Genomic DNA, 251842 nt, shown 5'->3' with positions numbered 1-251842 from the left:
CCGGGCCCGGGCCCGCGGCCGCCGCCCCGGCGCGCCGCAAGCCGGGCTTTGTGTCCCAGCCTGGCTGCTGGCCCTTCGCCGCCCCCCGTGCTGTCCCCACGGCGCCGCCCGGGCCCGGGGTCCGGGCTCGGTGCGGGTTCTGGGGCTGGTGCTGCGAGATGTGTTTTATTGTTGGTGGTGGTTCCGGCCTTGCCCGAATAAAATGTGCAGCAAGCGTTGTCTGCTCTAGCTCTCCTGTTGGTCGTGTGTTGCGGAACACTTGCTTGTGAAAGTAGTGTTTGGCATAAAGTGCATCCAGGTGTGCCTCTAGTTACGTCTTGTCTTGAGAGGAAACGAACCCAGCTAATTCACCAGCTATGGGAACGTTTTTGTTGCCATCTACCATATTTTTCCTGACAACACATAAATTTCTGTAGTGTTCTTGTAGTGTTTTTCTGGATTACTTGTGATCCTGTCAATACCATGCGTTCAGCTGCCTTTGGAAAGCAATTTTTCCTGTACTAAGTCAACGTTTCATCTTCAAGAGATCCTGTAGGTGGTTAGAGTAGCTTTTCTCACTACACACTTTCGAGTACTGTTCTGTGGTGGTAGACAGATTCAAGAATTGTTATCTAGATGCAAGCCTGTCTTCAAGAAGATAGATGGTATGAATGTGAAGTCTGTAAATGGTCAGTGCTCAGTGCTGCTCTGTTTTCCCTTGTGCATGAAGTGTTCTTTGGTCTTTATTTAAAAACCCACTGTGTTTTTCTATATTTGTCCTTGTTTACTGCTCCACCCAGTTTGGTGTCCTCTGCAAATGTCATCTGGCTTCTTTGCCTTTGCCACTCCCATCCTCTTTCAAATTGCTGATGGGAATGTTAAAAAGGGGCCTAAGAATGACCTGCTGGTAGGTAATGTGCACTTATTGCCAGTCCATTACTGGTCTCTTAAGTTTGTTGTTGGGTCAGTTTTCACAATGTGGTGTGAGGTTAAATCCATGCAGATTCGAATGCCTTATGGGTGATGCAGGCAACAGGACCTGAAATTCTCTGCTAAATGTAAAATCCTTTCTCGTGCTCTGAAGGGCTGTTGTAATGCATTTCCTAACATTCAGCTCTTCAGTGTACTTTGCATGCCGTTCTGGAGTCCACAATTGGTGCTTCTCTGGGTAATTTTTTTTTTAAAATTGGTCCATTTCTATTTTGATGGTGGCAAATGTGGTTTTTGTGGCAGTGTAGCTCTTAATGAATAGGGCTGTCCACTAGCATTTATGTTTTTCCTGATGCTTGGAATGAAGAATGTATTTGGATCCAAATGTCTGGACATGCCTTTTCAGATTGAGTTGCTGGGAGGTTCTGCCGAATGTTTACTTTGCTGACAGCTTCTTCTCAGTTTTCTTTCTTTTGCCCTTTTCTGAGTCATAACTGACCCTCTGGATTCTTGTTTGGTTGTTTCCTACTTTTCCATTTTCCGAGCAGCACTTCTAACTTTTATGCAGCTGTAACAACCAGCTCTAAAGAAGGCAAGCAATGATCCAGTCTGCTGCTGTCCCTCTGCCAGAAGTTTGGCATTTGAATAATTATTTTTTAAAGAAACTTCTGGAAAGAAACTCTGGTACTAATCTTTTATGCCATGATTAGCAAACTGACTGAACTCATGGGTCTTGCAGAGTTATTGTTGATGTGAATATTTACTACTAATGGGAACAGCACTAAGGTACTTTTTTTTCCCTATTGAGTTTCTGTGGGCTTGATAAAGGGCATAGTGCATGATAAAAGTTATCCTGTGTGTTTTGTGTTAGTAGCCCTGTGCTATCCTAGCAAGGAGAGTGATAGAAACAAAATATTAATATGGTAAGGACAGAAGAATTTTGTTTTACAGTGGAAGAGGATTAATAGAAATATTTTACTGGAAGGTCATTGCAGGATATAGTAGCTGCCTAATGAAAAACATTGATGGGGTTGCTTGAAACAAGAGGACACCTCCTTTCCTCTGCAAGAGGAAGCAGTACTTGTCTGCATCTCAGGACTGGTTGGTTGTTAGGAATTCTTACTGGGACTGTTGTCTAGTAGCTCTTTGTTGTCTCCAGTTTTTGTTGAATGGGATGATGAGGTGTCAGGCTTGAGCGTGGAGAGCATCATCTTGATGGTGTGCTCGAGCAGCTCCCCTTCACATGCTCTCAGTGGGGTGTTTTGGGTTGTCCTGGCAGAGTGATTCCTGCTTCCTTCTTCCTGGTACGTGTTACTAATTCTGCACCTTGGGCAGCACAGGATTGCTGAGAGGAGTCTCTGACTCATGTTTTGGACACTTTTTCCCCTCCCTTTATATTTCTCCCACAGACTCAGTCTAAGGCTGAGAAGGGCAATGGTGTTAAGAATTGTCTGTGTTTCTTTGTTCAGAATCTAAATCTTCATTGTCTCCCACCTCTTCTATAATTCTGAAACATCTTTGTGTGAAGAATTCAGCTTCTGTGTGGATCATTCTTGCTTTTTGTCTTGCTATATTTCCATGTGAGCAAGAAATTATATGACCTGTATTTTCTAAAACATGTTCTTGCTTCCAGTTCCTTTTCCTTTATTACTTGGATAAGGTGCTTGTGCCTTAAGTGCAGCCTTGAATGCATAAAACACTTTGTCTTCACCTTGGGGGTGTGTGATGCTGCTTCTGTTGCTCTGTAGTGTTGGCACTCCCGCATTACTATGGAATGTGTGATCTCACTTGGGGCCACTTGGCTGTGACCCTTGAGCTTGAAGAAGCTTGATGTGACTATTAATATAAATAATGGGACTTTGAATTGAGAATTCCTTTGCCTTTCTATCTAAATGGGAATAATTTTTTAGGGAGTTAATCTGAATTGTGTATTGCTCTGTCTCTCTATTGCTCTGGCTTTCTCTTCTCTGTGTCCCTCATTTCCTGCTGTGTATAGGACTTAACAAAAGATGCTGTGGTTTGAGTATGGAATTGTGGAAACCAACTCTTAATCTTCCAGATTAAGAAGTTCAGTTCTGCTGTTTGACTTGCCTTATAGCTTTGTGAAGTTATATTTATTCTCTTCCTATCTTCTGGATTGAAACTAATATCTCTCTTCTCAAGAATTCATTAAATTTATGTGGAAGTTGTAATCACAGTTATGAAAGTGCTCCATATTCTCATTGGTAAATGAAACTGTCAGACTCCAGACAGGGGCGATCACTTACATTTATTATTATTATTACTTCCCTTTTTATATTTACCATTCATTTTCTGACCTTTAGCAGCTGATATCTGCAAGTTTCTCTTCCATGTCTTCATCATTTTGCTGTAAATAGCTAGAATTTTAATGTACTTCTTTTGTCTGAAATTTTTTTATGTGTATTTAGCTCATTTAATCCTGACTGGGAAGACAAATTAAGATTCTAATGGCAATTAGTTACTTGTTGCAGTCATACAGGATCTTGAAATGACACAGTACTATTGACATCTTTGTAATGTAATTGAATTTCCTGAGCTGTTTGCAGTTGCAGTTTAAAACACAGCACTGAATTTTTCAATCATGAAGCACTAAGACAAGTTATTTTTCTTTAGGAATCCTGTTTTATGTGTCAACACTTATTGCAGTGAGTGCAATTTAGAGCAGTGTGTCTACTGCATTGAAAATGTGCTTTTGAATTACTTTCCATCTCTCTCTGGCTTTAATCAAGGCAAAACTTCAGCTTACACTATAATACTTTGGGGAATATTTAAAAACTTGGAGGAGTAAAACCAGGATCGTATAATGGAAGTGCCTTCATGGTATTAGTTTTGGGTTCTCTTGGATAGTTGCATCATAAACTTTTTTCCACTTCTCCTAAGTGTTTTTGTATTCTCCATGTTTAGGGGCACTTAGTTGGACTGACTCTTGTTCTAATCAAATTATTAAATTCAGCAGCTTTTTTTTTATTTAAGCATAATCAAGCACACAAGTAGAAACAGAACAAAATAATGGGTTAGAGTTTTGCTTTTTTATTGTTTTGATTAATCATGCTTAAGATAGTTCTTGTTACCCATCCTAGACTGTTTTTGTTTGTAGGTTAGCTTTGTTTAAAGATTCTAGTCCAATGTAACTTTATTTGAAATTTTTGTTCATTTAGGTATTACTGCAAGGGATCTTGAAGTTTGCTCTATGCAAAATGTTTTCTGATGTTTGGGGTTGGGTTTTTTGGTTGTTTTGGTTTTTGTTTTGTTTTTGTTTGTTTGTTTTGATTGTTCATTTTTAACCCAAGAAGAGTTAGTACGTTTCAGACAGTCTCAGGGTTCATCTGGAACTACCACAAATGGAGTTAAGGGAAGACAAATCAAATGTTGTTTGAAGTAAATTTAGACGTATATACCTAATCAGCTATATTGCCTGAAATTCATATGGCCCTGTCATTTAAGAATGAACATAGTCCTGTTCTTCCAATACTTATATTTTGACCCATGCAGCTATTTGGGATATGAGTCATGTCACCTATTTTTTACTGATTTTGTTGTTGTTATAGCATTGTTCAAATGCCAGTGGTACTGGCAAACTAGGACTTGCCAAACTAGGACTCCTTGAGTTGCCTTGTTTGTTAAGCTGAGTTGATGCAGTGCAAAGAGGGCAAATCAGCTTTTTAGTTTTGGTTTTACATAAACAGTTTTTTAAGTTTTGCTCAGTTTTTCAGGTGGAGACACAGAAAGGATTAGTGAAAATAGCATGACATTTGGTATGGATTGAATCAGTATTTTTAATAAAATTACATGTATAAGTCAGGTCTTCTATCTGGTGTAGTGTTTCTTGGGCTTCTTAACATGATATTGTTTCATGCAATTTAGGAAAATGTTGGCTTCAAAATCTCCATACTGCAGAAGGGAGGGGAAACACAGATTATAAACAAGGAAGGGAACTAGAAAGTCCCTGAAGCTGTGTGATGGCTTCTGTGTATTCCAAATTATGTTTTAGGCATCTGGTTTGTGCTTGGAGATCTCATGTCTTTGTGTCAGAAGCAGATTTTATTGTTTTATCAATGAAGTGCCTGCAAAAGGAGAGGCTGTGTAGTTCATAGTCCTTGGCAAGGTGATCTTTGGCTGTTTTTAGTGAGCACCTTTTACTCTTTTGGGCTTCAGAAGAGCACAGGCAGTCTTGGTAAGGCAGTTTGCTTCAAAACTAAGCTGTGTAAAATACAAGGGAAACCAACTTGTAGGAAATCCTTAGAGGAAATAGTCTGTCTTGTGACTGCAGCTTTCATTAGGATCACTGTCAGCAAAGATAAAGCATTTGGGCTGTAGTGCTGCATACACTCTTTTCATGCCTGTCTGATGATCTGATTGCTCTTGGAGAGCCCACCCACATGTGCAGTAATGGGAATGCTAAATTATTGCTAATATTTATTAAATGAAACTTAAATTACTAATATTTTTTAAATGCAATAAGCAGTTCTCTTGAAATTTTTAGTATGTTGCTGGTGTTAAAGCCTGAGATGCTGCACTTTAATTTGGGATAACTGCAATGGCATTGTTAGGGCTGGGCATGCTTCTTCAGAACAGACATTTTGAAAACAGAAGTAACTCTGGCTTACAAGGTAGGTAGGTGCCTGGCCAGAGCTGGGGGAGTTGAGTGTAATAATCTGTTTCCTCTTCTTTTCTAGAGACAAGTTGGCTTGTGATTTTGCAGGACAGTGGTATGCCTCATTGTTCACCACAGTTTTGCTTTTGTTGTGTTTTGAGTCCTTTTTTTTTCCATGCATGTCGTTTTAATACAAAGTACACAGCACTGGCCCATCAGCTATGTGTGGATCATGGCTGTTTTACAGTCAATATGTTATGGAAGCCTTAAAACTGAAAAAGGAACCAAAACTACTGGCATGTGGTTTTTTTTCCTTTGTCTCTTACAGGGAGTCTTATAAATGCATTCTCTCTGTGGAACCCAGATTGCAAAGTCGGTGACAACTTTAATATTTCATTTCATATTACCTCTTTCTTCATCAATCACATGAGGTCTCTTTGGGCAGCAGAATTGTCTGAAATTATTTGGACATTTGTATTTTCTGGATAGATCCCTCATTGTAAATATCATTTACTGATTGCAGCTCTTTGGTTTTTTTTTCCTTTGTAAACACTGATGGAGCTGTTTACACTGATTCTGTGCACATGCATTAGGAAAGGCTTTTAGGGTTGGGTTCAGCACACAACCACAAAGTTCTTTGCAGTGGTAATAGATTAGTCTGAGAGCTGAAGGCCACATGAAATAACATTTTTCTCCCATGAAGAGTGGAATAACATGAAGGTAGTGTTGCATGTATCAAAGCCAGCTGTGTTCCCAGCATGGTGGTACCAGAATCTCCACAAAGTTAATAGCAGCAAGGATGGGGAAGGGGTGCATTAAGAAATGGCACCATCATCTCTGTGAAGTGCTGAAGTTTTGAACTGGAGTGGTGAGCCATTGCATAATCCATACAATATCTTGACATCCTTTTTACATGGCAAGTTGAATGTGCTTCTTTTTATTCCTCTTCTCGCCCTACCTTTCTGTCAGTGTTTTCAGGGGGTCATGTACCACTACAAAGTGTTACCAATTTGCAGCTTCACTTTGGTTTTTTAGAGGTTCAACATCTGTAAAAGCAACATTTACAAGTAAATCTACATTACTCTAATGCTGGCAATTTTTCAGGCTTCTTCAAGGATAGCTGATACAGAGCAAGTAAAAGGCTTGGGTTTGGGCTGTGTAATGCTCTTTCCAAAACTGTAAACAACCCAGCATGTTGTCCTGAAATGCCCTGAAGGGAGAAAACACTTAAGGAAAGAAAGCTGCTGATAATAGAATCTCCATTTTCGGAATTTTTTGTGGTCACCTGCATCACATTCAGGGCATCAAGTAATCTTGCAGTTGTTCGACACTTTTGGTCATCCTGGTTGAACCAACCATCCAAATGTCCCTCCTTCCCCCCAAAAACAAGTAAACAAAACAAAACAAATTCAACAAGAAGAAGAAAACAGAACAATCCTAATCCCTCTTTAGGTGGTTAGCTGTTTATCAGTTGTGATAGTTGTGGATATTTGTAATAGGCACTGCTACTGAATTAGTCCACCACTGGCCTGAACATGTTTGATCCAGTGACCTGCAAGTTTTATTTATGCTGAGTCCCCAGAAGTATTTTCAAACCCCCTGCATTTAATTTAAACTTTGTTAATCAGATGGCTAATGAATAGCTGTAAATGTGGTTGATACTTCAATGGTTTATCTGGTAATGGTATGTAATAGCATGCTATCATTCAGCTTATATTTGAGCAAAATGTTTGGAGTTGGTAGGTATCTTTACTAGGTTAGAGAAACAATTGGCTCCTTTAACACCCTCACAAAAAAACCTACACAAACCAAAAAACTAAAGAAAAAAAACCCAAAAACCCCACACCAAAACAAACTGAAGCTCAACACATAATCCATAGAAAGGTTAAAGTCTTCCTGCTAAAAGGAGCAAAGATAATGCCAGTGTTCACTGCATTGCCAATGCTGCACTGCATCTGTTTCTTCATCTGAAGGCTCTGAGTTTCTTCGCCTGTCTGAAGTGTTGCTGAATGTGCCACCAGGTAGAGGAGCAGTTACTGTGTTCAGGCTAATTCAGAAGAAGGATGAAGATTGGCCCCTGGAGGGATCCGAGGTAACACTGGAATCTCAGCATCACTCAAGAAGGACATGTTCCATGTTTTCTGAAGAGATCCCAGCTTTTAAAAATGTTGAGCAGGTTAGCAGGGTACTGCAAAGGCATTGGAGCCCTGGGTGTTTCCTTTGTTTACTTTTAAAATGGGATAAAGACATAAGTCAGAAGAAGCTGAAAAAACTAGGTATAGAGTCCCTGAGGGAAAAATGTGAAGTTAAATGCTCAGGCTCACATATGAAGTGTTTGTTACAGGCAGATTAGTTGAATAAATTAGGACACATATGCAGAGATTTAGATAAGCTGTCTTAAGGTATGTACTTGGTTTTATATAGTGGAGATGACTTGGTCCTTCAGTAAGGTGAATACTAGAGCTTCACTGACTGCAGTTGTAGGAGTTCTCTTCCCATTTATTTTACAATATGTAAACTTGTCCATGGCATAAATGAAGTAGTTTGTTAAATCCCTTGTTTTCCTTGTTGCTATTGTACTTCAGGGAACATTAGTTATGATAGGACTGAAATGTTGCTAGGTTGTCAGAGCTTGTTCTTTCTCATGAGTGATTGTTATTCTGCTTTATTACTGTGATCTCGAGTTATTTATGTGGTTTGTCCTTCACAGTTACTGAAAGGCTGTTCCAAAGTTGAAATCTTTTTGAACTTCCAGCTTATTCCAGCAGCAGCACCGATCTTCCATTGGTGTCCTGTTTAAATGTTTATTCTTGAGTTGTTGTAGTCCAAATTCCTTGAATACCCATATAGATTATTCAGTTACTGTTTTCTTAATTTTACATTAAGAGTTAAACTAGATGTACAGTTTCCTCCTGTAAAGTAGACTTTTTGTTGCCTGTATTGTTCTGAGCTGTCCTTCTCCTCCATTCTGCCTACCATCTGAATCTAGTCACTTCTGAACATGGGTGCCTGGGACTGTTTGCAGAATCCGGATCAGGATTTATCAGCATTTAGCTAAAGAAGATTTTTAGTTTAGGGATTCCTGTATTATATTGTGCTTTTGGATGTATCTATTCCAGTTATCCTTCTAGCTTTTCTGGATATGGGCTTTTTTAATCTGTGCAGTTATTTTTAAGAACTCTCATGCAGTATGATATCTTTAGTTTTTGTGTTGATTTCCACTAAGGCTTTGATTTTGTAGAATAATTCCTACCTAATGTTTGGCTAACTTTCACAGATTCTCAAAAGAAAGGTTATTGTGTACCATGGAGTTCAGCTTCTCTAAAATACGTGATCCTCATGCTGTTCACATTAAGCATCAGGGAATTTCCAGCTAGCTCAAAATGCACTGTGAAGAATTTCTTTTCTAGGAAGATGGATGCCTTTACTTGTTAATTACTTCAGTACTCTTTATTTTACTTCTACAAATAAAAACTGGTGTGCTTTTTTGGAACTCATTTTCCTGGCTTATCTCTTTAGACAGCTCCTCTCTATAAGCTGCAGCTGTCTTCAATTATCTGTTCAGGAGAGCTTTTTTAGGGAGAGTGGGAGGAAAGAAAATATTGCTGCTGACCATTCTGAGTTCTCTCATTTAACAGTGTCTCTTGTGCACATGAAACTTTTTTCTTCTTTATGTGTTTTTTTTTTTAATGGCTATTTCCTTCTCTACTGAATATTGTTGGTTTTGTTCAGTGTAACGTGAACTGAGCAGGGTTTGTCTTTAGATCTTTGTGTGATCGAGAGATGGCAGAGTAGTATGCACACTCTGCTGGGATCAGAAGTAGTAGCATTGCAGCAGAGTTTCTTGGTTTATTTGTTCTGAGAAACTTTTCTGGAGAGATTTTTGTGGCAGACTCCATTGTATGACGCCACTGAAAAGCTGTGTGACTTGGTTGCTATTAGAGTTATTACATAATTTATTTATTTTATTTATTTAGCTTTTTTTTTTGTAGACAGTAGATATTAAAGCTTTCCTTTGCAGGTCAGAGTGTTCCAAAAGCATTATTCTTTGCCAGTATGCATTACTTGGGTGAACTGCTGTTCTAAGAGCAATGCAGATTGAAAGGTGATGTGGAGACAATGGAATCATCTTGGTGGAGCTGTCCTATCATTTTTAAGCTGTTGATGGAGTTGGAAATAATTTGGACTTGAGGTCTATCAATTGTCTGACCTTTACAGTTTGACCTGTTACTGAAAATTGAGTAGTTCCTGGGAGATTCCTCTGTCATATTGTCAATTTGGTAATACTGTTCCTCTGGCTTTCAGACATCCTTCCCAGATAGCACTTAAATCTTCAAGGTGTAAAGACTGTATCTTCATAAATCTTTTCTTTCCTTTATTATATGCAGCAGGAGATGAAGGGAAGGAAAAGAATTTGAAGGCAAATTTTTAGTTCTCCATATGTGTAGTGTGCCTTTGGCACGTGTACAAGGGAAGAGCTGAATGCTTTCCAAGTAATCTTTGGCTGCAGAAATGTCAAAATGGGGCCTTGATAATGGGAGCAGGTAGCAAAGGCTGTGTAAGAAGAAAGATTTGTCTCTCAAGTATTTTTTTTTGGGATTTAAAGCTTTTACTTCATCTGGGTAATCGAGGTAAAAGCTGCCTTCCTTATCAGTCTCTTATCTTTTTAGGTTTCCATGAAGAAAAACAACTGAAATGTGGATAGCTTATTTGTAGCTTGGTGGTGGTTGTCATCTGGAGCCTGCTGGTATCTCCCCTCAGTAGTAGGCGTGGTGTTGGCAACTGAGAGCCATGAAGGTTGTCCCAGAGAAGAATGCTGTCCGCATCCTTTGGGGTAGGGAACGGGGCACCCAAGCCTTGGGTGCTCAGCGGCTTCTGCAGGAGCTGGTGGAGGATAAAACTCGATGGATGAAATGGGAGGGCAAGGTAAGGTTGTGGGATAGAGCTGCATAGCTTGATCTTGGAATGGGGGAAGGGAGGCAGGGATTTGAAATAAATTGTCTTGTGATTATACCTTTGATGTGTTACACTTGATATGCTCTCTGGCTCTGTTCAGTTCCTGCAGTGATGTGATACTAGATATGTTCCTGCAGCGGGTTCCCCTTGTTGTCTGTGTGGCTTACAGTTAAAGTATGATCATATGACTCTTGCAACACTTCCTGCTTTGTTGGCTTTTTCAGAAAGTTGAGTTACCAGACAGTCCACGCTCCACCTTCTTGCTGGCGTTTAGTCCAGACAGGTAATTAACTCCTAGTTCATTCCCTGTTTCAGCAGTCTCCCTACACTTACAAAAGTGATGGAGGCTTGTGCCCATTGAGTTGTCCAGTCCTGAACAGCCGAATGAAACTTCTGGTTCCTGACACGCATGGATGGAATGTGTGCACCTTCCTAATCTCACAGCTTCGAGCATAGTTGGTGTTTAATTTCTGAGGTACCCAGGTGATACAAAGTTTTAAGGAAAAAGGATCTGTGCAGACACCGTGGGATTTCATAAGAAACTGAAGGGAGTAAAAGATGTTTTAGTACAACATGCCCAAATGATGTGACACATTCACTGGGATATCTAGGAATAAAGAACAGAGCAGAATGATGTGTGTATTGGAAGCAGAATTGGAGGTGGGATCTCATAGTATCACTTGATTTAACAGGGGTTGAGACGCTGTGGAGAGTTGGGAATATTTATTTGCCCCAAATTGTCAGTCAGGAGTGCCTTCTGAGCTGCACATTTACTCTGACGTTCAAGGTCAAGTTTGTGCTAGCAGATTCAGATGAGCTCATGTTTGCATGGACCCTGAAATCTGGCTACAGGAAGCTTTGTGACATTGGTGCAACAGTAGCCTCTTACCCTTTGAGCTCTGTGTGGGAGAGCTGCTGGGTTAAGTGTGAACCGACCCTGTTGAGATGAAGGTCTAATTTTGTTGTATTCTTCTCATGCTAATGTTTGTCATACTTTCTGCATTCCCAGGACCCTAATGGCTTCCACACATGTGAACCACAACATCTACATCACAGAGGTGAAAACAGGAAAGTGTGTTCATTCCTTGGTTGGACATCGCCGCACTCCCTGGTGTGTCACCTTCCATCCCACCATCCCAGGCCTCATTGCTTCAGGATGCCTAGATGGGGAGGTTAGAATTTGGGATTTACATGTAAGTCTTTCCTGAAACATATGTTTCTTTGATATTTGGTGGGTGGTGACCTTTTTTGGCTGAGTTTATTTTCCAAATGCTACCTGGTAACAGAGTGCTGTTTGGAAGCTTTTCTGGGACCTGTGTGTAAAAGCATAGAACAGACCATAGCCATGCTCTCCTCTCTAGAGAGGAGGTGACAGATTCTTCATTCAGTCCTGCCAGGTAGGTCATGCTTCTTAGCAGCACCTGTTTTATTGATTGCAGTGGTACAGGTAATTCTGGAGGACATTGTGCAAGGTGCCTGTTTAGCCTTTGTGAGAGACATGCTGTTTGTTATTCCACTGAGCAAATCTGAACTGTTCATTAGAGAAGCTGCTGCTCTACCTAGTTTGGTAAATGGCACAGAGATAGAACACATGGGCTCCTCTTTGTTTTAAATGAAGCATTTTTTACACGCTGCTTGAGACACACTTACCTACAAAAATACATCTGTAGTCATTGTTGCAAGTAGTGTTACATTTTAGATCTGGCACATAACCTTGTATGGGAACAGCTGATGTTGCCAGGGCAGCACCTTACTTGCAGTGCTTTACGCAGGCTGGGAGGCATGGCAAGTACATGGAAACTTAATGATTGCAAACTTTTTGATAAACTGCTTGTGGTTCTTGACTCCTCACTCTAGGGTGGAAGTGAGAGCTGGTTCACAGATAGCAACAACGCCATTGCATCACTTGCTTTTCATCCTACGGCTCAGCTCTTGCTGATTGCCACTGCCAATGAGATACATTTCTGGGACTGGAGTCGTCGAGAGCCTTTTGCAGTGGTGAAAACAGCCAGTGAGATGGAGCGGGTCAGGTGAGCCCCTGCTTCTGGGTGAAAAGAACACTTGTGTGTGAAAATTGGTCAGGTTTAGAAAGTGTGTGTGAGGTTCCTCTGGGATGCTGCACCCTGTGCACCCAGGCAGTGAAGTGTTGCTTGCAGCTCCTTGACTCAGCTGGTAGAAAACCAGTTCTGTGGGCAGAAAGAAAAGCAATTGAAAGTAACAGATCAGCTTGGTTGTTCATATTTATGATATGGCATGTGTCCATTAAATGTCCAGAATCTGCTTCATGTTGATTTGTAAGCTTAGTAATTAAACTTGTCAGCCATAAGGATGAGAAAAGCCAGGAACTGCTGGAACAAAATGCTGAGCTATTACTTTGGCACACTTTTAGAGGAAACTGGATTGCTGGAAACCTGATGCCTGCTTTTGAGTAATTTAAAATAAGACAACGGTGTGGCATCAAGGCATGTTAATCTCTCCCTTTGTACCAATTCCATTTTGTAGTATAAATGTGTTGTTTATTCCTTTAAGTTTTCTGGCTATTTCAGTTGATATGGCAGTACTTAATTCCAGGTTTTAACTTTGGTATAGTGTTGCTGTGGACTATAAAATAACTGCAGTCTTCAGCTAGATAGGTACACGTTGTTCTTCTTAACGCATAAACTCTTGGATGTCCTTCATAAAAATATGATGATAATGTAGTAATATTCTCATTGCAAACGTGTCATGTGGGGTTTTCTTTCTTGCTGTGTTCCGCTTCCTGTGTCAATGTGGAATGTGAACTGATGATTGATATTCTGGCACTGCTTTTGTTTTAGGCTGGTACGGTTTGATCCCTTGGGACACTACTTGCTCACAGCGATAGTTAACCCTTCTAACCAGCAGGTAAGGGGAATGTCAGGACTTGTATTGACTGGCTAGTTAAAAGGTGCTCTATGTACTTTAGCCCTGGTCTGTTTCTAAGCAGACTTGTGTTTTTCTGAAAACCTGAAGTCTTCTTAAGCTGAGTTCTGGCTCACCTCGATTGGTGATACAATAACAACATAACATATTCTTATGTGCATGGCTAATAAAGTGCTTTTCAAATATGTGTTTGTTTTGTCCTCTCTATCTGACTAATGGTGGGACAGAGGCCTCAGTGGTCCTGTTCTTTCAGTTCTGTTGTGATGTTGTTTTGGATTTCAAGCTATTTGAGGTACTAACAATTCTGACCCTCAGATGCTGATACTTCTATTTGTATGAACAATGTATTGTGAAATTTCACTGGACTGTAGAAAGAGGTTGTCTAGATCCATAAAATGAACTTAGAAATCATCTCAACTAGTTTCTTCCAAGTCAAGGCCTTTAGGAAGGGGTTTATCACATCCTTTTCATCTGTCTGGGCTGGTAGCTGACTTTCTGCTGTTTATTTGGAAGTACAGGATTTTGCCTTGAGGTGACTGAACTTTGCCTGTTTCCTTCTGCAGAGCGATGAGGAAGTGGAAATCTCCGTGGACAGCACAGAGATGCCGCATTATCGACAGCGCGCTATCCTTCCGTCTCAGCCTGTGAGGCGCACACCCCTCCTCCACAACTTCCTGCATATGTTGTCCTCCCGCTCCTCTGGCATACAGGTGGGAGAGCAAAACAGTGTTCAAGACTCTGCTACCCCATCCCCTCCACCGCCTCCACCACCACCACCTCCGCCTCCAGCCAGTGAGAACACAAGGGCATCTGTCTATAACAGGCTCCGGGAGCGAGTCAGCTATCCCACAGCAGAGTGCTGCCAGCACCTGGGGATGTTGTGCCTTTGCAGCCGATGCTCTAGTGCAAGACTTCCTTCTTCTCTCTTCCCACACCAGGAAAACGCACCCTCCACGTCTTCTGGGGCCACTGGCACTTCCTTCTCCTCTGTGCAGACAGAGCCTTATCAACCCCCAGAGCAGGCATCCGTAGCACAGGAGGAGCAGGGGATACTTAACAGGCCCTCTGCTTTCAGCACAGTTCAGAGCAGCACTGCTGGCAACACCCTGCGCAACCTTAGCCTGGGCCCCACACGGCGGTCCCTCAGCGGGTCCTTGGCAGGCCACCAGTCCCGGTACCAACAGTCTGCAAGAGAGATGGCTTCAGGCTTGGGTGGGTCTGACTGGTCCAGGACAGTGCTGAACATGAGCTCTCGGTCCGAGCTGGAAGCCATGCCTCCCCCTAGGACCAGTGCCTCCTCTGTGAGCTTGCTGTCCGTGCTCAGACAGCAGGAGGGAGGTTCCCAGGCATCAGTCTATACCTCTGCAACAGAAGGGAGGGGCTTTCTGGCCCCGGGGGCTGAGGTGAACAGTGGTAGTAGTGCTGGCCCGAGCAATCCGGCCAGCATTCGTAATGAGCTCCAGTGTGATTTGAGGCGATTCTTCCTGGAATATGACCGGCTTCAGGAGTTAGATCAGGGGATTGGTGGGGAGCCCAGCCAGTCGCAACAGGCTCAAGAAATGCTCAACAACAACATTGAGCCTGATCGACCCGGTCCCTCCCATCAGCAGACTCCACAAAGCAGTGAAAACAATTCCAATTTGTCCCGGGGTCACCTGAACCGCTGTCGTGCTTGTCATAACCTGCTGACCTTTAACAATGACACGCTGCGCTGGGAAAGAAGCACGCCTAGCTACACACCAGGGCAGGTCCAAAGCACATTTGAGGGTGTGCCTCCAAATACCAGCCAGGTGCAGCCTGCAGAGAGAACCGAGGGCAGAGCTCCTGCCTCTAGCAGACTGCAGCTGGGCAGCTCTTCCACCCCGCAGGAGGAGAGGACCGTGGGAGTGGTCTTTAACCAGGAGACGGGGCACTGGGAAAGAGTTTACAGCCAGTCGGCTTCAAGCAGACCTGGGAATGTATCACAGGAGGCCTTAAACCAGGAAATGCCTGAGGAAAGCTCAGAGGAGGATTCACTCAGGAGGTAAGATACATGCTTGCCCTTCCTCCTCTATTTTTTCTTAAACCTTTCCCATCTAGTCTGAGGTTTTTCAGCATTTTCAGAGTTAAAAACCTTTTCTCATATGGCCATGTGCTATTGTGTAGATGAAAGTAGAGATGTTGGTGTTGTGTTGATAGCTGCCATGGTCCTGCTGCAGATGGGTTCTGAAGATTGTAAGGGCAGAGACTAGGCCTCTTAATGGTATTACAGACAGGCAAAAGGATGGGCTCTTTTAGCAGATCTCTGGGGTGAATTGTGCTCCTGGTGTTTCCGAGACCCTGCAAAAGCACGGAAACTCAGGATGTGTTAATGCTGTGCTTTGTGCTCCCTATCACACCCTATCATCCTGTGCTATGCATGGAGAATCTGCCCAAGGTTGGCATGAAAACTGGGCATGAATAATAGCAGATCTCTGGGGTGAATTGTGTTCCTGGTGTTTCCGAGACCCTGCAAAAGCACGGAAACTCAGGATGTGTTAATGCTGTGCCTTGTGCTCCCTATCACACACCCTATCATCCTGTGCTATGCATGGAGAATCTACCCAGGGTTGGCATGAAAACTGGGCATGAGTAAGTTGTTAAGTTAAAAGGGTTCAACAATAATTTCCTTAGAGTTGCCCAGAGCGGGAAAAAAGTCACAGCTCTGTGTCAATGGTTTGGTATATGCAGTTGGCTTGCTGCTGATAAGAGAGGTTAGTTTTGAAGGTGGCTCCTGATGACCTGAGCTGGTTGGGGATGTGCTGATCACTGAAAATTTTAGGCTTTGCTGTCTTCTTTTTTAAGAAGGTGATTTTTTTTTTGGAAGGATATTTTTCTTCTGCTTCAGATATGATACAAGAAACTGGATAAGCTAAATTGAACTTGTGTCAGGAAAGACCTGTCCTTTTTGTCAGAGTGTCTTCACTGGCTTGTGTGGATGATACAGCTACATTGGTACTTCGAATGGGGTTTCCACACTGGGTTTCAGTTTTCACATCTTCTCTGGCAAGTGGTTTGTGCTCTGGCCAGAGGAAAGGTTCAGTCTTTCTGTTTCTCTGAAAAAGATGCTTTGAACTGTAGAAAAGCAAACTTTGCAGGTTGGATGCAGATGTAACAAACTAAGAAGGCTTAGTACACAGGAGTGCCTGAGGAAAGGGAATTCTTTCCTCTGTCCTGCAGATAAGCTGATTATGCTGAGGCTGGAACAGTGACTGCCTTTCTTGTTGTAGTTGCATAGCAAATAAGTGGCGGTGGTCATAAAATTATTAATCAGTTTCTAAATCCGCTCCCCAGTTTTTTTAATAGCCTGCCGTAATGAGAGTCTCAAGCTGATTACATGGGAGCTACTTTTTGGGCCTGAACTTACCTACTGTTAATTTAAGTCAGATATCCTCTTGTCTCCTATTAAAGGGCATAAGAATAAGAAGGAGCTGACAAATTTAGCTGTAAAATGGCACTTGAGTAAGTCTTGCGCTATCTTTCTTTGAAATAGTGGCACATACTTAAGTCATCTCCACTGTGTCTCCTTTTCTGGGATGAGTCACTGTAGTGTCAGAAATAACTGGGCAAATAACCTTCTTATTGATCGGGCAGTTGGCACATATTTGGACAATGAGATGTAGTGGGATATGTAGATACAATCTTTCCTGTGGTAACTATAATTTAAAAATGTCCTGAGGCATATAATTGATCCACCCCAGCCTACAGGACTCTAAGGGGAGTCCTGTGACTAAATCTCTGTCATCCATGGTGGTTGCTGCTGTCTGCTCCGGTGGCTGTAGCATTTGTGAAGGGTTGCTTGCTTACCTGATCAGCTGAGCAAACAGGTCATTTTTGCTGAGACTTCTGATTTGGATGCATGAGCTTAATTCCAGAGGAATTCCTGTAAGATAAAACCTTTAGTGAAATCTTTCTGGCAGAGGTTGTTGAGAATCTCCTAGGGACTCTTTTGTTTTCCCAATCTCCTGCTTCTGTTATCATGCCTTTCTAAAGAACAGGCACAGCAGGGGTTTCTGCTTCCCTTCTAACTGAAGTAAAAGTTATCTGTAGAGTTCGGAAGCAAGAAGCTGGAAGCAGTGAGCAGTCTGGTATTAAATGCTTGTGGCAATTTCCTTGAAGTAAAACTTCATTTCCTTTCTTGTTAAACACATTGGGTGGGCTTGGGGCTTTATGAAGTATTTTCCCTTAAAAGGAGCCTGCATGCGGGATAGCTCTATCCTGCAGATGTCATTTTCTTCCATTTTTAAATTAGCTGTTTATATTTTTCTTTATATAACACGGGAGATGAGATTAGCTCAGTTGGGTTAGAGCATGGTGCTAATAGCACTGACATTGTGGGTTCAATCCCCATACAGGCTGTTTACTTAAGAGTTGGGTTTGATCATCCTTATGGCCCCCTTCCAACACAGAATATCCTGTGAATCTAGTAACAAGTCAGCAAGCACCCACTTACCTCAATTTTGTGTAGAGTGAGCATCTCGTACCAAGCCTTCATGTCTCCCAGACCTAGGGCATGCTTTGACAGTGAGAAGTGCTGGAACCACTTCTGCACAGTAAAGTCCAAAATGTCTGTTAACCTTTGGAACTACAGAAGCATGCAAAGATGGGGTCTTAGGGTCCTGAGATATAAGCTATGTAATACTGAAATTGCTGACAAAACACAAGGGGGAGGATAAGCCTTCAGACCTGAAGGTACAAGTGGCAACTGCATACACACTTCCAATCAATGTCATTTTGTGCCTATCAGCCTCTGGTTAATTCTTAGTGTTGGAATCCAAGATGTGCTCATAACCTGTTTTATAATTCTGTTCTTCTTTGTCTCTCCATTAGATGTCCTCATTGGGCAATTGAGCTCTGTATTCTAAGGTCAGCCGAAAAACGTAAGATAAAAATTGTGTCTGGAAACTGTGTATGTTCTCGTTCCCTGTCCATGGGCAGGATTCCTTCCCTGGCATGGCCTTCCTAATTGAGAAGCAGCTTTCTGGGAAAACATTGCCATTGAGGGTCAATTAAGTTAATAGGGTAGTTTAGTGAAGGCTGTTCTTTGAATTCTGTTGATGCGACTATGTCAGCTGGGTAAGGAGAGAATTCTGCTCTTTCTGGTGGTCCTAGGCTAATTATCTCGGACTAATCACAAAGCCATTAATAAGCATGTAATGGCGCTATTCCTCACTAACAGGTCTGGCACCTCTGTTAGGAGAAGCATGTCACTGGGAGCCTCAGCAATTCAAGGAGTCCCATCACATTCAGCCTGGCCTGAAAGTAGTGTGGCATTGAGCTGTGTGCTTCTTGAAGTTGTGCTGGTGAGGCATGAATTTGGGGAAAGTTTATGGTCTATGTTAAGCACAAGTTTGTGAGACTGAGCTTCAGCTTTTCTGAGGTTCTCCATGCTGATCTAATTAATTCAAATGTAGGAAGTTTTCCCCTGTGGATGTCTTTGCCTCACTTTTAACATCAAAGTGAAAAGAATCCTAGAAGTCGCTGAAGTTGCCATGTGACATGTGCTGCATAAAATTGGTCATAGAATCTGTTGGAAAGATGTGGATGAAGGAAGGGTGATAGCTAGTTTAATTTTTTATAAGTACCTGTTAATTTAAAAATGGGTTGGGGAGGTCTTGTATTAATACTGTAACCTCAGTGAAGGAAACGATCCTCGAAGTACTTAAAGCCATTGCTGCTTTGTGGGCCAATTCAGGTTGATAATGAAAAGTTGAACAGGGACTGAAAGAATATTCTTCTGCTTGTTTGAGCGAAGCTGGTGCCACTTTCTTAAGACAGTGATACACAGAATCTAGGAGTGATCTCTGCTGAAATATGTATCCATTCAGCAGTTAATGCTAGGTATGGTGCAATGCCGGCTAATAAAACTGATTCTGATTTTCTCTTTGGCTATTCTAGTATGACACAAGTGACATCTACAGAATTAGTGTGGGTTTAAAAAAAAAAAAAGGAAAACAATTAGGTTATAAATTGGTTTTTGTTTCTGAGTTCTGGATGCAAGGAGCAAGTAGTGATGTGCGTCCCTGCTAACATATTTCAAACCTTATCAGTGAAACATTTCCTATAGATGGGGAAAAAGAAGGAAGAGGAAAATTGTCCTCTGTAGATTTAGCTGCTTGTAATACATGAGGGGGAAATTTTTATATGGTTTACTTGTTTATTTTGTCTAGAGATTTGAGTACATTACTGCAGATGAAAGGTGTGCTCCATTCTATTGTCAGTCAGGTTTGCATGACACTTATGTTTCACAAGGAAATGCTTATTATCCTTATTCTTCCATGAAGAAGCTTTGTCTGGCAATTATGCTAAACTTCTCTAACCACTCCACTGCACTCATTCCAGAGGTCAAATTCTGTAGGCTGTGGTATGAGTAACTCTGTGCCTGCATTTTATGAATGCATAATGTTTTCACCTTGCCTCACCTATTTAGTTTGACAGACGAGATAAATTATTGAAGTTACCTGAAAATCTGAAAAGTCTTTTGAACCATCCTGAGTGACACTTTCATCATGTGTACAGGCAGAAAGGAGTAAGCGTGTGTGAAGTGGGGAAATTCTTGTCTGGGGACCCTTGTATGAACTCCTTTATTTTGTTTGTGAGTGTATGAAAAGCAGAGGCCACTGTGCTGTGCAAATATTTGACCTGTTGAAGTTGGCACAGATTACCAAAGGCTTTGCTGTATTTTAGTCTGTTGGATGCACTGTGCACAAGTGCCATGTGAAACCATCTTCCCTGGAACCATGTACCAGGGTCCAGGAGCAAATCTGTGTCTTCCATTTTGCCGGGCCTCGTTTGAGGACTCTGGTCCCTCCTGCCTTGTTGTTGCTATGTGACACGTACACATGTAGCACAGTGACTCCAGCTCTTCTCATTTCTCTTCAGTGTTGATGACCTTTCTGGCTGCATACAGCTCTCTTTACAGCACCTATGAAGAGCAACACCTAGTCTGTTCCCTTTTGAATTTCTTAGACCTTATTTCCATATTGCTTTGCTGCCACAAGGGGGTAATGTTGCTTCTGCTCCTTTCTGTCTCCTTTCCTAACCTGAAGGTTTCCGAGTTTTTGTATGAAGGGTAGCTTGGGGACTCTCCCCACTCCCAAACTGCAGCTTATCTCTGTAGTTACCATACAATTGCAAGTTCTTCAGTATTTGGAGAAAGGTGTAAATGCAGGGATCCAAACGGGAAATGGCTCTGGTACAGAATGCAAGCAAGGGAGGAGCTTATCCTTTTGGCTTTTTTAAGGGTTTGAAAGAGATAGATGTGGATCTAAGGCGAGGCAGGTATTTTGTCTTTCTCATATGTAAATGCTCATGAGCTAGAGCTCTAAAAGAGCTTGGCAGCCTTGTAGAATTCGTCTGGACTTCTTGCTTACTGCCTACCAAGCTTGGAGCAAACCTATCTTTGTAGTCTCCCTTCTCAAAGGTTTTGTTTTCATTGTAATGGCTGTTCACCCCCTCGGATGATTTTTGTAATATGGAGCTTGTTTTCTGGAGGATTGCTTGGCAGATGTTGGTTGGAGTCCGAGCAGTCACTTTTCCCCTAGGGCTCTGTTTATTCTCTCTTCAAGTATGCCTTGAGCTATTACCTGAGTTTTGGAGCTTTTCCATAAGGCAAGGAATATGTTTGGGGATTTTTTGTGTTTGGTTTGGTTTTCTTTCTAGTGCAAATGGGTATAGTTTGCTCAAGGCCTTGAGGGGATGCCTCTTCCTGCTCTAAGTTGTGGGTACAGTGCTGACTTGTGATCGAATTGGGACCAGTCTGTGATTAAAGTAGATTGACAGGGTAGGAGCAAGCCCATTCCTACCCAAGAGTGATCAGTACTGTATATGAAATGGAAAAGAATACAATCACTTTTGCAGCTTTTGTTCCTGAGTTCGTGCTGGCGGAGCCTGAGCTTCTTATGTGCAGCTCTGGTTTTTCATGTAAATGACCAAGGCTGATCGGATCTCTGCATGTACTGAGGTCTGGTAACTTTCTCACTGTGCAAAGCACTGAATGAAAGGATGTATGTCACTCATATCCTTGTTTTGAAAACTAAACAACCAGAACACTTTCTTGTCCCCTGCCATGGATACATAATTGCCTCGGAAAACACAGTTCTGTGACTGACATTTACCATCAAAATCAGAGAGGAGGGTAGTGTTACTCACTTAATTTTTTGGGAGAGAGGAACTAAAACAGGTGGCAATTACCTTATATAAAGCTACAAATGTGTCATATGGTGAAGACAGAACACATACCTAGTGTATTCTGCCTTTTGTTACATTCCTTGTTTCTCAAAATCTTTGTAGTTGCTATTTTTTCCTAATCGCTTACAGCAGTCGTGCTTTGCTTTTTCAAGTATTTAATATATATTGTGTCAGTGGTGTTGAGTTCACAGAGAAAGGGAGGCTTTGAGCATAAGGGCACACCTGAGCTGTGGAGAAGAGAATGGCTCAGACTGCACATGGGTGGGAATGTGGCCTGTGCTAAATCTAAATAGGCCTACCCAACATAATTTTCTTGTCTGTTTTTGTTCAGTCTCATTACTTGTGGAAACCTTGCTAGCCTTGTGTCATGCCATATGTAATTTGAGCACAGTATTTTATTTAAAGTTATGGTGTGTAGACCTTACCAGGGCTGTGGAAAGAAGGCTTTTTCTGACAAGCCTTGTAGGCTTCATGTGCACTGTGATAGTTTTGGAAGAGTTTATGCTGTGCTGTTATCAGGCTTGGTAAGAAATAAGTCCAAAGATGCTTTGTTGCTAGTCTTGAAAATGGTGGTGATAGAGAGAAGCAATATGTCAGCAGTTAGTGTGAGTATTGGGGTAAATGAAAGTTATAAATGGATTTGCCAGCAGAGAGAAGAGGTTTGGGTTTGTGCTCGGGAAGACGTGCTTGAGAAGAGAAAGAGTGAACGTTCTCATACCACACAGTTCTGGCTTACGTGTCCTGGCTAATGTTTACAGAAATCAAAGACATAATTTGTCTGTTGCGAACTTAAAGTGAAATGATAGCGTGAAGGTGACACGAGCATTTAAACATGATAATTAGCAATGTTTATGTGTGAGATGTGCGGGCTGTGGACAAACTTGGTGAGTGTTGTTTGTTTGGTCTTTACTAAAAATGGAAAATACAAATTAGTTTTGTCATGAGACTGTAAACAAAACCTGAACTGTAGGAGAAGCTGCCATGATATCTAAATGGTCAGTTGATGCCTATGTGAGCTCTGGGATAATTGCAGTCACCCTTCCAGCTTTGTGGTTTTGTTTCCAGACCAAGCCTGCCGTCTCTGTGTGAGCAGGAAAGACTGTTTTACTGAAGTTCTAGAAGTTTGAGCTCTTTAGTATGCTGCTAATTTTGTGGAAAAACAAGTGAAATAAGTGCCTGTTTTCTTGCACAAATATTTCTTCCCTTGTCTTTCCTAGTCTTCTGATTTAAGAATAATGTAAAGTTGCTAGAGCCCTATTCTTCTTCACTGAGAGTTGGTGGATGAGAAGGATGATGCCTTGTGCTTTCCCGTTCTTCCCTTGTCTTTCCTAGTCTCCTGATTTAAGAATAGTGTAAGGTTGCTAGAGCCCTATTCTTCTTCACTGAGAGTTGGTGGGTGAGAAGACCTCCTCTGCCTTGTGCTTTCCCATCTTGCAGAGGTCACTCCCTGCTGCCAAGTTTCCCCCAGTGGTTTGGAAAGCTGGACATGTACCTGCACCCTTTGCCAAACTTGCAGAAAGGCATAAGCTGCTTTTTCTTGGCCTGAATTTAAATATGCAGCAACATCACTGACTGTAGCAGACTAAAAGAAATTCTTTTCCCCATGTTCTTCTTGTAGCAGCTTGACTTGCAAACTAGGCAGGTATAGAAATAACTCCTTCTCAAATACCTTCATAGTATTTTCCCATTTGAACCACTGCCCTTATTCCACCCCTCCTCTTAGTCCAGGCACAGCAGTGAGGAGTTCACCTATAAAAGAAATGGGTAAAGTTTGTTCCTCTGCAATCTCCAGGTAATAGAAACTTCTTTCCCTACAAGTGTCTTTTCTGTAGGAACTGTTCTGGAGTTTCAGCTGCTGCAGTGTGATGGCAAAGAAGCTTACTGAATTGGAATTAAAGTGATATTTTAGTGAGGATGGAAGAGGCTTCCAAACTGGCTATTATTTTTGCTTCTATTGACATCTAGAGTTGGGTGGAGTTTTGGGGTGGTGGTTTTGTGTGTGTGTGTTTATGGGTTTTTTTATTGGGTTGTGAGGTTTTTTTTTGTTTTGTTACTTGGGTGAGTGGGTGTTGATTGTTGTTGTTTTGGGCAGGTTTTTTTGTAGGGTTGTTTGTTTTTTTGAGGAATGCGTATATGAGGTGACTGTAGACCAAAGATCTTGAATAAACACAAATTGCTCAGAAGTTTAAAGACAGCTGACTTCAAACAGATAGCTATTTGAGGATACCATAAAACATATCAGTTCTCAACTTTCCTACAGAGAGGGAAGAAGTGTGAATAGCTTCCCTCTCTTGAAAGCCATCCTTTGTTAGGATGTCTGTCTCCTCTGTTGTCTGCACATACTTTCCCTGCAGCCACCTGATCCAGCTGCTGCAGGGTGGGCAGCATGTCCAAACAGGCTCACTTGACCAGGTACACTTGCTCCTGTTTCTGTTCTTTTACCTGTGTATCTTGAGTACATGTAATTTTATTCTGTCTAGGGGATGATGCTCAGCTTATGATTAATGGAGGTCTGTGATGTGCTTAAACTATCTAGCTGTGATTTTTAGAGCTTATAGTCTGGCTTCAGGTAAGTCACATTAAAACAGTGTCTAAGTTTCAATTTGGATTTGGTTTTTGCCAAGAAACAAGTTTTGGGCAGGCTCTCAGACCTTCTGTTTGAGACCTGCTTGCTCTTCTGAAAGCTCTCTGTGGTTTTCTTCACTGTGGGGAAGAGCTGGAGATGTTGGCATTGTAGCGTGCCTTTTTATTGTAATACAACCCCGTAATTTTTAGATATGCATTCAATTTACATATACTTCATGTGTGCACTCACTCTTCATGCCCTTTAGAAATTCTCACAGTGTGGTGTGTCTGGGGACAAAGTGCCCGTATCAAATTATTTGCTTCTTATTATTACAGAATCTGGGCTGGAGAACTTGCAGTAGGGCAGCATTCGTCTAATCTGTGGGCCTGAAGCAAGAGGAGAGAGGGAGACCTCTGATCTGACTCAGTAATACAACTGTAACCAAAAGAATGATGACTCTAGATTCCTCCAGTTGAGCTGTTCTGGTCTGTTGAATAGCCAACATGCATTTTAAACATTTTCCACATACATATTTAACTGATTGCACCAAATGGCTGTTTGTGTGATGATGTAAGTGACCTCTTCCCTTGCTCTTCTTGAGAGAGCACCTGCTGAAACTGAAGGCTGTAAATAAACAGGGTTCTTTATCTGCCAGGAAACTGACTCATTTTTCTGCTTGAAATGCATTAGTATGAAATCATTCCCCTGTCTTCCTGAAGTGGGAAGGCTGGACTAAGTGACTGAACTGCCCTGCCAGTCATTTGTTGACCTGACTTTCTTTTTTACTCCAGCGTGAACAAGAGCATTTTAAAGGAATTGCTTGATTTGTGATGAGACCTCTGTTTTCATAGCCTTAGAAAGCTATGGAGATAATGGTATGGCTTCTACCCCCTCAAGAAAGACACCTCCTCTTCAATTCCCTATGGAGAAACATGAGTCGTATGTAATTATCCCAGAAGCTGACGCAGACCTGTATGTGTGGGTAAGCAGAGATTTCTGCTGTCCACAGAGTCTGTGGTGTTGGGCACTCCCAGAACAAGGAGAATTTGAAGGAGTCATGCAGATGAAGGTAGGCAGAAGAGCCCTCAGAAGAGTAAAGCTGCCTGCGGGCTGAGGGAGTTCAGTGTGTTGGCTGTGTTCTGGCCATGCTTTTAAACCTTATGATAACTAGAATCCCACACCCTCTAGCTGAATTTCTGGTATAATGATGTGTTGTTAAGGGTCTAGGTGGAGAAATGCAATGTCTGTCTTCAGCTTGGCGCGGGTATCTGCCGCATCCGGAGCACCGGTGTGAAACTGCCACTGCAGAGCAAAACAGCATGTGCAGTAGCTTGAACTGATTTTAATTTCTTCTCCTCTCCTGTCCCTCAAGCTTTGCCTTTGCTAAATGGAAGTGCAAGCTCTTTCATTGTTGGAGTTATTGCCAAAACTAATCAATGCTGCTTGCTGTAGCTGGTCTTGACCCTTTTAATGTCTGCCATGGATGTGTGTTCCCTCTTGCTTGTTGAAATTATGAACTAATCATTCCCCAGATGCTGTATGATGAGGACCTCTCCATAATGCTCATTTGTATTTTGTTCTGATGCATGGCCTTTTTCAGCAGGTGAAGTGATAGATTAACAGTGCAGCCTTGAGTCTTCTTAAAATAATCTGTCACTTTCTGTGAAGTGACCCACTTTCCCTGTGATGAGCTCTAAAGTTGCTGTGTAGTTCTTACAACATCAGGTGGTAAATGGAAATTGGAGTTCCTAGTCCAAGAGGAGAGGTGCAGTAATAGGACAATTTGTCATGTGATTTTACTTTCTAGTTACATTGAAGTAACTTTAAAGGTTTAATTAACCATGTTTCTCTTGAAACTCTGCTTCCCATCTTCTAATTAGGACAACTCAATTCCCAGTGCTCATTTCTGCTGTTCAAACTCTTAACTGATACTTCCGTGTTTTGTGTAATTGTGCGCTTTTTCTTTGCACTCCTTCCCATCTTGGCTTAAGGAAGACCTTATGTGCTCTCTTTTTTTACTGACTGTGGAAAACAGTTTGTTTTCTACAGGATTCTTGCCCAGAATCAGTGAAGGGGAAACAGTCACTTTCTGTGATAACTTCTGCCTTATATCAGACCTACTCCTCTGAACAACTCTGCAGCTCCAGCTGGGAAGGATGTCCCTAGTTGCACCTTCAGAGTTAACACAAGTTCTTTCCCACAAGCAGGCCAAAGTGTTCTCAAAGGCTGTGTTTGGAAGTTGTCTCTGACCATATATTGCATCTTTGGTTTCCCTAAAAAAAGGAAGTTATCTTGTAAAAGCTGCTCATTGTATGTAATAACTTTTAAAAAAAGGTGATGAAAAGAATGCCTAACAAGGTTTGGATAGAAAGCCACCAACTCTAGTTCCTCACTGAGGATGAGTTGTTTGGCATAGATGTGAACAAGGGGATGGAGGAGCTCACTCCGAACTGTAAAAGTGACTCTTGAGGTTTTAATGAGTAGTGATATTTTCAGGTTATTTATCTCTTGCAGGTGGTTACAACTATCTTAAGAAAAGCTTGATCCTTTTGTTTGACTATATTTTCTCTCTTAATCATCTGTTTCTGACCTGTCGTAATCCGGTCTTGATGCCAGGCTAAATATGTCCAACCATAACCATGTGAAAGCTGAAGCAGTCTAGAAATGTTCACTTAGAGGTATCAGAGCAGATTATGTTAAGAACTTAATTTTAGAACTCATTTTTTCAGGCAATCTTCAGAACTGCATACTGATTGCTTTTTTTATTTTAAGCTTGAATATGAAAATGGTGAGGAGCAATAGTGTTTTTCTGTTTGACAAGGACTACAAAACTTTTATGGAAAATGAAGCTATGGAACAAAAATGCTTGATGGTTTCTGCTTACGTGATTTCAATTTGCTTTCTGAAAGTAGGCAACACAATACAGATGTCTGAAATAATTTTTTTCCTATTCCTCTGAGAAAAGGAAAAGAAAGAATATCCAAGCCAATGGATTGGATTGTTTGAGATTTTTATTTAAAATAGTTTTCTAGTGCTCTATCAAGGCTATAATTGGTCTCCAGGAATTGATTTGGTTCGTTAACAGTTAATTGAGTTCAAGGTTTCAGGGTATTGATGTTATTGGACACTGAAGAACATTCAGCTGTTTTCATGCTTTAGCTTTCTTATCTTTAGGTTACTTATTGCCTGGCTGTAAGAGGAAGATGATTGAAGGGAATTTAGTTTTAAATTGTTGCTATTCTTTACCTTCTTATGAGAAACCACAGGAGCACATTCACAGGAATGAGTGCTCAGGGGAACTGAGAGCTGGCTGTAAGTTGGAGGGCTGAAAAAGGGATGTAATATGTAGTGTGATAATTTTCACCTCTGAATGGGCAGTATGCAATATAAAACTCTTTTCAGGGAAGACATAAAATCAGGGGAGGAAAATCAGAGGCTGCCAAGAGTCATCAATATACTTTTCCTTCAAAGGATAACTAGGAATTTTCTGTTTAAAGCTCTGCTCGTAGCTGAAGGCTGGGAGTAGGGGAGGGGTAGGTGTGATTGCTGTCCTTAGAATGCTTCATTTCACTGGTTTGCCCTGGTTGTTGGTGTAGAGCAGCTTAGGAGGATGGCAGCTGACTGAACACCCCTTTGATTCTAAGGAAACAACCTCAATGCTGTTTGTTAACACCTCCCATTTTGGGGAGGAAAACCCTTCTCTCTGTGTCTCTTGGAGTAGTGTTACTCAGTAACACTCATGCTGTGACAGCAAATCTAAGATGTGGTGTAGGGCTGCATGTCCTTAGAACTATTACTGAAAAGTTAAATTTGCTGCAGTTAAGTATCTCAAAGCCTGCTGAAATGAGTAGCTCTGTCCCAAAAGGCTTTGGTGGTGATCTTCATCCCTGTGGGGAGAGTGGGGGTATAGTCCAGTGGCTGATGTGCTATGAGGAGATTGCTTCATGACCTTGAACTGCAGCTTCTGGCATTCAGCTTCGTTCCTGAAAATTATCCCTTTTCTGCTTATAATGTCTTCTATCTGTGCACTCTTTCTCTCTCCCTTGTCTGTAGGTGTCCTGTAACTTGAAGTCTGCTTCCTTTACCCCCTGGCTCATGATTGCTGCAGACTTGAGTTAACAGAGCAAGTGTAGAGCAGTTCCAGGGCTGTTGATGTCTGACAGAAAAGGAGCCTGATCTTAATCAGAGAGTTGAGATTTCAATGCTGGTGAACAGAGGCAATTTGTATCTTGTAGTAGTTTTAATAAAAAAAATAAACCCAACAAAAACTACAATCCCCCTCCTCCTAATTTAGTAAGCTGGAACAGAAGCATCTCTCAGGGTGAGCAGAGTTAATTTTCATCATTTGCAGGATTGACTGACAACCTGGAGGATGATAATGGGTGATTTTTTTTCCTGGTGAGCGGGGGAAGAGAGTAGAAATTGCAGTTTCTCTGCTAATTGTACTTTATATGTCATTTGTGACAATTTCATATTGTCTAGACAGAGATAGTGGAGCGATTGCTTCCATAGAACCTAGTGTTAGCCTGTTACATATCTGGATAGCAGAAATGGGGGATGTGGGAGAGGAGGAGGTTGCTGTAAGCTGCAGAAAGGATTCAGGAGTCAAGCATGATCTGCTGAAACGTTTCAAAAGGAGAAGCAAGCAATATGCATTTCTGTTCTCTCTTTTCATGCTTCTCTGTTGGAAACTCAAATGTTTAGTGGCTAACAGTTTACTGCAACAGAGCTACTTCTCTTCATCCATGGATTGATTATGTTTGTTCTCAGCAGAATTGATCCCAACTTGACATTTACTGTGGTAGGATACTGGATTACCTTACTTTGGCTTTACTGAAAACAAATAGTCTGTGTCTCTTTTGAGATTTTGGGTGCCAGAAGCTATGAGTGTGACACCAAAGACTTGGGAGAGTGCAGCATGACTTACCTTAAGATAAATACCTGCACCTTCCTAAGGGACAGTAGGTTGCATTACCAGTGACACAGATGAGACACTTTGATGATTATAGCAGTGTATCTATTATTGAACCCATTTGACAGTATTAAATGCATTTGGATTTTTAACTTTGGGTCTCAAGGGCTAAGTCTAGAATGAGTTAGTTAAAAATGGATTTTATTTGTGCTTAGTACTCTACCTCAGTACAGGTATTGTTATTCTCTGGAGCATTAAGCAGAGATGGTCTGTCTGGATCTCATGAGCTTGCTTGTTGACTTGGTTTGGATTTTTTGCCTGTTATGTGTATTTATATCCCTCTGCTTGTTGCTCTGTGATCTGAGAGAGCATGGTTGTAGCATAATTAACATCTACTAATTAGACTTAAAATCAGCTCTGGCTTTTAGCAGTTACTCTTAACTGAATTAATTATCTTTGTCCACATGATCTGAATGTGGCCCTAGTATGTGGCCTGTGTGCCTCAGTGTGAGGTAGTGGAGGAGCTGGATTTGTTCTTCACAGGCTTGGAAGGCTCTACTGGAAAGGCCATCTTAACTGAGACCATTCAACTTGGGCAGTGCAAGCTCAGAGAGGGTTCTGGAGAATGTATTTAACAGAATGTTTGTAATCCTGTTCCTTGTGACATGGTAACTACTGGTCTTCCAAGGGAGCCCTTCTGGTGAAGGAGGTGCTCCTGCTGTAGCAGCTTCTGTTGCTGCATGGGATGGAGTTTCAGCCTGTTCAGGTAATGTCACAGGGCTGTTGAAGCCTGGAGGAAGTCTCTTTACCTGGACACTTGGCCATCCTGTGGCTCAGGCAGCTATTGGTTACTAAGGTAACCTGTACCCATTCTCACCTGAGGTGCCAAGTACCTGCTATAGCAAGACTCTTCAAATATATATTTCAAGGATCTGTTGCAGTGTAGTGGTGAGAGTTAGAGATTCCTGGAAGTGCTGTTTCCAAGCCAAGCAGAGGGTCTCCTGGCAGACCCACACCAAGTTACAGTGATGTGTGCCCTGCTCCTGCACCCTCGTGGTGTCCTCGCTTAGTATAGGTTTTGATTTCTTTCAGCATAGCTGCTGGATGCTTTCTGAAGGTGATCCCTCAAAGTCAATGATCATCTTAGGCAGTTGCCAGTTTTTCTAAAGGTGAGAAGACAAATATGGGTGGTGAATACAAGGTGATTTCTATCTAACAGTGTTAGCTAGGCTGTGCAGCATGTACTGGTCATCTTCCCATGTGGCTTTGATTTTACTGTGTCACTTAGTGGACAGATACTGAAGGACTGGGAAAGGAGGTGGGATATGCAGTGTATAGGTACCAAGACTTCTGGTAGGAATGAGTTTGATGATCATTTGTGTGTACATATTATCAGAACACCATAGGCATTGCTCACATTAGGAGGAAGCTGCTGTTTCTAGGGTTGTGACCCTGTCAGAATCTGCATGCTCTGGAAGCTCTTTCTCCTTGGCTAAGTCCAGTGACCAGGCAGGGTGTTCCAGTAGGGTGGCAGCCTTGGCATATCCAAGTTGCTTGCAAAATGCCGGTTTTGGAGCAGCTTAGAAAAGCAGATTTCTCATAAGCATTTTGGAATTGCAGTGGCAGTAACCTGGTCTCTGAACTCTGAGCCAGTGGTTTAGAAGGGACCAGCTGCCTGCGTAGGTGGAATATCCCTTCTGCTAATTTTAATCTGTCTACCTTTCCCCTAGAAGGAGTTAAAGCAGTTTACATGTGATGCAAATAATAGGTATACCTGTATACTTCACAGATATAGGACTTGAGGTATACCTCATAAAGTTGTAACACTGCTTGTTCTGGATTGGCAGCTTTTTGCACTTATTGAGATGTAGCTGGAGCAGAAGGATGGGTTTGGTAAGACACAATTGAAGTATAAGGACTTTTTGAGTAGCCAAGGGATTCATAATATCTGGCACTATTCAGTGTTAGAGCTTTTGACTCAATAACCTTGGAACCAGGAGAATTAATTAAACTCAAGATTTGAGAGATTTAATAACTGTTCTTGAATAAGACAAATGGTTGCCAAACAACTTTGTGCTAGAAAGGACAGGATTTCTTGCCTTATGCATAGTCCCAGTGCTTTGCAGCAAGTTTCTCAAGCTGACACACACCTTTCCAGCTGGGAAACTGAGGCAATCTCTTACTGTTTTCTGTATCCTAGATCTATAATGTAAAATTTAAGTTTGGTTTTTTTAATTGCTGGAAGACAGTAAACATTTTTCTTGAGATCCTGATGGATGGGCTGCTGCTAGGAAAAAAGATTTCTCACTTGCAATTCTGCTGTCTTTGTATGGCTAAAAATGGGAGGTTGGGTGTTGATTTTATCTGGTCCTTCTTCCTGCTTCTTATGTTGATACTTGCTGTCCTGCACTGCAAAGGCTAAGGGATTATTATGAGTGTGGGGCTAAGACTGAAAGATTCAAATCTTTCTCTACAGCTGTGTGTGTGAGTGAGTAGAACAGATGTGGTGTTGGAACTCTTTGACTTTCAAACCACAACTGCTTTCATTAAGTTACAGACAAGAAAACAAAATAGCAGGAGGTCTGAGGTAGAAAGACTTGAAAGGGAACTCAGCAATCTTATAAATGTGAGAGTTGTTTTTTCCACTTTCTGTACCTGCCCCAAATCATCTCTCTTGTGTTAATCTAATGGCAGCAACTGGCCATGAGTCAGTCTTGAAATAGTGCTGTCCTCTGGTTTATGACAGAAGCTAGACAGAGGTGCATGTAGAAGCCAGGGTGGGGGACATGTTCCTGCTATATACTTTTGATTCTGGTGCCTTCATGACTCAGTCTCACTTCTCTTATATTTAGGCTGTCTGGCTGCATTTGCATACATTTATTTCTTGAGTGAATATTTGGTATTTCTCCCTGTGGCTGATTACAATACAGAGGAAAAGAACATTTTTAATTTTTGTTGTTGAAAGCCTCTCTTTCAGAGCCTTGAGACTAAGAGTCAAGCTCTTACTATGGATAGACATCAGTGGTGCCCTTAAAGTCCACATGTTAACATGTGTGTTCTTTGTCCCATGTTCCCTGGCCCATTCCATGTGTAGCCATTTTTGAGTAGGTAAGAATTTGACTGATGGTCAGTGCAGTAGTAGTGTTTATGGACCTGATACATTGGGATGGGTTGTCTCCAGAGAAGTGACATCTATATCTTTCTCTTGGAACTTGGAAGCAGATGTGGGACCACTCTTCTTCCTTACTTGAGGTGTTCTTTCTTCTGTGCAGTGAGAATATAAAACTCTGAACACCTATGTGGTGAAAACACTTACGCCATCAGCGAGTGGTTCAGTATGTTGCAGAATTCTCTGTGCTAGTGATAGAAATAGTCTTAAGAAGTTTCAGAAAGTAGGTCGTATATAGGAGGGATGTTCCTGAATGGTCTTTGATGTTGTAACTTGTTTTTCCTTTCTAGGAGGTTGCTGGAGTCTTCCCTCATTTCATTATCTCGCTATGATGGAGCAGGATCCCGGGAACATCCAATCTACCCAGATCCAGCCAGGTAAGATCTAAATGCAGTCTAAAGGCATTTCAGTTTTATATGCAAAAGCATAACTTCAGTATAACTCACTGAAACCTCTGGCAATGGTTCTAATATTGGGCTTATCTCCTTGTTAATGACTTGCCATGGGGAAAGAGCAAAACAAGCGAGCAGATGCTGTTAAGTCTGGGGGGAAATTAGGAAAACAGGAAGGAATTACTGTTGAAGTGAACACATAAGAATTCATTAAATCATTTGGGATGGAGAACACTAGGTGGCAAACAGGTCCAACAGTAAATGAGCTGTATCAATATATTAAAAATCTCTTTTGAAGAAAAATTAATTAAAAAACAAATAGTCTCAAATGCAGTAAAGGGAATTAGGAGCTAGTGTGAGCAGACAACGTGCTTGGAAGCATGAATTGTCTCCATAAATGTATCTGTAAAAGAGAGAGCATAGCCAGAAGGTTATGTATACTTATCTAAGAACAAAATACTGACAATTATTTTTGAAAAGTCATGAATCATTGACATTAGACATAGAAACACCTGTAGTGCTGCTTAATCTTCAAAAGAGGTGGGAGTGTTTCAAAGGACTAGAAAAAGCAAATGTGGCAGTTATCAAAAATGGAAAGAAATTATCTTTGCAGTTTCTATTTAGTGTATTAAGAAAGCAACAGATGGGATAATGTGACCCAAAGACTCTGTCAGAAGAAATGATAGAATCGTGAACAGCAAGCGGCTTTGGAAACTTTCAAAGAATAAATCATGACAAATAAGCTTTCTTTAGATGGGTTTAGGAAAGCTATGAATAAGGAAATTCAGTAAGTGTAAACTATATCTGATTTAGCCTTTTGGGGAACCTCTTGCATAGCTCTGTGAATTGAAGGCTACTAGGATTTATCATAAGAGTACAGGAATACCACTGAAAATTAAATCTTGAGTTGCTGAAGGAAGTTAGTTGTTTTGTGAGGTTTGGAGAGGGGTGGAGTTGTTTTCTTCATCATTAACCACAATATCTGCATTTTTATACAGATGATACTCTTAACTACAAGTTCTGAAATAAAAGGCTATGTTGCAAACTGGCCAGATGGTATAATTGTGTTGGTAAATAACTCCTTGCTAACTGTCTCTGTAGATAAAGCCTTGTAGAGGTGAAATCTTATATTTGGCTTTTTTCCATTTATCGTGAAGAAAGTTGCCTTGTAAAGATTATTCAAAGGCTTAGGAATGATGCAAACAAAACTGAAGTGAAGTGAATGTGGAGTATGCTGCCTGTATATATAAGATCCTTGGGAAACTAACCTAGGTGACTGCTGAAGGTCTTGGCAACTGCATGTCAGAAATGCTGATAAATGTAAAAGCTTCTAAATGGCAAGGAAAGGGATTGATTTATATGGAAAGAGGAAAATTATATTCTGTAAAGTTTAATTTAAAGCTATTATTACATTCAGGTTAATTTTTGAGTGCCAAAAGCTGCTTTATTGCTGGAAGTGCACCATTCCGTGTTTCTGGAATGCCTTGTCCAAAGCAGGCAGATTGATAGAGCAGAGATTTTAAGAACTGATTCTAGGTCTCTGGGAGCTGCCTTTTAAAAAAGAAAACGAGGGCCTGCCTAGGTATCTAAATTCTGTTTTCCCCTTCTGTAGATGTCTACTGTGATGAAGCTCAATAAAATGTATGAAAATGGATCAATGCCTTAGACATTTCCTAGCATAAGGGGTATGGTCAAAAATATTTTTTGACTTGAAGCCATTTTAGAACTGATACAGTGCTCTTCATTTGACAGCTAAGTGGTTTTAGGTTGTGGTAGAAGCTATAGTAGCTTGAGTTTATAAAGAGCTTTGGAAGAAAAGTCCTGTTTCGAAACTCTTCTAAGAGGGTTAATTTGTTCTGGTAAATATCACTGTCCTTTCAGAGGATGAGATTCGTGGAGGCATAATCAGTACCAGCTAGAAGTTTGAGTGAGATAGGATTAGTCTTCCTCTGTAAACCTTACTGGTGTGCTGGTCTAGTAGGATATTTTTAACTGTCCCTTCAACTAGTTAGAAATTCGAAAAGTGATTAAAAGGGGTGTTACTGCATTTTGAAGGTTTTTTGTAGCATCATAAGTTCCAAATGTAAAGTAATGTCTTTGAGAAGTTAAATAACAAGATGGAAACATGAAACAAAGTATGAAAAATCTGTATCTATTAATAAACATCTGTGTGTGTCTGTGTTTGTGTTTTAAATATATATTAAATATATATACCTCCTTAAGACCATGCTGTCTCCAATGGAGTCTTTTTGAAAGAGTACGTAAACTGCATGATCTGAAAAATTTATTTTTGAGAGTGTGTATATGTGTTAGTTTTGTTTCTGCATTTACTTCATTTATGGTGCTATATTTGAATAACCTGGGTCAGTACTGAGGCGGGGAGAATATTTTATGAAGTTCCCTCAGATTTAGAATGAATATTTTGATGTAGACTGCAGCAGTATTTCTCAGTGGCCTTGCTGAACTTCACTAAGGTCAGCTTGGCTGTTCTGTCAGCCCATATGTACTGGGCTCAGAAAATAATCTGCAGAAGAATTAAATTAGGCTGTCATCAAAGAACATCTACAATAATGTTTTTTTATATAGAAATACTCAGTAAGAATTACATATATGTATAAAGCATCACAGGATGTTTGTTGGATATATTTCCAGAAAAAAATATAAGCAGCTAGAAAGTATTTTATCCCTTACACCTTTCTGTGTATCAGACTTAAGCTTCTTGTGTTGTCTTTGGAGATCTTTTTCACAGTCTGTTCAGTGCACACACCATGTGCTGTCAGGGAGCTGAATCTGGCATCTTGTCATTGGTTATGGCCACTCTTTATTGCCTACTCTTTCTTCTAACAGGGATCACCATGGTTTTTTTTTTTCTGGTGTCCTGCATAATTTTAGAAGACTGCTAAACTCATTTTTCATATTCTTCTGTAAAATTCTCCCTTGGTGTGATATTTGGGAAAAGACAAGTTTCAGTGGTTACACTGCTGGACTGCTGCGACCACTGTTCATGTTTTCCAGTGTTTGCCTGAATCCCTTATTTGTTTTTTTTTTCTCTGTACGTATTTTAATGTAGGTTTTTTTTTTAGGCATGCACAAAGGCTTTGGCTTATGGAAAAGCCCAGAGAAGAGAGCAGCTCCTCATCTATTAATGTGCATCTGTAATGCCTTGCTTATTTGTATTTGGCCTATTAAGTCTTACGGGGAGTAGAGAGAAGTGATGTGTTTGTCCAGCAAAGCCTTCTTCTTTATGTAGGCATTAAACAGTGCATAAAATATTCAGGAGGAATCAAGCTGAGTGTGTTGTTCCTCTTCCCCTTTTGATGCTTATTGGTTTAAGTTTTAACACCCCTGAACCTGTAATCTGTCTCCTAAACTTGTCCTCCCCCCAAATTAGAATTCAAGTCTATTCAAATAAGGCTAATGAAATGATAAATCAAGCATCTGAGGTGTCTGGATTTTAACACTGAATAAGTGTGTCACAGAAGACATGTGTGAGGAGCTGTGGATATACACAGGGTAGGAAAAGAGAGTATGTGTTCACCTGTCTCAAGAGAGTAGTACTGGCGTGTGATAGCTGATGCAAACAAATGCTAGGTAATGCATGAGAGAGAATTAAGAGTTAATTACAGCGGAAAGATTTCCTTTCAGGTGGGATGCAAGGCTTTTAAAGCTCCACTTAACATATACCTAGTGGATCTGATAAAATTGCCACTATATAAAATCCCTACCATTTACCATTACAAAGTAGTTAAAGATGTGAAACCTTTTTTTCTTCTGCTTGATATTCCATGGTACTCCCTAACTACCATCAAAACAACAGCACCTTCCTTCAGTGTGTTTTTGAACAGTACTGCTGTTTGGCATTGCAGGCAGAGTTCACATTGGAACTGGGTTTAGTTCTTATAAGTGATACTTGCTGAGCTGACTAGAGTGAACTGATAATAAATGAATCAGTGAGCTCCAGAGTGTACTGTGAAGCAGATTTCTCTCTTCTATGGATGAGCTTTTTGTCTGTAGGTACTGTGTGGTGCTTCTGTTTGCAAAGGGGATCATGTGGGAGTATAGCATATAAAAGGAAAACTACTTTTCCTTGCTTTCTGTATTTAATCTATCTTACAGATAAAATGCAACCTTGTGATAGGCTGTTACGGGCCTGGCACTTGGAGTTCAAAAGGAAAAATAGGACTGGCTGTCATTCTGTAGTTATGTAATGAGTATTTGTGTATCTTTTTATTGCTCAGGTTGTCTCCTGCTGCATATTATGCTCAGAGGATGATCCAGTATCTTTCCCGGAGGGACAGTATTCGACAACGCTCTATGCGTTATCAGCAAAACCGTCTCCGCTCTTCCTCCTCCTCTGCTTCCACTTCAGAGAACTCAAGCCCATCTGTGGAGGGAAATGATCTGGAATTTGAAGATTTTGAGTAAGTGTGTGTGCTGCTAGCCCTCTTGCTTGCCTGTGTTCTCAGCACAGGACTACTTTCTGGTTGCCTACTGTTTATCAATCAAAGACACCTTAGGCTTCTTGCAGGAACAGGTTAAGTAATTCAATCAGTAAATAGATTATTGATTGCTAGAAATAGGTCTTGTAATTTCTGTTATGAAAATTAAGGGTGTTGTAGACTACCTTCAACACATTAGATATCTCAAGCACATTTAGAAGACTGGTTAAATAAAGAAAATGAGAATCTTTTTCTCCAGTGGAACAGATGGAGAGCCAAGAGTTTACTAGTGTTGTCAAATCTTGAGACAGAACAAGAGTCACTAAGAGGCTTTGCAAGACTTAGTTCTTTGGTCTGACGCTATAGGAGACAGACAAACATGTCCTGTAGCATTTTCTGGCTCTTTCTCTGCAGCTTTGTCAAATTAGCTGACATTCCTGGGATTGGGGTTTTTTTTGTTTTGTTTAGGATTTTTTAAAATTTGGTGATTGTGTTAGGGCTTCGTTTCCTGTAAAGAGATAAAAAGGCCTCTTGTGTTAAAATGAGGATTGGATCTGCATTCAAACCTTAGAAGAATATTCCTGCTAGCCACTGTATTTCCTTCTGAGTGATTCTGCTGATGAACTATTAAAGTTTGTTCTCCAGCATCTTCTTTTGGATTTCTAGAGAATACCCCAGAAAAAAAAAAAAGTTTATTGCAAACCCTTTCTAATAAATGGAAGAGTATAGTAATGTATTATTTAGATGGCTTGTAGACCAGAAGCACAGGAATTTAGGTTAAAATCCATTCTAGCAGCAAAGAGATCATAACCTTTCTAGCCTGCCTTCAGGAATTTTCTTTTAAATATGGGATTTTCCCTGAACAGCCTTAAGTATTTCACTGAATTTTCTCCCATTTGTGTATACTGCAATTAAAACATAGGATAATTCTGAGCATGGTTGTAGAAGTAGACTATGGTTATAGTGTAGTAGGGTGGTGTGTTTGATGGGAGCTGTGAACTCCTCAAAAAATCTGGGATGTTATGTTGCAGCTGCCAGCAAAGGATGCTGTCAACTTCCCTACTATTTTAATTTGCACATTCACTTGTTGCAGTGGCATATACTTGAGATGACATGTTGTTAAAGCTCCACGTCCTTTGTTTCAGGATGAAGTCTCTTTCTGAAGGACACTAGTCACACTAGCTATTCCCAAAAGCAAGATTCTAATCCCTTTCAGACTTTCAAGTGGTGGTAGACTATTTTTTTCTTGGAAAGTAGTTATGTGAAGCTGTTATTTCATTCTCCAGCAATTGAATATTCTGAAGTACAGAGTCAGAGAATGTCTTTCCCTCTCATTGTGGCTTTGTTTGTGTAAAATGTAAATGAGGGCAGATAAGCTATTAGGCAGTGACTCTTCTGCATTTTCTCAAGCATCCTTGTGGTCTGGAAGAGCAGAAATACGGTGGCTGCTGGGCCTGTTTTTGTGAAGTGAGTGTGTTGCAAGCATAGACCTTACTATTTCCATTATTTCATTTTATTTGTCTGGGGCAGCTTTTTTTGCTGGAGAAGTAAAAGATGGTATGTTCTTTGTTCACAGAGCCAGGCAAATGCCTGTAGAGAAGTGTGTTCCCCTGCAGATAATGTTCACACAGTAAGAGCACCCAGTCAGGGAAGCAATTCAATCAGCCATACTAAGGCTGTCTTTCATTTCATACTGAGCAAAAAGAAGTGTTTATTCCTTAAAGTGCAGTGCCTGAATTTGTTGGTTGAATATTTAATATCAAATTCTGGTCTGTGCATTCAAGACCTGCTGTCTTTTTACTTCTCTGCTTCATTATTTCTCTTGGCTGATTAGAGAGGTCTGCCGTGCGGGGGTCCTTGGAGCTGGAACTTCTCGTGACTCATTTGATTTCTTCTGCTGAGACTTCACAATTAAATGTCTTACAGAGTTCTTGCTTCTCCTTTTGGCTCCTGTATCCCTCCTTCCTTGCTTGTTCACCTGTGCAGTCATGTATTGCTTAATGAATGATTTTTCTTGCTGTGATTTAGATGCTCTGACTTTTCTGTGTCTCCAGATTTGATATAGGGAAGGCTGTTGCTGCTGTGTCTATCTGTCTGCAACTCATGCTTTTTTTCTGAAACTTTTTTTTCCCCATAAAAGCCAGAAAATTGCCTTGGTACTTTATCTTTCTAATCTGGCTAATATAATTGGTAAATAATCTCTTTTTTGTTTCCTAGAGATAAGGAGAAAGATGTAAGGGACATTAAATACCTTTAGGTTTTACTATGCATAGAGCACTGGGCAAGGAGTGAACCCTGTGCTTGTGCCAGGTGCCTGGGAGACAAGCCTTCATATTTTGTGGGATTCAGAGGTTTTTTCTCCTCAAAAATTCATTTTGTCTTTTTTTCAGTTTTCCTTACCTAATGGCCTAGTAAGGGGCATGAAGAATTTGGCCTGTGCACTGTTTGTGTGCTTATGGCCTCTAAATTTAAGTTAAAGCCTCTCCTGTGTCTCAGTCAAGGGTGAATTAATTCATAAATACATTTAGTTTGTGATGACAATAGAAGTAGTATTGGTATAAGAATCTGAAGTAGTGTTTTTATAGGTGTTAGTAATATCCTTCTTTTACACCAGCTTTTATGGACAGTAGAGGAGGAGGGAGACACACTATGCCTGTGTTTTTCAGTCTCATAAGATGTTCTCTCTCTACATGTGCTCCCTGTGTTTAACCTGTCACTGTTGTCATCTTACTGCTTATTGAATGCAACTGTCAACTGTAAACTTAGTCATGTCTACATAAAAGCATTTAATACAGTTTGTAATATATATACAGATTGTAATATTAGGTTATTACCAGATAGATTGATATGAGTGGGTTTTAAGGTTAGCTTTAGTAGAATCCTAAGCTAAAATAAAAAGACTTCCTGAGTTGTGGGATAAGAATCTCTGAATGAAGAGTGACATCACTTTAGTCTTCCAGCGTAACTGGTAAAAATAGATTCTTTATAGACAAATTATACATGTTGGACTTCCTAATTTCAAGTTCTTATTTGAGTATCTCATATTTGCATCACATAGTAAATTGGGATTTTTAAAGCTAAACTACTTTGACTTTTTCAAGGATTTTGATTTGGTCTCTTCTATAGACTTCCTTTAGTCTAGAACAGCTCTCTGGTGTTGAAGACTGTGGATGATGCTGCTAGGACTCCTTAGTGCAATTTCATTTATTTAATCTGTAATTCTGAATTTGTCACTGTAATAAGAATGTGAAGGTGTTTCTGGAGGTGAATTTTGGTCATCTATGTCCCTTTTTGTCTGCAGTAACTGTGGGAACAAATACAGAAATACAGGTTTGTTTCATCTGTCAGGCTGAAAAGCAGATATATAGGACAGCGCACCAGCTCTGAAAGCCCGAGTCAAACCCTTCACTACAGTTCAGAAAAGGCTTTCAAGCTAAGGCTAAAGGTGTGACTGGCTGACTCCTCTGTCTGCTTTCAAGAGTGGGCTGCCTGACAGAATACAGATAAGAAAGAGCTTGGAGATGAGACTATTTTCATGTCTCCAGATTTTCCCTGTTCTGTTTTATCCTTTCTTCTTCCCTGTAGGAGGGTTTGTGCTGGCATGGATCCACTCAGTTGTGCCATTGTCACAGGAAGGTTTTTATTGTGTCTCTATAACAAGATGGGCTTTACCTCACAAGCCTGAAGTCCTGTTTTAGTGTTTGATCTGTTTAATTTCTTTTAAGACACCACAAGCATCCAGACAGAAAGTATCAGAACTGTAGGCACTGTTTTACTGAGACCCTAATGGACCTTCTAGTTTTGTTGGCAGCAGGCTCTTGCTTTGCAAAGATGATTAATCCCTTAGGGAAAGCTTACAAGATTCAGGGTGATGTTATTTGGCTTTATTTGTCACTTTAAAATCCTTTTTAAGGCATGTTCTGGACCAAGAGTTGTGGTTTCTCGGATAGACATCTTGCAAGGGTCTCCTCTTAAGTGCATAAGATACGTAAGTATCCATCATACTTGCCTCCTGCCATTTTTGGTTGCTTTATTGACACTGTCTTGGCAGGAACTGCCAAATCTAAATTCTTCCAACAGCCTCTTGTCTTAAAAGGTTCTAAGATAGCAACATGCCAGACAACTGCCACTGTATTAAAGCTGCAAGTCTTACTTCCAGTGTCTTGTATGTAATTTTCATTCATTTTGGAGAATAGTGTGACCTCGTTTATAGGTGAAATGTTTGGTTTGGGAGTCTGGTTTGTGTCATGGTTAGTGCTCCACTTCAAGCTGGCATTCTGGTTTAACTTTTTGTATTAAGATGAAAAGTGCATGTCTGATTAGACATTTGTGTGAATATCAAAGCAATCACCCTTCTTTTGGAAAGTCTTTGTTTAAAGTATATTTTGTTAGCTTCTTTAGGAACCTTGACTGGGGCACTAATACTTGACAGTATTAATTAGTAACAGTCTGGATGCAATCATGTCTGAACTAACATTAAGCACTGTGAGAGAAAAGGAGGACAATGGCTGTGGCAATGTGGTTACTCAGTAGTGTGTATTTGTGCAGTAGGTTTGGATTCCATTCTCTGTATTGCTCCTCAAGTAGAACGGTAGAAGTGAGTTTAGAGCAGGGATTTGTGTATCATGGTGAGAATAAGTATGTGGTTTGTTTGATGGCTGATACAGAAAGATTTTGGAAAGTTTGAGTGAAGGGAGAGGTTGGAGATTGCCAGTTACTGAAATAACTTCTTACCCTTGTGACAGAAGTCCATGTGTGTGTTTAAATACAGTCTGTGCCTTTTTAGTCTGACTGTATATCACTGTTTGCTAGAGACACAGTGCAATGGGAGTACTAACCTGCAGCAGAGCAATCAATTCACTGTGCAGCTTCTGACTTCCCTTAGCAAACCAACTACTAAGAGCACATGGGTAGAACTTGGACGCTTTTTGTAAAGTCTTGGTCTTTACTGTCCTCCTTTACAGCTGTCCACTGTGCAGTCATTTATTTCAGAGTGTTTTTTTTCCCTATCTGGCAACCTTCATTTTCTGCAAAAGAAACTTCTTCAAATAGTAGCCAGGTTTTCTTGGCAAGAGAAAGGAGAGATTGGAATGATTAAAACGTTTTTGTGACACTTTAAATAAGTATAGAGTTTTTGATCTACAGCTCCAGAATGCTGAGACAAGCTCTGTCATTGTGGAGAGAGAAGCATGAGGAATCCCAGAGGTAAAGAAAGAGGTTTACTTTGCTGGGGGGGTCTGTAGGTTAATGGTAGGTTAACTGTTAAGCTCTCATAGGACGTAATGAAGGTGGATAAGAGAGATGACCTGATCAGTGGTGGCCTTTTGTTGTAGAGATAGCAGTATCATATCCAAACAACAAGATTTCTAAAAGCAAATGGGGTGGGTTTTCATTAGAGTGGGGTTTTTCATTTTTCAGGCTGGGGTTTTTTATTTTTCTCCTTGCCATCCTGAGGTTTACATCTGAAGTTAACAAAAGACATATAGGAGATGTGAGAATCTTATTAGGCTTTTCGTGTCACTGAAGTGCTGATGGAAATGGATTTTTAGGGTCCATGACAGGTCAGTATACTGCAGATAATGTAGCCTTTTTCCTGGATATCTTAGATGGGACAGTTTGTAATCTGTCTTTCTTGAGCATCTACAAATAATGTTCTTGCTAGCAATTTGCTATTTGAGTTCACATAAATGAGGATCGCTATTTCTTTCTTCCCAGAGCTCCTTTATCTGTTTTTGTGGTTTTTTCATCTGCCTTTGTTTCTTGCCTCATATGGCATCCACTGCATCATTGTTTTTGATGAAAATGAGCCTTTACAAAACTGTCTTTCAAAGCAGATGCAAATATGTGTAACTTGGTGGTCACTTTCTGGGTTTTTTTCTTCTCTGCTAGAGATTTCTGAAGCAGTTACTGCTGGGATGTCACTACCAGATACACAGAACTTATGTTAACTATATTCATCATCTTAAACACAGTTTCAGGCTAAGAAAGTTACAGGTGCTGGATGAATGGGAGTGATACTGAACCTACTCTTTGAACTTAATTTTTCAAGGATTATTTAGTGTGTTAGCTTGTCTTGTGATCTACTCATACTAGCCTGCAGCTTCACTTTCCCTGTTCTTTTAATCTTTTATCTTTTGTGACAGTCTTCTATATTATCCTTATCTTGGTCATAATGTCTAGTAATGCTGCATCGATGCAGTGAACAGGCAATAACTGTTTCCTTGCAGCAGTACTGCAGGCTTTTGCTAACCTCTCCAGCATAATGTTGCTTTACTATTAAGTCACATTCCAGCAAGGCAAGTGTCTTCATATTGGGGTGGTGAAAGAATGTGTGCCTTTAGAAAGGGGGAAGTTGCCAGAAAGGCTCCCGTCATACTCCATGCTGTTGGTTGCCTGAGTCCATAGAAACAGCTTTGATGTCAAGATGGTACTTCAGAGTTTTTCTGCCAAATCTAAACTCCATCCATTGTTTTCCTTTTGCTTTTATTTTGTGTCTGTGCAACTCAGAAGTCAAACTAGGTCACCTAGTAGGTGAAGTCCACTGTTAATGAGAGTAATTAGGAAGCAAGCTGTTACTGCTTTGTTGCTGGCCATGCAAAGCAGGTAGTGGTCTGCATTCTTGAAGCCCAAGAATGGGGAGATTAGCATTGCTTATGAAGTTATGGTTTCAATTCTGTTTCCTTTGCAAGCATAACAGTGCAATCTTTTTTTTTAAGAAGAGACAGAAGTTGATGCCTCTCTAGCTTTGTCTGGCTGCTGATGTTTCTGCTTGCTTATGATTCACTGTAACTATGAAGTATATTAGTCTTCTTCTAAAACAGCATCATCAATTTGTGAGCCCACTACACAGTGAGGTGATTTAAATAGAAATAGGTCATGTGTCTAGAAAAGAGTGAGTGCTTCATTCTAGTTCCAAATCAGTCTTTCTTTGAAGCAGTTAATCCTTGGCATTTTACAGGCAAGTATTGCTATTTCTCTTGACCTCTCATATGTGATGCTTTTCTGAAACACTTGATCTTCTGCAGTGCCATTTTTAATCTTGTAAGTACATTTTCCCCTGAACAGTTCTCTGAGAGGTAATCAAGGCTGGGGGGTTTGTTTTTCTTTGGTCAGCAAAGCCATTAGTAACTCAGCAGTCTGCTATTTTATAGAAGTTTTAGTTGATAAATAGATACACATTTTCTCTGGTGGTTCTTTCAGAAAACTTCTTTAACAATTACTGTGTAAAAAATCTACTCCAGTTCCTGTCTCTCCAGCTGGCCACCATCACTCTTTGTAGTTTCTCTACTATTTTTATTCTTCAGTTGGTTTTGGCTTCCAGTCTTACACTTGGGACTTCAATCCACAATCATACATTTAGTGCCAGGAAAGTATTTTGTGTAACAAATGCTTTTTTTTTCTCGTTTTTCCTGTTTCTTGTTGTTTCCCTCAGTTCTGCCTTAAGTACTTCCTCAGTAATGACCGTATCCTTCAAAGATGGGTTTATAAATGTATAACTTTTTTTTTCCCAGATTATGTATGTTCTTTTAGATATACTTTAAAAGAATCATACACTAGTCTTTTTAATCTGTGGATGTCAATATTTGTACCCTTTTTGATAGAGCCTATGCTCCTGGCTTCCTTCTTTGTATCTACTTGTGGAAATAACTCTCCTCTTAGAAAAGTTAGTTGTCTTTAACGTTTCACCTTTAGCATAATCCTGGGTTTAGGTGAGATACACTTGTCCTCAGAGCCAGAAGTAGGGTGATCTGCTTTTCCTGGTTTGGGTTTGTAACTTCTTCAAGCCTTGAGGATTTTGAGTAAAGTAGCACATACTGTATTGAACCTTTATTTTTGAATAAGACACTAGTCTAATTGATCCAGGAGGTATTATTTTAACTACTATGCCCCTATGCAGAATTACAGCCAACTTGTAGTGTAGCTTTTCCTTTTGTCTTCTAGGATGCCTGTCACTCACTAAAATATTCAGAATGACAGTGTTTTATATATTTTGTGTTTACCTCTGTGTTTTGAGAGACTTATTTATTAGAAGTGCTCTAGTTTTTCTCTAAATTGACTTCTGTTAGATGTTCAGGATCTTGCAGGGTCAGACAGATTAAAAATGGAAGTGTTAAAATCTGGTATTTGCTGCTTCTCTCCGTGGGGAAGCTAGTAGCTAACTTGCTGTCATAGTGTTCCCAACACTGTATGTTACCTTACCCATCAGGATGGTGTTGGAAAGTAATCAACATGTTCTTAGAACCACCACCAAAATTGATGTTCCCTTCATCATCTTTTTTCCTACTTCTATACTCTTTGTAAAACACAGTGCACACTTTCTCTTGGAGTACTCTGTAACTCTAGAAGAGTACACTCTTCTAAAGGGATGTATCATGTGTTTTCATCCAAATCAGCAGTGAATCCTGTGAAGTGAGTTGCAAGATTTCAAGATTTGCTTCTGCTTTAGTATGGCCAGTTTAATATGACGTCTTCCAGGAACCCTTTTTAGAGGACTTGAAGTGAGACCTGACCAACCAGTAAAGCCAAATGAGTTTGCAGTGTCTGGTAACCTCCTCTGAGCTCTTGATAGGAGCTTTGGGCTGCTCCTGCCCTCTGTCCTATCTCCTCTGAAGTAACCTACTGCAATTAACAGAAAAAAATACAGTAAGTCAGTACAGATAGTTCACATTTTCTCAGTGCTTCAAACATTGGTTTTTTTCTGTTACATGAAGATGGTGCAACTTCCAGTGTCAACCTTAAAGGAAAGTAGTAGATACTACTCAAACAATTATTTAGCATTTCTTTTGTATATGAGTGTCTAACCTCTGCAATATAAATTGATTTAGCATTTTAAATTGGATTGCACAAAATGTGATAAAATGCTGAAAATATGAAACAATTGGCTTGATATGTGATACAATTTGATTCTTCTGAACTTACATGGCTTACTGGTGCTGGCTTTGATAATCAAATGGCTTTTCAAAATGGTCATTGTTGACCTAATTCTGTTGGCAGTGTAGTCAATGGGAGTTTTAATATTGACTACAATGGGAACAGTTAGACCAACAGATTGCATTAGAAATCCCATGCTGTGTGTTTAATTTCACTTCCTGATACAACAATCTCTAAATATTAAAGTGAATTCTTGCCAAGACAGAAAAGCAGAACATGGTGCTTTTTTTTTGTCCTTACTGTCTTCTGTATCCACTCTTATTAGAGCAGTAGCCAAGTTACCAGATGAAAAAGAATGCCTTTTTCTCCAAACTTCAGGATGCAAAATTTTGTATCTCTTTCTCTGTTTTCAGAGCTGGCATTGCTGGTCCATTAAATTTATGTTGGTCAATTTATCTCTCAACAAGCAAACAAGACAACAGAAGAAAAATCCAAGGAGATTTGACTGTCTTATCCAATTTAGCATAAACTTGCATCCTTCTTATGCCCTACTAAATGTCCATAATTATCCTGAATGTTTGGGAATTGCTTTCTTTTCACGCTCCATTGTAGGTTGGTGTTAATACTATTTCTCCCCTACCAACTCTTATTCTCCACATCACTGTTTTGATTTGTCCCACCATGGTGTCTGAACAAATGATGAATAACGTGAATTTTGAGCCAGACTTTAAAAGTTATTTTGACCATTTGTTAGTTCTTGCAGTTTCCCTGCTGAGACAAATTAGTCTGTTAATAATTAGAGTATTATGTTTCCCTTGTCACCTTGCTGTGGTTTATTTCATTTACTTTAGTAATGTTACTGAGTTGCTTTATAGCAGAGGCTTTTTTATGTAGACACAGATACACACACACTGAGGGATTCGCTTTCCGCTTCTGCAGGTAATGTTAATTAAACTATCCACTGTGAATCATTAGCTAATGAATCTGTAGGTAGTTGACACTAAATAGAAAGCGGAGCATTAGATCTTCATCAGTACTTTAGGGAGCCTTGGAAACTTCTCATTTCTTGCTGGAGTGCTTCACGCTGGCACTGCAGTGTGCTAACATCTGCTCTCCTCCCTCTGTCAGCAGGCTGTACATGGTGCAGAAATAACACAAAGTGCCACCCATTTTCACTGATCTGTGGAGCATTCTTTATTTTCCTTTTTAGAGGGTGCAGAAATAATCTTCAGCTGGCACCAGGGTAATATCAGCAGTTCTAGCTTTGCAACACTAGACTAGACACGCTTGCATGTAGTTGTTGAGCATGAGAGTTTAGATAAAAATGACTCTATAAATTAGTAATTCAGAGTAATGTTTAGTAATATTCCTCTTTACCCCAGGGGAGTGTATCTTGCACTTCTACTTAGATTAAATAGGAATTCTAGCATTCTTGAACGATAACCACTGTTCTTACTCCCTACAGTCTTGAGTTACAGGACAGGTGGCCATTGGGACGTGGGATTTCGTTGTTATTTTTTTAAGGAATGTTAAAAATATATGTCTGTCTTTTGCATTAGTAGAGGCTATCTCTGTCATGGTGAAAACTGAAGAAAAAGCCTAGTCTATATTTTTCCCTTTTAGGCATTTTCCCATATTGTCAGGAGATTGTATGCACAGTAAATAAATAGGGAAGTACAGGATGGATTTCTCACATCAGAAAGTCGCCTTGAAGATGTGTCTGCAAATGTTTTTGTGGATGCTAAGACCTGTGGCTAGTGGCAAATAAAAAAACTTGAACAATTAGTTCCTCTAGGTCTCTTGATTTAGTCTGTAGACTTTGCCCTTTTATCTCCTTATGTTTGCTGGAGCTAATTTCTCATTCCTTTTGAAACCTGCTGCTGAGATTCTCTTCAGCTGGAGAGTTCTGTAGAGTGTAGTCCTGCTGCTGTTCCTCTTGGCTGATATTTGTCCATTTCAAAAGTATCTTCCAATTCTAGTAAATGTCCAAAGCAAATGCAAACCCTGAAAATGGCTTTGTTGCCTTTCTCCTAGGGTTGCATATCGGTGTTGTTTCAAAAGCTACTACATGGAGGTTTTTAAAAAGTATTTCTTGTTTTCTGCTAGCTCTTGCTGTGTGTGGTAAGATCTGGAACACAACACTTCTTTTTCCTTTGGTCTTTTCTCTTCAGCAACAAAAGTTGATGTGTCAGCACTCAAGTCTGGAGGATTCCTTCTGTTATTGATCTGCATCTTAATAGGCTGGAGGCCTGTGATAAAAGAACAGCAGTAGCTTTTACATTTCTGATCTCAGGAACCCTGCTGGTTACGTGAAATCCTGAGGGTGAGGTGCGGCTTTGGCTGTGAACTGCAAATGCTGCATCTACAGTGGGAGGAGAAATGGAAGCTTTGAGCTTGGATTTACATTTGGTTTTGGTGAAATAGCTTGAAATGCTAACGAGCTTTGCAGAAGAACCTCTGCTTTTTTGTTCCTGGGTTCCTCAACTGTGTGGGAAACAGCCACGTAATAGACTCTCTTCTCAGCCCACGTTTCTTGCTCACTGACTTCAAAAAAGCAAAATGAAGAAAAATTATAAAATGTGCAGCTTGCTGGAGTGGGTTAGAAATATGCTGCTAGTGCATTGCATAAGGAATATTTAGTTTCCTAGTGATTTCAAGGCTCTGCAAGTAATATTCTCCCCACAACTGCTTGGGAAGGAGACAGGGCTGCAATTACAGATGGGGATTTGGAATTCGTGGAGAGCAGACTTGTTACTTGTTCAAGGTCATACAGAGAGTAAATTCTGAACAGAGAAGAAAGCACTGTTAAGGTCTCTTTCAGAACTCCAGAGTCGCTAATGGAGTCTCATTATTTTCCTTGCAGTTTTAGTGCTATATAATTACAGGTCCCCTTGTGGCCTAGGAATGCAATATCAGGAATTGTGTGTGATGGGGATTCTGAAGTTCCTCCAGTTTGATCTCCTGCTTGTTGTACAGCTGTCATTACCCAAAATTCAGACTGGGCCACCCATGAGTTTGTCTAGCTCCTATCTTGAGACTTACAAGGATAGCAGCTCTGCAGCCTCTTGGTGAAAGCCTATTCAGTGTTGGACTGCCTTCCTGGGGAAGTGCCTTCCTGTGTCTGCTGTAGGACAATAGATGCTAAACCCTTTCCCCTTGTTCCCCAAGGCCCAGACATTTATTGTGAAACAGAATGAGATGTTGTTAAGGAGATGTAATTTTGTCTGACATCACCTAACGTTTCTGATTTAACTGGAAGAGCTTATGAAAAGTGAGATAGTTTTAAGATCTGATGGCACTTTAAACTGGACCTTCAGGGAAGGAACACAGAAGAATAGTCTGCAGATTATGCTCTTTTGCCTGTATTTCTGGGAATGAAAATGTGAACTTTAACAGATCTCTGTGACTCACAGAAAGTTCTTCTGCGGACTGGAGTGAGCTTGCCTTTTGCTTTCCTGACCAAAATTCTGATGTTTCTCTTTCATTTGCTCAGGTGCTGACATTGATTCATTAATTCTCTGTGGTTTTGTCGGTACTTTTGAGACATTGTGAAACAGTGAAGAAAGTGAAATTTAAGGTTACTCTTATATAAAACTGGCAGAGGATTTCGGTACAGTTGCCTGTGTGAATTTGGAACATTGGAAGCATAAGAACTGTTGAATCTGTGTAGCATACTCAGGTTGACTAGGTGACATCATTACTGTTTTGTTTTCTTGGAAAATACTTTTATTACATAGTATTTTTAATGTACAGTAATTTTCTTTCTTTTGCTGAAGGGACAATGGAGACCGATCCAGGCACCGAGCTCCCCGGAACGCCCGCATGTCTGCACCATCACTGGGGCGCTTTGTTCCAAGGTAAGGCATCTATGTGTGAGAGCAAAAGGTGTGCAAATCCTGGAGTACCAGCAGTACAGCTCTCTGGTTCTTTCAGGTGGATTCCTTTCCTTGCACAGGGCTTCTTTATCCTTGGTTTGCTTTCTGGGACTCCCGGGATGGCGTGTTAGTATGAGCTGCTCATCCTGTGATGTTTGAAAGATAGCATGGTCTTAGTGCTTTTTACTTACAGGTTGAGGTCACAGTATGAAGGCAGAATAGGAGGAGAAAAGAATCTGATCAGAGATTGTGACCACAATGTTCTAGTTTGAGATTAGGAAACTATTGTGGGAGGTAGATTATTTGTTTATTGCTGACCTTGGCAGCCACGTTTATCAGAGGAGGATCTAATCTGTAATTTACTTTTTGTTTGAAGCGGGGAAGAGGTTGGCTAAGCAGAGGATTCCAGCCTTCCCTCTACTGTAGTCTGCTGGAATGTAGTCATATTTCCTCAAAGTAATTGCAGTGGCTCTTCAGAGCTGTAGTACACAGGATGGCTTTCTCCATGTTTTACTCTCTTTGTTTTGCAGACGCTTCTTGCTGCCAGAGTACTTGCCTTATGCTGGGATTTTCCATGAACGAGGACAGCCTGGCTTAGCTACCCATTCCTCTGTCAACAGGGTCTTGGCAGGTAATGAGATTGCCTTGTTTGCAGTAGTCATGTATATTAGTGGTGTTTTCTCATGAATCTGAGCAGAGAAGGATTGATGAAGAAAATTAATTCCAACTTTTGAGGTTCTGTTTAAGTTGTCTGAAGCAAGAGAAAGGACTGTTGGATTGATATAGTAAGCTGTCATTCAAGTGCTTGAGCATTGCAGATTCCATGCTTCAGGTATCTGTGGAAGTGTCTGCATGAATTGGGGACGGGTGTTAACAATTCTCCCTTTATTTAACTTCTTTCCCTATTCCTAGATGTCTTTTTTTAAACAACCTGACAGACTAATGATCAGCTTGCTGCAGGTCCTTCTAATTGAATTATAGGGTGCCTTGTTCATGTTCCGGCTAGGAAGACGCACACAAGGCAATGTGGGATTCAATTAGGATCTTAATAAGTGCATATTAAAAAACTCAGCTGCCACCACATACAGCACACAGGCATTTGGGAGCCTTAGAGGGCAAGCGGAGGTGGAAAGGGAGGTGGGGGAAAGAGGAGGAGGAGTATGGCAGTCTGGCAGTTCATGAATGAGATGGTTATAGATGACACATATCTTGAGGGTGAGTCTTTTTTGGCTGGGTCTGAGTTGCTCTGTAATTAACCCCAGAGCGGGGGAGTGATTTTGGAGCTTGGGGAAGAGTAAGAGATGATGTATGGACAGGTAGGTTAGGATGTGGTTTTCCTCCTTCCTTTAGGTAATTACAGGACCATCACTGAAAGGAGTGCTGAAAGGTTTCTCAAGAGGTTACATGAGTCTTTACCTTACCCTAAGGCACAATCAACTATGCCTAAGCCATTTTTGACAGGATTTATCTAACCTGTTTTTATTGGAGATTTCCCAATCATTTTGGGGTAGAACTGTTGCTGGTTTTGCAGTGCTGGTTTAGTATGGCAGTGGTCTTGTCTTTGATAATAGATTTCCACCATCTTCCAGACTTCTGTCTCTCTGGACATTTTGTGCTGAGTGTTTCACAGTGCTCTTGAGTTGTAAGAACTCAGCCAGAGTCTCATCTCTGCTTGCATCCCATAGGAAACAGTGGAGCTAACCTGTGGCATTAGCTGACGCATGTGCTTGCCTGTGCTTGCTGCCTGTGTGGGCTTTGGCTGTTGGCACGTGGAAGCAGCACACTGGCAGATAATTACTTGCTGCCAGGCAACACTGCAGAACTCTTGTGTCGCCCAGCTTTGCTGGAGACACCTGCCTTCATCCCTTCTCCAGGCCTCCTTGCAGTTTGCCTGTTCCCTTGTGGCTGGGAAATAGCCTGGCTTTTTCATCTATACTTTTTGGGAAATTAGAGCCCCAAAACACACATGCTTGCTGTTTCTTGCATGTATGCCAGGAATAACAAAGAAAGACAGAAACTGTAATCATGGAAGTTTCAAAAAACAAGATCAATCTTTCCTGTGTGATGCTGTGCTGAGCCTTCATAAGGCAAGGTTTGTTCACTCTGGCAGTGTTGTGGAACCTCACACTGGAATGGCTGGGACTCCACCATAAAGGCTTTCATTGACTTAAATATAAAATTTATTCTTCCAATGCAGTAACTGCTTGTGTTATGTTGTTTTAATATTTGGTTTATTTTACCCATGCTTTCAGCTTTCAAAATGTTTTCTTACATCCATGCTAAAAACTTGTTCATATGTTGCAGGAAAAAGGAGAGTTGAAATTGCAAATATTAGGTGGAGGCATGATAGGCAAGAGCTAGAAGATGGAGTTGCAGTTGTGGAATAGCCAGAGAATTTCTTATACTCATGTTGGTCAGCAGCATTGTAATTTTGAGTATTGTATTTCAGAGCCATTGAAAGTTACAGTGCTGATAGTATACTTTCCTTTATATTTAGCCTGTGTCAAGGCTTGTGGTAGCTCTTTCTTCAGTATTATGGTGAAAAACTTCTATTCAAACTCAAATGTACTTTAATCCATTCCTGGTAGTTATGGGTGAGTTTGACAGCCTTGGCTGAGGAAAAAATGAATCGTCTATTTTCCCATTAACAAAGGCTAATCTAAGATTGAATGCTTTGAATTAATTCATTCTACCATGTATCCAAACTGTTATTTTTGAATTATGTTTAAATGCAAAAATGCCAAATGTATTTCTTATGTAACTTCTACAGCATTTGAGAAGAGATACCAAAAACCCCTGTATTGCTAACCTGACAGTTTTCTAAAAACTGACAGTAGACTTCTGTGATCAAGTAAGATCTGATTCTGGGAGCTGCTGTTTGGGAAAATACATCCAATTCTACTTCTGCTCCTGTCCACTGCCCCATTTACTGCTATACACTGAGAGGAAATCAAAGGAGCAGATGGAGATCTTAGTGTGTGAATTACTGCGATGTGCTGACTAAATTTTTTAATGTCAGAGCTCTTGCTGTCAGGTTCTGTCCATTTACTTTGAGCTCTATGCTTTATGTGAACAGTTTTCTGTTGTTTAAGTGTCATTCTCACGCAAATGTTACACAGACAATCGCTGCACACTAGGGAGGACTGCCTTGAGACTAAATCCTTAGAGTCAGGTTCAATAAACCCCTAAAAATTACAGGTTGTCTCTGCAGATGGGCTGGTACAGCAATGCAGTGGGTTGGGCAGAATGACTCACGTGCCAGGCAGAGCTTAGGTCAAATCAGAGCCCTTTGTACTAGTCAGGGGACTGGTGGCCATCCTTGTGCCAAGGCACTTCCAGACAAAGCATGGGAAAGGTGGCAACAGATGGGGTAGAGTAGGTGGGAGCCCAGGGGGAGAATGAAGAGATACCAGTCAACATGACAGACAGGGAGATCTCCATGCCAGCAGCCTAATTTGCATGGAGCACTGGAATTGCAATGTGCCCCAGTAGCACCTGCCTGCCTCATTATCTGCTGGTGCAGTTCAGATCTCTCAGCTGATACAGAATGCTGCATCACTGTGCTTTCTGGCACCAAGTAAAACACCATGTGAAAATATATTACATCAACATTGTTACCTTTAGCATTGAAACTTGTAATCACACCAAAAGTGTTGGTAGTTTGACAAGTTATATTTTTCTGTAAAGTCTACATTGATTGGCAGTAATTACACTGTCCTCCTTTAATCCTTTATTAACTGAGTCTTATATCAGCTTTTTCATTATTTTGTCTGGAATCAATGTCAGGTTGACAAGACTGACAGTCTCATCCTATTTCAACCTTTTAAAATACTGGTATAACACTAGCATATTTTTCAATCTTCCATATTCCCCTGTATTTCAAGACTCATCAAGAAACCTGAGAGTTCATTTGGCAGCTCTTTTGAGGCTCTTGGTAGTGTGGGCTGCAAGCCACCCTCTGCACTCTCCTCTCCTTGGTGAACTGGCCTAAGTGATGGAGTTGTGGTCTCCAAGGAAACATCCATACAGTGAAAGCTAGTTGAAGTAGTTGGTTGCTAAAGCGGTGATGAAAGCAGTAAATATATTTTGGTTTTTTCACTTCATGTGACTGATTGATTGCATGTGGCAATGTAGGTGGAATATTGCATCTTGGGGCCATTTCAGTCTTAGAGTCTCTTGGGTTCTCTGCCATTTGTGGGCCAACAGAGTGGGGGTTTGATTTTTGGTTTGTTTTTCTTTTTCCTTCTTTTTTTTAAATTTCTTTTCCCCTTCTACACTTCCCAGGAGATACCAAAATGATGTTCTGGGGGATGAGATGACACCTTTTCTAGTGGGAGTTAGTACTGCTGCAAAGCTCAGCAGCGTTAATACATCCAAGGAACACACAGCTCAGTACTGTGTTTACTACCTCTTACTGCTTTTTTGAAATGTTTCTGTAAGCTGAGTATTTTTGCCCACTGTTTTGTTTGGGTTTGTTGTTTGTTTGTTTCTTTGGTTCATTTATTTGCTTTTTTGGTTTGGTCCTTTTTTGTTTGTTCGTTTTTTTAAATAAATTTCTCTTTGTCCTAAGTTGCATTGGGAAGCAGGACACTGTTAAGTTGTGATGGCCAAGTTACAGATATCTTTTGGTATCTCATAGCACAGACCAGGATATCCATTTTAATATCTTTTATAAAATCCGTAGATACATTTAAAAGAAAAGGTCTGCATCATTGTCGCTGAAGTGCTTGTGACCTCTTGTTCCCCTCTGTGAACTTTTGCCTCAGGCTTTATAGTAATTGACTGCTTTGAGATGGACAGAGACATGCTAATAGTATAGTGAAACAAAGAAGGCTTTAGTTTCAGTTCAGTGAAAGCTTAGGGGAAGAAGAGAATCAATGTTTCCCAAGGAACTTTGCAGAAGGCTTTAAAAATGGGCACAAATACCATTTTGTTGGCATTTCTGTTACTCATTAGGCAACCCGCAGATGAAAGTTTATATTGGAGTTACCTAGTTTTGTGAAATGCTTCTGTCTTGCCTCACTTTGTTTCAATAGGCTTCTATTCAGTTATGTGTATCTCAACAAACAAAATATTTTTTTCTTGTGTGGTCATAGGTCATGTTTATCTGTTCTGGCTTTGCCCCCAGACTTTTATCTGCTTAAACAAAATCCAGCACCGTTGCTCTGAGTCTTCCACCTTGTGGGGAGATCCAGATTCCACAGGACTTAAGGTTTGAGTGATACAGATTCTACGTTCACAGTTTCTGAGTGATTTCGTTGCTATCTCAGGGTAATCGATTCAGACCAGAGACTGAACACTTACATGTAGTCAAAGAATGAGCTTGATTACAGATTTTTCCATATCCCACACCTATTCAGGGTATAGCCTGCTACAAGAGCAATAATGGTTCAGCTTTGGATATCGCTCCTGGAGTTGCTAGAGCAAGGTGTCTGTAGCCTTGTTATACTGGGGTGGGGCTGAGGCTATTAATGAAGCTAAGAATCAGTTGATCCCTTCAATGGAAGTCTAGAATTTCAAAGTGTGAAGTTTGGCTGTTGTTTTCCCAAAATCCCATAAGCTGTGCTGTTCTTTAGAGCTTTACTTCCGGGAATAATTCAAAGCCGTATGTCTTCTGGTGAATTTCTGTTCTTCAGCCAACAACTGCTAACACACAATTGTTAGAGTGTATGAAGTTTCATCGTGGTGAAAATCAGTTAAGATGGATAGTGTCATCCTCCTGGGACAGGAAGAATGTGATTGAGCATGTAATAGTTCTCCTAATAAGAAGTATGGTGATGGCCTCTCACCAGTGACACACACTAGTTAAGGTGCCTCCTGGTGCACATTCCCAATTTCTTAATCACTCGAGCTGTATTTAGGGCTGATGTTCACAAGTGAGTGGTTCTAACCTAAAGCCACCTAAATGGATATCATTGAGCCTGTGGTATGTGCAGCTGCATAGAGTATTGTTTGCCATTGCAAGTTGAGTTAGCCCTACAGTAACCTTTCACTTCTGCTCTAATGATAGAAGTGATCATGATAAAAGGCTTCTGTGCCTTCAAAACCATGTTGAAGGCAGATCTCCAGTTCCTCTGGTATTTCAGGTGTGATTGCCTCCTGTGGCTCAGGTTGTCTTGATGTAATCCTGCTCTGTCATGTACACTATGCTGTTAATTCTGTTCTGAGAAGCTCCCATCCCTCAAATGTGCTTGTAGTGATGTACAGCTGTGCAGGGTAAGACAGAGATGACTTGAGAGCTCCAGAAGGCCAGCAAAAGTTGATAGAAGGACACATTGTCAGTTGTCTCTGATGTACCCATGTTTTTCTCAGTATTATTAGTTATGTATTTTCTGTACAGTTCCCTGAGATTTGAGTGTTATTCTTAAGCTGTACCTTCAGCTGTCCATCACTGGCTTATTGATATTGGCTTGCTTCTGCCTTTTCATCTGAGACAGCTGTGTGAATTTGAATTAGTGTCCTGATCTAATCCTGCTTTTCACAGTAGAGAATTCTGTAGAATAATAGAATCAATGAACATAGCTGTGTGCCTTTCTATGCTGTATGTTTCTGTTATTCTATTTGGTACTGCTAAATGTGGAAAGATGTGAACCTTTGAGTAACTTTATTTTTATGGTCTCTCTGTGATCTCTGTCAGTGGATGCTAAATGATATAAGAGGCTTAAAATATGCCTCAGATTCTTCTGTGACTTGAGAGTTATAGATACCTGTCATCTTCATCACAGACTTGAGAACAGTTTATAATTTCTGTGAAAGTGCAGCCTTTCACGAAGAAATGTAAGGACAAAAAGAGGCTGTATGGCTGAATTGCAAATGAATGAACTTCTTACAGGAGGGAATGATGGAGTGTCTCTTCATGGGACTGGTGAGAGGTATCCTTAGAGATGTTGGTTTCCTCAATGTGGTACTTAAGCTTTAGGAGACAGTAGGATTTTACAAATGTGGCAATGACTTTAATTGCGTGACATCCTCTTATCTAAGTGTTCACTTACAAATTTGCTTAATGTATTCTAAAAACACACTTGAGGCCCTTGGAAGGTTAGTTGCAGCACCTCAGCTCTTATCTGCCTTTGTCTCTCATCAGCTGGTGTTTTCCTAGATCAGCCTTCAGCCATGAAAGTTTTTAATGTTGCTGCTCAATTACAGTAGAGTATCTCATAAATAAAATCTCCTGGTTGTTTGATGTCCTATGTGCAGAATAAAGTCATATACTGTGAGTTAACTTTCTCATAGTATTAGATCCCTTCTTGACTTCCAGTTCATGGATTCTGTATCTGTGGCTCCAGGATGATACAACATCATGATTATGGTCAGAAGGTGAACATCTTAGCACACATTCTTCAAATGAAATCCCTCTCCCAGAGGATATACAGATAAGACAGTTTGTTAATGCTTAAAAAAAAAACAAAGGTGAACATCTTAGCACACATTCTTCAAATGAAATCCCTCTCCCAGAGGATATAAGACAGTTTGTTAATGCTTAAAAAAACCCAAAAAAACACAAGTCTAGAAAACAACTCTTAATACACAACTTTGTGGCAACATTGGGATCAGATAGCTGATCCACAGATGCTACATTCTTCCTAGCAGGTCCATCTTTATAGTACTTAAGTAATTTTTCCCTATATTGCAGGACACCAGTGAGTTTGTTTTTTCCGGCTCTGTGCTTTAATTGGCAGTCCAGCTGCCTCTTTTCTGGAGCTGTAATCTGTGTCATCCTGTATGTTGTACCTTGGCACAGTGAAGGCTGATAGGTAGTTGATGCAATTAGCCTTTAAATGACCTACAGGCAATCTCTTCTGAAATGCTAGTCCAGTGCAAAGACCTCCACAAACGTTCCTAAGCTGTTGGCATTCATTTTGATGCAGATAAATACTCCTCTGAGCTAAACCGGATTTAGTTCTGTGTACCTAGATGTCTCCTGAAAGTGGGTGATAGTGTTAAGAGATGGTCATTAACATATGCATTTATGTGCTGGAAGAGGTTGCATGTGTTGTTTCCAGTTAGCCTTCCCCTCACATCCCAAATATCGAACTCTGCATTGAGAGTCTGAGCAGTTACTCATTCTTATTTTGCTGTCAGCTCCTGCTGTACATGGTCATACACAAAAAGCACAAACAGCCAGAAGGTGTCAGGGTACTTTCTGTATGGAATAACTTTAATCTGGCTGTCTGCTTATTGTGCCCTGCTTCCTCTGTGTTGCTGTTCACTTGCATCTTCCACTTAGCAGCAGATGTGCTCTGTGGCCACATAGACTTCTGTGTTTACATCTGTGAACAGGTACAGTTTGAATTCTTTGATTGGGATATTAAGAGTGCAAAGCACTAGACATTATAGGGCAGATGGAATGAATTTGCATTACAGCCAGCTCTGTGGCCACATAGACTTCTGTGTTTACATCTGTGAACAGGTACAGTTTGAATTCTTTGGGATATTAAGAGTGCAAAGCACTAGAGATTGTAGGGCAGATGGAATGAACTTGCATTACATCTGTTGTAAAATGTTATCCCCTATTTGGTTCCAGAAACCAGGGTAATCTAAGGCTTGAGTGATACCAAAATCAGTTTAATTTCTGAAATTGATTTTGTGTGTCAATGGTTTTGTATGCAAAGAACCTTCACACCTGAGAACTGGAGATTTTCCATGAGTCTCTTAAATATTGCACAGTAAAAGGGAGCTAAAGAGTCAAAATTGTGCTATTAGCACTTTAAAGCCTACTATTGTCGGTCCTTTTTGTTCTTGTCTTTTCTTTATGCTTTTGTAACTCAAGCCATAGTTTATCACAATCTGCTACGTCTGGGAATGTGTTAATTGAGAGGACTGTGAGTCAACTGGAAATAAGAATCCACAGCTATGTGCACTATGGGAGGCATTTGCACTGTAATTTTGGGGTCATCTGACTTGGGAGGCCAAGCTTCCTGTATAGTTAGCAGAGTAAAAAAAGCCTCTGCTCTGAGGATTCATCACCTGCAGTGAGCTGAAATGAGGTGCTCTGAATCTTCTGTGGAGCTGACAGTATATTTAACACTGATTAGATTGGGAGTTTTGGAAGAGTACGTTTCTGCCATGGGTTACTTAGATGCCTAAAATTAGGCAGGCTGCATCCTGCTCTCATGGCAGAAAGGATGTTATCTAGAAGAGGAGACCTTCATTCGTCACTTGGATGATGGATCAGAGTGCACCCTCAGCAATTCTGGGAGGATTAGGTGATGAACCAGAAAGTTATGCTGCTGTTCAGTGGGACTTTCATAGACTGGGAAATGGACCAGCAAAAATTAAGTTCAGTGAAGAGAAATGCCAAGTCCTACACCTGGGGGAGAATGACCCCATACACCAGAACAGGCTGTGGACTTACTGTCTGGAAAGCAGCTGTGCAATGAGTGACCTGGGGGTTCTGTGGACAGCAACTTGAACGTGGGCCAGCAAATGTGCCCTTCAGGAATTAAGGCCATCAGTGTGCTGTGTTGAATTAGGAAGAGCATTGCCAGCAGACTGAGGGAGGTGATCCTTTTCTTCAGGCCTGGTAAGGCCACATTTGTAGTATTTGTCGAGTTCTGGACACCAGTGCAAGAAAGGCATGGACATACTGGTGTAAGTGCAGTGAAGGGCCATAGAGATAAGTAAGGGTTTACAGACTGACTTGAGAGAATAGGTTGAGAGAGACTCAGTCTGGTACTCTTCAGCCTGGAGAAGAGAGGGCTTGGACTGCATCTTGTCAATATGTATAAATAACTGAGGGAATGAAGAAAGCCAGACTCTTTTCAGGGATGCCCAGTGAAAGGACAAAAGGCAATAGACACAAATTGAAATTCCATTTGAAGAAAACTTTTTCTTTCTGTGAGAGTGGTCAAATTCTGAAACAGTTTGCCTGTGGAGATTATGGGGTCTCTTATCTTTGGAGATATCCAAGTTTGACTGGAGATAGTCCCTGGTAACCTGCTGTAATTCACCCTGCTCTGAGCAAGGGAATGGTCTATCTAGAGTATCTCAGAGGCCCTTTCCACTCTGTCTTCAGTGATTCTCTGAATTTGAGTACACAGGAACAGTGAAATGATGTTTGGGTTCAGTGTAGGAGAGAATAGTTGTAGTTCTGTTAAACACTGTATTGTAGGAGTTGGTACAGTTGCTTCTGGTTGTATGTATTGTGTTGTAAAACCTTACGATGGTTGTTACTGCAGAGGGCTTCTGGCTCCTTCAAGGGCTGAGAGAGCAGATGTTACTGGAGAGTGCTTTGTTACTAACTTTCCAGGAGTTTATATTTATTTCATGTTCCTTTTGGTAACTGGAAGCTGAAAACCTTTCAGTTGCCTGCTTACGTAGCAGAAGTGTCCGTAGAAAGACTTGGTCTGGATCAGTGGCTGTACATTGTGAGTATAATTTACAATTTTTATTTGCAAGTGTGATTAGAACGAGCACCCCTCTTCTGGTCAGAGTGAGTGCAGGCCACTTCACAGGAGATGCTTGATGAGGTCTGAGGCAACAGGGGATTCTTGGCTAATATCTGGAAGTGATGCTGCACTGAGGTTAGCAATAGTTGTAAAGAGACTGGCTGCATTTAAGGAATTGTGGAGACTACTTGATGAGGTCTGAGGCAACAGGGGATTCTTGGCTAATATCTGGAAGTGATGCTGCACTGAGGTTAGCAATAGTTGTAAAGAGCTGCATTTACTCAGCTGTGCCAGATACCCTCTGTGACTGGCTCCATTTAATGAATTGTGGAGACTGTTTGCTGTGGGGTGTCCTTGATTAGGCTGCCCTATGAGAGAAGTTGTTAGAGCATGGTGTACAACTGTCCTCCATACAATAAAGTTTAAAGGCCCCAAATACAGAGCCTTGAAATGCTTATTACACTTTTACCATCTGTATCCAGAAGAGATGATGGTGCAATTGCAGAGTTGTTACCAGCACTTGATAGACTTTCATATGCATTCGTGGAAGACTCTTCAAATGGGAACAATGGTGCTCAAAGCCCTTGAATTAAGCTGAAACAACAGGGAAGATTTTGGACAGATAAAGAAGCAGTTTTATGGACTGACTGGGCCAGAGGCAGGATATATGTCAAACAAACCAGCAGTTAAGCTCTCTTAGTTGCTGTTGATCTTTCAAAGAAGGTGTTTGGGATCTGGAGTCAATCCACTTCTGACTGTAGATAATAAAATATGGAGTGTGAAAGTAGCAGTCGAAATCTATTTTCTTGGAGAGCTGATCTTTCCTGCAGCTGCTTTGTTCCCAGTGGTGATCCAAGCAATGATACCGTTGTGACTATTATTACAGCCCAGAGTGAGGTAAGGTACTTTGGGACCAGTAATGTGTATCCTATTTGCAGTTTGTGAAGTCTTGTTTTGGGCAATGTAGCAACTCTGCAAATGGCTTTGGGGAGCTGCCGTGAACCGATAGAATATGAATCCCTGTCATGATGCTACAGCTCTACAACCTTATGTAGGCAGGCAATATCAGAGAGTATGAAACTACTGTTGTCTTTTTATATGGTCTTACTGACATCATTCCAGGCGATGTTCAAGTCCCTGTGCAACTCTTTATGTCTACAATTCAGAAGGACTGGACTTAGTATAGCTGAAGGAAGAATCAGCTGAGGAAAACTTCAGCTATAGAATGACATAAGCTTCATGTACTTAGCTAATCAAAGTAGTAGGTAGTTATTACTTGACTGGTCTAGATATATCTGTGGGGGAAAAATGTCTGATAGAGCACCCTTTAATACAATAGACAAAAGGCATAGAAAGATGCAGAACCTGATATCAGAACAGTTTAGCTTGGAAGAAAAAATTATACTTGATCAGTGGTGTTGGGAGTTTTTAATTTCTTGAAGTCCTGCTGCATAAATTTCATCACTTGCCTTGAGGTAACTGATTGCTGAAAGAGGGTTTTTTTCCAGTACATGGGGTGTTTAATCTAGCAAAATTATTGCCTAGTCACAAAGGAAAATTTATGGTCGTAGTACTGGTCTCAAAGTTCCTGGTACATGTACAGGAGTTTTCATAGGGTGTCTTTAGGGGTCCCATTGCTGGAGAGGTTCTTCAGCTATATGCATCGTGTCACAAGTGCTGCAGGACTGGAAGCAAGCACTGAACCTGAGAAAGCTTGCATAATGTGTTTTCTGATGCAAGCTGTCCCAGTAAGCCTTTCTTTGTATTGGTGGCTGTGAATCTAAAGCTGCCTTTGAGATTCAGAAAGGCATTGGAGAGAGGTGATCTGTTCTTAAAAGTGAAGGGTGCAGGCTGACTCCTTTTGTGTGCATTGTTAAAGAGATGAATTTCTAGATATCATTATATCAGAAGGGGTAAGGCTTTGCAGAAGTGCTCATCTTTTGTGGGCGGTGAAGCCCCTTGGGGACCTGTCTCTTTGTGGGTGGTAAAACTCACTTAGCCATAAAAGTATTTTCCCAGAGCTTGCTGCCTCCTTTTAAAAGGGGAAAAAAATAATAAAAAAAATTACCCACGCTCCAGAGCGCAGAGGGGAGGCAGGAACCCGTGTGATCTGCTGTGCAGAGGGGTAGGAGTCCTCAGTGGCCTGCCACATTTGGCTGTCATCTTTGAAGAGATTAGTCATGATTTTCACTAATGTGCTTTATGGGTCGGGGGGAACCCAACACCACAAAGCAAATCTTAAGACAGGTTTGCTACGCCCAGTATAGAATACCTTCATAGACATTTTTATAGCCACCTTGCCATAAAGATGGAAGCAGTTTTTGCTATGGCAACATAGTTGTGTGTTGAATAATGGATCTGGTAAGAATGCCGTGTGATGATCTCCTGGTCCCTTTTGCAGCTAGATAGGATTGTACCATTGGATGTTTTATTTGTAATTGATCATTAAAGTCTCACTCTGGTATCACTTAATGCATACAAATCAAAGGTTGTGTTAGCTATTAGGTTCTGCAGTAGTGATTTTTCCTTCATATAGTATCATTACTCAGCTGGTACTGTTGGTTTTATGCTTCTGGTCTGCTTGTGGATTTGTCTTACCTAGGTATTTTACCTTAACATGAGCCACTATAAGTTGCCCCCTGTGTGGAACCTGGAGGAGTTTTAGAAAATGCCTGTGGCAAGGGCAGAACCTAGGAAATAAATTTAGGCTTTCGCCAGAACATAAAGGCTGGATTTGTCAGTGCTTTTGGGTTGTTTAAAATGTGGAAGGTGTTAAGTGTCTTGCATTAGATGGGGAAGTTCTTGGAAAAAACTGAGCAGAGAAGCCAAACAGCATTTGTGCAGTAGCAAACACAGGCTCTAGTACTAGGTGAGTTCATATTGGCTTTTTAGCTCTTTGCCTCAGAACTCAAAAGTAAACGGAGATTTTGTACCCTAGAAAATATGAACAGGATCCAAAGGCATACCTCATATGTGTCCCTCTGTGCCATGTAGTTTTTTTAAATTAGTGCACCCATCACCTCTGGAATGAAGTAGGAATTGTCTCCAGTGTCTGCGGGACTTCAGAGCTGGTTTTGAACTAAGCAAGAGCTGCAATGTAGTGCTACTAAAGGAAGCTGTATTTTGCTTTCTTGAGCAGTAGGTTGACACACTCTTCTGTTAAGCTCAGTGTGGGCTGTAATCCAGAAGCCCTGGCAGGCAGGAGCTGTTATGTTTCTGAGAGTTCAAAATCAGTGAGAACTGTGAGCCAGCCTCTGCAAATATAACAGCTCTGGACTCTGAGTTCCCTCATAGCCTGGCTTCTGCGTTCTACTCTTGCTGCTCTGGGAACCAGATTCACGTCTTTTCTCCTTGCTTCAAACACTGCCTGAAACAAGGTACAATTTCAGCTGTATCAGTATGCTTCAACCCACCAGGTTTTGCAGCAATAGGTGGGAAGGAGTAGGTAGGTGTGGCTTATGGCCATTAGATAACTTCAGGGCTGGCAGCAGAGTATGCAAGAAGTTGTAGTGGTGGTCATAATTTCTTGGTTGTCTCTTTCAGCATCTTTGGGGTTGGTTAGAGTGGTAGTGGTAGGTAGAAGCCATTCACAGAAGGCAAGGGAGGAACAATCAAATAATTAAAAATGTTAGTACCTTTGCTAAGAAAGAGTTAATGAGAATAGTTAGACTACTAGTTCTGAGTTTTGACCATCAAGGGAGTCTCTAGAAGTAGAGCAGATTCAGTAGTAGTTGAGATGGAAGATGTGCTGGAGTGGAAGAAGAACAGTGACTGCTCAGAGTTCAGATACAGTTGAAGAGCTAGAGATAAGGACATATGGGACAATGCATTTCCTCTTCTCATCCTAGACATCCAAACTGTGATCCAGAGTCATTGAGAAATTTAGAGATGCAAGAAATGAATGTCTGTTTGTGTTGTGAGAGGGAGGAGAAGAGCATACACATGTTTACTGACAAATGGCAAGGGATAGAAATTGATACAAAAGAGGGAAAAATCAATAGAGATTGGTGGAGCGCTTAGAAGGACTGGGAACATGCTTGTGCCTGTTATGGGAGGAATTGCAGGAGGGGAAGGGAAGATTGAAAAGGTAGAGGAAGTAATGTCACTTGGTAATTTTCTTATAAGCAGCTGAGATTCTGCGCAGAGACAAATGGAAGCTGGAGGAGGGGAGGGTTTGAGGAATGAGTCAAAGATAGCTGGGATTGCAGGCGTGGGCTTCAGTTAAGCTGGAGAAACACTTTGTCTTCTATCAAACAATTGTTCGTATTAGCATTCATGGTGTGGGCATGCATGAACCCATCCATGTGATGTCTCCTGGTGTGCTGCACACAGAAGCTGTTTGAGGATCTGTCTTCTGGTTCACCACAGACCAACAAAGGCAGATCTCAAGGCTTCTTCGAGGTATCAGAGTAGAAAAGTGTAGTGGAGGGAATTGGTCTGGTGGCAGTTTTCATTAGTGTTGTCTTGCAACAGATGGAGGAATGGGTGCTGGTATCACAGGTGGGTCAAGCTCAAAATCTGGTGGGGAGAGAAGGAGGCAAACACCCAACATGTACTTATACACAGCCCACAATCCCATTATGAGGACACTGAAAAGTGTAAAGGAAATCCAAAATACTTTGCCAGAGTGGAAGGAAAAGAAGGCACAGGAGAAACAAGGCTGAGGGGAGACAAATAACTGGCAGTGCTTATGGACTGGAAATCATAGCAAGATGAAATAGAAGAGAAGGGCTGGAAGACATTAAGTTTTGACAGAGAGGGACTCAATAATGAAGTTTAGAGAAAGATCTCACAGGCCAGATGATGTGAGCAGATTTACAAAGATTTTGAAAGGTAAGGTGAGAAAGCATTTTGCTGAGGTCTTTATTGGATTCTGTATGTGAAAGGTATGTAAGTTATGCAAGGGGAGTGTGTTTCTGTATTTTCCTGGTCCAGCTTGGCTGATGAGGCTCCATAGAAAAACCCTTATGGATACCTGTGTGTCTGTTGACAAAAGAAACAAGGAAAGCTGAAGGCAAAGGCTTGTCATAGCTTCTCTGCTTGCAAAGAAACTAGCTGTAAGTGGATGTCAGTCTCCCTGATCACTCCTGTGATTTTAGTGAGCTACTGCTTAACTTCTGCTGTCTTATTACTTGTGAAGCCTAATAAAATTGTCATTTGGAACTGTAATTTTACACTGAATCCTAGGACTGAGAGGCTGGCTTGGAGTGTTCATCATCTTCTAGAATGTACGAGTGCTGGTTCTTTGATCTGGTAGGAGCTGGACCTCTGGCTGCTGCTGTGGGGGTGAGATCCTGGAACATTTTACCACAGTCCCTTTTTAGTTTGTGACCTCTACCCTCCAGTAAAGCATGGCTTGCTCCAAATCTTGATTGTGTATAATTGAAAATTTTACTGTAAACCAGTAAATTGTCATTGCCCTATTTTCATCATATGAAATTTCCCTCCACTTTTGTTTGTAAATGCTGTATGGAGTAGCTGTGGTGGTTATTTTGTACAGCAGCTTCTTGGGGAGGTCTACTTTGGACCCTCTGGATGCATTATGAGTTTGTTCACAATGGATTAAGGTCAAGACTGCCCTAAAAAAAGAAATAAAACCCATCTAAGTATCCATTCATTGTGCAGTGCAAGACCTGCATGCTGTGTATCTAAGTACTTCTGCCGCCTTAGTTTTTCTGGATGTGGCTTTGAGTTTGCCTTTTAATGCTTTTTAAAAACAATGGAATAGAGTGGTAGTCTCCTTTAATCTTGGAGTCAGTTGTGTAATTGCAGTGGGTTGGACTTGTCTGTGGTGAGCTGAGCTGTGGCACCGATTTTACAGACGACACTGAAAGGTTATGGGTTTGGCCAGACTTCTTGGTGGAGTCCTGACTTCTGGGAGTCCTGATGCTGTGTCACTGTTCCAAATGTTGCGTGGTTACTTCCAGATTGTTATACATGGTCTGTCAAGTTGTGGACTAACATGCTGTGTCAGTCCCGCTCTGCGTACTCTGGGATCTGGGTCACCCATTGAGCCTGAGTCTCTGCCCTGGCTTCAAACAGAGATGCCTGCACACCTGCTGGGGTGCAGCCACCTGCTTTGTGCATTAAAGCTCGTGGCAATAAGGAATGAGTCTTGTTTCTATTGCTGTCATCTACATCATGCCAAGCCACCCTCGAAACTTCTTCCATGAGAAAGTGTTCAGAACATTGTGATAGTGAAGTACTTTATTTGCTGCAGGTTTCTTTTACTTTGTTCTGTTTCAGTTGGAATAATGTGGTCTCCCCATTACATTTTTCCAGCCTGGGCTTCCTCCTTTCCATCTCACCATGCTTTAAATGTAATCTGTCTTCACATGAGTAAAACTACTGTTAGATTTTGCATTTTCTCAGCTTGCTCATTTTCTGCTTTCTTTTGTCTGTGTGTGTTCTCTGCTTTCCCCAGCTAGCAGCAAGTCTGTCTGCTTACTTTCCAGTTCCTGTCCTGCCTTCTCTTCTTCTTGCTCTTTAGACTGGCGATACTTTGGGATGTGTCCTGCTCACAGGATCTTATTCCTGTGAAAATCCACCACTGAGCATGTTTAGCTAGTGCTCTGATTGTGCAGATTCAGTCTGTGTCACTAAACTGACACAACGTTTTCATTACAAGTTGGGGTGCACAGGGCTGGTGCTGTAATGCAGCAGTCCTGAAATATGTTTAAGGGTAGTAATAACTTTTGCAAGTCTTCCATTCGCTGGCAAGTACAAGCCTTTGAATGTGTTTTTGTGCTTGGCACGTCTATTAATACTATGTACTGCTATTTCTACAATGAAAAGTGGTTCCAGTGTGGAAGCTTATTGTTGTACTGATACACAGTTAAACCTGCAGAATTCAAACCTTTCCAGGGAACATACTGCCTCTTGAATTAGTGAAAGTTTGTATTTTTGCAATGTGGTTGTTGATAAGGCTTGCAGGTGTTCTACAAAGACATTGCTGAGGTTTTCTCTCAACTGCAGATGGGTGTTTTGGTATAAGACATGGACATTTCAAGTTGTGCTAAGCACACATTCTTGCACTAAGAGCTGCAGAGGCGGTAGCTGGAATTTGGCTTGCTGATTTGTTTGGATTAATAGGATTTAATGTAGTTAAAATGCACACTCACAATGGAAAAGGCTTTTCTGTGGAAAGCAGTTTGACTTATTTTTATGTCTATTCTACATCTGTCTATTGGTGTAGCTATATTGGTTAAGATGGGAATTCTGTTGCAACATTATTTGAGGAAGGGGAATTACTTAGTGCGAACTAAAACTGTGGCCACCCTAACAAACAATGGAATTGATAGATAAAGTATAACCTGAGTGGAATATGCGCTAGAGATGGCAATGGTCTTGGCACACAGTCTCAGTAACCAGAAATTGCAAGACCTCTCAATTATCTTAAACTATATACAGCAGTTTTGGCAACTCTGGATCATGTTAACATCTGTGTTAGATGAGTGAACTGCAGCAGACCTCATAGACTGTGTGATGTGGCAACTGTGGAGGAGCCAAGCATTAGCCTTGGGTGGTAAGGATATTCTGGTTAGGTGGCAGCAACCCTCTGAAGTAATTTTTTGTTGCTGCCCTAGAAATATTCCTCTGAGTCCAGACACTGCTAAGCTAGAAAGATAACTTCTTCAATGACTGTTGGCAGCAAAAATGTCTTAATCCCATACTGATTGAGTTTCTCAGTGCCTCTGTTACTGGCCGAGATGCTGCTCATGGAAAGGCCAGCTGTGTGGGTGTGCCAGTGGGACCTTACAGAGTTTTTCTTTGATAAGAGAGCTGATGTTGGGATATAGACAGGCAAATGCAAAACCCAGACATTTTGCATTTTTCTTTGACATACAGTAGTGATATTTGAGGACTGGCCACCCTGCGTCAGGTCACACAGTAAGCTCGGGTGTGCTCTTGTGCTGGAGGGCCATTTAGGCAGGAGAGGGTAAGTCTTGGAAGGCAAGTCCCCCTTTCACAGCATAGCTACTTGTGGAAATTTGTCCTTGTGTTCTTCAGAAATGTGAGAAACTGAGATGGGAGCTCTGGAAACTGGAGAATTTAAAGAGTCTGGTGCCTGCTCACAGCTGCTTGGTGGAAGGATGCCCCCTTTGTCTGGGCTCTGCGAGACTCTCCATCTGCGGCAATTAGGATTAGCAGGCACATTTCATGCTCTGAAAAGTCAGAAAAGGAAAGAAGAAGGAGTTTTACAAAAGGAAATGCCTGCCAGGCACAGATTCCACTCTGGTTTTGTGCAGAGAATAAACACAGATGTGAAGGTTAAAAAGCGGACTTCCAAAAGCATTTAATGACAGGCTTGGTAATGGTGCAAGGGACTTAGTGATGGGAGAGGGCAGAGGCATCACGAGTTGCAGAATAAGCAGAGGGAGGAACCCCAGACACACAGACCACACATTAGCTATTGAGACCTTCCCAGTTCACATTACCAGGGATTTCACTGAATTCTGGAAGGAGAGATATGGCATTTTGATTTGGAGAGTCACCTACTATTTCTGGAAGTTTACAAGGAAGCAGGGGTCTGAACATGCCTGCATGTGTGGGTTCATAGGTGAAGGAAGTGAATACACATTTCTTTAGAGACTGCAGAGTTCACCTCTCTTCTGCCTTTTCATCTAGCAGCATGTCTTGGACTCATTTACTACTCCCCCCACCCTGCCCTCCATTAATTTTTAAAACCCTTTTTCCTTTGCAGAATCAGTTGCTTTGGAGCAGATTTCAAATGTATTATCTTACTGCTTTTTTAGTAAATTGATGTGGACCTCCAGATGCAGAAATGCCTGTAACCCAAATTATTGTTTCTTCTCACACTGACAAGATAAAGATTGTCTTTATTTCTCCAGTATTTTCCAGTTAGTAGATTTCAGACTCCCATTCCTGGGCAGTAGCTTGATGGCTCTACAGCTGATTTCTTAAGTATCAGAGAATTTTGTAATAGAAATTATGAAGAAAGTGCAAATCTCTTTCTCCAACCATTTACTCATTGTTTTATGTTAGGGGTTCTTAAATGCATACAGACAAATCGTATAAAAGGCTGCAAGTATGCAGAAGAGGTCAAACCAAAACATTAGTTAAATGAAATGCAGATTGGAATATATTTTTAGTGCTTGAATCTTTTCCCTAAAAGGCTATACTGAAGGAAACATGTTTTACTGCCTGAATCATATGGTAGTGTGAGGCATGCTTTTAACACATGCCGCTATCGCATGGAAATAAAGAAGGCATCTCAAAACAAGTTTAGCAGCTCCAGCAGTTTGCTGATAGGAAGACTCCAGCTTTGACTACCCTTCCCAGCAAGGGGCCTAAATGAAAAAAAAAGAGAGCTTGTTTGACCACCCACTTCTCAAACAGCTTGCAAATTGTTTCAGCTAAGGGTAACAGGTGTGTTTCTTTTATATCCATAATGTCTTCCTGCGAAACCCTTTCAATGCCACATCATCTCAATTTGCTGAAAGATTTCTTTTTACTTATCTAGACCCATGACATTTATTTTTACTTGAGGGCTTCATGGAGCACCTGCATCTCTTTACATGCCATTCCAGTACTGTATCCAGCATCAGAATTCCAGGAGTTTCATAATGGTCCCTAAACAACTGGTAGTTTGCTCCTTTAAATGTGTATGTGTGCCTGCTGTTACATGGTGTAAAGAAATAGTGTAGTGGAGCCTTCCCAGGGAACTTCCCATCCACTGCAGGTAAAAGCATCATAAATGACTAATGAGAACACAAATAGCTGAACCTAAACAGTCCTTAAGGATTTTCTCATAAAGAAGAAAGTGGCATTTAACAGCTTCACTTGAGTTGTACAGATGTAAGAGCATCACTAAGACTTAGAGCTCTGCTTCTTTGGCAAGTAGGATTTTCAGTTCTCTGTTGAATTGCCCTTAGTACCCTGCAAGAATAAACTTGCAAACTGTGCATGAGTGAAATAATTATGTATCATTAACAACATACAACTGTTACTTTCTGTTCAGTGACTGCTTGCCAAAATCAAGATCTCACTCGTCTCATTCATTCCTTCTCCTTTCTAGCACTAAGGTGATGTGTAAGTAATACTCTGGCCTGCCCATGATTCAGATGGTATTTCTCTCTGTTTTGTGGTGTTTTGGAGAAGTTTTTTCCTTTTTTTTTCTTTTATGGCATAAGAGATTTTTTTTCTTTTATGGCATCTTGCAGATAAAAGGTAGCGTGCAGATACTGTGTAAATCCTGTCAGTCTTTTATTGTGGCAGTGCTGTACTTGAGGTGCTGATTGGTAGAGATGTGGGAGGTAGAAGGCAGGAATTCTGTGTATTCCTCACAGTTTGTTTGGGGTTTTTCTGTTCAGTGGTGCATATTGGGTGGTTGGAGAAAGTTCTTGTCGGCTAGGAGACTTAGGCCACGATCTGTTGCTACCAGAAGCTGAGAGGTTTGATGTAACTACAGCAAGGAAATGAAACTGCTTGTTCGTTATTCATCACCCAGAGTAGGATGAGATCTTCCTAAACAGAGACATTTGCTTACTCCAATGTGTATATGCAAAGGCTGTAATAAGAGAATTTATTTTTCACAGAGTACAGAATTTTCCTCATCTCAATGCTCTGCAAATGCTATTGGCTCAACTTTTGCTCTTTCAGGAAACTGTCTCTGCTGTTGCGTATCAGATTTTCCAACTTTCTTGTGTAGCAGGGTGACATGAGCAGGGGAATCTATAGTGAACAGCAACAGAGTGTGAATTCTCTTAAGAAGAAGAAGAATTTCCAGCTTGCTTGATGAGATGCAAGCAATACAGATAAGAGGGGATGCATTTGAAAAGGATCTTAATGTCTTCTGGTTTCCCTGAGGGAAAACTGGACTCTACCATCAAAGACAAATGCTTACTAGACACGTTTGTCTATTAATTGTTAGATGATCAGACAAAGAAATAACATATAGGAAGGTAAGATGTCAGTGAGCCATCATGACTCTTTTTGGGGTGAGGCTTTTGGCCAGGCATCTGTTCTTTTATTGTTTGTGTTTGTTGCAAATTAACTAATTTCCTTTTGATGTCTAAAATTTGTGGCTGAAAAATTCCCTTTCCTGTATGATGTTTGCATTGTTTTCAATGTAAATAGACCCCTTGGGCACTTGAGGGGCTCCTATTAGGATGGTCATCTTCACTTACCTACAGCTGAGCCCTGCTCCAATTCCCATAGCTGACAGGTCTGTGGAATTCAGCATGCTAAGCATTGCCCCTTTTAAAAGGAAATTTTGCAGTAGGAATGAACATGAATAGGAAATGACGTTTCTTCTTATTTTATACATCTGGAATAAAGAAAACATAATAGCCTTTTGAAGGTTCAGCCTTCAGAGAGCATAGACCTCTTAGAGGCTTTCTCAGTTAATGTTGAATCTAAGATCCTTTCAGTGCTTAGCGTATGCTGAACTACTCTTAGTAGCATACTGTGCATCCATTCATGAAAATAATTTTGCCCATTTCCTATTTACAGCTTGCTTGTACATTGAAGAACAAGCAAAAGAAATGGTTGAAAATACTAGGTTGCTCTGCATACTGTTTCTACAGCATTAGCCCCATTTGAGATAGTTAGCTCATCCACTTCAAAGGCAACTAGACTGTCCCGTAAAATACTTGAGGATTGGAAATGTATAAGAACCTGTTGCATCTCCACTAGACTTTAGTAATCGTTTTGCCTGAATTCAAATTGTTTCAGAACAGGTTGAGAGAATCTGGTGTATTCTTGCAGCAGAGAGTCTTATCCTCGGTTTGTCAAATAGATTTGTTCTGTGTTTTGGACTTCCTGGAGCCTGGATTGGAGTAAACTAGAATAAGTAAATGTAAAAGCCATCAATTCTGACAGATCCTTTCTACAAGTATAGATTACCCCAGTATCAGCTACAGTTGCAAAGGGTTTCATAAAGAGGTAATTACTTTTCAAAGGTACTCATGCTTTGAGATTCAAGTACTAATCTAGGGGGAATTTTATACCAGGGTCTAATCACTCCCTCAAACTGAGTCACAAATTAGCTAAGGGGTTTCTCCAGCTTCCTCAAGCTTATCTGTAAGCATCATAATAAATTTTTCTCTTATTATGAGGGAACCTGCCAGACCCTAACAAATTAAGGGTAAAGGATCTAGCCTAGAAAAAAATTTGAACTCTGGTTTCTGTGAAATAAATGGAAAAGTAATTCCCATGCTATGTAGATGTTTCATGTTCCTAAAACACGTACCCCAAAGCCTGTGTAGCTCTAGAATATTAGTTGTTCTTCTGAAAGTGTGATAGTAGTAGTCTGAAGTTAGCCTGCTTTTCACTTATGGAGTGCCAAGGGAACTGGTTTTGCACCCCTTTTTTCCCTTTCAGTCTGAACTCAGACATTGGCTTGCATGGCTTGATTCATAAATGAGCAATAGTTGACTGGCAAAGGTTCATTTCTCCATATGCCAAGATACGTTGGATCCTCTGAGGAGGTTGAGACTGATGGATAAATATCTGTCACGTGTAGGTGGCCTATAAGAAAAGATTTGAGGATTTTTTTATTTAAGTCTTTGTTAAGACTTTCTTCCCCCCCAACTCTTTAAACTCTTTTGTCATGTGCTGAGTGGGGGTGGATGGAGTTCAGGGTGGTGGAGGGAAAAAGGGGGGCTGCTGAAAGCATTTATCTTCATTCCTGCCATCATCCAGTGTTTATTACGCAGTGATAGACAGACGCAGGAAAGCTGCCAATCAAACCTACATTCACTGCATTTCAATTGGCCCTTGCTTTGGATTTCAGCATTTTGAAATCTACATTATCTCTGCAGAAAAAGGTCATTCTGTTCATGAGGATGACAAGCCCAAGACCTTTGGGTACCCACTGCAGTCACTTGTGATCCCATCAAACAGTGGAAGACCCAGGAATCAGGACTGTCAGGTGCTTGGTGAGGACAGCTCCTTGTAAGAGCTGATCTGTTGCTGCCCAAATTTAAGAAGCTATAGTGTCTTGTTTGCCTCTAGGTTACATGTACTTGACAAGCAACAGCACCTTCTCCTCTCATCCAGACTGAAACCCTGACTGGGCAAAGCCAGCTGAGAATGAGTTCTCATGCTGCATGGTGAACAAAAGCTCTCTAGTGCGGATTTTAACTTTCCTGAGTCTTCCAACTGTAGTCTAAAATGTTTCCCATAAGCCAAAGAAGACAACACAGGTTAGGATAGCATGTTTCTGTGCTAGGGGGTGTTTTCCTCCCTTAATTCATTGTCTGAGATGTCTACATGCTTTTAATCATCTTTACTGTAGGACAGTGCATGCGTGCATGTGGGAGGCATCTGGCAGGACTTGTGATACAAATGTTATTCCACTTTGTTATATGTATGTAGATATAATTTAATGATTGCACTCCTCAATTACATAATTAGTTTAAGTAGAGATAATTACTTAATAAAAGATGTAGATCATGGATTTCTGATTAATGTTAGTTACACTGGTTTTTAGCCTTCGAGAAATGGACCAAATTTTTCTCAACATGACCTTTCACACTAAGAGCCTGTGTCCTAACCTTTTTGATAAAGGTATCTGTTACCTGAAGCATTAGCATTACTTGATAGCTTGTGCTGGCTCTGAAATTTGTGTGGGGCTGTCCTGTAGATGGGGCAGCGCTGCTTTTTTCCGTTGTTAATTTCTCTACATATGATGTGACTGCCTTTGGAGGTGAAGAGGATGCAAGGTTCAAATGAACACCATAACTTTAAGGCTAGCTATGGTGTTAATTTAAACCTTGCATCCTCTTCACCTTATAGGGAAAAGGATGCAAAGATGAGAAATTCTACAGAAAAAAAATCAAATCTTGCCAGCTGCTTTTTATGATACTTTTAGCAGTAGGTGCAGCAATTGTATAAGCCAGATGAATTCACTGTTTCTGGAGCAGTTAGTGATTTTGCTAAGCTTCTCTGGTGTAGAGGGAGAGCATGATTGTTCTCCTAAGGTATGTTCTTCTCCATTTAATATATTGCTTTTTACACCTATGAAGGCTGTTCTCATTGCAAAACAGGTGATGTAATTTTGTAACGGTCATCTGTGATAAGATCAATATTCTGGAATTATGTGCCCTCAGTAGAACTTCTGTTGCCTGTCTTCACAGAGTGTTTTCCTTGGCTCAGTCCTATAAGGCAGCTGCTACCTTGCTTGTGCTGTGAGTTACTGTTTCCCTGCAGGAAGTCCCACTGCTTCACATTTGTAGAGCACCTGTTTTTCTCTTCCCTTCCTTAGGGCTAAAGGCATGACAGCAGAAGAGCTGCCTTTGTGTACCAAATCCAGACTTCCAGTGTTGAAGACTTTTAAAGATGAAGCAACATAGAATTTAATTGTCCTACTTCTGGTTGCCAAGTATAATTTCATTAATTCATTGAATCTGCTTTCTCCAGTGCATATCTTCTCTTCAGAGGAGCCCTTTGTTTTGAGGGATATAGAAAACAAGGCCTTGGGCATATGTTACAGCAATGGAAATGTTTTTAATTCTGCTTTCCAAGTGATCCATGCACGTCTGATAGAGGCAGGTACAGAGATGGAGCAGATGTACAATGGAGGCTGGTTGATTGCTGGAGGCCTGACAGAGTGCACAGTGTAAAGCTGTTTGCTCAGAAGTCTTGTTCTTGGTATATTTCTGAGCTTTCCCTAGAAGCAAAAATCAGGACTCAAGCAGCTTTCTTGGTGTATTTATTTATCAGCACCAGTTTAGAATATACTTACTTACTTTGCCCTGCCCACCTTTTTATTTGCTTTGCTGAGAAAGCAAAAAACCTGTTGGTGTGTTTGTGTGTTTAGGTATTTTGGGTTTCTTTCTTTCTTTTCCCGTGTCTGAGAGGTCTTTTGGGATTTATAAGAAAAATAACTATCCAGCGATCCTATTCTCTCCATCTTCCTCCACACCAGTTTAACTTACTAGCAGTTAGCAAGCTCTTAACTCTGCACAGGTGTCTTGACAGAGTTATCAAAGTCTCTTCTATTACTGCTGCTGTGGCAGCAAAGTCCTGAGCCAACCCTTCCAGAGTGAAGGCACTGACTTTGCTGTGTACATCCCACTGGAGAGGGGAGATGCTGAAATCCAGACTGTGTAGACACTGGAGGCTTTCCTTGTAGTTATTTGTGCTTGGGAGTGATCTTGCTTTGCTCTGCCTTATCAAATTGTATTATGCTGAATTTCTGTGGTTGCCAGGATGTGTGTGTAGGACATGGGCTGCCTGTCCATGAGGGCCTTAGAGACTGCAAATAGCATGACAGTTTTGACTGTAATACTACTATGGATGAAGTGTCTCTTGTCGCTGTTTGTCTCCCTGGGAATCCCATTTAATGAATCTCAGCTTTCTCAAATGTGTGCCGACTTGAGTAACCAGTGGCTGTTCCTTTGTGCTGGGAAATACAGGTTCTTTATGATAGTTTCTGAAGAATTATGCTTAGCCATCTGATTTTTAGACTGCAGCCCAAATCCTTGGGTAGTTAGCAAGGGTCATGATGTTTGCCTGGAGTCAGAGCAGCCTTTGCCTGCTGTAGGCTGGGCCACACAAAGCAGCAAAGGGCCAGCTCCTGGGTTTTCCAGGCCCATATTTTGTTACAACCCTTACTATGCGACAAATACTGTAAGCAGCCTGTATCTTCTGACTGAAGTTTACAATAGGAGCAGTGATTAGCAGTGATTATGTCCACAAATGTGTGTAATTTCCCAGGGCAATGCTATTCCTCAGTTTGTATTCTGGTATGCCTTTATAGCTGTACTAGGCAATTTTGGGTCTGTGAAAATACAGCTTCACTACTGTTGATAAGTAGAATGCATTTGCACCAAATGAATTGATTAGGATTTTGCCTTGTATTCCTGGGCAAGTCTTATCTCTTATCAACTTTATTTTCTTTCAGAAATGTGTTTCAGGGAGATGTTTTCCTGTTAATTTCCTGTTCTCTGTGGCTTACTGAGGACGTGCTGCCATTTCTGTAAATAAGGTTTCTTTAAGAATCTAGAGTTTTGACTATTGGATTTTGAAAGGTTTTCTATGGTTTTGTCTCCCCAGGTTTTTTTCCTGGTTATTCTTGTAGAGGTTAAATTGCTAATTATTTCCCCCTTTTCTGTAGGTGCTGTGATTGGGGATGGACAGTCAGCTGTGGCCAGCAACATTGCCAACACCACCTACCGGCTCCAGTGGTGGGACTTCACTAAGTTTGATTTGCCTGAAATCAGCAATGGTAAGTTGGAAAAGACACCAGGGCCTTATTTTAAGTCTATGCTAATCAGAGCTAGGGTAAGCTCCAGGATCTTTCAAAGGCAGCTGTGTGTTGCAGGTCTTGTTTGTCATATTGCATTGGGAACTGTAAAATGCTTAGTCTTTCAAGGAAGTTGACTAAAAGCTTGTAGAGATGTTCCCACTCTATCTACCTTGTGTGTTCTTGCAATCAGCAAATCCCTGTGTATATAGAGTTTGTTTTTTGTGAGCCTTTTCATGGGCATGTGCCATTGTCATATTGCATTGGGAACTGTAAAATGCTTAGTCTTTCAAGGAAGTTGACTAAAAGCTTGTAGAGATGTTCCCACTCTATCTACCTTGTGTGTTCTTGCAATCAGCAAATCCATGTGTATATAGTTTATTTTTTGTGAACCTTTTCATGGGCATGTGCCGTTCTCTTAGAATTCTGTATTCAATGTCTTCAGTCTCTTACTAACGAGTTCCTAGGGAAATATTGTCTTTATACCTTTAAATTAGAACCTGCTAATGAACTGTTCGTGATTTCTCTAAGTTACATCAGTGTGTGTTAAAGTGCTGCATTACATTTTGGGAATCAGCACCCTAGTCTGTTACTTACCATGGTGTTACAAGCTCAGGGAAGTAGATGTACCTTCTAGTCATTTGCAAAAGCAGTGATTAGTCCTGTTTCTCAGGCAAAAGCTATTTTTGTATCAGGAATCTGAGCAATATTGCTGATTTCATTTATTTTCTCATTCATTTTGTGAAAATTAGACCACAGTTTCACATGTGTTCTGTGGCATAAACTAGCTCTCATGTTGGAAAAGACTTCCTTATGCAGGCACAAGCATGTTTGATACTTGTGGTCAGCTGATCAAAGAATGACATTTTCAGGGCTAAAACTAACTTGACTAGAAAGGCTATTTTTAACCCAGAATGTGATCCTTATATAGCTTGTTGCACAGCTGCAGAAATGTTTGTGGCAGCCTGGGATGAAGATAGGAGTTAGATATTCATGAATGTTTCTTTGTGCAAGTGCTATTTAACTTAGGCCATCTCTGTGCATATGTGCAACTCACTGCTTGATTTCTCAGCAAAAGCAGATTGGATTCTACTTTAAGGGACTGACTTTTTTAGGGAGAACAGGGGTTCTGTTTTGAGAAAGATTTCTGCTTTCACAGGTAGTCACTAAAATGAATTGGGAAGAAATCTCTCAGTCCCAGATCTGTGTGTTCTGCATTTCCAGAAATTGCATATCTGACAAAGATGTCTCTGTGGGGTAGTGTCCTGCTGCTTAAAGAACCCACAAAAGGAGTGTATAGTGACACTGCAGTAGGAGAGATGCAGAGAATCAAAATCACAGAATCAAGAATAATTTTGTCTGGAATGGAGTTTTAAACATTATCTCATTCACCTCCCCTTCTGTGAACAGAAACATCTGTCAACACATCAGCTTGTTCAAAGCTTCATCCAGTCTGGCTGTCAGGGTTTAGCGCCATGCAGCCACTTCCTTACTTCCTTCCCACCCCCTCAGGATAGGGAGGACAAGCAGAAAAAGGTAAAACTCGAGGGTTGAAATAAAAACAATTTAATAATTGAAATAAAGTTAATAATAACAATAGCAACAGTAGTAATGAAAAGAAGGGGTGAGAGGAGAGAGAGGAGAAGTGGGGCAGGGAATAAAACCCAAGAAACATAAATGATGCACAACTCGCCACCCACTGACCAGTGCCCATCCCATTGCCAAACAGCGATTAGCCCCTTCCAGCAAACTCCCCCAATTTGTACACTGGGTGCGATGTTCTGTGGTGTGGAAGATCCCTTTAGACAGTTTGGATCACCCATCTGGACCATGTCCCTCCACATTTCCTGTAAGGGTTGGTGCACAAGGCAAAGTTTTGCCACATGGTGGCAATATTTTTGGAGGTCCTGTCAGACTCTGGAAGAGCACAAAGATGAAATCAGAGGGGAAAGCAACTTAAATTCTTTGGGACTTCTCTGCCAGGTGTAGAGTGGTTGAAGAATGCTTCAGTTGCTCATAGCTTTTTTTTTTTGCCTCATCAGGCTGCTGAGGAGAAGGCTGTTAATTAAAAAGAAACAAACAAAAAGAAAACCCAACATAAGATGTTTGTTTGTAATTTATAAAATTCCATAGAAATTAGGAACCATCTGCTGCTCAATACATCATTGTTTCAATCTTCTCCATTTCACCTACCAGGATGCTTTTATTCTGAAAAAGCTTCCAATTAGCTGGAAATTTGGTATGGTTTCTGTTGTCATTGTGTCCTTCTTGTGGGCCACATTCCAGCTACAAGTCCATCCCCAGCCCTTCTGACTCCCCATGCTGTGCTTCATTGTTTTTGGCTTGTCCATTTTGTCTTATGACCATTTGGAAATGTTCATTTTTACTCTTCTTTTATATGCCAAGCCTAGTCCTGGCATTTCTAGTCTGTTAACTTTATCTCCTTCTGCCAGGGTGTAGTAGGGATGTATGAAGATGCAGCAGCTGTGTTTATACTAAACCAGGTATTTGCCAAGCTTGCCTAGGCACAGAACAAAGGCAAGCTGCAAGTTTGCCAAGGTGCATGACTTAGGAGAGCATGGTGCTAAGAACATCAGTCTTGTGGGTTCAATCCCCATATGGGCCACTCACTTCAGAGTTGGGCTTTTGGGTCCCTTCCAACTCAGAATGTTCATGATTCTCGTATTCTCAAATGAGTAACAGTGGAGCAGTGGATTTGATGAATTTTTTGTGATTCTTCATGATATTGGAAATAAACTATTTTCCTGGTAAGGTATGTGATCTCAGTAGCTCCTCTTTTTCCTCCCATTGTTTCCTATAAATCAGAGGTGGTCCTGTGAGATAGTCTGCTTACACAGAGGGGTCTATTGCACCTCCTGGGACTGGCTTAAGCCACAACTGGTTTGGAGTTCAGGCAGATGAAATGATGCAGCTGAAGTTTGGGACTGCCTGCCAACTCCTCTCTCCATCAAAGCAATGACTCTGTGGCCAACCTCCATCTCTGAGCAGCTCTTCTTCCTGTAACAATTAAACAAAGAAAAGATAGCTTGGAAGTAGGATGTTTTCCACTGAAGCGGATGCATCTGAGTAAGTGACAGCAGCGTGATTAGTGCAGTCCTGTGATCTCAGTGTCTGGGCCCCAGCACCCTTGGAAGCCTTGGGCTCAGGATGTGGCTCTGCACCAACCTCCCTGAGGCTCAGTCCAGCAAGAGCACACAAAAGCAGATCCTGGCAGTCCTGGGAAAATGGCTGTGCAGGGACTTGTGGAATTTTAGTGTCAGCCCTGTCTTTCTCTGTTAATTGCAAAAATGGAACAAGATAGCTTCAGATTTCTTCTCTCCTTTTGCCAGGTTTGCTTTTAATAGCTCTGAAATAAACATGACCCGGTCTTATATTGAAACTGTCAGTCATATCAGCATTGGGGCGGAGAATTTATTTGACAGCAGAGACACTGCTATTTCTGCATTTATTTAATATTCTTCTAGTGAGTGTGGCATATCCTTAAAATTCCTGCAACTAAGTGTAAAATATAGGCTTTTCATAATAAAATATTTGAAGGCTTTCTCTCTTGTTTATATTTTTTATGTAGTTTCTCTCATGCTAGTCACTGCTCATAAATTCAGTTTCTTGCCAATTTCTAGTGTTGAACTGGTCTCGTTTAGGAATCTGGAGTTCATCCTATTCTAACACTGCTTGGGTCTTGAGGAAGGTAATTTGATCAATAGTTACTGATCCACAGTGGAATGCAGAGTAACAGTAGAAGAAAAAAGAAATATTAAACAAAATTTTAAATAGGAGCAGCTGTTAAGAGAGTGCCATCTCTGAGGGTGGCTAGGAGCGGATGGTGTGTCCAGCAGTTTTCCTTTGGCAGACAGTGCTACTGCTGCTGGCATGCCAGGCCTTCCCCAGCTTCAAGCATAATTAATGTCCAAGTTGGCACAACAGCTTGATTAATTTGTTCTCTGATGTTTCTTTTGATCTTTTTTGTCAGTTCTGTGGTTGCATTAACAACAAAAGAAAACAGGAGATGAAAGGGCAGTCTTCTTGCAGTAGTTTTCCAAAAATAGCAATAATTTTTCCCCTAAAATCTTCCTTATTGGCTTCATCTTCAAATATCAGGCCACAGGCTCAAAGTAATCAAATAGCCTCTGGCTTTGTTGAATGCATGGGCATGTTTATCTTTCTCGTCTCTTGAGAACCTCGTAAATGCTGTCCTTAAAATGGAACCTTGCTGAGATTTCCACCTGTCACGCTTAGACTTTTTCTGCTTGCACAGTAGGCTCTCTTACTTCCAGAGGTGTAGGTGCTACCTGAGTCCTCATCCTTCGTAATTGAGGGCAAAGCAGAGAACTATAATGCCAGTGTGAATCAGGTAATGAAAGACAAATAAATGCACTCTTTCCTGTTAAGCACAACTTGCATCTCTAATTTTTTATGTTCCCAGCACACATCAAGGGGGAAATATAGCTCTCTTTTAGCAGGAGGGCTCATGTATTATATTTTGCTAAGAGACATTGAGCATATGCAGCAAACTTTAAAAACAGGATGATACCCATTCATGTTGGTCTTCATTGTGGACTGCTCACCAAAAACCTCTGTGCTGGAAAAGGAGCAGTGTGTGTGGGGGGAAATCCTGTAGATAGAAAATGAGTGAACGTGTGCTATATGATTGACTCTGGGTGACTGGTGATCCAAACACAACATTGTTTTAAAAAGACATAGAGTAAATCCTAGATGAGGAAGAGAATTAGAGACCTGGAAATGAAAAGAATAGCCATGGAACTGTAAGGATATGTACAAAATATGGCAATATCCCCAAATCTGTAAATGGTACAGAATATAAACATTTCTTACCTTGCAAAAAAAAGTGGGATTTTATCTTAGGAATGTCCAAGTTTTCATTGGATTACAAAACAAAACCAAACTTTAAGAGCTGAGAAAAACATGGATTATATAGACTGATTTTTCACTAGTTAGATAGAAATCAGTATTTTTCCTCTCTAAAACTTCTTGTACCTCTTTGAAAAGCAGGAGTTCATTAGGACAGATTGGTTGCTGGGCTAAATAGGTCCTGTTTAGGATCTGTCCCTGGATGTGCTGGAGCAAATCCACAGGAGGGCCAGGAAAATGATCAGAAGGCTGCAGAACCTCTACTGTGAAGACAGGCTGAGAGAGCTGGTTTTGTTTAACCTGGAGAAGAGAAGGCTTCAGGCAGACTTTCGGGACTTAAATGGATCTTAGGAAAAAAAAGTGGAGAGAGACTTTTTGTTTGGGCAGATAATGATAGGACAAGGGAGAACGATGTTAACCAGGGAAGATTTAGGTTGGATATTAGGAGCAAATTCTTTGCTTGGAGGGTGGTGAGACACAGAAACAAGTTGCCCAGAGAAGCTGTGAATGCCCCTGGAAATGTTCGAGGCAATGTGTGATGGGACACTGAGCAACTTGATCTCATCAAAGGTGTCCCTGCCCGTGGCAGGAGGGTTGAAACTATGTGATCTTAAAGGTCCCTTCCAGCTCTAAACTCTCCTGTGATTAAATGACACCCATACCTGTGCTCTGAGGAAGCAAGTCTATGATATTGTGACTTCTAATATTGAGCATTGAGCATCAAATGACAGTAATTAGGAATATTGAAAACCCTTGGCTATCTCATGGAAAATGCAACCAGACCCCAGAGGTGCAGGACAAACATTTGTATCTTGCAGAATAGGACTAAGAACAGTTCTTAGACCCCCAAGAAATGGACTGGATTATGGGTTTTTTTCCAGTAATCAAAGTTTTTTTTGCAGGGTTGGTGGTGGGGATGTTTCATAGCTGTATCTTTAGCAAATGCTCTGCATGTGTGCTTTGTTTATTTGCTCTGTTTGTTGTCTTTTTGCTTGGCTCTCTTTTAAGTAAAGTCCTGTGGCTGTGAGAGTTCCAATACTAACCTTTTCAGTATGTTCCCATTCCCCCATTTTTTCCTCCCAATTTTTTAGAACACTTCTGATTAGAGTACCACTACAAAGGAATTGATAAGCAAGGACCCCTTATCCAAGCAGACTAGCTCTCTGCTGCCTTAGGAAAGCACATACTGTAGTTCCTAAAATCTAATTGGTTAAATTCTTTGCTCCTTTCATGTCTATTGAAAAGACTGTTCTAGAATCTTGTTCTTTTTTTGAAACCTTTTGATGTCCAAATTCAATAATTATTTTACCCACTTATCTGCATAGTGGTCAGTTTTCAACATTATTTGTAGAAAACTGATGTTTTTCTGGCACTTACTGTAGTTTTTGAAAATACAGATACAATTCTATTTCCTCCCCTCCCTTTTTGGGAGGGTTGGTGTTGGTGTTTTGTTTGAACATAAAATTCATGTTTCATTTTCCCCAGTCATCTTCTTTGCTGGACATGTTATCATTTATGGTTTAACCACTTTTGAACATGGCTGGCCCAAACTGTGCCCAGGGCCTCCTGCATGTGGTCTCAGCACAAGGCTGTGTATCAGCACTGATATTTCTTCTGGAATTGTGCTCTCTAGTGCAGTTTGGGATTGCTGTCACTTTCGCTGTTACACTGGGTAATGGCTCAGCTTTTGCTGCAATAACCAAAGTTGATTCTCTCATGTTTTCAAGTTCCTGGGTGAAGCAGAAGTTTAGAAATGTCAACACAACCAAGAGCTCCATTGTCAATACAACCTAGAGCTCCTAGAGTATAAATAGGATTGGTTTTGGAATGAGTCACTCAGCAGGAATCCTCCCAGTTTGACTGGGGTTACAATGGTACAACCTGTTGTCATGTATCCTTTAGCTGGTTCACAGCACTGCAGTTCACAGTACTGCAGTTCTTGTGCTGATGCCCATCTTCTCTTGTGGAGACATAATGAGTATTTAAATAAAGCCTAGATTTTTTTTTAAAGGGTACATTTTAATTCTGTCTTCTTTTTTTAAATTAAGCAGTATAGTCTTTAATCTTGATTCTCTTGCCTTTCTGTTAATCTAGCTTCAGACTAAGCACTCAAGAATTTTGTCATCTTTTGAACTACCTGTTCTTTAAGGCCCATGTATATTTCATGTAATGGTATTGCAGCCTTGATAGTGACTACAGTTATTTACCTTTTTCTGTTCAGCACCTTTCTGTTTATACTAGGCTGAAAATTACTGTTTTTAGCAGCTTCAAGACTGAAAAATTGGTGGAATAAATTTAGGGTACAGGTGTAGGTGGTTTGGTACAGAATGTAATTACGTAGTCCACTTTTAATCCTCATCTTCTTTTTCATGAGAGTTTCCTAAATGGAACAGTAGATAGAAGTTGATACTCAGCCACAAAGGAAAGCAGTTCCCAGGAGAAATGTCTTTGAGAGCAGAAGAATTTAAGAGGAGGTTCAGTGAGTGCTTTAAATCAGCAATGCTGTAAGAAGGGCAGTGCTGTCTGCTTCCCTCTCATGAGTACTTTTTGTGCTGCTGCAAGCATCTATGCAGCCATGGGGTATACTGGATTGGGAAATTGTTCTGGTTAAAAATTTATCTAGACAACTGTCAGTAATTTGTCATAGCAGTTCCCTGATGCAGTTTTCTTGTACACATGTGTTGGAAACAAAGGGTGGGATTTGTCGAAGTATTGAGTTACAGCCTTAATTTTATTTACAAGTTCGGACTTTCAGAAATATGCACAAAGCATTCTTGGTACTGTTACTTGTTAAACTAATAAGGGATCTAGACTAAGAGGTGCCTTCATAAACTTGCTTGCAATTGTAGCTGAACATGTTAAGGCCTCTTCTGGGCTAGGCATAGTCTGATGGTTTTTCAGAAATGACCTGAAGATCATTTCTGGACTGTAGAAATCACGTGATGCTCTAGCTTCAAACATGTGGGTGTGGGTGTTCCATCTTCTAGCATACAAACTTTCTGTATTGCAAATGTGGACTTTATTTCTATTATTTTTTTATATCTCTGTACTCTTGAGTTTGAAAGTACTAGAAGCTGAAATTTCCCTGTCCCAAAAATATTGTATGCAGGTTCAGCTTCAAACCTCCTGAAAAACTGAAGCACGTTTAGGTTAGGCTGGTAGAGTGGACATCACTCCAGCCATGTCTGAGCAAGGTGCCACTGAACTCTTGGTCTAGATGGATCTTAGAGGCCTTGGAACCTCATTGTACTAGAGCTTGTAGTCTTCATGTGCAAGGTATGAAGGGGAAAACATGAATGAGGTCACCCAGCAACTTACCAGCAGGGATTAAAATAAAACTATTGTTTTGTGGATTGCTGCTCGCTACGCTGCTCTACAGTTACTTCACTGGTATGTATGAGTGTCTCAAATACTGGAATAATTAAATGGAGGACTGGCTGGAGAAGTTTCTGCCCTTTCTCACTGACTTTATCCAAGATGAGTGTAGAAATCAGCTGTCAGAAATGAATGTCTGTATCTGGAGGGAGGAATTTTTCACTCATCTCCTGTTTATTGAAGATGAGAAGAGCAGGAACAAGGCACTCTACAAGAGAAGGGGAAATGAATTAAGGTGTACTGTTTCTAATGAGAATGCTGCTGGAGTTTGTCAGTGTCATGATTTGAGACTTGTTTAAACTGTGCTGTCCTTTGCAAAGGATGCTGTTATGCTTAACAAAGGGCAGTATTTGATAAAGTGCAATTGCTATTATTTCTTGGCTGAAGGCTTCAGGAGGTGAGTAAATTTAATTTCCTGGGCTCGTTGCAGTGTCTTATCTCCGTTTTGGAGCAAGTTATACATTAATCAGGGTATTAACATTTCATAAACTTTTGGAGGAAACTAAATGTCTTGAGTGCCTTTTGTGTGTACTGTCCATTGTCCAACATTAAGTTTAAATCTTACTGTATTCTGTTCAACCGTAGTACTATAATCACTATTCATTTCTTTCTTTGCAGCCTCTGTGAATGTGCTTGTCCAAAACTGCAAGATTTACAATGATGCTAGCTGTGATATCTCTGCTGATGGGCAGCTGCTGGCAGCCTTCATTCCCAGCAGTCAGAGGGGCTTCCCTGATGAAGGAATACTGGCTGTATATTCTCTGGCACCCCACAACTTGGGCGAGATGCTTTACACAAAGCGATTTGGTAAGCATACAGCAACAAGTCAGGGTGGGTGAGGGTGTGAGAACCTCAGAACTTCAGCCATCAGTAAGAAATGCAATAGCTTGAGCATTTGTAGCAACAGGAAACATTTGATTGGCCATCTAGCCAGCCACAAATGCAGCACTGCTGGAGAGAGGCTTGTGATATGGTCTGGACAAGTACACTGCTGGTATGGGGGAGCTGCTAAAGAATAGTTTTTCATTTCTTAAAGGACTTCATTGTCTTAGTGACAGAACACCTGCAACAAGGAAATGTCTTAGGAAATTTGTAACTTTTGCAGGTCCCCTTGTTCTCTACCCCTGATAAGAATGAGATTAATATGGCATACAGTATATGAATGAAAAAGCTGTGAGGATTAAACACAGGGCAGGATGTCTACCCATGAAAGAAATAAACCCTCTTCTCTTCATAGGACCCAATGCCATTTCTGTGAGCCTGTCTCCAATGGGCAGATATGTTATGGTGGGACTGGCTTCCCGACGTATCCTCTTGCACCCCACTACAGAACACATGGTTGCTCAAGTGTTCAGGCTGCAACAGCCCCATGGTGGAGAAACCTCTATGAGGGTGAGTATATGTGTATTCTGCTTGTGTGTGTTTGGCTCCAGCCTAGTAGTTAGTTGCTGGGCTCTGACAACAGAGGCAGCATGTTCTAGACCCACGGAATAATAAACTCATGAAGGAATTTATTTTAGAGGTATGCAAATGTGGCAGGAGAATGTAAATACAATAGAACTGTGAAACTTTTCTCTTGTTTCAAAAATGATGATGAACAAATACATTCCATGTTGTGTTATACATTCCTAGGGCTAGTCATCATTCAGTGTACCTAGTAGGTCTTTTGTACCTTTTCAGGTGATATGCATCTTGCTAGTGGTACTACAGCTGACTTTGCTGAGGTGGCATATCAGCTGCGGCTTCAGGATAATTTTCTGTCATTCCTAAAAGCAACTAACCTCTAGGACAGCAGCCACCAGCAGTTTCAGGAGGGGTAGGGGCCCAGCTTCATATCCTACCTGCAAACTGAATTTGACCATGCTTTTCCCAAACAGGCTTTGCTAGCTATGTGTAAGTTAGTTCTTAATGCATATGTAAGGGTGTTTGGCACTGGAATTATCTTTGTGTTCTGCTTTGTGTGGCAGCTGAACCATGATCCACTCTGACTCATTTAGTACCTGAGGGAAAACCTTCATCTTTTCACTAACTGGCAGAGTTGAGAACATGTGTGTCTTTGCTTTCTTAATGAGTGAAGCACAACAGCTGTTCAGTGATAGTTGTAGGTAGTAAAAGCCATGTCCAGTTCATAATGCACAAAGAGAGTTAAGGAGTCAGAACTAAGCAATTTCTAAAGCTGAAATTTGGGTTGGATTCAAGTTTTAGACCATGTATTCAGGTGACTTGTTTTAGGAGATGAAAAATAAATCTTCAAAATTTTCACTTTGAGGGATAACTTTACTGTAGTGGAACTCATTCCATGAGAAATCTTTTTTTCCTGTTGTTTTCTAAAATATTTTTCTTTTTTTCTTAAAGACCTATCTAAGTATTATTACTTTTGGCCATACATTGTTTTCCCAGTGTACAAGGGTCACAGTGAGGCATTTGTCTACTGACCTGACACTGGGGACAGACTTGTCACTGGGAGAAATTCCTTGATTCATCTTTGGATTCTGTAGTTGCTTTTCAGGCAGTTCATGATTCAGAGAGAGTCACTTTATCAGCTGATCTGAAACTCTTGTTTATTGTCATCATGTGCTCCATATTATAAGGCAAGGGAAGATAAATTATGAAGTTATTCTTTGGTGTACCAGTCAGCACATTTTCAGATGTTGTTCTGAGCTACCATTCTGGTACAAGCCTCTCCAAGTAAGAGACAGAAATTAAAATGTATTTAAGAAAAAAAGTACAATTTGGATTACAAGTACAGTTGGTGAAAGCTGCGTGGATATAAGATCACAATGATTTACCATCCTGTAAATCATTTTAAAATTCTAGTTTGACCTAGTACTGTTTCTTTTTCATCTATTTTTAAGATCCTAGTGAAATGCATTTTTTTTCCTGCCAGAAACTGGAGTAGCCCTTCCCACAGTCTTTTTAGATATCATAAGTTAAGCCAGAGAAGTCCTATTAGCAAATATCACATGTCCTCCTCTCATCTCTCCTTTACATTTGCTCTAAACTCCAGTTGCTATGGCTTCTAGCCCTTGTCTTTTGGAGACATTTTTCTGTAGCCAGCTAAATCAGCAAGCTCACTGTCTAAATGTTTCATTTATATTTCTTCATCTTCATGTCTTCAAATGCTTGTACCCTGCTCTTAGTCACCATTTAGTGAAGTAATGCTTTGTATTCTTTAATCTTCTCTTGTAATTTAATCTTCCAACTTCCATTTCTTTCTTCTTTTGAACTCTCTCCAAAAAAACCTTATTTTCTTTTTATTTTTTTTTCTTTTTCTTTTTCCCTCATTCTGGGATGTGTTTCTGTGTACATAATGTGATAAGCACAGTTTTACCAGAATTCCACAGAGGGTATTTTTTTTTTCCTTTTGGACAACAGCTTTTATTTATGCAGTTGGAAACCATTGAGGGGTGGGTTAGGTTTCAGGGGGGGTTGCTGTTTTGATACACTGAAAATTTTTTACCATTTTTTTCCCACTCTTGCTTCTCAGACTTGCTCCACATCACTGCACTTCTGTCTTTCTCATCTGCTGTAGTTCTGGATTTTTTTTTTCTCCAGATGGATTGCATGTATTCTAAAGGTTGTTTTTTTCATCTTTCTTGCACATGTATTTATAGCTTCCAAAACCTTTCCACCACGTTTTAGAATCCAGTCTAGCAGGATTCGCTAACTATTTTTCTGTTTTCCCCTATTCCAAATCATGTTTAAAGATGTTAAAAATATCTTCTTTCTGACAGCTTTGGGCTTGGAGCGTTGTGCATGTGTGACAGGGTCATAGCTACATCAGTTTGAATTAATTTGGTTAAAGAACCTTCCTGTTGAGTCATGTTGAGTATTGTTTCAACGTTTTGGTGTGCTGCTGGTTGTCTTTGTGCAGTCCATAGGACCAAGCTTAGAAAGCACACAGCTGTCAATTTCATTAATACTGCTCCTCTGTCTACTTGTAAAAATCAGTGCATCCACCACAGGTATTTCTTCTGCCTTGAGTTTTGCAGTAAGACTCCTTCATAATTTTTTAATACTTTTCAAGGCATGCAAAATGAAAATAGAGTTTTAAGTAGGAAACTTCATCATATTCTTAACACATTGTCCTTACCATGGCTGATATATTCAGTTGGGTAAAAATCTTTTTATAGCTTGGCCAGCATGCAGCACAAAAAGGTTTAGGAAACCTGGTGAAACTGTATTCTTTAATATCTAATTTAATATGCACCTTAGAGAGAATCAGAAAGCATTTTTGTTGCCTCTCTGCCAACAGCTTGTAATACAAAGCACTTGTTACTCAAACTCTTAATTAAAAATGAGTCAGAGCCACGTTTGAAGCAATATTTTGTGGATATTTTAATTATACCCTACTCCAAAACTCCCAAAAGAAATGCTACATTACATTCTTTGAGAATTCTCATAAGTTGTTTGACAGTTCTTCTGCCTTCCTTCCTGCCTCCCTCTTGGCTTTGGATTTGCAGTCAGTGAACTGTAAGAGTAGGGCTTGGCAACGTGGCCTCCAAGCCACTGCTGACCAGTGCAATGCAGTGATTATTTCTGATTCAGATTAACCCTTCTTCCACATCCTTAACTAGCAGTCAATGGAATGCAGATTTCTATTGCTTGGAGAGTTTCTTCCATCTTGCTGTTGAAATAGAGGCTTGAAGATGCAATTAATTAATTTCATTACATGAAACTTTAATACATTTAATTGTACTAGAAATCCACTGGCTGATGATGTAATTTTCTGAGAACTACAGCAGTTTTTGATTGTACTGAGAAGCAGCTTTGTTGTACGAGTGTGCATTGTCTGTGTGCATCTTGCTGCTAGTATTTCAGAGAGATTGGGTAGAGTTCACAACAGGTCAGGGCTGTCGTGGTTTGGCAGTTACAAATTTTGTTCAGAAAAAAGTCATGAATTATCATCAAATGTGGTAGTTGTGAGGTAGAGGTTTATGCTTTTTCTGCTCACTCCCTTCAGATTGTCCTTATTAGCATTTCATATGGAAACCTGGCTCTGCTAAAGAACAATTTTTAAACTTCAGTCTGAAAAACAAAATCTTTCTAGTACTGTTGACTTTTAACAGGAGGGGTATGCATGAACATCAAGTGTTTATTGCTTGTGTTCTTGGGGAAGTTTTTGCAAATCTGTGAAATGTATCTGTAGCTGGAGGGAACAGGGAAGGAATTGCTTTTAGCAAATATCTGCTTTGGGGGTGGTACAGATAGCAGTGATGCTGGGAATTGTCTGCAATTTGAGTTTCAGGGATAGAAAGCTTGGAGACAAGACTCCAAATGTGGAGTAAGGATAGGTTTTGTACCCTGTTTTAAAAACATCGGTGGAATTTGTTTCTAAATAAAGCGTGTCTGTTTTCAAACTGTTTGGTTTAGGGTGATTTTTGAATTCCATGTGTTTCCAAGCATATACGGACGTTAAAGGACTTAGCAGAACATGACATTAGAATCTTGTATGGAGCTGAAGGTCCTTAGAAACATGGCAAGAGTAAGGATCATATTGCACTGGATCTGATAGCAGTGGGTACTAGTGAGAAAGGCAGCCAGAAGGTAGTTTTATTTCTAGCATTCACAAATGCTGATGCCCTTGCAATGTTTAATCTTTTTCATTCTACACAGAGGAAGATAATGTGGAAATATCAGCAAAACATGATTACTAGAATCCAAATTAAAATAAAACCTTGAAAGTAGCTTTAAAGCTGAGGATATAAAAAGTGAGGTAGGTGATAGAAAAATTTGATTGACGTGAAGCTGGAGAGCAAATCATACAATTTGTGGGGATAAAGTGACTTAACCAATCCCCATCTCAAATGCTGCCCTTGCTTTGAATGTGGAAAAATTCAGGCTGTGGAGATCCAGAATTAGTTCTTGACAAGACTGCTGCTATTTGGGAAACATTCTGATTAAGTGGTCGGTCAATAGCCTGGATGGAACACAGTATTTGTACATTTCCATTGTAAACAGATGGAGCATTCCAAATACCACAGGAAGAAGGGCCTGAAACAGAAAGACTTGCAGAGTTTTAGCACAAAGCCAAGCTTTTTGTTCTAGCATATTAACTCTTAATGAGCACAATGCACAGTGAAAACATGCACAGTTTTCCTGAGTGCTGTTGCGTTCTGAGCTCCTTGCAAGTGTCAGTAAAATGTATCCAGTGTGATCTGCAAAGGTCACTCACTGACTCTCTGGGTGAGCTGTGCAAGTTCCTGCAGCCATAAGCAGCCAAGCTTTAATCCTGAAAGCAAAGACCCTGTGCATCTGTTTTACTGAGGCACAAGTTAGTTTTATCAGAAACCTTGGTAATGTGAAAAGAAAATTGGTTAGGAGAATATGAGTAAATGGCTTACTGCAACACATTACCTCCAGTGAAAGAGTTCATGTGAAGTAACATATTTCTGAGAACAAGAATAGAGTACAGCCTCTTGCTGTGTTGTTGAAGAATGTGTTGGCATGGTGTCTTGGGTCTTCTTTTAAGGAAGATTTGACATCTCCAGGTCAACAGGGTGATCTTCTGACGACTCCAAACAGAACTGCAAATAATATGTCCAATTACCACCCAAAGAAATTTTTCACTCTTGACAGAAGTCAAACCACATAGATGTTTTTTAGCCTTTCAAAAGGCCATGCAAAGTCCCAGACTGCAGACACTTGTTGGTACCAGGAAGAGGACATGGAAACAGAATCCTTGTTTGACTGAAACGGGAAATCTCTCCTTTTAATAGGGTGGAGCATAATTGTCTGGTTGAGACCTAGTAGTTTGTATATTCTGTGTATTGGTAGATTCTGTCTGATGTCTTTAGGAAAACAGATCATATCCAAAAACTATGTTGGTAAATACTGCTTATGTAGGGTACTGTAAAGAGAGCTGTATTCAACATCACTGTTGAGGGTGCAGATGGCATGAAGGTTTGCACAGATGTGCACATTTGAGTGTGGATGCAGAAATATGCAGGAATGGTATGCTGTAAGAGTTAGATATATTGCTGTCTTGACCAATTCAGCTGTGTCTGCTTGAAGTCTGCTAAGATAGAGCTTAGAGGAAAGGAAAAACTCATTAGAATCCTTCATAAGATACTGTGTTTAACCATCATGTTTAACCATCATGTGATGGTTAAACATGTCTGATAGAGCTTAGAGGAAAGGAAAAACTCATTAGAATCCTTCATAAGATACTGTGTTAATATCTCATGTGATGGTTAAACATGTCCGTTTTAGCAAACTGGTGTGAAGAAAAAGCAAATGACATCTCTTCAGGATCTTTTTGCTTAATGGGATGTGAAACTGAGAGCCAAGACATTTTGTTTAATGTGAGGTCCAGTATTTGGAGAGCAGAGCCCTTGCAGTTCAGATAAGGCCTTGAGACTATTTGCCCCAGTAGCTACTGTGGGCTTTGGTGCAGTTTGGTACATAGTTTTAATGAGATTTAAGAAATTATAGCAGACATGGTTCTACATCTGAGATTATTTATGTGCAGTCATCTTGCCCGAGTCATTTAGTTGGAAGGGAGCCAAAGTGAATTTTTATGAATTTGTGTTGACCTGGGCATGGGCTGAGAAGAAATTGCTGTTTGCTATTTCACAAAAACTTTTCCCAGTACTTCTTCCTACCATCTTCATTGAATTATATTTGAACCAACTCTTTCCTCTTGTATTTATTCCTTCCAGACATGTAGGCAGCTGGATGTCAGCCTCTTTTCATGTAGACGAGGATGCATGTAGCTCTGTCATCAACATATTGTTGACATTTGATCTTGTATGCCATTCCACTGAGGTTCAGCAGACGGAGAACAGAGTGGAATGGCAGCTGCGTGCAAATCCTTTGCTCTTGTCATTGGATTTTTAACATATTGTAGATGTTGCTGTTACAGTCTCAGCATGACATTTAATGAGGAATTCACAGATACTGGTTTTGCTTTGCAGTCTGAGTTAAGGGCAAAAATAAAAAAAGGTTGCCGTTCCTTTTGCCAGAGAAATGACCATATCTCTGTTAGATTGATGCAGCTTTGAGAGCTGTTGGTGATTTTGGAAGAGAGAGTAGCAGTGGGATACAGTCCTGTTTGCACAGTTCAGTTTGTTTGTGCATCTGCACTGAATATACATACACGTGTATCTGTCTGCTGTCACTCCAATCCCTTTGGCATTCCTGTTTCCCTCCTTTCATCTTTTCCAACCATCTGCACGTGCAAATGAAAAGATAATTGTTTTGTTCAACAATTTCTTGCTTACTCAACCCTAGGTTTCAGATCCCATTTTGGACCAGTCTCCTAAGGGGGTTTTTGGAGCTATTACCCTGGTTTTACAGCCTTTGAAAGACAGGTAGTAAAATAATGAGCCACTTCACTGCAAGTGTATTATTTTCCTGAGTGAGAGCTTTGTTACCTAAGATGATCCATTTCTTCATAAGACCTTGTTCCCATTAATTTTAAATGTAGTAGTTGCATGGCAGGCTTGTGAAATAAAGTACCAGCTGATAATGCGAAGAAATCACCTAAAGAAAGGAAGGCTTAGGTGTGCTTTAATGAGACTTCTCTGAATTTGAAATACCAGCAATAAATTATGTGATTAACCAGGATCAGGAAGAACCAACAATCTTTTATGTTTGCAGAAAGTTTCGCAATCCATCCAACAGGACTTTCTGGTGCTGGCCTGTTTTAGGAATTAGATCAGCTATCCACAGTTAAGGTTTCAGTTGTTGAAAATTAAGAGTTATCATTTAATTTGTTGTGACTTAGAAAGCAAAGCTAGGATTTTCTGCATGGACAACAGGTGCAGAAAAAGACAGAAAGAGGTTTGTTATATTGGTAAAGACTGAAGAAAAATTTTATATATAATCCTATTGCATCTGAGGAAGATAAATGGGGTTGAAAGAAATTTTATTTGTGCTGAGCACTGGATGATAAAATCCATTTGAGGATAGGACTGACAAATCCGAAAAGATAAGTGCATTATTTTTCACTTCTTCCATTTTAACGGAGAAGGTCTTTTGGAAAGATGTGTGTGTTGTTAGCAGGAATCAGCTGTGGGGGAGGAGTTGGGCAGCATAGGCCAGCCTGCCTAACAGGGAGAGACTGGGAGCAAGAAAGCAAATCTTTTCCCCTATCTCATCATGGGAAATAGGTGCCTTTTTCTTTGTATCTCCATATAGGCACAGAGGCTCCTTCCAAACAAAGGGGAGATTTGCTATGTTTCAAAATGCTGGTATACATTGTCTTATGAAGAAATGTATTGAGCAATCAGTCAGTTATCCCAAGGAGTGTTTGTTTTGCTTTGCTTTGCTCTGCTTTAGACAAGCTAGGCTTGAACTTGGCTGTAGAGGATTCTGAAGTTTGTGACAGTGCAAGTCTTAAACCTGAATTTCATCATATTTTGTGAAATTCATTAATAGGTGGCGAAGTAAAAAATGTAAGCAAAAACACCATGCTCTTTATTAAAGAGATCAGTTTAGAATGTCGTTTTCTTATTATACTTCTGGGCCTTCTAAAAACACAAACTAATTGACTGCATAATAAAGTCAGTGATGCAGACTTACTGGCCAAGGACATGTGGTGTATTCAGTGGAGTGGTAGATGCTTTATAGAAACTTACCTGATACCTTGGTGTCACAGGTAAGCTAGTTAACACGTTGGCATTATAAAGATGTCAGGTAAGATCTTTCAGTGGTAACACAGTATTAGGAGGAGGCAAAAAAAGGATAATTAATTTATTTAAATGCTCTCTTGAAAAGCTTCCTGCAATTAAAAAAAAAAAAATTAAGTCAAACTTGCTCTGCTTATGCCTTCATGCTGTCACTGCATCTTATCTGCTGCTCTGGCAAATACAATTGGAGTTCATAATTTTCTGCATTTGTGTAATGCTCTTTGAGTAGTTTCAGACTGTATGTAGGCCTTGCTTGGAGATGTACTTTCAGTGAACTTAATACAGTGTTGTGGATTGGCTGTGATTTTAGGGCTGCATCGGTAGTATAACCTGTACTCATTGAAGAGCACTTTGTTTACCAGTACAAACTTTACATCTGTGGAGGTGAGAAGTACATTTTATTGGCTGCCATTACAGTTATACTCATCCAGCAGAGAGAAATGGTCCTTCCTGAAGCTCTTCCTAGGCAACCCAGGTCAGAGTAGCTGCAAAACTGTATTTTACCAGTCCTCCAAGAGGTTTCTTCAGTGTTTAACACATCAGATATTTCTTTCCCTGTGTGTTTTCATTGTCACTCAGCCTTTGGTGACAGTGTAGTTCAGTTGAAAATTCATAATTATGGGTTAGGCTTTTTTTGTGATTTAAAAACCCACCTTATCTACTTCAGGGATGGCAGGATTTCCACATGTAAAGGAGACAGCAGCTGCACCCCCACCCCCCCAGCAGTCCTTATCAAGGCTGATCTGATAGCCAGCTTACTGCTTAGCCTAAGCAAAGGTAATGGCTTGAAATTTATTGGCATCTCGAAGGCAGATGCATCTAGTTGAGAGCAGAAATGTCTCTATTGAATTAAAAAAAGATAAAAAGCAAGAGTTCCTGCTGAGTTTTCCTACTGCTTGTGCCAAAACTTTCTCTTCTCCAGTTTCAAAACATGTTTGTTCTTTCTTGAGTGCCAGAGAGAAGAAAGGTCTCACTCTGATAACAAGTAGTATTCAGCACTCCCCTGCTTTTCATTGCTCTCCTTAGAGGTGGGAAGGCCTTGAGCAAAGAGATGGCTGTGCAGATGATGCCTCTCTGCTTTGGCCAGGCACGGCACAGCTTGGATCAGCTCAGTGCAGCACCGTGGCCAGCTGGCAACAGGAGCACAGGCTTGGGGCTGCCTGCTGCTGCTTTGGTGACTGACAGGATCCTGGCAATTGCCCTGTCCAGCTTTTTGGTGTTGGCACATCCCAGAAATGGGGGGAAAGGTGGAATTTGAAGGGTGTTATTAAAAAGCAGCCACTTTTTAGTACAGAATGGGAGGGGAAGACAGAAGGACTTGCTCAATAATGAGGATGTAGCAGAGACTTTTCACAAAAAGTTTTCTTACCTCTCCAGGGCACGTATAAATTAACTGACTAGCTGTATGCTTGTGTATTGTGCCCTGGGCCTGTCAGCTTGACGTTGAGGAAGAGATCATTGAGAAAGATTCCTTGAGGCTGTTGATTGTCATGCAGCCTCTCCTGGCACACTGCCATAAGTAAATACCGAAGTTAGTGGCTGTGACAGTACTGATGTGACAGTGGTGACAAGTTGGAGGGGAAGCAGCAACAGTGGGCTTGAGGTGGCCTTTGCACTCCAAATGCAGCTTGTTCTTTGAATAATTTGAGGGCCTGTTTTTTCCTTATCTTCATGCCTTATAGCCCTGCTTTCTTTGAGCCATCTTTTCCTGTGGCTATGAAGCAATGAAAGCAGCTTTAGAGAGTTCACAGTGTATGATGTACATGCCCACTCCTGTTGAGTGAGGATGGAAAGGGCGCACCAGAGAGATAAGTTGTTGCTTCTAGTACAGTTTTTGGAAATAGAAAAGTGCAAACAGAAATCAACCAAATCTTTACCCATACTTCATGATTACAGGAATGTAAAATGGAAGCAACCATCTTGTTTCTTTAGTGAGTATGGCTTCCCCTTGGTACAAATTGCCTTTTGTGTGGAAGTTTAGCTACCTAGACAGTTTTGGTTTTTCTAGATGAAGACTTTTTACCTTTCTGACATGCCCTGAACTCAAGGAGAGGTGGATTTCTTGAAATGACAGAAGACTGCTGGAATCCCTGGCAGAGTGTGGAGAGATCACCAGAGACAGAGTTTTCTACAAACATAACTGCAGGTCAACCAACTGCTCTGTGTAATTTAGGCTGGACCATGGGACCCTAAAGGGAAGGAGTAGGACCTGCCATGAGTACTGAAATGATATTTATAAGTCATTGTTGTTGCAAGAAGAGAACAGCGTGCTATACTTGTGTTACCTGCTAGGGCTTAAGCTTCCATATCTATGTTCTGAAGCTCACACTCCTCAGATTTCACAGTGTTTGTTGTTAGAGAAACGTACCATTCAAAACTATTTCAGAAGAGCATCTGGACATAAAGGCAGCTGCCAACTTTGTAAAATGCTGAATTGCCATGTCTAATGGTGTTGCCACGTATTATTGAATTGGTAGTATAGTGATGCTAAGAGCAAGTTTGATATTGGTTATGGTGAAGAGCATGGAAGCTTTCTGTGTCTGCTGATGCTGATAATGGGTGATAACATGTGGTACAATGTGATATCTGGTAACTGAAAGTGCCGCACTATTAAAAATAAACTCTCTGGAAACTCTGAGAGTATCGTGGGCACCTTTAAAGATCAATCACTGCACTTTTACAGCAGTGTTTCTAAACTGATTCCTGAACCTTGGCCGTCAACATGGCGTTCCACATGGCCTGCAATTAATCTGTGGACCAGCTCTAATGAAAAGAAACTCTCGAATTATCAACTTTATTCATTTGTACTATTGATTTTAAGAGTTTGAGGGTTGGCAGCAATCACTTGACCTAGAAGCTGGAGAGTTATGTTTATGTAGGATTCCTGTAGTAACCTGAGAGTTTTTCCTACAAGTTCAGAATTACAAAGCCCAAACAATCCACAGCAAAGAGGTCAGTCTGTGGTATGTTTTCAGGCTGGCTACTTTGGTTGAAATATCTCAGTAACTTTTTATAAGATTTAATAATCAAAACAAGAAGACAAAAAAAAAATCCAAAAGGAATTAGCTGTGATCTATGGCAAATAATGCTTCCTGGCAGAGTTCTGACCTTCTTTGAAGAGAAGGACCTGCTGATGTTGAAGGAACTTAAATTTTTTTTCCACTCTGTGTATAGAGTAGGGGGTCTTGTTAATGGATGCAATTGCAACAGACAGTCTGTATGACTGCATCAGATTGATTAGCTGGGTCCTGGTTACTGCTGCGAGTGGTGATTATGCCAGTACAGCTGCTTTCTCTTTTTATGTACTAATTACCACACGCACGGATGTCATCACCCTTAACACTGCATGGAGTTGTCCCATTAGCGTGGGAGTGGGAAGCAGCAGGGGAGGGGAGCTCTTCAGCATGACAAGCTGTTTAGAATTGAATGGAGTGGAATGATGAAGCAACTATTCTGATGCAGAATTTTAAAGCTATCTTGTCTTTGAGATTCAGCCCTCAGCCAGCACTTGTCAAAAGCAGACTCATGTCCTTGTAGGAGCATTTTCCATGGGGTGCTGTTTGCTGCAAAGCAATAAAAGCAGTAAAGCTCAGCTGTAGCCAGCAAGTCTCCTGGCTTGGTGTGGCTGGTTATGGAGCATGTGGGAGAACAGCTGTGCAAGCTGACCCGCCAGTTGGGAGAGCTTGCTGCTAGCCCAGGAAGGTGGTGGTTTCCTCAGATGTGACAAAGCCATTCTCAGTAGAAGAGAAAAAACTGATTGCTTCTGACTTGCCAAAGAAGGATATAAAGGAAGACCCTTGCAGTCTTGAGAGATTCAGAATGCTTATTTTATGAATTTATGCTCCTGGTTCTGGCAGACCCCTCCATTTCCCCTCCTTCCTCCTCCAAATCCAGTCTTCTGAGAGTGCACCCTGATCTCCATGGTAACAGGTGTTAACCATTGTACAGCTGATTCCTCCCCTTCTGTTTCTCCCCTTGTCCTTCCCTCCGTGCTGCCCCAGCAAGAAGGCAGGGCAAGGGAATGGGGCTGATATGACAGAGATGGGTAAGACATAGCTAAACCTCTAAAGACCTGTTCCTTCTGCCCAAATGTTGAGCTTCTCTGAATACACTGACTGCTGAGTGATAGCCAAGGCAAAGAGTGGCCACTTCTGCCATACAGAGAAATCCTTTTTTCTTGTCTAATGTGACCTCCTCAGAGGAGCAGTTAAATTTGTTACTGGTGATGGGAAATAATGTAGCTATATTATTTTGCTCTGACTTTCTTTGTGTGCATAGAGGATGCTCAGGATGAAGGTTCTGGGTACTAGCTATTGGAGGGCACAATTAGTTAAGTAATCCTCATGCTTCTCAAGTTAAATTGTCAAACAGACATGATATGCAGTGGGCAACAGAGCTATGGAATAAAATGGCCCCAGTTTGTTATCATAGCTGATAAGTACCATCCAAATGGCTTCTAATTATTTACTTCAAGTCATCTCAGTGGTGCAGTAGTGGTTGATGTGCATTTCCATCAACATTCATCCTATTGCTCCAGCATAACACCATTCCCTTCCCAGCTCACTGGTTCACCACCATCCCCTTTTCCGTGGAGTCTGGAGGAAAGGTTTTGTGAAGGTTGGATGCTTGCCCACTAGAAAATATAGTGAAAACCTGTCTTTCACTTGGATTTATCCCATTGAAAATCCAAATTCAAAGTCTGTTAGTTGCAGTGATGACAGTGTACTAGCTAAATTTTTGAAGAAATTCTCTTAATGATTTGGTCTTGCAAATGCAGTCTTCAGTCCTACCCTTCCAAAGTCCTGATACTTTAATGGCCCAGTACACTGAAGCATCTTGTCCCTCTCTATTCTAAGTAGCCAAACTTATTATTACTGCTTTTTCAAGTTCCCCTGCCTTTGTTTTTGTGATATCCATGTGTCATATTTTTGGGCTAAATGGGTTGTTGTCAGTATACCCAGTTTGGGTTGCTTCACAGCTGTGTGCCAGTCAGCCTGTTAAAGATTTAAGGGCACATGTATGTGCATTTCTAGCAGCTGCTTACTCTCACTGCTGATTAAGTGGTGGCTTGCAATCCTGTAAAGTGACATATCTCTATGGCCACCTGTGCTGCTGTGGGGAAATTTGTTTGAGCCTCCTTGGCTCTCCTGCCTTGTGTTGTCCTTTCAAGTCATCTCCTGTTGTTGTTGCAGAGAGTTTTCAACGTTCTGTACCCAATGCCTGCCGACCAGAGGAGACACGTCAGCATAAACTCCGCCCGCTGGCTGCCTGAGCCAGGGCTGGGACTGGCATATGGCACCAACAAAGGGGACCTGGTGATCTGCCGACCAGAGTAAGTGCTTTCCATGGAGACACTACATGGAGCTGTGACTGCTTTAGCCATTCTGTTCTCAGCGTAGTGGGGGTAACATGGCTGCTCTTGTGCTTGAGGCATCCAAAAACCCCAGTGCCTAATAGTTCTTTGGACTGCCACAGTGTTTACCTGAGTCTCTTACAATCAGTATTTGTTTTGCTGATGGTAAACTTCGGAGAGTGAAGTGCATCTCATTAGCTCATGTTATTTCCCGTGTTTTACTAGGATTTCTGAATCCTTTATTTCTTATATGACTAGTGCAGTGTCTTTCAATCTCTGTGGATTTACAGATTTCTGAAGGTTTACACTGACAGGAAATTTGAGTTCGTAATATGCTTGCTTTCCTCAGCTTTCTTGAAGACCACAAACCAATTTGAAAGTTGCTGACATAGAATTATCAAGTACTTTTTTCAGTATTCAAGTAAGAGATTCTATGAACTGCAAAGATTTTTGTCATGATTATGAGCAAGCCAGTGAATTATTTTGGTGTCCTCACTTACAGTCCAGTGGTGTGACATGTACATTTCAGTTCTCTTTAATTTGTATAGAGCTGTGAAAGGTGTAACTACCCCTTTGTAAGCTTACAATTCAACGCAAGCTAGTTCAGTTGTGGTCTAACACATTATGACAGTGACACATATTGCTTTCAGTGTTCTTGGGGAGTATCTGCCTCCTACTTTGTTGAAACCCTTCTTTCCATTGTGTTGTCCAAGTGTTCTTTTGCAACCACATTTCTTTTATGCTGCAGGGACACTTCAGGAGTTTCTCTGCTTCAGGTATTTCCTGGTAGTAAACTACCTTAGTATTCTTTTGGGTTGTGCTTCACATGTTGAAGTTCCTTGGAATTTAAAAGCTGGCACCTAGAAACTTAAAGCACTGCTGGTGATTGCACCCCATGCATGTGGACTCCATCTGTTGTGCCATGACATCGGGCATGTGGTGCTTAAGGAGAGTCATACTGTCAGTTTAGAATCACTAGCTGAAATCAGAATAAATATATACAATTGTAACAGTGACTAATTCAGCACAGCCTTCTGGTGAAGTCTGTGGTTGGAATTCAGATTGGCCCAGTTTTGGTAGTACAGAATGGCAGTGCTTTTCAAACAGCCCTCTTGTTCTCTTGAACATAATCTTTCATCAAGACCTTATTTATACATAAAGTTCTATAAGATACTGTTATGGAATAAGCTCTAATCACTCTCTTTCAGGATAAGTGGCTTTCTTTAAGAACAGTTGTATTTTCTAAGCAGAATTATTCAAGAATAATGGCTCTTTTCTTGAACTTGAGAATATTTAAGTTATTTTCAGTATAGAAAAATGGTTAAGATTTAGTTTGCTGATTATGGTTCATGAGAGGAACTTGGATGAGAACCCAGGGAAATGAAGTCTGCCTGAAGGTAGATTCTTTGATTGAATGCTGCAGAGTCAAACTTGATCTGGCTGTCCTGGCTTTACACACCCCACATTACATTTTCACTCCAGTGCTTGCAGCATACCCCAAAGCTGAGTGGCATGTCTCTTCTTGGCACCTCACTAATTAAAGAGTCAATATGAACACTCTTATGGTATGTTATGGAAGCACAATTAGCTCTTCTGCCACATCTGTGTGCAACCTTCTTAGCTCACCATGTTAATTATACACTATTCCAACAAAAATAGGTGTTTTGTATGTGAACATGAAACAAGACGGCTGTATTAGCTAGGAAATTTACTTGGGGGTTGACAAAAATGCTTCAGCAGGTTTCCTGCTGGTGAATTGGAGTGATTGATGCTTCTGGTGATAATTGTAAACATCACATGGACTGGTGGGTTCTTTCTGGAGCAGGACACCTGATGTGTTCTATTCTCAACTGCACTATTTTACCGAGCAAGAACAGTCAAGAGTGACTTGCAAACCCCAGCGTGAAGGTGTAGATACTCACTGAGCTGTATAATTTGCATTGAGGCACTAACATAAGAACACAAAGGTGAGTGGGGCTCTATCAGAGTAGAAGTGGCTTGCAGCTGTGGTGTCTGTTCCAGATCTACTTGACAGATCCTTAGAGAAAGGAAAAATCCTGACATGTCAATGCCATCTCAGTAGTTCCTGGCTTAATAAACTTTGTTTGAGATTGGTATGTGTATTTGCTTTAACTTGAGAATTGGGGGTGAAAATGAAAAATATTTGTGTGGTTTCCATACATAGTAATACAGTGGAAGACAAATACTAAATGCAGGACTCGGCAATTGATAGAGTACTATTATATGGAGGATAGTCTAGCAAACAGCAGGAAAACATTATACTACTGATCCCCCCCCACTGTTCTAATTTGGCAAAGAAAACCATGGTCAGTAGCAAACAGCAGAGATTATAATAATTCCCTGGGTCTTAATTCCCATATGCAATGGAGGCATCTGATCCAAGCACTATAGGAGTCATATAAACAGATTGAAATAGCAGCTGTTCCTCAAGTAGAGGATGTAAATGAGTAGACTGGAAGTACAAGCTGACCAAAAAAAGGAAAAAGGTCTAACTTGAAGCTCCATGGACTTGTGATGGGATGCTATGCAAGTAGTCCCAGTGTTCAAAAGAAGCACTGGATAAAAATTGAAATGGCAAGGTCATATTATGTTGTCAGTCCATTATTGTAATCTCAGTACACAAATTCATAGGGTAATTTCTGAAGGTAAGTAAAATAAAAACCATGGAAAGTGGGATCAAATGCATTGTGATTTGCCTAAAGTGGAGTACAGTAGGTTGTGTACCTGTCCTTGAGAATTTCATGGTTTTATTTCTAATTAAAGGGTCAGCCAGGGATTTGCTCTAAGTGTAGCATATCTGTGGTTTAGTGAGGCAGTTCCTATATTGGAACTACAATAAATCTGGTTAATTTTTAAAGAATTAGAATAAGATCAGGTAAAGAGTGGGTGAAGTCCCAAAGGCTAAAGGAAAGAATACAACATTATTGACATCTGGACTCTGCAAAAAAGAGATCATTTGGCTTCTTTAAATAAACAGTTCTGGAACTGGTTGATTAATACTGTTTACACTAATGGCTGGTAAGGGTGCACTGAATAAATTTGCTGAGGATATGACATTAGCTTTGTCATTGCAGAGAAAAATCAAAGTATTGCAAAGGAATCGGATTGCTGTTAAAATGACTGGAGCTGTAGAAATGAGAACTTAACAGTACAAAGTGCACTTAGTGACTAATTACACTGAGTTCAGTAGATAAAATGATGGAGGAGGAGAAAGACCTGAGGTTTTGGTTGATTGTAGGTGATTAAGCCATCAATACATGAGGCTGTAAGAAAAAAAAATTTCTAGGATGAGATACAAGATGCTTAACAGCAGAGGTGGCAAAATATTAATATGGGTGTAGAAGAAGCTAGATATATAAGCTGGAATAGTTTAAAATTTGCCTTTTAACTTGTACAGTAGCATAGAGTGCTTGATAGTGGGAGCAATGAAACATTTTATCTAAGAAAATCTGCAGTGTGGAGTCTTTATCAGGGCTAAAAACGAAAGCTAAGGAGGGGGTTATATAGCCTTCCATAAATATCCAACTTGTTCCAGTGCTCAGTCACCTGGACAGTAAAGAAGTCCTTCCTCTTGTTTTGGTGGAACTTTGTGTTCCAGTTTCTGCCCATTGGTTGTTGGTCAGCACTGTCGAGAAGAGCCTGGCTTCATCCTCTTGACACTCTCTTCAGTCCCTCCAGTGTAGCCCTCCACTGGACCTGCTCCAGGAGCTCCATGTCTCTCTTGTCCTGATAAGTCCAGAACTGGACACAGTGCTTCTGATTTGGCCTCACCAGGGCTGGGTAAGGGGGCAGGGTCACCTCCCTTGACCTGTCAGAGAGTTATTAAAGCTCTTTCTAGTACACCCCAGGATTCCATTTGCTTTCTTAGCTACAAGGGCACTGCTGGCTCATGGACAGTTTGTCCACCAGGACCCCCATGTGCTTCTCCACAGAGCTGCATTCCAGCAGATCAGCCCTCAGCCTGTGTTGGTGCAGGTTCCCAGGTTCAGGACCAGCACATGCCTTTTTTGGATTTCAGTCAGTTCTTCTCTGCCCATCTCTCGTTCCTGTCGAGGTCCTTCTGAATGGCAGCCCAGCACTCGGGGATATCAGCCATCCCAGCTTTGTGTCGTCATTGAACTTGCTGAGGAGGCATCTGTCCCTTCATCTAAGGCATTCATGAATAAACCAAACAGTACTGGGCCAGTATTAACACTTAGGGGACACCACTAGTTATAGGCTTCCAGCTGGACTCTGTGCTGCTGATCATGACCCTTTGAGACCTGTCATTCAGCCTCCTCAATCCACTACTTCATCCTCACATCCATCCTGCCCATCCAATTTTCCTATGAGGATAACATGGGAGACTGTTACAAGGCTTGCTGAAGTCAAGGTAGACGACATCCACTTCTCTTCCCTCATCTATCTAACCAGTATTCCCATTGTAGAAGGCAGTCAGGTTGGCTAAGGGTGGTTTGTTTCCCTTTGGTGAATCCATGCTTGACTATTCCGACATCTGTGTAAATGAAGATATTTCAGCTGTCATCCAGGAGAGTATTGCCACCTGGCTGCATACCCCACTTGGGTAAATTGGGCTAGCAGTTTGGATCTAGATACATAAATATATATATATATATATATATATATATATACACATGTTTTTTATTAGAGAGCAAAGAGGCACAAATTAACTATGACTAGGTTGTGACTGCAAATTAGAGGAAGGTGGCAACCAGGTGGTTTCTGCAATAGCCTGTACATTTGTTGGGTGGATGCAAAAGATTCAGCTGTTTGGAAATGCATCTCGGCTTGCAGAGACAAGTGTATGACTTAATACTTGTGACTGAGGGTGGGACTGAGCTGCTGAGCCATGAGGCAGGTTTTGGTATTTTAAACCCAAGGTTCCCATCTTAATCGGTGTTGACAAGTTGGCTCTCAGAGCTGTTGTGCTCTAGGGAGGTGAGAGCAGGTCTGTGTGACCTGTTAAAAACTTGGTGTACTTTTCCTTCTGAATGTAAGTCTTTGAGGAATGGTCTGTGTGAAAGAACCCAGGGGACTGGATTCCTGTGCAACAGGAACCCAGCTTTTAGAAATAACTTCCTCTGCAAGTGACCAACAGGAGAAACTATTTACTCTTCACAAGTCTGATTTTGGAGCTGGAGCAGGAGGACTCAGGTCTGTGGTTCACAGGCAAATCCTGTTGATAAAAGAGTGTTGGCTCAGATGTGGCTTGGGAACAGGTTGCAGTCTTTATGAGGCTGTGACAGCCTTTTTCTTTTCCGAGGGTCTGGTAGTTCACTCTTGTGAAGGTTGCAAACTGGTAGACTTCCATACCCATTAGATCATGAGTCTGCTATCTGCTTCCACATGGCTCAGATTAACACATGGTAATCTGTGCTTTTTGGATTTAAGATGAATTCGTGTTCAGTCCAAAAGTGTGGTATTGAAAGGCTCTGAGGCTGCCATATTTTCAAGGGTGGGCACCACGAGCTAAATCAAGACATTAAATTGATAACAGCGATATTCAGTGAAAGAGCCATGTCAGATATAAACAGGAATCCCAATAGGCATACCACATGAGGCAGTGTGCTCCATTTAGGAACTGAACTACTGGGTATTACTCTACTGGGGCCTCGAGGTCTGTCACAGGAAGTGGCCCAGCAGTGTGAATTCCCCCACTCCTCTGTTGTCCTGCTGCACACTGACTTTTCTGCATGGCTGCTAGTGTTTTTTTAGTCTCCTCAAAGACGTTTTTATCTTGCTACATTCTACCTGACATCCTTTGTAACTGTGGCCAGTAATAATCTTCAGTAAATCTCTCTTTCTTGACGCTGCATACTTCAAGGTTTGATTCAGTTTCTGAATCTTTGGATTTGCATCATGGAATGAAATCCTCAGTGTCTGTCTTGTATGGCAGAAACACCTCTACTGAATTAAAAAGGAATTTGATTCTTAATGCCCACAACCTTTCTTATCTTGTCACATCCCAACAAGAGCCTTCCCCATCAGAAACATCACTGGTGGGGCATCTCAAACATGAACTGTCTTGTGAAACGTAAACAGGTGAGACCAAAAGTGGTGAGGAGCAGACTGCATGCCGCCCTTTGCTGTCTTTGCTTGTGGAGGAACACCATGGGGAAAAGGCTGGGGATCCAAATATCAATTGTTTCTTGTTTCATCTTGAGTGTCCTTTCCCCTGTGCTCAGAAGCAGGTTCTGGAAGGGCTCATTGCTCACGTGCTTTTGCAAATACTGTTCCAGAAACCTCACTGTTCTGAAAAAATGTTAAGCTCTTGAAACACACTGTCTAAGGCTAGTTTTTTAATGCAGGCATCCAGAAGAGAAGAAGGATTTCTTCAGCAGTCAGAGCTTCTGGTAATGGTATTAATATACTCCAAAGGATGCATCTGGTTCAGAGACAGCATTCCTTAGATTTCTCTCATTGGGAAGTAGGTGTGGAGAGTCTCAAACTGATTCAGTGCTATTCAGTGTGCATATTTTAATTCTTTGGGGTGAGATCTGTTTCTAACATAAAATGATTCCAAGAAAATTATCTTTATGATAAATTCTTATGCTTTGCAAGCAATCACTGCATTTATCTGTCTGTGCCAATCTTTTTTTTCTCTGAGAATAGCATATCCTCTCATCTACTGATGGGGACAATGTGTCTACATCTAGTTATCAGCATTGGTAAAGAGATGGTAATCTATGCAGCTGCCTGGCACATCATGTCTCCCTGCTGGCTGGCTCCATTCCTCAGGCTCTGCAGCCTCCAGCCATGATGCCCCCAGCAGCATAAGCTGCATCCTTTGCCTTTTAAGAATAGCTTCTGGAGGATGGAGTAAACAAGAAGCCAGAAGGAGGAACTGTCTTCCTTCATGTGTAACCAAGGGATGTTAGGCACACTGCATAGGAAATGTTCTCACAACAGTTAACTGGGGTAGCTGGAAATACTGTTTATGTCTGAGTCCTCCCAGCAAATAGCCTTTTGAAAGGCAGCATCTGCACCGGGTCTTTAACAAGGAAATGAATGTGTGTCCTGGACTTCTGCTGCCTGTTAACCACAAGATACATTGAATTGTCTAAATGAGGATAAAATATGCTTTGGATTGATAAAAGGAGGAAAGATGGCCCATTTTGCACTATAGATGCATCCTGCAAGCATACATTTGGATTTTGTGATTCTTGCATTTAAGAAAAAAAATAAATTAATTATTTCCAAATTCTGCAGGGAAGCCGAGGTAACCTCAGTGCCAAGAGGCTTGGTCATTGTAGTTGTAGAAGGAGAGTGCTAATGTGGAGGCTTGAAACAGTATTTCCATTCTGATACTATTTTTTATTCTTTTTTTCCTTTTTGTATGAGAATGGAATATCCAGGATGACTGATGGCATTAAGTGAAAGTCACCCTCATAAAATTCCACTTAAATATGTCTATGATTCCTAAAGATAAATTTTGAAAGCTGCTGAAGTCTTCAGTTACTAGCAAGTTCATTTCCCTCACCCCATTCTTCAAGATGTACTGTAGGACTGACTCCTTAGTGACATTTATTTTCCACCATGAGAAAGGGAACTTGTTACAGAGCTCTGTGTTAAGAAATCATAGCCTGGTATTTACCAGTTTGTGTTCTGCATCACTGGTCATCTGCAGGTCCTAACTAGTCCTCAGTTTCAGTAGCACTCTTTGTAAGAGCACAGCCACATGCTGTAAAAACAATTATCAAATGCTTCACTTACATCTATTCAGATCACACCTGCCACCTTTTCTTCCTGTACTTTTTTCTAATTCTATCTTCAAAAGCAGTTAAATTTCATGCAAGCAATTATTTTACTAACTGCCTACTGAATGTGGCTCACTCTTTCATTGTTTCAATATATCTTCTTTTTTCTATTTGTTATATTACTCTCTTTAAGGATAAAAGTTACACTTGGAAGACAATAATAGTTTTAAGTATGACTTTCTTTTTGAAGACTGCTGCTAAGTTGACTTTTTTGCCCTTTTGTCATTTCCTCTTTTTTTTGTAACATAGTAAAAACAGGTGCAAGTGACTCAAAAAAGTTAACTTTTTAAAAAAATATTTCGAAATAAGTGCAACCTGCTATGTCTGGCGTATTTCTTATTCCCTAATTACATAAGTACCCTTGGGTGTTTTAGAAGTGGAGACTTCAGAGATGAGAGTTCAATATCTTGTCCACTTTGAAACATCATTGATTTTTGTCGTTAGCCTCACAAACGAATAGTCCTTTTTTCATTCTAATGCCATTTTCCTCATGTTTATTTTTAGAATGTCTTTTCCCTCTCTTGCAGCACAAGTTCTCCGGCTGTCTTATAACCTTTTTTTTCCTCCATGGATCTATACTAGACCATGCTTGTTCACTTGTTTACTTCCTTGGCTTTCCAATAAGATTTTCTTTAATTTTCCAGTTTTTAATCCATATTATTTGTGGAGTTTTATTGTGTGTCCCTTATGCCTGTTTTTTCCGGCAGGACTCTGCTAATGAATCCAGCTAGCAAATAAAACAACCAATTTTTTTATTTTTTTTTTCATTTTCTTTCCCTATTTTAAATCTGTCTGCAAATGGTCTTGACTTCATGTCTACAAACTGAGTAGTTGGAGTAAGGATTGCAATTTTGGGTTCTTGAAGATTTTTTTTCATTTTTTCTTTTTTTTTGGAGGCACTTTCCCCTACATGCTAAACAGAATACTTTTTGGTTGGATAATTTCAAAGCTGCTGAGATTAAAAATAAAAAACTGCTTGCCCTGGATCTCATTGAGACTTGACCAAACCAAGATCTTGGTTCTGGAGCTTGGCATCTTTGTGTGTGCACATTCCAGTGTTCTATTAAAAATCAACATTTGCTATGCTTGCTAATTTTAAGCACTTATTTTGACATTGCTTTCTCCTATTCTAGATGTATTTTCCAGGTTTAGTTTGCTGGCATAATATCTACAAAACAAGCCTACTTCATCAATGTTAGCTTCTGCTAAAGCAGTAATGAAAGTTCAAATATGACTTAAGAGTGACTTTGGCTCTTTTGTAGTGGTTGAAGATGTTTTAAGGCCTTAGAAGGCATAAACAATTTGCACTCCCCCAAAGACTCCTAACATCCTAAATTGTCTAAGCCACTGGAAGAGCTGATAGATCATAAATAGCCTAAGATGTTCAGAGTTCAAAGCTTATTTGGAGTATATTCTGCCTGCAATCACTTTAAGCAATTAACAAGGCTTTAGATTTTGAGAGGACTTAAGCACGTTGTCCATCTTTAGAGCAGTGTGGATGATAATATCAAGCTGAACTGTGCTTGTTTGAAGACCTTTAAGCTGTGTGTTCTGGAATCTGTTATTTATCTTCCAGAGGTGTCCCTACCTAGTACTTGGTGTGGTTGGAGCCAGATGGCAAAGGATACCATGGCATACTGGCAAGATTTAGTGAGAAGAAAGTCAGTGAAAATTCAGGAAATTCTTATTTGTTCTATTTCTGCCGTATTTATTTCAGGCTATTTGGCTTGGGTGCTGTGCTCATTTTCTCATAAACATGATACAAGTTACAACTTCCTATGCCACTCTGTGTAAACACAGTGTGTTTACATGACAGTAGTGTAAAAATTTTCTGAGAAAATCGCTTTTTAAAACTGTTCTGGTGTTTTAGCAGAAGAATGAAGGCTCGCTGAGAGAGACTTTCCTTGTCCTTGTTCTCAACACAGGTTTTTCTGTGCAGCCTTGCATTCCTTAAGGACAGCATTCTCAACCTCAGTATTTTTACTTGAGTCCCAAGATAATAAAACATTCACATTTTCATACTAAACTCTTTTCTTTCTGCTCTGTAATTGTCTTGGTGCTTAATTTCCATTTGTTACTCCTATTGAATGTGTTCGAAGACTGATTCTTAATTGAAGACTTCTCCTATGGAATATGAGACAAATTCCTCTTCTGGTCATGTGTCATTCACTTTAAATTATTTTACAAGTCTGCTTATCTTCTACATGCAATCTGTAGGTAGGTTGCAAATGCTGACTCCTGGAAGTCACTTAGTTTTTAGCGTTGATCAGAAGAAACCATTCTGTTTGGGTTCTTCTTATTGTATTAATCTCTGTTTTCTTTCACTCCCTCTTCTTTCTCTCTGAAGTATCTACCAGCTTAGCTGTGTGATGACTCTTTTCATTAGCAGAGATACCAAAATTTTGCTGAGGGAAGATGGCTGTTAGGGGTCTGCCTTCTGTGTAAATCTTATCCACTATCCACAAGATCATGAACTGGATCCAGCCTTTAGTGTCCACTTGTAGACAGAACAAACTTGTATGTGTTTACATTGTTGAGACACAAGAGCTGCTGAATTAGCTACTGGTGCCACCAGCCTTATAAGGCTGACCTCATACAAATGGTGTGAGTTTGAATACAGCACCTTCAAAAATCCAAACATTTAACCTAGCTGGCAGGACTGCACAATCAAATGAACAGGACCAGTTGTCTTGCAAAGTGTTCCAAGCTGAGTTGGCACCCTCCCTGAAGCAGGCACACAGCTACCAGCTGCACCAAGCTGCTGCTGTCCTGCTTCTGCAGCACCTTGGACAATTCAAGTAGGTATCAGGGTATGTTTCTGCATGGTTGCTGGTTTTCACACAGGCAAAATTTGCAGGATTCTGGAAAATTAGTGGGTTGTATCAGTGTGAGGAGTAAAAATGAGGCTGCTCTTAGATGCATCATTCATCTCAATGTGATGGACAGGATGATGTCATACGTCATTTAAATATCTGTGGTTGTCAATCATAAACTGCAGATCTTGTGTTCCTTGAATTTCTATATTCGATCTTGTGCCCTTCCCCTGGCTAGTTACACATGGGCTGGCACCAGTGAAGCTGCCACCTCTTCTTGGTCAAAGGGAGTTACTGCCCTGCAGAATTAGTCCAGAAATCCCCTTTGCTGGTTCCATACAGTTTGCGCAGCAGCCAGTTTTCACTTGGATTTGTCTCTGCACGTGGTTCATCGCCTGCACAGAAAGCTAAATATTTATGAAGTAGGGCGTTAGAAATTATTGTTTTCCCATCCAGGCAGCTGCTGGGAGTGCCAAACTTCGCCTTGTACTAACAATACCGTTGCCTAGCTAATCATGGGAGCTAGGGATGGGCTTGCTGTGCTGATCATCACCACACTGGCAGAAGAGATAATGAGCTGCTGACAAGGATGCATCTGGAATCTGGCCTGCATTGCATTGCATTGCACGAGATACTGTGTGCTGCTTCTTCCTTCCCAAACTAGGACAATAGATTCCTGTTCCTTAGCATAGTGTCACCTTGCTCTCTTGTAGCTCACTCTATTCCTTGATTCAGTTTGAATGGCTTAAGAATGACAAGTTTACACAAAGGGAAGAAAGCATGTATTGGGACATTCAAATCCTTTGTAAACCAATCTGGTTTTGTATGCTTGCATTTAGTGATCTTGAATGGACAGTATATTTGAGAAATCAGCTTTAAGGAATATTTCCTTTTGTGGAGAAAGCAAACTTGGCAGCATGAAAATCAGGTGCATTGCATGGCATCAGAAAGGCAGTTTCTTTTCTGTGTTGGGCTTGCCATAGTCCTCATTCTGGTTGAGGTTGTGCTGATATTTTTGGATGGGATTGCAGACAGCAATGTTGTCATCAAAATTTAATTCGGTACTATAGCAAACAAGTGGGCTGCTGTTGGGCCTTTCCATATGGCAGGATTTGAAGGAGGAGAGCAGTGCATTTGCTCATTGCTGCTGTCTTCTTCAGATTTCCCTTAAATCATCCCCTGATGATGCAAGTAAAAAGGTAGTAAAGTGCTATTTATGCCTTCCTGGACGTGCATACACCACTTGCAAATTATGGATTGTTTTCTCTGCTGTCATGCTTCTGAACTGTATTGTTATGGTAGAGTTGGGGAGTTCTCATCCTAATCCCTCCTCATCTTCAACTCCCAGTTTTGGATATGCCAGCTGAGGGGTTACCCACATGTCTGAATCTGTTTGTGCTGACATGTGCTTTGTCAATTTGCCCTTCAAATACTGGTTAAGCAAGTGCACTAAATTGCATTTTAGTTCTCTTGTAATTTGTTAATAATGTTGTCATTAATTTCTAGTACTTGGTCCTAATTTCTTCCTGTAGACATAACTGAGCTGTGTAGGCAATACCTCTGTGCAGAGAGAGAGGCTTGCTAAGTTGTTGGCTCTTAATACTTAACAGGCTCCACTCTGAATCCTTATTTGACTTTCAGCAAAGCCTGCAAGTCTGTGCCCTTCATCCTCTCCAAGCTCGTTAATAATGTGAGCTGGACACAAGCGTGAAGGAAAAGTCCATCTTAGAACAGATCCCTGCTGGGAAATCCAGGCTGTGAGCAGCTCTGCATGTAACAAAGCTAATGGAAATTTCCAGGGAGGGCTTAGAGAGCTTAGTGACAGCCATAAAAGGGAAGAAAGTAAGAACTTGACTAAGTGGACTTCACTGTCCATGACTGACACAGTGCGGAGAATTGCAATTTTTCACCCTAAAGCCCTGGGCAACAAATGTCTTTTTTACTGCATCCACATCCAAGTGGCTCCATGCTACACAGAGCTTCTACCTTATGCCTTGAAAAATGTAAAGTGCTTCTAGCATTTCTATGTCTAGAGTTTGATGAAGCAAAAGTTAAATGCTTACATTACCTGAAAAATATTCATTTCTCCAGTGTAAGCTCTGCTTCTTTGGAATGAATCGTCAGGCCTTGATTTGCAAATCTCCTGGGAAACGTACTGTGAAAGGCTGCTCATTTACAAAATCCAAGCAGTATTTTGCAATGGGAGCTCAAAAACCTTTAGGCTTTCTGAAAAGGGAGATTGCACTATTTTAAATAGGTGTGGCTAAACCAGAACAAGTCATAAGCTTAATTGAAAAACTGATTTACACCAAGGTAACTGTGGTTGTCGCACACATCTTGTTGTGTACTGAAGTTCGTTTAAGGTCTGATTGATTATGTGATGAAGTTTCTAATGCAAATATGGTGTTAAAACTGGCATTTAGCCCTCACAATAGCAGTATTTCTTTGATGAAATTCTGATTGATTAAGAAGAGACATTATGATCTTCATATAAAAGGCAGTGCCCAACCAGTGCCCTCTGTTAAGTTCAGGTGTATGCTCTCCTCACTGTATCTTGATGCGCCTGAAGCATCTCTTCTCTAGGCTCAATCAGTCATCTAAAGGCTGGAAAACCTAATCAGGAGCAATCTTGATGCTGATCTTGGGGCTGTAAAGAGACCAATGTGGATTCCAGCTCATAGATGTACAAATGCATACAAAAGAGGACAGAGATGGTGCTGAGGGCCTTGTGGCTTTTGCAAGAGGTGGAGTTGGGAAAGAGTAATTTGTGTAGCTGGCCAAAGGAAGAGGCTACTGAAAGGTAGCAATAAAGATGCTTGCTGCTGCAGGGAGTGCCAGCTGTTTATTGTGAGCCACTTTTGCCCAGCAGGGAGACACACCAAATTAAAAAGCCAGGTTAAAGTGGTGCTGAGAACGTTGAACTCCCATCATGGCCTAAGCCTGTTTATCGGTGTTCCCAGAGTCAGCAGCCAGAACAGTGGCACCATCTGCTACAGGTCCTCCTTTTAGGGAAGGAAGGCAAAGCCCTTGATTTTCTGGCAGTAAAGGAATAGCTAATAGGACCCTGACAGTGAAGCTCAGCTGATAAATGGCAGTGTTTAAAACCAGTATGAAAAGTTATGCATTAAATCGAATGCCTGTTGATTTAAGCATGTGCAAACTGACAGCATGAAGTTAGAGTGGACTTTGCTGTTCAACAACCTAACGGTACAGTAGTGAGACTCTGCAGAATAGGTAGGAGCATGGTCAGGAGCTTTTCATGGATGTATTCCATGTCAGCTTGGTACCATGATGCTTTTGTAGAAGTGAAATTGATCCACTCAAAGAAGTGTGTGTGCAGGAGCTGGACTTTCTGTTTATTACAGAAACATGGTGTTTGGTGGAAGAGAGGAAATAGGGTATTGTCAGCTCCCTTCTTGGCCTGGGGAAAGCTTTATGGTCTTCTGGTTTCTTGTCTTGAGAGCTAGCAAGCTGGCAAAGACAAGTAAGGCACACATTGGCAAGGAATACCAGTCATGTACATAGCTGTACGTGATGTAGGGGACTATGCCTGTTCTTTGGGAAACATGAAGATGTGTGGAAGAAGAGGGAAAAGAGCACAGGTCAGCTTAGCTCTGTTGTGTAATAGCTGTAGATACCAAACACACTAGACTTTTTATGGAAATTTTGACTACGAGGTCAGAAAGTCTCTCTTGCCCAGGGACTGTGCTGCTTCGCAGACAGCAAAGTGTGACAGCTAATCCTCAGCCAGTATATTAGGCAGGGGATGGAGCAGCCAGAGGGGCTGGCACAGTTTTAGTGACAAGTTACCATCTGTCAGTAAACTCAGAAACCTTTGTAAATCAGCATCTCACTGGCAGCTGCTTTCATGGATTATAGTGCAGCACAGGACTAGCTCAGCACAAAAAGTAAAAAAGCAATGGCTGGTTACTTCTTGTATCCTCCATGTGTGGTTTTGTTGACCTAATTTTGTTCATCTCTCACCCTGGGTCCTAACCTGGGGCACTATCATCCTGGCAGTCTAGCCCCAGGCCTCCAGTACACTGCAACATCCTCCGAGCTGGGGTTCTTCCAATTCTGCTGAGACATCTCTTTACAGGGGCAACAGTTTTTATACGTATGTGAAACATCTCGTTTGTGCCTGAGCTGTAACCAGCTACCAACTATTTGCAGCAAATCCTTTCTTCAGATTATGGGACTGCCCCTAGTTCTGAGTCTGTCTGCAGGGTGCTGGAAGTCCAGCTCTTCACACACAGTTCCCTTGTGTCTACACAGGTCTTATTTTATTGGTTTGGGGTTTTTTTCCCCCTGGCTTGCCTTGCTGTGACCACTGCACAGCACTGCTAACTCTCCACTTAGCCCCATCAGGTGTGTGCAGTCCAGCAGCCACGTGGTGGTGCACAGCATCACCTAGGCATTTCAAAACTCCTAGGCAGCTCATATGAGCTGTCAGCATCGTGTGGCAAAACACTCCAGGAAGTGCCTTCCATGCTAATGCAGCCCAGAGTGCTTCTGAAGGTGGAACACAGCAGTAGGTGGGAGATCTCTGTGCTGCCTTGGACTGCATAGTGAGTGCCTGTCCTGTGACATTTCTGTATGGCACAGAGTAAGCTGGATTCGCTCTCATCCTCTTCTTGGTTGGATGCGTACTTGCAGCATTATGGTGGTTTTGTTTCTGTGATTGTTGTCTTCAGAAGTGCTTGATAACCTTCTCTGTTCCTGTGAGCAGTGAGCCCTGACTTGGTGTGTCTTTTGGGGAAATGCTGTGTGAGAGGTTTCCAGAACATTGGTGGTTCCATTATACTTAGTAGCATTAGATGTAAAATTCAAGTTTGCACTTTTCATCAACAACCACACATACTGTTGATGCAGTACAAGCTCTTCTGTAGAAACTCATTAAAAAATCCTCTACATCTGTCCTTGCTCCACGGTGGCTATCAGTGAGAGGGATGTATAAAGATTATCTGTAGATAGAATGAGAATCATTTGCAAAGAAATTAAATGTTGAATAAGGGCAGTGTCTTACTGACCATTACCTAGTGCAGGAAGTGCTTGCAGACACCACAGGGAGAATTGGCCGTTCCATTCCAGTTCTTTATTACTTACTTGGAGTTAGAGTAACCTGATTTTATACACACAGTTGTATGTCTTCATTGCCTGAAAATCTCTCTGCTCCTGTTGCTGTGTCTTGGTGCTAATACTGAATTGAAATGAATGGAATATTCCAGAGTAATCTGGTAATACAGCACTTTGTGTTTGCAGGATGGTTTATGGTGATGAGCCCTTTTAATGAAAATGTGAACTGTGAGCAAGATCTGCAGTTTCTGTAGGGCAGAAATCAACACTATTCATGTTGTGGGGATGTAATGTGTGCTGGCTTGAGCAGTGTCCTGTCATGCTAATATTTTTTCCTTTTTTGGCATTTTAAGGGCCTTAAACTCTGGAGTTGAGTACCACTGGGACCAGCTGAATGAGAATGTCTTCACTGTGCATTCCAGCAGCAGGAGTACTGAGCGGCCTGGGTGAGTCTCCTGGGTGTTGGGTTAGAGAGACCTGACCCTTTCTGCTGTTTTTGTTAGTTCTGACATCACTTCTTTGTTCCCTTACCACTGGCAGCTTTAAATATGCAATTTTCTCCCCCTTTGGTATTGCCTGGTTGGATCACCTGGCCTTCTTCCAGCAAGTGACATTCAGTGCCCAAAAGTGCCAGTGATAGTAAAGTACATGTGTCATTCAGGGCCCCAATAACAGCTGTGGGAGGAACATGTGGGGCTGGATGCATCAAAAACACCATGTAAAGCAAATGATCTTCGGAAGGTAACTGAAGAACAGGGGAGTTGACAGACAGAGAAAAGGGCAAATATATGGTGCCGACCCAGTGATTGATGTTCATCTTTTTAATTGCTTGTCATGGGACAGTTGTTTCTCAGTAATAAACTCTAAAAATAAAGCTAAATCCCTTGATGTCCCCCTTGGCTGTTTCAGTCTGTCCAGTGCTGCCCATGCTATTGTTCTGAACCCAAGGGTGATGCTGCAGTCCGTTGCTTCTTGCCACAGTGACAAATATTTCTCTGTAAGCCAGCTGTTCTCAGCAAGAGGGTGATAGTTGTGTTTCTGAGTTGTGAGCTTCAGCATACCAAGGAAGTTGTGAGCTTCAGCATACCAAGGAAGTTGTGAGCTTGTTTACTGGCAAATGTCTGGGCTGTCCTACAGCCTTGATCTGCTTGTGGGTGAAAAATAAGCAGTAGAGATTCTTTACTCTGCCCTATGAGTGGATATTGCCACTACTTAAGTTTTTGACAGTATATACTCAGTCTGGTACAATGGCAGCTTGAATGCAGAAATACTGGTCCAGAATAAACTAGTTGAAAGAGAGAGCAAAAAAGTGTAGCAGGTTTCAAAGCCTTATAAAAAAAAAGTTGTAAATGAGGCAATCTTTCCTTGAATCTTTTAACCATTCCCAGCACTTAAGGGTCAGTTTGGAAAAGAGCGTGGTGGTGTTGTGAAGACTCAGCTGTAGCATTGTACACTTCAGCTGTTTGAGTCTGGGAGGCTAATGAGCCTTGGGGTGGTTCCTGTTGTTTGCTTTTGAGAACACAGGATTTCCCTTGTCTGACTGGAATGGGCAGAAATGCCTGCTGGAGTGCATTCATGTGCGACGCTGACAAACTAGGAAGTCCAGAGGAGGGAAAGGATACAGGCTACATCCATGGGAGTTAAAACTGCCCTGCTGTGCAGAAGGTTGTGTGTGTGTTTGTCCTTCTGCACTGCATGTTGTGCTGCCTCCTCAACACAGTGACTCCAAGACGGTTGGTTGTTCTGCAGGCTTAATGATGCTGCAGGGATATCTCTCTGTGCCTGTAAGACATGCTGCTCCTGTGGAAGGGTGAGTGGACTCTAAGACTCCATTGGCTTGAAACTCAAGAGACCGGTGTGTGTAAATAAGTGCAGGTCACAATTCCTTCCATCCCTATCCTCATAGTGGCAAGCAGGCACCTGGTTGGAGTGAAAGCAGAAGAGAAGAGCATCACTTTCATGTTTCAGTCTTGCTTGGGCGTGTTGCCTTCAGTGATCCTGGACTTAGTTGTTTTTCTCTCTTTTCAGAACCAGCAGAGCTACGTGGAGGACAGACAGGGACATGGGCCTGATGAATGCCATAGGCCTACAACCCCGAAATCCCCCCACGTCTGTGACGTCGCAGGGTACCCAGACCTTGGCGCCTCAGCTGCAGAATGCCGAGACTCAGACAGAGAGGGAGGTACAGGAGCAGGAATCCGCCTCTGCAGGGACTGGTGAAGGTAGGAGATCACCACATATGGTCCACATCCTGTCAGTGCATTTGGATACTCCTTTTATCTCTTCAACAAAGATTTCTCCTGCCTGATTTGCCTGTAGCCAGGCATAGAAGATCAGAGAGTGAATCTCTGACCATATGAATAGAAAAGTTGTCTTTTTCACATGCTTTGAATAAGGAAATTTCATTCTTCTTCAGATCATTGTGTCTTTGTAGAATCAACTGTACTGCCTTCATTCCTCACACATCTCCTGATCTCCTAACCATCAGTAAGGCTGCAAGTTACAGAGAGTTATCCTTTCTGCCTCTGTGTTAGAGTTCAGCTTGATCCTCCAACTTATGCAAAAGGTCTGCAGGCTTCACAAGTTCAGTATTTTCATACAAAATAAAATACTGTAAATCACTTCTCACTATGTTTAGTTTGATTGATGAGGTATGTGATGAGCGCCCAGTTCAGCTATACAAAAATGTCTGTAGTGGTTAGCAGTCCAGGAAAACTTACCAACATGTAAGGAGCTGGAAACAACTACTGTGCAATTCCTGTACAAAGTCACTAATCTGTTGAAAACATTGATTTATTCAAGTTTCTTGTCTCAATACTGTAACATTGTGCTTTCATTCAGCTCTGAAGGCTTGGCTAGGTAGGGATTGGGCAGTATATACATGGGAAAGACAAGAGAAAATCAAGGAGGCAGTTTTGAAGTTGTTGGTTCATGATAAACCTCCTTGGCTTCGGGAAGCAGCCCACAACATGCCTTTGTGTGCCTGTATGCCTGCTTGTTCTCTAAAATTCTGAAAGTTACGTTTTGGTGTGTGACTCTTCCACAGTTTCTGCTGTGTAGTATCCAGCATGTGTGATATGGCTTTGTGTTTCTCCGATCTCAGCTCTTCTGTACAAAGTTAAGTGGGAAATTCCTGCCCGCTGGGGTTTCCGTCTGCTTATCTCAGCAGAGCTGAGATTAACCTCTCTGCAAGGTTAGTACAATTGATGGTGTGTGAATGAGACTGGAACACAGACTGTCTGGACAAATGCTGAACTCATGGGAACTGGTTCTTCCACTGAATGTGGAACATAGACTGAGAACATGATACAGTGTGAGACCTTCTTGATCAAGGCCATGATGGCTGATGCTGCAGGCTTTTGGAGTCAGTTAAACTAGGAGAGTTCTCCAACACTGCTTCTCTCTCCTGCTGTTCTGCAATCATATGACAGTTTCTTTATCTTGTTCTTTCCAACTTTTCAATTTCCAGATCTAGATCATGGGTATTAACTAGACTGTTAATGAGATGGGGAAAGGGCTGTTCTTTACCAGTGCCTTGGCAGGATATCTCTACAAAGAAGAAAAACATATAACATTTGGAAGAAAAGGAGTATAAGCCATTTTCCTAGCATCATCAACTCTTGTGATGCACATCCAGTGTTCCAGCAGGCAAGACTAGGTGCTGTGGTGCTCTTCAGATGGCTAATCTGCCCGCTGTATGTGCTGTAACTCTGCCTGTTGGAAGGGAAACTGTGTTTCCTAATGGCATGATCTAGATGTCAGGGGCAAAAAGACAAAAAAAAAAAAAAAGAGAGAAGAAATGTGAGAAATGTGCTACCAGTAACTTGGGGTGTGACCCAGGGCAAATTATTAATCATCTACTAAATGGGAATTAATCTTCCCATAGTACAGCACACCAGGGGCTGTGGAGATTAATTAGTGTTTTGTATGGGGCTTTGAAGATGGAAATCACTATGTAAAGGCTTACCAGCATTATCAGCAGCAGAATGGATAAATCAAGTTTGATTCTGAGTAATGTAAAGTGGTTTAGTTATCACCCTGCCACAAGGGGCGAAAAAGCCCCAACTAATTGACCAACTGACCAACCAACTGAAAAAAAAGGTTAAAAAAAAAAATACTAATGCTACCCTGAGAGTGGGCTTTTGTCCTCTGTCCTGTCAGCCCTGCTGTTGTGGGGAATTCTGCCTCAGGGCATTTCTTGCAGATATGTGCTTACTGTACAGAAAAAAGAGTATGCAGAATTGCATCAGAAATCTAATTAAGTTCTGTGTGGGTATAAATAGTTTCCTTTTCTCATGCAAAGCTCTGCGGGGACTTTGCTGCTCTGATTATCTTTCTACCTCCTTTGGAGGAATGAGCATATGATGACTTTATTAGAAGTGAATCCCTCTAATGTCTGAATCTTTCTGTTTTGCAACAGTTAATAGCGGACTTGTGAACTCTGCTCCCACACCACACATAAAGGAAAGGTAGTTAGAGTTGAGAGAAAACTAGGAGAGGTACCAAAAAATGCTTAAAACAGTGTTTGAGCTGTCTCCTATTTTCTTTTAAGCTGACAGACATAGTGGAAATAGTGATAGAGTTGTAACTTTGAGGCACCCTTAATTAGAAACAATCTGTTGGGCGTTATACTATGTTTTCCTTGCAAATAGACAGGCATGATGGGAGTGGGATCTGTATTCAGCTGGCAGATTGAATCTCACTTAAAACCCAACAAAAATTCCTAATGAGATATAGTGGCCCAAAGTTTTAATCTTTAAAAATCGTAATTCCTGCTCCAGACTATGTCAGTCTGTGGCTCCCACTTGTTCAGGCTGTTGCATCTTTGGAATACAGTGCAAGGGGCAATAACTGCAGGGTCTACAAGTGTGCCAAAGCTGCTGCAGGCTGAGGGAGAGGGACCTCTGCAGAGCTGCAGAATACTTGTTTGATAGTGGGCCCGTCTGTCTCCTGGCTGTTGAGAGATTACCTGTCTTTCAGGTAATCCAGTTTTTAAAGACGAAAAAAAAAACCAACAACAAATAACTGAAAAGCAATTGTCATCTGATTTCCTACCATCTGCATTGTCTTGCAGGGTTAAAATTCAGGTAGCTAGCTCAGTGCTTGTTGTGCAAGTAGGCACATGCATGAGTTGCTGAAATTGTAGCCATCCGAATATTTGCTGTCACTGGATTGCTACTTTGCCTGTCTTTGGGGAAGCAACATATGCTGTCATGCCATATACAGCTTTTAACTTGTTGGGTTGAAGTGTTTATCACCAGCCAGTATAAATTTCCATTAGTTCCAACTGCTTTCAGAGGTTGCAGCAGATACATTTGAGACGGAAAAGGGCTGTAAAATGAAGGCTTGGGTTTGTGAGAGTCAGTCTGTTCAAACTGTTGGGAGTGAAAAAACAGTGCATGCAAGTAAAACTTTCCTGATATAAGCAAAGCATCCTGAGGATGCCTGAGGAGCACTTAGAAGCAATCAGTGTGCCTGCATGTGATGTAACTTATTTAATCTGAGACATTAGGAACACGTGTCAAGGGGCTGCTTGGGCAGGAATACTTTGTCCCCAGCTGAGCCTCATGAATGCTAACAAGAAGAAACATGTTGTTTTATGTTAGCTGAACACGTTCTTGCAATGCTGTTGTCAGATGTGATGTGACTTTTGTGTAGTTAGTGTGGAAATGGGAACTGGGACACCAGGGATCAGCTTCCAGATCTGCTTTTCATTGTCCAAGTAGAAACGTGGGTAGACTTCTTAGCCTTTCATCTGCCCATCCATCTGTAAAATCTGTGTCATATGTCCTATAGAACTGTAAATTTTGGTTTCTCTTTAAAATCCTCTGAAAACCACTACCTAAAAAAAAGACTTAAGTTCTAGAAGTATGTACCTATGCAAGCCTTTACAGCGTGATCTACTCCAAGTACTTGGGTCTCTTGGGATTAAATTATGTGGGCTACTTTTAAACTCTCTTTACAAAAGTAAGTTTCACTCATATGAATAGCCAAGGTGAGATATTACTAAGAAAATTCTTTCAAGTTAAAGCAGTTGTATTTTTTTTCTGAGTTCTGTGGAGTTGTTTGGATTAACTACCTAAGAAAGGAAGTGTGAACATGTTTCTGGGCTTGGTTGGAAAGAAAAGTAATTATTGTGGCATTAAGGGAGATATAATTATTCATAGTTGGTTATACTGTGATGTGCCCCTCCCTTTTCTATTCTTATGCAAGGGGTGAATTAATGTAAAAATGCTGGTATTTTTATCTTTGAGCATCTGAATTAGTGGGGCAGCTCACACCTCAGAGCTATTATTTCATGTTCTCCAAAGACTTAGATATCTCTGCAGTGCTTACTGTTCTAATTTTGAAGCTTTGTTTGCAAACATGATTCCTAACTACTGCTGGTTTTAGAAAGAGGAATGTTGAAAACAGAAGAAAATTCAAGAGCAATGTCAGTATATTGTACAGATACAGGGAAGTCTGATCTCATCTTTGCTTCTGTGGACTTTGCATTTCATCAGGAGCGTGCCATTCATGCCCAGAGATAAACAAGTTGTACTGCCTATAAGTACTTCAGAGTACACTTCCTTTAGAAGTGGAAATACCCTGCCTTATGCCCAGCTTATGCAAGATGTTTTGCCTGTGTAGTTTTCTGTGTCAAATTCTTGTCTTGCTGGAGTAGCATAGAGGACTTTTTAAAACAGATGCATTAGCTAGGGAATATTTAGTTAAATGTTTGAGACAGCTACATTGACAGAAATCCTCTGGTCTTTGGGATAATTGCTCTCAAGAGTAGTGTTTTGTTCTGTGTTTGGACTAGATGGGAGTTTGGACCTCTGGAAAGGTCACTTTGGTTACAGTAGGAAACATTTGTAGGAGCACAGCACTGCAGCAAGCTGATACGTGTGTGGTTTACAGCATTGCTGTTGTTTTGGGTAAGTGCCTGTGTGCCCACCCTGAACCTTCACCAAATGGAAGTCAGCTTATTTCACTTGCTCTGAATACTAATGTAGTCTGCATTGGCAGCCTGGTGAAAGAATGTGTGTGGGAGTCACCAGGCAGTAGAAACGGGCTGTGTGTGAATCTGTGCTGTAGCTCAGCTCAAGGCAAATGGCACAGCAAGCTTTGCTCTGAACAGCCAAAGTCATCGTTGAAACCTGAGAGAGGAAAAGAGGACAGTCCCCAAAGCAGAGGTGTTTGTTGGCTGCTTGAATGGTGAGGCTCACTTCTGGCTCTTGATGGGCTGGGAATTTCCAACATTGCGGTATCTCTGGTATCTGAAGGCTCACGCCGTGCTGGTTCCTGCTGTGCCATCAGCCCTTGCCTGTCTTCTGAGCAAGCAGATGCCTCAACTGGAAATTCAGCCATGGCATGTGGTAATTTAGGGGTAGGGAAAAGCAAGGGGTGCTGTGGTGAAGCACATGTTTGTGATGCTGAGGAGCATTGGCTGGCTGGGAGTCCTTGCTGTTTTGCTGTTCTAGTGCTTCTGTACTGGACTGGTTTATAGTAAGTGATCTGTCAGGGGCATGGTACCTGCTGTTTCAGGAGTTCTGTAGATAGGCCTCTCTGGCATGGCTCTAGACCAGGTTGCAAATCTTGGCTTTCTTAAGCTTCCTCTCCACCCTGGCCAGATGGTTGGTAATGAAGTATGACTATGGCCTGAGAAGGAAGTGATGACTGAATCCAAAGCCATGCTTCTCAAACCTTCCACTTAGTTCTGCTCATAATTAATGTTTCAATATCCCTTGGAATGCATGTTTTTCACACTGGAGTTTTCCAGTATAATAGCTGCCTCTGTCCTCAGTCTTTGTACTGATAAGCCAAGTTCCTAGTTCATGCATCAGCCACATCCTAATTAATACATCAGCCACATCCTGAATAGGATTTCTCTGGTAGAGTTGTGGGTCAGGCTCTGTCCAGGGGCTATTCTTGCTCACTTCTCTTAGGCTGTGCTGCAAATTCTCATGTGGTTACAGGTGTCTCTATGGTCCCACTGATGCTCTAATCAAGGGGCTAGGTATAGTACATATAGCATTTACTGCATTCCTAGCAGGAATCTACTTACACTACTGGTGAGATGTAAATTTGCCCTTGATGTCCATAATATTTCTGCAGGAGGGCAGTATGTTAGCAGACTTACTTGAGGATGAAATTAACTTTGTCCTGTGGTGGGGAACGCTGGCAGTGCTTGATGAAAGTACCACTGAGCCCATGAGAAAAGGGAATAAGCTGTCACTGACTGACTGCGTGGCATCTCTCAAGTGGCATGGTGCAGACTTTGCTGAGTATCTTAGCTCTTGTGCTGGATACATGATCATCCAATCATTTAGGATGGAGAACACCTCCAAGATCATCAGGTCCAACCTTTGACTGAACACCACAGTGTAACTAAACTATAGCACTAATTGCCATGTCCAGTCATTTCTTGAATAGTTCCAGGAATTGTGACTCCACCACTTCCCTAGGTAGTTAAAATGAGTAACCACTGTCTCAGTGAAAAAAAATTCTTCCTAATGAACCTCCCCTGGTGCATCTTGAGACCATTTCCTGTTATCCTGTTGCTAGTTAACTGGGAGAAGATGTTGGCTGCACCACCCTTCAGGTAGTTGTAGGGAGTGATGAGGTTTCCCCTGAGCCTGCTTTTCTCCAGGTTAAACAACCCCAGCTCCCTCAGCTGCTCTTCTTATGACGAGTGCTCCAGACCCTTCACCAGCATCATTGCCTTTCTCTGGATGTGCTCCAGTACCTCCATGATCTTTCTTGTTGTGAGTGGCCCAAAACTGGGCACGAGGTTCAAGGCATGGCCTCACTACTGCTGAGTGCAGGGAGACAATCACTGCCCTGATCCTGCTGGCCACACTGTTGCTGATGCAGGCCATTTTGCCATTGGCTTTCTTGGCCACCTGGACACACACTGGATCATGCTCAGCCACTGTTGACCAGCACCCACAGGTCCTTTTCTGCTGAGCAGCTTCCCAAACCCCCTTTCCCCAGCCTGTAGTGCCACCTGGGACTGTTGTGACTCAAGGGCACCTTGTTGAACCTCACGCAATTGGTCTTTGCTCTTGACCCATCCTGTCCAGATCCCTCCTCAGACCTTTTCTACCCTTCAGCACATCAACACTCCCAACCAACTTACTGTCAGCTGTGAACTTACTGAAGGTGCACTAGAATCCCCTCATCCAAATCATGGATAAAGATATTAAACTCCACGGCCCCAAGTGTTTTTGTTTTCCTAGTCAGTGTGGCATTTTGTTTTTTATTGTGTTTTAACTCCTCCCTACATCTAGCCTTGTTGACATTTGTGTTCATTTCCTTGGTGCCAGGAGAGCTCACGGCTTTCTCCTCAAATCAGCACTGTGATAGTTTCATAGAGGTGGGAGTGAGATTTATTTCTTTAATAAGAATCGGCAAGATCCCACTGTGGAATGTTTCTAGCAGTTTATTATTACAGATTGTTCTCCCCAAATGCTCCGGGTAGGGTTTGTAGCAAAAGGAGGATGTTGAGAAACTGAACTGGAATGAACTTCCCTGTCCTGGTGATTTAATCTCCTACATGGACAGTTCTTTGGTGAGAGTTTGTTCTCCTGAAGTAATCTTGAGCAACCAAGGTATCTGACAATGGTTTTCCCAGGGCTCACTACAGCCTGACTACAAAGGGAAGCCTCAGGGATAAGAGTAGACAAAGACTATAGATCTTGAGAAAGTTTTTTTGGTATTCCTCGAAAGGTATCAGTCAAGGGGAGCTTGACTGGTAGCTTGATCATAGCTAATGTGGAAGATCATGTTCTGTAGCTGCTGTCTGCTGTTGGCCTGCTTCTTATGTCGTCCCTAGACTGACACCAGGGACATTGCCAGTGTGTCATCTGCCTGCTTCTCAAACAGGTGAAGTAGGAAAAGCCATGGGGTTCTTTAACACCATGGTGAACTGTTTGGTTTATTGCAGTGCAAACTGAGGTTTCTGTTCCTGTCCCCATGAGGCTGGCAGGATTGTCTCTACAGCTGTGATAAAGCAGCCTGACTCTTTGACTACTACGCTTTCCCCCATCTTTATGGCTAGATAAGAGCTGCTTTTCCAAGGCTTGGACATGCAAGTCTGTGAGGGTTACCTGTGGAAGTGACCAAGATTTTCTTGACAGAATTCAGTGCCTTTGTTTAACCAAGTGGAAAGTTATGGAAATAAAATACTGGGCTCTGTCTGGAATGGAACCTATCTTCTGTCCCAGCACACGCACACTGCATGATGCAACTACTCAGCGTGCTTTGTTTTGTTGTAGTTTGCCTTGTGCACCAGAGTTGCTTCTGCTTTCTTTTGCAGGTGAAGGTCCAGAATATGGGGCCAGTGGGGAGGATGCCCTGAGCAGGATTCAAAGGCTGATGGCAGAAGGTGGCATGACTGCCGTGGTTCAGCGGGAGCAGAGCACCACCATGGCGTCCATGGGCGGCTTTGGCAACAACATCATTGTGAGCCACCGGATCCACCGCAGCTCTCAGACTGGCACGGAGCCCACTGGAGCTGAGGGCACGTCGGCACAGCAGTCCACCTCTCAGCAGCTGGGCACAGAGCTGGAGGGACGGATCCTGTCGGAGTCCGTGCAGCTGCCGGAGCGTGGCCTGAGCCCGCGGACAGCCCCTAGTGGGAGTGCAGGACAAAGCGCTGGTGACCTGGATCTGCCAGAGCAGGCCCAGTCCTCCATGGACACCGAGGGACCAATTGAGTACAGTGACCTAACTAACAATAACCATCTTCCTGACAGCACCAACTTCTATAGTAATGACAGCACCAGTGGGGAGTCGCGGAACAGGTAGAGATTGAATTGTGTGTTGGTGCTACCCTTGTACTGCTCAGCAGAGACCTGTACCTCACAGCTGGCCAGGAGCTGGAAGAGCAGGGATGGGTGGCTCTAACAGGATGCTGGTGGTTCAGAGGGCTTCTCTATCCTGGGTGATGGGGGGGAAGGGATAAGAATTACAAGGGAAGCCATGGGAAAGAAAGCATACTTAACTTCCAACATTCCCACTGCTGAGGAGTTAACAGGAATACAAACCACACTTGCTGCACATCAGCCAAATTTTGAAGCCCCATGGCATCCCCTGAGCTAAGCCCTGCAACTTGGTATGTCATCCTTTGTAAAACCTTTTTCCTTTCCTTTTTCCTGCCCTTTTATACCCACGGAGCTGATCATAGAGCGAAGAAAGGGAAGGGGGCCTGCAGCATCCTTCTGGAGACAGGCAGTACTGGGCAAACCCAGGCGTGATGCTCCAGCTCCGTTGCTGGAGTGGAGGAGTCTTCCAGGCCACAGTCCCTCTCCATAGCACAGCACTGCTCTCCCAGGGTGTGGTGTTCTGAGACCACTCCTGCCTATGCTGTGGTCTTTTCTGGGAAGAACTGGGCTTCACCAGAACATGCATGGCTCAGGATATGCTCACAGGTGGAATCTTTCCTTTTTAGAGTTAGTTTAGGACTTGGCAGGAACCGAAGCAGAGATGCCATATGGATGGGTAGAGGGACAAGGGCTACTGCTCTCTAGTCAGGATGCAGTTCACAAGGGTGTTCTAAGCTGTGCCAATATTAACCTGAATGAGCCACCCCAGTGGTTTCATGTTGCCAGGACTGAGCTGCACATCCTTGACAGGGGGCAGGAAGTCTCTTTTCAGCTCCAGGCCAGGGTGTGAGGTATGGGTCTGTGATGTAAGGTGTTGCATGTGAAATCTTGACCTTGTACATGTAGTTTCTAGTGGAGAAGTCAAGGCTCTGATACTTTGTTTTTAGTCTCAAATGTGATTTTCCTTTTCGTTTGTAACTCTCCATCCCTAGCAGGCTTATGGAGGAAGTACGGGGAGAGTGTGAGTGCTGACGAGGGAAACACCAAAGATCAATGTCATTAAAATATGACAAACCCTTGCTTGACCTCCTGTCTTCATTTGTGTGATGGTTGTCTCTGTCTTTGGCCTTGGGGATAGATACATCCATCTCAGAAGCTCTAGGCAGCATGCAAATGTCAGATGATGACCACCCCCTTTCCCAGAGGAAAGCAGACTCAGCCTGTGAGTTGAAAGTCCAAAACTGGGAAACAAGGAGGTGCATTTGGGAGTCTCGCTTGCCAATCGCATTTTAACCAGTCTGGAGATGAGCAGGCACCTCTGCATTTCCCATCATTCAAGTACTGCAGTAAGGAGACAGAAGAGCCTTTCACCTACCCTGCATAAAAAGGTGTGTAGAGGTGCAGCTCTGAACATCTTGGGCAAGCAGAGAGTGGTGTGTCTTGCTGACCCTTTGATGCAGAAGAGGGTTGCAGTACCTGGCTGTTCTGGACAGAGGAATGCACACTCCTCTCTTACCACTGTGGTGTGAGGGATGTTTCCAGTGCTGTCTGAGCACCTGCCAGCAGCTGCTGTGCTCCTGCCCAGCTCCTCTAGATTCTCTGCTGCTAAGACATTACAATAAATAAGTCTGTCATTAGGCAGCACTCAAGCTCCCAGTCAGAAGAGTCTGTTAGAGAACATTAAGCAAATCTTCCCTTAAATCACAGCCTGGAGATGAACCTTAAATCAAATCAGCTGCTGCCAGGCCTCATTGCTGAGTGTTAATGAGGCTCTAAAACCTGCCCCAAGCCAACCACATCCCTGATCTGACAGGAGAGCAGCCTGAAAAATGTGATTCCCTTGTGTGGCAAGGAACGTTTCATGCATCCCTGTTTTGCCTTACTGTGGAGGGGCCTGAGGATGTGCTGGCAGTTGGGAGCCAGAAGAGCTATGTCTCAGATGGACAGACAAGGCAGTGCAGGTCTAGACAGAGCTGTTTATTGCTCTGCTTGAAAACAAACTGAAACAGAACCTGGAAAAAAAATGCTTCAGCTCAGCCTGACATCACTTCTTCCCTCTCCCTGCATGATTCCTGGAAGAATCTTGAGGCCATTCTTGGTAGATGTGTTGCAGAGCATTTATAGATATCCATTTTCAGAATGAGCCAAGCTATACAGAAAAATTTCCATCTCAGTTGAAGTGTCTTCTGGGCTGCCTCACTGTGGTGCTGGCAGACTCTCAAAGCCTGGTGTGCCCTGTTGCTGGGCGCTCTGGCCAGGCTGCTGTGCAGAGCCTGAAGGCTGCTCTGCTGATGCCTTCCCCTTGGTCCAGGGGAGACCCACTGGAAACTCTGGCAGAGCAGGGGTGAGCTCCAGTGGGAGCCAGAGCAATCCACAGCCACTGTCTGCCATTGACATATGGGACATCTCTGAAGCTCTAAAGCACTTTTCCATTCAAGACTTGAAGGGGATGCTCCTCCTGATGAGGTAAGAGTGGAGGCCTGGTCAGAGCAGGCCGCTCTGGGCAAAAGGCTGCTCTCAGTTGAGCCTGACTGCAGCCTGTGTTCCTGCAGGCTTCAGGCTGTGGACAGGCTTAATCTTCTGCTGCTGCCTTGGACATGCCTTTTTAGATGACCTTCTGTTGCTACACAACTGAGCAGGTGCCCTCAGTGGTGATGGGCTTATGTGTACAGAGAGCAATGTTTTTCTTTTGAGTTTCAGACCTAGGAAAGCTCAGATTATCCCTGCCTGAGACCTGATGGAGCTACGTGGGTGAATGGGTGAGAAGAGGAGGGGACTGGAGGGAAAATTGGGTCCACTTAGGCAATGGGCTCACCCACACCCAGCCCAACTTATTTATTTTGCCTCCCATGCTTCTTGTGAGACAGAAGTCTTTATCTGCTTTGGACTACCTTGCTCCAGCCCAGCAGTTTTCCTCAGTTGTTTCAGGCAGGGCTGATCCAAGTGTATCCTCAAGCAACACCCCTGAATCTGTGGTGACCTGAGGCCTGGAGCCCTGCATAGAACAGCAGGCCATGGGATTGCTCAGTGCAGTGTGACAATGCAGCACTGAGGCAAATGCAATGCCAGGAGCAGCATGGAAATTCAACAAGAGCTGCTTCAGGAAACCAAACCAGAGCTATGCATGCTTGCTGGCCCAATTTAGGAGGCAAAGTGAGAGCTTTGCTGCGTAGGAGCAGGAAATAATCTTAAAAAGTGAAAGCTTTTCTCAGCCATAGACTGTCAGGAGCCTTTAAATGTGCTAACAAAATCCTGGGGAAAGGAAAAATACAGTGCAGGGAATTTTATTTAGCTTTCAAAAGGCTCTTTTGATAAAGTCCCTCACAAGAGGCTATTAAAGAAACTTAGTCACCTCAAGGGTGAGGGGTAGAGTCCTCCTGGAGGTAGAAGCTGTGGGAATTGGAGTCAAAAGTAAGAGCCATTTCTTGGCATGCAATGAGGTTAATGGTGGGCTGGTCAGGTTCAGTAGGAGCCAGTGTTCTCTAAAAGCCCTAATGAGCTGAAAGAGGAGGGGAACAGCTGATGATACAAGATTATTTAGGTTAGCTAGGAAGGGAGAATGTGCCAGAAACCTGGGGCAGTGGGAGGAGGTGTAGTGGTTGGAGCTTCCGTGCTGGAAGGGGACTTTTTGTATGAATCCTTCACAGATGGAAACCTGCATGGGTGCTGCTGCAACCAGTGAATGCTCCAGCATTCCTGGGCCTGGACCACACCAGAGGGTGAGCACTGCCTGGAGGGAGACCTGGGATCTCAGAGAAGGTTGCTGAAGCACTGGCAGGTGGTGCAGTGAAGTGGTGATGCCTGCTTGTTCCTGTGAGTCCTGGGTTTTCTGCCCTCACTCCTTGGCTTATCTGTTGCTTCATCTCCAAGTGCTTCTGTTTGACCCCCCCAGAAGTGCCACCCCACACGTGGCTGCTGTGGGGTGACCTTGTAGCTGGGTGGTGCTGTATGTGACCACGAGGAGATGTGCTGGGCAGGAAGGAGAGGCAGGGACTTGGTCACAGATGGGTGTGTGGGGAGTCTGTCCCATTACTACTGATGCTGAAGCCAAGCCCCATAACTGGTACCTCCAGATGCTGCTCAGGCTGCTGGCTAGGGAGTAGTGGCCCTCTCTGCTCAATCCTAATCTGTCAGAGAAGTTATTTTTCAACAGGAAAAGGCAAATTAATTAAAGTGTGCAGCATGAGAGCCATCCACCACTAACTGGGATCTCGGTGTGCAGTGCATAAATGTCATGCCATTACCACTTCTGTGTGGAGGGGGTCCTCAGCACACGAGGGAGCTGGAAGGCAGAGCAGTCTGTCCAGCTGCCTCTCTGCCAGCCAATTAATGCCATGTCTTTCTCCCCTCACCCCCAGGAGCAGGGCCTCCCCCTCCTGCCCGGCTCCTGCTGCGGGAGCAGGCGGGCAGCCCACACAGCTCCGTGCACGAGGATTTGTTTTGCCCACAGCGTGTCGAGCAGAAGTGCCTCTCATCTGCTCCCAGTGAGCTCCCTCGGCTCCTCTTTGTTTTGCCTTTCGAGCAGTTGCTGATGGCATGTGGCACGGGTAGGAGCTGGCAGGGATCAAGCTGTCTCCCCCAGGATGCTGGCCTGGGGCATCAGCTCTTTCTGCCAGGAGCCAGCATCCCAGAGAGGACACTGTGGGGCTTCCCCTTTGCCTCTCATCTGAAAATCAATATGCTGCTGCTTGCTCTCCAAGCATCCACCTTCTGTGCCAGGATCTTGCCTACCAATGCAGGCCTGGCTCCTCCAGCTCGGTGGTGCCACAGGGGAGGGACTGGGGGTCCCAAGCAAGCAGCTGAAATAACTCAGGAGGACAGGCAAAATGTGAGCAGTGGGAGATGTGAGCGCAGCAGGGAGCAAATGCCACCACTGGAAAAGGCAGCCAGACACAGAAGTCTCCAGGAGGACCTGTTGCTGAAACTGGACCCGTGTGTATAGGGAGAGGTGCAGCTGGTCTGTGTCACCCCACTGAGCCTTGACTTCAGCTGTGCCAGCCACTGAGCTTCAGGCAGGCACATGGATTTTGGCAGCTGCTGAGGTTTGTCTTCCTGTGCTTGCATCCTGCCCTGCTTCAGCTTGGCTGGTGGAGTTGGACATTGGAGTCCCTGCTCTTTCCAAGCTCAGGAAACACCCGAAGCTCCCTGGCCTTTCACCCTTACCCTCTGAGCTCCTAGCTCTTCAGCTAGGAGCTCTTCAGCTTCACAGAGACTGGGGTAAACAGCAGACATGAGATGTGGTAATTTAGGCTTTGTTCTTTCTATTTCTTAGGCTCATCTTCGTGGCCTTTTCCTGGAGTTTAATGCTGTACCCCTGATACCATCACCGCTATTAAAGCCTGTCCCTCAATCCCCAGTTCAATAATACTGTAATAGCCAGATAGGATCAGGAGCTGGCTCTAATGGCAGATGGACTCCAGTCCCTTCTCCAGCACAGCGTGGGGCACTGCCACCCCACTGCAGGGAAACTTTAATTTGCAGATTATCTGTTTTCACTGCAGACGTTGGGGATGGGGGATGAGTAAGTGTGGTTGCTGGCAGCTGACCAGGCGTGCTGAGAGCCCTTTGCTGGCTGGTACCCAAGCCCAGCTTCTTTCCTTCCCCTGGGTTCTTGTCACACTCCCCCAGGGTGTTGTGGTTGTGGCTCTGCCCTTTCCCTGGGGGTCATTACCTCTGCATTTGCTCATCCAGCCAAACAGGGCCATATCCCACCCAGGAGTCCTCGCTTGGGCAGGGGCCATAAAATCCTTCCCCCTCCAGCCTCTGGCAAAATTAGAAAAGGCTCCGAGGGGCTAATGAAGACTGACTGGCTCCTGCTGGGGAGGTTGATACTAAAACATTTAAGTGCTACAGCAGTACAGAGGGTTGTACTTCTCTGCCTGCCCACTGCAAAAGTTCCCATGGAAGCCGTGCCAGCAGCCCTCTGTTAATCACCTACATCAAAGGAAATGCTAATTAAAACAATTATTTAGGGAGGGACTGAGGCTGGTCCTGCTGCATTGCTGGGGGGGGGACAAACACAGCCATTGAACAGCAGCTTTAGGGCTCTGATACCTAGTGTGACTGGCAAGGACAAGTGATAACTTAGAAGGACAAGGTTTCTTCAGGCATAGGGAGCACCTGGGCCGCAGGTCCCAGTCAAGGAGGACAAGAGCTGAGCATGCAAAAGCAGCAGTAACCGAGCGCAAGATGCTGCCCTGCACCCAGCCTTTCCCACCCACAACGTGGGAGTGAAGATCTTGCTCCACGAGCTCTTTATTTCGGTGTCACGCAAGCTGCGCTGGCTCTTGGCGGGGGCTGGGGCTGCTCCCGCAGAGCTGCAGCCCCAGGCTGAGTGCTCGGCACTCAGGGTGCAGTGACCCAGGAGGAGCCCTGGACATGGGCTGGCTCCAGAGGCGCTGAGGGTGGCTAAGCCCAGCATTGCTTTTTTGATGAGATCTCAGATTTGGTTGACAAAGGTAGCTGTGTTGGCATAATATGCTTAGGCTCCTGTAAGGTATTTGACATAATTCCTCCTGACAGCCTGATCGGAAATTAGCCCTATGCAGTGCTCTGTGGGTTTAATGCAGCTGGTGCAAGGCCGTGTGTTTGGGGAGGCAGAATGTGGGTCACAGCAGAGACAGGACTGCACCAGCAGCCAGGCAAAGGTCAGGGCACCGCACACCACTGGGGCCTGTCCTGCACAGGGACTGGGCTCATTCCCTGCAAGTTACTTTGGAAATCAAACTTGAGAAATTGCTCAGCTAAAACTCCACCAGGATTCCAGGTGCCACAAAAGAGCCAGCTCAGGGACACCAGCAGTCAGAAAACTGCCAGTGAGCAGAATTCCCATCCAGGTCCCACGTGCTGCTCCCTTTCTCGGTGCTGTCTGTTCTGCAGGGCTCAGCAGGACGAGGACACCACCTTTCTCCTGGTTTCTTCAGGCTCCTGGCCCCTGTTTCCTTCCCTGCCCTTTGGCTCTTACCCCTGCCTAAGTGATTTTCTCTAGCAACCATTTCCTGCATTTTGTTTTCCTCCCCCTCTGGAACATTATTTATCTTATGCTCGCTAGTGAGCACGGGCTTTCCTTCCTAGGAGCACTGCTTCCCACAAAGGTAATGGGACTAATGGGAGTGGGGTGTCCTTGATGCTTGCCAGGATTTAGATCCATCCCCCGTGGGGTCACTCACTGGTCACTTGAAGCTCTGCCTTTGGGCAGACCCACCCTACGTGGAACTCCTCAATGCTGCCAGCCCCAGCCCCACTGGCTGCACAAATGTTAGCTTAAGGAGCAGCAAACAGCCCTGAAACTGCTGGGGTTCCTCCCACCTCGAGCAGCCCTTGCTCTGTCTTCATCAAGGCTGTTTAAGGCTGTCCAGATGGCCTAATGTACCTCATCAAAGTACAATTTGTATCACAGTGCACAGCTATTTGAAGCCTGCCAGCTTGGGGCTGGCAGTAACGCTTTGGCCAGCGACACATCTGCCTCAATTCATTGGGGAGGTGATGGATGCATGGAGGGACTGTGACCTGTGGCCCAGTGTGGGAAGGCTGGCCCAGCTGAGGGACCAGGGGGGGTTTTGCATGGCAGCTGTGGGCTGGTTCTGGTTGGCAGCTACTGCTGTAGGGATGGTTGGAGATGCAACAGGTCCCATCCTTTGGGACACAACTGGAAAAGCCCTTTGAGCCTGGCAGGAGCATGGGGTTTATCTCTCCAACTGCCCTGACCCTGCTTACAGCCCCACTGGTTTAGTGCGAACTCTTTGCAGCCCCAAAAGATTGTTCCTTCCTGCTGGCATCTTCAGCTATTTGAAGGAAATTTATTAAGCACTGCTTTGCTTTGCTTTGCTTGCACTCTCTGGACAGGCTGTGTGCTGCAAGGTTCTCATGCAGCCTTCCTCACGAGGCTGATGAGATCCTGCTCCACAGCTAATGTGAGAGAAATCTTGACTTCTATGCCGGGGATGCTGCAAGGTTTCCAGGCCAGGTCTCAGGCCCTGAATGGGTGGGAAAAGTAAATTTTCATAAAATAGTTTTACCTTTCAAACAAATAAGACTACAGCTGCTTACTTTCCTCTTTTGAAATACTATCACTACAACAATGCTTCTTTAAATTTCAGTCATACAACCTATTTAGGGTCAGACACTCAAATGAGTATGAATTAATTCAGCTCATCAGAGTGTGATATTCCTGAGAAGAACATTCACCCTCAAAATATGTTGCTCTCACTCAGCTCTGAAAACTAATATAGATCTTCCCCACTTTACAGTAGCAAGAGGGGATCCTATTTTTTATATCATGCTGTGGAAATGCCTGCCATCCCACTTCTCAGCAGTATTGGGGGATGCTGGCACACCACAAGAGCTGGGGGAGAGCAGTGCTGGTGTGAGCAACTGCCTTGGTGGGTGCATGGAGGGAGTCTGGAGGAGCTGGATAAGGGTGGCTCAACCAAGGAGCTGCATGGACCAGCATCTGGGAAAGGTGCAGCCAGACTGTGGGGACAGGAGTGCTGTGAAATGGGGTCTGAAGGTCCCCCTGCTCCTGTGGTGACCTCAGCCAGTTCCCCCCTAAGGGACAGTGGCTGGTAGCATTGCATCTCCAGCGAGGAATTGGAAGCACTTGCTCTCTGGAGGTGTTGACAGCTCCTCTCCTCACATTCCAGGTTTCAAGGGAATGTACCCAATCCCCTCTTGGAAGTGGCTCTGGTCCCTGACTGCATCTGACTGGGCTCTGACTTTCCCTGGCTGCCTGGACTCATCCCTATCTGCAGCTCCATCCTCCAGCCCAATCACCCAGGGGCTGGAAATTACCTCCCATCACAGGCTCATTTTCATTAATGAAAACTGCAGGCTGGGCTGGGGTTTTATCTGTTTTGCTGATGTGATTACCTGCCTCCCACCTGTGGCTCCCTCAGGCCCAGCCCAGTGGAGAGGGGGATGTCTCGTGGGTGAAAAGGCTCTCAGGGGCATCTTTGCTCTTTGTCATGCCCAAAATATCCCAAAGCTCCAAATCCCTGCCCCAGACAGCTCTTCAGCCCAGACTACTCTAGCTGCTGGGAGGGAAAGCTGCAGACCCTGCTGCAGCTGCTGAGGAGTTGCAGTGCTGCATTGGAGCATCCCCCTGCCTCAGGTGAGCATCTCAGAGCCAGGTCCCCAGGAAGAAGCACTTTGCTGCCTGCCTGGCCCGGCTTGCCAGCCGAATCCCTGGCTGGGGGCTGGCACAGGACCTGTGCCAAGGTGGAGCACAGCAGGCCTGGCCGTGGGGAAGACAGGAAGGCTCTGTGTGTGCATGAGTGTGTACACCTGTGTGTGTGCAAGGGAGCACCCACAGAGCAGAGAAGGGCTGCAGCATGGAAGGATGGAGGGATAGAGCTGGGCTAGCAGCCTCCTGCCTTCTTCCTCTTGTGCTCTCTGCCCTGAGAAACCTTGTTTAAATTAATGATTAAATTACTGTGAATTAAGGGGAGGGATCACTGCCAAAACAGAGGCTGCTCGTTTCCAACTTGCCCACATCCTCCAGGTTTTTCTGTGTGCCCCCTCCCCTTTTCCTGGGAGTTAATTGAGGCTCTTCCTCTCACTGAGATTGTTGGAGGGATGGTGACCTGTCTGGCTGGAGACTGGCTCCCTTGTCCCTCAGTGTGAGCTTGCTCTCTTTGACTTTAGAGTCCTGTTGAGGGGGCTTGTGCCTCCAGCTTCCCCAGGGTCCCCAGCTCTGGGGTGGGTGGCCCTGGGGCTGTGCCTTGCAGGCAGCCCAGGCCCCAGCACTGCCCTGCTCTGCAGCCGCCTCCTGCTCCCTCCCAATTCCCTGGCAGACACAGTAGTGAGATTATCGTAATGATGTCCGACAAGGCAGTATCAGGAATTACGCTGATAAATCTGAACAGACAGCTTACAAAAAACCCAACAAAAACAAAACAACCACAACTGAACCCAGGCTTGTAATTTAATACAGTGTTATTAGCCTGGCCATCAGAGAACAGAGCTCTTGCATCCTGCAGCCTCGAGCCTCCTCTGTCCCTGGCTCTGCCTTGAGATACGGCCTCTTGCCATAACAAAATACTTTTATCCATGTTTTTGGCTTGCTTTGGGGTGGTGAAGCCTCCTTGGTGAGCGCTGGGGCTGGGTGTGGGGGTACAGACCTGTGGGGTGAATGCAAAACCCCAGTGGCAGCAGGCTGCCTTCATCCCTGCAGTGCATGGCAGTTCTGTACCCGTGGCCAGCCCACCGTGGGCTCTTCTGCCCAGGGTAAACTTCAGTGGGCAGAGGCTGGGGAAAAGGCTGAGAGGAGGGACAGTGTCCTGTGGGGGAGCTGTCAGTGCTGGGGGCTGCCCAACAACACACTCGATGCCCACTGGATGAGGACAAGTGACCCATGGCCTTGTGCCTTCCCCCCACGGCAGGGCCAGGTCCTGTCAGGCACAGGGAGATGCAGGGTGGGGACAGCATCGTTCTTGGGAAAGCAAGGATCTGCTTCCTTCTGGCTGCACTAAACGCTTTCTTTACCCAGGAACTGCTGACTCTTTTTCACCTGCTGTGGATTTTGCACGCTTGCTGTGTTCCTCTTGGTTTCCTTCCCTGTGAAGGACACAGTAGGTAGCATTAACTTCAGTGGGGCCTCTGTGTGAGGTAAATGTGCCCGTGGGGAGCACAGATTCTGTCCATGTGAGGATCAGAGCTGAGCTGCCTGAGGTGAGATGCACACACATAGAGCTCTTTGTCCCCCAGCAGTGCCACTGATTACCTCAAACCGAGGGAAATGCTCTTTTTTAGAAGATACATTTAAAACAGGGAGTGCATTTATTAGGCTGCATGTGTTTTAGAAGGCAGCTCTGCCAAGCTGCTCGGTGAAGCAAGCCTGATGGCAGGGCAATTGCACCGCAGGGCTGCTGGCTCTGTGCCCCTGCCCTGGAGAGTCCTGGGGGGCTGCAGGGAAGCCCCAGAGAGGTTTGGGCTTGCCTCAGTGCCCCAGTGCAGGGAGGATGGCAAGGCCAGCGGGAGGCTGGGCTGAGTGCCTCAGTGCCCATGTGGGACTGGGGCTTGTCTCCTCATTTGGGATGAGTTTCTCCTCCAGGATGGCTGCATGTGCTGAAGGTGGTCTCAGCTCTGTGGAGGTTTGCCAGGGTGAGAGGCTCCAACCGCTGTAGTCCAGGGACCAGAGTTTCCTGTGGCCATCCTCTCCTGCACCTCTGCAACAGCTGCTGGCATGTCCTGCAGAACCCAGCAGAAAAGTTTGCATGGATCACCTGAGCTGGAAGCTGCCAGGAGGGCGGCTGGCCCCAAAAGCCTTCGGTGCCAGGGGGGCTCTGGCACTGCCACGGGGCTGGTGGGGCTCTGTGCCATGCTGGGGAGGAGCCTGGGCTCACACTGCCAGCGAGGCAACTGCTGTGTGGGTAAACATGGTGGGTTAGTGAATTCATGAATTAACAAAGTAGTGAACTGGAAAATTAACTGATTACACCAATCTGTTAAAGGGCTTGAGCCCTTGGTTGCTTTTTCTCTGATGGCTGGGCAGCAAGCTGTGTGGGACAGGGCCCTGGGGAGCCCGCGGTGACCACAGGCAGGCACAGAGTTCCCTCACTGCCTGGCTCCATGGGCCAGACCCAGCCCCTGGGCTCAGCAGCCACAGGGAAGATGTGCTCTCTTCTGTGTCATGTGGGAAATGGCAGGAGAACAGCACAAGCTTACATTCCTCTTGTTATTTTCCTAATTTTTTTCTTTTATTTTTTCTGATTTTTTTAATAATAGATATAAAAGAAGTAATTCAGAAGCACTTTCTCCCTTCCATTACCCAGAAAACAAGTAAGAGTTGCAAGAGTGGGGACTACAACAAAACAATTGCATTGAAGTATTTGAAGTCATGCCTATATGGCGAATGTTACAAAACTGAGTGCAAGCTTAAAAGAGCAGCAGCAATTTTTTAAAACACAAAAAGCAGATGATTATTGACTGAAGAGATTGCAGCACAGCAGGCTGGGTGCAGGCTGCTGTGTTCAACTCTCTCAGAGGTGCTGCATCAGGCTCAGGCTGCAGCTGCCCTCCTGCCTTTAGCTGAGCTCAAGCGCCTGGCAGTGCCCAACAGGCAGCTTTCCAAGGGTAGCCTCAGGTGACAGATGTGTGTGTCACCTGCCATATCCCCTCGCTTGATTTAAGGCACTGATATTTGTGGCCAGGCTGAGAGCACAGCTGTCTGGTGCTTCCCTGGCATTTCAGGCCTGCTCACGGGCCTGTGGACTGGTGTGAATTGCATGGCTGCGGATGAGCCAGGCGTGGCAGGATGGCTTTCTGCACCAGTCACTGCTCTTCCATGCCCACCTGCTTCCCTGCATGGGCCAGAGTGTCTGTACCTTGCTTTCCTGGCTGTGCCCTGCCACGGACCCCAGGGCGAGTGGGGGTCTCAGGTGCCACAGGGGCTACACCTGCTCCATGGCTGAACAGAGTCACTCCCTCCCTGGGGCTGTGGCTCTGGCATCCTTCACTGGTGCTAAAAACGACATTTTCCGAATAATGAAAGAATCTTTCATTACCTTGTCTCTGCAAGCAACCGGGGAGGCTGGGAAACAGCTGAGCACCAAGTGATGTGCTTCATGCAGCTTCTGTATTGGTGTTTCCCCCTCTGTCTCCAGTTAAGGCAGGCCATGAGGCATGGGAGGATGTGGCTCTGGATGACTGCTGGGGGCCTGGCTGAGGCAGCAGTGCATGGCTGGGTGCCTTCGGTCACCTTCTCTCTCAGGAAGGCTGCAGCAAACCTGCTTCTCCTTGGCCCTGCAAGTGCTCCCGCCCTGCTCCCTGCAGTGTGACTCCGTCCCAGCATGGTCTGAGATCTGGCTCACCTTGCACCCGTGAGTACTCCCACAAGGAATCGTGGCTGGGGCTGTTTGTTCCTGACGTGCCCTGGGGACAGCTGGAATGAGGGAAAGAGCTGTTCTTCTGGGGATTGTACTGATGGAAGAGGGCTTGTGTACAGATGATCCTGTCCCTCCTCAGTGGAGAGAACAGGTGTGGGAGGCTCCAGGCAAATGTGGCCTGAAAGCAATATTTATTTCAGACCTTTTAAACAGTTCTCAGCCCATTTACAAATGTGCCATCCCATGCCCTTAGGCAATTTATTAGGATAGAGGCAAGTAACCATGAGGTGCTGTCCCTTCTTCCATCCCCCACAGGGATGGCACTGATCCAGGGGAAAGATCCACATCCCTTATGGCTGTGTTTCACCCAGCAGCACACACAGGGCAAAAGCCCACCCACAGGTGGCATCACCGTGTTGCCTGCAGCCCTGGGCATGGGCAGGGAGTCTGAGTTACTGCCCTGGCATTTAGAGAGCTCTGTCCTGCCAGGCAGTGCCAGATCCACTCCAGTGAGTGAAGGGTGTCTCCTTGCTTGGCCAAGAGCAGGTAGAGCAGCTGCCTCTGCTCCTTTTGGGGCACTTCACTCCTCTCACCAACTGCTGAGCGGAGCCTTCACACCCGTCTCCTGTGGCAGTGATGGTCCAGAGACCTGAGCTTTTCTCACTGTTGCCAGCTGCTTTTTCTCTCTCTGGCTCTCCCCTTCTGAGCTGGGTTTATTTTGGTTTTGAGCTGATAGATGGATTAGCATTTATCACCAGGCTGACTACCAGAGGGCTATTAAAAGTGATTTGCAATGTAAATACTTTCGTCATCAAGCACATTTTCTTTAGACTAAGGTTGACTTTTATGAATATTAAAGCCTTGTAGATGGGTTCAGCAAGTTTGTAGGAGTATGTCAGAGGGAGGGGGACTGGCTGCCTGCACTGTGCTGGGGAAGCAGTGTGGATCCCCCGGAGGGCAAAGGGATCTGTGGCAGAGGGAGGAAGTGGAGCATGAAAGGGTGTGTGAGGCAGAAAGAAAGCCTGAGTGCCTTGAAGAAGGACAGAAAGAAAGGAGAGTGAGCATGCGAGCGAGCGTATGCAGGAGTGCACTCTCTGTGAGCAGGATGGGAGGCAAGGCTTGGGCTGCACTCATTGCTGGAGGCTGTCAGAGACTGTCAGGCTAGGGGAGGACTTGTGGAAGGAAGGGGAGACCTGGCCAGAGCAGATTTGTCCCTGGCAGAGCTCAGTGCCAGAGGCACTGTGTGTCTGAACTGGTACATGCCCCATGTACTGCAGGGATGGGTGAAAACTGCTCCTTTACTTGAGGATGCCCTGCCACGAGTGTAGGGTTGCAGGACCAGCAGTGAACTCCCCAAGTCCCCCAGCAGACACAGCCTGGCATTAGTCTGTGTGCCAGGAGCCAGTGCTGCCTGCTGCTGTGGCTGCTGCAGGTTTGAGCATAGTTACTGGGAATATGTCAGGGATAATGGGTGGATGTTCCCAGGCTTGTGGGGGAAGCCAGAGTAAATGACCCATAACAGCTTTTCCTGTTCTTTGGAAATATTCATCTCCTGAGCTCCTGCTCCATGGTGTAAGCACTCTGCCTCAGGATAGCTGCGGATGGGAGCTGTCACAAGCCAAGGTGGAGCATCAAGGTGGTCACTTGCCATTGGTTTCTGCATATCCCCCACTCCAGAGGCAGGGGTGAGAGGAGTGGCTTTGTCTCTTCCAAGGTGTTTATGGTGTTTTGGTGCAAGGGCAATTTTTGAGATGGAGGAGCATGATGGATCATTGCCAGCTGATAATGGAAGACTAGCTAATGCTGATTAGGGAGCAGGCACAGCACAGCATGGCTGAAAAGAAAAAATAAGGCAAAGAAGCCATTCCAAAAATAGAGGCTGGAAGTAGAGTGATGCAAAAAAGCAGGAGTTGTGCAGTTAATGAAAAATAGACAGCTCCAGGAGCATCCCAGATCCCTACAAGGTGACAGATGCTGGGTTTCCTGGCTGGTTACTCCCCCAGACCAAGCTGGGTCAGTCCAGCAGGATAGCAGGAGTCTTGAACTGTCATAGGTCTTAATTCCAAAAGAGAGTAAGGTAGGCCCTTAATTTGCTTGGGCCATTGAATATGAAGTCAGGTCAGGCCTTGGCTCCTTCCATGAGAAAACCTCAAGTCCCTCCTGTCCCACCTCACAGCCTGTCACAATGCACGTGGCCAGGGGAAGGGTTGGAGCTGAGGTCTGGTTCTGGAGTGCATTAACTGTTGTTCATGACCAGTGCTGACACAGCCCAGGAGGGAATGTGATGTCACTTTGGTGGCAACAAGAGAGGCTGGTGAAATTTGCTGTCAGACCACGAGAAGGGAATGTGTGAATATGTCAAGCCAAAAGAAGCAAGTGCTGCCTTTAATTGGAATATGTATAGTGAGTCCAGGCTTTCAGAAATTCTACTTCTGACTAATGAGTGCATATCACTAAGACTTAGAAGTTGGAAAGTTTTGTATTCAATTTGGTTACTCATTTTTATGTCCATGACTGATCAGCTTGGGAAGAAGACTGTATCTCACTGTTCATTACAGTCTTTTGTCTTTCTATGGGGACTTGTAGTTTGAAACAAGAGTCCAATCAAATAACCCAACTCCAGTACAATCAAATAGTCTTTGAAGCAGATATTTCCTCAGTCTGATGAGTTCTCACAGAGCGTGACAAAGGTTTATTTACATTAATTTTTTTAGCGAGAAAGAAGGAGGAGGAGAGGGTGGTATTTGCTTGAGGTCAGGACTTTGGGCAAGGCAAGAGACTTGAAATAACTGGCTGGAGTCTTTGACGGGTTTTGGTCAGTGCCTGCAAGAAGAGCTCAGGCAGATGTTAAGCTGAAAAGAGCCAGCAAAGCTTCAGTGCAATTGCCTGGCTCTGCACCAGCCAACTTTTGGAAAGCTTTGTCTTCTTCCTTCTCAAAGAAGGCAGGAAGGAAAGCAAGTATGAGTTGACTGAACTCACAAAAAAAAAAAAAGCCAGAATGTGGCCTATGGTGATCAAAACAATGGTGGTGCATCTGCCTCCCTGCTGTGGCAGGGTCCTCTTGGTGTGCAAAGGCAGCAGCAGATGCGAGTGCCAAAAGGCTTTAACCTTTTCAGGGTGCAGAGATGCACCTGGAGTGGGAGATGTGTCATCAGAGAAAATTGTCTGAATTACCTTAACAATGTTCTCTCTGCTGGAATCAGAAATGTGCCTCCATTTGCAGGGAGAAGATACCAGCTTGCAGGATCTGGGCAGAAAAGAGGTCCAGCCTGTGAACTGGATGCATCTTTAGAGGAGACATTGACTTAAAATACTGTGCTTTTGTTAAGTGCTACCTCCCAGAGTCAGAGAGGTACGAGAAGAGGGTGAGGGGGTGCAGGTGTGGATGGTAGGAACCCATCTGCTACTGTAATGGCTTCAAAGGGGGGTTAGAGTGGGGCATTTATTTGTTTATGTGTGTCTATGGGTGTGTGTGTGAGAGCCGAGCAGACGGGAATGACACCCGCGTGTGTCTGTGAGACAGCAGAGTGAGAGGCAGAGGGTGGGTAAGGGAGCTGCTCTGGGTCTGAAGTGGAGGGAAGGGGAAAGGTGTACAGGAAAAGAAACGCTTTTTCTTTTTTTTTCTTTTTTTTTTTTTTCTTTCCTTTTTCCCTTTGTTTCTTCTTGTTTGATGCTTTCTCATTACCGAAAGCCAGACCTGGGGGACAGTCAGTCAGCCGGTTGTGGAGCTGCCCGATGAGTTTTTTCGTTGTGCATGAACACCGCAGTTCCGAGTGTTAGTGACAGCCCGGCAGAGTTTTTTGGGGACAGGGGAAGGCGTCGAGGCCTCCCATTGCCCAGGCCGTGAGGGGCCCCGCTCTGCGCCTCCCTGCTCCTCGCTGTCTCCCGCCGTGGGACGCCGGTGCTCCCGGCGCTGCCGGCGGCGCGGATCGGGATTTATCCCGGCCGGGGCTGCGGGGGCAGCAGGGGCCGGAGCCCGGTCCCGGGAGCGCTGTCCGGGGTGCTGCAGGAGCGCTCCCGCCCCTCTGGCCGGCGGGCACGGGCACGGTCTGAGCGGGGAGCGGCGGCGGGGCATCGGCAGCGGCTCCCGGTCCGGAGCCCGCGTCCTCCCCGCCCCCGCCCCGCTGCCTTTCCTGGCGGCGAGGGGGGCGACACATCTGGGGGTGACACATCTGGGGGCGACACATCTGGGGGCGACACACCAGTGCGCGGGGGCCCGGGCGGCGGCGCGCCCTGGGCCGGGCTGCCCGGTGAGTCCCCGCTGGGGCCGGGGGCGCGGGGCGGGGGGCGCGGGCATCCCCGCGGGGGTGCCAGCATGGCTTCAGGGTGCATGGGGACGGGGCTCCGCACCCCCGCGGGATGCGGCACGCGGTCGCCCCAGGAGTGGGGGAGGCGTCTCTGCCAACTTTCCCACATTCCCGCGTCCCTCCGGAGCGCCGGGGCGCCCCGCGGGTCGGGACCCTCGCGCTGCTTCGCTGCCCCGGGATGTCGGGAGCGGCGCAGCCCTGCCAGGGCGCCGGGGCGATGGCTGGCACCCCCTTTCCCTGCTCCCATCCAAACCAACAGCGTTCCCGGGATCTGTCGCCCGAGGAACCTCGGGCCCCTCCTGTCACCCAGGAAACAGCCTTGTCAGCACCCTGAGCAGGGAGCACGAGCAGCCTGCGGCTCCGGGGACAGGCACCCCCAGGAGGAAACCCAGGACAGGGCCATTTGCTCCCCTGGTGCCTTCTCGGGGAAGGAGACATTCCTGGACGAGAAACTACCTGCACGCTCTTTGCTTCCCTCACTATTCCAACACGAGCAACAGGGAGAGGATCCCTTATCTTTTGGATACTTTGTCGCCATACTGGGCAAACCCCTCTGGCGCTTGTGGCCACCTCCCAGGACGTGAGTAGGCAGAAGCTTGCCCCCTCTTCACAGAGCCCTTTGCCTGATTGGGCATTGCAAGGGAGAGAGATCTTGCCCGCTCTCTCCCTCAGTGCAGATCTCATCTTCCCTTGGGCCCTTTCTGGCCCTGTTGCACCCCTTCTGCTCGTAATGACAGAGCTGCCCCGTGCTCTCTGTTGGCACATCATGGACAAGAGCCGGGCAGCCACACCCTTCTTTCTTTCCAAAATAATGACTTTGGCTTCAAAACAGGGAACAGTTCTTATCAGTTTTCTTAAATAAAAGCAGCACTGTTTTTTGTATGACCTGTTTTCAACCCCTCTGATTGTGCTGTGGATGGATTTTTGTAGCTGGTATTTGGTGAGGCAAGGCTGGGGAGATACTTCCCAACCTGAGGAACAGCTGGTGTTCCCCTGTGCCCTGCTGGTAGATGGGCTCTGCTTGAGCGTTTGGAGGCTCCCTGCTTTATCCTCGGGGTAACCTCCAAAGGTGGTTTGACTTCTGCCACAACTTGCAGAGTAGACAGAGGGGCTGGAAGGGTTGCTACCAATGCAGTTGGGTGGCTTGTTGATGCAGGCACTGTCTATCAAAATACTCAGGTGACAGGATCCCAGAGCCCAGGCTTTTGGTGAAACAGCACCAGAGACAATGCTCACGTTGAAATCACAGGTGACACCAAGATGCTTTCGCTGTCTCTACTGCTGGGCACCACCTCCTGCTTCCTAGCGCCCTAACTCCTGTGATCTGAGCACCTGCTGCTGCTCTCCAGCCTGGACTAGGCCCCACGAGACATCCAGCACAGAGCAGAGCATCCAGTGGAGATCCCAACCAGCGACCCATCCCCGGTTCACCCTTCAGCCGGGATGGCGGCCGGTGGTGGGAGCCCTGGGGTGGAAGGTGGGGATGGGAGCAGGGTGCAGGGTGGGCAGCAGCCCTGCTCCTGCAGGAGCCGAGCCAGTGTGCCCTTGCTCAGAGTGACAGCGAGTTTCCAGGGCTGCTGCATGGACCTGATGAGTGGGCAGAGGAAAGCTGGCGGGAGAAGGAGAAGGGCTACCGGGAAAAGTGGTTTGTTTATTCACACGAGGGGCATACCCATCTCAGCAGGTCAGTCTGTTTTCTTTCATAGAAGAGAAATGAACTGAAATGATTAATTAATGCTGTGATCCAATTACTCTGAGTTTGCAGAAGGAGCATGGTTTTTCTCTTTTAACTGTCCCCACAAGCTGTGTCCCCACCCCACCGATGGCAGGTTTTGACATGGTTGGGGTTTTGTTGTTCTGTTCTTTAAAATTAAAATAACAAATATCTCCCCAGGAGAAAAAAAAAAGAGAAAAAACCAGAAAACCAGGGAATGACAATAGTGAGACCAGGAGGAGCAGCTGATGCAGAGCAGTCCCTAGCACACCTTTGTGTTGATCCCTTCTCTGCCTGCCCTGCTGAGCCCTGACCAGCAGCGTCCACAGAGGTGAAGAGGTTTGGTGGCAGATGCAGCTCTGCAAAGGCAGCAGGGAGATCAGTTGTGAGAGGAGACAGAGATGGAGGCTGTTTGCAAGGGGCTGCTGCTTTCTGCACAAACACAGCTCCTCTTTCCACATGGACAGAAACGCAGCAACTGTTTATTGTGCACAAGCTGACCCCTTCTCCTTGGCATGCTAAGTGAGGGCTTTGATGGGCATCTTCTGGAGATGTGGGCATTGTCCTCAAGCCAGTTGCTCCTCAGTCTGACACGGGTCTATGCCCTTATTGCTCTCCAGTAAACCAAGGGAGGAGATTTGCTTTGTATTTCAGCATCCATTCTGGGCTGGCACTAAAACTGTACATTACAAGATGTGTTTTGGGGAGATATGAGAGTGCAGGATCTGACACAGCGAGGAAATGGAAGTTTTGGACCAGATCATTCCCATGTACTTCCTCTTCTCTCTCCATTCCCATCCCAGCATCCCCTGCTGACTGCTCTTTAGCCTGCCCAAGCACCAGCACCCACCACAAGTGTGCCAGGTACCAGTGGTTGCAGTGAGGCTCCACACCCAGGCACTGTTGAAGCCTCTTCAAGCTGGTGATTGGAACCATGCCAAATACATCCTTCTCCTGAGGGATTTGTGTGACCAGTTGAGAGCAGACAACAGCTTTTAGGAAGACTCATGTGCTCTCCTGCCCAGGGCCCTGGCAGACCAGAGGTGAGGGCCTGAATGTCTGGCTGCTGTCCAACTCAGCCGAGTGGAGTGTGCCAACCTTGACTGTGCCCAGGAGCACAACCCACCATGACATCCTTTCCAGCCTCTAGGCATGGCACAGCCTTGCTGCATCCAGACCCTTGAGCATACCGAGGTGGACCTTTGCCCTGTATTCAGACAAAATCATTTACTGAAGCTTCAAGGAGGTAGGCAATTCCTGGACTCATTAATCCGGGGCAAGTCAGGCTGGCCCAGGATTCCAGTATTGTGCTGGTGCATGAACACAGGGCAAGGCGTCTCATATACGGATCCTCCCCTTGATGCTTAGACACAGAGTTTTAGCAGGAGACACACAACCAGTCCCTGTTCCCCCCAGCTCGAGCCCCCTGGGTGTCCTCACTCTGTGTGCCTGTTGGCAGCCCTCCCACCTTCCCTGTGTATCGATGCACTGGTCCTCTTGGGACTTGACTCTGTGCCAGCACAGCATCATTTGACCTATCTTCAGACCCTGCACTGTGAGCACAGCAAACGAGGCTGTGCTGGAGACGCTCCCCAGCCCTCGCGTGCCGGGCACAGCTGCTCACGCCTTCGCCCCGGGGCTGCTCTCGGGACCCTCCAGAGATGCCTTCAGCCCTGAGGCTGCACGTCGGGAGGAGGAACTCCAACAAAGGCTCAGCTCAGCCCTTGTATGATGCAAGTTTGCAGAGAAAATTAACATCACCAGCCTGGCCAAGCCTGCAAATGCAATGGCTGCAGGCACAGTGCTTTGTCCCTCTGACAATCCCCAAAACTGTTGCTGGAGGTCCTGCAAATCAGAGCTGTGTGAGCGGGAGCGGCTCTTCTGCATTGCTGTGACGCTGTCCCCATCACGCCTGTATGTCCTGTGCAATGTGTGCCCCGTTCCCACTCGGTGCATGAGGCGGTGGCAGAGTGCCCTGTTCCCTTCCCACCTCCTGCCCCAGCGCTGGGCAGGTTGAGGTGTGCAGCTGCAGAGGAACCTCTCCCACCTGTTCCAGTGACTCAGAGAGAGCTGGAGAGGGACATGGGGAAGCACAGGGCTGTTTACTTGTCTTCAAGAGCCTCCAAGAGGAGTTACATCCCAGGTCAGTTGGTGAAGGAGGGGCAGCAGCTGGGACTTTTATCCTTTAAAGGCAGAACTCAGTGCAAGCCATGGAGCTCTTTGAGCACAGCAGGCTTGGCCTGAGCTATTGGTGTGTTAGTGAGCTACTGAGGGTGGCTGTGCTCCTCCAGCCAAAAAATCCAGGCAGAGAAGCAGCCCCTCTGGTACCACAACTGCTTTTAAATCTAACATATTGTACAGCACCTTGCAGCTTGGCAGAGGAGGCAGTGGGGGCTGACACCAGGAGCCTCAGCTGGAAGTGTCTGGAGGAGAAGTGTCATCAGCAAGGTTAAGGCTCCTGGTCAATTTGGTTTGCATTGGCCAGTTAAGAGGTTAATGTCTTCAGCCTCTTTAAGCAGAATTAGATTGATTTGTCTGTGGGAAACTCAGCTGCAGTTGTGCAACACTGAGGTCTGAAAATGAATCTGCAAACACGATGTCCCGGGCCCCTGCGTCTGCTCCAGGTCACAGAGCAGCTCTCCAGAGGCCTCCATGGCACCGTGCTTCACTGGCCCCTCACTTGCAGACCCTCCCAGTGTCAATGGCAGCCCCCAGGTCCCGGGCAGCGCGGCAGGCTGGCTCTGCTGAGGAGGGATGAAGGTCCTCAAGGGATCTTGGCATGACTGAGATGGGAAAGAGTACCCGGCATCTCGCCATCTCTAGTGCCTCTGGGCTAGTTTGGATCCCTCCTCTGCTGACACTTACATCATGTGCAGTCCCAGATAAGGCCAAAAAAGTGCATGCATGTGTACAGAGAGGAGTGGAGAGCAATGAAACTCTTCTGGCATCTGCCTTTGCCTGAAAACAGGCATGAATTGCCTGGCCTTGGGCCTGCCTTTCTGCAGCACTTGGGAGCAGTGTCTAGCATGGTGGTCTCTGTGCTTCTTGCAGAGCTTAGATAACTCACCAAGGCCCATAAGTGATGCCCAGCTCATGAAACCCTCTGCTACTGTGTCAATGGGCTGTCGCAGTCAATGGGCTAAGCCCTGCTCTGTGCTGTGGGGTGAGCAGCACTGCATCCCTGACTGCCTGAGCTGCATCCCCCCACAGCTCACGGGGACCCAGGGGGCAAAAAGCGTGAGTGGAGATGCTGCAGGTCTCTGCACCGGGCCCAGCCCCTGCCTTATTCAGCACCAGTACAGGCTGGGGATCACCATCCTGCAGCGAAGAGGTGACTCCAGGCAGAGCTGGGCTGCCTGAGCCACAGAGCTCAGCCCACAGAGGTTTGCAGCTCCAGCACAGCTCCCACTCTGCCCAGCAAGGAGCTGGTGGGAGCCTCCAGAGAAGGCAGCAGGGAGAGGTTTGCAGGTAATGTCTCTGTGTGAGGTCTCTCCTTCTAAGAAGATTTTCTTAGGACTTTTCTGTAGAGAAGTAATGCCTCCCTGGCAGACCGAGACTATTCCCACGTCCTTCCTCTCCATCCCTCCCCCTCTCTGTTGTAGGGATTTCCTACCTGCTGTCCTCCTCTGGCACTCTGACCCCCACATTTTCCATTCTGCTTGTCCATGCCCTGGGCTCTCCTGCCCACCTTCTGCCACAGCTCCTCTTCTTCACTCTATCCCTTTGCTCAGGCACCACCTCCAACTCCAAATCCTCTGGCAGGTCTTGTGGACAAATATGGTCTCATATTTTCAGTTTCCTTTTTCATTAGCACCTCAAAGATTCCCATCTGCTATGTGCCCCCAGCACTAGGCTCTCACATATGCATCCATCTAGCAGGGCTCTTGCTCCTGCCTGATTTTCTGCCCTTGGTTCCCGGCATCAGCTCTTTTCTCTCCTCCATTGCTTAGCTGGCTCATTTGTCCTCTCAAAGCCCTGTAGAGCTTCACGCTGCTCCATGGGGCAAGGGGCTTTTGTTCCATTGTCAAGTCTTTAAAATTTCAGATGAGCACCTTACTGTTTGCTGCCTGCAGTGCCTCAGCTCTGGGATGGGTTACACGTCCCCCTGCCGGAGCAGCACTGCATCTCTGACTGCCCGAGCTGCACCCCCACCTGTGGTTCGTGGGACCCTGGGCACAAGGAGGGTGAGTGCAGGGTGCTGCTGGGTGAGGACCAGCCCCTGCCTTATTCAGCACCAGCCCTGGCACCTGGGACAGGCCTGGGGGGCAGACCCCATGTGCGTGGTAGGGACCTGGCACGGGCACCTGTGGCTGTGTGGGGCTGTGGCAGGATGAGGGGGCTTCCCTACAGCTGGCTTCCCAAACAGAGCCAAGCCCTTCCCCCCTGCCATCCCCAGGCAGGGCCTGTCCCTGGGGCAGGGGGAGCTGCTCTTCTAAGCAAATAGCTCTTAGGTGTTGCAGCTCTTGCCCCTCTAGCTCTCAGTTGCTCCTCCACCATTCTCTCCCACAGGCATCTGGTCCCGGCCCCTGGGAAGAGCCCAGCTGATGCAGGCAGTCACTTGTTGCTGCAATCCCGTCTCTCTCCCCTCCTTGCTCTCTGCTGGCAGGTCCCAGAGCCCTTCCCGGCAGCGGGACCTGTAGCTGCAGCTGGGCTGTTCCTGCTGTGCTGCCTTCAAACAGCTGGGTTCTGTTAAAGCTTCAGCCCAGGCGTATAAAAGAACATGAGCATCTCTCTGAGGCAGAGAGCATTAATGCAGGGGATGGGAGGGGAGAAGCGTGGCTCCAGCCCAGGCTCAGCTGGAAGCCCAGCACCTTCCTAGCTCAGCGGCATGGCCTGAGCTCTGCCACCAGCAGGGAGCTGCAGCCCTGGGGTGCCCGAGGCAGGGGGCACGGGAGGGAGGGCACTGTGTCCCCCGTCCCGCCGTGCCATGCCGCCCTGGTGAGCCTTCTCCCCCGGGATGTTACCTCCGGAGCCAGCGCAGGCGTGGGAGCTGCTGGGGAGGCGCCGGTGCCTGGGAGCTGCAGGCTGGGCACAGCAGGGTAAGGCTGCACTTCGGCTTGCGTGGCATTTGCCATGCACACTTGCTAGTAGTGTTCCACTGATAGGTTATTTATTTGGCCTAATAATTGGGTGACAGGAGGTTAATTAATTGTCAGAGTGACCAGTGTGCTGGTAGGCTATTTATAGGAGTGACCTTTCAATTACTTTTTAAAAAACACTTTCTCACTGGCTTGCTTCTTGTCTGGATGCTGTGGCTAATGGCGTGCGGCCCCTCACAACCTGCAAAGGGCACACTGGGGATACAGGCAAGTGCTGGGGGCACAGGCAAGGACAGGCAAGTGTGGGCAGGGGCTGCAGCCACGGTGCTGTGGGTGCTGTGAGCCTGCTGGGCTGGGCTCTACCTGCAGGAGCAGCTCAGCAGCCACGGCTCCCACCTGAGAGCGCTTCCCACAGCCGGGTGTGGCCTCGGCTTCGCTCTGAAAGCCAGCATTAGCCACAGAAGGCAGGGAGGCTCTGGCTTGCTTGGGAGGTGGTGGGCTTACCCAGCTGCAAAGCTCCCTTCTGGCCCTGGGGACAGCAAATTTTACAAACCTGATGCACAAACACACGCCAGGCCCGGGGGGGGGTTCCCTGCCCCCCTCGCCTCCCCCTCAAGCTGGCTGCTCCTGTGCCACTGAGCTTACTGCTTCTCCAGCGGCTCCAGGAAAAGCTATCAGAGGTTCTTAACTTGTGGGATGGAGGCAATTGCTTTGCCTCTTGAGGACCAGTTGAATAGCAGAGGAAGAAAGAAGAATGAATTATTCAATGGAAAAAACAAATGCCCAGAACCACCCCATATGTTACTGACAAGAAACAATTCCTGTTCCACAATGGCTCAGATCTCCTCTGGAGCAGGATAAGGACTTCAGGGATCTATTGACCAGAGGAGGGAAAGCACAGCTACCAGCTGGAGCTTGGAGGGCAGGAGGAGCCCTGCCATTTTAATGCAACAGATCCTGCTGGCCCCTCATCTCCTTTCTGTTTTTCTGGTTGTTTATTGCCTTCATCATTCCAACGCAGAGGCTTGGAAACAAACCAGCACCAACCCTCCCCCTGCCAGACACGGGGCCTGCCCTCCATCTTCTCTCGTATGCTGTATTTCTAAGGTGCCTGTTCCCAGTATCTAGGAATTCTGTTTTCACACTCTGAGGGGTGTGAATCTGTCAACCAGAACAACCCTTCACTAGCTGTAAAGTGGTGCCATGATTCAGGAACTAATTAACAGCTATTAGATAATGCAATTAGCGCCACAAACTGCCACCCTACCCTAAGTATACCTTCCCTTTGTGTGAGCCATAAATGTCTAGCGTCTTCTGTTCCTTCTTTTTTTCTCCTCTCCTCTCCTCTCCTCTCCTCTCCTCTCCTCTCCTCTCCTCTCCTCTCCTCTCCTCTCCTCTCCTCTCCTCTCCTCTCCTCTCCTCTCCTCTCCTCTCCTCTCCTCTCCTCTCCTCTCCTCTCCTCTCCTCTCCTCTCCCGCTCATGGTGGTGGCTGCACAGACTGCCCAGCCCCACATCACATCAGCACTTTGACCTGACAGGATTAATCCCCTTAAGACTTTTACCCTCTCTGCACTTTTAGGAAGGCCGAGACAAGCAGGGGGCTGGCAGTAGGGCTGGCTTGGCTCTTTCCAAATGTGACACCAAAGGTGATGTGCTCAGGCCTAGCCTTTGGCACCCAGACAGAGCAGGAGGTGATGTGTGCCCTCTCCTGGGATGTGCCTGTGGTGGAGAGGACCACCTTCCCTCCCTGCTGGAGGCAGGCAGCACCCAGAGCCCCACAGGATCCGTTCAGCCAGGAGCTGGCAGCCACAGCCCCTCCATCCTGTCCCTGGGCTCGAGGTCACTTTCAGTTGTGCTGCTGCTGCAAACCCATGCAGGGTTAAAGCTCATTTCCCCTGGGAGCAGCTCGTGCTCCACTAAAGCAGGGCTTTGTCTGAGTCCTTCCCCTGTGCACATCTTCCTCCCCAGGCTGGTGTGTGAGCCTGGAGCTTGCTTTGTGCTGGGGTTCCTTGCAGAGCTCTGCTCGTTCCCAGAGGCAGAATGTCACTTCAGCCACATGGGGACCAGACATGGCTCTGCCCCCACTTGCACCTGCTCCCTGGGTATCCCCAGCCCTGAGGATGATGCTGGGATGGGGACAGGGAAGGAAATGACAGGAAAAGGAGATGACTGGTGATGATGTGTGAGACAGGGGCCGTGGAGCAGAGGGAGGCTGTGCAGCACAGAGAGAAGATGTGGGGAACCCTGGGGCAGGAGGGCTGCTTGCTCCAGGAGCTCATCCATCACATGGCTGTGTGTAAATACCAGCCTCTCCCACTGCCTTTGCTGTGCTGGTGCAGAGGGCAGCCAGCTCCTTCCACAAGAGGAGCAGCAGGGGCAGAAGGGAACTAAAGCCTCCATCCCACATGAGCTGAGTGCTCAGCAGGGGCTCAGTCACCACCTGCAGCCGATGGGACACCAGCATCCAGCTACTGCAGACCCTTGTCACAGGATGGTCACCCTGTCCACGACAGGGCTTTCTCCTCTCCTACCTGGCAAGGGGATGGAGGCAGCTGGTAGCAGCTGACAGGCTGGGAAGGCTTGCTGGTGAGGCACGTGAGGTGCAGCAAGGAATAGCAGGTCTCCTGCTGTGGTCTCGGGTGTCACCCTGTGACAGAGCACGGGAGTTGAATCCTCACACAGGAGTGGTCATACCCATGACTGCTGGCAGCAGTGGAGACCCTGCTGTGCCCACTGCCCACAGCAGGTGGACCCCACCCAAATTACAATTTTCTCTGCTTGGATCTGGGCCTGTGTGGGAAGGGAAAGGTATTTCCCTTGATGACATGATTGGTGACCACTGCAGCAGCCACAGAAACTCTTGGACTGGAGGATGCTATCAGTAAAGAGTTGGAGTCTCCCAACAGCTTCGATGGAGAGGAGAAAACCAGCTGTAAATCACTGGCACAAGTCTGAGGGAATTTGCTGTATCTGGCTGGTGCAAGCAGGTGTGGGAGAGCACCCACTGGGAAAGAATGGTTGTGTGCAGGCTGAAAAGCCAACTGGTGTCACAGGTAAGGGTGTCAGCCCTAGGAGCCCTTCTGAAGTGTTCTCTCAGCTTTGTCTCCTCCCTGTCTGTGGTGTCATCATGAAAGTTGGGTGCAAAAGGGAATGGAGACATAGAGGGTGATGTAGGATGGGGACTGTGAGGGGAGGGAGAGAAGAAATGCACTCCTGGAAGTGCAGGAAGCAAGCACTGGAGTACACAGGCAAGGCATTTAGTGGGGAGACACCGAGTCCTGGAGAGGTCCCTTGGTGTCTGGTGTCACAGCACTGGGAACAGTGATGCAGCTGGCATGAAGGAGGAGATGGTGTCACACTGCTGAGTTTGGTGCAGCTCCACAGCTCTCCTGTGTGCTCTCTCCATCTTTGGACACATGATGGGGATGCAGACAGAGGTGTGACTGCCACCCAGACCCTTCCCACACAGCCTGGATGCTCTCCATCTCAAAGGCAGAGATCTATCCCTGGTGCCCATTCAGGCATGATGCATGGCTTGGTCAGCTGCACAAACCTACCAAATCTGTAGCACCCTTGGCCTTCTCCCAGCTCCAGGGTGAGCTGCCTCCTCTGCTCAGGAAGGCAAAGGCAGTGCTGAGCCGTCCCAGTGAGCTCAGAAAGGGTGTCAGGGGCAGAAGAGTGAGACAGGGGAAAGGAGAGTAGAAGATGGGGAGAGAAGGGATGCCCGGGGGGCTGGGGCACGGCAGAGAATAGCCAGGGGGTCTGAGGCAAGGGGGAGCAGTGTCCATAGCTCCCAGCTCACACGTGTTGCTCTCTTTGTCCGTGGAGTATGTTATCTTCACACCTTCAAACATTTTCAGTCCTCCTCCTTCCCTCAAACAAGGGATTGCATTATTTTTTGCTTTTCGGTGAAGGCTGATAGTGTTTGAGTGCTCAGTGTGTAAGATCCGCCCTGAGGCGGCATTTGCCTGTGCCTCCTGTCGCCAGTTTGCAGCGTGACCTCTGGGCGCCATCCCAAGGCTCGCGTGTGCGGCTGCCGCAGCCTTTTCTCCCGGTCCTGGGACACGTACAGAACTGCTCGGGGTTGGGATGGACTTTTCTTACTTTGGGTAACTGCGAACACAAGCCTTTGTCAAGGCTGATAATTAATTAGACACGCCTAGAAGAGGATGCCAGTTCATGAACAAAAGTGAGAAAACTGAAACCCACATTTTAGCAGAGACGATGGAAAGGTTTCTTTTCAAGACTTTCAAATTCTTCTTGGAAGAGCTGGGGTAGATGTCTGCATGATTGCTAGCTTGTCTGATCAGTTTGATTAGCTGTTACAAGAATGACAGTTAAATCTCCCCATCTCACCAAAGTGAAGAAATTAAAACTCATTTCAATTGTACTGAAACCAACCCCCAAACTGCCATGATTATATATTTCTAAGCCATTTTATACACTTATCACCTCTTCTCACATCCCTGGCTGGGTGCCCAGGAAGGATGGCAGCAGAAACCTCTTTCCCTCTCCCTTGATGCATCCCTTGTGCTTGGAGCTGGGTGCAAAGCTCCAAGCCTGGGCAGTGCTTCCAGGCTTCCTCACCCCATCCGTATCTGGCATGTAGCATCTACCAAAGGGCATTGCTTTCTTTTAAAAGCTTTTTGTCTTCACAGACATGCTTAGAGGATAATGGTAGAAAGGTATTTCTTTGTCCCTCACCACTTCTTTTGCTTGCACCTGTAGGAGGAGCTCACCACTGTTGCAGCTGTACCCTTGCTAATGCAGAAGCTGCCTAAATGGCTACATCAGACCCTGGCTTTAGCATCTCAGCAGCCACATTTCCATTTAATTACACCTGTATCTCTTTAGAAAGTCCTTATATTAACAACTTGGCTATTTGCTCGTGGCAGACATCTCCTACCCTCTCCACAAATGAAAGACAAGGGCATTTTTTTCAAATACTTAAAACAGACAAACTGATCTCAAAGCCTGCCAGACCCTGTTTGGAAGAAGTGCGTGTTAATGGCACATCTATACATTCAGTAAAATCAGCTTCAGGAATTCAGGCTTCCCAGGCATTTGGAGCCATCTCCCAAGCCAGAGACACACTGCTGAGTGTTCCCGCTGTGGGGACACTCGCTGGCTCCTGCTGCTTTCCTGGCAGCAGCGCCCATGGGGCTGAACCCCTGCCCCAGGCACCAGCAGGAGCTGCTGGAGGGGCTGCCCTTGATGGTCTGGCAGGGTTGGAATGCCCCCAGAAGCCAGGGTGAGGCTGGTGAAGGCCAGCATGTTTTGGAGGCCTGGATAGTGTGGGAGAGGCAGGTTCAATGGGAAGATCTTCTGTCCAGCCCAACTCCTTCAGTGCCTTTGCTTTTCCTTTTCTTTCCAGGAAATTCCCTTTCATCTCAATACAGCACTTCTCGTCTATTGATTTTTTTTAAGCCCATTCTGCTCTTACCTTGGGTGATTAACCACAGGCATCTTGGTTTGGATGAAGGCAGTAATTCTCTCCGTAATCCTCATTACTTTTCATAAATAATTCCATGGATCGTGCTGAGGTGTCTCCACACTGTACATCTCCTGGCCTGGGTGGCTGTAGCTGCACTGTGATGTGGGACGGGGGGAAAGGGTCACCACTTCCCAGTGTCACTGACTGCTGGCACTGTGCAGCTCCCTGCCTTTCCTGAGCCTGCTGCGCTGTGCACTGCGCCACGCCAGACCACCCATCTTCAGCCTTTCTTGGCTTTTCAGCACCTGTATCCCAGCAGTATCACCCTTTGGGCAGGGCTGCCGGTGTTGGACAGGCTGCTGCCTCAGTAAGATGTTGTGGGATGCACACAAGCTGTGGTGTAACTTGCTGTTTTCCTTCTCCCAGATTTCATCTTCCAGCAGGAGCTATTTGCTGCGAGAGACACAGGTGAGTGAGCGGACCACAGCACGGGTTTTGTGGGTTAGGCCCCTCTTGGGGAGTGCTTCGGGGAGGTCAGTGGAACATGCCTGGGGCATGCCATGAACCTGCTCTTGTCCCTGGGGCAGGGCACTGGCTCCATGCTGTGCTCTTCTGGCAGTGAGTGCTGTATGTGCATCCCCCCTGGGCTCTGCAGTCCTCTTTCCCAGCCCTTTGGCCCCCTGTGTGCCTCTCTGGGCCACACGAGGTTGTGCTCCTGCTGGGATAGGGAAAGAAGGGACCATCACACCCTGGGCATGGGACTGTCGTAGCCCCATTCCGGCTTTTCTCCCTGCAACTCATTTGCCTCCTCTACTGCTAAATAGGGATACAAAAAGATGGCTCCAATGGACTCCTGGAGTGGCAGAGAGAAGTCCAGGAATTCCGGGATATTTTTGAGCACTAGCCAACAGCAGTGCTGGCCTGGGAAACTGAGGAAATGCTGCCAGGACAAGCTGGCAGGTCTGATATTCTCCCTTTTTGTCCTTGCTCTCCTTGCAGATCCCATGCACAACCTCTCTGCTCAGCCCTGGCAGGCAAAGATGGCCAACCTGACCTATGACAACTTCACCCTGGGCAACCGCTCTGAGGTGGCCGTGCAGCCTCCCACCAACTACAAGACAGTGGAGCTGGTTTTCATCGCCACTGTCACCGGCTCGCTCAGCCTCGTCACCGTGGTGGGGAACATCCTGGTGATGCTCTCCATCAAGGTGAACCGCCAGCTCCAGACTGTCAACAACTATTTCCTCTTCAGCCTGGCCTGCGCAGACCTCATCATCGGGGTCTTCTCCATGAACCTCTACACGGTCTACATCATCAAAGGCTACTGGCCACTGGGGGCTGTGGTGTGTGACCTGTGGCTGGCTCTGGACTATGTGGTGAGCAATGCCTCTGTCATGAACCTGCTCATCATCAGCTTTGACCGGTACTTCTGTGTGACCAAGCCCCTGACGTACCCGGCCAGGAGGACCACCAAGATGGCAGGGCTAATGATCGCGGCCGCATGGATATTGTCCTTCATTCTCTGGGCCCCTGCCATCTTGTTCTGGCAGTTCATTGTGGGCAAGAGGACAGTCCCCGAGAGGGAATGTTACATCCAGTTCCTCTCCAACCCAGCGGTGACATTTGGCACAGCCATTGCTGCTTTTTACCTGCCCGTGGTCATCATGACAGTGCTGTACATCCACATCTCCCTGGCCAGCAGAAGCAGGGTAAGGAGGCACAAGCCTGAGAGCAGGAAAGACAGGAAAACCAAGTCCCTCAGATTCCTCAAGGGCCCCGTGGTCAAACAGAACAACAATAATTCTCCCAAGAGGGCTGTGGAGGTGAAGGAGGAGGTGAGGAATGGGAAAGTGGATGACCAGCCATCTGCCCAGACAGAGGCCACTGGCCATCAGGAGGAGAAGGAGACATCCAATGAGTCCAGCACCGTCAGCATGACACAGACCACAAAAGACAAGCCCACAGCAGAAGTCTTGCCAGCAGGGCAAGGACAGAGTCCAGCCAACCCCCGAGTGAACCCAACTTCCAAGTGGTCCAAGATTAAGATTGTCACCAAGCAGACTGGGACTGAATGCGTCACCGCCATTGAGATCGTCCCAGCTAAGTCAGGTGCCTCTAACCACAACTCCCTGGCCAACAGCCGCCCAGTCAATGTTGCCAGGAAGTTTGCCAGCATCGCCAGGAGCCAAGTGCGGAAGAAGCGGCAGATGGCTGCCCGAGAGAAGAAAGTCACCCGAACCATATTTGCCATCCTGCTGGCCTTCATACTCACATGGACGCCCTACAACGTGATGGTCCTCATTAACACCTTCTGTGAGACCTGCGTGCCCGAAACAGTGTGGTCCATTGGCTACTGGCTCTGCTATGTCAACAGCACCATCAACCCAGCCTGCTATGCCCTCTGCAATGCCACTTTCAAGAAAACCTTCAAGCACCTTCTCATGTGCCAGTACAGGAACATTGGCACAGCCAGATAAACTGCGACTCAGGGACCACTTCAGTAACCTTATGGAAACCCTTCCCTTTGCCTCCTTTGCCAGCGGGGGTTCTTCTGCTCCCCGCTCACAACAGTGCAGACTGTGCAGTGATTGCAGAGGATGCCCTTCAGCCAACGCTGACAAAAATCCAAGGCATTTCTGAGCTGCAGGTCCTTCCAGTCGCCCTGGGCCTGGGGACTAGCTCAGGGAGTCACTGGGAAAGCCAGAGGCAAGAGGAGATGTGGTCACCAGGAGCCCTTCCTAGCTCCATGCTCTTGAGATTGGCCAAATGGCATCAGTGTTTCTCCTAAGACTGGATGTACCTTTTTCCCCAGCTGACCATCTCCAAGGCATCAGAGCTTGTCTGCATGCAGATGGGCTAATGCTGGATGCTTTCCATTGGCTTATAAAGTGTTTATTACCCAAGAAATTAAAAGAAACCAGGGTCAAACATTTACTTGCATCTTGGACCAGGCTGGCTCTGGGAGGTTAATGGGGAGTCCTGCTGGCCCAGCCAGGCCCCCTATGACAGCAGTCAAGACTGGACCTTAACAGATGTGGCAAGATGCTTCCTTTCCCTTGAGAGTGCCATCAGACATCCTCACCCAGGGTCCTGGGGCAGAATATTTCCCTGTGCTCTGGCTCTGCTCTCCCCTTCATGTCCTTTCTGCCTTCAGACAGCAATCTGCTGGAAAGACAGACAGATTAACCAAGCATTTCACTCCTGGGTGCGGAGTGTGGGACCCAGTTGCCTCTGACAACGATGGCAACTAAAACTGCAAAGAAAAACCCTGGTGTGGTGCAGGCCTTCACTCCACAGCCCTGGGGGAATGGAGCCCCTGAGTGGTGGGCAGCAGTGACTGTGAAAATAACTGTCCTTGGGAGGGACAGGGGGGACCTGGGGGTCTCAGAAGAGGGTGGGAAGAGGGTCTGCAGTGTGGCCAAGGTGCCCCGTGTCTCATCTGGGCCATAGGCAGGTCCCTGCTCTCCCCACAGTGGTGTGGGAGGCCTGATGCATGGCTCTGGAGGCAGGAGAGGATGACCATGGCCTCCAGCCCCGCTCCTGCCCTGAGCGCAGGGAGGCCGAAGGAGCTGGTGGCTGAGCTTTGTGAAGGGATGTCACGCTGTCGTGGGCGTTGTGGCTGAGCCCTCAGCATGCGGGCTTCAGCCAGCGCCCCCAGCCTCCTCCCAGCCCAGCCCTGGGCTGCTCCCCAGCTTCTCCCACAGCCAGGTGCCAGCCTGGGTGGCTGCAGCCAGGTGCAGGCAAGGGATGGGATGGGGCCACTCTAGCACTGAAAAACTCTGTGTCCGTATGTCCTTCCTGTCCTCATGCCAGGGTGCAACCTGCCGAAAGGCTGCTCCAACCCAGATGGGAGCCCCGCCATCACTGCCTTTAGGGGTACCCAAAATGCCTGGTGGGTTTCTGGGTATTTTTAAATGGTTACAACTGCAGCCCAACACACCCAAGACAAATAAAGACCTTGGACTAGGAAACTAATGTCCATGGTGTGAGGAATGAGTGAGCCATCACCCAGGTGGCTCCTTCCCTGCTTCCCAGTGTCACCCACTGGTGACATTTCCTGAAGCCCATTCCTTCTGCCAAGAGTAAGGGAGAGCAACCTGAAGCGTTGCTGCAAAGAGGCTGTGAGGTCTGGTGCTTTGTCCAGGACCACGTGCATGTGGCACCCAGGCCACCACCGCCAGCTGCATGGTAACGTGACTGCTGGTGCCAGTGGGGTCAGCAAAACTGGGGTTTGCTGGGGTTTCCAGCACAGCAGCACCTTGTGGAGACAACAGGGGAGTTCTGATACTTTCTTAAAAAAGATTTTTATTGGAAAAGAAAAAGAAAAATTCCAAAAGGAGAGCTCCCACCCAGCACTGGTGTTGGCATGGCAAAGGCAGAGGGGCTGCAGCCCCAGCATGGACACACATGGTTAGAAGTGACAGAGAGGAGACACAGTTGCTTCTCAGGGTGATGGTTGTGTTTTCCTTAACTGCTGCAGGTAAGTCATGCTCCAGCCAAAGGGGTGCTGGAATAAACCCCCTGAGGTGAGAGCAGTCCTTGAGTGAGAAGCTTCAGCGATGGGGTTACTCGGGCATTCAACAGCCAGCCCTTCCCTCCAGCACTGGTACCTGGTGGAGGAGCAAGGAGGCTCCTGAGCTTGCAAAAGTATGTGCTAAAGGCAACTCATTTGTGCTGGAGGGTGGAAAAATGTGTGTTCCATCCCAGGTCTCTGAGCACATCGCAGTGAACCCCAGCACCAGCTCAGAGGAGGTGAGCAGAATGCACTGGTTGTGCCCAGGGGGCAGCAAGGAAGGAGGCAGCCTGTCCTGCAGGGTGGGTGGGTTTGCTCTCTACAACACTAATGATTAAAACAAGGCATCTCAGTGAAAGAGGAGGTCATGGAAAGGAGTAAGGAGAGGAGGAGGAAGACTGTAGTGTGGGCCAGCTGCAGTTGGACATCCAGTCCTGTAGGCACCGTGTTGAGGGGCCGATGAGGACGCTGGTTTCCTGCTCTAGTCCTTCCCCTTGCCCTTCTTTGCTGCATTCAAGAAGCACAGGAGACAAGAGTTAGTGCATGTGCTGGCAGCTCAGGATGCCCCAGGCACTGCTGTGGAGAAACATAGCCAGCGTGGCTGGCTGAGCACGGCGCAGTGACTGCATCCCTGCAGGCAGCCTTCTGCCGTGCCAAACCACGTTTTGCACCACTCCTAGTGAGGAGAGCGGGGAATCCCCATCCCAGGAAAGATGGCAGTGGTTTGTGGGGGACCAGGGTTTTCCTAGTAGCACCTGCATCCTACCTAACCAGCAGCTGGACTTTGCAGTGCAAAGAAAAGAGCATCCTATGAAATCCCCTACACCACCAGCAAAGCCAAGCCCAACAGGCCAAGGTAGCTCTGAAAAACCCCTGGCCAGGGTTGCAACAGGACCCTTCTGGGGACACGAGTGGTGGGAACTGACCTTTGGACTTTGACTTGATCTTGGAGGAGCAGGGCTTGGTCACATAGACAGTCTCCTCACACTGGGCATTGTACAGGGCTTTCTTCAGGATGCCAGAGCGAGTCTTCAGGCCTGTCTGAGCACTACAGCCTCCCCAGCTCTCAAACTTGTACTTGCAGTCGGCTGGATGAGAGGGGAGAGGCATCAGAACTAGCCAGGACCTGGTGGGACATTAGCCCCGGTCACCCAGCACAGGGTGATCCCCAACCACCCCACCTCCATGTACCCACCTCCAAATTTCTTCTTCCAGTTGCAGGGGATCTTGCACTTGAGCTTCTTACTCTCATCTTTGCAAGTTCCCTCGCGGTAGCCCAGGCCGCAGTCCTTACTGTTGGGAACACAGGGTCCCCAGCGCCAGTCCTCACACTTGGAGCCATCCTTCTTTGCCTTTTCTGTGCGGAAAAGTGGAGTGGGTGCTCTCTGCAGGGACAGGGGAGCATACCCCCCCTTGCCCCCTGCCCCACTGGCCCCCTGCCCCAGGCTGCCCCTCACCTTTCTTGTTCTTGCCAGCCTCGGCGGTGGCAGCCACCAGGATCAGCGCCAGGAGGAGGAAGAGACTCCGAACCTGCATCCTGCCTGTGGAGGAAGGAGAGAGCTCCGTGGGTGGGAGGTTGGGGTGCAGTGTGGTGTTGAGGAGGGGCACGGTGAGCTGTGGGCACCTGTGTGGGAGTAAGACAGGAGCAGCTGCCTCCATGGTACACTCTCACCTGCATGTGTGTGTATGTACACCTCCGTGCCCTGCTTGTTGCTGCCCAGCAGAACATGTTCACTAATGGCAGCAGGAAGGTTAATTGTGTACCTCAACAGCTGCCTCCCACCAGGGAGCTGCAGGGCTGAGAGATTGTTCCCACCTCTGCAGTCCCCACATTGCCCTCTACATGATCGAAGTGCTCTCCATGGGGAACTCCACAGCCCACACAACATCCTACAGTTGCCACCCCTTACCCCCACATTTCTCTGTGGATCCTTTATCCATGACCCAGCAGGCTGCTGCCCCATACCAAAGAGCCTTGGGATCAGGGAACACAGCTCCCAGAGTACCTTACTCCAGTTCCAGAGGATGCCAGGGAGAAGGAAAAAAGTCCAGCAAAACAAACCTGCTTTCATGGGAGGTCTGAAAGTTATATCAGTGGATTAAACACCAAAAAAAGCATCCACAATGTGGGAGCTCATTGGAGGGATGGAGCCTGCTGCCCACGCCCCCCATGCACGCAGGGGTGTGCAGGTGTGCACACACCTGGGGCAGGTTGGGGACAAGGGTGCACACACATAAGGGTTCAGCTCTGGGGATTGAGCCCTGTCCCCTGCCCCGGTGGCCTTGGACCATGTGACTGCTCCTCTCTGGCTGCCACCACGAGACTCTGTGGGATGCTGCTGCCAACACTGGGGTCCCAGATCCTGCTCTCAGTGGGAAGAGGAGCGCAGGCATGCAGAGCCAGCATTTGAAATCTGGAGTCCCCATCCCCGTTCCCCCAAAGCCTTTTAAGATGCCACCCATATCTGCGTGGCAGCAGCCATCCAGAAAATACATGGCACCTGTCCTGGACCTGTGATGGGCTTTGCAGAATTGGGCTGTAGAGGACAGGATGAACCACAGGCCCCAGGGGACACCAACGAAGGGAAGAGCCCGGGGTCAGCGTTTGCTCCCTCCCCTGGGCTCCCGGGCAGCATGCCAGAGAGCAGCATCCCACATTATCCAGGCTCCAGTGCACTCACCTTTCATGCATCCGCCGCCAAGCTGCCAGCTTCGCTCTGCATTGAACTGTCACAGGGAATTACACAGCCCGGCTGGCTGAGGGCACGGTCGTGGGGGTGAGATCTGCCTTCCCCCTCACCCAGCCCGGCTGGGAGCCATCCTGCTGAGCACAGCACGGCTCAGCCTGCTCCCACCCATCTGCCTTCAAAGGGAACAAGGGCTCAGCCAAGATGGGCTGGTTACAGATGACAAGGCTGGAGCTGAGCTGCTTACAGACATGGCTGTCCCACTTTCTGCAGCGGCACCTCTGACATCCACATTATTCACACCATCCCCCTGGTTTCAGGTGTTCTGTTAACTTCTCCCATCCTTTGCTGCAGAGCATTTCCCTGTGCTCCTTGCACCTACCTCCCAGCCCAGCACCTTCTGCTCAGGCCCTCCTGACATGGTCTTTAAGCCCCCAGGGCAGCCAGCTGCAGCTGCTGTGCTCACCCCTGCCTCATCTCCAGGCACAGACTCTCTCTGTTTGCCATGGGCGCATGGGGCCCTGCCCACACATACACAGGGATGCTAGAAGGATACCCTCTGAGGGGATGACCAGCTGCAGCCCCAGGGACCCCTGAATTTGTTCCCAGGCTCAGCCCAGCACATAGCATTCCCCAGGCAAAGGTCTACAGGAGCCTTCAGCCAGGGCTCATCCTAAAGCTTTCATAAGGAAAAGGCAGTGCAGTTTCCCAAATGGTTTTCCAAACAGCCAGGCAAACAAGAGTTTTTCCTGGCAGGGCTGACAGCACCTCCAGGCCTGTCTGCACAGCCCTGCTCCTCCTGCATCCCTGCAGGGCCCTGGCTTCTCTCCTCCTCAGATGCTGGCTGGCTCTCACATAACACCAGTCCCTGTTCTCCCTTCTCCCTCCTCTAGCTGCTCTGGGTTTTTATGATCTAGGATTATCTGTAAAAAGAAAAATAAAATCACCTGGTGAAGCTGAAGCTCTAAAAAGAAAAATCACCTGGTGAAGCTGAAGCAGAGCTCAGATACCAATTATTGCAAAGGGAAAGCTTGCACCTCTCTCCAGACACCATTCCGGGGCAGGTAGTGCCACCGACTTCTCCTAATGCGGCCCAGACATCCTCCGCAGCTCCTGATCCTCAGTGCTGACCCCATGCGCTCCGGGGAAGGGAGCAGCGGCCGGGCTGTACCCCCCTCAGACCCCTTTTCCAGCAGCGGGACCCTCGGCTCGGCTGTGCCCGGCTCCAATTGCAGCTGCTCCGGCAGTGCTGGGCCGGGACTGCCGTCCTCCCTCTGCGGGCTGAGCCGCTTCCCGGCCTGCGGGCAGGCAGCCCGCACTCCAGGAGCCAGCCCAGCGCTGGGAAGCCCGTGGCCTGGAGCGACAAGCACCGCGACAGCGGGAAGTTCCCTGCCGCCTGGAAAGGGGACACCGAGCATGTGCCCGTGAGCCAAGGCGCCGGCACGGCTTTCCTAGAGGTGCTGAGGGAAGCAGCGGGGCTGTGGGGCTCTCCAGCAGGCGGCCTCGCCTTCCCCTGGCAGGGACGAGAAGGTGCGCCAAGGGAAAAGGGTTCTGCCCCCGCACTGAGGGCAGGGCCGGGGGCCGGGAGCGCCCTTCCTCGCCTCTGCCCTCTGCTCCCTCCCCAGGGTGGATGCTGTGCCGTGAGCCCCTGGAGCCTCCTTCCCTCGCCCTCCGGAGAGGCGGGCGGTGGTCGAGCCCCGCTCCGGGCAGCTCCCCGGGCTCCATAGGAGGATCTCCACCGGCTGAGTTCTCCCCGAACCACTGTGGGGTGCTTCCCCAGAGGAATGGTGGGGAGGATACCGGGTCACTGCCTCAAGCCGTCTGCTCCTCAGGAGCCCTGACTCCCTACAAACTCCATCCTTGTGCATCTCCAGGCTATTCCCTGGCTCCTCTCAGGCGATCCAGCACAGGGGGTGGGGGGTGCATCGCCCCCGGTCCTTCGGCCCCAATCGCCCTTTTCTGCAGCTCCTCCCCAGACAGAGCCTGTCCCCCGCCCCGGCAAAGCCCCTTCCCGCTCTGGGGAGCCCTCAGCCTGGGTGACTGCCGCCTCCCTGGGGAGGTGGTGGGCGCTCGCCCGGCGCGGGGCGCCCATCGCGGCGGGGCCGCACTCACCTGCGGAGGGAGCGGAGCGGAGCTGCTGCCTTTGTGTGGCGGCCGCGTGCGGACCCCGCGCGGCGCACAGCGGCCCCTGACGTCGGGCTCGGCTGGCAGCAAAAAGGTGGGTTTTTAGCCCAAAACTTTCCGCAAGCTCCTCCTCTGCCCCCCGGCCGGCACAAAGGCAGGGCGGCGGAGGGGCGGCCCGGGGCAGGCTGGCCCCTGGGCCGGTGGGGCGGGGGCAGCGCGGGCGGCCTCCTCCGGGCGCTGAGCTGGGACGGGGAGCGCCAGGTCCCGCGGGGCACGGCCCCTGTCCCTTGTCCCCTCTGGTCTTCCTGCTGTGCTCTCCAACCCGTACCTGCGGTGCGGTACCGGGGAAGCTGTGCGCGTTCAGCTGGCCATGCACCCCAACATCAACGAGTGGCCCAGGGGTGCACAGCTGAACAGCGTCTCCCTGGGGGCTGCTGCTCGGAGTTCCCATGGAAGCTGACCCGAGGGCACCCCCGGGCCTCGGTGGAGTAAAGGGAACCACCCTTTACTGTGTCTTCACCAGCTCCGTGGATGCCTCCTTCTCCATCAAGGCCACTGGCATCAATGCACAGACCTTTCATGATCTCTGCCCCTCATGAGAAGTTGCCAGGAAAGGGGTACTTGCTCAGCACCCAGAGCAGCACATCACTTACATGCTGTCCCAAGCGTCTCCCCAGTTCCATCCCTTGTGACCGCCTGCCCGTCCCCAGCTCAGCCATGCTGCAGCCCTTCTCCTTGGAACGAGCAGTGCTATCTGACTGCTGGTGGGGGATGAAAAGGACCTTGCAGATGTGACTGCTCCTTTCCCCCATCCACCACCTTTTCTTGGGAAGTGAGCAAGCAGCAGCAAAGCCAATTCCTTTTTGGAGTTAGCAGCCAGAAAAGAGTGTCATGCAAAAAAAAAAAAAAAATGGGGCTCTGGTAGGGAATAGAGCCATTTCTCTGCCTCTTATTCTGGAAGAAATTTGCTGAGAGCAGGGCTGCCACAGGTGGGGTTACAGGGCAGAGCTGTTTTTTATGAGCTGCTTTGAAACCAGGAATCACTTTTCAAGAGATTGCCACATTTAATTGCCAGTCTGCCAGCAGTTTCCTAAACATCTGCAGAGGTTTTGAGGAGAACTGCTAAATGTGGGAACATGTCGTCTTCCCTTCCTGCTGCACACAGAGCAACAGGTACTGCTCTGTGTGGTGAGAGATCTGGAGATGCCAGGCTGTATGTTTGAGCCCAGGGTGCAGAAATGGATCGTGATAGCTGGGCAGGTATCAAAGCCAGTAACCTCCCCCCACTCTTGGGCCTTTAAACTCAAGCTGAAAAAAGCTGCTGAGACAAACTTCAATGTAAAAAAGAAGGACCTAGGTGTACATCAGGTTTGCATGTCTGAATCACGATACTGTGACGAGCAAACCAGGGCCTATAGAACTGTTAAAGAACTAGGTGTGGAGCAAGCACTGCTTCTTCTCCAGCTATTTCTGGGCAGGAGCTGAAGATCTTGCTGGAGTCCCCAGGGCACAGCAGCATAAGGTACAGTGAAGCCCTGTGTGAATTTTCACTTGTTCCAGGGGACCAGGAGACAAGTGCTAGCTGTGTGAGAGAGCAGAGATGCATTAGTGTACATCACTCTCAGCAGTGTCTGTGCTTGGTCCCTTTGGGCTCTTTCTGAGGGACATGGGGGAAATGGCTCCTTCCCCAGCTCAAATCAGCAGCAAAAGGCTGTGACTGCAGAAAGAGGCCTCATACTGAGGAAAGGAGGAAAAAAGAGGGAGTGTGACCACCCCAGGTGCATTTCCCTGCAATTGATTAACTTGAGCTTTTTACCTCTTAAAGTGTCACAATCTCATTCATGGCATGTCAGCTCTGCATTTTCCATCTCTGGTCAAAGCCTGGTCCTTGGGGAGCTGGTAGTGGATGTTGCTGCAGTGTCAGTGCAGGGACACAGCCATGCATGGGAGAGGAATGACCTTTTCCTTGTTGAGGTGTGTGCCAGGTAATCATTAACAGGGCCAGCTGCTGTCACCCCAGCCCTGCTTAGCTGGGGCTGGGCTTGCACTGCTTCCCCAGCCTGCACACATGTGCCTGCTGCCTACGCCCCAGGTGTGCTTCCATCCCACAGGAGGGCAGACAGACCTCGGAACCTGCAGCACCTGACTGAAAAGGAGAAAGAGAGGATGTTGACACCCTTTGGAGAGAAGGGCAGGACTGCCCCAAAGGTACACTGCCCCTCTTCCAGCACTCCTCAGCAGAGTGATCACATAGTGGGACTGCTTTTCTTCCCTACTGTATATTTGACACTGGGGCGGCTGCAAGACTCCAATTGCCATGGTTACTGCCAGCCTCCCTGCTGAGGTGTGGGCCAAGCGCCAGCAGGCTGGGGTCTGGGCACTGAAGCAGAGTGGGCCCCCTCCTCCCAGTTGCATGTACACCTGGTCCCTGGGGAGGCCAGGACAATTTGGTGTGCCTTACACCTGCTATAGATCCTCACTGATAGCTCTGGGCAGGAGCTGAAGTTTGAAGACCATGAAAGAGAGGCACAGTGGGGGTAGAAGGGACAATGCAGGCAGGGAAGGAGGCTGCTTCTCCAGGTAGAGAGGGGCTGGCAGGAGCACTAGGCAGGCTTCCAAACTGCCCCTAGAAATACGAGTTTGAGGTATGAGCATAGCTCCTCATCACCCACTGGCTCCATCACCAGCATGCCATTGACCACTGCAATTACCTCCTTTTTCAAAGAAAACTCCACAGGATAGAAGTGTGTTGGCCACAGTCGTCCTTATGAGTCTGAGGCTGGAAGCAAAAGTGTCCCTAATACTTTTTGTAATCAGAAGGCAGTCCTTCCACCAGAGTGGCAGAGATAATCCCTGCTCTCAGTGCTCAGCACTGGAGGCAGAAGCCCAAGACTCCCTGCTGGAGCTGGAAATGAATAGGAAGAGCCTCCGGCAGGCTCATCTCCCACAGAGCTGCATGGCTGGGGACAGCTCACCACAAAAAAAGGCCAACAAACATTTTGAAACTGGAGGCTGGACACTGCTGTAGTATCCACTGACAGCTGTGGCAGCTGCTGGGGCTGCTGCCTTTGCCCCAAGGAGGAATAGCAGGCTGCTGACTCACTCTTCCAAGGCCTTCTGGATCACTTGGGAAGGCAGTGCACTTTCTCCCTTTCCCACATTACACTGAGCATTGATGTATGACGCAGAATGAGGAGAAGGTCCCTCAGGACAAAGACCCTGTATCTAGCAACAGTATCAGAAGGACGCTGTGCTAAGAAGTGAACGAGGGCCAACAGGGAACTCCCAAAAGTACCCCCAAGTTTGGACAGGGGCAGAGGCCTTGGGATCCAACCTTGTTTGTGCCATGCAGGGCATCTGCTGTGCACTGCCTGCTGCAAGGAGACAGGAACTAAAACATCAATCTCTTTATTTCAATGGCAAGAAACAACAACATCCAAACAATCAAAGTTGAAAAGCAATGGGAACACAGGCTCGTGCCAGGCCCTGGGCCGGCTGGAGCCAGCACCCTCACATAGTTACAAAAATACAATCCTACAACAGTGTCTAAGAAACACAGACCCAGGTATTGCACAGAACCCCTGCCCTCAGGGGGCAGGGTAACCAACACCCCCTCCTTCTTCACCAAAATATAAGCAGGCTTGGAATTGCACAGCAACTCAGCTCACAGGTGCATGGAGGGGCCAGGCAGGGAAGGGGACAGTGTGTCTCTCAACTACCTGTACAAAACCTATAAGGGAGAAAGGGGAAAGCTGAGGCTTTAAATGCCTCTGGGCCAAGTTGGGCATCCCATCTGGGGCAGCAGTGGTGTGGACCTCTGAGAAGATGACAGTGCCTTGTCTATCAGTGGCCTGCCAGCAGTGCCAATGAGAACTCCAGGCACTTCTGGAGTGTCCCAGCTGTCAATGCATTAGTACACTATCATTATTATTTGCCAATACTGACACTGGCCCCTGGGCACCCTGCACTGCCCTGTGTGCCTCTGTTCCCCAGTACAGCATCACCCATCATTCAAGGAAACCCTGCCCCTGGGCAAAAAGTCTGAAGGGTATTCTGGTTCCCTACAATATCCTCATACCCTTTTCTTGGTAGTAGGAGGGATTCAAACAGTGCCACCCAGCACTACCCAGTGGGCACAGCTGTGTGTGAGTGCAGAGGGACTGCACAGACCACACACGGCAGCAGCAGTATCCTCTCCTAGAGCCAAGATGTGAACAGCAACCCCCTTCACAACCACTGCCCATCTAAAAATGCCAAGCAGGTCTGCCAGGCTCAGAGCCATCAACTTTCCTCCTCTGTGGGCACTTCCTGGTCTTGGAGACTCAGTTCTGCAAAAGCCTTGCTTAAGGCCTGGCTTGATGTCTTGGCATTAAGTGCTCACAGCATCAACAGGGGAGATGGATTGTGGTGCCTCATGCCCACTGCAGGCAGTTGGTGAAACTCCATCCCACTGCAGGCATGACTCAGGGCTACGAGCTCCAATGGTTCCTGGGAATCCAAATCTCTCTTTCTACTAAAACTGGAGGGTGAGTTCATGGTCTGCCCAGGTGGGTTGTGTCTCAGCTGGGTGAGCTCCCTGCAACACCCTGCACCCAGTTTGGGGAGTAGCAGGAGTCAGCCTAAGAGGATGCATGTTGCCAGGTTGGGGGGCAGGAGGGGATCCCTGAGAGCAGCACTGACCCCAGCACTGCCCGTCCAGCCCCGTGCAAAGTCTAGCATTGAGGGGGAAACTGAAGCAAGGAGGGCAGCTGAATCGAACTCAGCATTTGGGAAATACAACAGGCATCACTGCTGCCACTGCCACCAGCTGAGTGCAGCTCTCCACCATCCTGCAGGGCTCACAAAGAGATGCTCAGTAGAGTGGGTGTGCAAACTGTTCCACCCAGCCCCGTGGAGAGAAGTGTGGTGGGAGAGTTTGGTAGCCTTCCTCCATGCCATCCCAGCCCTGAGTCAGACTGCTAACTAAGCACTAAAGGCCCATCAGGAGAGCACCTGCTGCCCTACTTCCAGCTGCACCAGACCCAGGTGCTCTGAGCAAAGGCTGGATGCACAAGTGACTTCCCTCCTGCTGCAGAAAGCTCTGGGTAGGGCAACACAGAGACCTGGTGCAGCCCCAGGAGGAAGGAGAAGGCAGTGCCAGTAAGCTGTGGTGCTTCCTTTGGGGCAGAGTGCAGCTCACAGCCTCTGCAGTCTGTCCATGCAGCCTGTGCCTCCCACAGCTGTGCCAGACAGGAGAGGAGGAACAGGACACAAACCTAGCCAAGCACCTAAAAGAGGGGCACTGCCAGCAGAGAGAGGGGCTGAGCAATGATATCCCATAAGGATTATAGGTAGGAGCCTGTGGAGGGGGCACTGGCATTACTCCCATGAACAAGGGTGACTGGGGGCTTCAGCCTGGCCTGCTCCAACATGGCTGGGGGATAGAGCCCATCTAGGGCAGGGAATGTGGTGAAATACAGGTGAAGGGGTGGACACACAAAGAATCAGGCTTCAAGTCTGAAATATCCATTGTCCTCATAAACAGAGTTCCAGCCCAGCCTGGGGCAGAGCTCTTCTGTATCCATCTCCAGGGACCAGGCTGGCATCTGGGGAGGGTTGGGCCAGATACAGCTCTGCCAGTTGGCATTGTACTCTTCTCATCCTGCATGAGCTGGCTCGGGCTAAGGCACGCCAAGCACTACACAGCTGTCTCCTGGTCCTCCCGCTGGATCATCTGGTAGTGCTGTAGGTTCTCGAGGTAGGCAGCTAAGTCAGGGTCATTGGCTTTCTCAGCACGGTGCTTCGGGGTGTCTCCCTGCGCAGGGGAGGTGAGAAGTAGAGCGTCAAACCCTGCCTAAAGGCTGCTTTGGCACCCAAGGACATCCCCAATCCCCCATGTGGCTGGGTCCAGCAGAGCCTGCAGCCAAACCCCAAGTCAGGCAGCAGCCAAATGCCCATGTGCTTACCCTGGGATCAAAGTGTGCACCTGGGGAGCCTGACTACTGCAGGCCTGGGAGCTGTCCCCTGAAGGGCCATCAGCTCCAGGCATAGGCTAGGGCATGACTGATCCTGAGCAACACAAGTCACCCAAGAAGAGACAAAGGCTGGTCCTCCTGACCTGCTCTTCCCCTGTGTTGGGGAGGCAGGCGGGAAAGGGTGAGGAATGAGGGGTATGTCTGGGGAATGCCCAAGCATACCAACCCCCCTTCCCTCTCACAGCCTGGCTAGCGCTCCAGCTCCCGAAGGAGGATCACATTTCACCAGCTTATTGCAGCCATCTGGATTGTGTCCACTAATGAACTCCCGCACTCCATAAAAAGCAAATCTGTTAACAGCTCCCAGCTCTGTCTTCTCTCCCCTTTCCCTCCCCCTGCTCCTTGCTCCACCTCTCCAAGTGCCCAGGCTCTGCTGTACCACTGAGAAAGGCCACAGAAACCTGGCGCTCTGCTGCTGCCATTGAAAACCAGCCCTGGAAGGGATACCCGTCCTGCCCAGCTCATCTCCTCGTGCACAGCAGGGCACAGGCAGCTGCAGCAGTGTGCTGGGGCCTCCAGAGCAGCCCCAGCTATATTTCTCCATCAAGAACAATGGTCAGTCATGCAGAGTCCTCCGCTGGGCCTGATGTGGCTGTGCACAAAAGCCCATCCATATGTGGCTGCAGAGAGGTATCGTGCAGCAAGAAATCTCCTTGGCATGTGCACCCCAAGACTGCGTGGGCACACCCCATGGTCCTGCACACAACCCCCCGCAGCCACACCATCAGGGGGTGGAGACCATGTTGTGCTTTGGTGCTGGCTCTCCTTGATGGCCTCCTCCCCACATCCCCTGAATGCAATCACTCATTTAACAGAGGAGAAATTAAGCTTCTTTCCTGTTCCCCTGCAGAAGCCCCTCTCATCACTGCCTGCCTGCAGCCTGAAACCAGAGCTGCCAGGGCCTCCCTGCCCTGCTGGGCTGAGGCACTCCAACTGATAAGGCTCAGCCTCCCTCACCACTGCAGGGAGCGGGATCAGTCTGCTCCAAACCCGTGCTACAGGTCTGCTGCTGGGGTTTCTAATGAGGTGGATCCTGCCTGTGCAGGCAGGCTGTGACCCGGAGCCCCTGAGAGGTCAGTGCAGCAGCACAGCGGGGTCCCCAGGCAGCCACAAACCCGACATGCGACATGCTTTTGCACAGGCACGTGCAAACCCACTCCCTGGGGCAGCCGCATGCATGCCTGAGCAAGGCTCCCTTTGGTCCTGGCAGGCTGGGGGCTGTTCCTCTCCTTCAGTCAAATGAGGGGGCTGGGGACAGAGAGGGGCCATGCACCCCAAACTGCCCTCTCCTCTTGCCTCTGCCAGCTGGGTCTCCATTTAGGCCAGCCCCACTCTAGGCACTGTGCAAGGCCTAAGCCTTAGACAGGACCAAGGAAGAGAGATGGGGAGCCAGAGATTATCTGTACTGCATTCTCCTGGCAGCTGGCAAAGAGGGATGTGCATTGTCTAAATTGCAGCCCAAGCTCCACCACCACCAGCACCCCTCAGCTGGGCTCCTAATGGGTAGCACCTTCTTGGCTTGTTGTACATCACCTCTGCTACAGCCTATCACTACAAGCCCCCACCAGAGATATCTGACCACATCCTCTCTGCCATATGCCAGCCCTGGGAACCTCCTGTACCAAAACATGGCCCCAAGCCCTCCCCTTTTGCATCTCTTCTGCCAGGGCTGGCACAATTCCCTGACACTAAGGCACAGCTCAATTAACTCGGCATGTGAGAGAAAGTGCTGCCACTGCTTGCTCCTGCTCCCTGCAGGCCAGCTTCACCCGCCAAGAGGAGCTCCCAGATCCCCCATCAGGGCTGCCGGGGGTGGGGGAGAGCGGGGGAGTCCTGCAGCTGGGAGGGAGAATGTCCTTGCTCTGACCCCTGGGGGTGGGAAGGGGGAGACAGGGATGAGACATTCCAGCCCCTCGCTTCTAATTTAATAAAACAACAGGGGGAGAAGCGCCAGGAGAAGAGGGATTTAACCCCTCTGTAGCTGGGCTCTACTGGGCAAGCATGGGTACTCCATGTCAGCTCCTCTCTGATCGGCAAACACTTCACCCAAAGCACCCCTGCTCTGCTCTCCTGCTGGTTGTGCTCCTTGCCAGCCCTCTGGTCGCCCCAGAAAGCCCCACTGCCACCGTTGCCACTGTCACCTGCAGATCTGTCTTCATGAGCGAGGCCCCGGCCTCCACGATGTAGTGGCAGATAGTGCGCTGGCGTAAGGCTGCAGCCTGGTGCAAGCTGGTCTCACCGCTGAGGAGGAGAAAGCAGGAGATGTGAGATGTCCCCTTGAACAGGGACAATCAGCACATGCAGGTGGCAGCAAGGGACAGCAATTCAGCAGCAGCAGCAGCTGATGGTAAGTTGTGTGTTTGTCCAGGCAGAGGAGGGGTGCTACTCAGGGGCAGTCTGTCCAAAATGGACTGGGAATCATGGCTGTCAATTAGAACACGGGCAGCTGAAGTGCCCCCATAACTGGTCACTTCACAGAGAGTCTGGCCAACAGGTAATGCAAGTCAGGCAGCAACTTACTTCTCCTCCTCTGTGGCATCAAGGATTTCTGAAGGAGCTGTGGAAAGAAAGAGTGTGAGTGAGACCTAGCTCTGGGGCAGAGACAGACCTGCCTACTCCCTGGTCACAGTCTGCATCATTCCATAGGGGCTGCTATTTTCATGCTGCCTGCAAAAGTCCTAGCTCCAAAGAACTCAGGTCAGCAATGGCATCTGAGCCCAGGAAAGAAGTGGTTGTGGACTTACTACAGATAAATACCTAAATAAAAATAAAGCTGTCTGTATTTCAGTGGGAACTTCCAAAAACAACTGGTCAGCTGCATGATGGCAGAATCAAGACACTGAGAAGTGTTTCCCAGAGACATGCTGAGCCCTGCCAGGACACAGCAATAGCCATGAGGACACCCCAGTACTGGCAGACAGATGCCAGGAAAAGCCCATACACCAGAAGGATGATGTAGCAAACCCAGAGGGAAGGGATCTAAGCCCAGGAGCACTCCCTCTGAGCAGAAGGTTGATTTTTTTTGGCTGCCAGGCTCCTTTGCTAAGAGTGGCACTCCAACTCCAGCTCACCATTCTCGATGATGTATTTGACGATGTCCTTGCTTCCCGATTTGACAGCATGGTGGAGGACAGTCTGGCCCGAGGAATCTCGCACCATCAGGTCTCTTCCAGCTTGATGCAGCTCTTGGAACTACAGGATTGTCAGATTGCTCAGGATGAGTTACATTTCCCAGCTCCAAGCCCCAGAATTATGTGCGTGGAGTGTCTGACAGGTTGTGTAGATACTTGGTGCTGGTGGGAAGCTTTGTCCAGCTCAGCCATGTTACCAAGTCCCTTCCCTTCTCCTCCCTTCCCTTTGTGTCTCCCAGGAGATGAACCAGGGCTCCTTGCCAGAAGCCTGCCTGGTTTCTAGCCACCACTCCTGAAGGAAGGCCTTTGACAGGCACTGCTCCAGGGCAACTGGAGAGCATGGCTGGCAGGGCTTCCCTTAGCCCAAGGGGCACACCAGCCCAGGAGCCAGCCTCGGCTGCTCATTGCAGCAGGCTGCTGGAGCACCTACCTTGCTGAAGTTGCCACTCTTGGCAGCTTCTATCAGAAGGTCATCTGCAAAGAGAGACGCGTCAGGGTCAGAACAGTCAATCTGGAACACTGCTTATCTAATCCTGGAGACAAGAGCTGGGCACCAGAGGTGTGGAGCAGGAGCACAAACTCCTCCAGGGATTAACCCCTCGGTCAGACTGCATTTACATGGCTTCTCTACCTTCAGGAATGCATGGAACAAGCCAGGGAAAGGAAAGAGGCACCATGTAGCTAGCAGTGCAGCCAGATCTCAGCTCCAGGGAGGTGCGGGGAGAGTAGTCTCTGCCCTTGGGCAGGATAACTTGTGATGAAAATGGGGAGCAGGTTTCCTGGGCATCAGCCAGCAGCCAAGATGCCTCTCACCAATGACTCACTCACACCTCCAGGCTCCAACCATGCTTCAGGAAACTCTTTCCATTTGTTCAGCTTGGTGAGGCCCCTGATCTCGTGCTCCCACCTCCCCAGGGAGAGGCAGAGACAGCCTCCCAATCCAGTCCACAACGCTCAGCTCTGCAGGTGGGAGATTAACCCCTTGCCACATCATTTCCGCATGTTGGAGCTGTGAAGGCGCCTGGCTGGGCCGCTCCACAAATCACTGTCAGGTCTCTTGTGCTCACCTCTGGGTCACCAGTCCTCATGGAACAACAGGGCTCCTCTCCCTGCTCACCAGGGAAAGGATAGGCCAAAAAAACCCATGGCAGGAAAACAAGAGTACAGCCCGAGAGGCAGGACTCCACTCACCTTTATGTGGGAGGCCGCGCTCAGGCTCAGCGCTGGAAGGGAAGAAGAGAAAATGCAACTGAGCCTGCCAGTCCTGGCAGCAGATGGCCCTAATGGGCATGCCACCATTAGAGGGATGGAGAAACCTGCCTGTGGCACTCCCTCTTCCCTGATCTGGGTTCTTCCCCATCCCCACTCTCATTTCTACTGCTGCTTCTGGCACCATTGCTCCATACTTGTCACTGGCCTTAGTTTGGCTGAGAGACACCCTTGTCCTCTGTCCCAAGGGTGAGGTGCTGGAGCTTGACCCCACTGCTGAGCCACCTGGTGGTGATGCCCCATTACTTAGGGCAGCACTGGCAGAGGAACAAGGAAAACAGGACTGCATCTCATCCCTTGATCTTACTCAACACTGAATTCCTGCTTACTTCCAGGGAAGTAAGCCTTGTAATCTGGCCCAGGGATCAATGCTGTGAAGCCCATTCTTCCTGAGGCCCTGTACTCCCATTTCAGACTCACCTGGGGGCAGGAGAGGAGGGTGGAGAGGAAGAACAGGAAGGAAATGCAAAATGGTGCCCAGGGGGTGTGGCAGATGAATCCACGAGGTCAGGCATGGCAGGAGAAGTGCTCACAGTCTGAGTGACCACTAGCTCTGGGTCCAGCACATAGAGCTCATCCTGAGAGATCTCTGTCACATAGTTGAGGTGTTCCTGAAAGACACGAGTCAGGACATGCTTCCTCAGAAGCAAGACCTACTTCTGCAAAACTACATCCCCTCATATCCCAGTGGGTAGGTTTGTGGCCCACCCATTTGCACAGCAGAGCAATGATGGCTTGAACAGTCTTATGCCTGGGAGCCTTTGGATTTCCTTGTTCTTTTCAGGCTTCCTATCTCCTGATGCCTTAGCAACCTTATCTCCACGTCCCCCTCCCTGATCACTAGGGGAAGTATCTAATACTGGTGAAGATGATCCCAGCTGGCAGGTCCTCCGGCCAGTCTTGCTATGTTTGCTATTCCTTACCTGCTGCACTGGAGGGCCCTGCAGGCAGCTTTCAACCCAAGGTTCTGTGCTACCACCCAGGCTTCTTCCCTTTTCTCCAGAAACCTGGAGGTGCTGAGCGTGGTCCTGGGCCAGGCTCACCATGCCATCCTTCTGGGGGATGCCAAAGGCCAGGGCAGTGGTATGAGACCCGTGTGGCCCTAAGGCTATGCCTGCCTGTTGGTCTGTGTGCAGCTGGGACACCCAAGCACCTTCCCAGGGGATGATGGTGCAGGATGAGGCTGCACTCACCTGTGCACGGTCTATCCTGTAGAACCGATCGGCCGTGGTTGCTGTAAGACAGGAACAGAACGAGACAGGCTGATCCTTGGTGCGAGACAAGGGAGACGGCCTATTCCCACCATCAGTGACAGTGAGCTATCCAGCCACTTCATGGCTTGCTCAGAGGGTACAGCAAAACAAACAGCAGCCCCTACCACGAGCAAACCACTTCCCTTCATGGATCTGCTGGTGTCTTCACCCTAGAGGCAGCCCCTTAGGCCTACAGACCACCATGTCCCCGTGAAACACGCCTCTGCTACCTCCTCCTCAGTGACTCCCGTCAGGGAGCCACAGGTAAGGCAGGAACACAACTAGCTGATGCCATGGCCTTTCTGGGGGCTTTCAGGTGCTCCAGCATTATCCTGAGCAGACGAAACTCAGGGCTATGCAGTGCATATCTCAGCATTCACTTATACAGGTGAGGAACTGCTGTGATTAACATGGTGCACCTCATTGAACAGTGCTCAGCAATGGGGGCACTACAGGAGGCTGGGAGAAGAGAGGGCTCATCCTCCTGACAACTTGACTAAAGACCTTCATGAGGCCACTCAGAGCATGAGACTGCCAGGCACAACAGAACATGCCACCACCAGCTGTAGGTCCAAGTCCCGGTCTCCTAGGATGGCAGGAGAGCTTCAAATCAGCCTCCAGCCTGTCTGAGTGCATCCCTCTTCCTTGGAGAACAGATCACCACAGAGAGAGAGGAGCTCTAATAGAGCAAGTGGCTATGCCGGAACCAGACACACATGGTCACCATCCTCAGGGGAGCAGGGAGGGGTTATGGATTCAGGACATCAGACCAGGACAGGGTAAAAGCACACTGCCAAGACAGCTGGATTCCTATGCAGGGCAGCATTTCCCCAATATCCTGACAGGCTGCTGGTGCCAGTCCAGGAGAGGTAGCTGCAGTGGGATCCTCGCAGACCCAAGTAAGTCTCTCTGCAAACAGAGTGAGGATGTGCTAGAGCAGGTGAGAAGAGTGAAAGAGCCATGTTTATCCTGGATATTTGCATCCAGTGAACTACTGTTCAAGGTCTATAATTCAGCTACTTGAATGAACCTGTGCTGTGTCGAGTGAGACTCTAGCCTCTTTCCTGACACAATTTTCCTGAGCCCAGACCTGCTGCTGGGAAACTGGCAGAAGGGAAAGTGGCCCTGGTACAGCAATCCTGCTAGTGACACTGGGGAGCAGCACCACCATTCACAGGGCTAGAACCTTGAAGGGAGAAGTTGCACCCTCTCTGCCTAGCACGAGGCTTCCCAGGCCCACTTTGCAACCCATGGCTGTGCTCTGCTGTGGTCTACATGCTGCTTGCTGAGATATCAGAGAGATGAAATGCTACCAGTGGGCATTTCACTCAGCCAGATTCCAGAGAAGTTCTTGGTCAGAAAAGGAAAAGGGAGAAGAGAAAGTTACTTTCAGGCAGGGAAGAAGCAGCAGCTGGAGCCCAGCAGGGAGGCTGCTCTCCCATAGCACTGCTCTGCCCATGGAGCCCGGCTCCGGGCATGCTGGAGCAGGGGGCCCCCTGCCTGCACAACACAGCAGAGCATCCCCAGCAGTCCCGCAGTGACAAACACATGCCACCGAGCTGCCTTCAGCTCCAGGGTCAAGAGAACCACAGACTCCCCTTGCTCCACTGGACTCAAAGTTAAACTCCTGAGACTAAATAAAGGGAAAACTAATTCTTCAATCACCTGAAACAAACAAGTAAAGAAGGACAAGAATGTGAGCCAAACCCAGCAGTCATGCTAAGAATCATCTTTGTCTTGCTTTGGGGTGGGAGAGGCCATAGCCCACAGACCCATTTGCTGGGAGCAGGTTTGCACAGATTTCCCCCCCTTCCCCCCGCTGAGGTCAGGGTAGGAAGTTTTGGTGTGTTGTAACTTCTGCTCAGAGGCTGTGAACCCATCCTTCCTTGTACAAACTGGCTATGGAACCCCCAACCCTGGCAAGGCAACATCCACAGGACATCCATGTGAGGGGCATCTGAGGGGGTGCACTAATCCGTCAAAGGCCCCTCCAAGTGCCCCCATAGTCATTCCTGAGGCCTTGCACCACAGGACTACATGTAATGCAACAAATGTGGAAGAGACAATGGCAAACTCCCCACCTAACCCAGAGAATTGCTTGGATTTTCCTACATGGTCTGAGTGTATATTAACCCATCAGATTCTATTCTTTTCGAGGGGACCTTCACCACCAAGAAGACCAGCTGGAGAGGATCAATGGGGCATCACTGGGATCCATGGAGTGGTGATACTTTCCTTATTTTGTCCCCGTTACTCTCTTTCTGTTCCCCCACCTATTTTCTATTTCTCTCTCTCTCATATTTACAGTCAAATAAAACCCATACTATGTCACTGACATATGGTCTCTTTTTCACCTTAATTTGGGCAGGGGCATACCTTAGTAATTGGATCCTGACAGACACACACACTGAATCATGTTCAGCTGCCATCAACAAGCACCTCCAGGTCCTTTTCTGCTGGGCAGCTTTCCAGCCCCCACTTCTCCAGCCTGCAGCACTGCACGGGGTGGTTGTGACCCAAGCCAGGACATCTACTTTTTAGAACCTCATGCAATTTGCCTTGGCCCATGATGCAGCCTGTCCAGATCCCTCTGCAGTGCCTTCCTGCCCTCCCACAGATCAACATTCCCACCCAACTTGTCTGCAAGTGACTGAGGTGTGCTTGATTTCCTCATCCAAACTGATAAAGACAATAAACAGGACCAGGCCTGATACTGAACCCTGGGGATCACCACTGGTGACCGGCTACCAGCTGGATTTAACTCCAGGCACCACCACTCTCTGGGCCCGGCCATCCAGCTGGTTTTCTAGCCAGAGAACAGTGAACTCATGTGAGCCACGAGCAGCCAGATTTCCCAGGAGAATGCTGTGGGAAGCCGTGTCAAGCATTTTACTGAAGTTCAGGTGGACAACATCCACAGCTTTTCCCTCATCCACCGAGCAAGTCATCTCGACATAGGAAGAGATCAGCTTGGTCTCCTTCCTTGCCTGTCCCCTCTGAAGAGTTTATAGCCATCCATTGCAGCACCCCAGTTGTGTGACTTGTCCCGCCATGTCTCTCTGATGGCAAATATGTCATAGTTTTCTTGCTCTGCCATATCTTTTGGTTCTTCCTGTTTGTAGCCCATGCTGCATCGGTGTTGATGCACTTCAGTTGGGCTACTGATTCCTCCACTTTTTTGGGCATAGGAGCTGTAATTCCTATGCCCTAATTCCGAGGTACTTTTGTGGTTTCTAAGGCATCGATAACCCTTGGATGTTTGCAGCCATGTGGATCTCCATCCCCTAGCTCCACTGAGCTGGCATACCAAAGGACCATCCCAGCACATCATCAGACCCCGCTCCTAGTGGAGGGTGATACTCACAGTCCAGGAAGCACCACTTGGGTGACAACTTCTGGAATGACAGTGTCTTTGGCTTGGCTCCATCTCCCTCCTGCATAATAAAAGAGAGGATAAAGACGTAACTTATGCCCTCTGCATCTCTCTTCAGAGCATTGCTCCTGCTTTGGGAAGTCCCTGCAGACACAGAGGACCACAGGTACTTGGATGAAACTGAACACAGGCACAGCACACTGCAACAGAGAGCACCATGGGACAGACTGGAGCTGACTGTAGAGCAGTGTCACAAGATGAGCCCCTGAGACCAGCACAGTGGACAGGACAGATGGGCCCAGAGGACAGAGAGGCCATACACACCTGGAAGAGCAGGCGCTCTAAAGCAGAGGGCTGTGCAGGGAAATCCTGCAGAAAAGCAAGGTGTCCTGTTACAGCCTGTGTCTGGGCAGCCCCCCCAGTCCCTCTCTCATCCCCCTGGAGTTGCTTGATGTGCTGCCTTATCTGGCTTTACACACTGTCTGGCCAAGGTACCTGGTCCTTGTCTGGCTTTAAGATTGGAGCACAGAGCTTACCCAAGGAGTGAGAAGAGGTAAACCATGAGGTGACCAAGGAACACCAGCCACACTGCACAGTTTTAAAGGTGCAGGAGATTGCAGGGGCATCTGTCTACCACACTGACACAGCAGCAGAGCATTACCCTGTGAACCCAGGAGCTGCCAGCTATGTGCCTGCTTGTGTGTCCTCACCAGTGCCTGGGCACAAAGTGGGCAGGGGACATGCATACAGAGCAGGCACAGCAACAGGCAGATGCCAGTGTGCCAGCCCAGGCAAGCAGCTCTGCAACTCAGCTCTGAGGGATTCTACGCATACATACATGATGGGATTCCCACAGGCACAAGAGTCAGCTAACAGCAGATGGAGAAAGGTCCCTTCAGCCTTCTGTGCAGCAATCAGATTGAGCGGTGCACCATCAGAAGCCACACTATGAGCTTAGAAGGCATTGTTCACCAGGAGCAAGAGTAAAACAGTCTGTGTACAGCTCACAGACACTTGCTAGTACATTGGCAAGGACACAAAAATTAGTGCTTGCAAATGAGAAGAGTGGAGGGGTTATAAACCTAATCCAGGCACCTGGAGAAGGCAGAGCTGTGACAGGAAACACAGAGCCTGTGAAAGCTTGGAGGGTTGAATGGTTATAGGCCCCCACAGGATGTGTGCTGGCTTTTTATACTACCCTGTCGTTTTTCAGAGTCACTTTCTGGGCTTGGACAACAGTCAGAAGAGCAATGCTGAAAAAGAAGCTGCTAGACAGCAGGGAGCAACAATGCATCCAGCTTGGGACCCTGCCTCCATCACATGGTGAAGGCAAACCATGACCTCTAAGCGTGACCTAAAGCAAGAGTGTGTGTGGTGGTGTGTGCAGGTCAAGGTGGCTTAGAAATCCTTTCCCTGAGTCCCTTCACCCTCAGTATTCAGCTATGACCACTTTTTACACAGACTCACCTCCTGCAGCTTCTCAATCTGGGTCCGGCACAACTCCAGGTCACTGTCTCCTGGAACCACGATGATCCCCAGTGGCACAGCTGCAGGACAGGGCACAGGCTCAGCTCAGGGAGCAGCCCATGCCCCATTCCCAACACCTCACACAGTTCAGCTACAGGCTTTGCCAGACTTGGGGACTGCAGCTCCCACCCCCTGGTCACTCAGCTGGTCACTCACAGGCTTCCTTGAGCTTTTCCTTGTCGTAGTTCAGTGCCTCATAGTCGCGCATGCTGATTCGGCTCACCCGGATCCGCAGCCGCTCGGGCACTGGCTGCTGGCTGTGTGCAGAGAGCAAGGAAAAAGGAAGGTATCAGAAAATGACACCCTGCTTTCTCCTTATTCTCCCAATTCCTCCAAAACAGGCAAGAGTATTGTATAGACTGGGGTGGGGAGCTTGGCACCAGCAGCTTCTCCAGCATCAGGGTCTGGTTTTACTTCTGTGACTTGATCCCTTCCCAGACCCTACCCAACAAAAGACTGAAATGCCTCTGCCAGTCACAGGTCAGTCCCATCCCTTTCCCTGCCAACCATCCAACCTTGGACAGAAGGTGGCAGTTCAATCTGAGGAACCTACTCATTGAGCAGAGGCATGGAGTTACGCCGCTTGGTCTTCTGCACCATGTTGGCTTGGTTGCGCAGAGAGATGTGGATGCGGGAAGCTGCCAGCTTGCAGGGCTCTCCATCTACCTGCATGGGGATGGCCTTGGATGTGGTGAGAACCACCTGCCGGCACTGACAGAGCCGCTCTCCATGGCCACCGACTTGCAAGGCAGCCTGTGAAAGGATCCAGAGTGAGAGCAGAACATGGACTGAGACATGGATGAAGGAAACATTCATTGTCATCTGGATATTACAAGTTACAAGTTCTGAGGGTCTCAGGTATGATTTCAGTGAGAAGGGACTCACAGAGACCAGGGCATGACAGCACCTCACCTAAATCTTAGAGAGTAGACACTGTCACATAGGACCATGCACTCCCCTGGCTGCTATCTACAAGTGTCAACAGTACTGACTCACCAGTGATGTCATGGTGAAGCCGATAACTTCAATGCAACCATCATCATGGCGCTGGGGCTCGAAGTCATGGTGCTCCCCAGGGTTGCCCCAGGGCATGGTGCCTGCACAGTACCTGTGAAAGGACGAGAAGAAATGCCTGGACTGGCATCCCAAACCCAGGAGGGGATCTACAGCACAGGTGTGAAAAGCGTATGAAGACAGGTCCAGGGGGTGCTCACCTTGGGATGTTAAGGAAGACCAGGCACTGGGGCTTCAGGTCCTGAATCTTGGAGGTCAGGTCTGTCCCATCACACTAGAGACAACACAGGAGTGTTCAAGCTGCTGTAAGGGAGAGCCTGGTCCATCATACCCAGTTAGGAAGAAATGGCCTCCCTCCTCTGCTCCCTACAGTGAATGTTTTCCAAGTCAGGGGAAGCTGATGCTCCCAGGAAGCTCTCTGTTCACTCCCCAACCCTGACATACTCAGTGTGCCAAGGGACATTCCTCACACCTCCACAGCTCACCCCCTCCCTGGACCAGAGCACCCCAGCACACTCACAACCAGCCTGACATGCTTCGCCAAGTCTTTGGAGCTCCCGGTGAGGAAGTCGGAGAAGGCCGTCTGCCAAGGTAAGAGACAGAGTTAGTGCCCAGGTGCTCACCAGAATGGGCAGCCAGAAGCCTGCCACTGACCTGCAACTCAGCCTGCCACTGACCTGCCACAGACCTCAGCTGCTCAAACCTGCAAACCCCCTTTTCCTCCACTGTCAGAAGTCCTCTTCTCCTCCAAAACAACCTGATCCATTCCTCTTGCTATTTTGCATACCAAAAACCCTGAGGCAGCTTCAGTAACATGCTCTAGTATTCCCTTGCCAGCCCAGTCCTGACTTTAGGGAAGAGCTGACAAGATGAGTCTCCTCCAGTGAGAATCAAGTAACAAGAAACAAATTCAGTCTCAAGCTGTGATGAAGCACCACCCAACAGAGCTAAGTGACCCCATCTAGAGATTCCAGGAGGGACAGCATGGTCCCCTTTGGGTTTAACTGTGCAGACAGCAAAAGAGACACAAGCAGGACAGATGTGAGATGACACAGAGCAGCACTTGGCCTTTAGCACTGCTCAAATACCAGTCACCAGACACATGGCTAGAAAGTACACTGAGGATGGGGAGACAGAGGAACAAAGGTGATACTGAGAAGCAAAGCTCCAGAGGTGAGACATAGGAAGGTGGTGTAATTAGCCAGGAAGCTGTAACTGATCCAAGGTATATAATAAAAGACCAAAGTAGTGTGCAGACTATGGAAAGGCTTCCTTTTCCTCTGCAGGGGGAACAGTCTGCCTTCCCACAGCTCCAGGGAGGTCCTGCCTGGGTGACCACCCGTGAGCTTGAAATCAAGAACAATAGTGGCAGGAGATCAATACAGCAACTGTACTGCAGGGCACAGAGCAAGCTGTACTGCCAGCAGCCAGCCAAAGGGGAGCTGTGACTCCCAGTGCTGCAGCATTTCTCCAGCAACTTTCCAGCTTTGGGCTGGGGTGCTTAGCTTGGGTGCATGTGAAGATCCATGTAGCTTAAATGGGTGAGTTTAGAGCACAGGCAGAAGGCAGGTCCATGCTTGTGCTGCAGCTGACGTTAAGGCTGCTATGACTGCAGGCTCAGATATCCCCCACACACTCACCCCAGCATAGAACATTTTATTCCGAAACCGGCTGTTGAACTTCTCTGGGTTGGCCTCTAGGGAAAGGAGAAAAAAGTCCAGGTCACTGGCCTACACATGGAAATATTTCACTTGCCAGCTCTCCTCAGACACAGCTCTCCAGCCAGCCTCAGCCAGGGGTATGCCCCCAGCTTTTTTCCTGTGCAGACACCCCTCTTCCCCCTTTGCAGCTTGGACTTGGTCCTCATGTTTCACCTCCAGCTCTGTCCCTGAAGCAATTCTGTTGTTCACTTTCCTGAGGAACCCAAGAAACAAGAACAGACCCATCCCACAGACCCTGAACAAGTCCTGCCAGTGCTCTGTACCTCGGGATTCATGGAACTCCAGCGTCACCCGTGCGTCAAAGCCAAGGCTGAAGTAGTTATTAAAGACATCCAAAGGAAGCTGAAATGAAAAGGAGGAATAAGGATGAGGCTGCCAGCATGTGCCCATGGCACAGATGAGGTCAGGTTACAGCACAGCCATTACAGTGTTCATGAGGCTGAGGGACCCTGCTTGTCTTTTCCCTAGGAAAATACAGAGGTCGCCAGCCTGAGATGATGGATTAGTTCCTGGCTCCTAGGGATAAGGGAAACGGTCCAAGGGGACACACTCTGCTGTCTGAGGTTTCTGCAATCACCCATGTTTCTGTTAAAGAAAATAGTCTCACAGAAGACTGGGCTTATACCTGTTGCAAGTTGTGGTTAAAAACCTGTGGTAGGCATTTAGTTATGAACTCTACATACACTCTTGCTATGAGTGCTGTGGCTCAGAGGCGTGAACAGAATGGTGGAATTGGAGGAGTGGGAAACACCAACCCAAGAACATAGCCTCAAGTGCTGGGACTGCCCAAGCCAGTGGCAGAAGAGAGAATGCAGACGTCTAGCACAGGGAATAGACATGGAGAGGAGGTGTCCCACCTTGTCAGCAGCCGCCTCATCCTTTTCCTCAGGGTTTGTGTCAGGGTTTGGCTCCACACGGAGGTTCCAGCGATCGAGCTGTACTATGTTCCCATCTTCTACATGCGACAGGATCTTGGACAGAGGCTCATCTGTGTAACCCTGGTGAAGAGAAGGACTTGGGGAGTCTCATGCCTGCCTCCTAGGGAGACACCCCAGACAGCAGGCTTTGGTAAGGCATCTCAGAGTAAAAGATGTAGAAGAGATCAACTATACTTGAATGCACAACAAAATGGGACTTGGAATTTAAAACAATACATCTTAGTTCTAAAAACTTTCCAAAGTTTGAAAAGCAAATTGCTTTTGTATAATCTAATGCAAAACCATTCAAATGTCAGAAGAACAGCAACATCCAAATTGCGCTTATTTGTTGGTCTGTATTTACAGGAAATTGAAACATGAGCCCATGCAAATCTCCAACCATATGTCTGAAACAAGGATTGAAGCACTCAGCCCTGCTCTGCCAGCAGTGAGTTCTTGTGCCCATCACTTACCCCACCCCAGTTCAGTGTTCTGGCCAAGTCGTTCCCTGTCCCCAAAGGTAGGATGGCCACAGGAGGAGGTGGGTTGATGCGTAACTGGTCCAGAATGGAGAGTATCCAGCCCACCTGCTCAAGCAAGAGAATGCAAAGAAACCATTAGCTATCTCAGGGACCAGCAGGCAGAGATGACTTGGAGCACTAGTGATGGCAGAGGGGCAGAGATGGGGTCTCCTTAGCCACAGCTGAGGTTATTCACAGTCTTTAATGCTCTAATCAGGTGCTGCAGGAGATACCAGTAACCCCAGTCAGGACACTGGCCCTCAAAAGGGCTACAAATCCAGACATGTTAGACTAGCACTCCCTGGAACAGTGCACGAGGGCACATGCTACCAGCTGCACCATGGATGCAGCGTGCCCAGTTTGCCCTGTTCTGGATTACAACAAGGAGGGCTGCTGCCTGCACTGGAAAGGCCTGAGCAAAGGGGCACCACGGGATGGAGGGGCTGGAGACTCACCGTGCCATCTCCCCCGCACGCCAGGATCCGGAGGTTGTGGACTTTGCGGTACAGCTCCAGCCTGTGGGGAACAGGGAGGTTGAGGAGGGGAGACTTACTGAAGGTGTTACACAGCATTCACCCTCAGCATTCACAAAGCCACATCCATGTCTCCCTCTATGAGCTGGGGGAAGAGCTCTCGGGACGAATCCCAGGATACGGCTGGGGGAAGAGAAAGATGCTGCCCCCATCAGTACTCACGCCTCCTTGGGTCCACCCTGGCTGAGGTCGAAAACTTGCCGTGGGTTGAGATACCACATGAAGGATTGGATGATCTTGGCTCCCTATGGGGAGAAGAAAGACATCAGGTAATATCGAGTTCCCAGTGGACAGCAGAAGGAGGCATCTGGTCCTGCCTGGGGACAGGCTAAGACAACACCATTCTGGAGGGGACACAGGCAAAGCCTGGCCAAGGTAGGAACTGCTGGGCATCAAAATGGCATTGTGGCCTCTTGTGCAGCTGAAGCATCACCAAAACCAGGATGAGAGCTCAGCACTCAAATGGCAATGCTCTCACAGAGATATCTTCTTAGACATACCAGACAAGGCCATACCTGATTCCCACCGCTCTTGGGGTTCACAAACACCAGCAAGGGCTTCATGAGAGGAGCTGGCATGGGCTTGATGACAAAGGGTTTCCACCTCCCTTCCTGCAAGAGATACCATAGATCCTACAGAAAATGCAAACTGCCACCTCCAGCTGAGCCCTAACATCATGCAGGTCAGAAGCAGGAGGAAGAAAACATCCCAGCCACCCCATAAACTTTATATCTGGGATATACCTTGCCAGCAGGCATGCTCCCTCCAGTTCAACCTCCTTAACGTCAGTGCAGACCCAGAAAAGCCCACTTTTATTCTCAGCCGTGCTCCTCACTGTTCAGTCCCTCTGCCCTTCCAAGACAAGGTCATTCCCAGTCCCCTCATATCTTACCTCGGCCCCCTTTTTGCTGGATTTCCGCTTGAATGATGTCCTCTTCTTCTTCTTACTAGATTTCAGTGGATTCTAGAGAGAAAAGGAACAAAGACAAAAACTCTGTGAAGAGCCACTGGCCAAGTGGGAACTGTGAAAGAGCCCCAAGAGCTGAAGTGACTTACCTGGGGCCGCCGGACCCGCAGAATCCAGGTGGGAGGAACGACAACAGCAGCGTGAGCCCCTAGTGAGCAGGGCTCTTCAATGTGTTGCAGCATGAAACATGATACTTTGCTGTGATACTGGCCAAGGAGAAGACAGAGAGAAAACTCAGCTGCTCAGTTTGCTGGGCACAGCCACCATCTCCTCCTCTCAGGTTCCCCATGCCAATGCAGGGAGTGCTGGACGAAACCATGCAGGAGTTTTGTAATGGGAAGGCAATGAAGAGAAAGTTTCTCAAAGGAGCTTGCAAATATCATAGCACAGCCTCTCCCAGCAGGGGGAGCTGTAAAGGGCAGGCTGCGAGCAGCAGCTCGAGCAGTCCCAGCAGAAAGCAGAGGTCATTAGCGCAGAATCTACTGGTAAAGCATTCAAGGGGGGCTCTGCTCACCGCTTGTTTGCACCAGGAACAGCTGATGGCTACAATCTCTTTGCTGTGGAAGGCAAACTTCTGCTGAAAACCCTGTGGAAGAAAGGATAAGAGGCTTAGGGAATTCCCTGCAGTTTCCTACCATCCAACAGTAAGAGACATTAACAAAGACAGCATTCCTGCAGCTGGAGCCCTCCAGATCCTGTCAGACAGTCCCAACCATAACAACAGCACCAGAGAGGCCACTGTGCTCTGTAGGGGTGTCCTTTTATTGCTCAAGGAAAGCATGTCAGGAAGACAGTCTCTTTCAGGATTAGCTGGGCCCAAGGGAAGAACTACTCTATGTAGGAAGCACTTACATAGTGCTTTACTGAGAAAAGCAGGGCATGTGTCTTGGTTTTGCTGCCAGACAGGAATGGTGGGATGTCCCTTGTTCCCAACCCTGCCATGTCTCTGGTTTGACCTTAGGTTTCCTTCAGGCTGAGTAAAATGCCCAAGGTGCCCTCTCACCTTGCCACACTGCCGGCATTTCCCTTCCTGCCGCCTCCGGTGCACCCAGTGATGTCGGACAACAATGGGCTAAATGGAAAAGAAAAAAAGAAAATTGAAAAAAAAAAAAAAAGTGAAGGGCCCAGTGCATGAGGGAACACAGGAATAGGCAGAAGAAATGGATAAAGGCCAGCCAACCTCTGCTCTCACAGCAAAACCACTGCTCATAGGGACCAGCCCCTCACCCGCTGAGAGACGGCAAAGCCAAAGAATCAGGGGACAAGAGGCCAAATTAAGATGCTCCAAGAAAAGGGAATTAAAACCAGAAGAAATAGGAAGGAGGACAGGGAAACTGAAGACTGAGAATCACACAAAGCAGATCCAATGGAGACTGGGTAAGCAGTGGCACATTTCTGCCCCTTAACATCTCTGCCCAGATGCCCTTAGTGCCAGGTGAAAAACGTGCTGGTGGAAGGTGTGAAAATCCCTGGAGAGACACAGTTTGTGCCCACAGGAAGAAGATGGAAGTGCTTGCAGCTAAGCAGTGAACCTCCTCACTCCACATTCCTCGAGAAGAGTGGCAGCCCCAAAGCCCTCCACACCCACTTCCCCCTGCTCTTTCCCCAGGCCAATCCTGAGCCTGCTTCAGTCTCAGCGTGGGCAGCAAGGCTGCTTGCCAGCATCTCTGCTCTGCCTGCAGGCTCACAGTGGGTTCAGGGCTGGGACTTGCAGAAGTGATTGTGAGGGAGTCAGAAGTTTTGTAAGGAAGTACCACTTGTCCTAAATCCCATACTATTCTTCCAGCCCTGGACTGGGAAAGGCACTGCAGCAAGAGTAGCAAAAAGAGAAAGGGAGTGCAAGATCACAGGCTGGCATGACAGGGCCCAACATCCTGCTCCTGACAGCTTTTGGGATCATGATGATGAGAGGCAGAAACTGGCAGGAGGTTGGGGTGAGCTCCAGTGTTGCCTCCCCTGAGTGCAGCACACAGGAGGGAATGAAGAGTCTTGTTGCCTTTAGCAGGTATTAATCCAGTAGGAGCAGAAGGAGGGCTATCCCTTGAGCTCTGGGTTCAAGCAAGCACATCCTAGGGAAAGGGCTGACCCTAAGGGGATCCCTGGCACCACAAAGGCCAAAAGAGCACCTTTTTAGGGAAACAGGAAGGAAGAGGCCTTGGAGGAACTGAGAAGCATTAGAAAGACAGGATGGAGAAACAGAATTTGTGAGAAAAAAGAAAAAGCAAGAAACAGGAGGGAGGAAATTTGTAGAGGTTGGAGAGAAGAAAAATAAGAGATGAATTTGAGCAGAGGCAGCAAGCTGTTAGCAGAGCCCAAAAGGTAAGTGAAGCACAAATAAGGGAGCTGGACTAAGAGCAGTATGGGAAGGAGGCACAGAAAGAAAAACAAAGCAAGAAAGGAAGGTTTAAAGTGATGCTGGAAGCTTCCCTTTACGACATCATGCCGTCACTTCAAAGCAGGCAGCCCTGTGTTTGAATATCCTTCCCCAGCTAGGTCTGCTGTTCCAGTACAAACACAGTGTGCTGGAGGCAGCTCTGTTACCAAAATGGCCCAAGACTGAGCCACCCACACCCACTCCAGAGCACTGCACAGGCTACACTGGCTCCACAGGCTGGAGGGTGAAGCGTGAAGGCTGACAGCTGCTTCCACCAGTGCAGGTCAGCAGACAGGTTCCAGGCCACTGCTTATGCCCAGTACATTGCAACATGGGCTGAAGGAATCTGATACCACTACTGTGGGCAACTTCCACTGCCACCTGTGGCACCTAGGTCAGGGCTGAGTGATAAAGCCAGAAATGAGCCCATACTGCTTCCTTCCAAATTGCAGGAGACTTGGGGACCTGCTGTTTGCTACAGCCTCATCTATGTGCCTAAGAACCCAACACAAGGGCAAAGTCTCTCCCAAAAAACACTGTCTGTAGGTTCCTCCCATGCAGATTCAGACCATGCAAACCATTGGATGCTCTGCATCTGCTGCCAGCAAACTCCTCACTCTTCACACTCAGTCTGTGCTGCTGCCTTGCAAAGAAACATCCCTTTTATGGCACCACCCCCTTGGAGAAGGAAGGAACATGATGCCTCCACTTGGATGGGCAACAAGCAGGCAGCATCTGGTGTCTTCGCCACCAAACTGGAAATGGGAGATGAAAATGTGGGCAGTGTCTAAGGGACATCTCTCACCTCCCGTATGTTCCGGGATCCTGACTCCCTGAAGGAAGGCTTGCAGCGGAAATTTATCTGTAGGAAGAACACATGAGAGGAACCAGTAAAACCATCGTACCTGAAGGAAATCTACTGGAATTTACTGCACTACAGTAAGGTTCAGAACCTCTGGAGTTGTTTGGTACTTGCCACAAAACCCTCCCATGTCTCGGTTATTGACCAAAATGAGGCCTGGGGTCCCAATTATGTCACTAGATCGTCATTTCAGTACTGTCTCTCAGAAGACCCCTCTCTGCAATCACACACTGCAGTTCCCCAGTCTTCTTGTATTTCACTGCCCAAGAAAAGGCTGCTATAGTTTTGTGAGCTGCAGAGAGGGCTTAACAGGCTCTACTCACTTTCTCCAGCTGCTCGATGCAGGGCGTATGCACTACGATCTTGCAGGCTGCACACTTGCGTCTGGAGAGAGGTTTTTGCTGAAGGGGAGGAAAAGGGGAGAAAAAAATATATATGTGAATGAAAATATGCAGTGTTCAGAGCCTGGCAAGCTCAGCCTCCTACCATACCTCTTTCTTAAGTATTGGGATACAGAACAAGCCCTATTGAAAAGTTAGATACAACCTAGACTTCTTATCTAGTGAAGGGGTCTACGCATGTGCCTATAGCAGATTTCTCAAGCCTGGGACAGAGCAGGGAGGTACTTTCCCTACTGTCCTGTCCTGCAGTCCTTGTCTTTTTCTGACACTGTCTGAGAGCACCACGGAAGCTTGTCTGGGAGGCACCTGCAGGGTGCCATCAGTGGCAGGCACCTGCAGGATGGCAGGCAGAGGGTGGCATCAGTGCTCCATGTCCTGCACCACGAGCGGGACTGAGCTTGCATACTGGGAGGGAGGACTGCAGGGGCAGGAGACAATAGGCCTGGGTCATCAGAGCTCACTTTTCTCCTCTATTGAAAGGTCTTGGATTCAGATTGTCCTTCCAAGGGTGTGGTATACCAACACCCTCTCTCTGGAACCTTCCAGGCAAGTGGCAGCCCTGCATCAGGTTCCCACTGCAAACTGAGAACCAGCATTGGCAGAAACTGGGGACTAGGCCCTCCGGTATGCAGAGGCAGGAGGGACACAGTGCATGCCTCGGCAGCTCCCCAGACCCCTGCATGTCCCCCAGCAGCAGCAGCAGCAGCACAGCCTCTGTGGTCTCCCAATAAGGTGACAGCACAGCCGGGTTTGTGGCCATTGCTGCCGAGGCAGGTGGCCCCAGGCAACTCACCAGAAGCTTTGCCATGCAGTTCTGTTCCCCAACGTAGCAGAAGTCCCCAGAGACATTGGTCTCAAACCAGATGTGCTCCCCATAGACCGCAGCTTCCTGCAAGACACAAGACAACACAAGCTCTGAGAGCATCCCCAGAGAGGCACCGAGCCCCTAAAATGCTTTGTGCGAGGGACAAGATACTGGACAATGTTGGGGGTGGGAGGTTGGAGCGAGGTGGAGGCCAGGAGACAAGATGCATACAACAGCCAGGGACAACTGGAGAGAGGAAACCTCAGAAAGCTGCTGCCATGGCCCACCTGCTGTAAACAAGAGGGCTACAGGAAACCAACTCCAAGACCTACAAACCACTTGTAGTGTCCTGCACAGGGGAGCTGCTTTCATCACCCCGAGAGGAGGCATCAGGGCAAACTCAGTGCAGGGGACACTCCTGAACCAGCTTCTGCTCTACAACTTGAACATGCAGCTTAAAACCTGTGGGGCATTGCCTGTGAAGGAGCAAGGGCTTACTCCTTTTGCTTGGCCCCAACCAACAGATCTTGGCTATGAGAAGCAGAAAAGCTGGGAGTGGAGTAGTTATGCCATCCCTCCAGGAAATACTTGTGCTTCCACAGCCTCTCTCTTGCAGCATCAAGTAGTGCTGCCAGGAGCACAGATGCTGGCACCAGCTGGTGGCAATGGGAGAGGCCATAAATGTGTCAAAGTCAGTCACCTGGGAAGCCTCAACCCAGGGAAGAGCCTGCTGCTTCTTGGCCAAGAGCCCATTCCATGCAATGCCCAGCAAAACACAGTACAACTTACGCTCCAATCCACAGTGCTGCGTATCTGCCTCTCTGAGTCACTCCTCATGGCCAGGGCCGGGTTTGGCTGGGCTACCATGTGTTGGAGACTGGATTTGGCAATAGCTTTCCTGGAAGACAAAGGAGGGCTGGCTATTAAATATATACGCAAAGCACAACCTGCTTCTAAGATGAAATGTGAGCCTGGAGCAGAAAAGCCTCCTCAGGACCAAGTGGCTGGAAATGAGGTGAATTTCCATCCCAGCTGGCTGAGAAGTACCTGTTTCTGTGAGATAGTCCTGTGGGCTGAAGAGGTACTGGCCATGTTGCTGACAGCTCAGCCAGACAGCCTGTACAAAAGGTACAGTCTGGGCCTGTTGGGTTAATGCTCTCAGCGGTAAGAGCTCCATTGGAAAATACCATGGGAGTGTCCACAGACCTGCAGTGGTGGCACGGCCTTTGCAGGGACAATCTAGAGCACCTGTCCAACAGTCTCCCTGCATCTCTCAGGCACCTCAGAGCCTGGGCTGTTTCCAGGGACCAGTACAACTGGCCACAATAAAAGCAGCTGTTTCTTTGGGCCTAGTGAGCTTCTCCCAGATGTGCTAGGGTGGAGGAAAGGAGCAGGAAATCCAGCCAACAGGAGAAAGTGTGCATCTCCAGCCAGTTATCAGGCCTACCACATTCCTCTGGTCCCAGCCTGGCAGGAGAGGACACCCACAAGCCCCAGAACTACACCAAGAGAATCAGCGGCAGCACTGGTCCGAGTGGAAGATGCTTCTGGTAAGTCAGCAGCACTGCAAGACACCAATGGCAGCCAGGGCCAATGGTGCTGAGCCTCTTCCCTCCTTCCCCACCAAACCCGGGTCTGCACTCCCCCTCTCCCCTCCCCAAGCCATTGCCTGCCTGCACGCCACCACCATACATACAGCAGGCGGGGGCTCCAGCCGTCCGGGGTGGTGTGGCAGGTGGGCTCCGGTCCCAAACCCTTGCCAAGGGTGGCAGAGGGGCACTTGGTTCCAGCCACTCGCGCACAGTGCTGGGCCAGCAGCCGTGGGTGGCCAGAGGGGAGCAGCCCAGGCTGACGGACCTCGCTGGAGCGCCGGCGCTGGCTGAGGCGGCGGTAGCGGCCCGGCAGGCCGTGGGCAGCGCGGCCGTGCAGGGCCTCGGTGGGCAGGCGGTGGGAGGAGGCGCGCCGCAGGCAGCGGGGGCCCCGCGACAGCAGCCCTGCCTGGAGCGGCCGCGGCTGGGGCAGCATGGCCAGCCACGTCTCCTCAGCACTATGCCCATGCTGGCCCTGCTCAGCTCCTGCTGCTGCACCACTGTCCTCTGGAGACTCCGATGTGGAGCTGTCAGTGCGGTGAGCCCTGTCCCCCTCCTCTCCCGTGGGAACGAGGCTGGCCAGGAGGACAGTGGGACCCAGCAGCTGGGCATCAATGGCTTGTGCCTGGCCTCCGCGCTTCTTCTGCACGGCAAACCTGGGGCTGAGGCAGGGCGGTGTGGTGCTGGAGCGCCGACGCGTGCCGGGACGCCGGACCAGGCCCAGGCAGGAGAGGGATGCCGCTGGCGTGCCTGAGCCGCGGCGGCACTGGGCCAGCGAGGTGGAGGGCAGCCCCACCTGGGAGCGACGCCTGGCCTTGCCCGTGGGCACAGCCACCACGCTGCCGCGCCGCTGCCCTTTCCGCCCAAAGTGCCGCCTAAAAAAGGTTTCCATTGCATCCGGACGGGGGCTGTTAACACAGAGACCAGGAATTTAGTAGGCTCCCCTACAAGTCCCAGGCCACACTGTGGCTGTCAGGGCAAGGGGACAGTGGGAAGCAAGGGATAGAGGGCTGAAGCAGGGAGTGGGAGACATGGCAATGCTACCTGAGGCGTGTGGTAGTGTTGCTCCCCACAGCTTTACTGCTCCACGAGTCTCACAGCTCAGCCCAGAGGGCTGCAATGGCAGGGCAGGTGGCACCACCTAGCCAGGACCCTCTGCACTCCCTGCACTCTACCAAGCAGAACCCCTGTGCACCCCAAGGTGCCGATCATCCCTGGCACCTCCAGTACCCCTACCACTCTCCTGATGCTGATCCATCTGGTTTCCACATAGGAACGATAGGTATCAGTCCCACCAAATTTGTAGTAAATTGAAATTAAGCCCTTGTGAGTCCTACAGAAGAAAATCAACCAGGCCAGTAAAACCAGGGCAGGAAAATTTGGTAGAAGAGGTCTGGGAGAGCTGGAAGCTAGGAGAGGCAGGAGCAGTGCAGAGGAGAGTTAGGAAGATCATCCCATCTGTCCTAAGTAAAACTTCCCTCTCATGGGAGAAAGAGCTTTATGGAAAGCTCATGCTTTCCCTGCCCAGCTCCCAAAGCTTGACAGGCTGCCTGGACATTGCAGCAGTCTATTGAAAGCCATGGGTGGAAGATGCTGCAACACTTCCAGTGGCAGTGGCTCAGCACACAAAGGCCTGAGTGGAAGGAGCTGAGTCTGGCTAGCTCCAGTGCTCCCCTCCTCCAGAGACAGTGCTTCATTTCCCACCCTCCAGCTGCCACCTCTCTTCAGCTGCTAGAGGATTTATTCAAGGCCAACTTTAAAAAATCCACCAAAACCCACAGTTTGGTAGAAGCAAACTTCTCTTCAATTGCTCCCAAGGCAGGGGACTCGATCATGGCAGCCTGCAAGCACACACAAGCCACCACCACCATCACCACTCTCAAGGATTTCCATGCTGTGCAAGGCATCTCCTCTACCCACCACGAGGGCATGAGCATGCTGCTCACCACGCAGACTGACATCTCCTCCCCTTCCTCTATCTTCCTCTCTTCCCATGCTCTTTTACATTCTTATGGGTCAGTAATATCAGGGAACCTTCAGGAGATCACTCTGGCCCAAAATTCCAATGACCCAAGGCCCACACAAACAGGTGAATTTATTAGAAGTTTCTTCCCTGTTTATTTGGGAAATGCATGTAAGATGGGACATAGGTTTTATCTTCTGGACAAAATGGAGTTTTTGATAGTACTTGTAGTACAAGCAGCCCATTGGGCTGTACCTCTTTTTAATAGATGAGTACAAAAGTGAGTTTGTACTTTTGGAGAAGACAAGGCTTGGTTTGGTCTCCTCCATCCTTGCAGACAAGGAAGCCAGCTCTTCAGTTGCTATAGGCTTATCACCATGCCTGCATTCAGTAATGTAGGGGAAGGAATGATGAGTGAGGAAGGGAGGGAGGGAGGCAGGAAGGAAAGAAGGAAGGCAATGGCCTCCAGAGTGCAGCATCAGGTCAGCTAAAGCCTGGCTGAACTGAAAGCAAAGCCAAAGCATCACCTCCTCAGAAGTATTTCTCAAGTCCTACCACTGCAAGCAATGCAGGCAGGTACTTGGTCACCAGAAGGTTCAATCCAGCCAAGGCCCATGCAGCTTTGCAGAGGGCATCAGCATTTTGCTGATAACCTTGCTTCCAGCCTGTTCCCAACACTGCAGTGCTCCATTCATGTACCCTCTCCATATTATCTGCAAGATGATGCACAGTAAACAGCACAGAATCAGAGAATGTCAACTTTCCCTGTACACTTGGAAGCCATTTCCTCTTGTTCTATCACTTGTTACCTGGGAGAAGAGACTGGCCCCACACCTTGCTACAACCTCCTCTCAGGCAGTTACAGAGTTCAGTAAGGTCTCCCAGGAGCCCCAGCTTCTTCAGCTGTTCCTCCTCAGACTTGTTCCATAGACCCTTCACCAGCTGCACTGTCCTCTGGATGTGCTCCAGCACCTCAGTGACAGGAGGAGGGCCCAAAACAGGACACAGCACTCGAGGTGTGGCCTCACCAGTGCTGAGTACAGGCAAACAGTCACTTTCCAGTCCTTCTGGCCACACTTACTGACAGGCCAGGATACTGCTGGCCTTCGCGGCCACTTGGCACACGCTGGATCATGTTCAGAGGGCTGCCAATGAGCATCATCACCAACAGGTATTAAAAACTGTCTGAACAAATAAAACATATTAAAAAACACAAGCAAGAACAAAGGATGTGGCACATTGCAGCAGACCCTTTTTGGCCAGCTTTAGCTCTTTGGGGGAGACATACTGACCAAAGGCACCTCAAATGAGCTGAATGGCTGTTTCCTCCTACCCCAGATATTCCACCAGCACAAAGCTGCTCACTGCTTACTGTGTTGCTGCTGTGGGCAGGAAGATCTCTTAACACAGCTTCCTTCCTTTTTGCACCAGTCTCGTGAGGAAATCTGCTACAACAACCTTGGTTTGACATTTAAGTTGGAGCACTAGCTGACTGCGGACCTTTTTATTTTCAGGGCTGTCTGCAAATGGCACAAGGAATCAAGCTCTGACCACCCGTGGTGAAGGTTATTACAAGATTGCCATCTGACAGCCCACGACAGCAGCATGTGGCAGCTCAGATATGCTGGGTGTACATATCCCCACCTCTTGCATCTCACTTCCAACCTGAGCTCCAAATGGTGTATTTCAGGTGTGAGAGCTGCTGCTGGTGGAGCAGATGGACAAACTGCTGGGGCTGCCCATGGTTCATATGCATTAGCAGAGCTGCATGCAGAGCAGCTAGGGAACCATGCAATAGGCAGAGAGGAGCCTGAAAAGAGCTAAGCCTTGGAAGCCCTGCTCCTAACACCAGCACATTTCTGGCATCTCCATTGTTTGTCACTGAAAAAAGATGGAGAGGAGCCAGCACCTGTGGCTGCTCTGTAGAGCACATTGCTTGGCTCAGTTAAGTAAGGAGGCTGGATCAAGGCAGCCTGGCATTTGCAGGGTGCAAAGTAAGGAAGTACTGCGGCACGTACTGGGATATCAACTCTACTTATGAGCAGATACACACTGTCATTTCAGTCTCTTCTGTGAATAAGGAAGGAGACAGCAGCTCTGGTCTGCTCATGATCTGCAATCAGAGCTCTTGAAAGGTGGGGTGTTTTCTACTACCAGACTCCTCAAAGCATCCTACACACCCTGCCTGGCCTCAGTGCAGAGATGCTGCTGAAGCAGGAACATGTCCCACCAAGATCTAAGCACCCTTGGAAAGCACAGCAGGGATCGAAGAGGAAAAACTTGCATCTTGTAACTGCAGTGGACATAGAGCTTGTGAATAGCTCTTATGGAGACATCTCTCCAGATATCCAGCAGCTATCCCTCATTTGGTGATGGTGGTTCCAAAACCAGACAGGCTGACTCTTAAGGGCTAAACATGCAGTGTCCCCATGACATAATCTTTGCCCACATCACAAACAGAATCTGGATATTCAGCTCCACTATTCTGCTTTGCTTCACAAGCCTTGAGCAAACTCCCATGTACTATACTTAAGAGGCTCTCTGTGATAGGCAGAGGGATCCTGTGCCATACACCCTCTTGGCCCTTCCTCCACATTATTATTCCCTTTGTCCCTCCAGCAGCCTGGTCTATTCCTGCCAGTGCCCAGAAGCAAGAGAGATCTCAGGTTACCTTCATACAGCGACAAATCTGGCACCCCTCTCCTGGCACCAAAGGAGGCAAGAGGACCCTATTGCAGGATGTTGCTGGTACTAAATGCACAAGCCTTGAGCCACAGAGAAGTCTGGACATAATAACACCATCAGCTCCTCTTGACCTTTCAGCAAACCTCCAGTTAGTCAACTGGAAAGCATTTTTTCCAACCACGGGACTACCAGGGAAACAAGTCCGGGAGCTTCGCCCTGTTCCATGACGAGTACCTGTCCTGATGGCAGCTGGCTGGGTTCCTGTGTCCTGGCTAGCTGTGGGTGCTGGGAGCTGCTGTGGCACTAGAGCTGGCAGAGTGTGAGCAGAATCCCACTTGAGTTTACAAGCTGTCTTCTCCTGGCAGAGACACTTGACTCATGCAGATCAGCCAACAGGAAAGCGTGTTATTAAAAGCCACTCCTGTGTGACAGCAAGATCTCCTGGGCTTCTGCCTCCCTGCCGCCTCCCTGCCTCCTCCCTGCCAGGGCACTGGAGGGACTGAGGGACCCAGAAGCCCATCCAGAGAGCTGCTGCTCATTCCCACCCTGCTGGCACACCGCTGGTTGCCTTCAGCCTCTGTTTCCATCACAAGCTTGCAATACCCACAATGCCCTTTCAGTGCTCTGATAGTCAATCTTCCCATGTGTGCTACTGTCCTTACACCACCCCTGCTGAGATCCTGTTCCCGCTGTCCCGTCCTGCTTCCCATGCATCATCACCGACCTCTCCTCTCCCTGGGGCTCCCCAGCCAGGCTTCTCTGACCTTACAAGAGCAACCTGCACAGATGAGGTCTGCTGAGGAAGGTGCCCCTGTGCCAGATGGGGAAGGGAAAATGCTGGTCAAGATGCAGTGCAGCCCTCAGGCTTTGGTTGCAGTGAGGTGTGCAGTAATCAGCAAGTTCTCATACTGTGCACTTTGCTTCTACTCAGAATTTCCATTCCAGCTGTCATCTCTCCTACCATCACACAAATAAAACAGAGTCAGGAGCTCCCCCACACTGAGTCCAGTATGAGCAAGGAGATGGGGCTCCCCCCAGCAGGGAGAGGAGGCTCCATCCAAGCCATGAGCCTTTCAAAGCACCGTGAGGAGTGAACCATGGGCTATACTCATCTATTTTAGGATTCATACATTTGACCTACTGCAACAAGTGCCACCACCTATATGGGCCACTTCCAGGCTTCTGAGCTGCAAGAGCATGGTATTCCCAGAACAAGGATAAGGACATCCTCAGTTGCACTGTCACCCTGCAGAGGAGGGGATTACTGCTGCAACTGTAAGGTTGCTCCTCCAAGCTGCAGAAGCCAGTTTCTGATCCTAGCAGGGTACTCAAAGATTTCAGCTCATCTCTCAGTGAGTCCTGGGCCTGATCAAGATGAATTCAGACCTCTCTGCTAGTGAGAAAGCAAGGCAAGTGCTTAGAAACCAGCTGGTGGTCAGATGCATGCAGCTGCAGAGGACTTCCTCCCAGCCCTGTGGTCCCTGAGGTCCCTGCACACGATGCATAGAGGTCCTGTCAGGGCTACTGGGCACGGGCATGAGAGCAAGGCACCTCTGGCACATCTAACATGTTTGACAACTTGCTCAGAAGACAGTCAGTGTCATTGGGCACTCTGGGTGGCCAGCCTGGAGGTCCCAGGACAGCATTGCTTCACAAGGGACAGGCAGCTACATCAGTGTAGGCTTTCTGTATCCATCTTGTACTGGGCTGAGCAAGAGTACAACTCACAGCCAGTCAGGAGCTGGGAACACCACAGGGAGGAGATACAACTTCTAAGATGCTTTCTTTGAGTGAGCAAGTTAGCGTGACAGATGCAACACCAAGGACCAGCAGCTGCCTTGGGGAACAACCGTAGCAAGGCAAAGAAATGAAACACCACAGTTTGGCAGTTTGTCACAGTAGGCTTCTCCAAGTGGCAGAGCCAGGTGGAAGGACACTGCCTAGCCATGCCTCAAACAAAGCAAGACAAAAGCCATCCCACCTTCATGCCTGGCCCGCCACAAGAAAATGCTCACAACTGGTTTTCTGAGAAGAACAGGGGCTGGGAGCAGAAGGGACTGAGACTTTTTATACACTTCCTAGCGTTTTCCCAACACCCTTCTCGTAGCAGCTCCATCCCACCTCACTCCCAGCTCTGCATGATGCCATGGTGCCATCTCCTTTTTTTCACCACCTTCTCAGGGCAAATGTGAGATCTGTTTTAAGGCACATCTGCCAGAGTAGCTCAGATCCTCCACAGAGACTTCATAAAGTGAAGAGTTTGCCAGCCCTAACATTCAGAGTAAAGTTCCCATTACAACAATGCGATTTCCTTCCCAAAATCCATGGAAGACAGTGTTTTATCTTAATTTAAACCAAAACCATCTCCTTGGAGCCTCCTGGGCTGACTCTGGGCATTTATATCCCTTGACAACTTTCCACCATCATAATGTTATGAAGTTTATATGCCACTACAGTAAATAATCTGCCTCCCGGCAATCAAGAAACCTGACAGCACTGATGTAAACAATCTGTTGCTGCATTTGGCAGAGGAGCCGAACAGCAAGACTGACAGCCTTGAGCCATGAATTAACCAGGGCTGAAACGCAGTGAGCCGCCACCGTCACTCATGCTGCTGGGGCCGAGGCTGAGCAGGGGCTGGGGGAGAGGCTGGCCACACAGTTTCTATTTTGGGCCCACCAGCAGCACTAGCGATGCAGGCTGGGAAGGAGTTGGAGAGTTTCTTCTCTCTCTCTGAGCTTCCTTTCCAGAGTGACATGCATGAAGCCAAGCAGCGGGGGCCTCAGCCAGGGTGTGCTGGCGGTTTAGGTACTCAGACCACGGTTGCTTTTGCAGATTGCCATTATCAGACCCAGTGGTGGTCCCCTCGTTCAGTACACACAGCTCTGTTCCTCACAAGGAGGGACGTACTATTTAAAGGGCGGCCAGTCCCAGAGCCCAGCTGTTGGATCCAAACTCCCAGGGCAGCCCCAGAGTTTTTCCCCAACACACAAGGACAAAATCCTGGCACAGAAATTACTACTGGCCACAGTGCTGGCCCAGGCAGGGCAAGCCTGGGCGTCTGCCCGGGGCAGCAGCCCCAGGGAAGAGATAAACCTTGTGTAACAACAAAGCTGCAGTGTGGCAGATACAGATACATGCAGTGATTCCCAGAGCTAGTAAGTCTCTGCATCTCCCAAAGTAAAGTCAGGAAAACCTCAGGCATTCCACAACATCTATTGATCATTGATCAGAAAGATGGGACACACATGCCTCCCTCCAGCCCACAGCAGGGATCAGGAAGGGTATCCCACTGCTCCTGGCATAAGCAGGGAATCACAGTGCCACCACCACGAGAGGATATGCCAGGAGTCCACAAATCTGTCCTGCTTTCCTAAACTACCCCAAAGCAAAGTGACTGAGGGTCCTGGCAAGGCACAGGCTAGCTCCCTGTCCTCTGCCACCTGCAGATTTCCTGCTGCTACCCCCATGCCACACGGACTGTCAGGATGAATGCAGCAGAACGGGTGGCTGGAAATACACCACTGGCAGGGCAACCCCACAGAAACAGCAGCCAGGCACCACTGAGTGCCACGGTGGTTTTGCAGACCCCTCTCCTGAGCTCTGGGGACTGCTGTGGATCGGCTTTGCTCCAGGCTCTGGCAGCAAACAGCGCTCGACAGAAGCAAAGTTCAGGGTCTTGGGGATGACTCTGGGGTCTGCTCCCCCTGCCCTTCACAGTGGTCTGGAACCAAATGCCATACCTACAAACTAAGGGCTGTCTCTCAACCCAGGTCCCCTCCCACCCCCCACCCAGCACAAACAAAAGCATCAAGCGTGAGGGAGAGGGACGAGCAGGACAAAGAAAGGGGAGACAGTGGGAAAAAGCCCCCGTGACCTGATCCGGAGCGGTGCAGGGGTCCTGCAGGTGCCGACTGGGTGGCAGTGGCTGTGCCGCAGCAGCGGGCCAGCCCTCCCCTACTAAGTCCTAGTTTGGAGAGAGTGCTTGGCTTCTCCCTCTGCTCCTCCCCACGCTGCTCTCGTTAAAATAGCCAACTGCACTTCCTCTCTGAGCAGCCCCGAGGCCGGCTCGCCCCCAGCTGCAGGCGCATGCACCACAGCGGGCCCGGAAAGAGAGGGGTCCCCACGGAGCCAGCTGCTCTCCAAACACTTCCCTGGCAGCGGCAGCAGGAGGACATGGGGAGAACGAGCCAAAGTGGCGATTCTCTCCTGCCTCCTTGGAACTTGGATAAAGAGGTCTGCACGGCTGATGAGAGTCAGGCTGCCAGCCTCACAGAGCCTGTCTTCTTGCACAGGAGGTAACTTGCTTCTGAGTTAGTCTTTGGTCCAGGCAGGCTCCACAGATGTCTCAGGAGCTTTGCATCTTCCCTCATCGTGAAAACCCTCCATGGGACCTCTCATAGCCAGGCTGGGGACTTCCCCGTCATGCTTCACCACTACCCGGGTTCCCCAGCTGCCTCTAGGGATCTGCTCACAGCCAAACACAACCCATCTCCCTTTTGGGGCCACAAAACCCGTCTCCTCTTTGGTCTTTGCAGAGAGGAAGGGAAGGTCTCGCCAAAGGCCAGTCACTCTACGATGCCGTCACCAGCTATTGTTATTTCGCTCGTTTACCCAGGCGATGAGAGCCCATACACAGGCCGCAGTGAGTGAGTCAGTGCGGGAGGCTGCAGCTGAGATCTCGTCCTCTCACACCCTGCCCCCTCCTGCCTGCCCCTTCCCCTCGCCTACATGTCATAGCTAAAATTAGACAGCTCTTCTCCTCTGTGTGTAGGAATGTGTGTGTGTTTGGACGGCGCCCAGTGCTCCTTGGGGCCTGGAGCGGGACTACAGTAACACAATCATAACAAAATGTCACAGAGGCTGCAGCCAGTGTGGCAAAGGCAGCCAGCTGCCTTCCCCGATGGGTGTCTTGAGAGCTGTTCATAGAGGGTAGCCAGGCCCAAAGGCTGAGCTACCACCATTGCTGTCATCTGCATCAGGGCAGAAGGAGCAAGTGGCCTTTGTGAATCAGTGGGAGAAAGGGGCGGGGAGGACACATGAGCGAATCCGTCCATTGCCAGAGCTGCTGAGGATTTCATTCAGCCCTTTTCTCACAACACCAGAGAGGAAAGGGCGCTGGAGATACCCAGCGCACCTGGGTCAGTCCTCTCTGCCCTCAAAACTGCTAGCTGATGAAGGATGGAAGGTTCTGCCTCCTTCCCCACACAGGGTATCTACACATCCTTCAGAATTCCCTTCCCACTGCCAGGAAAGAGCCAGCTGCCACTAGTGATCAAGCCAGGTCCCAGCACCATTACAGTTATGCTGCCAGGTGCAGAAAGGCCTCTAGGAACAGGCCCCAGTCCATCACTGTTACAACTCACTTACTGGGACTGGCAGGATGTTTGATCAAAGAGAAAATTTAAAATGTGTGGCAACTAGTCAATCATTCAGAGCAAAGTGGCCCGATAAGAGATATGTGCAGTTCCTCGCCAGCCCCACCTCCAGCCAAGGCACCTTAGCACAGAATCACAGAATGATTTGGATTGGAAGAGACGTTAAAGGGCATCTCGTTGCAAACCCACTATCATAGTCAGGAACACCTTCCACTAGACCAGGTTACTCAGAGCCCCATCCAACCTGGCCTTGAACACTTCCAGGGAGGGTTCAAGCTTCCAGCTTGTCTCCAACTGCCCCATGCCCACCCTGCTCTTCCTGTCCCCTATCATCTATGCATAGCAGAGACTCCTGCTGATACCACTCGCTACTTCTCACAGTCACTACAATCCTATCTCCCTCCTGGGCTGGCAGGACCTAGACTGATAAATGGAAACAGCCATTTTTTTCCAATGGAAACGTCATGGAAGGGTGACCACCGTGGATTCCAGGTGGCCTCAAAATCCCTTCCAAGTCAATCTGACCACCAAGAGTCTAGGGCATTAATTCTCCAAGTCCCTGGAGGCAGCAGGAGCAGGAAGTCTAAGAGCCCTCTCCTCAAGTTCAGTCATGCTAACCTTGCTGCCATTCTCCTCCTACTCCCATGACTTAGTAAACCCTCAGCCTGTTAACATGCAGAATGGGCTGTGATGGAGACCAGCAGCTCCCAATGCTGCTGTCACAGGTTTCAGTCTGCTGTGTTCAAGCAGAAACCACTGCTCCAGGCCAAGAAGCTCCCCAGGCCCACGCAGCCCTGAGCAAGACTTTCCATGTGAGGAGATCCTGGTCCCACGCACCTGAAACCACATCACAAGTAGCAGCCCCTGCAGTAGTCTGCAAGGGGGAGAACTGCTCAGCATCCCTGAGAAACCCAGTCCCCAGTGATCTCTCTACACCACAAAGCCTGAGACAGGAAAGACACCTCCCAAGCCTTCATCATGACCCTGTGACTAAGCAAAGCACATGCTGGCATGCCACACAAGTGGTATTTGTTAACTGTGACCTTGTTACTGATATCATGTCTAACCTTTGGTTTCACTTTTTCACCTCATGGCAGCAAGTGACCGAGTCTTTTTCTCCCACACATCACATCAAAACTGAAGTAACTCCTTTTAACAATGTTAAATCTATTATTTCTTGGCTTTGCTGAATGTCAGCTTGTCCCACTGTAACAAATGGCAGGGCAGGAATAAAAGTTGGGTTTTTTTCTCCTCCACCCTTTTTGTTCTAAATGCCCTCAGCATATCTGGTCTTATGTGTTTCCATTTCTTCTTTCATCTTAACATCCCCACATCTGCCAGAATCACTGAAGGGCTTTTTTCACCCATCATCCTTCAGAGAGGGGAGGAAGCAATGCCCATGCAGAGAGCAGACCAGTGTCCCCTTTGTGGAATGGACTAGCACTTTAGCACAGACCAGTAACACAGGGCTGCCTTGCTCTGCTTCCCGAGTTTCTCGGCTCCTCCTCTCATGCCCACAGAGACGCTGGGTGCTCCAGAGACTTGCTGTGTGGGAGGAGTGACCCAAACTCCAGGTGCAGAAGCTGGGTGGTTGCCATTATAAGGCTCTTTGTGGTACCAGGACACGCAAGTCTTTGCAGAGGGGAGTTGGCTGACAGCTGCCTTGGCTGGAGGCTTGCCTCTGAGCATCAGCTAGCCCACAGCAGCAGCTGACCAGTTTAAGCCATCAAGCTCACCAGCCACTTCAACCACAACAGCATAAAAAAAGCTCTATGCAGATGCTTTGCCAATCTCTTTTTTGCAGAAGGGAGGAAAGCAAAACCAGGAGCGATGAGTCAAGGCCAGCAACCCTGCAGAAGGGACATGTAACAACACCCAGCTGAAGTCAGCTGCAGGGAAAGGGCTGGAGTTGCACAGCAGAAAAAAAAAAAGCTCCAAAGAGCGACCGTGCCCTCTGGTGTTCAACCTACAGCTCTTTGGACCTCTCCAAAACCCATTCACCTCCCCTCTGAAGAGCACTAACTGGCCACACGGCCTCTTGCTCCCAACACCTCCAACCACAGGACTCCCAAGCAGCCCTGGGACAAGATTTTTGTGTCTACAACATCAGACAAACAAGAGACTGAGTAGCAAACTCAGTAAGGCTCAGAATGTCATGCAGAGAAACTGTGTAGCAGAAGCCAGGAAGAGCAGTAAGGGTCTTCTACTGTGGCACTCAGCACTCACACAGGTGCAGCCAAATCCTGACCAGGCTGATGTGCCGCTCTACAAAGACCAAGGCATCGGGAGCCCAGGAATGGAACCTGGGGCTTGTCCCTACCTCCACATCTCCTCAGGGGCACTTGTGAGCGAGGTAATGGCTAGCCCCAACATCAAGGCTAGCCTAGGAGCTGGTTCCCACACAGCAACTACATCCCAGCAATGATGATTGTCTCCCAGGCCCTGTTTTTCCACCATTTCTGGCAGTCATAGCCTTACTGAATTTCAGACTGCTTCAGCTAAATTTTATTATTTATTATTATTTAATTTAGTCATTTAGCTAAACCACCCTCAGTGCTGTCACCTTAGGTCTTCCAAGCATTCAGCATGCACTGGGTCCAGGTGCTCATGCCCACACTGCACTAGGTGCCCATGCTCACACTGGCTAGGACATAGAGGAAGAAGAGCTCAACTGACCTTCAATCCAAACTCCAGCAAAACAGAAGCTGCCATGTTAGTTGATCAAAGTCCAGCAGCAAGCTGCTGTCTAGAACAAAGTTAGTGACACAGGCATGAGGCAAGCAGCCCGGCTTTTGGTGGCCTTGGTTAGTACAGACACAAGAGGGTGAAGTGGGGTGAAATGTGGGTGGGAGGGAGGAGAGCTTTTGAAAAGAAAAGTTGCAGCAGCTGCTGGGACTGCACAGCCTGTGCAAGCCAATAAAAATACCACATACTTATACACCGCTGGCCGGTGCTTTATCCTCCTGGATCCCCATCGGCTGGGCTGGCTGCCCTGGAGACAAGGGAAGACACCTTTGTGGGGCAGGTGGAGTCTAGGGACACAAAGAGAGTGGTCAGCAAGCCATGAACACGCCTGGCTGCTCAGCACACGGCACTATCCTTCCCCACCCCAGTTTTGCTGCCCCAGTGCCATCTCTCCACCACATGCTCTCCCCCCTGCCTTGGCACTTGCAGATCCCAGGGGCTCCAATGGCACCCAGGCCACCGCCCATGCTGTCAGCCATGGAGGTCAATGCAGGCAACTCGCCCATAAGCTGGAGTCAGCAACGCTGTTTTTCCCTAAAGAGCCAGCCAGCAAACATGAAGCACCACACTCCTGCGTCTGGGATACTAACCCAGCCCAGTTCAGACCCAGCCCACCTCCAGCCCAACCCAGGCAGCTGCAAGAGAGCACACAACTCAGGGACCAGTGCCAGGCTGGCACAGAGAGACAGCCCCGCTTCCCTTCATCCTTCCCTGTGCTGGCTTGGTTCCTGGCTGCTTTCTTTTACTTTGACTGCTGGGTCCAGGCACACATTTGAATTTCAAATAAATCATGAAGGCACTCTCCATGCCTTGCACGGAGAAGCATTGTTTGGGCAGGACAGAGTGGTTCACCTGTTCCCAACTCTCTGGCCCTTGTGCACAGGCACCAATCCTTCGGAACTCCAACTACCACCAGCCAGGGGCTGTGTGGCAAAGCTCTTGGTGACCCAGTGTAGATGGGAAGTGTCATTCTTGCAATCCCTCTGGCACTCACCTCCACCACATCTGTTTCCTCACTCATTCAAACAACAAGAAAACTTTAGGGCGGGTAACACTGTTTGAGCTCAGGTGGGGAATCCTCAGCCTCTGCTGGAAAATCTCCTGGCCCCACGCCGACCTGCAACCCTGCCAGGAGTTGAACTGGGGAGCAGGATACCTCCTTCCATGCATCCTGGCAGCTCTCACAGGACAGAAGCTCTGTAGCTTCATAACCCTGCCATCTGCCAGCCTCACATCGGTGCAAAATCTCTGCAGAGAACACCCACCCCACCCCCTGCCACACTTCAGCAGTGACAGCTGCTATGTGCTAGCTGCCAGAGTGCCCCACGCGATGTCCTCTTCTGTAGTGACCTCAAGCTTGGGCAGTAAGAGGCTTAGCCCTGGATCTGCGAGGCTCTTGGCCAGAGCCAGGGTAGCAAGGCAGGACAATGTACAGATAATCAGACCAAGTGGGAACTTTCAAACGGAGGGGACGGTACGTGGCCATCTGCATTGCTCTGTGCTCCCTCTCTTGGATGGCTACAGGCCACAGCCAGAGGCTGAGAGCTCAGGAGGAGGCTAAAAACCATCTTAGGTACTTCTACTCCATGATTCTCTATCCTCATCCCATTGGGGAGTCCTGCCCTAGAGTGGAGATGGGGCCCTCCACAGCCAGTGGGGAGCAGGCAGCAGGAGTGCCCCTGCTCTCTGGCTCTGGATCCACACCTGGGCCGACAATGGCAAGCGAGGCTGTTTGGCACACACGTTTCCTGTGAAAGCCAAGCTGCACCAAAACAAGGGGAAAACCTTCTGCAAGAAGGTTCTATGTTAGTTGCCCTGACTTCCTGGACCAGCCAGATGGGACACGTGACTTTCTTCAAAGCTACAGCATGTGTTGGAGCCAGGGCTGTTCCAGCCCTGCAACGAGATGAGATGCTGCCGGGAAGCAGGGAAAGGAAGACAGGGTGAGTGGAGCCAGGAAAAAGGCAAAACTAAGCTCTTGCCTACTGGTGCTGGGTGGGATTTTCACACCCTGGCTGGGTGCCCCTGTGTGTGGCTGGGACTAGAGCCTGCCACAAGCTGGCATCCTGCTATAATGTCAGGGAGCCAGCAACAGCCCATGAGGCACGCCAAAGGAATCTCCCACCAACACGGGGCACATAGAGAACAGAGCAGCAACCAAAGGATGGGACTATGCCCAGCCAGACCTCGTTCTGCTCCCAGAGTGGGGCTTTTCCACCAGTGCCATGTACCTGCCAGCCTGCATGCACAGCTTGGACAGCATCCTGCAGTCCCCACAGACAGGTCTCCCGTTCTCACAGCTGGGCAGGGCTTCTCTGGGGTGGGGCATGCTTAGCTCATTTCCCCAGGCCCTGAACCACTGGGAAGGGCTGACAGCCGTCAGCTGGGCAAAGCTCAGCCAGGCTATTTCCAGACATGGGAGCAATGGTCACAGGTAGAAACTGGAACTGACAGGCTAACCCAGACAGCACAACCTGCCCAGCAGCCAGGGCTGAGACAGGAGGCCCATTAACTCCCACTGTCTGGGAGCAAAGGGAGCAGGAAGAGATCCTCTCAGATGGGCATCCTGGCACAATGAGGAAGAGCTTCCCCTGGGGCAGAGTTCACAGTTAAGTACAGAATTAGCACCCTAAGGCACAACCCCTAAACTGCAGGCAGGAGGAGAACAGCACTGGGTGTAACACATCCACGTCTGGTGTGAACAGGACTCCATCCCTACTGGGCTCTAGCCTGGCCAACGCAGCCTCACTGCTTGCCTTGGCAGAGCTTCACCCTCCACCTGGCGTCCTGATGGGGAGAAGAAAGTCTCCCAGCTCCCAAACACAGGCTGCAGCTGCTGCTGGATTTACAGGTTGCAACAGAAACACAGAGTATACTTTTGTACTACTGGACAGCTGGCCTAGAGAAAGCTCTTGAACTCAGGATTGCAAAGAGCCACTTATTATCCCCAGAGCCTCATGCCAGCTCAAGAACCAGCAGGACAGGTTTCCCCTATTTCCACGACTAGCCTGTGCTGCCAAGCCAGATCTGCACCAGAGCCTCTACCTCCAAAAGTCTCCAGCAGAAGCCATTCACCCCCTGCCAGTACCACATCTCTTCCAAAAAAAGATTGTTTGTGGGCCCAAGGGTCAAGGAGTCTTAGCCTGCAGCCCTCACTCTACTCTTGAACTCAGCATCTCAAAGTCAGCACTGGTTTAAAAGAACCAGCAAGCAAGCTGGTGCATGGCTGAGAGATCACTCAGGAGCTTCAGCTCACAGAATCACCTGGGGAAAAGAAAATAGAGCTCCACTAAGAGCAGAGCTGCAAGTTAAATTTAGAAGCTTTGCCAAGTCTCTGGGGAGACTGTCTGCTCCCCAGGCACTGCATGATGATGAGTGAAGGAAATCCTACACTGCATCTCCCACCACTTGCCAGAGCTCAGGTTGCCCTTCGTGAGAGCATCGCCCTCATTGCCGAGGGCTGGCCTCCCCTTACCAGCACCTCCTTAGTTCCCAAGAGAACTCACACAATCAAACAGCTCTCAAACTCCCCTTGCTTGCACTACCCACAGCTCTGCCTCTCCCCTTTCAACACCGTATCCTTGCAAAGACTGTCTCCACGCCCAGTGCCTGACTCTTCCTATTGTTTTTGTTCAAAGGAGGGAAGCGGTCCCTCATCCTTCCTCCTGTCAGCCCCTTGAGGAGATTACCGTGTTTCCTGGAAAGGACGCTCCAACTCCTAAGAAGATTAGTGGAGGGTGTCCCTGCCCATGGTGGGGGGGTTGGAATTGGATGATCTTTAAAGTCCCTTCCACCCTAAACCGTTCTGTGATGCTAAAATTAAAGGTCCTGACACCTTCTCTGAGCAGGCACATGTCACTGTAGCAGTCCCTGCTATGATCTTGGGGAGCTGCCGGTGGGACTGGAGAGACAAGGTAAGTGGCAGGTAGGGTCCACACCATGGAGGAGCTCACCCTCTGGAAGCAGTCAGACCCCCATGCTGATCCTTCCCTGACCCATCTCACAGCCCCACTGCAAGCTGGCAGCTGTCCCAGCCTGGCTCCGCTGTGAGGCTGCATTGACTGCCAACAGGTATGACTGCTCAGCATGCCCAGTGCTTTATTTTCCCCCCATTGAGAAAAAAAGTCCCTGACCAGAGATCAGAGAGCAAACTCAGGAACAGAAACAGCTCTCTCAGCACATCCCATCTGCCCTGCAAACAAGCCCAAGTGTCACTGCAGGGGACAGCTGGGGATTCCCACAGGTGACACTGGCGGAGGCCCAAAGCTACCCAGCCATCACCTCTGAGCAGGATGGGGAGCAGAGGCTGGAGGGTTTCAGAGCTTGAGGCATACAAAATCTGCATGCATGGAGGAGAACTAGGAAGATGATTGCTCAACAGCTAGCTGGCAGCAAGGTGCTTTGTGAAAAAGCTTGTCCCAAGGGAAATACTGCTGTCAGCCTGCCAGCCTGCAGAGCACAAACTTCAGCTCCTCATTACCATCTGGTCTTCCCCCAGGGCACCGGGGCCTTACACCACTGCACAGCCTCTCTGCTGCACCTGCACGGGGGAAAGTGGGTGCAAGGGCCAGCAGCTTCAAGGGCACCCCCCACACAGCAGGGATGGGGAAGGCTGGGCTGCTGTCCCAGTGGTACATCATTCTCAGCTTCACATAGGTGTAAGCATCAAGCTGCAAGAAAGACAGTGACAAGTGACGTCCCAGAAAGACGTAGGCGGGTGCTCGGCTCAGTTTCTTGAGTGCCGTTTACCCACAGGCTGTGCCACCCACAAACTTTTCTGGGCAGTGGCAGGCACCCCCAGGCTCACCTGCAGGCTCCAGCACAAGACCAGCCGAGGGGTCACAGCCAAAAACTTGGTCTCATGCTCTCCTGGACTGCCAGCTGCCCCACTGGTGCCTACGGCCCCTGCTTATGGCATTGCACCAGCCATTACACATACTCCCTTTGAAGGGGGATTTGTTACAGAAGCTCGGAAGCCCACAGGGAAGATTCATTTCACTGGCATCCCACTCCACTGGCACGGGGGCGAGCAAGAAACAGACACTGTCCCCAGCTCTCATACTCCTTCTCCAGTCCCTCCCTGGAAAGGGTAAACTGCAATTCACTCATAGCACAAGAAACAGGGCACCTAGAAAGGCAATTTAATCCTAACCACCTCTTATCTGATCAGCCCCAATCTCTTTATCAGCCCAATTAAAAGAATTACCCATCCACGCCGGATGCATGTATTGTGCACTTGTCTCTGTAGGCTCTAGAGCCAATTACTCCACCCTCCTTTAAGGCAATTACAAGGTACAGAAATAAGCCTGCTTGCAAAACACGTATCATACCACCGGAGGCCAGAGCTTGGGGGCTCACCTTTCTGTTGCTTCAAATGCCCTGAGGGCTCACGTGCCCTGGAGACAGGACAGGCTCTCTTGCCATTTTGCAGACCCCTGCCTCCCTTGGCCATGCCCTCCAGTGTTGCTACAGGCAGAGTCCAGCACAGGGTGTCCACCTCAGGAGATCGAGGAGATCTCTCTCCTTGAAGCCAGGGCTCTCCAGAGATCCACTCGTGCCAGTTAGCAAATTCCTTCCAATTACCTAAGCTTCCTCTAGACCTGTTTCCCAGCCACATATGGCTCTGGGTAAAGCTCAGAATAGAAGTGGGTACAAATTTCCTCACTGATAGCTGTTGGAAAGCATTTGGTGGGTACGGGCTGCCTGTACTTATTGACAAAAGAAAGCGTAGCTCAGCCTTCCCTTGTAATTCCCTCACAGGAGGTGAAGAAACTTCATGCCATCCTCTGCTCCAACGCTCAGGTGGGCATGAATTCAGTGGCATGCAGCCAATTACCCTGCATGACTTCCCATCAAGTTTACCTCCCACCGGTGTGCGTGGGAGCCCCTTCAGTCTCAGAGGTCCGTGGGAACCTCTCCTCACTATTCTGCAGCTCTGGGTGCTGCATTCATCACCCTGAGCCAGGGGGAACTGCGTTCCTCCATCAGCAGCAGACGGGCAAGAATGCACTAAACCACCCTGTGGCCACTTCCAGCTGTCTTGGGGAGGGGCTACTGGCCTCCTCCAGCTTCCAGTGCCATTCCACTTTGCTTCTCCCCACGTGTCCACACTGCCAAAGGTTGCTCACATGTGGAGAATTTCCCCTTGGCTCTGATCTACATTGCAGTAACAGTAGTGTGAGGTCCCAGGACTCAGAGAGAGATGCCACACAGTATTTGGAACAGGCCAGAGACTGCCAGGAGCTCAAGGCAGCCATTGCTGACAGCTCTGAAACCAGAGCAGAGAACATTGCTCTGTTGTGGAGTGACCTTGCAAGCCATCCACACCCAGGTCTGGCTTGAACGTGGAGGTTGAAATTGGAGCCTTTCCCCTCCATTCAGCACGTGTGACACCGCTCTGGTGGCACTGCGTCCTGCTTCAATTGCTCCCATATACCAAAAATACCCATGAGATGTAGAAAGTTTGTCACGGGGCCACCAACATGGCTGGGGGTAAGAGTTATCAAGTACAAGGAGAGTATGAGATAATGGGGGCAGTTTGGCCTGCAGACAAGTTTGAGGGGGAACATTATTAGTGTCTCCAGCAACCTGATGGGAAAGAACAGGGCAGACTGGGTCAGATGCTGCCCAGACATGAACGGTGACAACCTGAAAGAGACCAGGCACAGGCTGCAACAATGGAAACTTAATTGTTATTAGAGGAAAAAAATTCCTGAGTGGCTGAAGCACGGGGAGTGGGTGTGCATGGAAGCTGTGTTCTCTACACCCTGGCAACACTCAAAACTCAACATCAGTAGCCGGATCAAATTCGACCCTGCTTTGAGACAGCAGTGTGGACCAGGCGATCTCCGGAGGCTCCTTCAGACCTCAGTTATTCAGTGTTTTCAAAGACCTCCAGACAGCAGAGGTACCAGGCTCTGGTACTTCGAGGTACTTCGCTTACACGGTCCAAATCCCCACGAAACCAACAGAGAGGCTAAGGGAGGCACAAGGAGCCCAGCTGGCTCTGGGACGGACGCATGAGAAGGCGGGATCCCAGCCGGCAGCACGGGAGGAGCACAGCCATCCCCCGGTGCGGCAGGGCTGCCAGTGTCGCAGGCGAAGAAGGGGACAGGCGTGCGGGGATGGAGACAGGCAGTTCTGGGCGGGTGGAAGCGAATCCCCAAGAGACGAGGCTCCGATTCCACGGGGACGACAGCGCGCGCAGCGAGGGCAATGCTCCCCAACTTCCCATCACTCGTGCCCAAGAGCTTGAAAGGAGGGAAAAGCAAACTCACCCCGCTCCATCCTCACACCCCGTCCCGCATCCCCCTGCGGCTGCGCTCAGCCGGGTCAACCCCTCGACTGGGCCCGGTGAGGCGGCTGCCGACGGCTCAGCGCGGGGAGGCTCTTTGCGAGCCGGTGCTCCGCCGGCTCCGTTCCGGATGCTCCAGCCGCCTACAGCCAGCCCTTGCTCGGCAGCCCAGCTCCCTCCGGCCCCGCTCCGCCGCCAGGTGCCGGAGCGGCGGCGCAGGCACCACCCGGAGCTCCCCCGCCCGGCGGGACCCGCCGCCCGCCCGCCGGTGCTCACCTGCGCCCGAAGAGCTTGAGGCCAGTGAAGCGCTTGTTGCTGTGGCGGCGGCCCAGCGGAGGCGGCGGCGCCGGCCCCCACTCGGGCTCGGTGCTGCCTGACGCCCCGCAGGAGTCGGCTGTGGCGGCGGCGGTGTCGGAGGAGGCGGCGGAGGGCGAACCGCCGGACGGCGGGGGCCGAGCCGCCTGCATGGCCGAGCTCAAGGCTCGGCGCCGCCGCCACCGCGGTTCCGGGCGGCCGCGCCTCCAGCGCCGCCTGCCGAGCGCGGGGATCGGGGCTGCCGGCGGAGCCCGTCCCGGCGCCGCCGCCTCAGGAAGCCGCGTGTCAGCCCCGCCGCCGCCCCGCGCTCGGAAGAGGTTCGGCGGCAGAAGCGGAGCCTCCCCCTGCCTCCGCCTCCGCCCCCCATTGTTCACCGCCGGACGGAGGGGACGGAGCCAACAGTCCCGCCGCCGCCGCCCTCTCCAGGGACCGGGAGCCACCACCGGCCTTGTCGCCGAGGCCAGCACCGAGGCTCTTACCCAGCCCGGAGAGCGCCTGCCCCGCTTCTCCCTGAGCCCAGCGACACCGCTGCCTCAGCGGGCAGCGGCAGGGACAGGGGCTGGCCCGCTCGCCATGGCTGCCAGTCCAGGAAAAGAGCAGCTCTCCCAGCCCTCCTTTGCATGGAAATTGTGCCGGCCGCAATGAGAGCTTCCCCAGTTCCCAAGGGTGTGGAGCCAGGCTGAAAGCCGGGGCTGTGGGGCCGCCAGGACAGGGCCCTGGCTGCCCGCTGCACGGTGCTCCTGCCGACCCTTAACACCCTGGGTCAGGTCCCGCTGGCAGACTCGAACACCGGCTGCTTCCAGGAGGACTGGTGGGGATGGGGACACACTTGCCAGTTTCCCTGAAACCGACAGCTCGGGCAAAGCCGGGCTGGCCCGCTGTGCTCGCAGGCTTGGCGTCAAAAGCGCTGGCGCGGCCCGCGGACATCCTGGCTGGCAGGTTGCGCTGCGCAAGCCCAGGCGCTGAGAGAAGAGGAGGGGATTGCGGGCGAGGCGCTGGGCAAGCACAGGAAGCCTTTCCCCCAGCCCCCAAGTCACGGGCTGTCAGCACTCGCCACAGCACCTTAACCCCCCAATAATACGAGGAAGGCAGCAGAGCCCAGCTCGGTGGGTACCTTATATCTACGTCCCCCGGAGGGCTCTGGGGAACGTCCCAGGAGCGATGCCGCCACATCTGCCGCAGCTTGAGCTGATGCGCTCAGCCAGCCCGGGGTTCACTCTCGCTCTTCCTCCCCCAGCAGCCGCTTTCCGGAGTCATCCCGAGGGCAGGTCCCTGGCAGTGCTCCGCCGCCGGCCGGGGCCCCGCTTTGTTTGCACCCTCCACCTGGTTCCTCTCTGCACTTCCTGGAAGTGTGAGGGCGGCTGTCATTGCAGCCGGCTGCGCGGCCTTCTTCCCGCGGCGCTGGCCACCTCCTCCGCCGGGCCGTCTCCAGTGAAGCCTCGTGCGCGCCCTCGGCAAGCAGGAGCACGTCCCGGCACGCTGGGTGCGCGCCGACGGGCCGCACCTCCCTTGCTGGGTGGTTCCTTGAATGCCCCCAGAGCTGAGACAGCCCCCTCTCCCGAAGCTGCCCCAGCATCGCCGTGCACACCAAGACCATAGCAGTGGGGTTGTCCTCTGGGTTGGACCCTGCAGGGCACCACAGCACTCAACTCCTGGGTGTAAATGTCCTCCCTGTGTGGCAGGTCTGAAAACAACGTCCAGCATCTGTTCAATCTGCACTGGAGTTCATTTAATAAATGCTTTGGTAAACCAGGAATGGACAGTGTGAAAAGTAGAAGCATGTAGGAGGCTCCCGGCCAGCCTCCAAAGAATGGAGAAACAGCCTGACATTCATCATTCATCCCCCAGTCTGTGGCGGCACAGCCTAAGCCTGCAGGCCCAGCCTGTCCTCACCTCCAAAAACCCCAGCTCTTCACAACCAAATGCTACTTGGTGTGCTCTGGCTCCAGGAAAGCTTCAGATCACCAAGAGGGTCTGTGGTCAGCCTCTATGGGCCACAGAAAAGCAAGCAAGCAAAGCTGGTCCTGGCAGCCTGGACAGATGGCATTTCTAAAGGGGCACATGGTCTTGCTTTAAACTCCATCATCAAAAGGAAAAAAAAACCAACATTGACAGACCTTGATCTCACCAGGCAAGCTCTGAAACTGAACACAACCCACTGCATTAATTACTGAGCAGAGAGAGGAAAAGGCAGGTCCTGGATGCCTAACTCCAGCTCACAGATCAGGGAGGGGAGAGTTTTGTTATTGCGGAAAGGTTTCATCATCCCTGCTGCTTTGCATGCCATGATGGGTTAGTTGCATTTTCTCCCTGCCTGCAGACATTTCCCTTTCATGTTTCATGCGCTGTCTCGTGGTGTTGGTGTCTAGTCTTACCCAGGAGCATCAGGAGTATTGGGGCTTGGTGGGGCTGTTGGAGAAGTAACACACCCTGCCCTGGGTCCTTCACCATCCTCTGTGTGCTGTGTCCATGTGTCCTTTCACAGTTCTGTCCCTTGAGCTTGGTGCAAAACTGTGGAGGAGCCCCTAGAAATCCCATTCCTGGCTGTTCTTGAGAAGACCAGAGGAGACAGACCCTGCTGCACAGGCTTCTCTGTAGGCAGGGCAGGAGAGGGATGGGGATCACTGTGCTGGATGTTACTGTGAACTGGCACCCTTGTCTTCATGCTAGTTTGTGCATCACCTTGGTACTGAAAGGATTAAGCTGCCTGCTTCAGCCAAACTCAGCAGGATACCTGTCTGTGGGATTCATTGTGAGCAGGGATCAGATAAGGGAGGGAGTGATGGGGAAGAGATGGCTCTTGGTTCAGGAATCCCAGCTCTCCCCGCACAGCAGTGTCTGGTCCAGGGTGGAATTGCCCCTAATCATGGTTAGTGCCCCTAAAAAACCCCCTGCTGGCCTACTCGGGGAGTCCCACCCCGTGGTCCCCTGGCACACCTGCACCATGTGCACGGCTGAGGCTATGGTTGTGTGGACAAGCAGGGGAGGGTAGCTGTGTGCTGCTGCCTCAGGCTTGCCTGATGTGGAAAACCACAGCAGGAGGAAGGGTAGGACCATCCCCTCTGGCAGCAGCAGGGTCTTGGGGCAGTTTAAACCAGGGAGTATGTCTGGTTTAAGATAGGGCTTAGAGCTGCACTATGCCATCCCTCTCTGGCATACAGGCAGGCTGTACCCACAAACTCAGTGTTTCTTCAAAATCGCTTCTTTGGATGTTTCTCTCTCTTGTTACACACAGTCCCATGTCCAGCTCACCACTGCTTTGCATGTAGGAATATGCAGAATGAGAGCCAGAATGAGAGTGAACACACACCAGCACTGTGCTCCAAGCACAGGGTGATGCCAACTCCAAACCCATCCCACCCCTGCACCATGCACTACAGCCTGTGTCTGGCAGCAGGGCCCAGCAGAGCTTGTCCCTGGTTCTGGAAAGAGTCGGGGCAGGGCATAGTGAGGTGCTTGTCACCCCTGACCAAAGCCTGTGAGGAGCCACCTGCTAGCATTTCCCTCTGGCCGTGCCACCCATCTCCTCTCCCCTGCTGCACAGAGGGATGCAGAGACAGATGTCTCTGTCAGAATGGAATGGGCTTGGCTTCTGGAAATGAGTGGGAATTTGATTATGCTGCTCTGCAGAGCAGGGCTAACACGATTAAAAAGCCAGCAGGCAGGACTTGGAGGAAGGAGATCGCCTCTCTGTCTCTTTCTTCATGCTGACAGTGGAGGCTCTCCTTTCCTTCTTCCTCAGCCCATGCACTGCCCAGGCTGTCCTGAGACTTCACAAACATCCAGAGTCCAGATCTGAAGACAAAGGGAAGAGAAGACAGCAGAGAGTTGCAACCATCTTCCCCTGGGCCACTCAGGGCTCCTACCTCCCTCTCTCCAGCAGCTCCTGCCAGCTCTCCCCTCTGGCCTGCCTGCTCTATGACCAAGCTCCCTTGCTATTTACATTACAAAGCAGCCCCCTCTGCTCCACTCTGCGGGTTATATTTAGCTCCCTGGCACAGAACAGCCTGTGAGTTGCATTAGCTGTGTCCTATCTGCCAGCCGGGAACCGCACTGAACAGCCAAGGTGCCTCACATCTCCCTGGTGCGGACGGGAGCTGGCGGGGGGGCACAGAGGGACACAGGACCCCCTCTTCCCGCTGCCGGAGATGGCTGTGTGGAGCCCTCTGGTGCGTGGGCTGCCAAAGGGTGCGAGTCTGACACCTGGCAGAGCCTGCAGAGAGCTGTACAGGAGCTTTTGTGCGCTTGTGGTTTCCTTTCTGTGTAAACACCCCTCCGGGCTGGGTTGCTGAGAGCAGTGGCAGTGACAAAGGCTACTGCTGCAAGCACCACTCTGAAAGCAATGATGAAATAGAGAGGGAGCCCACAGCTGCTCAGGAGAGGTTGCAGGGTGCTGCTGTGACCTGCCACCACCTGTCCCTGGCCTCTCTGGCTCCAGGTCGGCTTTCCCTACAGCAAAGTTCTGCCAGCCTCTAGCTTGCCCTGTGGCCACTGGAGCTACCCTACTCTGGGAGCTAGAGGTGATCCTGCCCCACCACAAAACCTTAGTGGAGACACTCAAGACAAACAGGAGCTGACTTTGGACTCCCCTTGGCCGAAGTGACTGTCTGGGGATTGAGGTACACAACCCTGGTGTTTGCTCTGGGTTTCCTGTGGTGACAGAGGGCATTGGGTCCTTCTGGCATTGCACAGGCACCTCCCTACTGGGCAAATTGTCCCAGAATGTGCAAATCTGGTGCACAAGCCAGCATCATTAATAAGTTTGGCACGAAATTGCTACTCAAAGCCCTAAATATAACCTGAGTGCTGAGCTCTCTTCCACCCGCCCAAGGCACCTCCATACACCGTGGCAGCTATTTATGGAAGGAACTTTATTTCCATGGGATTAATATAATTTCTGCTCATTTCAAAAGCTTTATATAGCAGCTTATGCCACCTGCCCCTCGTGATGACTAATGGGTCCCAGCAGGAGCAGGTAGGATGGCAGCAAGGGGACTGGGGCCTCCAACCTTCAGCTGACATTGAGGATAACTGTGATGTCCATGGAGAAGGTCCTCAAAACTCTGTACCAGGGTTCAGTAAGTGTCTCCAGAGCTAGGCAGCACAGCAAGGGGATTTCTGTCAGTCCCCTAGGACTTTGCATGCTGCAGGAGAGGCACGTGATGGAAGGTTAGCCCACCTCTGGGTAACAGCTCCATTACCACCTGACTGGCCTGAGGAAGCAGCCAGACCCAAAGCTACATGGGTGTCACAGGAGAGAACAAGCAGATTTCCACCCCCAGACACTTCCTCTCCCATTTCTCCTTCCCTTTGCTTGGCCATCCAAAACACGGAGTGGTGGAAGCAGCTCATCCAAGCACCATTTCTTCCTTTGCTGCTGGCCTGCAGGTTGCTGCAGCACTCCCTCCAACCTCTCTGAATCCTCCCTTCTGCAAAGCCTGCATTGGACAGGACAAAGTCCCTTGCAAAGAGACCCCTTGTGAGGGTTGTGCAGAACAGAGGGGCTTTATGTAAAGGCAGCAAAGGCTGGAGCATGTCAACTGAGCTGCCTGCTTGGGGTGGCTGGTGTGGGATGGGCAGTTTGTATAAAATCCCTAGCAACCTTGGATAATTCTGGAACAAATTCAGGCTGATAATTTAGGTTGCAGTATGGTCCCTTTCCTGCCCTGGGGAGGCTGGAAAATTGCAGCTGGCTAATCTGTTCACAAAATGCACTGTGCACATCTGGAGAAGACAGCTAAGAGGAGAAAATCCTGCTCTGCTTGTCACAGTAATTCCTCATCCTTTGTGCCATCAGGGCAGAGACCCCCCCCAGCTCTGTCTGGTGCCTCAGTGAGCAGCCCTGGGAATGAGGACCAGGAGGGCTTCACGTTGCCCCAGCTCATGGCAAGGCTTAGGGACACTGGGTACCTGGGGAGGTCTCTGTCACCCTGGCTCCTGCTTGCCACCCACCACACGAATAACAAGTGCTGGGGATGAGTCAGCGTCGAGGCCCCTCCTGCTCTGCAGGCTCTAATAATTTTTCCCATTAGTTCCCATTACTGCAGTATTAGAGAGCAATTTGCTCACAGCTTGCGCTGAAGCCCTTGCAAGGGGGGAAAAAGGGCTGCTGTATATGTGGGAGTGCAGATGGGGTGGGGGGGTGACCAACAGCTCCTGCCCAAAATCTTCCCCCTGGCAGAGCTCTGCACCCCAGGGTCCCCAAGACCCAGACAGAGGTGGGACAGCTCATCCAGCCTCTGTCTGCCATGGCAGTGGGCATGGCACCAAAGTCCTCCATGTCAGTTTTCCACCTGCTTGTAAACTATGTGGCACTTGCTGAGCATGGCATGACATGGTGACATGGAGCTCAGAAGGCCACAGACATCTCTGTGCCAAGCCAGCTCTGGAGAATGGTAAGAAGGCAGCTCCTCCTCTCAGTCCCAGACTCTCACAGCAGTCCAGGGTCAGTCCTGCAATGCTCATGTCTAGTCTGGGCATATGCAGGGTCAAAGGATTTCTCCTCACTTACACCTGAGAGGCATTCTGCAAAGATGGGGAGTAGTAAATCATAGAAAGGCTTAAACACCCTTCTAGCAAAAGAAAGGTACACCAGACCTTTTTTGTTCTGAGAAGAAGAGCTGAAGTCCTGGAGATACTGACCCAAGCAGGATTTTGGACATTATGGTTGGAGTTGGGAACAGGAGCTCACCTGGGTATCACCAGGCAGTGGCTCCCATAACCCCCGTGAGAACTATGAGAACCACTCTTCACCTCTGCCAGCTTTGCTTGGTGATAGCAGGGGTGGGAAAGCACAGGAGTTGCAACAGAAGAGTCACACCAAAAGCCAGAACAGATCTCTTCTTGCTGCAAGGTACTCTCAAAAGGGCCAGACCACTGCCTAGGAGGGATCACAGCCCCAGGATGGGAAGGGGAGTTGGGTAGAAGGAAAATAAGGGGGTCTGCAAAGGTAATAATGAGACTGAAGAGGAGGCTGTTGCACGTGAGGGAGGGACTGGACTAACTGGTTGCCTTGTCTCTGCTGACATGGTTTCTGGTGGGAATATGCTGGTGGTCGGTGGAAAGAGCCAACCCTGACCCAATGAGAGGGAGATGCCTCAGGGACAGGCCACTCCAGTGCCCCAGTGCAGCCCTGACACTTGGGTACCCAGGTGTTCCTACCTGTAGGAGACCTGCTTCCTGATGGCCAAGTGCAGGAACTGCTCCTCCACCTCCGCCACGGCCACTGCCCCTCTCGTCTCCTCCCAAGCTGGATCCATGCTGCGGATGCCCAAGCGTTGTGCTCGTCCAGTGCTTTCTGTATCTGCTGCTCCCTGGAAGTTTGCTGTGGCTCCCCTGGCCACCTCACCGTCACTCCTGGCAGGGGACAAGTCTCTCCAGCTCCCAGGACCTTCAGCCATGCTGGAGTGAGGTGTCTCTCTAGGCGAGAAGTCACACTCTGTCCCCAGAACTTCTTGGGCAGCCTGGTCTTGTCCCACAGGGTCCCACAGTGCTGCTCCACTTCGTCTCCCCAGCACCGTGGGACAATCCCAGCAAGGCTTAACTTCCTGAGGGAGCACAAGCACGAGAAAAAAACAGTGTCCGGTTTTTGCAGTGATATTTATTTGCCTCTTGACAGCAGCTTGAAGAGCTCAGACGCAGCAGCTCAGCCTCCTGCCGTCTCTACTGCCCTGGCACTCTGAAGCGGAGGAATATCTGGCACACACCTGGAGATGTTGGTGCTGCTCCTCGGAGGTGCTGGCACTGTGAGAGCAGTGGGGAAGGAGTGAGGGACACAGCGTTCACTGAAGAAGGACAGTCCAGGGACAGCTATGCTTGCAAGTGAGCGAAAAAGAGCTTGGATTGCCTTCTGCGAGGTCCCTCTGGAGCCAGGCACATCCGTCACTGTCCCCGGCAGCAGCAGCTGAGCGGGAGCAGCAAGGAAAGGTAGGCAGCGAGGAAAGTGCCTGTGCACAAAGCCTGGAGCAGCTCTCAAAAGACAAAGCAGAAAGTGAGCATGAGTGTGTGCTGTGTGCGTGGGGAGGGGGCTGCGGGGAGCTGCATCCAGCAGGCAGCCTGGTGTCACCTTAGAGACACTTGAAACTGGCACTTAACTCTTCGGAGTCCGGGAAGGCACAGGAGGGTGACAACTCAGTTGCCCCTCTCTGCCCGCCGTGCAGCTGGCACCTGCCTGCCTGCAAGGGCTGCTCAGGGAGCTGGGTCTTGGCCACTTGTCTTAACCAGACCTGCTGTCAGGTGAAGTCAGGTAGCCTGGAAAACTGCGTGACAGCAGCAGCCCCAGCAGAGCAAAGTACCTGCTGTTGTGTCCAATCATCCACCATGGATGACATCTGTTCAGGGACAGGGTCCCCAGCTGTGCACAGTGGTACCCATCTGAGCAGAGGCAGTGCTATAGCATGGCCTCTGTCTTTCCAGTGGGCTCACTCAGCTCCTTGCCACTTAGGAGGCTACTTTATGCCTCATTTTTCCTTATTCAAGTCATTTTTTCTCCAATCTTGGCATCCAGAGGTAGAAATTACCTCTGCCCACATACATCAGACAAGTTGCTTCACTTATTTGTCCTGGGCTGTGGCTGGACTTTGTGACCCGAGTCCAAGCCCACCCTCATGCTGTGGATGTCAGCTGGAGTAAGAGATCCCTACAAAGCTCCCATATCTGCCTGATCTGTTCTGTTCCAGATTCACATGCTGTGCCTTTACCTGCTAGGCCCTGGAAAATTCAAAGTTCATGTCTATAAGAGCCATCCCCTGCATCATGGCAAGGTCCCACAATCATGTATTGCATGAAGAGCACATTGCAGTCACCTGTAATCCCAGTGTTTTCCCATGAAATCTGGCGTGATGGGAGCGGGAACCTGTCCTCAACCTGCTCTGTTGTATCACCATTGGAGTCATCAGGAGCATCTCATCCCTCATGCCTGCACTCTTCATTCCCTCCATATGGCCCTGTGGCACCCCTGCTGCAGAGTGCTGTGGAACAGCACATTCCCACGCCACTTTTCACCCCAACCTGGGAAGCAGCAGGGGCTGAGGAAGTGCTGTGTCTTTTCCTGGTAACCAAACTCCACTGGCACTTCCAGTTCAAGTTACTGAACATTTGTCTGGCCCTAAAAGTCACAACGACATCTCTCTCTGGCTGCACTCCTGGGGGATTTGTTTCTCTCAGGGGCACAACAGCCCCCAAGCCCACTCCTCCATGGAATCGTGACTGGCAGTGAGCCCCCACCCTCCTCACTGTATGACTCAGCCCCTCCAGCCCCCACAGGGGTTTTGTTCTCCTTGAAAGCTGAAGCGCTGCTGGGTGAGCCCTCCCCCAGCAGCACTGTGCAAAGCACAGCCGGCCCTGGGGAAGCAGCTTCATCCTCCCTTGCAGGGACACAGACCTGCTTGGGAGCTTGCCCGTACTCCCTGCATGGGTGCATGGCCCCGCTCCATCCTCCTGCTGCCACAGAGGCTGGGAGCAGGCTGTGCAAAGAGAAGCAGCGGCTGCCCAGTGGCATCTGTTCTTCTCACCACCCACAGTGAGATGTTTCTCTTCCTGCCCTGGGCTCTTCCTGGCCTAGGGAGCCTCTGTTGCCATGGAATATGGGAGCCACATTCATCTGTGCCAGCTGGGCTGTCAGGGCAGGACATAGATGGGCTACCCAGAGAAGCTACAGGGGATGCAAAATGCTGGTCCCCTCTTGCTCCCAGGGAGTTTTGGGAAACATCTGTCTTGTCCTTTATAGTTAAACAAGTTTGTGGCCACCAGGCTGAGGAAGTGGATGACCAGTCAGGGATGGAGACAAACAGGAAGTTGGGTGAGAGCAGGGTCCAGACTTCCAGGTAGGAAGGAAGGAAGGCAAAGCATTTCTCACTGGTATTTGTGTCAATGCCACAGGAAAGGAGCTTCAGGGTAGGAAGCAGAGGCCCTTATTGCAGGCACAGCAGAGCTTTGAACTAACAGCACCTTTGGTCAAGTCAGAGTAAAGGCCTGGACAGTGGGTTCCCAAGGGCCTGATCTTGCTCCACAGTCTGTGGGGAGAAGCTGGTAACAGAGCTGGTAACTTTCTACCCACATGCCACATTGTATAGCTGTCACACAGGCAGGGCAGGCCAGATTTTGTCTGGAGGAGACAACCCAGGATATGCCTGCATGAAGTGATGTAATGGATGGCACAGGCTTCTGCATCTCTCTCTGCCCACCTGACTCTGCTGATGTTTCGTGTTTCTCTCATGAATGGGATCACCCTTCACTTGGAGCTCCCTGAAGACTTGGAAGAGCAGGCAGATGCTGTCTGAGGATGATGGGGCTGGACAGTAGGATTGGGTCAGTCCTGTCCTCCTGGCACCCTTCAGCTGAGCCAAGTCACCTGCTTACCTGGTGCCTACCCGCGTGCCTGGGGGACACACAGGAGTGTGCCTCTCCTATGCCCTGATTTCCTTCTGTGTGGGCATGGGGGACAGTGCACAGGCATATTGGTATTTACCATACAGACCCCATCCTTGTTTTTGCAGGCATAGGAAGGACATGAGCTTTCCAGGAAGCAGCACTTCTAGTGAGTAAAGCTCTGTGAAGGTACAGTCGCCTTCCCTAGGCACAAGAAAAACCTCCACCCTGCTCACCTCTAAGCCCCATTTCAGCCACCAGATTAGAAAATCAAAACACAGATTTGTTGAGGCAGGCCAGGTCAGTGTCTGTCCAGGTACTATCACTGTTAACAAGCCCCCCAAGCACCTGGGGGCTGTGAGGGGGTGCAACTGCCCCATTTTCCCCAGAAGGTGTTCAAAAGCCCAGGCTTCTTGCCTGGTAGCAGGACCAAAGCCTGTTTATCCCTTGATGGATATGTGAGATAACAGCTAGCACAACTCCCAAAAGGGAACAGCAAGAGGGATCTTCCCAGGTTTGGAGAGCATGGATACTCACCTGAGAGCCCTAACAGCCCATGTCCTTCTGAAACAAACAAAACATACCCACCAGGCTGCTGCCATGCACTGCCAATAACCCTTTTGGCAGCAGCAAGCCACAAAACCTAAGTATTTTACCTTTTTTTTTTTTTTTTTTTTTTCCCTTTTTAATTAGCCTGGTAACAGAACAATTGGGAATAATTTGTCTCTGAAAAACAAAGTCCATGTTCTGTTAGCATTTTTTTGTTCAGGGCTTGTATGAATTGACAGCACAGGGGCTTCTGAGAAATGTGACCCTGAGTGGGCAGACGCCCAGCTTGTGGCAGAGCTCAGCTGGGGCACTTGGAGCAGATCAAGCACAACTGAGTGAGGCTGAAGGTGACTTGTAAAGAAGGTGACTCTTGCTCTGCTAATTCTCTCAATCTGCTCTAATTAGTTACTGTAGCCAAATTGGTAGGTGTGATTGGCTGGTGCATTTTGGGAGGCATAGCAGGGATCAAAATATCCTAACGTGTCTGCTTTGAGCAGCTCAGAGATATCTGGTAGACTGCAGAATTAGGAGGATTTGTCAAGATGAAGGGACATTTTCTCCTGATGGAAGGGTTCTGATTGGTCTGGCTGTGTTAAAGCAGCCAAAGCCTGAGAACTCATTCTTTTAAGAACTTCCCTCTTGCACCTGTTTTGGAGTGTGTATGAAGGGTGCAGGCCAAAATCTCCCTGGGAGGCAATTCCCAGAGCTGTGTGAAGTTTCGCAAGGCTGAGCAAAGCAGGGCTGAGCCCTTCCTCTGGATGAAATCTGATGAGTGCAGGGAGCAGCCCCACCCCGTAGTGGGGGAAGGTGCATCATACTGACACAGGGTTAGGAGATTGCTTTTGGACGGGGTGCTGCAGGGAACTGCAGGGAAAACATCAGGTTGTCAACTCACAACTAGTTCTGGCCCAGGAAGAAACTGCAGGGCAAGGTCAGGCATTTCCTTGCATTGGTGGGTGGGCAGGGGGAAGGGAGCTCTGCATGGGTGTGCAAAACCATGTCAGACTAACCTGCCATGATCACACACCAAACTCCCTCTTGGCAGTTCACACCTGGCTCAGAAGAGAGAGCTCCTGTCTCTCCCAGACACCGTTCAATGGCCAGCTCAGTCAAAACAGCAAGGCAACAGCTTTACTCCTCTCCACAAAGAAATTACAATGTGCAGAAAGAGACCTTTGTAAGCCCCAAGCCTTACATTCTGCTGTGGCACAGTCCTGCTGTACCAGCCCAGCCAGAGGTGGGAGATAAAGACACCTTATAGCATCTTTCAAAGGTGCTCCTGCGTGGGCTGCCTTCCGGACATGGAGGACTGACTCCAAGGAGTTGCTTCAATGGCAAAATTCTAATGAACCCACTTGAAACTTGCTAGAATAGGAAAATTTGGTTTTTAGAGCCTCGGTTACTTTGTGTTTCACACAAAATCAGGACAAAACCTTTCAGTTTTCGCAAGTATAAACGGACTGTCAGAGGTACAGGCTGACAGACAACCAGGACCAACCAAGGTTGTTCCCCATTTAAGTGCACTTGCTCTGCTTTTACAGTTAATGAAAAGATTTAGGTATTTTTTCAGACAGGATAGGACCACCATGCTATGAGCTATGTCTTTGTTGTACAGATCCCTGCACAGCCTCTTCATTGAAGTACCTCTTTGCTCCTCATATACTTTCTTCCATGATGATTCTCCTTTCAAGAAGATGATAGTGGTATTTTGATGGGGGGGAAAAGAAACTGAGGCAGAAGAGTTCTGACTTGTTCAGAACTGCAGAAGAAATGACAATGACAGTGCTGCTGTAAATAAAACATGCAAGTTTGTTTCTAGTTTCTAGCTCCTGACATGGAGTATGAAGTCCCAGTACTGAACCAATTTTGCACATGTCCAGGAAACAGGAGAGGGAGCAGGAGGTGAGGAGCTGTGATGTGGGCTGGCATGACAACCATGCTTCAATAAAAGCACCTGTCAACCCAGGGCTGATGCTGCATCTTTTTATTTTATTTTTATTTTGCTTCATAAAGCAAATGCAGAGCAAGTGATAGAAGGAGGAGAAAGGGTGGCTTGAAAACAAAACAAAACAGAACAAAAAACACAAAAAAAAAACCTAAGAAAGAAGAAGCAGCTGCTGGAGTATAAGTAGAAAGTGAGCTGCTACAAGGAAGAAGTTCATAGATGCCAAGCCCGCACTAATTCTTAATAAAATACAATACTGAAAATAGGATCTGAGAGTCTCCAAAATACAATATCTTAAGGGATCGGCAATAATACAAAATAAGTTTCATTATGTACAAACGAGTTCTGCTCTTGATCTCTGTACAACGGTGGGAGTGGGAGGCATGGGGACATGCTCTGTGGAAGTTTTGGGTGGAGGAGGGTGTGCTTGGACCCGGCAGTGGTTCTTTGTGCTGGGGTGGAGCATGGGGAATGCAGTGGTATCTGGTGACCAGCGGGTCCTGTGGGGAGAGCAGGGCGATGCTGAAAGCCTTCCTCCTCACCGCCCCACTGGCCACGCATGCACGATTGCAGCCAAATTTTCCTAAATGACTTGGAGGGGCAAAACCAATTTTCAATAGGGAGAAAAGAAGGATGTGAGGGCCCTTCCCTCACCTCTCTCAGTCCTTGAGCAAGAGCCATCCCATCCTTCCTCTAAAGGGAGCCTTCTCCACTCCCACCCTGGGGGGGAAAGGGAGAGGCTGGGGCAGTGCAGAGTGAGTCGAGGGTGCTTGATGAAGCAGAAGAGGAGCCTGCTGTGAGACCTGGCAGAGTGCACAGGGACTCTGGTGTCACACAGAGGCACCCTGCCACATCCCAGATCTCTGACACTCGTGTCCCACATTGTCCTTCCATCAAATGGCAGCTGAGGGAATGGAGTGAGGGAGACACTTCTGCCTTTTTGCAGGAATTTTGCTGGAGAGGAAGAAGGGTCAGAAATGGGTGTCTGGATGCTAAAGAGAATGGCATAGGCTTGAGATGATGTCACTTCAACACCAAACTTGGCAAGTCTGGCCTGAGAGGTGGTATGGCAGGAGTTTGCTATCTTTGCTGTCAGCATTTAGAAGGAAGAGGGCTAAAAATGTCGTTGGTGACCCTGGCCAATTCCAACACAACACCTCTTTCCTGACAGATGCAGCTGTCTCCAGAAATGCCAGTATGTCCTCAGTGGCTTTTACAACACTATGGTGCACACAGAGGATGTGAGGGGAACAATCTGACAGCCCTCCAATGGGTTGTAGAGCTCTCCTTGGTGGTTCCTAGGAAGACCCCATTAGGCATGAAGCAGAATCAGGGATGAAGAGCTGGGATAGGGGTTGGGTTATGGGAATGTGTTTTTCCCACTCACTCTCAAAGGGGGAGGCTTGCAGAATGGAAAGTGAGAATACCACTGACCTGGTTAGCACTGCACTGTAGGGCCCAAGCTGGGAACAGAAAGAAAAATACCACCCCTGCCAAAACAGGAGTGCTAAGGGTGGGAGAAGTGGATTATGAGGGAAAGTTGTTCTCTCTTTCAGAGCTCTGGTTACCCAGAAGCTGCTGGCTAATTTTTATGGTGATTTATCTGTCTGGGATCTCTCTCCCCTACTCCGTTTGTGTGCAGATCTTTGCAGATAGTTGGTGTTGAAGTTACGTAGGCATGTCCATCAAGAGAAAACTAGAGCAAGGAAGAACTAGGTTTTCTCTCAATGGAAGCAGAAATATACTAACATATGGAGGGCAAGGAATGAGCTCAAACTCTCCAGAGCCATCTCTTGAGCACCAGCTTCACCCACTCCTAAAACCCTCAGGCAGGACAGTAAATCCAGCACTTTCTCTCTCCTTCAGGTGCATCTGATGTAGCCAAGGGGTACACATGTGGGGACAGCCCCCTTGGTCTGGAGGCTTTGGGGAGTGAGCTGAATAGTTTGTGGGCTTCCCCTGATCTCCCTCCTCTCCAAGGTGAGCCCACATCCATAGGGTAGTGCTCATTTAAGCAGGAGGTAAGGCCAGAGAAGAGGGAGTCTCAGGGCTTCTCCAGACACTTATTGCTGGTTCGGCAGTCCTGTGACTCCCCTCAGAGAGATCAGCACTAATGGGGACGATGGGGAAGGGGAGGAGCTGAACCCAAGGCCAGTTTAGGAGTGTCTAAATGCAGTGTCCTCTCCTGCCAAGTCCCCTCAGTTGCTTGGTGAGGAGGGAATCCTGCAATCAGACAGATGAGGCCTTGAGGTCCAGCAGCTGCTACAAGAATTCAGTTGTCTCACTGGAGCTTGTCTCCCTGAGAAAAAGAAAAGACAAGGCATCAGTCAAGGTTCATTGTAGCCTCCTATGCAAATCCACCTCTCTGTGTGCCCGGCTAGTTTGCTCTGACCAGGCTGAGCTCCTTCCCCAGGGCACTAAATGGAACACAAACCTGGGACCATGTGAGTCATCCAGCCCTCCACATCTTTATGCAAGTGGAACACTGTTTTATGGCCGAATTTTTGCTCTAGAAAATGAACTTGTTCTTATGCTCCCTGCCAGCACTGGCCTCCTCCAGCCATGGCTCTTAGCTGGCTGCCTGTCCTGGGCAGCTCAGCTGTCCTTAGCTTGCAGCAGAGGGGATGGATGTGCCTGCTGCTTATCCCCAGACACCATGATATGTTTTGGGCTCAGAAGGTGGCCCCACCTGCTTACCTCTCACGGAATTGCTCTTTGAGGTGGCTGAGAGTTGGGTCGGTTTGGTTCTGGGCAGGACCCCCCTGCGTTTTACTCAGATATTTAGCCGTCTCATGTGTCCTGGCCAGATGAGGCCTTCCTTCTTCAGACTGCCTTTTTTTGGCCTCCCACCCCTCAGGATGGTCCATGGTTAGGAAGGAGCTATAGCTCTCTTCTAAGGAGCCAGCACCCTCATCATAGAAAAGGAGGCTCCGTGACTGAACTGGAAAAAAGGAGAGCATTGGTTAACAATGGGGACAAGGTCTCTTGCAGTGGGTGTGGGTCATGATGGTGGTTTCAGCACATGCTCACCCAGCCTTGTCCATGTGGAACTGTGCAGGATACCCTCCTCCCCACAGCTTCATGAAGCAAATGCCCCCCTGGACATACAGCCTCTTCAGAAGACACCCAGTCCGCCCTGGGACTTTTCCCTCATGTTCCTTCCTTTGACACTTGTCATGTTTTGGGACAATGTTTAGCACAGCATGACAACAGGCCCAACAAGGAGCTGCTGTGGAGTTTGTACCACAGACAGATTATGAGTCTTCCCTTGCCATGGTCCCAGCATATGGGGAAGGCACAGAGGTGAAGATGCTATGCCTGATCAGGAGGGAGTGTCAAGAGAAGAGCTGGAAATTGTTTGACAAGTTGAAATGGAGGAACACATTAGACTCACTCTTACTAGTTGTGTAAATGTCTGGTGCTGGTGTTGCTTTCACTGTCTGTGATGCTGAAGAGAATTCAGGGAGACAGGGCATCAGGGATCCCAGGATCAGAACGAAGCAGAGTGCCAGCACCTGAAAAGGAGATCAGCAGAGACTCAGTATCACTAGCCATGAAGAAACACTCCCCCCACAGCACAACAACATGAGGCTGTGTAAGAAGATTTGGTCACACTGAAAACTGGGTACCTGTGGTCCCCCAGACAGGAAAGGGGCTTGCCATGCTAATCTCTGTTGCAAATTCAATAAGGGAAGTCAGAAACTTCCTCTCGTTACTTTATTTGGAGTATTTCTGGTTCAATTGTGAGAACTTGCCTGTTCTATTGAGGAGAGATAGTGGAAGGCATAGCTGAGAAACAAGCTGAAAAAAGGGAGACTCAACAGAAGGGACAAATTCTGCCTTGACAAAATGGAACCTGACCACTGGCTTAGCAGGAGCTGTTGTGGGCTGCAAAGAAAACAAGCCCACTGGGAGAAATCTGTGGTACTACACAGAGAGCAAAGTGAAGCTACTATCCATGCAAGGACAGAAATGACAGCAGAACTGCAGTTGCCTAATACCTGATAGTAAAGATGCAGAATTCTAGGAAAGGGTTAACTTTATGCTTGACGTGTAGGTATGCAGGACCATGTGTCAGTGCCTTCTGCTATCAAGCAGACCAGTCAGAGCTACTAGGCAGTGATAACAGGAGAAAGGTACAGGAAATCTTCCCTGAAATCTCCCTCAGGTAGGTCTGGAGCTGTCTGGAAATTCAGCCATAACAGTAAAGCTTCAGAGTGAAATGCCAGTGTTGATCATAAGGGACTCTATAGAGCTTAGGGAACTGCCAGTACAGAGCAAGAAGACACACATGGGAAATGGTACAGAGCCAAATTATTGAACACTCATGCACCGTGCATGGTCTGTAACCACCTGCTGCCAGCTCAGTGTTCAAACTGAGCAGCCAAAGAGGTGATGCATCTGTTGGTGATGTCTACTACCTATGTATAAAACAGCAAATTTGATCTGGGTGGATGCCTGTGGAGACAACCAGCAATTGCTTGACTGCTTTTCAGAAGTCACCTATTTTGGAATACCTGTGCCTAAGTAATGCACAGAAGCTGGTACATCAAGGTAATTTTGACCACCAGTGGATTCCAGGAGATGTGGAGATGAAATACTAATATGGGGATACTATGTTATATAAAGAGGGATTTCAATTGTCCAGACTCTTCATGGTTGGTTTTAAAGTAAGGACATTAAATGAAGGCAGCATAGACACTGTCTAAGCATGTCATATCAGGCACATGAAAAATTTAGAATCCTTATTCAACAAAAACAGAGGAAAAAATAAATTCTGAATGGATGTTGCTTGGAATTATCACAGCCAAACACACAACTTGGAGAAAAGGGAGCCAGCCCTGTAAAGTCTGTTCTTTCCTTCTAAAAAAAACCAGGCTTTTTGGGCTGAGAAAGAGCAGTATACTTAACATCTTGCTTTAACATGGCTTTCAGCTGGGGTTTTGCAAAACAGCACTGTTTTTACTGTTTTGTTTCAGGTTAACTCTGATGCTCAGATTCACTTCTAGTTCAAACTCTACAACGCTTCATAACGGGAACTCTTGGCTTGATTCTGAGTACCATTTATGTCACAGCTTTTGACCATCTCATTATTTGACCTCTTAAAATTGAGGGAAATTAAGCTAGAGAAGACTACTGCAAAACCATTTGGAAAGGTGGAAGCAAAATTAATAATTAGAAAAAGACATACTGAGAGTGTATTTAGCAAAGGTTCACTGTCAAACTGTGAGGAAGTAGCAGATGGAGTAGCAGAGAGATCTGTTACAGATCTGGCAAGATTCAGCATTTTTAAGCTTGACTTAAATGATGGACTGTATCAAATCTGCAGATGGGAGAGACTACAAGCAGACTGGCTTCTGGTCAATATTCAAATTTGGAATGATCTTGACCATGGGAAGAAATGGTCCAAGAGAACAGTGGGAAGATCTGTACAGACAAATGTGGAGGCCTGCTGATAGCTCTGAGATAGCAGGAGTGATTAACAGGGGAAATAAATCAGTGGCTATGTGTTTCAGCTGTCCTACAGAAGAGGCTCTGGGAGTGAAACTGATGCATAAGATGGGTCCAGGTCAGTGTCACTTTGCAAAGGGCAAATCTCAGCCCAAGCATTATGAACAGGCTTTCTGGTTGGATTTGTACTGGCTTTCAGGTGGAACACTATGCCCAGCTGTGGGCCCTATACTTCCAAGAAGATGCAGGGCCATTGGAGAAAATCTGGAAGATAGCTCTGGGAACAAGCAGTGATTCAGTAACTCAGCCTTTGAGGGAAAACAGAAGAAATCATGGTGATTTAGCAGACCAAACTGAAGGGAGTTGCTCAAAACCAAGAGTTTTCAAATATGTAAAATGAAGCTGCCCAAAGGGAGAATAAACAGATCTTGCTTACAATGGGCAGAATAAGTTCTAATAGGCTTAAGCTGCTGCAAGGAAGATTGAGATGAGATAGCAAGAAAACTTTATCTGGGAAAGATAGCATAGCACTGGAATGGTTTGCCTGAGAAGGCAGAGGACTGCTCACCACTGGAGAACTTCAGGAAGTGGCAGTACAAATAGTCAGCAGCAATGACACAGGGCTAAAGAAGAAGGGTAGCCTGCTCCACTCCCATGCTGCAAGACACAATGATTCTATATATCTGTCATAATAAGGAATGCTATATTTGAAAATGGAAAATGAGAACTCAGAGGCTTATGAAAGGAACTGGTCAAAGACAGAAAAGCAAATTACAAATTCTTGAAATGCTTCAAAGCTAGGAAGTCTGAGAGAAGTGGGTGTGTGGGCTGGGATGCCTGCAACAAAGGGAGCAGCAAGGAGACCTAGGACATTGTTGGGAAGCTAAATTAGATATTATATCAGCCTGTAGCACAGAGGATGTCTGCAAGGCACCTCTTCTAGACTTGTTTATTCCAGGTAGTAGCACTGAAGAATTGCTGGAGCCAGGGGTGCTCTGATGAGCTGCTGCATTAAGGAGCAATGAGTCACTGGGCTCAGCTGGGTCACACCCAAAAATGTGGAAAGAACTTGGGAATGAAGACAGAGAGCAGGGAAAAAAAGACAGTCATTAAAATTTGGTCTGACATGGGGGCAGCAAAGAGTAGCAAAAGGTTGAGCAGATTTTGAAAGGAGGAAGTGCTTGAAATTACAGAGCAGGGGCTCTGGAACCAAGGAAACTCATTGAACCAGGACTAAAAAACAATCCCTCAGGACACTGAGGGTGCTGAGAAAGTGGGGCAAGTACCTCACCATCTGTTTGCATTTTGTGACTGCTAACAGTACAGAAGTGATAACCAGATATAGAAAACTAACTGACAAATTTGTCATGAGCAGCTACTATGTCAATCCTCCAAAGACATCACAGGGGTGAAGATTTTATTTTTACTATGGATCAGAAATTTCCCCCAGCAAAAAAAAAAAAAAAGGAGATGAAGAATAAGCAATTTATTCTATTTATGGCTACACACTGGCATGCCCTAATACTCCTTAATGAAGCCTATATTTATTAACCATGATCCTCCACTATGAGGCAAATAGGGATTACCAAAACAACAGACAACCCCAAATTATTATGGTTAGTCAAAAGGACAAAGAGAATTCCAGCTGGATTTAACAAAGCCTATGTGCAGGCATAGCAAGAACAGATGCCATTTCTTGCTGATAAACACAAGGTAAAGCCCACTGGGATGAATACTTGGAGTGTTCATCTGCCCTGCTGAGTTAAACATTAAGCATTACCAGCTCAGCAAAAGAAAACTCTGCCCATTACAATGGAAACTCATTGAAGATTTTTGCTGAATGGCTAATAGCTAATGAAAAGCAAACAAAGTGCTTTTTTGCCCAAAGAAGAAGGCAGTGAAAATGCAGGAATTATTCTAATTTTGTTGCATAAACAACTGATGTATGTATCACACAGGGCCCAGCTCTGGTGACTGTGACATAAAAGGAAAGAGCAGATGTAACTGACAACAGAGCTGGACAGCAGGGAAGAGGGCAAAGACAGGCAATCAACAAAGCTGTCTGGAGAAGCATGGCCAAAAGGAAGACGGAAATGAAGCTTATACCATTAGACAGGTCCCAGTCTGCGTGGAAGCCATTTTATAAGGTCTGGAGACTTTCCCAGCTACCAGAGCCTGAAGCTTCTGCAACTGCTGGAGCAGAGTCCTGTGATAGGAAACAATGCATATCAAAACTTAGTAAGGAGGTAGAAGCCAGTAAGTGAGCCAAGAATACCACTACCCGCTTCACATTGTACCTTGATTTTCCCTTCTTGTGCAAACAACTATCTCCCCTTTGCTGTATATTGCTTAAGTTCTCTGACCAAACAGGCTTGGTTGGGAAACAACAACAAAAAAGGTGTTATCAGTGGGTCCACCACCACCTTCACTGCACCTACCCACTATTATGAATGACTGTTATTTAGGACTCCTGGGTGCCTGAAAGCCCAGCCAGTCAATTCCCAGAGCAGTGGAGAGCCAGCATACCATGAAAACCAAGCTCTGGCATGGAGGCTGAACTTTGTAGACAGGTCAGACCTTTAGCACAGGCTTGCCTGCTCCCACTTCATTCAGAGACACGTACTCTGAAGCTCGACTTGTGCCCCAAACTGTGGTGGAGAGAGAAATAAGAAACAGTTGTGATCCCCTTGAGCTTCTTCAGTCTTGGCAAATTCTGCAGAGGAATGTAGGCAAAGCCAAATCTTGAGTTCAGCAATTAATTAATTCTCTGACTGCCCTGGTTGGAACACATGCTAAGGTCTCTCTGCCCCATTTAACTGTTCATGGGCATCTGCACACATAATACAAAACAGTGGTAGGTGTTACCAAGAGCTAGTGAACCCTTCACTGAGCTGGTGAAGGAATCTGGGATGAGGGAGATTACAGAGTGCACAGTTCCCAAGAGTTTCATATTATTGAAATGGAGACTATTGCTGACTTTTCCTCTGGGAGCACTGACTGTTTTAAACAAATATGTTTGAGCTTTCATAAAATGCCAGGTCCTGGAACCACGAGATTGCAGGAGAATCCCAGCTTTATCCCTTTCCAAATCCTGTTTTTCTCCCTGTACATGTGGAGGGAGAGAAGCACAGAGTGTCCCACTGGCAGTGCTCAAAATCCAAACCCAATTAGAAAGAACACAATGTATATTTTAAGGGAAAAAATTAAAATCTCTTGGCTTTTAGGCCAGCATCCTGATTTTTCAGGGTGGGTCTCACATTTTTCCAGCATCAGGGCTGCCCACACTCCCAGAGAGACCAGGGGGCAAGCTGTGCCCCGTGCATGAGAGCAGCTGTATCTCTGGCAGACAGGAGACCTCTGGCTCTCACACACCTCAGCCAGACCATGCCTGGCAAGCCCCAGCACCAGTGTCAGGCCTGGAAGTCAAGGCCACTGCACTCGTGTTGTGGATGGGAGGAAGGTGTGCAGTGAAGCCTCTAGGAGCACTCCATGAGCTGTCATGGCAGCTGAGGAGTGAGTGAGGAACTGGCTCTCTGGCTGTGGTTCTCCCCTTCAATGTGAGCTGATAAAAATGGAGCTATAGAGACAAGCATCCCCTGCACTTAGCCTGCCCTTGCTCACACCTGTTGTGCCCAGTAAGAGGGGAAAGAGCTGGGCTCTCCTCTAGCTCCAGCTGCCCACCCCCACTGCAGGGTGGAAGTCTTCATTATTTGCTTCCAAGGAAGCAAATTCCCCTGGTTATTGGTTGGCCAAAGCCACACAAGTGCTCACCAGAGCTTCCCATGAGGAAACCCAGAGCCTTGGGTGTGAGAATTTTGGGGCTGTGAGAGCAAGCTTGCTCCTTTCAGGTGAGCAGTAGCAGCAGATGAGACAGATTCTTTGGGCTTGCTTTGCCCAAAAGAGGCTGAGAAAGGGCTGGAACACCACATGCACAACAAATTGCCCTGGATCTGGTGGGAGTTAGGATCTTTACTTTTATTAGAATAATGGGCTTTCCCTGTATTCACCAAGTCTGTTCAGCTTTCTCAAGAGAAACCTGAAACAGCCACAATATACCAGGGCCTTTTATTTCTCTGAAGAGCCCAAAAGCAGAAACAGTGGGTCTGAGAGGCTGCTGTGAGAGGCCTCAATGCATCTGCCCTGGAGACAGACAGAGCCCTGCAGGGGAATGGAGAAAGCAGCATGGGCCCAAAGGATTGCAGGGAGAAGGACGAAGTGCTATGGGAAACATGCCTTCCCTCCCTCCCCTTGCTGCAGAGTGTCCTGGCGTCCCAACACAAACATTCCAGGCTTGCTAACCAAACCCAGCTGCCTCATTGCTGTCATGGGCTGAAAACCAGCACCTCTCCAAGCAGCACCCGTGCCGGAGCAGGAGGAGCCTGCTTTTCTCTTCTTGTCCCCCCACTCCAGTGCTCCTGACTTCCCTTCCTACCCACCCCACCCTACCCACAGAGGGCCAGTCTAGCTCCTCTTACCTGTTTGCATTTTCTAAGGTCTCCACTTTTTTCCAGAGTTCATTGTTTTCTGTTGTGTATGTCTCTACCCTATGGGAATAAAACCCAGAGCCAGTTAGTCACAAAGGCCAGAGAGATTAAGACAATGCTGTCCTCGCTTCTCATGGGGTATGGAGGCTCAGTGGCTTCATCTGTCACCTGCAGATATGGTCCTGAAATCAAATGTTACTTGGCCCACCTGACTGCAACCAGCTCCAATGGAGAAGGGATGAGAGTGCAGGTGGACAGTTACACGTGACAGTTCCCAGTTCAGGGTCTTCTGAGGCTTGGGAGAGACAGGAGCTCCTGGTTACAGGCAGATCAAGTCAGGACAGACCCAAAGTTATGCAGACATTTCCATCCCTTCCAAACCCCGCTAAGAAGCATGAAAAAGGAGGAGGGGGACAAAGTCAAACCCCTCCCTGAGAACCTGCCCTGGGCTCTGCGCCCTGGCTGTGAAATCCAGGCGGTTCTGTGCAAACGCTGGGCCAGCTCCGACTGCAGGCACTTGAGGGCAGCAGAGAACCTGCAGGCTCCTTCCCACCGCTTCCGACGGGAAAGTGGTTGGGCTGCAGCTGGGACAAGGGAAGGGGAGTGCCTCCAGGTCGGGAGAAAAGCAAGCCAGAGACACAGCCTGATCCTGCTGGAGGTTTGCAGCACAGCCTTTAAACCAGGCGTTCCGTGCAAAAACTGGGCTTCCAGCAAAAGTGTCAAACTGAATGGGGAAGGGCCCAAGTACAGGCTTTGACAAACCACTTTTTAGTAAGCCAAGCTGACCAAAGACATGTTCTATTAAAAAAAAAAATCACTGAATGCTGCTTTTGGTTCACATTTAAACCTGGCATTGTTTGAAAGCCATCTGTCATAGCAATGCTCTAGCGTAACAAACTGCTTAGTACATACAGGCACCACAGCCACATCTGGGGAGGAGGCCCCAGCACCAAACGCCCTGGACCTGCCCTTTGAGCGAGGTCAGCCAGCTCCCCAGCCCTGGCTTGAAGGTCCCCATATGGGACACTAGCTGGAGGTGATGTGCTCTGATGCCTGGACATACCCATGCACACTGAGGCGCCTTGAATCATCTGCTTTAATCGAGCATTTCTGTGCAACTAGAGAAGAGAAATAGCATCAGGGAGAAGAGTTAATTTAAAGTTGGATTTGGGGGTTGTTTTTTTCCATTTGCTGATCTCAGATGGTGTTAGTAACTGGGAAGAAGATGGTAATTATACAGAAACATGAATTTGTGCCTGGATTGCAGCATTCTTCTTTGCCTGGGAATGTGCATTAGGGGTTGCTAGCATAGGAGTTATTTTCCACCCAGTCAGTGTCATGTGACATCACCTTAGGCTTATGCCTGCCATGCATAAAAAAACAAGGTTGCAAGCGGAAAAACAAAGATAATGCAGAGAGTGGAAGTGGGGGAGAGTGAGGAATAACTGCAATGCAAAGTTTTTCTTGCTGTCAAGTATTCGTGTGTCCACCTTCATGGGAAGACGGGGGAAAAAGCCACGATCAGTGCCCTCAGAGAGCTTGCCACTTATGGGACAGACAAAATAGAAGCAACTTCTAGTGGGGAAACCCAAAATCCCACCTTGCTGGCAGCCAAAATGGCCTGTCTTTTGCAGGGGACCAGCCAAATGAAGCAGATGGAAACACAAAATTTCTTGCCCAATCTTTATCCCACAAGAGGATTTCTAGGAGGGAGGAGAGTAGGGGCAGGATCCCAAACCAAACTCCTGGGCAGCCAGCCTTGCAAGGAATTGTATTCTTTGAGCAATTCAGAGAACAAAACACTAGAAAGGCAGCCTGCACATGGTCAGGATTCCTTTTTTCAAAGTAAGACTGAGAAGAAGAAACTTACTTTTTCTCTAGACATTCCACATACTCTTTCTTCTTCCTGCGGCTCTCCTGAGCAGAGATCTGTGAGGGGGGCAGAGGGGAGTCAGTATCATAAACCCCCTGATATTTTTTGTGGGTCATGCATCTTGTCTGTCTCCTGCACATACAGCATCCTAGAGGCAAATGGGGAGTTGCCTTCCAGTCTAGGCCACAATTTGGGGGGATTGATGCTGTAGGTATGCAATCCTCCTTGGTTTGTAGCCTGCAGCCATTTGCTGCATTATGCCCCTCGATGCTGAGAGCATCCTCAGGGTTGCATTCCACTCCACTGACTCACATGTGTATGAGCTGTGGCCACTCTGGCTGATTCTGCCCCAGGCCCCTTCTGAGTCACTGGGTGATTAGTTCAGTCTCACCACTTCTCCCACAGGATGCTTTCTAATCCCAGTCTAAAGTATCACAGCCTCTGCCTGGCGAGTGAACACTGCATCATCGGTCCTGCACCATGCAATGGCTTTGGTTTCCCTGTCCTTGCAACAAGGCCTGACTTGACCAGTTTGTCTGAACTGTGGACCCTATTCCACACCACACACTCCCAGGAGCTGGGTTGGAAGCCACACTTCCCAGGTATGGCTGTATGCAAAGCATGCAAGCAGAGATGTCCTTGGCAGCATTTTTGTAGGTTGGGAGGCTTGTGGTAGTGTACCAAAAGCACAATCCCACCTTTTCTGAGCTGCAGAGGCACTGAGGAAGTGAGGGTAACTATAGCACTGGTCAACTGAAGATGCTCTGGAATCATGGGAACTGAATGATTACATTTTTTGTAGTCACCTTGTTCTTGATTTTCCTCCTGACCCTCTTCAGTGCTTTCTCCTCTGCTTTGGTGAGGGGCAGCTTGGTAGGAATGGGGTAACCCTCTGCAATCAAGGTGCGCTTCTCCTCTTCAGTCAAGAGCAGTGGGCCAGAGGTTCCTTGTAACTTCTGAAACACACAGAGAGCATTCATCAGTGTCAGCAAGGAGTTCTACCCCAGTGATCGTCCTTAAAGCCTTGCAGGGCAGCCAGAGGCTGTACACATCAGAACACAATGCACTGCTGCCCACTGACACCAAACAAGTGCAGGGCAGTGCTCTTTCCTACTCTCAACCTGATTCTGGGGCACAGCTCAGCAACTCCTTTCCTCTTTTACTTGGGAGGGCATCTGTTCCTTCAAAGTGAGTCTGGCTACACACTTGCACTGCAGGACCCTGCCGACAAACTTCTGGGCAACAGTTAAAATGGTCTGGTTATGGGAATTTTCAGTAATTCCTCTCTCTCATTAGCCTTCTCAGAAAGTCTTCTTAGTGCATAGGCCACTTCCCAAAGTATGGATGAAAGACAGACAGCACCTGCTAAAACAAGGTAGCTGTTGGTAGATATGCAAGATTCATTGTGCCTCTTCTCACTCCTGTGAGCATTTATCCTTGTGCTAAGACACATTGCCTTGACAGAGCATTTCAGCCTGAAGGCCTTAGCAAGGGCAGGAACCTCCACATAGCCCTGGAAATCCTACAAACCCCTCTGAGCAGCAAGGAGCCCTGTGTCCCAGCCCTGTTGCCTCCTTACATGTGGTGCTGTGAGGAGAGGTGAGGAGGAGATGGCAGTAGAAGAGCGAGCAGCAGGCCGGGCTGGGCTGGAGGGAGGCAGGGACCGAGGGCTCTGAGATCCATCACTGTCACTGCCATGGCTGCTGGGTGGAGTTGGAGGCATCTGCACCAGGTCATCTACTGAGGAATAAGGAGATCAAGTCAATGGCTCTCATGTCAGCCTGTTGGTACAGGCATAGGGTTATGCCCCCTGCCATAACACAGGGCTGAAAGGAGAGGATGATGAATTTCACAAGATGAGGTGAGTCTGAGAAAAAGGCTTGACTGAGCCTTTCAGACAGAGGTTAGACTGACCTCAAATGTGCTAAACTGGGAACTGCAGAGGAGCTGGCAGGGCTTTGCCAAGGAACTGAAGGTATTTACAAAGCAATAAGGTGCTCCACTGTCAACCAAAATGAAGTAAAAAGCCTGTGATGTTTTGCTCCATAGCCTGTTCACAAGTACAGGAAACTCTGTGAGAGCAAAGCTCTTCCAAAAGTGCTGCAGGGCTCACACACTTGCCAGCACACTTGATCCAACAGGGCTCCGGTCACTCAGTTGGTTTCCAAGCACTTGAAAACTGTCCCCACTTTGTACTGGAGAGCCCTAGGGGCCTTAATGGAGGTGGGAATATGCCTAAGGAATGTCTCTCTGCGGCAGTGGGAGTTCCCATAGTGCTTTCATTTGTGCATCGGCAGATTTTCAGATGCTTGGGTTTCTTTCAAATTAAACTGGATCCTGAATTTCCTGACTTTCAGATGGTTATTTTTGGATAGCTCTACAGTCTCTCTGAGGATTTTAAAGGCACTCTTGCATATTTCCAACTCTGAAGTAGCCTGTTTTGCCTGGGAGTCCCTGTCTGAACAATTTTGTTTGTGGCTCCTGATGCAGACACTGATCTGAGTTAGAACAGTGCAGTGCCCACTCCTCTGTTCTTCTCTGCCCCAGTGCTACCTCATATGCACAGCTCTGCTTTTAGGTGTTTTGTCTTTCCACCCTGTATAATAACAATCTACAGCTGAGTACTATAGTTGACCAGGGAATTCTATCTCCTTACCTGTAGGTACATTTAGAAACTGGTTCACCTCTTTGGGTTCAGCTTTGATCACAGGTGCTGGAGTCATTTCTATAGGAACCTGTGGAAGAGAAGCAGAAAAAGCTCTTGGCCACTGCCATGTCCCCTGCCCAGAAGGCTCCCACCAGTTCTGTCCATAGCCACTGGTCCCCTGCTGCCTGTCCTACCCCATCTCACAGCTCTGCCCCAAAGGAGCCTCTCACCATGGAGGAAACCAAGAGTTCAAACATAAGCCCCTGAAGTCTCAATCGCTGGGCACACAGAGTGCAAACACATTTACAGAGGAAGTGGCACTGGAAGATGGATGTGCTGCCAAGCAATGCACCGAGCAGAGTATCTCCAAAAGGGAGATGACTTTTATTCTTGGCAACTCTTCCTTTGACAGACCCAGACAGTGTAATTTAAACCAACCCCTGCATTACCATGGGAAGTCCTTCTTTGATCTGCCTTCATTATAAATGGGAGTATAGAGGTTTTACAGAAACAGAACAACCGTGCTGTCCTGTTCATGTGACTTTCACCAGGGCCACTGGGCAACTGTTTCCAATTGAAAGGGACTGAGAGCTGAATAAAGAGTAGATTTACTCCCATCTGTGTTATGCTGCCCCTCAGCCTCCTGGCTTGCCAGCCCCCAGCCCACCATAGAGTGGAGTTTTTACACTAAACAGACACATTGCAAACTCCTCCAGACTGTAAACACAGCTGAGAGAGCACCATGGTATGGCTGCTGAGCATACACAGCAGAGATTGGAGGGCACAGCAAGTTCAAGCTGTGTAAATAATAGAGGAAGTTTGTGCACAGTTTTGGCTGGAAGAACCCATTTGTTTTGGATGGTTGTTTAAATGGGAAGATGTTCAACATGAGTGAAAAAAGGAAGTGAACCCCAGAGATGCTCTACTGTTATCTACTGAGCTGCTACAAGATAGGCAAGGTCTGTGTGAGACTGGTCAGACCTTCTCATCCAACACAGCTGGACTCAAGGCCAGCTGAACTAAGGCCTCAACTTACACCCACATACCAGTGGCATAAGTGAACCTCCTTCAGACAAACAGACTTCTTAAGAACCTAGATATAATAAATCCTGCTGCTTCATAGGAAAAAGCGAGGAGGACCTGGAGTGGCACCAACATTTCCAGTGAGCAGCTATGAAGAGTGAGAGGCCATGTGACAAATTCAAAGCCATGAAAAAGACAGTGGTAGAGCAGGAGTCTATATGGAGGAATAGTGAGGTCACTGGCATCACATTAATTGACACTGTTCTTTGAAAAATAAAAATAAGCCAAGAGTGGCTGCAGAAATACTGGCATATTGGAGGGGACAGATCTCTAGTAGGTGCAAGCTTAAAGCTTTTGGCTTTTGTGCCAAGGAAACATGCTTATATTTAACCAAGATTGTAAAGCCTTCTGTGCTGCCATTTCAAGAGAAGAATGACAAATAATACAGTATTTGGGCTTTCTAACACCTTCTCCTGTCTGTTCAGTAGCTAAATCACCTTGCAGGACCCTGTGGTCTCGTGTCTGCATCTGCACCACCAGGGGTGCTGCTGTGTGAGAGCCCAGGTTCCCGACAGATCTTAAATGGGCTCACCTCCTCGGGGAGTGGCAGTCTCTGCAGAGGGTTGAGGTTCAGCACTGGTATGGAGCTGGCAGGTAGCTGGGACTCAGGCAGGTCTAGAGGCAGGTTCTGTTCCTGTTTCACCATGATGGAGCAGAGTTTGGGCCCCAGTGACCACACTCCATTCTCCAGCTCTGAAACATGCACAACATGAGAATCAAACTCCAGCAAGAAGAGGGTAAGGAGAAAAGAAGCCATGCAGACAGCTTCCTCTGACTGAGGAGGCTGCCTTTCCAAGTTTAGCACTGTCACCACACAAGCATGTGCAGGCCCACAACACTACAAAAGGGAATGAACCCCCGGTGTGTGCTCCCCAGTGTGTGGGGAGCAGACACGACAGAGATAAAGGAATTGTGTCTCTGCTGGCCTCTGACTGCACAGCCCAGGATCTGGAGGACAGTTGCAGGGTTTCTTCCCCCAGTAATGTCTAGGTCTCATCCTCTGGAGCTTATTTATATTTAGGGCTCAGTGAGAGGAAGAGGCTGGGCTGTCGCTCCTTAGGCAGCATGGCCAGCACCACAGAGCTGCCAGGTGATTTACCAAGAATAGCACCACCTCTGTTCTGGAGAGCTGGTGAGAGAGCAAGCAGGATGACAGTGAAAGGCTGACAGTGCTGCTTTGGCCGCCTGATGATGTTGTGCCAACTACCAGGGCTTTGCTGCAGGACAGAAGAGGAGGAAGGTCCATTTCTGTGGAAGGAAGCCCACTGCAGCACCTGCTTGTGAGGCTGCTTCTACAGCTGCTCCCCTCAGTCTCACCTCTGAGACTCTTCTCTCCCCTGGGCTGCTCAGGGGGCTGCTGTCCACAGCTGTACCCTGCTGCCATTGATGGCAGGGACAAGAAGCACCAGTGAGGGAAAGGGGGTGTCTGAAGAGAACTGAATGGAGCCCTGGGGGCATGCTCCCCTTGCCTCCTGTCTGCTCTGTCCCATGCACATCTGTGGTGAGAGCCTGGCTTGCCACTGGAAGTAGAGATCCCAGATAAACAGCAGATCAGATGGGAAAAGGACTGCTAGGCAGGAGAGCTGCCTAGATTCTGCTCTAAAGTTTTGGTCTTTGCCCTCCAAATACTTCAGCCTGCCAAAAGGCTACTCCTGGCCTGCAGCCTTGCACCCTCCTTCCTCATCCCCATCCATTCCCTTTCCCTTTTTATCTGACAAGCAAAAATACATTTGGCTTGATATAGGACCAACTGTTGCTAAGTGAGAACCAGAGAGAGTTGCAGGTGCCTCTACAAGGCCACAGTCTGACTCACTCTCTAACCTCTCTGCACTGCTCTCTGCATGCAGCACTTTCAGTCAGGCCCAGGGATGTTGCCTAGCTGTCTGCTGCCCAGAGCAGACAGCTCTGTTTTCTCTAAAAACAATAAAAACAAGTAATCATACCTGTCAACATTTTTTACAAGCATATACTCCATTAAGTATAAATATATATAAAGTATAATTTATTAAGTAAAAAAAAATTGAGTTTTCTCTAAAACTCAATTTTGCTTATAATAATTTGTGACTTGGATAATGAATAGAACAAACACTTCTTTGTTTATTCTAAAGATTAATCTGCAGATTTAATTTCTGCAGTGCAGGCCTCAGTCTAGAAGATGTCCTGGCAAGAGGAGAGGGATGAAGGTCTTTCTGTGCTCCAGAAAAGCCAGCACGAAGAAGAGTACAAACAAGCAGCTGTTCATGTGGAAGCTGCCATCTGATCTAACTTAAAGGTACGTTAACACTGTCTTTGCCCTGCTCAGCCTCTGTTTTCAGGAGAGGCCAGGGCACAATCCTACCTCTGAGCTTTGCTTGGCACAGCAGTGTTAAAGCCCAGACAAGAATTATATATGATAACACAGTGTTGGCCTTGCCAATGGAATATGTTGTCGTCCTGTCTTTGGTCTAGCACCTCTTATTTCTGCCTAGACAGGTCTCTCTAGCAGATGCTCATTCCTTCCAGCTGCCTCTGTGACTGGACGTTGTCAAGCACACAGATCCTGAGGCTGCTGCGTGTGTCTCAGCTGTGTGTGCTGCTCTCAGTGCTGCTGGATTGCTCTCTAGAGCTTCCCACAATGCAGCAGGGCTAATGTCATCAGGCAGCATCTCAGGCAGAGGTGCACTGTACAGCTGAGACAACACAGAGCTTACTGAGTAGACACAGAGAGGATTGTGTTTTCTCTGTCCTGCTAAGGACACTGAACCCACAGCTAGTAGTGAAGTCCTAGTTACCCTGGTATGCAGACAAACCCCTTCTGATGGAAGGAGGCAAAGTGTCACACAGCTACAAGTGTTTGTATCCAGAAAATTTGGACTGACTTCTGCTTTTCACAGAAATGAGTGACCTTGAGAGATCTTTCAGTCTATCTCACTGCTCTAGGCAAGTTCAAGTAAATCTGTGTCAGTCCTGATAGATGATTCACTTGAACCTACCCCTTTGAAAAGTGCTAAAGAGTTCACAGCTTCCCCCATTTAAACTTTTCTCTGGTTTTGCTATGCCCATCGTGGGAACATTTTGCCTACTGACTACTCTGAAGTTCCTTACTGTCTTTTGAAGCCTTTTCCTCCTCATCCTTTCTGTTGCAAAGATCTGCATTTCTCTTTTTCTCAGATGTGTGGGGTATTCTCTTTCTGTGAGGGCTGCTGCTGAAGCAAGTTACCAGACAAGGGAGAGCAGACCACCAAGGGCTCTCCCTGATCAGACTTGACTCAGTGAGGGAGCAGCCCCCAGTGCTGTCAGTCCAGACAGGCCAAGGAGCAGACACCCAAATAAGTATGTGCCGTCCTCCCATTTCCTGTCTACATTCTGACCCTGCTCTCTTTCCCACCCTCGGAGATTCTTCTGGGGAATGACTGGGTTACAGAACCAGAGACAAATAAGGCATCAGAGGGTCAATGAGGGACTTGAGGAGTAGGCATCTCTTGTGGACGTGTCTAGGTTCTGCTGCCTAAGAGGATGTTTCAGAGGTAACACTGTATCACTGCAGATTTCACTGTATGTTGGTGGATGAAGCATGCCATGACACTCATCCTCTGCTTTAGACATTCTGTAGATACTCTGTATGTATTGGGAAGAAATACGGCTGAGAGACATCTGTATGTGCCCAGGGCTGAGGAGGTGAGGCAAAGAGCAGTGACAAAGCAGGACCTGTACAGGAGGGCAGGCACTAACCAGAGGCTGGTCCAGTGCTCGCTGTTCTTCACAACCCTGGCTCTCCCTGCTCCTGGCACAAATCACACCCTGAGGAACTCCGGCCTGGTACCGAGGAATGAAGCAGCCAGTCCGTATGCACAAGCCATCTGGAAAGCAGACTCCACTGATAAGCAGGGTCACAATGCACCCAGTGGCTTGCCCTAGCTGACCTGTGTTAGTGGGAACCATGTGGGAAGGGGCAGGATTTGGAAGAGTTTTGGAGATCTGCAGAAAAGCTGGGAGAAAGCTGATAAAAAGCAAGACTCAGCCAGCTCAAAGCCTAGACAGAACAGGGGCATTCCTGGGGAGCTCTGCAGACTGAGCAGAGCTTGCTTAATGTTAAAGAAAAAACATTTCTGGGTAATTAATTGGAACTGAATGTCTAAAAGGACTGAGAGTGGATGGAGCTGTGCCAAAAGGACTGAACAGTGTTGCAAATACTGGACCTGACTCAGGGTTTCACTAGAATATGACTCACATGCAATTAAGAGCCAAAAAAGCCCTGAAAAGATGAGCTGAATTATCTAGCTGCAGGACTGGGTGCATGGATACTCCTGTACCTGCCATTGTAATGCTAGGCCTTACTCCCTTATGAAACTGACCTGCACTCTCAGAGAGCAAGTGCCAGGCCCATCTCAAACTCTCCTGGGTTATGCACTGTACACCCTGTGCTGGCCTCTGCCCAAGGATCAGTGTCACACTCCATTCAAGAGAGTCATGGTCTTGCTTTTGAGACATAACAGCTGAAGGAAGGGCATGTACAGACAGTGGAGAAGGAGAAGTGGTGCTAAGTGTCTCAGAGAGGAGTCCTTGAGATAGCTTCATGCTGGCAGTCTTCATTTACTGCTTTCTACAAATGCATTCTTTTGGCTTCTCCCATTCTCAAGTCTTATCTCCTCCTATTCTTTTTCAGGGGCAAAAGAAAGTTGTGTTTATTTGTTCACACTGGTTTGGGGGTTTTTCGTTAGTTGCCCCCTCCAAGACTGTACTGGGGTTAAAACTAAGGAAAAAGAAATGCAAATTGAAAGCTTTTTTTGGTACCAAGGCAGAGTTGCTTGGCCTGCCATAAACCTCTCTCTCAGCATCTCTCCGAGATGCCCCTAAGGAATGTGGCAGATGGCTGTGCCTTTTCAAGGACCAGAGAGGTAGCAGAGGCCAGCCTTCTCTCCTTCTGCCTTGGCATTTGTACCAGAAAGCTGGGATCATTCCTAGTCATGAGAGGAAGCCTCTGTCCCAGGTCTCACTGCTGCTCAAAGGAATAGCTGTCTTATGTGTATACTGAGCTTCTGCCACTGCTTTTTCAGGCAGCCTGGTGTCCATCAGCTGTTAGGACACCCACACAATCCCACAAATTACAGGACTCTCTGCAAGGACAGCTCTAAAAATACCCAGCCATCATAAATTATCCTGAAATGAATTGTTTTAAAAATAAGTTTTGAAATGACTGCTCCCCTCTGTCTCCTGCTAAAAGATTTGCTGGTAAAGAAGCCACTTTGCTTTCCACATGTACCAGCACTGGTTGCAGCCAGAGACTCATGCTTCCTATGTGCAAGCCAAAACCCTGCTGCCTTATGCCAAAACGGAGCTGGATCTAGGGCATCCACACCCAAGTTTGCAGGGTTCTAAAAAGACATTGCCTACTGCTCGCCAGAAGCTGGCAGCACACTAAGCCACAGCCAATTACCATCCTCGTAAATAACAGTAAGCCCGGCAAAGGAGTAATGTGACTATCACAGCACAAATAGAAGGGAAAAATGTGGGCTGTATTTGACAACAGCAAATCAAATTCTTCCCCGGACTGGAGATGTGCAAGTCCAAGGAACAGCCAGTTTGTCCTTATATATGAAAGCCAGACAGAGCCTCTGCTAACAGAGGTGCCCAAAGCGGTGCAGCGTGCACATCTCATGCTCACCGTTAGCATTATCTTCAGTCTTGACAGGCACAAGGGGGCTCTGGGGAGCAGAGTCTCCACTGAGGGAATAGCTGTGCTCTGCCTGGATGCCTGGAGTGGGTGGGTCCAGGTCCATGTCCAGCAGAGGGTTCTTCTCAGCCAGTACTGGATCATCGAAGAAACTGCTGAAGAGGTCATTGGAGAAATCCTCCATGTTTTCTGAGAAATGATCCAGGTTTTCTGAGAAATGCTGAGGAAACACAAAGGGAGAAAGAGCATTAGTGTAATCTCCAAGAGGGATATGAGAGCCTTCCTCTGCACTGAGAGTCAAACCTCAGCACTGGACCTTTTTGCATGGCAAAAACCAGTTTCTATTCCTCGCCTGCATCAGTCTGACAAAAACACTTCGAATTAAGATAGAAAGGGATGTGGTGCTGTACATCACTGCATGTTTATCTATGCCACAAACATGCATGAAACTTTTCTACATTATCTTATCTCCCCCTTCCTTTGTGAATATCTAACTGTGTCTTCTAAATATCATCTCACTGTGACAACAAAACAAGGAAGGAGATTCCTGTGATGATAAAATGTAAATGTGTCACAAAGTCATGGTCTTCAGTACCTGTCCTTAGTGACAGACAATTTTTCATGTTCTCTGCCAGCAGCAATAGGCACATTGATGCCCCAGAGAACATCAACCCAGCTGCTGATTTCTGTCAGAGAAAAAAGATCAGTTGGATCAACATAACAGGAAGGCCCCCTGTTGTATTTAATTTCCTCTGGGATTTAACAGCCCCTCTGTGGACCATATGAGGCTGTACTTCAGCCAGATAATGCCTGTGAAATTCAGCTCCCCGATGAAGTTTAAACACTGCAGATGGGCTGTTAACAACAAACAATCATTCCACTAATCATTCCAGTAACAGTCAGTAAATCTGGCCAGTGCTGCTGCAGAGCTGAGCTCCTGATGCTACAGGGAACCTTCTTCCTTTGAGGCATATCCTCCTATTCAGAAGTCAAATCACTAACTTTTCCATTTGCTACAACAAAGCATTGGTTGGGCAGGGAGAAAAATGATGGCTGCCAAACACCAGCTGAAAAATTATCCCATTTGTTGGCAGATTGAGGCTTCTGGCTCAGGGAGAGGAAAGAAAAGACATAGATTCAAGTGACTATATTACACAGACAGAACTGTGTAACTTAAATGAACTGGAGAGAGCTCAGAAGAGTCAGACTGGGTCTGTCCCCCCTACCCCCTGCCTGGAAAAGCATCTTGGTGGGCAGAAAGGCATTGAAAGCAGTATACTGAAATACCAAGAGCAACAGGGTATGAATGAGAGTGGGAGAGATCACGTAGGTCCTGGAGTGGAGACATGAATGCCAATGAATTCCAGGGTGAGAGCTCAGCTCAGGAGGGAGCCTGGCTTCTAGAGAAGCATGGGGTGTGTGCAGTCCTTTCTTTCCCCAGTAACTGAGGCAGGAGGTGGCCCGAGGACCCCGGATGCCGGAGTCTGTAGGTTCCTGCTCCTACTGGAAGGTATATTTATTTTACCTGAGCGCAGTACCACTCTGTCAACATTCCACTGGCTGTCAGAGCTTTGGGGTGAGGCTGGGGAGGGAAGTAGGCTCTAGATGAACAGACCCACACTTTCCACCACGTGGGGGAGGGAGACGGTCAGCAACAGCAATCTCCAACATATCAGTGCCTTTCATCCTCCAACATCATCCTTCAAGGCTTCCCTGGAGACCAGACACTGCATGTGCAAGTAGGGTGGAGAAGGCACAATCATGCTAAATCCTGGTGTTGAGGCCCTCTCTGCGGTGTCAGGACTAAAGTTTTCTCCACTAGTTCCACAGCAGAAGCAGAGTTGGCGGGGTAGTTTGGTAAAATCCACCGCCATTTCCAAGTTGCCTAGGAGCACTTTTGCACTTGAATCAAGTAACAGAAAACACCTACCATCTGTGGGGAGTGTAACTTCAGAGGGAGCTGAGTCAGCAGATGGAACTGGGTTAGATAGTTATCTAAAAAGCACTGGAAAACCAGGTTTTGACCTATCCTACAGCATAGAAGGATAAAGAGTTTGGAGTCCTGAGCATTAACCCCAGAGAGCGTCTGCTCATGTAACAGCTGTTCTTTGTCTTGTGTTCTCTAAACAACACAAGCAAACACAGGATGTGAACATGATAGCCTTATGGTAAGGGCGAGAGCCACAGAAAAGCAAAGGGATTCAGAGTGCTGGCTGCTAATGCACCACGACACAGCAGAGCCGGGCTCAAATCATATTTCATGTTGTGACCATGAAAACTAGAACCACTGTGTAGCCATGGAAGAGAAGTGGAGCTGGATGGACAGCTGTGACACTGCCACGTGCTTCCAATTTTTTTCACAACTGTGCATTAACAAAGGCAGAGGTGGGATTGAAGAGTCAAGAAAATGCATCCGTGCAGTAGTTACACAGATTATCTTTTAGCAGCATCCCACCCACATTTAGAACAATGATCCCTTGGTCAGTCAACAATCTCTCTATTGTTGGACAAACCTACCTAGAGGGAAGAGGCGGAGATGTGTCTCTGGCTTTATTCCGAAACTAAAAAACATCACTCCAGCAGCTGCTGAGGGGTGAGAGATGAGTAATGAGTGCAAGGTACTGAGTATGAGAGGCTTAACACAGGCACCAACAGTGGCAGGAGTAATTTCAGGTTTCTCATTATTTTAGACACCACTCAGCAGACTTGCTGCTGGAAGACCTCGCTGTTTGGAAATGAGGACGAAGGCAACACTGTTCTCCCAGAGGTGCAGGAGTTCAGGTCCCCAAGAGACCATTCTCTCCAAGAGACAGAGGCCTATTGCACAGTACAGGAAAAACATAGGTGAAGAGCAGAGAATGAAACTTGGGAATGCAGAAATGTTGTGGGATCTACCCCTCTCTGGGCTTCTGGGTCTTATCCTCCTAAATACTGGCCAAGCCTTCTCATCAAAGCAGCCTGTTTCAGCTCTCACCACTCACACATATATCAGTCCAACATCTCCAAACACAGACAATGGAGAGAAGGGAGCTAGCCCATGAGATTGGCCATAACTATAGTAATTATCAAAGGGGGCACCAAGGATCCAACACCCTCAAGGAGGAAGAGCACCTAGAGCTGACACAAAGCTGGCAATTGTTGTTTTACTCAAAGAAGGTGGCAAGAGGCAGAGGAAAGCAGCAGAAGGAAGAGTAAAGCAAACAAAAGTAATAACAAGGGTTTGTACCTGTCTATACCCATAATGGAAATTATGGGACCAGCAAGAAGCTGTCACCACTTCCCAGGAAGACTACTGGGGCTCTTGGGTTGACTGTTCTCTCTCGAAGTCAAGAGGTACTGTTAATTTTAGACTTCTAATTTGTATAAGACAGCTGTGCATGCAACCATATGGTAAGAAGAAAGAGTGTCCTCTTGTCAAGATCCAACTGTGATGGACACAGTGAGGAGCAACCCAGTTTATTTTGGCTAGATGCCATCAAAACCACTACTAATTAGCTTAGATTGAGTCTGTTAACACAGAATATACAAATTTTGTCCCACCCAGCCTAATTTTGTGAGCTGCACTTATCTGGCCAAACTCAGAAAGCTGCAGCTATACTTCTCCTTTGCATATGTGAGAGAGGGTTCCGGGAACTAGGATATGGTGACTCAGGGCTGTGTACATCACAGCAGCACATGGCAGGGTCAGTGCTCCAAGCTCCTGAGCAATGAAGAGAAGCAGGTTTATCACCTGAACAAATGGATAGCAGCTTTATCCTTGCTGGAATGGAAGGTGCTGGGTGGTCACTAGCCCTCCATTCCCACCCAGGCTGGGGCCAGCACAGCTAGAGGTGTTCATGTGCTCCCACAAAATGACATTACTAGGCTGGGCTTTGGCGAGACTTTTGCCAACACAATGGCAACAAAGGTCTCAGCAGACCAGGGAAGGTCCAAGAAAGAGTCTGTGGAACTTGGGTGTGAATGAAGGTGGGATGGACAGAGATTCACTAGCACAGCAGTCTCATCCTCTCACAGCTTCTTGAAGACCAAAACTCCTTGAGAGTGCCTTCCAACCAGGCTGAGATCAGCCAGCTCCTGCTCCTCAGAAGAATGGCCAAGAGTTTCTAATTGTGACAATGAAGGGCTCAGCAACCGTGTTGAGATTCTCCTTTAAGGTATTTCAAGTAGCTTTCACGCAGATGGGTTTGGCTTTAGTGAGGGGGACCAGTTAACTGGGAAACTTGACCCTTACCATCCCGGCCTAGAGGGAGTGGGTGTGCAGTGTACTGAGGGAAAACAGTTTCCAGATGGGATACAAAGCTCACAGCACAGTCTCATTTTGCATTATTCGCTCCTGTTATCTTCCCCTCCCTTTCA

The 251842-nt window shown here is 47.0% G+C and overlaps 5 protein-coding genes across 23 annotated transcripts in view; 2 read left to right on the top strand and 3 right to left on the bottom strand.

The window, feature by feature from the left end:
- Positions 1-10128: 10128 nt before the first annotated feature.
- Positions 10129-127224, top strand: AMBRA1 (autophagy and beclin 1 regulator 1). Of its 3 annotated transcripts, XM_039705071.1 has the most exons (18): positions 10141-10450; positions 10705-10763; positions 11490-11673; positions 12338-12510; positions 13297-13363; positions 13945-14091; positions 15250-15404; positions 32527-32613; positions 36867-37049; positions 49712-49795; positions 50344-50444; positions 76286-76396; positions 85298-85486; positions 85917-86071; positions 99504-99643; positions 115685-115777; positions 117360-117553; positions 125632-127224. In XM_039705071.1, exons 1-18 carry the CDS (start codon positions 10316-10318, stop codon positions 126120-126122), a joined length of 2748 nt encoding a protein of 915 aa, XP_039561005.1. In that variant the 5' UTR covers positions 10141-10315; the 3' UTR covers positions 126123-127224. The 3 variants fall into 3 exon arrangements, with proteins under 3 accessions (XP_039561003.1, XP_039561004.1, XP_039561005.1); XM_039705069.1 differs by having other exon boundaries at positions 10129-10450; positions 13945-15404; XM_039705070.1 differs by having other exon boundaries at positions 10132-10450; positions 13945-15404; positions 49715-49795.
- Positions 127225-143175: 15951 nt separating this feature from the next.
- Positions 143176-159409, top strand: CHRM4 (cholinergic receptor muscarinic 4). 2 transcript variants are annotated; one of them, XM_039705496.1, is made up of 3 exons: positions 143176-143213; positions 155885-155926; positions 156458-159409. In XM_039705496.1, exon 3 carries the CDS (start codon positions 156463-156465, stop codon positions 157933-157935), a length of 1473 nt encoding a protein of 490 aa, XP_039561430.1. In that variant the 5' UTR covers positions 143176-143213; positions 155885-155926; positions 156458-156462; the 3' UTR covers positions 157936-159409. The 2 variants fall into 2 exon arrangements, with proteins under 2 accessions (XP_039561430.1, XP_039561429.1); XM_039705495.1 differs by lacking the exon at positions 143176-143213 and adding an exon at positions 149758-150023.
- A 336-nt stretch (positions 159410-159745) lies between these two features.
- On the bottom strand, positions 159746-164839 carry MDK (midkine). 3 transcript variants are annotated; one of them, XM_039705499.1, is made up of 5 exons: positions 164771-164839; positions 161429-161512; positions 161167-161328; positions 160898-161059; positions 159746-160478 (listed from the first exon to the last, which is right to left on the bottom strand). In XM_039705499.1, the coding sequence occupies exons 2-5, from the start codon at positions 161505-161507 to the stop codon at positions 160453-160455; spliced, it is 429 nt and encodes a 142-aa protein (XP_039561433.1). In that variant the 5' UTR covers positions 161508-161512; positions 164771-164839; the 3' UTR covers positions 159746-160452. The 3 variants fall into 3 exon arrangements, with proteins under 3 accessions (XP_039561433.1, XP_039561432.1, XP_039561431.1); XM_039705498.1 differs by lacking the exon at positions 164771-164839 and adding an exon at positions 162653-163828; XM_039705497.1 differs by lacking the exon at positions 164771-164839 and having other exon boundaries at positions 161429-163828.
- A 3334-nt stretch (positions 164840-168173) lies between these two features.
- DGKZ (diacylglycerol kinase zeta) lies at positions 168174-221322 on the bottom strand. 12 transcript variants are annotated; one of them, XM_039704772.1, is made up of 34 exons: positions 214548-214839; positions 206013-206111; positions 193161-193961; positions 192254-192362; positions 191453-191548; positions 190582-190659; positions 190202-190258; positions 188026-188094; positions 187537-187608; positions 187112-187228; positions 186948-187019; positions 186571-186666; positions 186218-186300; positions 185978-186038; positions 185475-185588; positions 184942-185082; positions 184348-184426; positions 184004-184059; positions 182884-182946; positions 182564-182637; positions 182346-182457; positions 181903-182102; positions 181506-181606; positions 181290-181369; positions 180147-180191; positions 179814-179883; positions 176390-176430; positions 175617-175807; positions 175119-175150; positions 174358-174401; positions 173868-173988; positions 173317-173353; positions 172938-173037; positions 168174-170576 (listed from the first exon to the last, which is right to left on the bottom strand). In XM_039704772.1, exons 1-34 carry the CDS (start codon positions 214604-214606, stop codon positions 170460-170462), a joined length of 3687 nt encoding a protein of 1228 aa, XP_039560706.1. In that variant the 5' UTR covers positions 214607-214839; the 3' UTR covers positions 168174-170459. The 12 variants fall into 12 exon arrangements, with proteins under 12 accessions (XP_039560706.1, XP_039560708.1, XP_039560715.1 ...); XM_039704774.1 differs by lacking the exon at positions 214548-214839 and adding an exon at positions 213395-213637; XM_039704781.1 differs by lacking the exon at positions 193161-193961 and having other exon boundaries at positions 214548-214837.
- A 5027-nt stretch (positions 221323-226349) lies between these two features.
- The window catches only part of CREB3L1 (cAMP responsive element binding protein 3 like 1), a 44997-nt gene continuing 19504 nt past the window's right edge, over positions 226350-251842 (bottom strand). Inside the window, exons 2-12 of one of the 3 annotated variants that reach the window (XM_039705578.1) lie at positions 247478-247706; positions 242366-242526; positions 240760-240838; positions 239683-239843; positions 238910-239059; positions 238101-238159; positions 236222-236290; positions 233853-233952; positions 229690-229810; positions 228993-229236; positions 226350-228594 (exon numbers count right to left, since the gene is read on the bottom strand). In XM_039705578.1, coding sequence (XP_039561512.1) covers positions 228558-228594; positions 228993-229236; positions 229690-229810; positions 233853-233952; positions 236222-236290; positions 238101-238159; positions 238910-239059; positions 239683-239843; positions 240760-240838; positions 242366-242526; positions 247478-247706 — 1410 coding nt within the window. In that variant the 3' untranslated portion in view covers positions 226350-228557. The remainder of the gene's footprint in view (positions 228595-228992; positions 229237-229689; positions 229811-233852; positions 233953-236221; positions 236291-238100; positions 238160-238909; positions 239060-239682; positions 239844-240759; positions 240839-242365; positions 242527-247477; positions 247707-251842) is intronic. The other 2 variants (XM_039705580.1, XM_039705579.1) reach the window with 2 other exon arrangements.

Source organism: Passer montanus, unplaced genomic scaffold, assembly GCF_014805655.1.
Source record: "Passer montanus isolate IOZ18808 unplaced genomic scaffold, ASM1480565v1 scaffold18, whole genome shotgun sequence".
Taxonomy (NCBI): Eukaryota; Metazoa; Chordata; class Aves; order Passeriformes; family Passeridae; genus Passer; species Passer montanus.
This window is presented reverse-complemented; position numbering and strand designations above follow the sequence as displayed.

Excerpts from the sequence above, each read along its gene's own strand:
- AMBRA1 (XM_039705069.1), top strand. The coding sequence starts at position 10,316 with ATGAAGGTTGTCCCAGAGAAGAATGCTGTCCGCATCCTTTGGGGTAGG. Across the intron at positions 50,445-76,285 it reads TGTCAACAGGGTCTTGGCAG|GTGCTGTGATTGGGGATGGA; the intron begins GTAATGAGATTG and ends CCTTTTCTGTAG. Across the intron at positions 76,397-85,297 it reads TTTGCCTGAAATCAGCAATG|CCTCTGTGAATGTGCTTGTC; the intron begins GTAAGTTGGAAA and ends CTTTCTTTGCAG.
- CHRM4 (XM_039705495.1), top strand. The coding sequence starts at position 149,942 with ATGTTACCTCCGGAGCCAGCGCAGGCGTGGGAGCTGCTGGGGAGGCGC. Across the intron at positions 150,024-155,884 it reads TGCAGGCTGGGCACAGCAGG|ATTTCATCTTCCAGCAGGAG; the intron begins GTAAGGCTGCAC and ends TCCTTCTCCCAG. Across the intron at positions 155,927-156,457 it reads ATTTGCTGCGAGAGACACAG|ATCCCATGCACAACCTCTCT; the intron begins GTGAGTGAGCGG and ends CTCTCCTTGCAG.
- MDK (XM_039705497.1), bottom strand. The coding sequence starts at position 161,630 with ATGGAGGCAGCTGCTCCTGTCTTACTCCCACACAGGTGCCCACAGCTC. Across the intron at positions 161,329-161,428 it reads GGCTGGCAAGAACAAGAAAG|AAAAGGCAAAGAAGGATGGC; the intron begins GTGAGGGGCAGC and ends TTTTCCGCACAG. Across the intron at positions 161,060-161,166 it reads CTGGAAGAAGAAATTTGGAG|CCGACTGCAAGTACAAGTTT; the intron begins GTGGGTACATGG and ends CCTCTCATCCAG.
- DGKZ (XM_039704774.1), bottom strand. The coding sequence starts at position 213,585 with ATGCAGGCGGCTCGGCCCCCGCCGTCCGGCGGTTCGCCCTCCGCCGCC. Across the intron at positions 185,083-185,474 it reads GAACACTGAACTGGGGTGGG|GGTTACACAGATGAGCCTCT; the intron begins GTAAGTGATGGG and ends TCTCTTCACCAG. Across the intron at positions 182,103-182,345 it reads GCTTCACCATGACATCACTG|GCTGCCTTGCAAGTCGGTGG; the intron begins GTGAGTCAGTAC and ends ATCCTTTCACAG.